The following is a 273,864-nucleotide window of genomic DNA, read 5'->3' as shown; positions in this document are numbered from 1 at the left end:
ATTGCTACATTTCAAGTGTCTTTCGAACGTCGTCTGTCATTGCAATTCAATGTTTATTTGTTACACGGAAAATCCCATATACCCAGTTACTCAGCAAGCTTCGGTGGCAATGGAGAGGTGCCCAGCCAGCAGCCAGCCAGCAAACTCGAGGCATAAATGATGTTTAATAGTATAGTAATGTCCAAACTTATTCTTATCATAAACTAGGAGTAAAAATTAATAGCACTACGAGTGACCGAAGATTAGTTACGTGGCTTCTCGCCGTAAACAATACCACATCACCCCAAGATTCCGATCGCTCTGGTGATCCCCAGTCAAATCTCTCGCCATCTTCAAGATAATTCATGGACTTGGCACAGCTTACCTGCCCTCTTATTTCACTCGACTACCCTCCCTACGCGCACACACACACACACTCCGCTCCACACACACACACTCCGCTCCACACACACACACTCCGCTCCACACACACACACTCTGCTCCACACACACACACACTCTGCTCCACACACACACACACTCTGCTCCACACACACACACTCTGCTCCACACACACACACTCTGCTCCACACACACACACTCTGCTCCACACACACACACACTCCGCTCCACACACACACACTCCGCTCCACACACACACACTCCGCTCCACACACACACACTCCGCTCCACACACACACACTCCGCTCCACACACACACACTCCGCTCCACACACACACACTCCGCTCCACACACACACACTCCGCTCCACACACACACACTCCGCTCCACACACACACACTCCGCTCCACACACACACACTCCGCTCCACACACACACTCTGCTCCACACACACACACTCCGCTCCACACACACACACTCTGCTCCAAGAACCCAAGTTTGTTTTAATCGAAGCCCTTTGTCAATATTCATTCCCTGTGAGGTTGCTCATTCTCCCGTGTTGCCCGCCTTTTCTGAAATTCCCTTACCCCTGCCATCCGTGCTGTCGACTCCATGCTCGTGTTCAATGCTCGGCTCAAGACCTTGCCTTGTTTCATCTGCCTATGACTGACTGCCTATTCATATAAAACACATATGCCCACTTTTTCTATGCATCAGCTTGAGATGCGATCACATTTAGATGCGACATAAATCCACATTGCATTCGGCGTTTGCCAAGTGTTACTCATCCATCAGGAGCATTCTCTCACTCTCTTACCTCACAGCAGGAAATGAAGTAGAACACCCGTGTGGTTTTTCCAGCAAATCTCAAAATTGAGCGTTTCCCTGTTAGCACCTCGACCACATGTGTTGGCGCGATGGTGCCAGGTGGGCTATGGGACGCGACCCTGCCCACCGCGCGTATTATTGTGTCACACAAAACCCGAGGTGGAGTCTTTTGTTTCGCCGTCCGCGGAGTGAAACCGATTCAGTGGCTGTCTTCAGGCACTTGAACAATAGAGGGACACGCATCCTTTTTTTTTCCATTGTACACCCTCCACCCAAGCCAAGCACTGTGACCACTTGTGTGAGTGAGTGGTTGGTGTGTTGTTGGGGCTATAACTGAATCATCCAACCCTATCGCTTATGCAGAGTTTGGAGAGAGAGAAATATCGAAAGCCACAATAATCAATAACACTGAATTATAATGAAAATAAACCCCGCTGTTATGATGAAGCGGTGGTGGTGGTTGTCTAGCGATATATTTGGTCGTACAGTATGGTGAAAGAAGGCCTTAAGTTTTTCATGATTCTTATGCAGCAGTCCAGCATATGAAAGAGTGTTAAATACTCATTGTGTTGGTGGTGTAAACCACAGCATAATTCAGTGTATTTACTTGCAAGGCTAATGTTCCCATCTCCTCATATTACCGGTTTTTCTCGTGATGCTCGGTGTAAACCAGAGGTGTGGACTCGAGTCATGTGACTTGGACTCGAGTCAGACTCGAGTCATGAATTTGATGACTTGCGACTCGACTTGGACTTGCATAACAATGACTTTGTCCCACCTCTGGTGTAAACTATTGTGTTACTGCTCGTGAGGTCAGCCAGCTAAACATTACTGACTTCAGGCAGATCAGGAGCTGTGAAGGTTAATCACTTAATTGTCTTGGGTACAACGCAGTAATGTTTAAGTGTATGCATCCTAAGTTTAAGTTGAATGATAGAACAACGACAAAAACAAGTTTGAATTTACAATGTCATGTGTAAGTCTAACCACTCACATGTAAGCTCAAAGTGCAGTAGTGTTACAGTATAAGGGGAAACAAGTTGTGGATAATTTTAATAATGATTTACAGCCCTGTCAATCCACTGATGGATTAAAGCCTTTCTAAGCCGAGTCAGTCGTGGGGGTTGTTTGATCACACTTCACAAAAATCAGTTACCTAATTTTTTGAGTAATTTGCTTTGCCATGTTCTGACTATGTTGAAGTGCAACGCGCATTGCACAAGTCTGTGATCACCTCCTGTGTTGATGACAAAATAAAGAACACCTCCTTCTCATGTCTCTCCGCAAAAAGACGTGATTGTTTTTTACACAACCGGTCAATTTCAACATTTCGTGCTTGAACCAAAACGGAACTGCTCCATGTTTATAGGCAAGGACCCTTTCATTGAGAAATGCGTTCTAGTTTGCCACAAAATTCCATACTGAAATACATAAAATTTCCTGTATTGAAAATGCTAAGGACAGAGATGTATTTATATTTCATGCACGTACATCCCTCTACATCTCGGTGTATGTGCGTCACTAGATTATATCCATCATTTACATTCCTTTTTGACAAAGGTGATCATTATCTGTTTATGTCCCTGCTGGCAAATCTAACAGACCTTAAAATCTCTCTCATTCATAATTCGAATAACAAACTTACTCTGCACTTTGAACATACTTTTGTATTCAATTCACAAATGACGATGTTGTAATTCATTTTACCCTCAATTGGACTTCGCATCGGAATTTCATTTATTTGATTTACTTTCATTTTTATGGCTTGTATTTGAGCATATATTTGAATTATCTTCAATTTGCCATGGTTTATATGAAAGTTAATGTTTTTTGAACAATACAAACGTATGTGCCTTTTAAACCTAAAACTCTATATTTGATTCCTGGAGAGACTGAGAATCCTGTTAATTCTCCCTCTGATAGAAAAGGATGCCATTTGTCAAAAGTATGAAGTTCTGCCAATGGTTTGGCTGTGTCCAAATGTATTTATCTCGATTCTGTCTTCCGTTTGACAAAGTTTGCCTCTTTATATAGAGTCCACGTGTTATATGTTAGCCATGGCCAAACAACGTAGGCATCCTGTTCTTTCCTCGTGATTCTTAATGATTAACATCTCCTCATACATCATGGGACCTCCTTTGCCAGTACCAAAATATGAGATTAGGTTTTCCCCTTTTTTCTGGCAACAAAACAGGTGTTGAGATGTTAAAACACCGAACTGAAACCTTTCACAAGGAATCATGTCTGCATTAACCACAATGCTTGTGGTCAGAATGCAAAAAAAAACATACTCTGATAATATATGCATTGTCTTTGAAACTGATTGGTCCACACCAGAGACAGCTTTCTTTGGAGCCTCGTCTCAAAAGGTGTTAGACCAGAGGACGCCAAAAGGCGTACAGCACAAAGACAAGCACTATCAGAGTAATGCGAGCTCGGGCTGAGCAACTACATCATGGGTGTCATGGTACCTGATTACCTGTATTTACTCATCAAGAGCTCGCCGGACAATGTTATCTAGCAGTATTTGTTTATGCAAGCAAACTCTCGACTGGTTTTGACCTTCTGAATCTTATCAGCAGTCAAGCTTGTTACATACATGCTACTTGATTACCAGATGTTATTGCCAAGAGGAGTCATATAAACTGTGCTACCGCACATTATTTGTTCTTTCGGTAAAGTCACGTAGAAGGGAAATAATAAAATAATAAATATATAAACAATAACAATTATTACGACGTTTCGACTGCAACACAAGCAATCATCATCAGGTGTTAAATCCACAGCAAGAAAATTTGTAAAAAGTGGCGGTTTTTCCTAACGTCAGCACCACGAACAGCGATTTAGCAGTTGGTCAGATGGACGAGTCCATCTATAGTCGTAGGTTTTTACCCTTTTAAACTGGTACAAAACTGACACCTTTATTCAAGGCATCATGTTTGCAATAACCACAACACAAGTAGTCAAAAAAGCAAACAAAAAGAAGCAACTCTGATAATGATAATAATATGCACTGTCCTTGAAGTTGATTGGTCCACACCCGAGACGGCTTTCTTTAGAGCCTAGTCCCCATTGGTGTTGGACCAGATGACATCAGAAGGCGTACAACTCCATCTATGTTCGGAAAAGAGGAGGGGGGAGAAGAAGAGAATGGAATGCGGTCTGAAAGTCACCGTAAGCGTGAACACAATCAATTGAGACCCGAAATGGTTTATCAAATCCTTCGAATTATTGCTAAGCCAGAATCCATCTTCTCGGTTGAAATTGTCTCTGTGTTTGTATATGTGGATAGCCTCATGAACGAATCTCTCATGGTAGCCAAGATGGCTTGCAGTGAACCTCTGTCTTCACAAACTCGTGTATTTTCGTGGGGTATTATGGGTACTATCACTTTAAACAAAGCTCTGTTCCGTATATAAAATATAAATAAACTTGTTTTGGTTCATTGGTTTTCCAGACCAATACCAACGAGCCAACAACTGGACTGGTTTTGACCTTCTAGGTGTTATCACAAGCCGAGAGGCTCCAGCAATTGAGGACGTCTATACCGGAATTGCGGCCGTTAAATCTGCTTGTGTTCAGGAGCCAGATGAATTGTTGAATTGTGAAAGCCTGAGAAATGGCAACAGCTTGGAGAGGCCTTCATCCATCAGTAGGTAGATCGTGGCTAATGATAATTCACTGTTGGCCAGTTGGTGAAGGGAGGAAGGGCCTCTGATTCTTTTAACTGCTTCAAATATTCATTAAATTCTTGATCATCCAGAGGAGGGGTGAACCACACGGATTATGCAAACATATCCAAATTATGCTATAGGGGCCGTCCATAAATGATGTCACGCGATGATTTTTAACGATTTTTGACCTCCTTCCCGCCTAGTCACACGGCGTCACAAAAAGTCATACCACCTCTCGAATATGACGTCACAAAGCTATGCCCCCCCCCCCAAAAAAAAAACATGCTTCAAATCGCTTTAAACTATTGTCATTGTACTGCGTATTTAATGTGGCGCTGCACTCTCATGTTGTAGGAGAATTTTTTTTTTAAAGTCGATTTAATTTAGCAGAACGTGTTGTCTATATTTATTTAAAGTTGCGCATTTTGATGTGACGTCACATTTCTCAACCCCCCCCCCCCCGTCGTCACAAATGTCTGACCCACCCCCCCCCCTGGGTACGTGACGTCATTTATGGACGGCACCATACAAATGTATTCACTGTTTACCACCGTGGAATAGGGGTGTAGACAGAATGCCATCTTCCTTTTCATCATAAAGTAATCAGTTTGCTTGTCAACATTTTGCGATCATGTGAGTACTGAACCACAAGTAGGGAGAAACAGATTTAACCAGGGTGCACGTCGAAAAAATATCCGTAAACACGGCTAATCTTAAAAATGGATAATCCATCCACGGATAATATAATCGATCTTTAAATCTATATCAGCTCAAGCATCCTGCAAATCACTTGACTTGTGTGTGGCCACTCCCATGTTGATTCCCTCCCATCTTCCCACCTCCTCTGAATACAGACACTGCTTCGTGCAGCTCTATTTTGCTTGCTCCTTCCTTCACTCTGTCTCTCTCTTCCCTCCCGTCTCCTCTAATCACCCTCTAATCCCCGAAATATTGGCCTGGTCATTCCTTCTTCCCCTCTTCCCCTACCTACCTGGCTACTCCTTCATTCTCCCTACTGCTCACCTTGAGCTGTGCCCTATTTGTCTTGGGGACTTCCGTTCCATCATTAATTATCTTTAACGGTCTCAAAGAGGAATACTGGTTTGATATGAATTTGTACTCTGACAACACCATATTTGATCACGTGATACATCTGCCATTGAGCAGCTACATAAAAATTCACGCAAATATCAGGATCATGTCACATTCACTAGACAACTGTTACCGAAAAGCCACTGACAGGTTATGAATAACCTCATACATATATGAATGTTTAAAGTGAATAAGTAATCTCTCCGATTCTATTTGGTCAAAATAAGAATAAATGTATCAGATGTCCCATTGCAACAGTGGAATGTGTATTTAATTATCAAGTCTAAATAGCTAACATGTCTTACAACATAATAATTACAAAGCATCCATGTGATGCCATAAACAAGATTAAAATTCACAACGTGTTTTGTTAAGATTTTGATTGAAAATATTGACAGAAATAATATTTTCATGCTTTATTTCCTTCTGTAATATTTAGTAGTAACTAAATGAAATTACCCGGCGCTAAAAACAACACACATTGAGTCATTGGCATTTTCAATAACAAAAACAACAACATGTTTAAACGACTATGGGCCAGCACACACCCGTGGAATGTCAGCTGACCCCACAGTGTAATGCGCCCTCTGCTGGGACACACTTCTGTGGAAGCCCAGTCGGTGTCTCATGATTCGAGGTTTCGTGAAAACTGATTAATTTGTTCAGCCTGATTCAATTACTCGAACTATTAATTTAATTGCATCGCTGTGTCAGCCATATTTTGCTGTCTCCAATTATTTCAGCCCGGTCCATTTCTACTATTTTATACAGAACATTCTCCAATCTGAATGTAAATGCTTTAGGTCATTGGTTAACTTAACCTTTACTGCAGCCTTGCACCCCTTTGGTTCTCAATCGTAAAAAAATGTACAATGTTAATGCAGAGGTTTGATGAAACAATGTAGTTGTACTTACGTGCCAGTGCTTAATTTGTGTTTAGATTATTTACCTTCGAAAAAAATCTGGCCATCTCTCACACCCCCAGAAAGGGCATCTCACACCTCCAGGGAGTGCATGCACCTCAAGTCAAGTTAAGCCTTCGACCTCACATAGTCCATATCACTGTCATGTCCATCTATCATGACTGTATCCAGCCACGTAATATAATATTCAAATCATATGCAAACTGTAGTAAGACAATGAACATTTATGATATAAGTTATGTGTTATTATTCAAGCTGTACATACTTTAATATAACTCTCCCCGAGTACAGCATTGGCGATAACAACCGCTGATAAAGCAAGAGCATTCAGCATTGGCCGAAACGTCGTGAGAATTATTCTATTATGTTTTATTTTTATTATTTTATTACTTCCCTTCTGCGTGACTTTACCGAAAGAACCAAGAAGAAGAAGATTGTTCAATGTTTTAATATTAAAAACATATGTTGAACAAGCCACATGCAATTATTTTTAAAAAGCAAAACGTGTGCGCATCACATCGTATTCTCTTTAAGAGGTTAGTCGAAATGCTACTTGTGTGATTTCATCCTTTCCATACCTGTAAGTATTTCATAACAAGCCAGATAGGGAGAAGTGTGGCTGGCAACATATTGCTGTTGATGATCGATGAAAAACTGATGTTTGTTGTGCCTTACGTATAATTCAGCCAATGAGACCAAATTATCTGTCAAGAATCTACGTGACGTTGCTCGAGCAAAATAAATCATACAATCCCTACTGTGTCTGAAGAAAATCCCTTCAACGTCTCTTGTTGCCTGTTCGCAGGGATCCATTAAAAATGCATTCCCGCACTAAATCTGAGAAAATCCAACCAAAGCAATCCCAGCCACAAAATACAAATGGATTTGTATAAAGGTCACCAGCCTCCCTCCTGAGGTCATACCAACAAGGACCACATTTTACTCAGCCGTAAAGGCGAGATCAGAAGCCTCTCATGGCCAATGTAGGGATTCTATTGCCATTTATTGGCCAGATCATTGTAACTCTCAATCCCATGAAGAAAGCAGTTTGACCCCGGTTAAGGTAACGTACAGTATTAGATATTCTGGTCATGTCTGCGCATATATCAAGTGACTACAACAATGGCAAGGCAAATACGGTAATGAATCAGCATATTGCGCATCCTTGTGTAAGAACATGAACAGTTCGTGCCAACTGGTTCGGTCAACATTCGTAGCATAATGCCACTGTGTACTTATACGAGGAAGTCCATTTGAATTTACCTTAGTGACAGCTGGAAGTTATATGCACTGATTAAAAAAATATATAAATGCATGTAAATCTGTTGCCGTGACAGTGACCGATGTTTTATTATTGTACAACACCAAACGTGTATGGTGGGGTTGCTCTTTCATATTTGATTTAAAAACATATAAATCCTTTAAATGTATAAAAGAGCACAACTCCACAGAAACCGGCTTACCGTTCACAAAGTACTTATTCACAGCACAGATGCATTTGTGTGTGGTTATTGCTATATTTGGTAATTGCAACTATTTACATTTAAGGGAACAATTTCGAGAGACTTGAAGAATTATGAAGGAAAATAATTTTTTTTTTGAAAATGTGGGTTTTAAAAGTAGAGTATATATACATCAACCACATTAACACACGAGAACAAATACTGTAATTAAATACGTTATAATATAACCAATTTGTGTACAGTACAGCTCCGTGTTAACACAATATTGGATGAAGGTTGTTTGACCATACTTCACCATTCTGGTCAGTGCGGGTTAGTGAAGGTGGCTGCCCATGAAAAAGACACATCACTTGCCACTGATGTTAGTTGTGGCCGTGCATCAAATACGGGTAGCATGGTTCATAGTGCAGCATGCTGCCATCACTTCACTCTGTATCAGCTTATACTCATGTATGGTGTGTATACATACATGCCACATATGGCATATACTTTGACTACTGGTGATTTTTATATGCAAGATGTCTACTGGTCAAAATACAAAATGAGAAGTCCTCATGCTAAACCTATTCGCCCTGCAGCCCATGTAACTGCAGTTTACCTTCTGCAGCAATATCGTAGTATAATAATAGGAACCATTCAGACAGAATACTTGGCCACTGTATATAACCGAAGAAATTAGTTTTGAGATCTCAATAACATTTCCAGCCCTGTGTATACCCACACACTTTTTTAAATATTTTAACACCTCCACAGCTACCAGAGGTGTGGACTCGAGTCATGTGACTTGGACTCGAGTCAGACTCGAGTCATGAATTTGATGACTTGCGACTCGACTTGGACTTGCATAACAATGACTTTGTCCCACCTATGAGATGTGGACTCGAGTCATGTGACTTGGACTCGAGTCAGACTCGAGTCATGAATTTGATGACTTGCGACTCGACTTGGACTTGCATAACAATGACTTTGTCCCACCTCTGACAGCTACACTGGTGTACGTGACGATACACTGTGCATTTGATGAGCATTCCAGATAATGCAGTTAATACAAGGATAAAACAACACGTGGACTCCCCACTCCGGCAACGGTTATGGAACTGAAATAGGCAGCATTTCCTTAATCAGCGAGCACAGTGGGGAGTTACAATATGGGCTTGGCTCCAAAGGGAATCTTCCCCCCCCCCTCTAAGAGGCAACGTGGGGAGGGAATAAATTGGACGTTTAACACTGGTCGCGGCTGTGGCCCAGCCTAACAATAACTTATGGCTGTGCAGGCATCAGACACACCGCATGTAATATTTGGCCTCGCCACCCTGTTGAGCTGAACCGTGCACAATTTTGCGACCTTGCATGGGAAGAAAATATATCTAGCGTGACCTCACCTTGCTCATATTTCTCTGGCAGATCACGGTGGCTTTTATAGTTTTATACTGGCTCGGAGTAAATTGCTTTGAAATGGTCGAGGTTCTTCTGGGAGGGTGTCGAAAAGCGGCATGCATTATTCCAAGAGTGGAGGAAAAATGTGCTGGAAACGCGTCTGTTGCGTTTACTCGGTACCAGGTGATAAAATACAAAACATGGGGGGGGGGGGCGGGCTTACTTTATTCCTTGTTTGTCAGAAAATATTTATGACAAACAAGGCACTTTGGTCTGCCAGAATTTTGACCTACTTTTTACGAGCAATGCAATTTGTCACAAGGGTGAATCCCTACGGTCCCAACTCATCATTATGCCTTGATTAGCATTGAGGATGATGGACAGACACAGACTCAGAAAAAAATATTTTTATTTTTACTTGGTCGAATTTAGCTCAGTATGATTTCTGCCAACATTGAGCGGATACAAATATGGCATTTCCCCAAGCACACTGCTTGTATTATCTGCTGATCCCCACTCCGACGAGGGCCAATGACTCAGCGACTCGTGGGCACTTCACGTGTCCGCAAACATACTGGCAAGTAAATACTCTCACATGTTCGGCGGTGAGTTCAGTACATTGTGTGCTTAGGTATTTTCCCTCCCTGTGCAATGGTTCGTTCGATGTAGCGTTTTCTGCAATTCTCCAGAGAATAATGACCTCATGATATTCCTTCACCGCTATTATATAGAGTTAAACAATACTATACATCCATTTTAATCACATAATTTACAGAGCTGTTGCGATATCTATGTTTTGTTTCAGGCCATCCATCCCCTCTATTACCCAGGAGAACAGGTAATTGACTGCATGTCTTAAACCTTTAGAGGACCATCATAAAGTATTAAACATCCTTTTTCTATTTACAGTTAACTTCTTTATATGTGCGTTACATGTACCGTCAATTCGTGATGGACATACTCAGTAAACATGCCAGCATGGGGCCAACACTGGCATGTGGATGGACCAATGTTGGCCTAACCTTCCATGTTTTACTGGGTACTGCAAGCCTATACATAAACTGTTTTAGATTTGCATCTCTTTTAAAACGATGTGTTACGTTACATATCTCTACTCTCGAATACTTATGATACACACACGCCTACATAAAATGCCACAAGCTCAATCAAATGCTCCATATGCACAGTGAATAGCGTACTCTGCTGTACTGTGTGTCTATTATTAATACAGTACATATTTCATAACTTCAGCCAGAAGATCCAGGCCTGTAAAAAAGACGAGTCAGCAAAAATGTTAACTCATTTTCAGTTCAGGGAAAATTGGTTTTTTGCTATTTTTATACCAATTTGTTTTAACCTATGTGTAGGTGCTGAAGTAGCAGATATGTATTTGACTATAATTGCCCTTCACCCCTCTATTCCAAACATGCTACAAAGAGAGGAGTAAATGCACTAGCTAGCGGTTTATCCTGACAGTTTTGCTTGCTAAATGACAAACGCTGTGCAGTACTCTTATAGATATTGGCTCAGTATTTTCACTTTTGTAAATTAAAAAAATCGACACATCCGTCAATAGCGCTGCTTTAAATAAGTATATAACAGGTAATGTTTCAGGCAATTTCCCTCTGTTAGAGGACATAGAGAAGGGTCATTGCCCGAACCAACACCTTTTTACTGTTGGTGCCATTACATATGTAGTGTCATAGGTCTCTTCTCCCTTATCGAGGCGCGCGTGTGCGGGTGGCTTGCGGCACACACACTCAGTCGGAGACGAGGTAGTCGCAGGAGGCACCGTCCTTTATTACGTTTCACGCCACCAACTCCGGCCCCCTCTCTCTCTCACGACCACGCTGCTGTACGACCCGGCCCAGACACGACCCTGTCCACGTTGCACCGACGGCATCGACCGAGACGACCAACTCCTGTCCGGTCGCGCAATAATCGGGCGAAGGTGGCAGCGACGACAGCGACGACAGCGACGACGGGACGAGTCCACTCGCAGAACCGGCAGCCTGAAGCTCCCGCTCTCCGCTGGTAGGGCGGAACCAAGCCGTGCCTCCGTTCTCGAACCCACCAGAGGGTTCCAGGGGCCTCCCCACGAGGTCTACCGTGACCCTTGCCCCAGTTCCTCCGCCCTGCCAGCACACACACCGCGTATATGCTAAGTGTCCACCTGCAGTTGCAGCTGCTGTACAGCAGTCGGCGCTGTGTCACTACACATATATGGACTATGACAGTGTTTTATTCCCTGGGAAACTTTCACAAAATGATGTTCATCAACATTTTCACATGTGGTCATGATCAATTCTCATCACAACCTTTACCAATGACCCCTTTCCAATTGTGTCCATTGTGAACGGCCAATTGAAATAGTCTCAAAAAGGACCCCAAACATGTGAATGTTTCACAATACCGACCATAAGCTCTTTTATTATGTCACTTTTATAAGATGTACTCACGTCAATGTGCATGTCGGGTTACTTGTGAAGGCTGTGGGTGCATTTTTGTTGTATATTTGTGGTAGACAAGTCACGTCTTATATAGTCTGGTTGTTTACATAACTACTGTACATTTAATATGTAAAATGTTCTCAGACATATGAGGATATTGGTTTAGTGACATCAAATGTCATCTCAAATGTGAATTAATTCGCTTCCAGAGTCAGGAATATATAGGCATTGGTTGCTCACTTTTCATTTTATTGCTGGATTACATATTTATATATATGCAAATCTGCATAAATAAATGCCATCACCTCTCCCAGAAATGATTAAAACGAATATTCTATCGCGCATTATAAGTCATCAATAACAAGTGTTAATTCCTAACATACGATGCATTCGGTGGTAAATTAGAATTGCCATGGGAACGTGACAATTCCTATTCATGTAGTAGGCACGTAATCCTTCCTGCCTTGCCTTGATAAATATTAAATCTGTCGAAGGTTTATTGTGAACATTTAAAAACCTCCATCTAACAAATGCATTTATTTCACTGCAGAAAACCAGTCCTCATGAGTTATGAACAACATTCAAGACACATGAAACAAAATTGATTCTGTAATCCATTCATTGTAATTAATCAGGATGATTAAATCAGCATAAAAATCAATGATACAGATCAGCACCCAAAACCACGCTTTTGCAATTTCGTTATGCTGGTAAAATAATAACATGAATGCGGCAACGCACATTGTATAGCAGCTCTAAAAAACACGCGTAACAAACTCCCAAACCAAACACAACAATAACAAGATACAAACTCCACAAGCAATAGTAGCAGAGAATCAAAATATACATTGAATGTGAAAAACATATTTTATCAATAAAACAATTATTAGTCTAGATGCCTTGAGCAGGTCTAAGTAAATGAGTGTGAACAAATATGTAAAACGCTTTTCAATGCTTGTGTTTGCAACTGTCTTGAACAAAGTAGTATTTCAACATTTGCAGGTGAAATATCATTGTGTAATTGTACATCTAGTAAACAAAATTGGAAAGCTATGAATAGTATCCATATTGTAGAGCTGGCCAATTCTCACATTTTATTGCTTTAAATTTCGTCGCCATTCTTGAATTTGAATGATTCCAAGTGGGATTGTGGGATCGTCTGATTGGAACATGGTTTGGCATTAAGAATCACGTGATCTGGCCAGCGTAGTGGAATCGGCACTGAAATATATGGATATGGTAAGTTAGTTACAGAGTCGACCACCGTGACTACTACCGAGACCACCATATCTACCACTGAGAATCACCATAAATCTCACTGGGACCTCCTGGACGACCACTTGAACTAAGAGGACTTTCCTAGAACCACTGGGACAACCAGTGAGAACATTGGAACCGCTAGATTTACCACTGCAACCACCATAACTATCACTGATACCACGAGCATTACCACAGGGGCCTCCACTTCCTGGGACCAACTGTTCCACACATTGAGCAACATTGGCATTGCTCATTGCGTGGAACAGGCATGGTGTTCACACGAGATGTGAAGGTCTATGCACCGTGACAGTCATATATACGGAGCATCTACGTATGATTGTAGGCTTGGCTATCCACTTAGTCGCTCCCTGCATTCTGGCCACGCATGGGCATAGGTAAGGACAGTGCCTGGGCCCGACTTCACAAAGCCATCCACGATGCATGGGCCTTCTTTTGTTCTGCAAACACCACATCAGATTCAGGGTGAAATTGGGTCAATTCCAACATTGCATTTCAACATACATCACAATAGAATACAATTCTATAGCACGTGTCTTCCATGGCAGAATTCCTATTAGACTCCCCTTTCAAAAGAATGAAGATTTTAACGTTGGAATCGCCCTTCGAAGAAACTCCGTTTTTGCAGTAATCGTCTTGCTCTCATGTACAGTATAGCTCTGCAAGGTTGGAATAAAAAACGATTGGCACCATTCTCTCCTACAGAACTATTGTACACATAATGGTTAATATTTACTAAAAACAGCTTAATTATTAAAACGAATTAGTAAAAAAAGGTTTATAAGGGATCTACACTACAGCCGGCAGACTTGCACATAACCAACTGTTAGAATGGCTCATTAAGTGATTAGCGTTATTTTCATTGGCCCTTTTAGGTGACGAGGAAAATACACGTGACAGATAATGTCAAGACAATCAACGTACGTGCACATGTTTCCGTGAGCGTGCCTGTCGATTTGCCGCGGCATGAATTTAGCAACTGCCTTCAATAATTTAGGCAATACATTGTTGATATGCATTGATCGGTGTTTGGTGCAGGCACTGGGTCACGTTTTTTCGTGCAATTGTCAGCCTGGATCTCAACCAAGCCGTCGTGTGGCCAAATTCTTCCAACCCACCGAGAGGTACACAGCACACATGCAATCGGTTATTAGGACAGGATGCATGACTACATTCAAATAATAGCAGTCATAATAACAATAATAATACAATAGTAGAAATAACAAATGTAAAGAATAACTGTCCATTTATTTTTTCCAGATGTATGTTGTGAAGTAAAATTATGAATCTCAATTATCTCTAATCTTATTCAATTAAAGGATTACCAGATGTATTTATTATAATTATTGTTTTGTTTATCTAGGTACGGTAGAAACTAAATTAAAATTAATTAAGGTTAACTTTTTTGCAAGGTAGATTTGGGAACCATAATTACGTATGGAAATGATTAGTTTGGTGTGAGTGCATGTGTACTGATGACTGTTTACATTCATTAATTAAAACGAATGTGCTTCTCTCGCACTCCGCTATTGATTTATTCAGCTGCCACATCCAAAGGAGATTGCATTAATTGATTTCATACTATTTTTTGCCCACACAGATTACGTGATGATATATTTGATTACTGTAGAGATACACTTGCACATGAATTATGCATGCAAAATATTGCGCTGGCACTGTCATAAATTCAGTGCAAGGATTGACTGTACATGTGTGGCATTTCCAGCTCTGAATCCTACCAATGTAACTCACAACCGATTCTCAAGGATTGACTGTACACATGTGTGGCATTTCCAGCTCTGAATCCTGCCAATTTAACTCACAACCGATTCTCAAGGATTGACTGTACACATGTGTGGCATTTCCAGCTCTGAATCCTGCCCACGTAACTCATAACTGATTCTCAAGGATTGACTGTACACATGTGTGGCATTTCCAGCTCTGAATCCTGCCAATTTAACTCACAACCGATTCTCAAGGATTGACTGTACACATGTGTGGCATTTCCAGCTCTGAATCCTACCAATGTAACTCACAACTGATTCTCAAGGATTGACTGTACACATGTGTGGCATTTCCAGCTCTGAATCCTGCCAATGTAACTCACAACCGATTCTCAAGGGTTGACTGTACACATGTGTGGCATTTCCAGCTCTGAATCCTGCCAATGTAACTCACAACCGATTCTCAAGGATTGACTGTACACATGTGTGGCATTTCCAGCTCTGAATCCTGCCATTGTAACTCACAACCGATTCTCAAGGATTGACTGTACACATGTGTGGCATTTCCAGCTCTGAATCCTGCCCATTGTAACTCATAACTGATTCACCACTGGCATCCTCCCCCCTGGTAAGCATCACACCTTTTGCATTTTTAGTTTTCATTAATAATTCACGGATTGCCGTTTTCTTCGAAGTCCCATCCAGGTGTTGCATTCAGGTGCCCAATGGTTCTTTCATTTGCTCGCTGAGCTCATTTGATGGGGTCCCCCACAGACCTGGGAGGCAGCCGTGTGGCCTTGCAGTGTTGGGTGAAGTCAAAGTCACATCTGTCCAAGGACCGGAAAAAAAATGCGTTTATGTGAAAGTTGTCTCTGACATTTAAATAATACAATCACACTGTTATACAGTCAATGAGAACTATCCATGCACTAGCTTTGCTGTTTTAGATATACTTTTTAATTGTGACGCAGTTCATGGTTTAAAATAGGGAAAAGTATATCAGAATATGTATTTAGACGAGAGGAATCCGATGAAATACGAAGCTCTTTTCACAGATGTCCAGAAGGGACAGGTCAGAAAGTTACAACAATACAAAAACCAATCGGAGTGGAACGGGTTGCGCACAAAATGTTAGTAACTTGAATGAGCAAGATTGCTTTTAATTAGTTTCCATTGCAGTGGAACACCTTGGTTTATTCCTTAATGAAACACATCCTGGGTATATTCATGTCAACAAGCGAATGGTGCAGTAATGGTAAATGAATAGAAAACACACACATCAACAACACTGCCTTAAAATAAATATATTTGGAATGTGACATTTCAAGCAATGATCCTTCTTCGCAAATAAACTGAGGCCAGAGAGATCGCGGGAAGGGTTAGAAACCGCTCTTAACATCATGGGGCCTGATGAGACTTAACATTTTAAAACAGTTTTCTGATGACCGCATATGAATAGTTACCTAAAAGTAGCTATTAAGTACCAGACAAACCCTTCAATAATCAGAAATATTACTAAATAAACTAAATTATATGAAAAGTTACTTTATTAAATGTTACGGGCAGAATGCATTTTGGGAAGGTTTGTCCTTTCAATGAATGACCTTCCTTAGGGCAATTGTGATTCAACACCTATTTTCTTTCCATCATATATATAATTGCAAGCAAAGGATTATGAATCTTAAGCGGAAGAGCCTGCATTGGGACACAATATTGCATAAATCCTTTAAATTGTTTGCACTTTGCTGCCGCCTACGTAGCAGCAGGACAGCATGTGTTGTCACGTGAGCTTATTAAAATGGAAATTTGATTAGTGTGGTCTGTCTGGCCAGAGTCGCTTATGAGACTTAAGCTCTCATTTAAGTCTGCACTCATGTGCACTCAGCGTGGTGCCATGCTGCACATCTGATGTCTCGTAAATCCATCAGCCAAATTAAAAATGCATGTTCTTTCTGGTGCCTTGCTTCACTTTCATTTATGAAGCTCGTCTTCAAATGTTTCAAAGGTTCAGTCGGTGCAATGAATTGAAATGAAAATCTGCATATGTGACATTTGTGTTTATTGTCAAAACGAATTTGCCTCAGCGTTATGTTTGTGTAGAGGAACTGCATTTTCCAAAGACTTTAACGTTGGTTAACGTACATACATCACTTTGTTTAACATGCAGCTAACCCACTGAAAGTGGGACATGGGGTCACCTCATGGTATTGTGCATTTGGATTATATGAGTAATTTTAATCTGTGACAAACACAGTGTTTTTTGTGCACATTACTAAATTGCATTAAAACCAAAAATCACAAAGGAAAATGTTTTATCGACATTGCTGCAATAAATGAGAATTGCGTCTAAATATTTTACTGTTGCAGCGTTTAATAGTTGATGCCCCACTCCCACTTCATTTCACCTTCCCCCTGCAGTCATTTCACTTCAGTTCCTGCACTACTTAACCCACAGAGCTATATTTCTACGTAACTCAATTACATCCCTGGAGGGATTAGCAGGAGTGGGTGGATGGTGCAGCGAGGAACGAAGATTGCTGGATGAAGTTCCCATCTCAGTCACTGTGAAAAAGTGCTTCAGGCAGGTCATCAATGCAAATAGTAACCTCAGAGAGGGCATCATCCCTTTTCCCAGCTTGATTCCTGCTCAGGTAATAAATCCCATGATTTTCCTCCAGTTCCAAATATCTCCTACTTGATGATGGAAAAGTAAAATATTAATATTTATTTCATGTGAATGAGACAAATATTTTTCTGTATTCAACATGCAAATACTGTAGTTTAAAATAGGCCTGATGGGCTTTACACTGGAGATATGCAGTCAATAATGTGCATTTGTTGTTACATGGATTTTCCAATATAATCAACAATACTACACTAAAGATGAACAATACACTCTTCTGGGGCAGTGTAACGTGCCCGAAATAAATAAAAATACGCATTTATTTGTATTATTACACGCTTTTATTTAACTCACTCTGTTGTTGTTGTGTCCTCAAATCTTATAAATTAATTTTAACCCACTTCCCAATGTGGTATCGACTGCAAACTTGGTATACTTATGTCATGCGGATGAAAATACAATATTCTATCATGAAAAATAAAACATATATTTTTAAACATTCATTTTTATATGTTATGTTTCGGCTTGGGTCTAATTGTCCACGCTCAATTCACGTTGGCTGTAAATCACCACGGTCCCTGACGTTATGGCAAGCTTCGGGGCCACTTCCTGGAGTCGTGGAGTTCTGCCATTACGAGTAGGGTACATTTCATTAAAACGTGTTTTAAAAAAAGTTTTTAAAAATATTACTTATTCTGTTCTGAGAGACGTTTGTATTTGTTATAATTGCAGCCCATTATCAATCCACTGCTGGATGAAGTCCTCTCCAAGCCAGGACAATCATGGGGGGGTCATACAATACGATTATGGGGAGTGTTGTGTGGTGAAGTTGGTGGTGTGGGAGGATGTAGCGTCGGTTCAGATACAGCTCACGTCTTATGTTAATGCAGAGTCGGGAATCAAACTCGGTTAACTACTTTCATATGGGAGTGCGCTAACCATTGTGCCACCGCTCCATTCTCTGCTCTATACAGACATTAATATGCAGTTTAACACGTAGGCTTTCGCGACCAATATTATTCATAATAAACGTTTTTGGGTTAGATCGCGTTATTTATAAATGTGTCGTAGCCCTCCACCACCCGACACGGCCAATCGGCAAAAAAAGTGTCACGTTGACAAAAGACAAATAGTTCACTACTTTAGCCCACCGGTGTGTTGAAGAGTGAAACCACAACATTTACAATTTTTGAGGACGACGTGTCGCTGGTAGACCGGTGTGCGGTGTTTCATTTCACACTGCACTGGGGAATGTGATCCCTTTGGCTCGGGAAGGACTCTTTTGGTTTCACTGCCCAAGATAATTGTTCTTATTCACGACCCTGTTACCTGCAACTTCTATTATCCTTATGAGCTGTATGGTCTGCAGTTATTCACACATTTATCCTATGCATAGGTGGAGTAAATTTGCCAATAAACTCATAGAAAATAAGATCCGCAATATTGGTTCGTCACATCACCATAATTAAGGGGGGTTCTCCTGCAGCATAGTTTGTCAATTATTTATGTGCTTTGTGATTGCAAAACAAATTTCAAGTCATAAGGTTGGTAACCACTGCACCACACCGTTATATGTCTGCACATTGCAAGTCCATATTGCGTTATATTCTACTTGTATGCTATGTAGCAACGACAAAATATGAGACAAAAAGAGGAATGCAATGATTCTATGGAAATTTAGAAATGGCATCATGGGATTAATTTACAGTAAGGGGCAATGACATTTTCATCATCATCATTAAAATGTGAACATAATTAAAGGCAAGAAAAATGAAAACAGGTAATTAAAGGTTAGCTACCATGTTTTACTCAAGTTAGATACAGTATTTATTTGTATAAGTGCAATTTACACATGTTTTGGCCATACAGTGATACCTCGGTTCACGAACTTAATTCGTGAACTGACTCTGGTCGTGAACCGAATTGGTCGTGAACCGAGGCACATTTTCCCATAGGGTTCAATGTAAATCCGGTTAATCCGTTCTGACCCTTTTTTTTGGTTTTTGTAGCACAAAAATATGAAATAAATGACAATACACATTACTGTAGTACTGTACAGTATAGTAATGTATAAAGAGAGAACACTAACCTTGCTTGAGATGACTTCTGGCATGGAGGAAGGCAGGTGGGAGGAGGGTGGGAGACAGTAAGCACTCAAACGGGTGAACTGTACAATACAGTAAGTACAGTATTGTACAGTACAGTAGTACAGTACAGTACTGTATGTGCTAAAAAGCACACCAAAAATCAAAAAGTCACTGAAAGTGTCTTCACAGTACTCACAGTACTTCTTTCTGTGTCTCTGCTTCTCTCCACGATCTTCCTACAGGAAGTCACGACCATGTGACAGCCTGGAATTAGAATAAAAATGGGCGCGGCTCCTGTTCGTGAACCGAAGCGGAGTTCGTGAACCGGAGCATATTTTTATGAAATTTTCTGTTCGTGAACCGAGTTGTTCGTGAACCGAAGCGTTCGTGAACCGAGGTATCACTGTACTAACCAAACTCTAAACATTCGGATTCCTTTTCATGGGTCTAAAAAAGTTTTATATACTGTAATAAAAAAAAAATAATCCAGAACAATTTGATATTATATTCTATGGGTAATTGACATTATGTATTGACGTTAAACTTTCGTGACTGCACAAATTCATATTCCTGATTATTTCGGTAAGGTCACGTAGATAGAAAATAAAAAAAATTGAAAATAATGAAATAATAATTGTGGGTTTTTTGCTTTTATTATTTTCAATGTACTTTAAATTTCATTTTAATTTTCTATCTACTTGACTTTACCGAAAGAACCAAGAATATGGCATTATGTACTAATTTAAACTGTTATAGTGCTTACAATTGCGATGTCACCTGGTGCCACGTGACACAGCTCTTGGTGGGAAAATGTGATCATCCGAAATCTCATATTTAGGCCTGATTTTTACACTAATTGGGTGAATCAAAAATCAGGAACACATCCCTACTTGGCAAAATGGTATTTAAAACGAATTAGTATTTTCTAGAACTTAATTGATAGTTTATATGTAGACTATAAAAAGCCATTATACTCAATGGAAAATTATTCAAGCCATCCTAGCTCTCACAAACCAGGGCCATAAACAACGATTTACGAAAATACAAAAGCCACACTGATATTACATAAATACCAAAAAGTCACATCAGATGAGGAGTTATTCACAGTGGTGTAAGTATACGTTGTCTGAAAGTTGGACTGGAGAAACAAAGCTATACATGAGAAGAGGTTTTCCCCTTTTTTTTGGCAACAAAACAGGTGTTGAGATGTTAAAACACCAAACTGAAACCTTTTGCAAGGAATCATGTCTGCATTAACCACAATACTTGCGGTCAGAATGCAAACAATTACTCTGATATCGTTGTCTTTGCGCTGTACGCCTGTTGGCGTCCTCTGGTCTAACACCGTTTTGAGACTAGGATCAAAAGAAAGCTGTCTCTGGTGTGGACCAATCAGTTTCAAAGACAATGCATATATTATCAGAGTATGTTTTTTGTTTGCATTCTGACCGCAATTATTGTGGTTAATGCGGACATGATTCCTTGTGTAAAAGGTTTCAGTTTGGTGTTTTAACATCTCAACACCTGTTTTGTTGCTAGAAAAAAGGGGAAAACCTATTCTCATATTTAAAATTAACCATCTATGGACCATTATCGTAAACCACTACAGTCTGCGCTCCTGCAGTGGAGGAATAACACAACTACACAACTCTCTCCGGAAGCCCTCATGTGGCTTAGAAAACACCGAGAGTGTCATTTATATTGGCAAACGCAAAAACTATCCAGGAATAGATTTAACCATCTCAGATTTGCTGACAACATAGTCAACATGTATCAAATGACAACAGACTATAGAACATATTAGAAGATGTTCTACAAAGGTTTCAAAGTTGGGCTCAAGATAAATAAGAGCAAAATAAAAGTCTGCAAAAAAAGTTTCATCGATCTGTGGAATGCAATTGGAAAATGCAGCTGAATGCATAAACTTAGGATAGATATTAAAGGATGACCCGGATCATGTAGACAAAATAAATAGGCATACACAAGTAGGTTGGAGTACTTTTAGAAATCTTATCTTGAAAATTAAAATTTACCTACCAATGATCCAAAAGAATAACGTCACACAGAGCATTATACCTGCTTTGACATGAATCAAAAACATAAACTTGTATTAAGAAAATGAAAGAAAATCTGAGAAGTGTACAGAGCGTGTAATAATGCATGGATCAAATGATGTTGAGACACAGAAAGGGGAACACATGGATTCGAGAACATACAACAGGTTAATGACAATGACGCAGTTCAAGCTGTTGAGAAGAGCGAGTGGTCTCGAGTAGGACACGTCACGAGAAGGGGCGATGGCCGGTGGTTGAGAATGTTGATTTTTAGTGGCAGCCGATGAATGAAATGCGCTCTGAGAAGAAAGATGAGCAACGGCTACAAACATGAGCAACTGCTTGGGGAGGTCCTCATCCAACAGTGGATCATGGCTGATTATGATGACGACGATTACGATAATCAAAGTCCGATTTATTTAATATTTGTTAAACCTTGCACGTTCAATGAGACCTTGACTCAATTGTATTCTTCATGAGTCTCATTAACAAATGAACACTGTTTCTATGGAGGCAAAATGTATGCACAGTACAGTATTTATATTGAATCACTCTATTGGGTATATTTGGCAATGAATGAAATGATTTATGTTTAATACAAAGACACTATAATGCCATATGTTGGTAGAAATGAAATAAAACATTGAAATATAAATGAAATAACCATGAAACAAAACCATTTAAATGCTATACCATTCGTGATGGGGACATCAAATATATTACGTTTACACAATTTGAAAACAATGAGAAAACAAGCTGTTATCTCATTAGCACTATAACAAAAAATAATTTTACAATCGCGGAAATATGTTCTACCATTTACTGCTGTTAAATTCACTCCGATGTTTCCATAACTGCACAGTGTTTCTGTTTACAGTCATCACGATTGTAAAATAGATTTTTCTTTTCAATAACCCACACTGGGTTATGGCATTGCATCTCGGAACAAACCATTTCAATATGAAGCTTGTACATGGCCATTTTAAGGGATGAATAAGCCAATGCCAGATGGTAAACATGTTGTCAAATGCCTTCTAATGAAGCGGTGACTCGGTGCCAGAAATGGATGCGCATCGACTAATCAGAGCCATTGTGTCTCCGAGCCTCCTCCATCTGTCACGTCACCTACAAAACCCAGAGATGGTAGAATCCTTGTGAGGTCAGCAGACGCCCGCTCTGGCATAGAGAACACAGCTGGCAGACCAATTGTGTGCGTCCGTGCAAGCGTGCGCGCATGTGAATACAGTGCCGTGGTGGGGGGGTACCTCCGTCCCACGCCAGCACCGTTTCGTGTCCAGCCTGCGTCGCGTTGGCCCCCTGCTCTCTCGCCGGCTACGGTGAGCAGATGTCCTCGAGCCAGAGGGCCTTAGCACCCCACCCAACCCGCGCCGGCTCCCGGTGTGCAGGGCAGGTGGGGCGAACCGGCGCCAGCCTCCCCATGAGCTCGTGATGGAACGGCTGCTCTCTCCGTCAGCTGAGGAATCCCGATGGCTCTTGCAAGGCTGGCTCCACGAAACAGCAGACAAAGGTAAAATGGAGACAGGCTCACAGCTCGGCTTAGCATAATCCATAACGCTGCCAACATCGGTCAAAAATGTCATGCATTGTCCATGTTATGCCACGAAACGATCTAGAGATTAGTGATTATTGTTTACTTCATTAAAAAAAAATTGTGCTCGTGCATTCAATATATATTTAAATATGTGAATCACAGTATTTGCCTGTTTGGTTTGGCATGTGCCGATGTTTGTCATTAAACACCATTTGCTCCGTAAGGTGTTCGAGGACAAATGGACACCAGATAAATATCTATTGATAATATTTCATATCCTCTCATGTAAACAAAAAAACAACCGTACTGCGTTATACGTGTTAAAAGCTTATCGTAGGAAATTAAGTACTTAGTGATATGCTCCATAAAAATGTTGTTAAATGTATTCAACATAAACAATACATAAATACGAATTTACCAATGTCCTTCTGCAAAGTGACACGAATGACGTGCAAATTATTGTATCATCATGAAACACAACTAGAACTACATTATTTTGTCTCCTTTCATATTACATTTCACACACATTGTCTTGCATTGTTATGAAGGCTGCTCTGGCAGCAAGTCTGATTTATTTTTATTAATTTGGACTAGAAAACTGTTCATAATTTGAGTACTAACACAATATAGCTTTTGCTATGATTGGGCAAATTGTAGGGAAGGCCACGACGTGGCCTCTCGTGTTTTCATTGTAGATACATCGTGCTCCTCCATCAGATAGCTCCATCAGCTACAGTACACGGGCTGCGTCCAAGTCCAGGGACACATTCTCTGATTCACATTGCAGCACCTCAGTCCTGCTTTTTGCTGGAGTGCCAACAAGCATCGGAGCAGCTGCCACCACCCAAATGTTCTGTGCTCACATGTGAATGCCCACCTAAAGAACAGAGTGGCCGACGTCCAATTATAAATTCCAGCATTTTATCCCGCATCATGAAAATATCTCATAAGAAGAAGAAACGACTCGTGCCTGATGCTTAGTGCTAGTATTCCCCGAGTCACATCCAGCATAGTACAACTGGAAGATGCATCCAGGTGTATATTCAGTACAGCAGAGTGTGCCGCAACACTTAACATCACAAGTTCAAGTGTCCTAGGGTACGAACTGATAATTTTACTCTCTGGCATATCTGCGTGCTGTGAATAAAGGACCATTGCCTAGAAGATCACCTCTTTTCTGACGAAGGTGTTGAGTTAAAATAAAAAAAATGTTAACTGATAATTGTATTTTATATCCGCACGCCTGAGTTGCATGTAGTATGCTCTAAACAATGCTGGCTAGATGTTGACAATCGCCGAGTCACAGTGCCTCTATAGGACGAGTGTGAGCAACGTGGGCGCAGGGAGAGGGCGTGGGTGGAGTGGGATGGTGATCAGTGCAGGCTCAAGTGCATATTTATTCACTTGTGTACTATTTACTACGTAGCCTTTGCAACCAGGCGAGGGCTCTTGCTGCACGTTGCTGCTTTGCCAAGGCTCTTGCATTTGGAGCAGAAACATGGGCAGGAATGTATGGGCAATTTTAACTTTATGTTTGTTTATTTTTAGCGACTTGCTTACCTTTTCTCTATTTTGGAATCCTATTGGTTGTTTTTCTGTATTGTTTGTTGTTGTAGCTTGCTGACCCGCCCACACTGGACATCTGTGGAAAAGAGCTGCATAGCTCATCGGATTCCTCCCCCAGTCTAAATAAAGATTCTGATTCTGTACATTTGGCCACAGTGACGGCAAAATATATTTCAGTCTTATGCTTGATTCGGTAACATATACACAGTGTGCCCAGTTTGAGCTGTCAAGACGACGAGCCACTTATTCTGCACCGCAAACGGCACTCAAATGTAACACCTTGCAAATGGTGAAACACCCCTACGATTATGTGTTTTTTTTTCAGAAGCTAGAAATAACATCGCTCTGTGCTGGAATCGTGATCAAATACGAGTACATTAAGTCCACAAACACTCGCTAGCATGCAGGGGCTCTGCAAACCTATACTCCTCACCGTACTTCTCTCTTTTTATGCCACAGATTGACTTGTCAACTGATGCCCGCTATCTAACCGTTATGTAATTAACTTCATAATAATGCACGGTCATTGATAGTCTTGAACATATAGATTAAGGATATGCTGTACCCGTATGCTACGATCAATTGGGAAAACAAATACGGTACACATAATTTTGTGAATTGCCAACCGATATACACACACCAACAACGAGATGAAGCTAGTTGTAATCACTGGCAAAACGTCGAACTCAGATTGTAAATGTTGTGGCTTGGCTCTCAAACACAACGGTGTGGTGCTGTACTAGTTACGAATTGGCATGTTCTGTTTACGTGACAACCCTTACTAGTTGGCTGTGTCGGATGGTGGCGGGTTTAACGACACATTAATATATTTACGCGATATAACCCAATAAAAACCCATAATATGGATGATTTTGGTTTACGAAAGACTACGTGTTAAAGAGACAATGTTCTATCTCATGGATATATTAATGCAATTCACACAATAAAATATGCATTTGCGTATGTTTTAAAATGGAAACAATACCAGCTCAGACCATAATTCTCACTTCACCCTGCTCCCTTTAGTGGCCTGGATGTTCAATAATCAATAGGCAGTTGTTTTGCAATGCCCACATTCATCCAGATTCCAGTGAGCATTCGCAGAGAAACGCAGTGATACCCCTTCAGCATACCTATTTGCACATTGTGACGCATTACTGTGCACTGCCCTGATCAGCGTGACATGCAGCCCCTGATTTTTAATGAAATTAATGACCGTGATTATCAGCGAAAACTGCCTCGACCGTGTGTATATAAAGTGTAAATATTATGGAGGAACCTTGGTGTGTCACTCCATCCCATGAATATTGTGCTGTTTTATTTTATTTTGCACGGTGCCACTAAGCTGCCCTGTGAAAAATCGTCCGAGCACCATCAAGGACTTTCTCGCAGCATCACTCGTCCCCTGGCACGTGCCTGTCGCAGATAAATACGACACAGCCTGATATAGAATCTAACAGCAAGAGGATTTCTTGAGGAATAAAACCAAATTCACTTTTAGTTCCTAATAGATGATGAATGTTCAATATAGCTTGGCGCACTACCAGTTCCATTACTGCGGGTGCCTCTGACTAATGCATGGGGATTGTGTATTAAAGAAAAGTGCCAAAGAGAATTGGCAAACCTATAAAGACGCATTGAGCGCAAGGTATAACCCCCACTTCTCTGCCCACAATTCCAACATTTCAAAACTACTTGTCGGTACGATGTGGCTGCGAATGTTTATGTTTCGTGAAGCGAGTGACAATGTCTCCCCATTATAAATTATTAAATGAAGCACATATATCCTTTCCAAATCACACCTGTTGTCGATTCTCTCCTGACACATCAGCAGGGACATGAGCTCATGTCACGATACCATTATAACCTGTACCACCTTAACACTACTAATATATGTCAACGTGCCAAGTGGGTTCCTGCTGAAAGCCGAGATTCAGAAATTATCAGATGCAAAAAACAAAACGTTGGTATTCAATGCACCTCAATGTATTTTTTCATTGAAGCGACAGACTGATGTTTGAAGCAGAAACAATTGATGTGATTGACTACATGCACATTAAATGCATAGAAACCCTGAATGTCAGAACAGGTAGTTGCGTGTTCTAGTCTCTCACGTACGCCTTAAAGAAACAATATCACGTTCACTGCCTTATATAAGCATGATATCCACTACAGCCATTGCCTGTATGTATGTTTCTAGGATATTACATGTCCCTTAATGTATAGTACGTGTTACCCATCTGGTGTTCCAATGTGGAATTGTATACTCTTGTGATGTGGAATGTGCTCCAGATTCCTTGGCTGATGAAGGACTGGAAATTAAGGTGGTGTGTGCAAGTGTAAATCTCAAGTATGTTAACCTTCTTTAAATGCACTTTCCTTCATGTATACTTTATCTCCATTACCAATGGACATTCTCCATTTAAGAATCTATTCACATTGGTAACGATGTGCTGCAGCAACAGCATTGTTTATACGACATTAGGAGTGGTGCAATAGTGGTAAGTGCGCTGAAATATAAACCCAGCAACTAAGGTTTGATTCTCAGCCAACAACAGTGGCAAGTGATATCTGGACTTGTCCTGGGCCCTCTCCTTTACCAACCTGCACTGACAAATGTGATGAAGTATGGTCAAACAACATGACTGACATGACATGGAAAGGCCCCCATGAGTGGATTTATACAGGGCTCTAAATTATAATAAATATTTCTGAAATTCTAATTATAATTCATAAGAACTGGAGTGTCATGTTTTGTGTTAATGATGCCGTCTACTTTATAGACATTTTCAAAATAAAACCAGCCCTATCTATGCCCAATTGTGTGCTTGTGGCCACGAATTGTGATATGTACTTATGTCACGAAAAAATATAGTCTTGTGTATTTCTGTATAATTACTGGTTATGCGTTCACACAAAATATTCTCTGCGAAACCAATTTATTTTGACAATGCTTGAAAAAAAAATGAGAAGTAATAAATTCGTGGTTAATTTGGTTTTACTTCATTGTACAGCCATGTGTAGTGACTGACTTGGAGAGGTAAGTTCTTGGAGGCAGTTCTTTAATTAACACCGAGCACACTTTGTACAATACACACCCTACATTGTTACACACTCCTCTGTCTCTCTACACTGGTTGCTAGCCTACACACAAAACGAGCCGTCTGACACTGACGGCGCTGAACTAAGACAGCCAACTACCGTCTAGCAGCGCAATGTCAAGTGTCGACGACAGCGACAAGGGTGACGATCTTCAGCAGCAACGACGGGTATCCCACTCCAAACGACAGCCCCGAGGTCCCCTCCCACACCGCTTCTTATACTGCCAGCGTGGCCTGGCTCCGCCCTGGCCACGCCCCCCTTCTGGAACCTACCAGCGGGCACTCCACGTGTCCCTTCTGTAACCTTTCCCCTAGATCCCTCTCGGGTCTATCACGTGGCCTGCTGTCAGTCAGGGCTGCTACAATCTGCAGATCCCTTTCCCTGCCAGCAGCCAGCGCTATGCTGCTAAGTGACCAATTCTATGTCACTACACATGTATTTATTTCATGACGTGAATGTTTATTTCTAGGGGGGTACCAGTCGAGTTTATCTCACATAGCCAGAGGCAATTCCTATGCATTTTCCTAGGAATATGATTAAATTAGAGCACTATATGGGTATATTAGTCTGTGTCAAATCCGTGATCATGTATTCCACACATGCATAGCGTCTGTGGCACACGTGTGATAAACGTGTTCACATGCTTAGCGTCTGTGGCACACGTGTGATAAATGTGTTCACATGCGTAGCGTCTGTGCCATATGTGTAACGAGTAACGGGTTCATATGAGTATACACCGCTTGCCTACGTTTTTCGCAAGAGGGCAGCAAGGCGTTTCACCCTCGACCACGAATGAGCCAGTGCATACTGCACGAGCTGAAGGCTCTGCGTGCGTACTGCACGAGCTGAAGGCTCTGCGTGCGTACTGCAAAAACGGTTCTTGATGTCCGACAGGTTGCAAAACGCGTGCCCTTTCACAGCCTCGTGTGTTCTGAGAGAAAGCAGGAAATTGCATTGCAATACGTTTGTTTTTACCGAAAATGTTAAACGTTGACATTTTGACATTTTCATCGGTGGCGGTTTCTTATCAGTTCACTGCAATGCATTGTATAATTTATAATCATTGTTATTTTATTTTATCAGGCACTTTTCACAAAAAAAACATGTTTTTCACATGTGCAAACATTTTTGTGGTGGTTAAAAGTAAGTGCGCAGTAAAACATGCAAGCCTTGCGGTTGCTAAGGTTTTTCGTTTTTAGCAGAGCTCATCACCAGACAGGTGATTATACAATCATGATTTTTCTTGATAATTACCTGACAGCTCGAAAACTTTGTCATCATACAGACCACCGCGAATAAATGAGATAATGGAAATTGGAAGAACTAAAGGTGACGAGTCTTAAGCAAAAGCTCTTGTCATATTTCATCCAAAATTACAACATGGGTCTCTTCCTGACCAAGACACTACTCTGTGGTCAAGCAGTGCCAGTGAGATAGGCTCCTTGCTAGAACAACATAGGGAAATCCATGAGAGATTCTCTCAACCAGAGCAGCAATGTCCACACTTTCCTCTGTTTCTGCGATGGCTATTTATTGGAAGCTATTGCTGCGAAAGCATTATTTTTTGGCTAAAGAAGGAAAATAAATACAATATTGCTGACATGCAGCATTTCAGGATTAGACTTTATTTAATTAAAGAATTGGACCCTTTGCATGACAGATGTGTATTTTAAAGTGCAAGTGAGATTGTGACCTTGTTGTATGTAGGATCAGTGCTAAATATTTATAGTATCTGCTAAATTGCCCAGTGCCTCCATGGCTGTTAATCAAGCACATGAGAATACAACCTTATTTGAAAAAAAAAACTATAAATGCAAATCGCTTAATTTAAGTTATAATATGGCACATTCATAATAAGTTTAGGAATTAGATTGCAATTAGTTGTTTTCTAATTACATTATTTTTTTAAAGGACATTGCAGCATACTGAAAATGATTTAAGACGACTTTGAGCAAATGTCTGTCGTAAAGCAAACCGGTGCAAATTTACTAATTGCGCACAAAAACACGTATTGTACACAACACTGCACAATTTTTTTTATCAATGTCATTTGCTACTGTTGCTATTACCCATCGTGTTGACTTGGGTTGTTTACTTCACGTAAATGTAATGCAGCAAAGCATTGATCTACAGCAATGGAATGACAAAAGCGATCTCAGCAGCGTGCAGCTTGGCGTAGCCTTGACTCAGGGTATGAACTTCTTTCTCACCGTGCATAGCCAACTGTGCTCATCGGAGGTACGGAGGATGGAAAACAAACCAAACTCTCAGGAAATGAGTTCCCAACTGAGATGTAAACGTGCATAGCTCCAGTGGGTTCCTGAAGCATCATGGGTATCAACCCACGCTGAAGAGCCGAGTGAAATGTGGTGACAACAACTCCTATGACCGGAACAGCAGGCGCCAGTCCTTCATCCAGCAGCACTTTGACAAAGGGCCGTGCATTCTTCAACGGGTTTATTCTATTTAAATTTAGATTTAAAGCTTTCGTGACTGCAGGGATTCATATGCTTGGTTCTTTCGGTAAAGTCGCATAGAGGAAAAATAATAAAATAATAAAAATTTTACAATAAAATTCTCACGACGTTTCGATTGCAACACAAGCAATCATCATCAGGTTTTATTTAACTTCACTTGTGTTTGTCGTGGTCAAATCTTTTAATCAAAATTTCGTCCACTTCTCGTTGTCCAATCAATTAAAAAATCGTGCACACGTACTCAGATCCTGAGACAACGCACGCCTGTATCAAAATCGGCATCAATTCATCAATTAATTGCCTCCTTTCAATCAATTATGATTTTTTTGTATGGGCGAATCATTATTTATTTATTTTTGTGTCGGTCAAAAACGCCGCGGTCCCTAAACTGTGGAATCGGCTCGCACAAGAAGCAGGCGCCATTGACGTTCTTCTCGAGTTAAAGGAAGTTGTTAATAAAACCTTTGTTTAAAATTTTTTTAAGGAGTTTATTAAATAGGTTATTGCTGAGCCACAGCAGTGGGTTGTGTTATAATCGTCTATTTTATCCAGGTACATTTATAGGATAAAGGAAGAAAAGCTATATACATTTTTTTGTTATAATGTACGACAGATCATCATTATAATCGTTATTTGTCGATGTTAGTCGGTAATCTAGAAACAAGGCAACACATATCTTTGGTAGTGGAGATTTGGGATTGTCCTCACCGCTTGTATAGTACAGAGTGACTGATTTAACCACCTAACTTTCGGTATCTCTCGATTTACGAAAGTTATACGTTCTTGAAAACCCACCCGCACAAACTGAATTTCGTCAATCGGAATGGCTTTTCCCATGAATTGAATTCTAACAATTAGGGATGTGTTTCGGAGAATTCATTACAACTCTACTCCTAACCTATAAATCTACAATTAAATAACTTTGCACAAAAAATACAATCAAGAACATACGTATTAAAACGATCGAATAATACATTGGAAACTAGAACAATGCACTCACCAAAAGATCTGCACGTGGGAATGAGTGCAATGGTGATATGGAGTCGCTGCTGTAGCACTTTAAGGATTACCCTAATGCTGTCCGCAGATCGATGTTGCAGCCGCCCATGTGCTATTCTTGTTCGATGTAGTGGCACTGCAATGTAAAATTTCGTTAAGGCGGAAATTCGATTTCATTCGTTGAAAATCGTCCGTAAATATGTGAATTGTGGTTCACGCGAAATATTGTAAACCGAACGTTCGTAAATCGAGGAATGCCTATATCGGTTATCTCAAACAGCCCTTTACATGTCATTTTAATATCACAGTTCAGAGTAAGGTCAACCAAAAATAACTTGTTGACATCCATCTCCACAGAAGCCTCTGCAATGCCTTTGCAATGAATGAGCAACACGATGGCACAATAATAAGTGAGATAACCAGAGATGCCTCTAAGCAGAAAAGGAGACGTGGAATAAGACTGACAGCCACAGATGAAGGTAGCAGAGAGAGATGAGGGTCATATACGGGAGGGCAGCATAGCAGATCGCTCTGATACGTATTTTTTTAATGTGAAGGTGGCCCCAAAGATGCACGCGCCTTGAAATGCTAATAGCTTTGTCTGCTTAGCCAATTGCTCATTGACAAAATGAGGAATGGGGGTAGAGTGAGGCCAGCAGCAGGAGGCTGGCTGGAGTTCTCGGTCACGATTTTATGCTGTAATTATAATCATAGACATCCTTGCCGTTATCTGATTTTCGCAAAGCAACAATGTGCATTGGAAGTATACTGTAACGTCGGGGTTTTCTCTGCAAATGTATGACACCCTATCATTGCTTCGAAGTATTTTCATATCCACAACAAAGACACCGCTCTCCGTATCGCCTTTTTCAGACTGTTGGGGCAATTGCTGGAGCTATAGGGGGTAGGTGGGCACTACATGACGCACGGGGTTACCTTTGTCTCCGCAGTGGTAATGTTTACACACAACACCATGTACACATTTAAGGCTGAATCGACCTAGTGGAGGCCCAGAACCGCCTCGGATATTTGTTACCGATGTTGACCGTGAGCGGGAATCGATCTCGCCTTTTCCAGGTTTGTAGGGCAGTGCATTAACCATGACACCACCGCTCCACACGTGAACATATCTCTATAAGATATAGGTGATGACAGATTTAGGTTTAATGCATGACGGTTTAATACAGAAATTGAAGATTTAATACAGAATAGGAAAAAAATGGCTTAAGCCTGGATTTGCAGAGTGGGTTGAGTCATATGCACGAGGCATACCGATGCGATGTTGTGGAGAAGGTAATTCCAGATAGTGTTTTCAAACAAAGGAACGCAGTGTACATGTGCACCGTTGATGGTGTTTTGCGAAATAACATGCACGGAGGAAGGTCGCGTACAAAATCGGTATTCGTGCAGGCAAAATAACCAACAAGCCTCATTAAATGTGTTGAGATATTTCCATAAAAACTGTTCGAGTATATGACTGTGAAAAGCGATATGTTTTTCTTGTTCGTTTCTACCTTGGTGTAGCATGCAGGATTCAGCATATTCCTATTCATATTTTTAGGTTTTTTCGGTAAAGTCACGTATATTCCGTTTACACACGGCTGCCCAGTCACGAAGCCCCTAGTGGCAATTAAAATTAATGATTGTGGTCTTTGCAGATTACACACTAATAGAGAGTGGCATAATTGAAATTTGCTCTACATCACAAGCACACTCTGACTGCATCAATCAATAAACACACCTGGATTGCACCCAGAAATTTCCGCTGAGCGCTAAGTTTCTGTTCAAAAGATTAACAACACCTTAAGGTACGTGGCTGCTGAAGAAGGCATTATACAAGTGGACCCTGTGATGCAGGAATGATGTACAGTATTAAACCATTTTACAAGGGAGAATGCATTGCCACATGCAAGTAGCATTTCATCCTCGACATTGTTCCGTGAGATTTTATTTTTTTATGTGTTTGTGCTTTTTAACTGCAATACTCCATCGTATTGTTGATTCTTATGTTTTTATTTGAGGGACATGCTTTGTGCCAGGGTAGTTAAACTTGGCTCTGTCAGCCTCGGGCATGTTTTACGAGTCTAGAAATCATTAGCGAGGTTGGTTTCAGGGTTATGACAGGTCGGTGATGTGCAAAAAAATCACTGCTTTTTGGCTGTGGGTTTGCTTATGCAACGATAGCGAGTCGCACTGTGCATTAGGTACGGGTTGTTCATCTTCTTGGTTCTTTCGGTAAAGTCACGTAGAATGGAAATAATAAAATAATACAAATTAAACATAATAAAATAATTCTCACGACGTTTCGGCCACAACGCAAGCAGCCGTCCTCAGGTGGAGAACAGGTCTGTCGAGAAGACAGAGTCTGAATGACAGACCTGTCTTCTCGACAGACCTGTTCTCCACCTGAAGACAGAGTCTGAATGACAGACCTGTCTTCTCGACAGACCTGTTCTCCACCTGAAGACAGAGTCTGAATGACAGACCTGTCTTCTCGACAGACCTGTTCTCCACCTGAGGACGGCTGCTTGCGTTGTGGCCGAAACGTCGTGAGAATTATTTTATGATGTTTTATTTTTATTATTTTATTATTTACATTCTACGTGACTTTACCGAAATAACCAAGAATATGAATCCCTGCAGTCACGAAAGCTTTAAATCGAAATTTAGGCACTGGATGTTCATTGCTGGTCAGCATCGTCTAAGAGCATCATTAGTTCGCAGTGGTATTGCATTCGTTCGTTTGCAATTGATCGCATTTGAAAACGTTTTCATTGAAACAAAATACATTTGATCACCCTGCTGGGAAATAAGAAAAGAAAAAAAAGATTCTAACATACTATTAAGAAGTCGTAGATAGTAAGAAATATATAATGAAATGTCCTTCTTCAAAATCCCATTCGTCAATATCGACAAAGTGACACGAGTTTTTAAACAGCCGATGCTTGCCACGTCTGCTCATCCCTGTGTGACCACTCACAAGGAGACATCCCCCCCTCCGCCCTGCTGAGATAGGAGCGAGAGGACGGGAGGGGTTTGTTTATGGGAGATGATGCTCAGGGGCGAGCCAGCCACCACAACTTGTACACAATGGCAATAGCGATGACACAGAGCCGAATGCCGAACTAAATGCTATTTTCTGCAAAGAGAACAAAAATCTATTTCCTTGAATGTCATAAACTCTTGGATGTATAATACCACACGGGATCGTGTCTACTACAAAAAGAAAGAGTGTATTATTACAGTAACATACTGCATGCAAAATAAAAGAGCGGCCTTCCCTGTTCCGCAGAGACTCGAGGGAAAATATAGCAGGTGTCACTTCCTCTGCATCCAGTGAAAATTGTCGACTTTAATAATTGTACCCCATTAGCATAGTCACACTTTCGATAAACAAAATTACATGCATTAACATTTTTTAACTAAATTCCAGCACATGTTGTTTTCTTGCTCCCGACACGGTTGTAACACGACAAATAAATAATTTCACACGCAAAAGTCACACCTATTAACATTCATCAGCAAAAGGACACTCGGAATTGAAGTATGTAATGTTTACCGAAAAATATAAACTCCATATATTTTGAAAGCCACGATGTCCCCATGCTCCAGTGAGCAATGGGTAGCACTCATCAACAAATAGCAGTCCTGAGCCAGTGTTTGAAATTGTATTTACCAATGGAAAGGTCCTGGTTTGTAAATCTTCCATTGTTTGTGTAGGTAATCATCGTTGCGTTTACCTGCTGTTTAATCATTTTACAGACTCCCCGCCCCACCACAGGGATGATGGATTTTAAGTCACACGATTGGACACGCTGCTGCTCTACCCACTAAGCAATGTCCCAAATTCCACTATGACGAGTAGTTTATAATCCGAGCGATATTCACTTGTATATAACAATAATCTATTTACCGAGTTAATTATTTGTCTACTTTCATCCTCTAATCACCGAAAACTACTCAAATACTGTAGTACTGAAATGTGCTGAGGCGAGGTTGCGCTGTGCAAATATAGCAGCTCACGGTCTACACGCTCCAGGAGGAAACAACAGCAATGACGATGGCAGCAGGTGCAGCGAACGAAGAATTAGCAACGAACACTGTGGAGTCATATTCTTTGGTTCTTTCGGTAAAGTCACGTAGATAGAAATGTTTGTTATAAATTTTAATTTTGTATTTTTTTGTTTTGTTATTTTTCGTTTTATTTTTGATTTAATTTTCTATCAACGTGACTTTACCGAATGAACCAAAGAATAGGAATGCTGTGGAGTCACTCCTAAATATTCAATTTGAAAGGATGACTTTGCAGGAGCAGTTGAATGTCAAGCAACTCGGTCCTTTTTGTGTAGGTGGGTGTACGACGGTGTGTGGCTGATGTTGTTCAGTACGCGGTGTCTTAGTTGCCTTGGCTAATTTGTTGAGTTGTGTCAGCTCATCTTTAATTGTTCTTTAGGCTTTTGGCATTGTCAAAGGGGTCCTGTAGTGTGGACTTGATGGTCATGAGGACAGCATTTAAGTGCTTTATTGATTTGTTTCATATTCCATTGGAACCTCATTTGCCAGTAAAAAATATGATAATTGCTTTTTACCCTTTTTATCTGGCAACAAAACTGACACCTTTTTTTTGTCTTTGAGTTGTGCGCCTTTTGGCGTCATCTGGTCCAACACCATGTGAGACTAGGCTCTAAGGAAAGCTGTCTCGGGTGTGGACCAATCAACTTCAAGGACAGTGCATATCATTATCAGAGTTATGTTTTTTGTTTGCATTATGACTGCAGGTATTGTGGTCTATGCAAACATGACTCCTTGTAAAAAAAGGTGTCAGTTTTGTTGTTTCATATTGTTGAAAAATGTCTGCCGTTGATAGATTAGACGGTTATATCACATTCACGGGAAGGCCAATAACATGACGAGGTTTTTCTTAATTAGAACACCATATGTTCAGTGGTCTCTCACAATAGCCCCACCTAGTGGAAATGTGACGAGCCGCCACTATGTAGAGCCATTTTTAAATCCTTTATATTAAGTTCACTTGCTTGCTTGCTTACGACCGTGCAGATCTTTCGGTCGTTTTTTAACCCACTTCCCGTGATCCAATCGAGCTGACATTTTGCACACAGACTCGTTGTGCGTGACAGTGTATTTTCGTGAAAACATTTTTTCTAAAATTTTACACTTTTTAGGAAAAAATAAATTATATTTAATTACCAATTGCTTAATGGTGGCAGCCATTCATCTGACCCATAGGTGGCAGCCATCTCAAGCCAGAGGACGAGAGGACTCTAGCCGCCCGTTTCAAAGACCAATGTGGGCTGGGTTGTGGCCCATTGAACACGCATATAAAGGATTTATAGTGAAAAACTTTGTTTTTACGGGTTAATTTTTTGTCAATCTACCCTGCCCAGGGTGTGTCGGTGAAGTCGGAGAGCATAGATGGCAGGGCTGCCAACCAGGCAGCCCCTAAAGCCCTTGCAGCCCTGTGCCAACCATTGTGCAGTGATAACCCTTCAATGCACTATCCAGGCTCATACCTGCTTAGCTTCTGAGGTATGGCACATTCATATAATAATTTAATATTTATAATGCACTTATCCAGGAAAGCCACACTTAGTCATAGGACTCATTTTCATGAGGGTTTTGTATTAGGTTGTCTTTTCTTTTAAGATGTTTTCAGCCAAGGGGGCAAAACTCTATATATTTACAGATAGATACGGATGGCGATTAGTCCACTTGCTGTACTGGCTTCTCTTGGCGAGTGACGGTATGGCACCTCGATCGCTACAGGAAGGGAGTTTCACAACATTTGTGCGATTCACCAACCCTCGCGTCCAGTGCTGGATTACAGGCTTGCACCACCACCGCCTCGCTATTTATTTGGACATGGGCGAGTCTCACATCTGTTCTGATGCACCCTACCCTGCAGGCCTATTGTGGACCACGCCTGTGCCCGTGCTTTGCCTGTGCTAAGCCCTGCGGCATGATGACGACGTAAAGGAGAACCACAGCGAGGTCACAAGCGGGACCGCCCGTCCCCCATTCTGCCACCATGACCTCCCCGGCCCCCATCGATGCTGCCGCCGCCCCCTCAGCCCCGACACCGACTCCTGCGGCGAGGCCCTATGGCCTGGACTGGGTGCCGGAGGGCGGCGTGTGGAGCGACTGCAAGGACGAGATCGAGCGCTCGTACACTGTGGTGCCCACGGCCATCTGCGGCACGTGCTGCGTCTTCGGCATCGTCTACTGCTTCTTCGGTGAGATGTGGCTGAGGCCGGGGTCGCCCATCCGCAGTCAGTCATGTTTTAGTCTTTGGTGGGGTAGCAATGGTCAAGCACAAAGCCCTTATTACACCGGCGTAAGATTCGGGTTACAGTTTACTGCTCGGGGCAAAATGTAAAAAATAGAGAAAAGTTAACACTCACTACTTGCATGGAAAGCAGGAGACATGTTCTCTTTGAAATGTTGTAAGCTATCCATGAAATGTGCTCATTTCGAAAATGCCCATGGATATAGCCTGCACAAACAACGCTGCAGAGTGGTTTGAGTTTAGAATAAGTAACATTTGAGAACCACACACATCCCCATCTAAGCCCTCTCGCCCTCACAGCATCGATTTGTGTTTTTACCAGTATTGCTGAACACAGGCCGAAAGGCCTAAAATACCAAGTGGCCAGCAACAGACAGCATTATTAAAGGTGTAATATTTAAGTAAGGTTATTGAATTGAGCAAAGTTATACAATCTTTGCAAAACATGGAGGGAAAGCCAGAAATAGAACCTGCAGTATGGCGGTTGAACACGGTGTAGACAAAACTGTCTGGTAGACCGCGTCTTCAAAACGGGTGGAGGAGTCAATGGGTTAAGTTCATGGGAATCGTAACCATGGTAGTGATGAGGAGGCGACTGGTCGCCTGTGGGCGAGTGACCAAAGTGAATCGGTGATTTCTGCATCATCAAACTGACTGCTTTATGGGTAAAGACAAGTAACAATATGATTAAATATAATTGTAATGTGTTGGTATTAAAGCCCAAATTGTGATGGGACACACAACTTTCATACCGTCCAAGTATTCACCTTTAGCTTCATATGCACATTTGAGAATGCTTATTGTGTTCATTGCCACTTCAAGAACCCAAGCTCTTGCTAAACTATCCTCCTCCAAAGTATAGCTCTTAAAGTATTTGCCATCATGTTAACATAGGTACACACAGGGCCAGATTAAGGTTATGAGGGGCCTAAGGCTAATAGGAGGGAAGGGCACAAGTATGTATGTTGTATTACAAATTGCAACAACAACAAAATCCAACATTAATTTACCGATGTAAAATTGACAAATGTATTCTACCAAGGTAAATTCATCAAACATAAATCACTCACTACACTAATTTCTTGAAACAAACAACACAGTTTTATTCTAGCATTAGCTATGAAAAAGTCATGGATGATGTCATGGTAACTCAAAGGCAAAATATCCGATGGGTGTGCGATTGTAGCTCAGCTGTTACTTCAATATGGAATGGAGGGCCTTAAGGAGGGTCTACACAATTTGAGACTATGGGTAAATCGGGCTCTAAGTACACACATAGGTAAATCAAATACAGACTTAGGTAACCAAGAGGTAACAGGCCATTTTGGACACCAACTATTCATGTCAAGGCAGCATACATACACTGGCTACTGCTGTGACTGTGTATTAATCACTCTTCAGCAGCTTGTAACTGTACCAAGAATGGTCCAGCAAAAGACGTCTTTCCCCGCGCCTGCTATCTCTCTCATGCAGGTTACCGCTGCATCAAGGCAGTGATGTTCCTGACAGGCCTCATGTTCGGCTCCGTCGTCATCTTCCTGTTGTGCCACAAGGAGCGTGTGCTGGACACAGAACTGACGCTCGAGGCCAGTGCGGGCATCGGCCTGGCCATCGGCCTGCTCTGCGGCCTCGTGACTATGCTAGTTCGCACAGTCGGCCTCTTCACCACGGGCCTCCTGCTGGGCCTGCTGCTGGCCGCCACGACCCTTGTGGCCATCGAGCCCTACTACCGGCCGCCCACCGCCTGGGTGCCGCTGGGCGCGCTTGTGGGCTCCGGAATGCTCTTCGCAGTGCTCACGCTGCAGTGGCCCAAGCCCTTCGTAGTCCTCTCCACTTCGGCGTTCGGAGCGGCCGTTGTGACCGCCGCTGTCGACTACTTTGTGGAGATGTTCGCACTTGTGCGCTACGCCTCCGACAGGCTGCGCTCGCCCAACAGCGCTAGCGCGACATTCTGCTGGTACAGCTGGGCCGTGCTGTCCGTGTGGCCCACGCTCGGCCTGCTGGGCATCCTCGTGCAGTGGAAGGTGACGGCCGAGAGGCCCAACCATGCCGAAGGTATGACGGTGATGACAACAGTGGTGAATGGATTGAAAGCATTGGCCGCAATTCAAAGATAACCTTACATCCTGAAATAATAATCATAACTTGCATGCTCCCATATTATCACTGCTGAATGGCATGCAAGGGTGCAATAAAAATCTCATCATGGTCACTGCCATTGCTGCCACCACGTCTTGTCATATCTTTCTCCCTCAAGATTTAATATTGGTTTCAGTTGACATCCAACATCCAAAATTCACCTGACTGTATACCACCATATATTTTTCCTGCTCATCATCCTCCGGCTGCACGAGTAAATTTGTTAACCACGGCTACAAAATCCATGGTGACATCTTATCTTGCCATGTGCTTGGACGGTGGTGCAGTGATAATCAGGCACCGGCAAAAGCGCGTGCAGATGATGCGGATTCGACAGCAGAAGCAGCAACAGCACGTGGGCAAGCGGCAGCGCGCCCCCCCTGAGGGCATTTACCGCCGCAAGCCCTGCCCCGTGCGCCGCTTCACAGGAGATGTGCTGCCTCCGGTATGACCTGCAGCAGCACTTCACAGTGACCACTGTGCACTCCACCACACCCCTGCACGTTGCAGAAAATGCAGGGCTACCGAGTTGTGGGGTACTCCTGTAGTAGTCCTTCCATTGTTGCAAAAACTCCGTGAGGCTGAATAACGGGAACACAAGTTTAAGCAATGGGTGAGTGAGCGGTGGTGCCTCTGAGGGCCACCCATGTGGTCATTGGCTTCGTTCTGTGTCCTGGATGCTGGGCACGTAACGATGAATTGATCAATCTTTTCAGGTAAAAATATATTAAAATGTTTACGGTGCATGCATTCAATTGAAAGAATCAATGATTTATGATTTACGAAAATGACATGCAAATGACATGCTGTTATATTTGGGCTAATTGAACAAACAAACTTGTACAAATGAGATAGGGAAAATGAAACAGTATTCACAAGACAAGTAAATTGCTTTTCAAGTAAAATTGTGACCCTAAATCATGACGATTTATCAAATCTCGACATGCCTACTAGATGCCAAAAACACCTGCTTACATTCACAAACATTGAACCAATCGCACAAAGCAAACGTGGCAAATATAATAAGTGATTAAAGAAGATGTATTAACTGCAGAATGTAATGTTTCGTATTTTCTACAGAGAATAGGGTGACGCTGAATGCATGGGTTGTAAAGGATGATATGTAAAACCTGTACATTGTATAAAGAGGCTTGCATCTGCGAACGTACACATGGTGGTGTTACTGGACAATATATCGAACAGCACCATTTACAAGTCCTTTCGAGACATCAATGTTGGATCTTAACATGACTTTGGCTCCTATAAATATTAGCAATTCATGTGATGTCCTTAGGAATGATTGTGCTTATTTTGATATTTTCAACATTTCTTGCAGCATCCACTAATTGATATTGTGCTGTTGTTGTGTACATAGGGGTCTTAAGAGCTCTGAAGTATTGAAGCACTGCTTCATTATGAGCATTAACTTGATTCATCGTTGGATAGATTCGCAGAGCTTTATCTATGGCAAACTCTCCAATTGGTTGTTGAAGACGTCTGCTTTCCAATACTGCGAAATGCTCAGCTCTCGTTTCTCCAACTCGCAGTGCATTCAATACAGTGATGAACGTATTATCAACTTGCTGTCCCATATTGGCTTTAAGCTCGCTCAGTGTGAATAATCTCCATAGATTAATGGCTGGTTGTAGATGTTCTGGCTGACCATATATAGGAGTGACAGTTGTGTTTTTTGGTCTAACTGGAGGAAGCTGCATCAAAGCGCCAAACAACAGGACATTGAGACCACCGAATTGATCATACTTATTCTTCAGCTGTCGAAGACGCATATAAATCATGCATAGCATCTGATATGAGACCATTAAAATATCATCGATGATGATGCATTCAATGTCCTTCCATTGTAGTCGCGTGGTTCGTAAGTAATGTCGGGTTAATGGTGACATGGTAGCACTTCGACCATCTCTTTGAACAGGCAATTTGAATGTGGAATGAATAGTTGATCCACCGATAAGGCGCGCAGCGACTTCAATTAACGCACATACTATGACAGCTTTCTTTGCAAAGCAACGATTGATTTGATATTTCAACAAATTCAGTAGGAATGTTTTGGCCACTCCAGCTCGACCAGTGATGAAGACTCGAAATGTTTGACTTCCAGATATCCGTTAGCTGTCATTGGATATCCTAGATTCGCAAGTTTGGCCAATCGAATGGTTTCATACATTTCATCACCCGCAATAAAGTTCACGTTCAATGTGTTTATGGTCCATATGCTTGGTGGCAGTAGAGTAGCTCTTACAATATTTGCCAACACCATTGCACAACACTGAACACCTGCATTGGCCCATGTAAACATATCTTCAGTTGCTTGATGCCATGCAGCGCAAACAAATCTACCGTATTTTCCCGCATATAGCCCGCATATGCATACAACCCGCAGACGCATATACCCCGCAAAAATAGCGTTTTGTGTAAAACTAATTTCAGATAGCCCGCACCTCCATATACCCCGCATGCATTGATATCTTTAACGTCGTTACCGCAGCTGAATTCCCTCATATTAATACAAAGTTTACATTTGTAATATATTCCACTATCAATTGTTAACATTAAAATCATAACGTGCACAAAGAAAACAAACTAACCGGAAACGAGTGAACTTAAAACAGTAAATAAGTAACAAAAGTAAATATCCAATAAACAAGTAACACATAACTGGTAGATAAGTAAGTAAGCGTACTGTTAGGCTTACCAGCAATCGACCTCATCATATTACAGCTACTGGACGGGTAGTTACCCCTGTACAGTCTTAGCACTGGTAGATTGCGCACTGCGCAGACAATAGCGGCACTACGGTAACGCCATTGCCTCCTGGTAACAAAGCCATTGGAAGTTTGAAACAAAGCTCATGGTCGCGACTGTATAGTGCTCAGCTAATAGCAGCTGCCTAAGGGACTCAGCAATTATGATTCCGCGTCTGGTAGACGCTTGATAAAACCCTTCCCATTGTGCAATCCATAGCCTCCGCTGAAACTTTCGCACCCCCCTACAGCCACTGAAAGTATTACGGTAAACAAAGTGCGCCCACTTCAAACATTGTCATTTAAAACGTGATAAGATGTGCAATTTTAGTGTGAGTGGTTTATTCAGCAGTGCTTTAGTCAAAGGTAAGTGTTGCATAGTGAATAGCAATTGAATGTACATCAGCGATGTTTGCTTCTTCATTGATTGTTACATCCCGATAAAGTGGATTGTTTCGAATTAGCCAGTTGAGTGCATTGTAAACCTGTTCACGATGTATAGAGAATGCACGTGTGATGTTGAGATTTTCAAGATGTTCTGTGATGACAACCATTCCAGTATTAGCCATTGATCGTGGAAATGTGTCACTAACTTTAATGATGTCCATAGCAAAAAGCCATATTGACCGAATTCTGGAGTGAATTTGATGATGTTCACAAAAGGTATAACTCTTGATAATAGACGTTGTTCTGGCTGTGGTAAGACTCGAATCACATCTGGAATTTCACCAGGATCTAAATTATTCCAGTGAGCTATTGACGGTGCAGCTCTATTGTTACTGCTGATGTGTGGCTTGCAACGCGAACACATTTGCAATGTTTGCTTTGATGACAATTCGTTTGGTAGATAGTGCAATGCATTTTCATTACCTCGTACTCTGTAAATATTATTTGGATAGCAGCGTTTGGTGCAGACTTCACAGGTTTGATTGCAGAATGTATTGAAAAGGGCAACACTCAACCGATTTGTCCACCACAACCAGCTTTATTTTGAAATGGAAAAAATCATCAATATGAATGTTAAAAGTTCACTTTAAATGGGGTTAGTGCAAAAATGACGTCACGGACCCTCTCAATGCAGTGTCCTATTGGATGCACTACATCATAATAAACTTTTGTAAAGACACCAAAGCATTGAATGTGACTGTTGACCTTAAATAAGGAAAAATAAAAGAAATAGTACCAAAAAAAAATATGTTCCAGGCGAGTTTAGAACTCTCGACTCCTACATTGGTATTAATATAATGTTTTTACAAAACCTGTTCGCAAAGCACTCGTCGAATAAGGCTTGCATACAAAATATTATTTGCTTTAAACGAGGCAAGTAATTGATTAATTGATGCCGATTTTGATTCGGGCATGCATTGTGTTTGGATCTGAGTGTGTGCAAAATTTGGGATCGATTGGACAACGGGAACTGGACGATATTTTGATTGGAAGATTTGACCACAACACAGCTTTCAAGTTAGATAAAGCCGTTGAAAAATGTAGTTATTACCTTAATTTGGCAAAAAATCTTCCTCTGAGAATTAAAAAGTTTAATTACCATGTGATGAATGCATCCATAGCAGGGCACATAGGACATTGCAATGTCCCTATTATGAATAACAGGTCACTTGAATTACTCAGAAGCATTTCTGTGATATAATCTTCCGTGGGCCATCCTCTAACTGAATTCACGTAAAAAAAATTGCTCATGGCATGACACCAAACGCATAATTGAAATAAAACCATAGAAAATCTTTTTTTTAAACAAAAAAACGACCACTGTATATCATCTATGCTGCTCCCTTGCTGATGCTATGACTGCAAACTCATGCCCAACACTTCCCCACTCCCTTGTGGCATAAGGTGTAATAAAAGTGCTATTTGTTTTCCCATTGATGCCATTGGCCTTTGGTTTTAGCTGCAAGCACAACTCGCAGATGTCTCCTCTCTGTACTGCTCCTTGTGGCCCATTCGGTCAATGTTAGGCCAGCCCTGGAGGGGCCATGGGTTGCTGGATGCTCTCATGGAAATGGGACGTATTGGGAGAGTAATGACAAAGCTATTAGGCTTGAGTTTTAAAGTCGATTTTCCAGAAGTATTGCTCAACTCTTAATGTCCTTACAGCCCCAAAGTGAAATTGTACAAATTTGCAGCAGGATTGTATATACTGTACCACTAAAATGTTCAATCTCAGCTGAGATAATCTATGCAGGCTGAGTTCAGTTTAAAGGACATGTACATTGCCAGAAAGATTAGCTATGTAGCCCAGGGGTATACTCCGTCTTGGCACAAACATGAAAATGATGCAATAATATTCTGCCACTGCTTACAATTCCTGCATATGCAGCAGCCTTTCATGTTTCATAGACGCTCACTTAAAACACAGTTGATCTGTCTGGTGTCCAAATAGCACCGATATCCTTTGGGCTTACAGTTTTTTAATTACTATTAATACGTCTAATTAAAATACGTACACAAAATGCACGGCAGTGCACATTAGTGTGTGAGATGGAATAGCACTAAGATTATTTAAATGAACGAGGGGGTTGGGGTGTTTTCTTCACTGAGGAGAAGAATAATTGGTGACAGATGTGAGAAAGGTGAAAGATGTCACAGCCTTCGCATTCCTAAGATCCTTGTGAGCAAAGACAATGATAAGACCGCACAATGTGGTAGTGTATTAAACAGGTCCCTGCGGGGTGGGCTGGTAGGAACGAACAAATGAATGGCTATAATAAAATGAAATGGCGGGGGTACGACACGAAGGGAGAGTTTGAGGCCTAGTTCTAGGCTTTAGGCCTAGCTGTAGGCTTTAGGCCGCTGTGAGTTAATTTTGAATTTAAATGTTTTAATTAAAAACTATCTCAGGGAATTATAAGGGAATGTTACACTTGTTTAGCCAGGAAAGCCTCACTGAGTCTAAAGGTTTTTGTAGGGTCCTGCCAAGTGTTTGCAGTAGGGGGCGATGTTGCTACACCTAATCGGACATCGGACGGACGGACGATATAATCTATTGTAGGCTGGTTCACTTCGTTCCTACCAGTAGAAGGCTTTCTTACAAAACACCGTGGCAACACGTTGTTCCGTGGCGAGGTGAGAGCTGCCCATCTACGCGAGTTGACGTAAGGTTCCTGTCACCCCCGTGGGGGCTCCCGCGTGTCTCTCAGAGCTACATCCAGAGCCTGCGCGAGCGGCAACACGACGCGTCCATGAGCAGCCTGAGTGGAGCGGCGGCGGGGCCCCACACCACTGTCGACGTGGAGTACGACTGCGGCTCCATGGTGCCACTCACTGCCCCCATGAGCTCCGCGGTGCGGGCGTGACGCTCCGCACCGCGCGCGCACACGTGCGCAGTGGCAGCGTCGCACGCATTCAAACACGAGCAAGTACTTATTTCTAGATTTGAAGCTTTCGTGACTGGCAAGGATTCATACTCTTAGGTTTTTTTCGTTAAAGTGACGTAGGTAAAAATAAATAATGTAAATAATAGAAATAATAATAGAAATAAAAAATATAATTTCTATTGTACTTGGTCACACTCTTAGGTTTTTTCGGTAAGTCACGTAGGTAAAAATAAATGATAAAAATTATATAAATAATAATAGAAATAAAAATTATTTCTAAAAATAATAGAAATAATAATATAAATTATATGTTTTATTTCTATTATTATTTATATTATTTATTTTTACCTACGTGACTTTATCGAAAAAACCTAAGAGTGTGACCAAGTACAATAGAAATTTTATTTTTTATTTCTATTATGTAGGTAAACATAAATAATAATAAATAGAAATAATAATAGAAATAAAAATATAATTTCTATTATTATTTATATTATTTTTATTTTTTACGTACGTGATTTTCCCGAAAAAACCTAAGAGTGTGACCAAGTACACCGCAGCAATATGCAACACATGCCGCACAGAGGCTATGCTTTAGCTGTGCCACCGACACCGAACATCAGTATTCGGTCAACAGTATAACAACGGCTGCTCTTGTGCAACACTGCTGTACTTATGTACAGGGATGATGATATTGGCAGGCAGAGATGTCATATTCGGCTTCGCGCGATGCCCGCTTACATAGAAGTGGACGAAAATACTGCATATGTACCTATTTGACAGTGTTTTTTTGGAGAATTTGACACTTATTAATGTGGATACAAAAGGGGGAAATTATTCCCTTATGCATACAGGTCTTCATAAGCATTTATATACAGAATTTACAACTGTATCAGTATCAACTTATAAATATGTATGCAGTACATACAATACATGTACATACAAATATCGTCTACAGGGAGTCTCTAGAGCTCCCGCTAGTGGAGGCCCTTCCGCCAGCAGTGGGGTGAGCAAGTAGTTGCAGGACTGTACCTTTACACTTTACATTCAACCTATACGTACAACTATCCATAGGCACACTCACATTTAATGGGGCAGGAAAAACTTCGGAGGCAACATGCAAATCCTGCACACACCTACAGATGCTGTACTTTATTTTCCTTTGTAATTACCCCAAATATAAATGCACTTATTACATCCTATGATGAGAACAAAATCAGGAGCTATAAAATTTGGCAAGCATGATGTCGACCCAATGCTCGAAAACATTTTGACCAGTTCTCACATTGTATAATTTGTGTGTGCGTGTGTATTTACAGAAGGCAAACACTACTATAAAGACAATACACACACATACATTAAAATGGGATGAAGTCATTTGTGGACATCCGAATAAAAGCACGGGCAGATGTCACGAGTAAAATCATGTGCATCCCCACACCACAGTTTAGTGTACACAGTCCTCCATTTTTTTTATTATAACATTTTCCATGTTGGAAGAAAGCATACACTGGCCATTTGCAACTCTCAACTGTCTTGCATGATGAAAAGAATTAAACTAAACAACATTTTAGACTATATATTGTTCACACGTACATTTAATTCTACAAATTGTTTTAATCACACATGCAGCGTCATTGCATATTATAGTTAATTGTGTTAAAAACCTAGCTTTTAAACTGCAAATTCATATATATACACACTACATACACAGTGATGCACACACACACACACCGGAAATGAGATCAGTTCTCGCTTTAAATCAGCCACGATGTTTTTACTGCCAAGGCAGGCTAAAACAGCTACATACTAAAGCACCATGCTGGAACTAAAGATAAAAATAAGAACAAGTGCAGGTGACACATTGTCTGTGAACGTGTAGCAACATTCCCTCCCACGTCGCAGCTTAGCACTCAAACATGACACTGAGTCACGAGTGTCAAACCGCTTCCTTATCCTGGGCAGTGATACTGTGGAATTCTAGCTTTAAAAAAATTAACCCGTAAAAACAAAGTTTTTCACTCTAAATCCTTTATATGCGTGGCGGCTAGAGTCCTCTCGTCCTCTGGCTTGAGATGGCTGCCACCAATGGGTCAGATAATTGTCTGCCAGCATTAAGCAATTGGTAATTAAATATTTTTTAAAAATTCCCTAAACAGTGTAAAATTTTGGAAAAAAATCTTCACGAAAATTAATTGTCACGCACAACGAGTCTGTGTGGAAAATCTCAGCTCGATTGGATCGCGGGAAGTGGGTTTAAAAACGACCGAAAGATTTGCACGGTCGTAAGCAAGCAAGCACGCAAGCACGCAAGCAAACAAGCGAGCGAACTTAATATAAAGGATTAAAAAAAACACCTTCTGAAGGCGCACATCAAAATTACACAGCGGCTTTTGCACAAGTTATATGACTTAAAATAAAATGGACACTGAAATCACACACGCACATTATCACAAGTTCAATTTGCAACTTCAGTTTTTGGCATCAATTGAAATGCGCTGTAAAGAAATGGAAATAACTTGTCGATAAGATTGTATGTGTTACCAAAACACTGGTACACCATAAGTTAACTACTGCATTGTTATAAATTACCCTAAACAGACGTAGATGAAGGGAGAATTAGAGATTTGTTTTGCCATAAAAAAGGAAAATGTGAAAAAAATGTCAAATCCATTTAATGGTAACATGATTTTTTTTGCTGTTCAATGATTTTAGTTTCTGTGCTTGTAAATTATGAGTCGTAAAACACAGCAACATAAGACGATTTTAAGCAAACGTAGTATTAATAACAATATGTTAATGTTTATTCCCTTAGAGTTCTCATGAGTATTGTGTTTTTGTCTATTTATTAGCCTTCATTATTTGCTAGCACATGCACCGATACACTTTAAACGCTCCACACTCGGCACCCACGTGCTGTATTTTAGTACCAGAGGTTGTATGTAACAACTTGCATATATGGATTCATATTTTTGAAAACGTTCATATTTGTTCGCAAGTTTGCCATATTTTTTCGCAGCCCACACAAGATGTATAGCGCTTTAAATGCTTGCCACATTATGTGAGAACGCTTGGTTTGCACACACTTTAATTTATAACTGTTGTGTGAGTGTCCTTAATTCTGTATGTGTTCGTTGTGTTGTATATGACTCGTGATGATTGGAATCCTTTGACCTGCTTTATATACATTTGCTGAATGACCTTGAAGGGTTTTTTTTATCCTTGACATTTAATTGAAACTACTGTGCGAGGTTGCTCTCTGAATTATTTATTTGCAGATGTGAAATTTCATTGTTGTAAATATAATAATGATGATATGTGTATAGTTGCCTCTACGGTATGTTATTTATTTAAGTTAAGACACGCGGCCCCAATGCAAGTCTATATTTTATCACCCTTGCAATAACACGTAACATTTCTTGTGAAAATAAAACCCGAAGTTTTAACAAGTGTCCTCCTTGCAACTTGTTTGTACGTGTTATGCACACAGGATCAGATTATGCAAACAAAAACAAACTAAAATTGTCAATATGCCTAGAATTTGTGAATACCATATATGAGTGATCAACACATTTTCAAATGGTGTTGTTGAAAATGTCCATTATCAAATGCAACGAGTAGAAATTCTTATTTTATTATTTATACATTCTCAATTACACAATTTCCCATCGACAATGCATAGACAGTGCTATTCTCCCAGCACTGCATCGCTCTCTTCAATTCATACAAATGTCTTAAATTCTATGGTCTGTAGGGTATAACATTCCCCATGAGTGTGCCGTATTTGGTGGTGGCTAGGCATACACCTGCAATTCAACAATGTATGGGCTAATATCATCTATCCCTTCTTTATGGGATAGAGTGTTGTCCCTTTGCATGCACGAGTTTCTCAGTGCTCCGATTTCTTCCCAAACGTATAAAACACCCACTATTTAGCTGAAAACATCTACATTTATAAAGGACTGCAGAGCAATTTTTAGCACCGCCTCATCGCCTGGCAGCATTCCCAGCTTGTCTGTGCATCCTCGGCGATTGTGAAATGTTGTTTTGTATGAACGACGCGATGTAAAATTATTAGATTTTTGTTTAGACATTACATTCAGACAATGAAAAGAGTTGCAATTAAAATTTGCCTGTGGTGTGGGTTCCTAATCTGGCAAATTGTTTGGTGAGACCGCATTGGCAGTTGTGCACATGCGAAAATAACAAAAAGCTTAACACATTTGTCAACAACACTGCTTTTAAGAGGGACAACAAATAGCGTAATAGGCGACATTTCTGGCAATGTGCCTTCATAGCCCATAAATAGAGAGTTTGGAGAGAGTGTTGGAGATTGGCCTATGCATACAGGGAAGGGTGTCATGTGGGTGAATGCTGGTTATAAAATGCAGTAATAAATGGAGCAGTCGAGGCAGTTGCTGACGGTGGTCATTTAGTCTATTTGTTTAAACAGTGATACGTGTCTGAAGCTTTGGGGACAGCCACACAACACAGTGGAATACTACAACTGGTTATGAAGCTGTAGATACTTTTACATTCTAGATTTGAAGTTTTCGTGACTGCAAGGATCCATACTCTTTGGTTCTTTCGGTAAAGTCACGTAGGTGAAAATAAAAATAGTAATAAAATAATAAAAATTAAATAAACATGAAAATAACTAACTACTTTTACATATAGCTGAATAGAAAATGAGGAAAACATTTCAGGCGTTGGGCAGACCAGTGGGTCAGAATGTCAAATATGAGGATAAATTGTCCGAGCACAATAACAACAAATAATAAAAACAAACTTGCAGTAATAATAAACCACCAGTTACATGTGGAACTGAGTCATTTCCAGTTGCCCAACTGCCGATGTGCCTGCGGTGTTTTTGAGGATTACCAGGGGGGGGGGGGGTCACGTGTGATGCGGTGGGTGGCTGGGAGCGCGCGGTAATATAAAAGGGCACATGCTCGAATAAGCGAGCGCCTGCCAAGCGTCGAGTTGAGCCTATATCGCAAGCACGATGCTGGGGTTGTCCCAAGCAGCACTTCGCATGTGGGCTCTGGCCTGCATGGCCACGTGCGTAATCATCAACGTGTTGTCTCAGGATCTTCCGAGCAGCACCCCGGATGCCAAGCAGGCCATGGTAGGTGCCACCCATCCTGCACCATTACACGAATGCGCCACATATTTCAACTTTTAATTGACATTGATTTACACCATTGGAACCTCATTTGCCAGTAAAAATATGATAATTGTTTTTTTTACCCTTCTATCTGGCAACAAAACTGACACCTTTTTTTTACAAGGAGTCATGTTTACATAGACCACAATACCTGCAGTCATAATGCAAACAAAAAACATAACTCTGATAATGTGCACTGTTTTTTTGCATTATGGCTGCAGGTATTGTGGTCAGATAGAAGGGTAAAAAAAATAATTATGACATTGATTTGTTTGTATGCGTGTGTTGCTGCTATATTATATGTGCGTGTGAATTTTAGGAATACTTGCAGAAATTTGGTTACATATCGAACGGAAGAATCAGAGTCGAGAATGAAATGGAGAAAGCAATCAGGTACTGTGGTATTTTTGTCTGTAGTTATATGCACAACTCTAAAATCGGAAGATAATTTTTTACTATATGCTGGCTGCAGAGTGACCTGCAAAAGGTCGTCAGGGTAGTTGCTGACCAATCTGAGTGGGTTTTTGAATACAGTATTTGAGCCGTGTCTTTTTTCAAGTGCCTTAAATGTCCATACCTCTGGAAGTGATGTATGATCTCCATTATGAAGTAACTATGACACAGTGAGCATGGCCATAATTGCCATACACAGAGCTGCAAATCAGAGACCCAGCGTGGGCTATGCATCATCCCTAAACAGCAGACGTGGCCGCTAGAGATCGGTGAAGAATGCACGATTAATCAATTTCCTGACAGCATTTGGATGCAAAGGTGGGCATGCACAGCTCATGTGCCTCAGCCACCAGGCGTGGGCAAGGCCAGGCGCTAACAGAGTGGTAGACAATGAATAAATCACTTGCGCTATGAAGAATGGGCATTCACTGAAACGTCACGCGTGATATATTTTCCCTTTGATGGCCGTGTTATTGACAAATGTGTGTTTAATTGTTTATTGTACTCCACTGCCAAAGCAGGGAATCAACAGTTCGTGTGGCGGGCAGTGGCGTCCTGCTGCCGAGTGTATTTTTTTTCGCCTCTTGTGCCCTCGACGTGTCGCCCTGCACGCAGTGAGTTCCAGCAAATGGCAGGACTCAGGGAAACCGGCCTGCTGGACGAGGACACCGTGGCGAAGATGGCACAGCCACGCTGCGGGGTGGGAGACACGCCCAGGGACATCACGTTCGCGTGGAATGGGGATGTGAGCCGGAGGAAGAGGTCATCCGGTTACACGCATAGTGGTATACCAGACACGCAGACTTGCATTTTGGTTGCAAAAGTGTATGATTGAACAATGTACGGCACAACGTTGTGATATCGCACCTGATTAACTACTGTAATGACGATTAACGATTTTGGCGGAATGCTTATGTACTTCTCGTTACGTTCGTGCAACGAGAGTGGAACAAAAGGCTGCTGCTTTCAGCGGTGCGATGCCAATGATGAGCACGACAACGAGGACGTGGCCACCGGTAACAATGATGACGATGGTGGTGGTGGTGATCATCACGATGACAATTATGATGATGGTGGTGATAATCACAATGACAATGATGATGATGGTGGTGATCATCACGATGACAATGATGATGATGGTGGTGATAATCACGCTGACGATGATGATGGTGGTGAACATCACGATGACAATGATGATGATGGTGGTGATCATCACGATGACAATGATGATGGTGGTGATCATCACGATGACAATGATGATGATGGTGGTGATAATCACGCTGACAATGATGGTGGTGGTGATAATCACGCTGACAATGATGATGATGATGGTGGTGGTGATAATCACGCTGCCAATGATGATGATGGTGGTGATCATCACGATGACAATAATGATGATGGTGGTGGTGATCACGCTGACAATGATGATGGTGGTGGTGATCATAACAATGACAACCAACCGCCTCTTGTTTCGTCTCAGGGGGCCGGTGGCGAAAGACGACCCTCGCGTACTACTTCCTGAACCTGACGCCGGACCTGAAGGGGAACGAGGTGAAGAAGATAATCGCGCGCGCCTTCCGCGACTGGAGCCGGGTGACTCCGTTACGGTTCTACGAGACCCCGAACTTGCACAGTGCCGACATCCACATCAAGTTCAGCCGCTTGGACCACGGAGACTTTGCGCCCTTCGATGGGCCGGGTGAGCATGAGCCACGGCCCCTTCTCATGACCCCCACCAATACCAATAACCCCGTCATTCGGCCTGTGCCCGGCTGGATGCACTTTAAGGCCACGTGAAGTTGGATTAACGACACATTTACGCGATCAACCCCATAAAACCTTTATTATGAATAATATTGGTCGCGAAGGCGGACGGGTTAAACTGAATATATAAACGACTTGTAGGTAGGGTAGAGAACATATGGTGATGTCAACACCGCCACATGCTTTCCCGCCCACTCGCCAGGCAGCCAGCCAGCCAGAAAAACTTTTTGTAATACATTATAGCAGTACGGTAATGGAACTGTTTATGATTTGCACAAAATAACTGGGGCGTTTGTATGTCGTTGTCTGAGGCCACCAGCAAGCCTGTATCGCACACTTAGAAATCAGGGCTGGCACAACAGAGATGCGACTAAAAACAGACACATTTTAAACGTCCCGGGTTTTCTGACGACATTGGTATGAAATCCTTCATACTGCATGAACAATTACATTCAGGATTGTGAATGTCACACAGTATTTCAAAATATCCATGATCACATTTTAACGTCTTGAATGACAAATAATCCAAATCTTTTGTTTTTCTGGGAATACATTTGGACTCGGTGAATCTTGGACAGCTCCTGAGTATAGAGCTCAGCCAGAGTGGTGGAAGAAATATGAGGTCCATTTCCAGATGAAGTACGTTTGGAACATTGAATTCATGAAGAATACAATTGCTTTCTCTGAAGTTGGATATCATCGATCCATGCATAGGGCAAATAATAACATGTAACAGACACAGGATAAAAATGTTACGTTTGAGTTTGCCATGGGGAATTGGAAATGCTTTCATGGAAGAACAATAATGGACATAAAAACATAGGAAGAGAAATGCTTGAATAAAAAAAAAGATGCATTATTTATTACTAAGACTATGACGAATTAGACTTATTGATAGCATATACGCCAACATAGACAGTAGCCAAACTAGGGGTGACCAAGAAGGCGATGGAGTGATGAAAGAAGTGCACGTTTTGGAGGGAGATAATTGTAGCCGGAAATGACTGTGGGTTGTGGTGTCAAAATAGAAAGGCCTTCATTAAGCATTGAACTGAAAATGGTTGATACTCTGGACACATTCATGGCTACACTTTATGTGTGCATGCATTAGCAGTGAAATGACTCACCTAACAACCCCCTCCCCTACCCACCCCCAGTAGTTTGATGAATTGTCGTGACTTCGAGTCATAATTTGATTTAGTGTATTTTTTTACAATGTGGTGAATGGTAGCGCCTCTTGTGGGTGCAAAGGTTAAGTGAACGATTTTCACAGTATTTTAATGGACAAACATTACCGTAATTCTTACACTGTGAAATCAATAAATAAACTATTTGTGATCAGTTAACGGTGATCAGTCTATGAATGCACAAGCCCCTACCATGAGAATGTGGCATTTCCATTACTAGCCCATGGCCTCCAAAGGAGACGAGTGTTGACCAACTGTTTGTATTACTCGGTATAAACGTTATCTTTAACTACCTTACACCTACACCGCGTTTTGTTTGGCAGTGAGCAACATTTTCACATACTTGGGTGCCACTGGTGCAAAGGGCTGCTTATCAACTGCGCTCAGAACACAGCTGTGGTCAGTGACTTTCCCAGTCACCGTGACTGTGTCGTCGTGAGGATGACATTACCAATATCATGTCCCCTTTATAAGGCATCAAGGTTTTGAATTTTGAAATTTCCTCCCGATGTTCCGCTCATGGTTGCATCATGGTTGCAACAGTTTCGTAAAGGTTGTATCATTTGCATCATGTATAATAATTCACAACGTGGTATTCTGGGCACACAAGAGGCATTTGCATTATAATCCTCTGCTAAACCCAATTCTCCGTTATAAGTCACGACGTTTCTTCGCCACTTCAAAAAAGCAGTATACCATGAAGTCAGTTCTCATTCTACGTATTTTAGAGCTTTTCTTTGTTCAAAATGTCAACTACATACTCCCCAAAATGTCCTCAAAAAGGAAACAATGTTACATTTCCGTCAGTATCTTGATGTTTATCTGCTCATAAGCAGCGGAGTGCATTTGGAAGAAAGCGAGTAATTCTGTAGCAAAACAAAATAATTCCAACGTTGCCCTGTGTTCATTTGCCAACGGCGAGGCAGGCAGTGCTTTTACGCAGGCCCTTATTCAAGTCGATATGTCTAACACATGAGTCACCAGCCCTTGGATTCACTCAGCATTGGCCACTAGCATAATCAGCTTTTCATTACTCACCTCCCTGTCACGCTCTTAAACACACAGCCCCGTATCCATTTATTCCTCCTGCTAATTTAAATCTCTCCAATTCACTGCTGTCTGCTTAAAAGGCACCCAGAGCTAATCATTGAAAGGAAGGTTAAATATGATTGATGAAGAATATTTTTACAAAAACCGATCTGCCTGATGACATGATGAAAAGTACAGCATAATTTCCTTTCACATAATTGTTAAATACCATTGGCAAGGTAATGGCTATGGCCATGCGTGTAACTTATATACAAGCATCAGAGTTGTGGAACAGCGGTTCATGCATTGAGCCACACTCCCTGCAACGTGGGTTCCAATCCGGCCCACGACACACATCAGTGGCAAGTGTGGTCTGTCCCTGTGGTGAACCTCACATAGGATAGCTCACTCATACATGATGACCTGATGGAGTATCTAAAAACTTTCACTCAGAACACAAAGCTAATCAGGCATGGTGCTGGCCATACTGGACTTAACAGATACTTCTTGTATAGCATTTGCCTCTTTGGTCTTTTCGGCTTACTGTGTGTGTGTGTCGGAGCGAATCCAGCCAACTGAGTTCCATTCCTGGTTGCCTCTAATATCAGCATATATTTTTTCAAATATTTAAAATTCGAACCCTAGCGCCAGCGGCACGCAATAACCTACTCTTGCAAAGCAGATTGCACGGTATATTGTTATCTTTAATACACGCACCTTAATGATTTCGGGCTACCGCTGGATTCGAACCGTGAACCGCTCCAACAAAGCATCGAATGTGCTACCACTAAAGCCATGTCACCCCTAAAACCGTGTTCTCACTCCATGTACCCCTAACCACCGCCCCCCCCCCTCCTCTTCTGCTGCCTAGGCCGTGTGCTTGCGCACGCGTACTTCCCTGAGGACGGCCGCGCACACTTTGACGAGGACGAGCAGTGGAGCGAGGGCACCGCGCAGGGAGTGAACCTGCACATCGTGGCGGCGCACGAGTTCGGCCACCTGCTCGGCCTCGGGCACTCCAAGGAGCAGGCGGCCCTCATGGCGCCCTTCTATATGGGATACAGACCCAATTTCCGTCTGCACGCGGACGACATCGCGGGCATACAGAGCCTCTACGGTACACGACTCGGCAAGCGCCCCGGCACCGCTACGCGCCGGGTAGCGCAGCGCGCACCGCTGCCGCGCTCGAGCGCACAGTGGATGCCACACGGAAGGAGGGCGGACGAGGGAGCCGAGCGGTCAGAAGGTGTGAGGTGGGAATAGCATTGTGAGATAGTTCCAAACCGGACCATCGTGCAATGCTTATTCTCTTAGGTGGTGGTTGTGGTGGTGGTGGTGGTGATTCCTGGTGTATAACTTGACACTAAGGGCGCATTTTCACAAATCTATGTGCAAATTGATATGTAGCTCGTGTCTTTAATTACTCTCACATCGAGTTGATTATGACATGATAATCAACTGGATGTATATTAAATGAAAGAGGAAGGGAAGAGTTGTAAACCTCGTTTAGCAAAACTACTGCGTGTGTACTGCTCATTTGTAGAATCCTATCTTGAATGAAATCGGTTCTTAGCAAGTCACCAGCATTGCTGCAAGCTTACTTGTTGCAGAGAGATTGTGAAAATACAGCCTTCTGTTGCCAACGAACCAGGTGTGGCCCATGTGATAAGATGTCCTGACAAGGCTAATCTGGGTTTCGGTATATGTGTGTTTACATGTTCATCGGTCAGGTCGCAGCACATCAGTGTTGGATGGTGGCGATTATGATAATGATAAGGAGCCAGCTCCTACAAGAAGCCCGATTCCCCATGACATCCCGGACCCATGCACTGCTCAGCTGGACGCTATCACCATGGGTATGTGCAGCAGTGGTGCTGGCCCATTGGGGGCCCACGAGTAGAATTTATTTGAGGGGGGGCCCCCTTTCAATTCTAAACCCCGAGTGAGATGACATCACGATATAGCCAAGAGACCGAGATGGAGTGAGATGAGAGAAATGTAGACAAAAGTGGCAATGAGATGAGACTGAGATATAGCAAAAGAGAAAGTTGTAGGCAAGATACAAAGATGGAGTTGTATGAGATGTACAGGCAATATGGGTATGAGAGAATAATGAACTTTCTTATGTAAATCAGCGTTTTATGATTTCAACTTCAGATGACATTTGAAAGACAATTCTGAGTCTTGGATAACCCCAAGACATATGAAGTTGCCAACCTGCTCAATAAGGTTCGAGTCCAAAGCCACAGCGTGCATCGATGGTGAGACAGGTGTAGGGCATTATGGGTGCAGATCCATATGGAGTGTAGACATCACATGGCCCACAACACTCTTTAAAGGTTTACCTCGGAGGACACCTATGCTGCTTTCACACCCTTGGGCTCACGATTCCACCCGCTCAAGCTTCTGCAAGAGGAGACACCCATGACAGCTTTTCTGACAGTTGACTCTATCTGTAAAACATATACGAAAAGTTACATGCAAATCCTACACATGCAAATCCTTTAAATGTCACGAGACCACAGGCCATTGTAAAGGTTTAATATCCATGGTTATTCCAGATGGTGAAACAAGTGACTGTGGAGCTCAGACAAGAGACATCGTCTCGCTTTCCCCAGAGAGGCACCGAGTCGATCGTTATCTATAACCTGAAGCGCATGCATGCCAATCAGAGGTCGCAACCGGGTACCCGATACCCGTACCCTACCCGATACCCGGCTACCCGTACCCGGCTGGGTACGGGTAGCCGTTTGCGACCCTGGTGCGGCCTGGTACGGGTATGGGTAGGCCGTGAGTCACTGGTGAGTAGCCGTTTGTCACTCATTTCGGGTAGGGTACGGGTATGGGTAGGGAACGGGTACCCGTACACGGCTGGGTACGGGTACGGGTACCCATTTGCGACCCTGGTGCGGCCGGGTATGGGTACGGGTAAGGAATCAAAACCCGTATGCGACCTCTGATGCCAATTAAAAAAACACTCATGGTTGCGTTGGCACAGGACCGGATGAGAGGACGTACGCGTTCAGCGGTGCATACTGCTGGGTCGTGACAGACACGGGCGTGCAACAGGGCTACCCAGTTGCGACCAGCAGCCAGTGGCCAGGCCTCCCCGCCGGACTCAGCGCCGCCGCGCACTCCAAGCGCACCGGGCGCACCTTCTTCTTTGCAGGTTTGCATTGAACCATCGTCGCCATCATGTTTGAAAAAATGTAACGATGACGTCACCCTGAGGCTGCTCTATTTAAGAACGGAAGCAACAGGAGAGCTTCACCATTCTTGCCCGATGAAGCTGATTGTAATTATCAGCGAAACGTCGTGCTACTCAAATTTAAAATGCTGTTGATCCTCTCTTCAGCACACCGGTGGGCTAAAGAAGTGAATTATTTTGTCCTTTGAAAACGTGACACATGTTTTACTGTTTGGCCGTGTCGGGTGGTGGAGGGTTACGACACATAAATAACGCGATCTGACCCAAAACCCTATATTATGAATAATATTGGTCGCGAAAGCCTACGTGTTAAAATGTTTGAAAAATAAAGTTCATATTCACTCGACCGTCCCGTCACTTGGTAAGACGTTGGTGGCCATAGATCTCCATGTTTTCCTGGTCTCCCATCATCGTCTGAAGCATTTTTTTTTCCATTGAGACGACTCCATTATTTCATGTTATCAGTACATTTATTTATCCTCCTTTTGCTCTTGGTCCATGTAGGTGTGTGTAAATACCTTCTCACAGTGCGCATAAGCCAAACAACTCACTCAAAATTAAAATGTTTTCTTCTAATATTGTCTATTGACTCATGCCTAGTCTTCAACATTGCTATAGCCTCTCTCTGCATTAAATACACTGCAGATCATATACGCTCAATATATTAGCTTGTTAAACTACTATGTGTTAATATATGTGAGAAACTGTCTAGAAGCACAACTATGACAGTCATCTTTCCCTTATGTTCAGGCTGCCTGTGAATATTTGATAATTTTTGGTTACATTGATTTGTCTCTCCCCAACGCAGGGAACAAGTTTTGGCGATACCGTGGTTTTGCAAGTGATCCTGGATATCCCAAGTTGATGTCCAGCACTGGGCTTCCCAGCAATGTCGATGCAGCCCTCATCTTTCGGGGCAGGATTTACGTGTTTAAGGTCTGTGAGGCATGCCTGGGAAGAAACAAGGCCATGCTATTTCACATAATTAAACTGCTGTCTGGACTTTCTCAGGCTTAGGCCTTTGTGTATGAATTAACGCTAAATTTACAATTCATGCTAGCCGTGTATACATTAGATGTTTTGTTACATGAGTGCTTACCACAGCCAGTGTTTGTGTATTCAAGGCCATACATTAAGGTGGCAGGGTGGCGCAGTGCTAATGATTGTGCCTTAATGCAAGATTCTGGTGCCTTTCTGTGTAAAGTCTGTGTTCTCCCCCTGTTCTACATGGGGTTCCTCTGTGTTCTGTTACCTTGCCTTAGCTAAAACACAATCTAACTGGTACTGGCCAAACATCCCAGTGCTGAAAAATGTACCTGCATTATTATTCAATTTGGATTGCGCATAGCGATATCGTCCCCAAATGCAAAAAGTGTCTTGCAATTCGGTGAGGATTTCGTGGGGAAATGAGCATAATCAAAATAATAACAACACTTTGGAGACGTGATGCATCATGGATTGTGCACTGCACAAAAACCATGGCGATGATGTTGTGCATGTCCTGCAGGGCGGCGAGTACTGGCGCTGGGACGAATTTCAAGAGCGAGCCGTGCCCGGGTACCCAAGGAAGATGGCAACCACGTGGCACGGCGTGCCCTCGTCCCCCGACGCTGCGCTCACCTGGCGCAATGGCCATTCCTTCTTCTTCAAGGACGGGCGCTACTGGCGCATCGATTCGCATTCGCGGCGCACGAAACCCGGCTACCCGAGGGATACGGCGGCCGTCTGGATGGGATGCTCACGTTCCCTCAAGCAGCACGATGTCGTTTGGGATGACGTCGGGGACGACGATGGTGCATTGGGAGGCTTCGGCCTCGATGAATTCTCTCGGGAACAGAGGGAATCTGACAATGGCTTTTGAGGGGGGATTATGATTTTGATTTTAATTACCATGATTTAATACCACGCTTTTTAATAGAGCACCATTAATCAGCGATTCTGACGTGATTTTTTTATTGTAATTGATCAATTTTATACAAGTGATTTAAAAAATAATTTCCGCTGTACGCTCGGTTAAAAACATGTGAATAACATTTCATAAACACTGTTACCAAAAACATGTTAATCCGACGTGCTATTTCACTGCTTCCTGAAATTAATTAAAATGTATCATTTAAACACTTCTATGTTTTCACAACTATATGAACTGAATCCCATTCTCGAACAGTCGTACTAAATCAATTTGTGGGTTTAATATAAAGTTGAAAGCTACACTGCTATTTTCAGTGAATTTTACACATATATTGCATCGTATATTCATCAAACTTGGATTTCAGTTCCCTTTTGCCTTAAAAATACCAATAAACCTGGGTAGATACCATGAAACAGAAAAGTCAATGGCAGCCTTCCCCATTCATAAATCCCCTGTGCTATGGTGCCCCACAAGCTCTATCATCAGCCTTCTGCTCTTCTCAACATATTTTAACTTGGCAAAATCATCTTCAGCTTTAATGTCATCCATCTATTCTGTGATGATAAAATTCCACTTCTGCATCACCATTTACTCCATTAACCCAACCTCACTGTCCACTCTCATATACTGCCATGACACATTCTCATCTTACATGGTTACTAACTTCCTTCAGCTAAAACGTCTCGCAGAACCGAAATACTCCATGCCTTAGCGGTCGCGTGTTAGTCACTTGTTGCAGGGATTCACAGTTCGAAACCCAGCGCCACAATCATCGCTGGAGGTGTCTACTTCACAGTCAAATTAGCACAGTTGGCTACATACAGTGCGAAATAAGTTCAACATACTAACAGTCGACGTTAAGGATCTATTGACATCCTTTGCAAGACTAGGGCGCTCTGTGCCGGTGGCAGGGTCCAAATTTTGGAAATTTGAAATTACCCGCAAATTACTCATTTAGGATTATATATGGCACGCATCGCCTCCTACTGGCAGATTGATTCACAAGGTTACTCTTGCAAATCCTGATCCTGATCACTTGATTTCTCACCTGGTTTAAACAAAAATAAACGTGAAACTTGAACTCCTTTAGGGTATCCTCAAATTTCTCATTTCCAAAATCTATATGATGCAAAATGCTGTGAACACACCCATAAGGTAAGCACAATCACCCTAATAGCACAATGCCTCCGCTGGCTACCTTTGCAATATTGTATCAATATCAAGGTTGCATTCCTTTTCTGCATGGACCCTGCCTATCTCTCCTCTCATCTCACTATACTCCCCTCCATGAACTCTCCTCCCTCTCCACTCTCATCTCACTCTACTCCCCTCCACACACTCTCCAGTCAAGTAACCAACGCTTTCTGTCAATGCCTCCAGTCAACCTTTTCTCAGTGGGAGGTCACTCAGTTTCCTCTGTTGTCTCCATGGTCTGGAACTCCCTTCCCCCACTTGTCTGTGCTGCCCTTGTTCAAGGCTGAAGGCCGTATTTCCTCTGCCTATGTGACTGACTACTGTTAAAAAAATGCCTGAGCATATAATTGAGTCGAATTCTCCTTCGCCAAATGAAAAAAACATTAAATCCCACTTTATCTGGAACCATAATATTTAATAATTCATTTTTAAAGCAACTACAGTGGAAATTAGTGATACAATATATATATATAAAAAAAAATAATTATGCTTTACAGTAGATAAACTGAACTTGTGATTAACATAGTACACAAGCCATAGGTACAATGTGCATTAGAAATACATAACACTTGACATTTATAAAATAAGTGATTTTTCGAGGGTACATTTTCGTATAAAATCACATTTTCTAAAAGTGCATTGGACTAAAAACATGTGTGTGCTATAAAGACTATATTACAAGACAGGTTAGGAAAGATACAATCAATGGAGTTAGAAATGTTTCAAACTTAGAGTTGAATAAAATTGAAGTGGACATGTAATTTAAAATTAGTAATCTTCAAAAGGTAGTAACTTTCTCTGAAAAGCCCAAAAACCTACTGCATTTACAGCCAATGGCCACGAGGATTGTGAACTCGAGAAAAAATTGCTTCAAACATATTCGCCACAGTTCAGTTCAGGAATGAATCCAATCGAAGAATGACGCTCAATCAGTTTTGTGCTTCTTCACATCTTCTGCTAACACAACAACTTTCATTTATAAGGCGCTAAATCACATAACCAAACACCTGGAGATGTCGCAAAACGCAGCTGTCAGAAACAAGCTGCAAGTGCAACTCACTATAAGTGACATCAGGTACATACTTCTATATGTTCGAATGTTACTTAAATAACAAAAATCATATATTTAGAGAATACGAACTACAGGCGATTAACACAAGCTTCACCTGCATGACATTTTCTAACACAAATACCATTTAACACGACCTGTAATTATGTCAGGCATTCTTAGATTGACCTTTTGAGGGCTATTTGTCAAGGTGGACTGAGGCAAGTAAATGATACAGCTGTCGTGGCTGTGACGGTACCACCTGAAGACGGAAGCTTGTGTTGCCTCCGAAACGTCGTGATTTTTATTTTATTTTACTTTTTAATGTTTTTACCTACGTGACTTTACCGAAAAAACCTAAGAACATGAATACACACTTGGGCAATACAACGAGGCTCTATCACTTCTTCAGTCTCCCAGACCTGGTGCAGCTGTTCGTGTGATACACACCACAAACAAACAGCAACATCGACATATGCCCCGCAATTGAGCAGTGATGAATAACAAACAAAAAACTCTTGAGACAATGGTGTTCGAATAAACGATGACACCAATGGAGAATAATCGGGACAGTTTGATCTACAAATGAATGCTTTTCCATGGAACCATGAGCAAGTAAAATTTACCCGAGCATTGCAATAGGTTTGGGTAATTAAGAGCAATCCACGTTGTGCAGGTGGAAGCAGTTTTCGTCACCAAAAAAAAGCAATTATCACTCGCCCATAGGACTGGAGAAAACGTGTCCTTTTTTTACAGTTAATTTTAAAGACTTCTAACACTTTTTGGAAGGCATAATTATCGTCAAGCAATGCGCCAAGTGAAGGGTCCGTGTCTTCGCCGCCTCGTCGATGTCACAGTTCCGTAGTCAGCAGCCTCCTCGTGCTGGTAGAGCCAGGCCTGTCCCGGCCACTGCTGGCTTCAGAGACCCTGCAGTGAAAACCACACATATGTCAAGTATGTATGCTGATATTCTTAGGTTGTTTCTATAAAGTTGTCTGTCAAATAAGATGGTCCAAATAAGTGTAGTTAAATCTTTTTTGCATGGTTAATCACATCTTTCCAACTGAGTAATCAACTATTACAGGTTATTGATAGACAGCCAGGCTTGTTTTACCATGTTTAGTTGTTTCTTTTTTCACACTATTGTTATGTAGGCCAGGCTTAGTCACAAACCGTACCTCTCCATAACAAAGGCTCAGCCTTTTGTTATTCAGTCTATTCTTAGTCTTAAGCCTCACCTTACCATATTAATAAAAAGTGTGCCGTACTTGGCCCTTCCCCTCTCCAACCATTATATATACGGAGTTGTAGCTCTTGTAATCTCTCATTTACTTGATACAGCTGTCGTGGCTGTGACGGTTCCACCTGAAGACGGAAGCTTGTGTTGCCTCCGAAACGTCGTGATTTTATTTTATTTTACTTTCATTAATTTTAATGTTTTACCTACGTGACTTTACCGAAAAAACCTAATAATATGAATCCTTGCAGTCACGAAAGCTTCAAATCTAGAATTATGTATGCTGAACTTATTTCACACCGTACATAGCCAACCGTGCTAATTGGAGATGTGCCTTCACTACAAGCGGGCAGCTCTTTAGGAGTTAAAATAAATAATTAGTACATTTGGCATTTGTGCCACGATCATAGCACAAGGCTATCATGAAGGTGCTAAGTTTCACAGACAGGTAGTCTGCCAGTAGTGGGTAATGGTTCTACGTGATTTGCCCATGTTACTAATTAGCAGTTAATTTAAAAAATCCAGCAAATGTAACCATGACGCCAGCACACCTGACCTACTTTATTTCAAATAACGTAATTTGGATATTTAACATCCATTGTGAAGCAGATGGCTCATGGTTGATACACCCCCTGCATTAACGACGGTGGCTGTCGAGCTTGAACCACAAACCTCGACAAAAAGCAGTAACCAGCCACGTCAATCGGTTAAAACACAATGTCACTGATAATATCGGTCAACACCTGCGATTTGAAGACTTGCCAAAATGTGGTGTTGTGGTTAAATATAATAATTGATTATTCCCTTGTCTCGTTATGACAATCCCTTTTTATTCTATAATTTTTTTAATCTTGTTTGTACAGTTTTGTCCACTCAATTAGTCTACATGCAACATTAGCATATACATTGTATACATTGCACATAATCGGTTCTCATATGCACCATTCAATGTGTGTATCATGAGCTTAAGAATCAACTTTAACCAATAAAATCGTTGCATCACTGAGGAAAATGCATGGCCACGCTGTCAGTGACGATGGTGGTAATGACATGAATGATGCCGTATGATAATGATCATGCCAATGATGATGTGGCGGCTGCTGATGTTAATAACCAGTGATGATGTGGAAGACCATCATGAATATACTGCTGCTGGTGATGATGATAATGATGATGAGGTGGCTGCTGCTGCTGTTGATCATTACAATGATGATGATCGGGATGATTGTGAAGGTACTGCCGATGTTGGTGATGAGAACGCCACTGACACTAACGGTGATAATCATGGTGATGCGGGTGACCTGGGAGGGAGTTCATGGACAGGGTCTTTCCCGAGCATCGCCGGGATGCTCCTCGTGACAGGGCCAAAACTTGTCTCGAGCAGCACGGCGCTCCGCATGCCCGGCTTGCATGCAGTCAGCGGCACACTATCCTCGGCACGCTTCACCTGAATGAACACACAATTGCAGCGAGCTTCAGGCTTTGGAAAGGGAGGTTGAGGTGGTTCAATAGCGCACTCAGCACCAGGGTCTAATTATAGATCTAAGTAAAATTTGTGAGATGTCTCAAAATCCTGGGTACTTTAATTACCTGATCAGAGGAAATTTATATTGATATTTTCACGTGATATACTCTACTGCCATTATTGAAGGAATTATTGACATTGATTTTCTGAAATGTATATACAGTAAAACCTTGGATTGCGAGTAACTTGGTCTGCGAGTATTTTGCAAGACGAGCAAATTTTTTAAATAAATATGAATTTGATTAACGAGCGAGGTCTTGCAATACGAGTAGTACGTGTATACGTTTTGTCTGCCGAGCGTCACGTGATCACAACTGATATACGAGTGCTTTGATATACGAGTGCTTTGGATTACAAACACGTTTCCGGAACGAATTATGCTCGCAATCCAAGGTTTTACTGTACTTAGTTAAAATACAGGGAAGTGATTTACATACAGTGCGATGAACTCAACTACGTAAGTTTGATTCTCAGCCACGGCTAAGATCATCCACCTCATACCCCCACCCCCTCAACCAATCAAAAAAAGTGTTTTTAGGAAAGGTTTTTGACCATTAACCACGTACATACTATAAATCAAATTTTCTGAAGGGCAAATGCCTTTCAAATACATTAATGCCTAGCTTTTTATAGACCATGAAAAGGCATTAGATTCAGTGGAAATTTGATGTAGTGGAACCTGATGCATTTATCCAAGCTTTCACAAATGGAGGGGTTAATAGAAATAAGTATATATAGATAAATGATCCAACCATTTATAAATCTTTTTAGTCATGTGAGCTTTGGTCAATATTTTTACTTTTTAATCGTTTGAAGCAGCAAAACAAGGCTGTGATTTGTGTATGTTTTTCAAATAAATATGAAGTAAACAATCAAAACAATTATATATTGGGTGGTTTAACTGGAGCGCCCACTGTTGCATGAGGAGTCAGGTATTTCACGAGGTTGCTGGGCACGTCAGGAATCTGAAAATGAAAACACTGATATTAAAGTGAAAAACACGAGCTGTTTATCTTGTAACTAACTCGCTCTCACTTTTCCCATTCCCAATTTGCTACTTCCCCCCCCACCACCTCCCCAATTTCTGAGCTCGGATCTGCAAAGTAACGACCGTCTTCCCTCTCATTGCACAATGCACACTTGTGACCTTGTTTATTGACCTGCAGGGAAATTGGTAAACATTTTGTGGATTTCATAAGTTGTATTGCGCAAAATAAACATGTGAATTCCTCTTACAGCCACAAGACGGGTGGTGGGTAAAAGAATTGGGACATGCGGTCACAAGCACAAACTTAACACGAGAGAGTTCATATATCTCTTAAGTCACAGTACTTTACTAAAATTAACAAATTATAAACGAGCAAGTTATCTAACGGAAATTAAATGGGTGCACGTGCCCTCCCAATGATCCGATCGAAATCAGGGATTTCGATCGGATCATTGGGGTTTATTAGTAATAAATCGGCATTTTTCGACCCCCACTGCCACTGTTTAGCATATTATTATGTGCCAGAGACTCTATGAGATGATATGACAATAGTCTGAGTCCATAATTGACAATAAGTAACGGCAATGCAGATATAAGTGACTCACAGAATTGTGCGCAGTTGCGTATACAGTTCACGATATCCCTGAAGGCAAACACCTTCAGCGAGCACGATGCTGACCACACACGGTTTGAATTCGACCCTCGATCGATGGCTGCGCCATCGCCGCACAAGCGTTGAATAAAAAGCAAGGGACAAGTCCTTACTCACTAACAACTCCTATCATTTTTCATTGCTGGAGGGGTTGCCCCCCACTACCTGAAAATCCTGGCTCTGCCATTGCCTGCATAGCAAACAGAACGTGGTGTGCAATGTGTACAGACCATCTGGACTCTGGATGCTGTCAAATGGACATTGATGAATCAGACATGCACATGCTTTTTCAGCACCAGGAGACCAAATCGCATTGCTTCCTCATGAATAACTCACTCTTCACAGGGCTCAAGAGTGTTAACTCAGCTATTGCAATCAACATATATGCGTACACACCAAGAAGATGCAGCCCACAATAAGGCTATGCACATGCACACTCATGGAAATGTATTAATTTCCAGCAGCAATTTTAACTTGAATGTGACTAATATCCACGTTGTTCCAATAAATTGCCACTTCCCCTTATTGATGGCCCTGGTTTACAGTTTCAAATCATGCACTCTTGAAAACAAAAATACGATATCAGGTCTAATTGCTGTACATTCATTATCATTGATTAGGATCACTAGCAATAAACTTGTTTGTAAGCAATTACCACTTGCAATAGATTTAGGCTGCAATCTCACGTGATCAAATTTTAAGTGTGCCACGCAAACAGTACTGTGACCACAAAGTCGCTCTTCTAAAAGGGAAATATATTGCCCTATCTACAGTTAAATACGCCCTCGAGATACATGCGACAAGATTATTGGTGGCGGCTATTAACGCTTTCCTATTCTGAGATGTCTGCAAGTTGCAGGGTGGGTCCCATTCACCCCTAAAGCTCGGAACGCAGCAAGCAGTTAGCACTAAATGTATTTAGAGAGGCATAGCGCCATTGTTTTTAAAGACATCGTACTCACCACAGAGAACTGTAGCGACACGACCGCACACTGTGATCGCTGGTGCCAAACTGTGCCACACGCCCTCCCACATGGCCTTGAAGGAGCCTCAGTACCGATAAGAGTACATGTCATCGGAACAAATGACATGTACTTTAACGGAACAAAAACTGAATGGGAAAGCGTTAACATGCCGAGAGATAACTTAGGGGACACACCACCCACGCACATGGGCAAGCGTATACATGTATCTGCAGACGCACCAGAGGTGTAGTGTCGCTCACATCCACGAGTGTCTCCACTGCCGAGCCCAGGAGCCTGGGGTTTAGGAAGCTGGGCTGGAAGATGGAAAATTTAGGAATAAGCAAATGTACTCCAACACCCCCCCCCTCCCCCATTCTTATCTCTTTTGGATTACAACTCTAATTACTGATGTAAACGCCGGTGTTGTCCCCACTCAAATAGCAATTAGTTAGTGCTCATTCCCAAATAGGTCGATGAACCAGTGGTGGGAATTCCATATGGCATGGGTCAGTCACTCCATAAGGTAACTACTATTGACCTCTCAAAAATCATATTTTATTAATGCAAATGGTATTATGGGTTTGCGACAACTCACCCTCCCGGGATTGCAAGAGGATTGTGCTGTCATGCTCAAACAGTAGCTCATCCAGCCGTTAATAAATTATGAAAGCCGGTTTAAGGCAGCAGTGAGAGTAAACAGATTCATAATACACATTCTTGGGCACGTTCTGTACCAGCGGTTTTGCTGGGGTGCTGGTGATGATCGGCTGGTCTGCCAGGTTGATGCAGCCGCTGCCTCCATTGGGGACAGGCAGTTGGCTTGTCCCATCACAGGTCTCATCGCTGGGATCACGTGCCAGGGGAGAGCCCAGACAGAGCCGATAAAAACATGTGGTCATGCACAGCGTGGATGCCCCACCATGCAATGTAATCCATTCCTTTAACTTAAATAAGACCGCAGGTATCAGTTTCAAGCACAGCAGCAGTGATGAGATGTAACTTTACACATTAAAACAAAGTCACAAGACTCAAACTGATTTAGATGGTGCTCATCCAAATCCCAGCTCTACAAGGGCAAGCCTCAAGAATGAATACATTTAACACACGTGGATGATGGGAGGCAGTTGCTTGTCTCGTTTAAATATAATATAATGCATGTTGTTTGTAGGCATGCCAGACAGAGCATCAATGTTTAACACGTAATTAATTCTTACCACAAGCAGAACACATTGGGTGTATTCCTACAGTTTATTTGTTCAATGTTTTCCTCTTCAATGCCTTTTTAGATAAATAAAAAGTGGGGCTAATTTACAAACTTAGTCCTCAATATAATCTATCGAATTTTCAGTCGTTTAGAATTGCACTGAGTAAAGAAACAGAAAACAAATGGGACTCTTACGTGATATGCTGGCTTGGGAATTTGCTCTTTCGAACGCCGTGGCCAGACTCCTCCGTGTCTCGTGCGCCCGTTACAGGCAGGCTGCTGTGTGCTGGACCTAGACGGCTGAAAGAGCACGCAGACAACTCGAGTTGGACAATACGAATTACCTTAAACTCTGCCATTACTGGATACATGTGAAGTTACAAAAGTATATCGATATGTATAAAACTGTATATGCTTGCATGCATGTCATATTTATAAATGATCCAGAAGAACACTAGTAAACAGAGTGGAAGCACATGGACATCCAGAATAAACACCTAATTCTAGACCCAAACATCGCTCTTCCTGGCTTTGAGATTCCTCGAAGACAATGCTGTTGCCATCGACCGCATCAGAAAACCAACAGGTGAATGCGTACATCTCCTTGATTTGTGGAGATTTAAAGACAATCCACAGTGCGACTGTGGCCATGCAATCTAAACAGTAAACCACTGCAGTCTACGCTCCTGCAATGCAGGAGTATAAAGACTACACAAAATCTCTCCTGAAGACCTCTCGTGGCTAGCAGACATTGGCATTTAGCTCCTGAACATATCGGCACACGCAAGAATAAAAAACTGCACTGATAAATGCACAATCACTCAAACGGAATGAATCACAATAGTTTTTTTTCCCACAGTATAAATGTATAGATACATTAATTACGCACACAGTGTACTAACCATAACTCCACAGTGCCTCCGAGTGATGAATGGGTAATGAACGAATCAGAAATGTGTAGACAAGCAAGAGGTGGCTGCCCTCTGTAGCCTCCCGTGTGCATCTCACCGGAACGCTTCCCCTTGGTCATGCGTGCTCCGACGTGAAATATTCATATCATCCTGCGTGACCTGAAAGGCAATAAACAAATAACTAAACAGGCACTAAACCATGACCATTGTCACTTATGCTATTACGATGATACATATGTATAAGCTATGTTGTGATACCACAGAAATTAAGCTTTTAGTCATACAGAGAAGAGCTTTGCTGAATATGAAACTGTATTTTCCCCGAGAGAGTTGTGATCATGATGTTTGGTCACTTTCCCAACGAGGGCTATTACACACGAGGTTAAATCAGTCAATTCTAGATTTGAAGCTTTCGTGACTGCAAGGATTCATATTCTTAGGTTTTTTCGGTAAAGTCACGTAGGAAAAAAATTCAAATTAATAAAAGTAAAATAAAATAATATAATAAAATAATATAATAGAATAAAATATTTTATTATATTATTTTTATTTTACTTTTATTAATTTTAATTTTTTACCTACGTGACTTACCGAAAAAACCTAAGAATTTAAATCTGTCAGTAGTACCTGGCGACTCCGTGTATGAGAATAGATCAACAACCTTTGCTGTACTGCCATCTACTGGCCAACTCATACCACTCAAGATGTATGTCGAGGCACAAGAAGACAGAATAAGAATATTTATTTAGACTGGAGGAATCCGATGAGCTATAAAGGTATTTTTGACAGATGTCCAGTTGGAGCGGGTCAGAACGTTACAACAACAAAGAGTACAAAAACACGATAGGAGTGCAAAGTATAGAAAAGGTTAATGAATCACTGTAGAAACATATGAATACAACTAAACTATTGTATCTTATCAGGTAAAGCCGACTGAGCTATTAAGCTATTTTCCAGAAGTGACCTGGTCACCAATGACAGCTCAACAAAGTGGCTTGTCAGTCTAGCAATCCCTTCTTCAGAATAACAAAATAATAACCAATGTCTTCTTAAAATATCTGTCAGTCCATGTCATTTTTCTAAAGTATTTCTTACACAAGCCATGGATGAGAATGCAGACTTTCAGCAGCAATGTTTCAATACAAGCAAACCCTGAACTGGTTTCGAAATACACCGTCTCATCAGCAGAGTCAGGCTTGCCTGAATCAATTCTGGTCAACTGTCGATTATATAGGCAAGGCCCATCCCCTTGCTTTATGGCGTCTAAGTTCGACAGAAAATTCTGGCTTACAGGTGTGCACCACCACTGCGTCTATTGTGCACACTGCTGCAGACTTAAGAAGTGTGAAGATTGTGAACCCACGTGGTCACATGCCACCGCACCTTGCCACTCTCACGCAGCACGGCCTCCACCTGCGCTTTCAGGATGTTGCTCTTGAGCGACGGGTCCAGAGAGAGGCAGGGTGCACCCGCCCCTGGGTTTGCAATGAAGAGGCCAGGGGGAGGCCAGGCTCCCGCCGGCGAACAGAGCAGAGAGCTGAAGGCGTGCGAAGGGATGGGACTGGAGGGATTGGGCTGCACCGTGCGCGAGCCGTCTTCGTGCCAAGTGTCGGAGGAGGCGGCCTGGATGGTGCCTTGGTTGGTTGAGGCACCAATGGTCACCGACGAGATTGGGTTGAGGTTGGACAGAGGAATAGAGGGAGAGCCCGAGGCTGCTGGGAAGGTGTTCAAAGTCTTTTCTTTTAACTTCACCTTATCCACCTGTATGGGAATCCAGAGACATGTCCATCAAACACCACTATGGTGCAAAATCTTTGCAATACATTCATGAATATGTTACCTTTGGTATTTTATGATTCATGACCCCTTTGCAATTCACGCGAATTGTCAGAAAATGTGAGTTGCAAGTTCATTCAAGAAACGTTTCTATTTAAATATTGAAATGCATTGCAGAGCCAGGGGTGGCTACAGGGGAATGACTGCTTACAGTCCATACAATGTGCTGTATATAAATTTAACGCAATACATTTTCGCACGCACAATTCAGTACATGTATAGTGTGCAACAACAAACATTTTACTTTGCCCACCATAAATTAATGCATGGTAAAGGTCTCAGTTAGCAGAGGTGAAGACTTATAAATGAATAACTTTTCAGGTATTTTCCTTTATGTTAATTAACAAGAAAAAAAAAACATGAATCATTGATGTTACATAAGGTGTTTTTGTTTTCCCTCCAATTTTGATTTACATGTGTAGTGTACTAATTTAGAGACACGAGTAGGAGGCACTCTCTCTTGTTTATTCCAGCCTTCACAGCCATAGGGGATAACTACATATTGAGTCAGGACAGCCAACATGCTGCCAGACCCACAGCTTGAATAGGGCGAAGATCGCAATGACGACGGCATGACGAGTTCCACTCCAGATGGCAGCAGCCCCGACTGTGAGTCGGAGCTCGCCTTTAATCCTCCCCAGCGTGGCCAGGCTCCGCCCTCGGCCCCACACCCCTCTGGATCCCCCAGAAGGCTCCGTGCCTCACCCACACGTCTACATGGTATAATGCGCTGCTACCCACAATCCAATTTACTACCAATCTCCCAGCGCCACGCGCCACAGTGACTAATTCAATGTCACTACACATGTACTGAGAGATCTAAAGTTGGCTTCCATTCATAACTTCTCCACCATGCAAAAACAACATCCTGATAGCACGAGATGGCTAATGATGGAATGAGTAGTGGCTGGTATTTGTGGGTCAAAATGCTTTCTGTTCAGATCTCAACTGGAGGCCAAGTGCCTCCGGGCCATGGTTTAACTCGGTGCGACCTGGCGTCACACGCGTCCTCGATCCACTCGCGTATGAGACCACTCATACCGCAGCGGTACAGTGGGATGTGTAGGACAAACGGCACGCAATACTTTCCGAATGCTCTGACAAGACATTTGCATATTCCATTAGGCTGGTGGAGCACGACTGGTTTGGTAAGATTATTGCCGGAGGCTGGGAGGTGGGGAAGGGTTGACAGCAGTACCGCCAGGTTGTTGACGTTAATGTCGAGTGGGTTGCGGGCCGGGCGCGCTGGACTGTTCTCAATCTCAAGCTGCTTGAGGCGTGCAGCTGCCTCCTCGTAGCCTGACTCCACGGACACACGGACGGGCGGACACACGCAAGCACACACATGGACGGACACACGCGCGGACACACGCGCACAGACACATGCGCACAGACACACAGACGCACAGATGTGGACAAAGCAGTTACGTACACACGCGCCTCGTCGTGAGTACACACAGTTCAAGTAAATTTATTAGGTATAGCCCTGTGAGCCATTCGGCTCTTGAATCGGGTGCAACTGCAAAAAAAATATGAACAAGAAAACATCTTAAAGTGACTATGTGACTATGTGCAAACAGAAAATCCAAGAAAAAACAGCTAAATATTGCAGAAAAAGCACCGTACACCAATGCTGTGTGCAAAAATCCCAGTGGGATGCAAGTCAAACAACAACAACAACCACAAGACAACTTAGATTAAGGCAATCAGTCACGGACGAGTACAACCCCTGGTAAACTTGTAACGTTTGGCCAACTTCAGTCCCGACGGTTCCAACCACATGCCACGGTTTTCCCAACGTTGGCATGTTTACAGGGACGTTAAGGGTGCACAATAACACGTTCAGAAAAGCACATGCAAATCCACAAAAGCCCTTGCGAACAATAAAGACATGTAGTTGTGCTCACCTCGGAACATGTGTGCTCGCTTTTAGAAGGATTAATTTTAGTGTTTGTCACAATTATTTAGAATTTTTTGATCTTTTCATATTTCTAGGAACTGTGGTGAATAACATTTCTGTGTAAGGTACTTCAGAGAAATGGAATAATCAGTGGCTTGTATGAGTAACTGTAATGTTTTTGCTATTATTGTATTCATGTAAAAGTCGGGGAAGGTTATTAATCCACCTTGAATGCAAGAAAAATTACCGAGCCATAATTATATTTTTTTGAAAGCCGGTTTCAAATATACTGTAGTATTTTTTATATTCTTTGGGTCTTTTGGGTCTTTCGGTAAAGCCACATAGATAGAAAAGTCAATGTAGTGTTTGTTTTTTACACGCGTGTTTACTAATACTAGTCTTGTGTGAAATATCTAATTAAATGAACAAAGACTGAACATTGTACATTGTAGGTGGCATGACACGTGCACTCGTGAAAAATCAACTGCAGGTCTCCGGCAGGGGTTGGTGGGGGGGGGCATTTAAACGCCCTGCACAAGGTATCGCCCCAGTAAACATGGAACTTTGGGCCAACGTTTGTCCAACGGTTCCAAACCACGTGCGAAAGTTTGCCCAACATTGGCATGTTTGCGCAGGGTACAGGGTTTCAGCGGTGGCGGTGTGCACCTGAATTAATGTTCAGATATATATATTTGAGGTGTATCTGTCACCAAAGGGACGCTCGCGCCGATGGTTCGTCTCTCAGGTGCCTTTCACCTTTGCCATGCGTGGAAAGAAGAGCGGCGGACAAAGAATACAGAGGAATGGGGAGGCAACGCAGTGGCCCAGTGAGTTCAACACGAAGTAAGCTTTTGCGACCAATATTATCCGTCATGAGAGATTTTTTGGGTTAGATTGCGTACATGTGTCATGAAACCCGCCACCACCCGACACAGACCAATTACTAAGATTTGTGACGTAAACAATACACGTCAATTCGTTACTAATTCAGCACGCCGGTGTGTTGGAAAGTACTCGAATTATAATTGTCGTGGGTTAACTCTCCAACACTCCATTGTGCTGAACTAGTCACGAATTGCCATGTTTTGTTGACATGACAAACCTTACTAATCGGCTGTGTCGCCGTGGGGGTGGGTTTAACGACACATTTATATTCATGCGATCCAACCCAACCACCACCAGCTATCATGTGGTTTGTAGTGGGGGGGACAAAAAAAAAACTTTACTCACGCACTGGAGTCGTGTACTCCAGCGGTCCCCAACCATTTTGGCACCAGGGACCGGTTTCGTGGAAGACAATTTTTTAACAGACCAGGGGAGGGGGGTCATCATTGGGTCTTTCCCCATTTTCAAAGAATCTCTCCAGCGACGTTTGTTTTTTACTCATTTATGGCTACTAGGGGTTAGCAGCTTGTGGGCTCACCAACACTGTGGCTGAGACAAGAGCGCAGTGCGGGAAAGAGGCGCGGACGGAAGTGCTCAATAATAAAACAATGTGGCCGGGCACGTGCGGACTCACTGCTCTCATCTCCTGCTGCTGTGCGGCCCCGGTTCCTAACAGGCCACGGGCAGGTACCACTCCGTGGCCCCCGCGGGTTGGGGACCCCCTGCCGTACTCCCTTACCTGGGTCTGCAGCCATCCGCTTGGTGGGTGAAGCCACTGAATGGGGGAACCAGTCCGGCACGAGCGTCTCTGTGGCAACAGCGGAGGCGGCGGCGTCCAGCGCGGCTGCTTGCGGGACGACGACGACGACGTTGGCGTCGTCATTGGCCGCGACGGGCAGGTCGCTGTTGTTGCCTGGGGTGAAAGAGGGGCCGCTACACACAACACAGACGGGGGTCAGCTGCCCCACTGCTCCCGCAGCAGGCTGCTCGCAGGGCACGCCGCCTGGCTGGCATGAGATCTCGTGGGCTGCTGTTGCTGCTGGCAGAAGTCTCCACTGCGGTGTGGTGCAGAGGCAGAGACCCACCGTTGTAGCCTTAGCAGAGTGGAGCAAGTGCTTTTAGCGAGCGCCTATGAAGGCTGGCACCGGCAAACGAGAGGGTGGGTGGCCAGCACCACAAAAAGACAAAAAAGGGCACACACACACATCCTCCCCTCCCCCCAAACCGAACTTCAACTGTCATGAACCTGCCAAACATGTTTTTAAATCTCCATTTTCTTCTTCTTCCCGTAGTTTTGCCCTGAAAAATGGTGTTTTAACAAACACGAAGGCCAGGCTTGACCAAATGTATAAACACACTGCCACATTCCAGACATCAGTCGTGAATCCATAACCTTTGCATAGGAAAGCACCATCATAACACACAGACTGCCTTGAAGCCCTTCGTCAAAAAGCATGCAGGAACCAACTGCTAAACACACATAAGTACATACGCGGCAGGCAGTTTCTCACATACGATCGCCCACTCAAAAATTCAAAACTACTGCAACACAAAACCAAGAATGTCGCCGATTGCCCCGAAAGGATTCAGGTTTACTTTAAAAAAACACACTGCAGATTATCTGTGCAAAAGCACTTCTGTAGAGGAATGTGGGCATGCCAGAAGAATAGCCGCGTACCTTGAGAAGTTTCTCCTTTTGAGGTGGTATTACACTATGAGATCTCTTTTACCAGTGGCAAAATATAATGGTAGGTTTTTACCCTTTTAACTGGTACAAAACTGACACCTTTATTCAAGGCATCATGTTTGCAATGACCACAACACAAGTAGTCAATAAAGCAAACAAAAAGAAGCAACTCTGACAAGGATAATAATATGCACTGTCCTTAAAGTTGATTGGCCCACACCCGAGACGGCTTTCTTAAGAGCCTAGTCCCCATTGGTGGTATTAGTCAGGGTTGTGTCAATGTTAAAAGTTTAGAATCGTGGTCAGTGGAACGTGATCATTTTTTACGATGACATTAAATTATATGCCACAACAGCTTCCTACAGAATCACATGTTTTTAAAAGTGTTGTTAAATGGGTGATATAAACAATTGGGACAGAGTGTGACTTTGTTAAATCACTGTAATTTGTTTATAGTTCGCTGCGTACTTTAATTCAAGGTTATTACTTATATACAGTGTGCCAATGCAATTATGTATGATGGAAAATATAATAGAATATTTAATTTACGGGCAGACTCACATTTAATATTTTATTTTTCAACAGTCACCCCCCGAACAAAAAGAACATTGCTTTGTAACGTTTAACACAAACACGGCGCTTCGAAATAAGCCCAGTGCAAGATCGATGCAACTTGTTGGAGCTCTCAGTGTAAACACATCTCAAACTCCCCTTGCAACGACGCAGCACATTGTCTGTATGTAGGTTAGTAAAAATACATGCAAAATTAAATGAAGAGAAACATATACATTTTCAACTATGCATCCCCAAACGCACAAAGCAATGTATACTGCTTTTATAGTACACCGTTACATTTAAAGTGGTTAGGTGTTGATTCAGCGCCATATAAATCTGGAAGACCCACACCCTCAGTGAGGAATAAACACAGTTAAGCTCGGAGGCCAGAAGTAGTCCCACACCTCTAATACCACTCTCTCTCGAACCTGACTTTCACTTTAGTACTTTCCCAGATGACACCTGCATCAAAGAGCACCCGATTCACTCTGAGCAAGATTTATACAAGTCCTCGTGCACAGGTGCTTCGTGAAATTAGAGTGCATTGGAAGGGCATGGATGACAATGCTAAGGTGGCTGCTCTACTCAGGTAGAGGAGGAATGAAGGAGTTAGAGCTTTAGTAGGGGCTAGATGGTTTGGACATGTGTTGAGAAGACAAAAATAAAGATGTAATTACACGGGCATTGGAGGATGCTGGTGCAGGGCAGCAGTAGATGGAGACCTAGGATGATATTAAAAGATGTGGTGGAATGAGATATGAGAACATTGGATGTGACTCGAGAAGAAGCACATGATATAGGTAAATGAGATGAAGAAAATCTGAGAAGCCATGAAATAATGAGACCTGTGGCTTAGGAAAATGAGTACAAGTGGCTTGCTCAGTGCAGGCACCCAGCAGCAAACACCCCACAAATCCTAGATTTGAAGCTTTAGAATGTATGAACCCCACCAATCAATTATTCTGAAGATGCCTGCATTACAGAAAAAAGCACACATCTAAGCAAAATTTCTAAGAAATACACTCAAGTGTTTCTATAAAGCCACAGGGTAAAATCGTCACCTAAAGAGCCAATGCAAAATATATTTTTAACATCCGCTGACTATTATATTTAGCAGTGGACAATGTGAATACATGTATCAGTGGAAGGATATCAATATAGAGCTAGGAGTACATTAAATGTGAGTATACTTGATAACTGCTAGTAATATTGTACATTGAAATTAGTCAGTAGTCACTCGTCCCTCCATTCAAACATTTGCCAGTAAGAAAATAACTTAAATGCAAATAGTTTTTTTCATTGAAATATATTTGTGTACGAGTGAAAATATAACAGCGAGTGGAATAAAGCAAAAATGTGACCAAAATTAAATGTACTATGTAAAAAAATACCCTTCATAAATGAACCGCTGTGAATCCAAACATACATTACTGTATGTAATTGCACAGCCTTTTGTCAATGCACTGCTGGATGATTTAGACCATACTTCACCATGCTGATCACTGCGCGTTCAGTGCGAGTTGTTGAAGGTGGGGAGCAGTGACATAGGAGCATACAAGTACGTTGCAAAACTCTTAGTTCTTTCGGTAAAGTCACGTGGGTAAAAAATGAAATTAAAATTTATAAAAAAAATAATAATAAAATCACGACGTTTCGGAGACAACACAAGTCTCCGTCATCAGGTGGGACCGTCACAGCCAGATTAGCTGAAAAACTCTAACAGATAGGTGGAATTCCTCCCCGTAGAGGGCATTAATTCTAGATTTGAAGCTTTCGTGACTGCAAGGAATCATCTTCTTAGGTTTTTTCGGTAAAGTCACGTAGAAAGTAAAATAAAATAAAAACAAAAATCACGACGTTTCGGAGGCAACACAAGTCTCCGTCATCAGGTGGGACCGTCACAGCCAGATTAGCTGAAAAACTCTAACAGATAGGTGGAATTCCTCCCCGTAGAGGGCATTAATTCTAGATTTGAAGCTTTCGTGACTGCAAGGAATCATCTTCTTAGGTTTTTTTGTGTGTTTTCTTTTTTTTTCGTTTTTTCGTCTACGGGGAGGAATTCCACCTATCTGTTAGAGTTTTTCAGCTAATCTGGCTGTGACGGTCCCACCTGATGACGGAGACTTGTGTTGCCTCCGAAACGTCGTGATTTTTGTTTTTATTTTATTTTACTTTCTACGTGACTTTACCGAAAAAACCTAAGAAGATGATTCCTTGCAGTCACGAAAGCTTCAAATCTAGAATTAATGCCCTCTACGGGGAGGAATTCCACCTATCTGTTAGAGTTTTTCAGCTAATCTGGCTGTGACGGTCCCACCTGATGACGGAGACTTGTGTTGCCTCCGAAACGTCGTGATTTTATTATTATTTTTTTTATTAATTTTAATTTCATTTTTTACCTACGTGACTTTACCGAAAGAACTAAGAGTATGAATCCTTGCAGTCACGAAAGCTTCAAATCTAGAATAACGTTGCAAATTTATATTTTGCTACACTGCCCTCTGCTGTCCACCAGGTATCTCCGCGGTGTATAACAACCTGCTGGGCAAGGTGGTCACCCACCCATCCGTGGACTATCCAAGCTCAATCTTGCAAATCCAGGTGATTTGGTCATAGGCCATTACTATAAATACAGATATCATTGGCAAGTTATGTACACATTATGCATTTATATACATATATCGTTGGAAAGTTAGGTATACTTTATGAAAAGAGCTTGTTCTGTTCTTAATATAACATTTCCATTCAAAAAATATATCCAGCTTTGGCATTAAAGCCATATACGGAACACGGTTAAAACAACAAACTCATACATCCATCCTACCCTGTAAGAACTGCAAAGCTGTTAAAAGAAGTACAGTTGAGTAATCAGCAACCTTAAAAAATAAGATGGTTCACAGCACTGCACGATGCAAGTTAAATCTTCCTTCAAATGTTTCTGATCGCATTTCAACAAATCACAATGGTACATTGTCTACAATATGATTGCAGTGCAATCAAAACTCTCACGAAGCTAAACAAATAAAATGTCTCGTATAAACGATGTGTGCTTGCGTTTTTTCATTGCACCTTTGTTTATCTTTTCAACTGCTCACCTGAAAAATGACAAAGACGAGAGCTCGCTGTTTATCACTACACTGATTCCCAAGTATGATTGTGCCAATACACAAAGCTAGCTCTGGCAGGCCACAAGTGCCACCGGTCAAGGATTAGCACTGTTACTGTGCCCACATCTTGATGCACTTTCCAAGCATTGACAGGTTTGACAGCTTACACAGTTTATTGTGCCTTGCTTTGGGAACCACACAGATTTTTGGAAGACCGATACCATTGACCATGTAGCTACCTCATCACTATTCACACATAACACAGCACATGTATGCATGTTGAACCCCTTTCGCACCATATGTAGCCAACCGCGCTAAATGGAAGTGCGGGTTAACAGATCTCCTGATTATGTGGGGGACGAAGGGCGTGGGGGTGAGTGGGGTGGCTTTTATAAAACCTTAAATCAACCTCAGCCACACAATCACGATACTCCAATACCATACCAAACTGCTTCTGTTACATATGGCCACCTTGGCTCGCACACAATACAACACAGATTTTGTAGAAAAAATAGTTGAGTATTTCTCAGCTAGACTGTGATTTTGAAACATGTTTCAAAGACATTTGTTATTATCATCCCTTGCTTTTAAGTGTTAAAGGCAGAAGTTAAGCAATTTGTCAAATTATATTTGTGAACACCTACCTTAGAAATAATTGCTAAACATATTAAAAACTTCAAACAAAGAGCTCAGAGATAATCCACCGAACTGGAGGAAGCAAAATACACTGCACTACATTGACTCTGCAAAAGTTTTGTTTTGAGGTATGTTTAGCTCACTGCAAGTTTGAAAAACAAGATTTTCCGAAGGAAAGGCTGGCCTTGTTCTTGAGCAATGCCACTTCGAGCCATGTACAGTAGAACCTCGGAGATCGAACGCACCAGAATTCGAACAAATCGGTGTTCGAAAGGCCTTCTGGAACGAATTAAGTTCGATCTCCGGGGTACCACTGTATGTTAAACAGCAATAACAACAATACAGTCCTGGAGTATGTTTCTTTCTACAAGTAGGAATTGTTTGCACATAAAAGTGTACATGTTTTCCAATAAGTGCTGAAGGAATATTCTACATGCACAACCGAATGAGTCAGCAATGCTGAACCTGTGCACTAACTCGTCTCTCCGTCTTTCTCATTGAAAGCTTAACCATTCTACATGTTTCTCCTTCATTCGTATTTAGTTTGGATTTTTGCTTTTCGCCGCATCATCACATCCACAGTCATCCTCAGAGCTCAGTGGTGGGGGTGGGCTGGCTGTGAGCGGATCCTCCGTGATAAGCGGGCCCGGTGCCTCCCTGGTTCGGGCCCATCCCGTGACCCCACTCCTCTCGTGCGGGGTCAGAGTTCACCTGCACCCTGTTGGGCTCACCCGCTGGCCTGCGTTGAGGTTCACAAGTGGGGTCGTTGGGAAGGGTTTGTTAGTGCATGCTGGCTCCTCCAATCCAAACGATGCCAATGGTTATAACGCAGCAGGGTACTGCTTAGCAAGTCAAATGTGAGCACTGTGAACAAGCGGAGTGGGGGGTGCAGCTGCAGCCGGTGAGCATTAGCATCATAATTGATTCTAAAAGCGAGCACTAGCAGGCGTGTGCGCATGCAACCATCAGTGCATTTTTCCAATCAGCCATTAATAGAATCACTAGATTGGCTTGCACATTTATGGCCTGTTGTCATTAGAAAAGATCAGTCAAAACATTGCAAAGCATTTTAATGGGTTAATTAGGGGCAAAAGAGTGCAGGCATGAGGCACTAAAGAGTGTATTTTGATTTGATGTCGTGCACACATGCAAATGTGTATTTTCTTATGGGAATGTTTACATACTGAGGTGCTAAGAAAACTAATTTGTTTGTTAAAAAGTAATTAACCATGCAATTATAAAAGTAAAAAATGCTACCTATTTGACTACACATGCAGCATTCCCACGAATGAGTTAGGTATTTATAATTTTGTTGTTTTCTAGCCATAAAGATACATGCTTAAATCTAGCTGTTAACATAATAGTTGCCCATTTAACAGCAGAGTAAATCATCTTCACCAATTAACAATACCGCTCTGCGTGATCAGCAGGGGGCCAAACAATCTATTCTTCGGTTACAAAAGCAGCAATCAGAGGACATTACAGCCAGACAGAAAGAGACCCACCAGGTATTTGAAAAGGACAAAATGCCAATACAAAGTAGAGCAGCGCTCACCACCAACACCACCACCACTTACTACAGCATAGAGAATTTGGCGTCCACCCCTGCCAAGCCAATCTCTGCTTGGCAGGTAGTAAGCCAACCAAGGGACACCAAAACCAATCAATCTGGAAAAAGCCACCAACAAATCAGATGAGGGCTGCGCAGAAGCCAGAGGGGGGGAAAGCCACCACCAAAAGACGAACTGGCCAGCCCCCCCCCCCACCTCGACTTTCACATTGGCAAAGCGACACGCGCACACTCACAATTTTACTCTCTCTCACGTACAAACATCGCAGAAAAATCATGTCGATCGGAGAACAGCATGAGCGAAAGAATCAGCAGCCACAAATCGAATTGAAGCTTAAACATTTCAACAGTTCTAAAATACAATGTGACAATGTAAAACTTTTGGAACCTCATTTGCCAGTAAAAATATTATAATTGGTTTTTTACCCTTCTATCTGGCAACAAAACTGACACCTTTTTTACAAGGAGTCATGTTTACATAGACCACAATACCTGCAGTCATAATGCAAACAAAAAACATAACTCTGATAATGTGCACTGTCCTTGTCTTTGAGTTGTGCGCCTTTTGGCGTCATCTGGTCCAACCCATGTGAGACTAGGCTCTAAGGAAAGCTAACTCGGGTGTGGACCAATCAACTTCAAGGACAGTGCATACATTATCAGAGTTATGTTTCTTGTTTGCATTATGACTGCAGGTATTGTGGTCTATGTAAACATGACTCCTTGTATTAAGGTGTCAGTTTTGTTGCCAGATAGAAGGGTAAAAAACCAATTATCAATGTAAAACTTGTAATAACACCAATCCTGCATCACAATGTGATTTGCAAATATGTGTGAACATTATAGAATTCCACAAATGTGCTGAAATAAAAACAACTTGCAGGAGCTGGTTAAAGGCTACGCACCGAGGAGGGTTGCTGGCCTGTTGGTTGTATTCGAGGTGCGTGCCTCCTGCAGGCAGAGATGCAACCTCAGAGAACGAGGACCCAGGCTGGGACCGAGGATGAGAAGGCACAAGGCAACAAAAGAAAAGGCACCAACAAAGACGTGCGCAATTAATTTACAACACTCCACATAACCAATCAAACGTGAAAGGCACTCCGCTAAACATGTAACATTTCAGCAGTAAATTGATGATCACAGTTCAAGTTTGCAATGATATTATAAACAGTTCTGGGAAATTGTAATAGCGTGGCAGGAATTGATTTGCATCGTGGTGAATTTCCCGATAGAATTCTGCAGAGTTTTATTAGACCTAGGCCAGGGGTTGGCAACCAAAATAACAAGAGACATTTTTTTCGAATTCAGTAAAGAATAAATATTGCAAGAGCCGCAATTCACGTGGTCCTTACTAAGTAATGTCACGAAGCAGTCCATACAGAGCCGCATACGGCCACGGAGATGCAGGTTGCTGATCCCTGACTTAGGCTGACTAAGAAATGCTGTACAGCAAATCCAATTAAGTTTGTGGAAAAAGAGTGGCAACTCGAGTTGAAGCTCACCTGTTTATTTGCTGTAACAGTCGTAATGCTGCAAACGCGGAGAGGAGCAAGCACATGAACAACACATGCTGTGGTTAGAAACAAGAGAGGACACACTGCATCGTTCACTTCAAACATAACCCGCAGCACCTCTCACCGTTGAATTGTATGCAAGCGTAACAGCAAAGAAAGCTGGTTACCAACAAGTTTGTGTAGCAGTACAAATCAGTGCCCCACTCACTACACATCACCATGTGGCTTGCAAAAGGAAACTTTAATACGCCCTTCAGAATGAGGCTGTTGCACAATAGAATTTACGTTAATATTATCTTTTGTGGGTCAGAAAAAACTAACCTTTTTGCAGGAATTCTTTGCACAGCGTTAACTGCAAAATAGAAAGAACATTTGAAAATGCAAACCAAGCTCACCAACACAATTTGCTTGATAAAAACACCATGAATTCTAGAATGTTCTTTTCAATGGGGATACTATAATGAACCAATCTAAGAAACCAAAGTGAAGTCTGTGGGTATTCACTTTTCTTCTCGACATTTTTGTGAGTAAATTTGTTGAGTGCTGCTTTGACAGACTATTTTTTTTTTATTTTCCACTTACACTTTTGGAAGGAAGGCCTGCGGGAATAACGCTTGCTTGGCCTGCGCTCAAATGAGGTGGAGCGGCGCGCCTTGCTCATCCTCGTTGTCTGGTACTCAGTACGCCCACTGCCGACACACCACCGTCATCATCATCATCAAAAGTCACGAACCGCCACTTTGTATTTCCACAACCATCTTCCAAGAGCTGTCGTAGCAACGTTCATTGCGCCAAACAATCCCGTACGTCAAACAGGCCGCCACAGCTGGCACGCGATTTGGTGTTTCCTCCGGTGAATCGCGACCTCTTTCTGCCATGGCAGAGAAGCGAGGAGCGAGGAGACTGACCAAAGAAGCGCACGTGTGCCACGAACCCTGACCTGTAGCGGAAGCGCGATCCCATGCGGATGAAGTCCTGCCTCTCTTTGGCGTTTTGTGTCGGGCCGCGCAGCCGGAAGAAGGCGTGGTGCTCCACAGCGCACTTCCACAGGTGCTTGCAGGCCTTGGGGTGGTCCATGCGGAACACAAACTTGTGCTCGTTCTCCTTGCCCTGTCCGCACACACAGCGAACTTACTCAACGCGCTCCGGCAGACTGTATAGCAGCAGGGTAAAATTGAAGTTTCTGTTCATTTGTAAAAAAAAAACTATTTCTTATATATATTCTTATCCCTATCTCTCATGTATGTTTTTAAAAATAGCTAGCGAGATTAAGATCATTGAGGAGTACTGTAATTTCCCAAAATATATTTTTGTTATTAAATATTACAGAAGTGATATAAAAACTTAAATGAAAAGTCGTATTATAATTACGTACAAATGTATTAAGAATGTTACGCAATTTTTAGCATGGTACACCCTGCCAGTGACACGACATTACTAACATGACCCAAGCTTGGGAAATATTTCCCATACCTGAGAAAAAAGGATCGTGAGCTCTCCGACTGAGTACATTACTCACCTGCTCATCATCCTCCACAACGACCAGCGTCAGCCTGTCCCTCTTAAAATCCAAACGCGTGATCTTGGGCCTGCAGAGAGCACATTGCATTATCATCACTACTTAATATTTATACCGCACCACTCATGCAACACATGCCCTTTGGCAGGAGACCCCTTGCGGCAGCTGTCAAGGTGAATGCAGCAGCAGCTAAGCTGCTGCATGATTGTGCCAGTAGCAAGATGAACTTTGACCTCTTCGGAACAAACAACAAAAGACAGCACATGACAGGCACTCAAGCTCATGAGTAAATGTCTGGCAGTTTCGGTAATGTACGACATTCCAGAGAAGTGACATACATTTTTCACGTGTTGCAAAAATGGCGTAGACGGTGGGAAAGCACAGCTAGAAAGCAGATCATACGGAACTTCTAGCATTTATAGCATGTATTGCCTCATTCGTGTCACAAACCAATGTAAAATGTGGTTTAAATCTATGTCTTTAGTAAGTGAGGAATTAACTATTTTTTTTATTTTTTTTAATAATTACAGAAATGTGTCTCATGTGATAATGTGGTTACACATATGAGAGTTGTAACACGTGCCAGAAGAAGAGGCCGATCTTTGTCTTTCCTTCAAACACCAATATTCCAGTTGGTGTCAGGCCCAGGGTGTAATCATTGGCATCGCGTCCCTTGACACACAAATCAAAACATATTATCACATCAAGATGCAAAGAGCATTCCAGACAGCACCTACACGTTCGCATCTGTTACATATTCAACCCAAAGTAACTCATTCATCACTATTCACCTCGTAAAACAAAACTATAAACAAGGTCACTACGACCCAGAGTTCCAGCCAGACCACAGGTCATGTGCTCAAGTTGGTGTGGGCTGCTGCATCTTGAGTGAGGGCACCTTGACGGCGTGCATGTCCACACCGTACATCTCCAGCCACTTGGCTCGGTTAAGGTAGTTGATTTCCGCCTGCGATGGCATCTGGCCCCTGCAAAGAACATTGTGCCGATGTCAAAACAAACCACAAGCTGTATCTTAAACAAAAGTATTTCCCTTCATCCAAAGTCTTATCACTCATTTTGTTGATGTTCGCTCTTAAAATAAATAAATACACTTTTTTGTTAAAGCCTCTTAAAACTGTTTCTTAATTCAAAATATTCCCAAATTTAAATTCACATTGCACAAATTTGTTGCCACTTTAAGGTTCTTGAGGAGGTAATTACCATTATGCTTCCCCTTAACATATTACTTAAAATGGAATGAGATTGGAAATAAAATGAGACCTAGTCAAAACATGTTCACAATCTTTATTTACATAAGCAATACTTGCAGTATGGTATCCATATCCCATGCTCTATTCGAGATCATCTGCTACACTCCACAGTGAAAAAAAGTTCTCCAAATTTGGTTTATTGAAGCAGCAGCTATGAAAATATATATATATATATATTTTTTACAAATTCATCTAAATACAGTAATATACTTAGTCTCGAAATCATTGTAATTCCTTCTATGATCAGTTGAAGAAATCGTAAGTTGCAAAGAGGAGAAACAGTCTTGTGTATATAGGCAGAGCAAAAGCACTTCACAACAGTCAATGCAGGCATTCTATTACAGCAGACAAAATAGTGGTCAACATTTCAGTCAATGCCTATTGTTCGGAGTAGTGAGACGGCTGTTCGTATATTGACTTACTTACTTACAGTTGGAGATAGCATATACATCATCTTACATCTGCAGAGATGGACAGCATCTAAATTACATGTATTTTACATATGTATTTTAACTACATTTGTCATTGGAATTTAAATTACAGAAATCAAAATAATTTGTCATTTGTATCTAAAATGTGCATTGTTTATCTACTATCTACATTAAATTATTCCTGTAATTTGTAATTACAATGTACGATTCCCCATTATTTATTGATGTTTATGCCCAATTCAATTATATGAGTGCAGTCATTCTCATATTCTTCTCCCCAGAGATACTGATGTCTGAATATCTGTAGAGAAAGAGAAGGCTCAATTCCTCTGAATAAAACCCATCCTCGCATTGTGGTGGCAATACGCAAGTGGAACGGACGAGCCAGGTTGCCACACTACGTATAAATTCACTTGCCCTGGGTCTGACTTACCTGCAACTTTTCCACGTATCAAAGACGGCCATCTCCATGTCCTCGGTCTGGCCTGGCACGAAGCGGAACTCTGACACTAGAGCTGCCGTATGTTCCTCGGGGTCACAGTCGCCAATCTCAGCTGGTCCACACATGCATGCGCCCACCAACACCAAACAGACGGTGATGCAATCGCAGTTTAAGCTGAATTATTGTCACAACTTCAGGTGGAACGCAGTGCGTGCAATGGTGTTTGATGGAATTACGTTGCATTGTAGGCCACGCTTTCATGATCACTCAATCGTCCACAATAATTTCGCAAGAACATTTATATTCACATTTAAATTCCCTCTACAATGTACACAAATGTGCACAGTCACAGACGCACATCTCTATTCATTTCTTGCAGAACACATTTAATAATCTTGACTTAAAGCTTTCGTGACTGCAGGAATTTAATCATTATTCCAAAAAGAAACACTTAAGAAAACATTCGTAACATTGGCACCAGCTGCCCATTTTAATAACCCAACAGAACGTGAACTCGCATTTTAAATCCCTGTGGCACAAAACACGGATTTATATTGCCTGCAACAGTAAATGCTGTAAAGCAGCCCCAAGGAAGAAAACCCTGCTTTCAAAAAGAAGTTGTGAGAAAGGGAAAGGAAGAACAAATAATAAAATGGGGGGGGGGGGGGCGAGGGTTTTTGTGACTTGTCGACACAGCTGTGCCACACTAATGAGTCACAGGGGAAGAAGTGCGCGTTCAGGGCACAGTCTGGGCAACGCGTGCCTTCGTTTGTCTGCGTGGAGAATACTCCAGGCAATGCAGTAGATGATGGACTTCATAAATGCTGAATATGTTTTTCCGTCATATTTTCCAATGACAATGGCAGAGGTATAACGAGAGGTATGCAGAGCAGAATTTCACATATTCCTCTTACAGAACCTGACCAGGGCCGGGTATAAACTAACAGAGAGGTGAGGGGGGGGGGTCTCTCCACTCTGAAATCTCCATCATGAACACAGTCCCACATTGACATTATCCTTTGTTATTGCATTAACACATTAGCATTGAAATGCTCTGATTTTTGTTTAATTCAATAAATTAAATACAAATGTGTTATTACCGTCCTGGTGGTTTGAAAAAAAAAACATTAAAAATATTAAGGTTAATATATTGCACAAAACCCCGACGACCAAATCGCCTGGAATACGTGCGAACTCATCAGGTCACGGAAGGTAAGCAGAGTTTGAGCCTCGATATTGTCCTTGGATTGGTGACGACCATGCACAAACAAAGCTTGTGCGGCTATGTGGTGGCAATGCAGTGACATCCATTGTTAAACTGTATGTCCATGCTTCCACATCTATGTTCCCCATATCCACGGCCAATAACCACCCATGACCAGGATGGCATGTGCAGGCCCTCATCCAGAAGTGGATTGACGAAAGGCTCGACGAAAGCGCGGTACATGCTACAAATGTGAACATGAAACCCTTGCATAAAGCGCATGCATAGTTTCATTATAACGCTGTAAGCGATATTCTTTAAACAACTAAATTAAATAACAAATAAACACATACACAAGTCTGAAAGGGCAGTGTGAAGAATGCAGAGACAAAAGCGAAGGGAGTGCAACTGCCACAGTTGTATTCTTCATCAGAGGCCAGAGCACAAAAGAACACAAGAGAAAGGGACACCAATTCATTCCTCGCACAATGACCCAGAACCCAAACTATGTTTTGAGAATGCATGGCAAAGAGACGGCGACAGCTTTGGCTTTGACCTATTCATGTAAAATTGTAATTATAGCCCATAGCGCACATCGTTTTATTAATCAATTGAGTCATGTTAGGTGGAGAGAAAATGCAACATTTAATTACGAGTGCTTTATCATTCCTCTAAGAGATCCCCAACAATTTAAGAAAATGTGTCCAATATTCTTGAGCTGCAGAGATGTTTTAAAATCGTAAGAACATGCAACTACTTCACACCGAAAATAAAATAAAACAATGTTAACAATAATCAATAGCTCTCTGATGTGTTTTCAGGTTGTACTGAGTGTCCGAGGTTCACTCCACGTACTGGGCACTTATTCATTTTCTTCAGTTCCTGAATAAGCTCCCTTCACGTGGAGCAAAACGTTGGACAACTTGCCCAAAAACACACAGTACAACCGAAAAATACATTGGAGAGCTATACAGCACAATCGTGAAAACCTTACACAGTAGTACCAATTAATCAGCATTAATTCAACTGATGCAAAGCTCACCCTGGAGAGAGATCCCAGCGAGCTGCACGGCGATGTCGAACGGGCACTCGAGCCTGGCCGGGAGACAAAACGGGCACACCAGGTGAGTCACTAGACATCGGATCCAGCATGGGGAACCCTCAGCTCTGTGTGACAATGCAGCTGTGCTCGTCTGCAAGGAGTACATACTTGCCACTGAGAATGTCCTGTTTCAGCTGCAGGACAAACAGGTATCTGTAAGATAAAGTAAAAAGCCAAGTGAAATTCAAGCCAGCCGTTCTATTTCCCTTGTAATTCGCACCTCCGATCAGCACGATTGGCTATGTACGGTGCGAAAGAAGTTCATATGCATACATTTTACAGCATAACATTTTTTCTCTAAGCCGTGTAATTTTTCCATGACTGGTTTTTTGAATAAGAACATTTCCTGAATGTTTTTAGTGTTTCGTGACCGCAACTGTTCCACCTTTCACTTCCACTTAGTCATCCCCTCCCCCCACGTCCTCCCACCCTCACACTTCATTCCTCCCTGCCCCCGTCACCTGGTGAGTTCCTCCCGCAGGTTGTTTGGCTCTGATGAGTAAAACTTGACACGCAGGTGGAAGCAGTAGGGAGGGCCGACTGCCACCAGAGGCACAATGACAGAGGCGTTTAGTGAAATGCAACATCACTTCATGCCCGACTATGCACAGGGAAGAAAATCAATCAACATGCTGAAGCCATAACAAGGCAACATTGATAACTAAACTCCCCATCAACATCATTATCATCATCAGAGAAATAAAAAAAAACAAGAAACAGATTAACAAGATATGCCGCTCAAGCGTAAAATGTTAAGTTAACAATGCATGAGAGACAGTGATTTACATCCAAATCCACAAACTTACTTTTAACTTGTTTCTTTATACTCTTTGTGTTATCCAGCCAATGCTGTGGGCAAGAGAGACACATGGTGAATGTGAATGTTTCCAGTGAACCGTTGCAGTGTAATGATGTGGACACTGGTTAGGAGTTAGAGCTGCAAACCATGATGGATGAAGTGCTCAAGGCAAATTGTGTGGTCCATGAGCTCAGTGTTGAGAACTCTTTCAATTGTATGCCACTTCAGCTGTATCATTCTATTTGTTTAAATATATTAACCTCTCATATGGACGCACTTGTTCTACCGGTATTATTGTTGGAATGTGATGGGCAGCACGGGGCTATGTAGTGGGCAGAAAAGGGCATTCTTGCCAGATGTATTATTTTACTCAACTTGTATGCTCCCATATTTCTGCACCTCACCATCACCAACCAACACTTACCAGCTTCATGAAGTATGGTCAACCCAACTGCCCACAACAACTCCGACATACCATTTGGGAGATACAGTGTGTGCCGGATGGACACTTGTGAATTATATATTGGGATAAGGATGGAGCTGCAAACTTCTGTACACGTTTTCGTAAAGGATGCACTCATTAGATATGTTAAAATAGAAACCAACGTGTGTAAAAATGCAAAAGCATTTGTTACTAATTCAGCATTTAATCAAGTTCACAAGCACCATGTTCTGTATATCTTATCGTATTTGATATTTATGGAGCGCCTTCACTCAAGGCGCTTGACATAGTAAAACAAATGAAAAATATAATGATTTAGATGACAGGGGTGCGCAAGGATTGAGAAATGAGTGACCGCAATTGAGGTCAAGAAATAGTTGGGAAGGGACAGGAACGAGTGGAGGGGCGAAGGGCTGGATGAGGAAGATAACGAGCGACAGAGAAGAGGTGATCTTTAAGAGAGGAACGGAAGGAGGTTAAGGAGGGGCACTGCTTTCTGTACAGGAGAAGTTTATTCCAGTGGAAGGTTGCAAGGAGGGAGAAGGACCGAAAATGGGATTGGGTACATAGATAAGGAGGGCAAGAGAGAGAGACAGACAAAGATAGGGAATGAAGAGGATTAGAGAGGGCATAGAAGGAGATGAGAGAGGCAAGATAAGGTGCGGCAAGGCCACGCAGAGATTTAAAAACTAGTGTCAGGTATTTTAAAAGACAACGGTCGCAAATGGGAAGCCAGTCAAGTTGTCGAAGAGAGGTACAAATTTGAGAATGAAAGGGGACATTTTAAAGAACTCGTACAGAAGCATTTTTTATTTGTTGGAGGGAAGTGAAGGCAGAGGCAGGAAGACCAAAAAGAAGATAATTGCAGTAGTCCAGGTGGGTAAAGATCAGAGCATGAACTAAGAGTTTGGTGGCAGAAAATGAAATGAGAGGGCATATTTTCCTAATAAATGAAAGTGGCAGATGCGAGTCGGTGGAAAAATTGTAGGAAAAGTCAAAGGTGACACCAAGGTTGAGGGCACATGAAACAGGAGAAAGAAATGAGGGAAGGAGATGGTGGGAATGGGTAGAGTAGAGTGCGAGGCCGGAAAAAAATGTATTGACGTTTTCTAAGGATTGATAGAGAAAAAGTGAAGCACCATCCAAGAATGGATGGCAGCCAGGCAGGAGGAGATACGAGAGGAAAGGTCAGGGGTAAAAGGGAGAAAGCAAAAGAGTTGGGTGTCGTCAGCAGTGATTGTATGCTGCCAAGGTCATGGCTAATTGAAAAAGACAATCACCTGCAAGAACAGCAGGTGAAACAACCTTTAAAAAGAATGTACTTTTAACCAAACAACTTCTTTTGGTGAAATCTAATTAAATTTGCTTTCCATTATTAAGTTAAGCTTTCCAAAAGCACTCGAACCTGCTCGTTTGCCTATTTATTTCATAATTTCTTACCAATGAGTAAAAAGAACACACGTAGTTTTTAATTAGTGTGCCTTACTGCTATTAAATAACGGATCAAAAACGTGGACATTAACAAAGCTAATGAAACAAAAGCTGGAAAAGTATGCACTTCACTTATTCCACCCAGTAAATGTGGCCAACAATTACAACATGAATTCTGAGCAATTGCTTTTGTGGAATTGCTACTGATTATCAAAATAAAACAAACGCATGGAACTAAACTCTCGGTGAACTCGGCACTGAGTGCTTAAACAAATGCTGCTGGGTAATGTTGATCTTGAATATCGATAGGTCGACAAACTGAACAATGTAACGTTTATGCGATAATACAAAACAAATGGAATGGTGTTCATGTCTGTGGTCAGTCCTGAATCAGTGATGGAGATTCTGCACAGCTATATTACAAGGTTAAAAGGTCAATTTGTGAGTTACATTTTAACACAGACTTTTCAGGTAATGGCAAGTGGAATATGCATATAGTTACATCTATAAAAAAAACTAAACAAAAACATGTCAGCTTGTCTTCATTTTAACACACACACGTGAAATAGTTGTTAAGTCCGGAGCGCACCTGGAATTGTTACACTCCTCACACATGTAAAACATTTCACACCGACCTCGAGAATTGCTACAGTAAATCCTGCCGGCAGCTACACACGAGATCTGCTGTCAGGGCTCTGAAGTGAAGGAAGGCATGCATGCGAGACTCGCACACAAAAACATGTGCTCTACCTACTTATCCGGGAAACCACACACTGAGTCGTAGGACTCTTTTTCAGGTGGGGCCTGCATTGGGCTTTTATTTTTTTAAAGAAGTTTTCAGCAAATTACTGAGTGTTGAAAGAAGTGGGAGTAAACTGGAACACCCAGGGAAAACCCATGCTTGCGACAGGTCAAAACTCGATCCCCCGTACAGATGGAATCAGATGACAATTAGTTCTCTTGCCGTACTGACTTCTCCTGGCAGACCAGGGTATGACACCTCGACACCAACGGGAAGGCAGTTTCACAACATTCGTGCGATCCACCAACCGTTGCCTCTACACCACCACCTGTACGTGTGATCATTTTATTCTGACACGGAAGCCACAGCGGCTGCAGCCTAACTCACTTATGAATAATAGAGTTTAATAATAAAAAATACATGTAAAACAATACATTTGCAGTGCTCATTGCTGCATGAGCACATTTGGTTATAAATGCTTCCAGATCAGTTACAGAGCAAGGTCGCAATTAAACCCAACGTGCATTATAATGTAGCCTCGTGTGTCCTTTGCATGTGTACATGATACAAATGTTGCGTGTGCTGGGAACAGATTGTAGACTTCAACTGCATATTGATCCAAATGTGCCCTATGCACTGTACACATTCCAAGCATTCCTGCAAGCTTTCAAACCTCTGCTCTGTTTCCTTCGCGCTCCGCACTCCCTCTCTCCTGTCCACATCCGACACTCCCACGCGCACGCCTTTCATATCTCTCTGCCTTTCTTTCTGGGCAGTCCAACCCGGTCGTTACTCCCACTCGTACCCCATTTGAGCACACGCCCGCATTGGAACAATCACCCACGGACTGTCCAAATTCATTAGAGCAGCCTGAAACTCTGGGCTTACACATACTTTAGTAAACATTTGGCAGACGCTTTAATGAAGTGGTATAATTATTTTTGGCGTTTAAGGTATACCAAAGTGTGAATTTGTTCCGTAAAATAAAAAATAGATATGCTTTTCACGAAACTTTTTTTCACAAAATAATATGGATTCTGAAAAGCACTTAAGATTGGCCAACAGTGTTTGGAAAAATAGCAATTAATTTCAACCACTTACCTTCACTAATTAAAAACACCAGGAGGCATACTTGACGGCACAGGAAGCGTGTAAGACCAAGCAGGGGTGCTTGAGGAAGGGTGTATTTGATTGTATTCACCAGGGGTATGTATACTGCACGCTACATTTTATTTGTACGACGTAGAGCACTTGTAATTCAAACCTTACGTGAAAAAGAGAGACAAATGCCCCTCTTCCACTGGCACATCCGAGTTGCGGCAGTGGTAGGGTTCACACGGCACGCGGTGGTTGTCCCACTGGCCATCTGCCTAGCCGGGCAGGAACCAAACCGTGATACGCTGGCCTCACTCGAAGACATCTGCATCTGGCTTGGGATCAAGCAGGGCTGGGGGTGTAGTTCACGACGTGTTCATCGCATGTGACATAAGTCGGCACAACACTGTCGGGACACAGCGCCACCGCACCATCGACATGCAATGAACTCTAAAGAAATCGCGACTTGGCTCCTCCCGCACTGGGCTGGATTGGCACGGCCCTGGAGTGGCTTCTTGGTTGTGCAGTTGGAAAGAAGTGCAGGTCTCAATGGGATCTCACTTGGTACTAAATAAAGTTATTGAATGACTGATTGAGGCACAGGTAGAAAGTGAATGCAGGATGTGAAAGGAAGGAGCTTGTCTGATCTGTCCCAGGTCACTCACCGGCACTTGCGCTGAGTCCATGAACTGCAGGCCAAAGTAGTCGGTCTCTTCCACGTCCAGGTGGTACATGATCTGGTCGAACAACTCTTGACCCTTTGCCTTTTTCTGAACAGAATGTGAGTGCACACACACACACACATAATCAACGCATTATCTCTATAAATGATTATCAAGAATGTTGATATTCAGCATTATCAACCATGACCTGACAGTCAAAGGAGGGAACACGCTTGAGAGGACATTCACCATGGTAGAGATGAAACGAGACCAGCTCGAGCTAGATGGAGTGTTGAATCAGGGGATTATATGGGGTGGCAATTACCTGCAGAGTCCTTCATTAGAAGTGTCAGACAGTGATGAATTAGTATGCCATACGCCAATAAAGGCGATGTGTCTCCATGCACAATGGACCAAAGAGCAAGTTTCTTTGGTGGTGCTGAGCCTCTCATGTGGAGATTAATATGCCTATAGGGGCGGGCAATATACACTGGCATAGTGTAATGTGCTAAAAACTATATGTGGAACGATGCATTGAATGATCAAATCAATATCCATTCCTTAGTTCATGATACAAGCACTGAATCACGTGGTAAAATAAGAAGTTAGATTTTTCCATGAGGATGATACTTGAAAACAAACCTTCCAGCAGCGAGTCGACTACGGCCTCTAAACAATCTAGTTATCATTCTAATACAGTGTAAAACATAAACACTACATACATATACTCTCTAAGAGTCGTTAAAAATTCGATGCTAAAAATAAAAGCATTTTAACATGTAACCTTTAACACATTTACTACCTATATTGTGGCATTTGTTCCATCCTTACAATTTCGTTACCATAATATTTCCACATTACAGCATAATTACTCTGCAGTAGAGGGTAATTTCAATACCATAATAATGGCAGGAAACATACACATACGCCGCAATAAGAGATTTGGAAATTACCTGCGTTGAACTATGGATTATAATCATGGACATTGACAAAGAAGATAGAACAAAATCTGAAAAGTACGGAAAGGATAAAAAGTGATCTATTTAGAGTCACGCTGAGAGAGAGAACAAAAGAAGAAACGCAGGGATTAGAGAACATTCGCAAGTTAGAGACGTCATGTTGACTGTTCGCAAAAGCAAATGAGCTTGGGCAGAACACGTCGCGAGCAGAGTAATGGCCAGTGGTTGAGACTGATGGAGGAAGTGAAATTAAATGAGCTCATATACAGGAGCTGGATGGATTGGACTAATAGATGGCAAGAGATTGGGGGGGGGGGGGGGCTTCATCCAGCAGTGGATTGATGACGACTGCAACTGACGATAATGAATTACCGTACAATATTACCATCATTTTTTTTATCTGACCGAATTCTATTTGCATTATTGAACACTATAATGCACTCCTGAGAAAGATTGACTGCTTTCATTTTGCAGCCGATTTGCAAGGGATGATTACACAGTTTTAACACACGACACGTAGCGAAGACAACTTCACACATTCAAGTGCTTTCTGAGAACACAGATTCATGTTTCTGATATACACAATGATGCATACTTATTGAGAGTGCATGAGGAAAATTTGTATTCGTATTATCCTTCAACGGCACACTTACTAAAGAGTGAAAATTGGCAAAGGTCCTGCAATGCTTGGTAAGCACCCTAAAGAGTACAGGATGATGTTTACTTATTACGTCAGGCACTTGTCTGTCAGCTTACCTCCGACTAATAACAATGGCCTTCATTGACCCAGCAAAGTCTGACGGAATGTGAAGACAATTTTCATCAGGGCCCTGCATTGGGATGTTTGGCTAACTTACGAAAGAGCGTGAAGAAAAATCCATGCACGTATTAGCAGAAAACATTCAAAGCCCCGCACATATTGATTTAATAATATATATTGGTACACTGCCATCATCTGTCCACCTCACAACCCAAGCCTAATACAAGCACCAGCCAGGCTCAACTCTGCATACCTTCCAAGTTCGGCACATAGATGTTAAGAACCAATTTCTAATCAGTTTACGTACAGTATATATATTAAACCCCCATGAAACAACACGTGCATAAACTTACGCTTGTAACTTCCATTCGACTAAAACACGTCAATACACAAAGGACAATTACTAATGAAAGAGGAGCATTATGCACATAACTCGACTGTTACGCAAATGCACTCAATTGTTAACAATGGGGGGTGGGGGGGTTATTTATTACGCGTTTTGTGTGTTCACAATGAGGCCAGGGCCTCCAGGCACGACGACCAGATCTTGCGAGCTCACAACATCTGAGCAAGGGGTCGTCGTTAATGAATGAGCCAGAACGGGGGTCCCTTCACATGGACTTTCCTTTCCTCTCGACGGTGCACAACTGCAGGAAATTGCAACAAGTTCACGTGAATGCTTGCTGAAATATTTAATAATGCTTAGCTTTCAACAACGTTGTTCATGCGACTTGCATTTAAAAATTGCTCGGGAACCACAGACAAGCCGGACATCAGCCAGCCAATGAACCGGCGCACAACAATTGGCCAAGTTCTGCGAGCCACTGCATGTTAAGATATTTCCAGCCAATGAATGAGTTGTTTACACGCCATGTGTGAAATTAAGCGTGGAGATATTTCCAGCCAATGATTGAGTTGCTTACACGCCATGTGTGAAATTAAGTGTGAAGATATTGACAGCCAATGATTGAGTTGTTTACACGCGCATGTGTGAAATTAAGGCTATGCCACTTTAGTTGTAACCTACAAATGCAAGCGGTCATAATGTATATATGTGTGTGAAATGTATATGTTTAACTTCTTTCACGCCGTACGTAGCCAACCGTGCCACTCTTTGTGTAAGGCCACAGTCGGTGACGAGAGCTCAAACTCTCACTCAAGCATTTCTAACCATCGCGATGCATAAATTGTAGTAACATCGATGCATCAATTGCAGTAACATCGATTCCTAAGTTCTCACAACGCACCCCTCTAATCACCTCTGTAACAATCACGTGACCTCTGTAGCCACGAGTGGCCGATACGTTTACCGCTACGCAAATACGTGTTTCGAAAAATCATAAACGGGTGTTATTGAATGACCACTGTGTGTGAATTCACGACAGCCACGAATTTACGTATAAGCATGGATCGAGTTTTTGAAAAGCACCAACTCCCCCTTCAAACGGTTGGAATAAGGACGCCCTGCAACAACCTGCTTAAGCCGGTCATTCCTGTTCAATCCAACAGTGTTCAACGGTGCGTGCCTTGAACAATAAACAATTACGTCAGGAATTCGGGCCAAAGGCTACTTGGGTTTTGAGGTCTCACAAAGGGCTGCTTTATTTCCAACTTGGTTGGTTGGTTGGTGCACTGGTCCACAACATCCTCCGAGGAGTTACAATAAACAAGCATTCACAGCAAATGGCCTCATTGTGTGTGCGGCACCACTTCATTTACACCCACATGTTGAGGACACATTAAAAGACCGAGATGCCCTCAGCCAACAGCCTTTATCGTGACAATCAAAACCCAATGGACGATCGCCAACACAGCCATCGTGGCCTGCCAACTGATCAGTCATTTCCAATGGTTCAACCACATATGCCGATAGTCCCGTATGCTTCCAAGGGCCTGGATTACTCGCTATGGACATGGCCTCATTCAACAGCTGAACCTTAAGTTGACAGCTTTGGAGGCCTTCCAGGTAAACAACAATGGCTGTGGACCACTTTGCAAAACATTGCTCAGTGGCTTAACAAAAAACCGCTGCTATAATGAATTGCCATTTTATATACATTTATCTACAATACACAATAACAAAAATGTGCATTATTTTTGCACAACCCAGCAAATGAACCATGCATATTACTTTAAACGTTCCAGATCTGGAACGTTTGCCAAACAGTATGAATTCCTTTATTATAGCTTAATTCGCACGAAACTTGCCTGAACCAGCCAGCAGATTTTAGAATAGCACAACAAAGCACATTGCAGAGTTCTCGGATTCCCTGATAGGTAACTACAGCTGGATGAACCAGAACGCTCACATTGCTTTGTAGAATAAACAAAAGTGTCAAGAGTTTCAAAAAAACGGATGGACCCATATAAACACGTATGGTTAAGAATGGGTGCTCATCAAAGTTGAATGTTATATCCAGTGACTCATTGAAGACATGCAGAACGTGTCTGACTCTTAATTGGTTCTCTGTGTCGAAATACTGAAATTAATGTACTTAAATATGCTTCTGAGGTAAAATGAAATGCAAAATACTGTATAAGTATAAATACAGCATTGCAAAGTTGTGGATATTTCGTTTTATGTATGCATATATGTACAGTGTGTATAGGAATGAATATTTAAATGCTTTGATAATATGTACGTATATCCAATTTTCCTATGATAGATCACTAGGAAGGTGCCCGATCTCGTCAGATGTCAAAATATGGAAAGTACTTGGATAAGCGAACACCACGACCATATAAAATAGGTGTCATAGGCTGCTTCGGGCTAATTTGTGGGCAGTACAGAAAACAAACATGCTTGTACCGCACCATTCTCATGCATCTATGCTCCCCACTTCGACCAGCTGACAATGACCAGCCTGGTGAAGAAAGGTCAAACAACCCCCACAACGATGAGATCCTCATCCAACAGTGGATTGCCATTCACATGTACTGCATCAACAACAGGTGTAGTCATAGAAAAATCGTGCTGGACAGCAAACGCACAAGCTCAGGGAATGGGCCTGTGGATCAGACTCCACTGTGCGCGCCACGAGGCATACATCTCTCCACACTGAGGAGAAAGCTCCTCCACAGGCAAATCCCATTAAGGACGAGATCGAGAATGCACACCCGTCTCGACTCGCTGATCCATCGAGGATATGCATTGTAAAAGCAACAGCCCATATGTCATTTGGAGATGTTAAGCTAATATTCACATAAAACCACAAATTGAGGATAGCTCACAACTGAGCTCAGTCGGGCTTGAAGGGACATCACCCGTTCAGTCATTAAAAAACATGGAGAAAAGGAATCCTTTGTGGAATGTCTTTTTTTTTACTTAGCAGTGCTGATTTTCGTAAATGCACAATTAACCTTTGTTTCATTTGTGTGTAGAGTGTTGGCAGGAAGGGCACGGTGGAGGTTGCGGTACAGCCACCACCTGCCATGCAGATGGAGTATTCGGGAAGTAATCCCATTAGTTGGGAATATATTCATTTCTCATGCCACACACGTGGACATAATTTCTAATATATGTCTTGGCACTCTGCTTTGCAACTGCGTAAACCCAACATTCGTGACATTTCAAGTTAATGTTCCTTTTTACTTAGTGCATTAGATGCCTCGTGGTCAAATCATGTGCCTGGTAAAGTTGTATTTAAGTGCCTCTGGGTCTTATGCTATCCAATCATTTTGTTCTCCATTATTTTCTTGTTACTAACCTTTGATAATGCCATTCCCATTTCTTTACAGCAGACGTTAGTTACATTTGTACGATGTTTGTGTGCGCTTGGGTATTTACTGTATATGAATTACCCACAATTTGTGTGCACGTGTTAATCAGTAACATCACGCAGCCTGTGTGCTCAATAGGCACGAAAAATAAACAGTACGCTACCAATCAAATGTCAGCTGTAACAAAGTCAAATCAATTCAATCCATAGATTATTTAGTTTACCATTTAAGCACAACAACAAATGAATGATAACCGTATCAGTTGTGAGGGGCTGTTGTGGGAGGTATGGGGGTAGGGAGGTGAGGGGCCAGGATGGGAAAAGAGGGGGGTAATGGATAAGAGAACAGGACTAGAACAGTTTGACGAATTCCTCGTGGAATTCCCTGAAACAATGAGTTCAAGATCTAAGATTCACCCATATCGACAACCATCATACATGTGCAGTGTGATCCTACAATTCACAAGGGCCACAGTCTAAAGGATAAAAAAACGCATTAAACGTTTAGCAAAAAATCACTATTTTAAAGGTAGTGTGGTGACGTTTCGTGCATGTAGTTTCATCATATATAAGTAGCAGTTGATTATATTTACATTTCTAGCACGTAAATAAAAGGTTAAGGTACAGCCCTGCAATTACTTTCTCATGCCACTGCCGACAGAAGAGCCTCCAATAGAGGAAGTTATAGAGTATTTTGGCCTACTCTTCCACACTGGCTAGAGGTCTTGGAAGGGGTGGGAGGACCCACACCTTGTCTGACCACACGCAACTTACTGATGGACTCTGGTGGAAAGAGGCGGGGTGGGGTCTTACTTTGAGTCAACTATTAAATAAATGTCCCAGGCTTGCGTGTACAATTATTTATAATAATTCCATTAACCAGTAAACGAATTGGAATATCTGTAACACTTGTCTGCAATGATGAAATGCCTGTTCGTAACCCATTGTCGTACACTTTGTAATCGTTAATCTCACGAGGTTTAAAAGGCTGAAACAACACAGACGAGGAACTGTAAAACTAGTTGTGGCCTGATGCAGTGTTTTGTTGCAGTAAACCCCCTACAAAAACGTTACAGTGCTGTACTGTACCCGTCAGTTAAGCCTGCTCTCTTGCAGAGATAAAGAGATCAGGAGCGGTCACAGAGACCGTGGCTGACGAGAACCTGCTTAGGATATGGCTCGAGGGATGACCAGGGGCGGCTCTTTGGTACGGAGTTAGCGGCGAGAAGAGATGGCGCCTAGAAGAAGTGGCATAATGGACAAAAAGTGATAAAGTGCAGGGCTAACAGAGCAACAGAGAATTGCATGGCGATGTCACCTCACCGCACAGACATGCCGGAAATTGTTGCAGCATGGCTTTAAAGAACATGCCTTCCATGAGGCTTTCAATAATAAAATAAAATGCATTATTTTAAATATAAGATATTAAGTGAAATAACTTATTGTGCTATTTAAAATAATGTGTACTTTAAAAATGATTAGATATGAGCATTGGGTCAAACTGATACTGCTGGGATAACTCTGAACAAGTGATGTTTTCCGGCGAAGTTTACTGAGAAGTCCAGTTCTCTTTTTCACCGCATTTCAATCCTGTAGTCGTATTAGAAGTGTCTCCAACAAATGAAACGATTGACAGACAGCAGCTCAACTCAGCCACATGCAAAATGAAAACTGACATAGTCTTTGCATACCAGAGTTGGCAAATATGCAGTTGGGAAGACGTTATTCACTGGTATATGAATGGGCCCTATAAATCTGTCACCTGTCTGATACTGAAAGGCTGCCAGAGTGAGGAAATACAGTCAAGGCTCAAAGCGGTGTATGGGGTCACTGAGAAAGAAAAAGGTGGTAGATGTGATACAAGTTAGAGACGTGGTTAATATGCGAGCAGAATATATATCTTCATTATCAGTGATACTTTACAGGAAACCTCGAGTGAATCAACGAAACCACACCAGAAGCTGTTATATATATGGCTCAAAAACCTCAATATTTAAATGTAGCTTTCCATATACATAATCCTGCCATACGCCAGCATAAGATTATCAGCAGGGCGTAAATTACAATGAGTCAGCGACTACATTCCATCTGTGGTCTCTTTTAATAACGAGGTTGGAAATTAACCAAGTTTACTTCTTGACCAGAAGACATTCCTGTCTCAGGGCATCATATCATAATTCCATCACATCACGATTTGTTACATCTTGGGCTGTAAAACGTAACCTTTGTATAGTATACCGTATGAAGGCACATACCCCCCGTGTTTAGCCATACAGGAGCCAAGTATTTCTAGACGTTGGGCTGCCTTTGTCTCCCTACTGATGTTCACAATACTCCACCAGGTATTACTGTAGGCCGAGTCCACATAAGAGGTACCGACCAAAGTAAACTTTTCAAAGGCCTCTTGAAATCAACTCTCCACCACTCCCAGAATATACTACAAAGCATTAACAATCATACATGTAGTAACCCACACACTGACACATGCCGCAGTGATTCACATGGTATACACATACGAGGTGCCCCTGTGTATGTGTATGTGCCCTTGTATCACATCTGGTACAGGTGATTGTGCAGGTTTGGGTCCAGAATTCATTGCAGGATTTCGACGTGAACGTGAGGGTTTGAATTTTGTGTGCCAGTATCGTACCCTTATGTGGTTGGGGATATGGTAAGGGGCGCAGGTGACCATGTGGATGTTACGGTTTGTTTTATTACCCCCGTTTTGTTTTCCTATGCAGGGTTATGGTGTTAATGTTTCAGCTCAGGTCCCAGGGTGGACTTAGGGTTCGTGTTCCGGTCCCAGGTGTCTATGGTTTGGGTCCGGTTCTGGATGCCCATTGATGGCTAAGGTGTCTACAAAATTGAAATGAGCCCTCGATACGAGATGAAACTGTATATTTAGACGTCACCTCAAAAAACACCGTTGAGGAAAGCACCTCGCCAAGTCATGGCTCAAAGCACCCGCCATGGAATGTGGTAAAAAGCTGAAGGCGCAGCCCTGCAATGTCTTGTTCGCACCACTGCTCGTGAAAGGGCCTCCACTAGACGGAGCTCTGTAGATCACCTTTAGAGCGTACTTGGCCTACTCTTTCACGCTGGACAGATGTCCTTCCCGCGCGCCTCCGGTTGGCGACGTACGGTGCGAAAGAAGGCAACATACATACACGTGAGCCTACCCACACTTTACCCTACCGCACGTGACCTGCTCGCGGTGTATCGATTTATACTTCTTAAGTGGAAAGTCTGGCGGTGGAGGACGAATTAAGAGAGTTGCTCATTGGTTCAGTTGCCGCCACGGGAGGTCGAACCAGCGACCTCTAGACGGGTGGGGGAATGGAACGGACGAAGGGAGGCAGGGAGGGAGCGAACTTGCGCTCCGAACCCGCTGTTTTTGGGCACACAACTTTGACAAGAGGTGAGGCTCTCTAGAGATCAGGGGTCGTCAACTTGCAGCAGCTCTTTGGCTTCCACTTGCGGTTCTATGGCAGTTTTTTTATGACTTAAATCTTAAACGTAATTTTACGTAAAGATAATTTAATAAATATGGCAGGCAATGGGTCACTCTGGAATGTCTTAGTGACCGCAGAATGTACAATCAAACTGTATTGTTAAAGAATAACTAAAGGGGTGGGAGGGGAGGATTAATTAGACGCAGTTTATGCCATCATCTATTTCGTTAACTTAAGAATGCGCTTCTCGTCCGCTCTACACGTGCTGTGTTTGCGCACAAGTAGCTCTGCGTGTGATGCGGCTCCCTCAAACTATTTTGCTCAAAAAACACAACCACCCCCCAGCCCCCCAAATGTCTCCTCTTCTTCTTTGAAAGCTTCCCGGACCCCCCCCCACCCATCCCGTGTCCTCTCTGCCCCCCCACCCATCCCGTGCCCTCTCTGCCCCCCCACCCATCCCGTGCCCTCTCTGCCCCCCCCCGTGCCCTCTCTGCCCCCCCCCATCCCGTGCCCTCTCTGCCCCCCTCCCATCCCGTGCCCTCTCTGCCCCCCCCCGTGCCCTCTCTGCCCCCCCCCCATCCCGTGCCCTCTCTGCCCCCCCCGTGCCCTCTCTGCCCCCCCCGTGCCTTCTCTGCCCCCCCCCCATCCCGTGCCCTCTCTGCCCCCCCCCCGTGCCCTCTCTGCCCCCCCCCCCCGTGCCCTCTCTGCCCCCCCCATCCCGTGCCCTCTCTGCCCCCCCATCCCGTGCCCTCTCTGCCCCCCCCGTGCCCTCTCTGCCCCCCCCGTGCCCTCTCTGCCCCCCCCGTGCCCTCTCTGCCCCCCCCATCCTGTGCCCTCTCGATCTACCAGCGCGCGGAATCCCCACCCGTCCGCGGCGGGGATGTCGCCACCACCACCGCCACCACATCCACCACCACATCCACCACCGCCACCACCACATCCACCACCGCCACCACCACATCCACCACCGCCACCACCACCGCCACCACATCCACCACCGCCACCACCGCCACCACCACCACCGCACTCACGCTCAGGTCCACGCTGACGTCGCCGCCGTCGAGAAGCGCCACCCGGCAGGTGAGCGTGGAGGAGCGGCCGGCTCCTGCGGCGGCGGGGATGTGCACCTGGGCGCGCTGCGAGTCGCGCTCCACCACGGGCGGCGAGCGGCGCGAACGTCTCCCGAACGTGCGGCGCAGGAACTTGAGCATAGCGTCGTTTGCAGAGGGTGGAGTTGGGGGTGGTAGAAGAGGAGGAGGAGAGGGAGACGCGCACGCACACACGCGCGCGCGAATGTCTCCGCGTCTTCCTATTCTTCCGCTCTCACAAACACCCCCCTACTCTTTCTTTCACTCAACCCAGTGGTGGTGCAAGAGACAGTGCGGCGGTGTCGTTTCCGAACGAGGGCACGGGAGACTGCTGGCAGACAGGGCTGATGGACGGGCGGGCAGCTCGGAGCGTGGCGACACGACGGGAGCTGCTAGCGGGTCGTGGTGGTGGTCGTGGTGGTGGTCGTCGTGGTGGTGTTGTGGTTGGCCGGCAGTGGCGGTAGAAATTCTGCCCTCGTCGGCGGCAGTATCGGCAACAACTTCAAGAAGGTGCAGGACATCCAACAGCAGCAGACAGAAGCAGCAGGCAACACCTGCAGAGAGGAGGAGGAGAAGGACCAGCGGGCAGGAATAAACTCTGCGTCACCCGCAGCCTCCCCACGCCGGGCACGGGCACCCCACGACGACTCGCGCGCAGCAACAAAGGAATGCGTCGTCGTCGGGGTTGAACCAACAGCTTCGAAAGACCACTCGTTCAGTTGTTTGCGAAAGCGAGCAGAGAAGTTCCACTAAACCCTCGGCATCGTGCGCAATGTGGCACTGTACTTTTTGTTTTCCCCGCGGTCTCGTCCCGCGTTCTGAAGCGCGAAGAAAGGAAACTAAATCCCCGTCGTAGGCGGAAAATCGCTCGGAATCCCCAAAGGGGCTGTTTGTGTCTGATCCGCGAAACTCAAAGGCTCCCGTGTCGCCTGCCCCCGTTTGGGGGGTGGGGAGGGGGGAGGAGGAGGCCACGGGGTCTGCGCTTCGCACCCAGCCCCGCGCCCCACTCGCCCCACCCACCCCGGGCTCCCAGCCGCCTCCCGGCACCCTCCTCTTACCCCCCACCCCGCCGCCGCCTGCGCATTTTGCGGACACGTAGCCTGGCAACTCCCTGGCACCGCCCGGAGCACACCCACGCAGCCGATGATCACCGGGTACCACCACCTCCAGCACGTCCTCCCACCAGCTCGCCTGCGTCTCCCAGTCGGTCACTTTGGGGCCGTGCATAAATGAGGTCACGCGATTTTGGACGATTTTTGACCCCCCCCACCACCACCACTTCGTCACACGGCGTCACAAAAAGTCAAACCCCACCTCAAATTAGACGTCACAAAGCTCTGCCCGCCCCCCCAAATTAAACATGCTTCAAATCGCTTTAAACTACTGTCATTGTAGTGCTATTTAATGTGCCGCTGCACTCTGATGTTGTAGGATAAAACATTTATCAAAAAGTCTATTTAATTAAGTAGAACGTGTTGTCTATATTTATTTAAAGTTGCGCATTTTGATGTGACGTCACATTTCTCAACCCCCCCCCCCTCGTCACACATCGTCACAAATGTCTGACCACCCCCCCTAGGTGCGTGACGTCATTTATGGACGGCCCCCTAGGCGCGTACCCTGGCACCTCTCAGTAGCTCATTCCCCTGCACCCTCTACACACAGCGCTTCTCAACTACTTCACAGATACCTGCACGGCTATATCCACTTTGCCTCCCCAGATAGTCACGCACCACTACATTGTAATCGTCTTCCCAAGGCCGACTCAGTACCTCTTTCCTGCACCCCTCTGCGCAATATCCAAGGGAGCATGAAGCGCCTCTCTGTCACCCCACTCCCAGTACGGCACTTGGATCCAGTACCTCGCTCTGTACACCGAAGTTACTGCACAGGCTTGCACCACCCTGTGCACGTACTGTCTTGAGAAACTCCCTGTACATCCCAGCACATCCCGGGGCCACCCTTCTGTACCTCCCCGGCATCCCGTGCACATACCGAACACCAAGGTCGTAATTGTAATAGATATTGGGGGGGACACATCCCCCCCCCCAATATTCAAATATGCTCAAAATGTCCCCCCGAATATATTGCCATTAAATAGATTTCTGTTTATATTATTATGGTTATGGTTGTACTTTATTAATCCCTAATCTATGCCATTACATACAATGAAACAAGAAAAGGTAAAAAAGAAAAAAACAGAGCAATGTAACACAATACACTATTAGACATTATTGTAAAAAAAAAAGTCCATCCTGTGTGTTAGTGAATTTTTTTATATTTTAGGCATGACATGTCAGGAAATTCGTTTTCAAATTTAGATTTTTTTTCTGGGGGGGGACCCCCGGACCCCCTTGAAGATTTGGCTCCCCCCAATGTTGCCTCCATGGCTACGGCCTTGCCGAACACGTAACCTCTTGCGCATCCAAGGTTCGCATGCAACTTCAACTCGCTCACACTCCTCACTCATTCACTCACGCACGCACGGCGCCCGGCACTCAAGCGTATGCATGCACCCTTCGGGCCGGCCTCGCCACGCTGATAAGTTGTGATAAGACAACCGTACAAACTCAAACGTTAAAAAATTAACCCGTAAAAACAAAGTTTTTCACTATAAATCCTTTATATGCGTGGCATCGGGGCGGATAAAGTCCTCTCGTCCTCTGGCTTGAGATGGCTGCCACCTATGGGTCAGATGATTGTCTGCCACCATTAAGCAATTGGTAATTAAATATTTTTTTTTTCCCTAAACAGTGTAAAATTTGGGAAAAAAATTTTCACAAAAAATAATTGTCACGCACAACGAGTCTGTGTGCAAAATGTCAGCTCGATTGGATCACGGGAAGTGGGTTAAAAAACGACCGAAAGATTTTCACGGTCGTAAGCATGCAAGCACGCAAGTGAACTCAATATAAAGGATTTAAAAAGGGTCTCGCTGTGTACAGTCATTTTTTGTTGTTAAACACATCAGTGCTTGGTTAATAGTGATTACGATTTAAATGCGGGGTTAGTTAGCCTAGAGTAATTAGTGTGGCTGCACGTAGCGCAGCAATGTATAATCGCGTTAATTATTTACGGTCTATGTATGAGTGTGGTGCGACCGTCAATGTTTAAGGTTGTTAGCCTTTAATAATGTTGTGCTCCAAGCAGTTTCGGTGTTGACACATTAAGCGTGCATTCCAAAGAAGCAATGCTCATTTGAACGATTACTGTAATTATAAATCACGCTCATAGTTCACGCACTTAGCTACGTTTAAATAAGCGTGTTAAATGTACTTATAACGTGCGCAGCATTCGCTTACAGAGAGAGAGAACGCCACAGAAGCTCTCGAAAGAACCACAGCTAAGCGGGAAGCAGCAACCACGCGGTGAGCCGACGCCAAATTCTCCTCCAAGCTCTACAGTTCTGCATATATTCAGGTGTTATTGGACAATTCAACCAACCGGTAATGGATATCCATTGCATACATAACGCCCCCCTCTGGACTTCGCACCTGACTGGCTCACAAGTGACGACATTACATCTATCCCTCTAAGAACGAAACCGGAGGGTTTCTTCACAAATCTGGCTGTCGCCTGATGACGCTAGTTGTAATTACTGGCGAAACGTCGTACTCCAATTGTAAATGTTGTGGGTTTACTCTCCAACACACCGGTGTGCTGTACTTGTAACGAATTCGCATGTTTTATTTACAAATCTTACTAATTGGCTGTGTTGCGTGGTGACGGGTTTAACGACACATTGATATATTTACGCGATCTAACCCAAAAAAACCTCTATTATGAATTAATGGTTCTTCATACTCCGAGTGTTCGTAGGTTAAAACACACGAACTATACAGCACTTTGGTCGATACTCCTCCAAGATTGTTTCGTCGAGTTCCCGTGCTATGCAACTCGAGTGGCTTGCTGTGGTCACCTGCATGTGAGGCAGTGAGTGCATTGCCCACGTGGTTTTCGCCAGCTCGTGAAGTAGGGTCCCCAGATCGTAGCCGAGCCTGACACCACACCCACCCCCCCCTGTCCTGAGTCACTTCAAATCCCGATGACATCATCCACGGTGACATCCGGGAGTCCGTCCAATCAGATGATCGATGGAATCGGCTCGTGTTTGTTGGTGGTAATGGGCCGTCCATAAATGACATCACGCACCTGGGGGGAGGGGGGGGTCATACATTTGTGACGATGTGTGACGAGGGGGGGGGGGGGTTTGAGAAATGTGACGTCACATCAAAATGCACAACTTTAAATAAATATAGACAAAACATTCTACTTAATTAAATAAACTTTTTAATACATGTTTGCTCCTACAACATCAGAGTGTAGCGCCACATTAAATACGCACTACAATGACGATTGTTTAATGCGATTTGAAGCATGTTTTTTTTTGGGAGGGGGGGGGGCAGAGCTTTGTGACGTCATATTTGAGGAGGGGTTCTGACTTTTTATGACGCCGTGTGACGAGGGGGAGGGGGTCAAAAATCGTCCAAAATCGCGTGACGTCATTTATGGACGGCCTCTAAGGTCCGCGCTGGATGTGCTTGGTCACGTCACTGGATTTCGGGAGTTGGCGATGGGCTTATGTGAGCCCTTAATTCAGCAGTGGATTGACCATGGCTGATGGTGTAATATGAAAGAAAACCTCAACACGTTCGTCAATAGCATTGTTTAAAGAGGAAAACAATTATATTCTAGGCGACGTTCTGCGCTACGGCCCTTTTTCAAAGAACAAACGGATAATATAAAGCAGTGCACTTGCAGTACGTGACATTTGCTCAAGGTGGCGACACACCCAGTGCAATGCCCGAGTGCATTGTGAACGATGAATGGTAACACGTTTAAACCCACCACATTTGCTCCTTAAGCATAACCACTTAAAAAGCGTAAACACTGGGTTACGTATGTTGTGCACACAATACACTTGCAAAATAAAATTGCAATGAAATGTAATTACAATTAAATAAGCGGGCAATTAATTAGTTAACTAAACAATGATTCCGAAGTCTGCAGCGATTTTCGGCTGCTCCTTTTGCCGCATTCCAGCGGCGTGTGTTTGTGCGATTTGTGGTCTTGACTCAACCGTGCAGGATGGAAAGCTCTGCTGTTACTACACTAATTGTGAATGATGTTCTCTTGATTGCCCCAAGGGGCTTATTTCCATTGATAAGTTCTTTACCAGTCAAGCGCTTAATTCATGTGCTTAAGTTAACCAAACAAAAATCCCCTACGATTTCAAGTTGTGGACTGTTGTTACCATGCCTATGGTTTATACATGCACACACGTGAACATCATTTCATGTAGTGAAATACATGTCTGGCACATGACAGGTTGTTTGCTTTGGTCGTTGGGATTTAATGTCGCATCCCTCGATATACGGAACAGGTACACTCCTGATGTGTTATCCGGAATGCAGAATTCCGCACATTGATGTGCCCAACAACGATGACTGCCGTTTCTAGATTTGAAGCTTTCGTGACTGCAAGGATTCATATTCTTAGGTTGTTTCGGTAAAGTGACTTTACCGAAAAAAACGAATTTGGCCTTGGGGCCGCCCATAAATGACGTCACGCACCTAGGGGGGAGGGAGGGTTTGAGAAATGTGACGTCACATCAAAAGCGCAACTTTAAATACATGTCAGCAATAGCGTTGTTATAACAACACTAATTTTGATTAATTTTCACTATTAACTATTTCATTATTTTAATTTACTAAGGTCACCTTTTATTTTTTCCATGAAGGAGCATTTTGCTTCTCCATGCGAGAATGGAGAAGCAGACATTTTTAAAATTATTTGAATGATTGTTATTAAACATTTTAATTTTAATGATTCTACCAGGGCTTTTCATTCTGTGGAATGAATATGTGATTGCTTCGTTGCACTACAAAGTTTCAAGTATTTTTTATAGTTATAATTACTTATAACATGTTATCATTATAAGATAATTTCAATATAATATTCTGAACATCTGCAGTTTTAATTAGACGTTGAAGATTTTCAAGTTAATTTTATGCTAAAGTTCAGCTTTCCAACGCCTCCTTTTTAATACGTGTTTTCTCCTACAACGGGTACCCGTTTGCGACCCTGGTGCGGCCGGGTACGGGTAAGGAATCAAAACCCGTTTGCGACTCTGGTCCGTGCTCGACTCGGCTGTAATCTAGCTCTCTGCGATGTTAGACAAGAGCGCCACCTATGAATTGCAGTGGTAATTCCATCTCAACGCAGCTAAATATTCAAGTAAACCTGAACAGATGCGTTTCTCAACTACATTGCGGTGATCATGCGACCTCCTTTGCCAGTACCAAAATATAAGAATAGGTTTTCCCCTTTTTTTCTGGCAACAAATAGGTGTTAAGATGCTAGAACACCAAACTTAAACCTTTTACAAGGAATCATGTCTGCATTGACCACACTACTTGTGGTCAGAATGCAAACAAAAAACATACTTAGGATAATATATGCATTTTTTTGGTGTGCTTCTCTTGGCGTCCTCTGGTCTAACACCTTTTTGAGACTGGACTAAAAAAAAAGCTGTCTCTGTTGTGGACCAATCAAGACAATGCATATATTATCAGAGTGTGTTTTTTGTTTGCATTCTGACCACAAGTATTGTGGTCAATGCAGACATGATTCCTTGTAAAAAGATTTAAGTTTGGTGATTTTAACATCTTAACACCTGTTTGTTGCCAGAAAAAAGGGGAAAACCTATTCTCATACATTGCGGTGACTACATTTAAACGACTGTACATTTGGCGCAGTGTGTTTGCAACGTGTGTCACTTGGGTACACGCAAGAAATTGAGTTTTCAGGTCCATACGACGTACAGCCGTTTCAATACGGGCAAAAATGTCTATGTGTTTCTCCCTTATGGTGGGACTTTGGAGGATGAACGTTGAGATTTATAAGGGCACGGGGTGACCAATCAAATCTGAGTTGGTCTGTGGTAACGTCGGCACTGATAAGGGGTTAACAGGTATGCTAACACTTGACTGCAGGAATTCATATTCTTTGGGTCTTTTGGTAAAGTCACGTTGCGATCGAAACATCGTAGTTTTTTTTGTTATTTTCTTTGAACCTACCTACGTGACTTTACCGAAAGACCCAAAGAATCGGTATGCTAACAGCACAGATAGATATTGGCTGCGATTGACATTTTACATGCAGCGACTTTATCACGTGAGGCTTTCCCACGTCATCTGACGACCAATTCTCCCGTTCACATAATCCACATGCTGCGGTTTTACCACCCCTCGGCTTACTTTACATACTTTCCTGCACCCCATAATGTACTATATTATTTAATGTATTTTCTTTCTACGTGACTTTACCGAAAGAACCAAAGAGTAACCCCATATATTCATTGCACGAACACATAGCTTTACCTAAAATAGGACCTAGGCTCGCGAGTGCCACTAACAGCGTTAGATAACGCCTATAATCCAGCGCTGTGGAGGCGAGGGTTGATGGATAGCACAAATGTTGTGCAACAACTTTCCCATGGGTGTTGAAGTGCCATACCCTGGCTCGCAAGGAGAAGGCAGTACAGCAAGTGGACTAATCGCCATCTTTTGCCATCTTTATGCGGATAGAGTGTTCCTCTCGCATGTACAAACACTCATAAATTGGCCGAAACATGTTAAAAAAGTAAAAACTTAATGCAAGACCCTCCTGAAAATAGAGTTCTACGACTCAGCGTAGTTTTTTGGATAAACATTGAATGTTGTTGCACAGACAGAACCAACACCGTACTCTTTGCTCTGCTTGATAATACTGATTGGAATTTATAATGCGCATACGATCCTAGGATCCCAATGCGCAATGGATGAAAAGTAGAAAACAAAAACAACCAGGGAAACCGACCAAACTAAAGAGGGAATGCCAGTTTAAAGAGATGGGGTTTCAACGCAGACTTAAATATCGCTATCGACTCTGATTGCCTGCTTTGAATTGGCAGGGCGTTCCATAGCCTGGGTGCCACGCTAACAAAAACCCGTTCACCAAAACAGCACAACCTAGACATGGGAGTGCTGAGCAGTTGCAGATCGGAAGATCTTAAGGACCTTGATGGAATTTATAAATGTATTAGTTCTGTGAGTGGTTCCCACATTACTTTCACTGTTGTCAACGTCTGGTAGAGAAATCACGCTCGGGACTCCAGCTCGTTCGTCCAAGTACTGTACCGCACGAGAACAAATATGCATTACTCGGGTAAACCTATGCAGAGCAAACACAGATAAGAGGTGGCATGGGGTGATTGGTCTAAAGATGTGCTCAACGCTGGGTTTGTCAACACCCATTGCACACGTACACAGAAACGCCCTCCGGTGGTGGTTGTGGGACCAATGTGGGTTTCATTATTCCGTAAATAATTCCAGTAAGTCTGATCTTGAGTAATGCCTCCCGTGACCCCAAACCACCTTTCCCAACAGCCATCTTGACACAGCTCTGAACCACCCCCAATCTGGGTCATCTCTGCTAATTTGTACACCGTTGTAAATTAGGGCTGTATCCAGGGCTTCAATACTTCCAACTCCTCACCAGACCCCGCCACAACCCCCAACCCTCCAGGGAGCGGGACAATTACATTATATACATTTTCCCGAAACGCAGCCCTAAATCCCTCCGGCTGAAATGAATCCCTGGCTGTACGTGAACACACATTTCTGAGCACAGTTGCATCAACTGTAATCTGCCTCCGTTCAGGCATTATTATCGCGAGGAAGTTGCAGGGGATTGTGGATGAATGTTGTGATCAGAATCCGACCTCGTGTGTTCAAACTGCATGGAACGTTATATTGTGTCAGGCAGAGAGAGGTCTGCACTCAACCGCTGTAATGATTATCCAGGGAAGCAATGCGATCGTATAGGTCACACTGCAAATTACTACAACTAAGTGGCTCATGTAGTCATGCCTGAATTGCCTACAATTTAATTTCCCCATTTTACCTCATGCAGACTTTACCAGTGCTTCTGCAATGATGGCATCAAGAAGCAATTAACCTGCAGCATTGAGGTCAGTCTAGAATGCTGTTTTATAAAACCAGGCGCGTTCACTGCATGGTAACTGCAGGTGTATGGCCAGCGATGCTAATGGAAGTTACATGCAAATCTAACGATCATTTAATTGCAACCTAATGGCCACACAGCATGGACGCGACACCCGTGGATCTTGTTAGCCATGTGAAAGTGGAGGCCGACTCAACACGCAGAACATTCCAATTTTCACGCTTGTAACTGAGCAAAAGTTCAGAAGTGTTGGAGCGACATAACTGGAAAACACAGAAGATGTATATCTCGGCCAATTATGAAGACAGACGGGGATAAAAATGATGAAATACACGTCGAGGCCATAGAGAGCAGAGTGGACTCCTTTTTGGAAATATTTATTTGATCATGCGTAACATATCTGCCTAAATAAATGTTTTAATCAGTGCATATTACCTGAAAATTACATGGATCGAAAGCATGGACTCTTACAAAACACGGAAAAAGAATTTTTAAGTATTCAAAGAAGCATAGATACGAATGGTGAAATATTCAGAAAAATAACTGTATGGGTCAGAGAACAAATGCAACAAATGCATGCATCTCAAAAAAAATTTGAGGCCCAGTGACAAATTAAGTGAAATTATTTTATGACATTAGTGGGGATTGTATAAATGGAACGTGATAATGTAAAAATTAACCTTATATTATTCTTAGCTCATCCCCAGTTTTCTGCTAAATAATGTATGAGTTTGAATTTGTAAGTTATCATGGAGACGTTGCAACATAAATTGTTTCATTAAATTAGGGAAGTTAGCCTCCAAAAACAGCTTGCAAAACTCACTTCGAAAGGAACTAATTTTGATGATAGTGCAGTGAATGTGATGTTGCAACTGAAATACATTTTATCTGAAGACTTCCAGGAGATTTTTGAGGACTCCAATGTTAGAAACCTATAACTTAACTAACATGTTTACCATGGGAGTTAATTTTACCATGGAAATCCAATTGACCAGGGAATTCCAGCTCACCCTGGAAGTCCAGTTCACTATGAGAGTCCATTTCACTATGAGAGTCCATTTTACCATGGGAGTCCAATTGACCAGGGAATTCCCATTTATAATGGGAATTCAGTTTACTGTGGGAGTCCAGCATGACCACGGAAGTCCAGTTCACCATGGAAGTCCATTTGACTTGGGAATCCCAGTTCACCATGAAAGTCCGCTTTACCATGGGATTGCAGTTTACCATGGAAGTCAAATTTACCATGGGAGTGCAATTGACCAGGGAATTCCAGTTCACCCTGGAAGTCCAGTTCACTATGGGAGTCCAGTTTATCGTGGAAGTCTAATTTACCATGGAAGTTCAGTTGACCAGGAAATTCCAGTTCACCATGGAAGTCCTGTTTACCATGGGAGTGCAGTTTACCATGGAACTCCAATTTACCATGGGAGTCCAGCTGACCAAGGAAGTCCAGTTTACTATGGGAGTCCAGTTGACCACGGAAGTCCAGTTCACCATGGAAGTCCGGTATACCATGGGAGTGGAGTTTACCATGGAAGTCAAATTTACCATGAGAGTGCAATTGACCAGGGAAGTCCAGTTGACCAGGGAAGTCAAGTTCACCATGGAAGTCAAGTTCACCATGGAAGTCAAGTTCACCATGGAAGTCCAGTTTGCCATGGACGTTAGTCTCACGGTGTCACGCCTCGTCGGCAGTGGCCACTGCTTCCCCATGAATCGCCACCATTCACAGGGCCACGCGAACTCATTGGGTCTCGGTGCCGGAGTAATCGATTCTATCTTACAGATTAGATTCCTGGATCGGGCGCCGAGCCCCTCCCACGAAACGCGTTACGTCACGCGCCGCGTGCGCTGCTCGAACCTGGCAGCTCGTGATTGGCCGGCGCGTGACTTCAACGCCGTATCCCTCCGCGAAGAGTTAACCGCGGGGACGTTTTGCAACTTTAAAACAGAACGCTCTTCGCGCCTCTAACAAGCAACAAGCAACACCAACAAAAACACGCAATCGCAACAATCGCTGTCGGGCACGACGCCTCACTCGCGTCACACGCCCCTCCACGTGAGGTGGACGAATCGTGACAAAACTATTAGCCGGCACTATTTCGTCTCGGCGAAGGGACGTGCGGTGTGGCGGTGAGCGCGCGGCTATATATAAGGCGGGTCTTGAGGTGCGCTTCGCACCCCGTGGGTCTCCGCGGGAGAGGTCGAAGATCTGCGCAAGAAGTCGACGGAATCCCACAAAATTTTCACATCTCCCTTGTCAATTGAACCTGAGCGCCATGAAGGTGAAGAAGCTGTCGCTGCTATTGGCCTTGGCTGTACTAACGCAGCTGCCGCACGTGTCGGCAACTGAAGACGGTGGGTTTACCTTACTACACCCAGGGCCCAGTGTGTGGTGTGTGTGTGTGATTGCGTACGGCAAATTTTATTTTTACGAATAACACGACGGAGGGAAGACGTCTTTCGGTGTCGGTAAGCGGCTGTTGCAACGCCGTAGGAGCCACGTTCAGTTGACGCTCGAACGGTGGAGGTGGTGGTGGTGTTTGCGCTGTGCGTGCGTTTTGTTTCTCTTTGGGCGCACTTGACGAAGTTCATTGCTGGGAAGAGAATCGGAGAGTCGGCACTGGATTGTTGTGGGGCCTCCTCCCCCCCCCTCGTGTTTTGCTGCTTTGGAGTGTTCGGATGTGGCCGTGAACAGTTTGCCAGGCACAACATCCCCTTGGTTGGTTGGCCTATCGCACGCTCGCTCCGTGTGATTGTTAATTTTTAGTACTATTAATCAAGGCTATATAACGACTCCAAAGTTTTGAAGTTCATTCTAAAACAAAACTTGGGCAGCAACCCTTGCTGCTGTGTGTGTCTCGTTGTTTGCCGTCGGTTTTAAGAAGTGGAAGATGGTGACAGTGCTGCTATTAATCTAAGAACTTATTTCGCGCCGTACGTGCTTAATAATTGGAGGTGCTGGGGAAGGTCCACAAACTACACACAAAGCAGGTCCTAAAGAAATTCTCAATCTACGAGGTGTTTCGTGCACTGCTCCCGGTGGCTTTCTAACATCGACAGGCGTGCGAAATAGCACGTTGTTGTGGTCTCGTGCGAGTGGGGGGCCGAGTAAATGCTGATATTTAAATCATCTGGGGGTGGGGGGGGCAGGAAATCCCTTGCGCGGTGTTGTTCCCTGTGATGCGACAGCCGCTGTGGAACTCTCCCATTGGCCCCTTGCGCTCACGGGAGGGCGTGGACATGCCAGCAAACTTCACAACTTGCCCATTCGCATTGTGACTCCACGCATCGTAATTACCAATGCTGTGTTGTTACACGTAATTGCGTAAGGAGTATTCGTCTGCGGATTGCGTCAACGGAGCTTTTTTGGGGGCACATTCTCCGTAATCTCCAAATGTTTCCCCCCCCCCCTTTTTTTAAAGGTATTGGCCAAACATCCCAAGCAAAGTCCTTAACTGAGACTTTCATGGATGAACGGAGATATCGGTTTAACACGTAGACTTTCGCGACCTAAATCCACAAGAGTTTTTTTTGGGTTAGATCGCGTCAATATATAAACGTGTCATTAAACCCGCCACCACACGACACAGCCAACTAGTAAGGGGTTGTTACAGTCCTTAGAAATTCAAATATTTATGCGATCTAACCCAAAAAAACTATTATAGAGATATCGGTGCATCCAATTTGAAAAGTTGCCAGTATTTCCTAAAGAGATTTTTTTTGTCAATTTTAAAGTAGCCAGGAACGCGGTAAGCATTTAAAAGTTTGTTTGAACAGCGGCAGCTTCTGATTATGTACATTGTTGTATTTCGATTTCACACTTGACAACAAGAACCCATTTAAAATGCCACGTTCATTGAAGGTCGGAACCAGGATGTCGACACTGAACACAAGTGCTGCCGCTTGGATTTATTTGCTTTGCGAGTCCTTGATTTTCCTGTGTCTTGGTAACAGATGATGATGTAAACGAAGCGGCCAAAGCCGATGAAGATGGTGACGGAGACACTGATGATGACGGAGAGGAAGATGTGACTGCAGTGAAGGAAGAGAATGGAGTCTTGATTCTTAAAGACCTTAATTTTGACTTCTTTGTTGCTGGCAAAGATACAGTGCTGTTGGAATTCTATGCTCCATGGTATGCCACTGCTTGAAATCTTAATTGTTTGGCTCTAAAAGCCTAATGGTTACACCATTAAATGTCAGCATCCCCAACATTGTACTCAATGCATGCATCTGTATTATTACATTGACATGTGTATTCTATCAACTTTGCATACCAGTTGGATTCCTGAAGCTGAATAGTATTTTTATTTTAGACATGACTATAAATAAACACTCAATAAAGTAAGACCTATTGTATTCACAGCTTAATTAATTTGTTGTAGATATCCAACCTTGTAATCATAAAAATTCCAAAGTATGCACATTCCACTACCAGGTTAAAGAGGTTGAGGTGTTAAAAATCACTGCAGTGCTTGATGCAGTATGGATGGTATTACACTCCTGAATTGTAACACGCCATGTTAAAATGTCCATCCAGGTGTGGCCATTGCAAGTCGTTTGCTTCTGAGTATGAAAAAATAGCGAAGGCGCTCGCGGAAAACGATCCCCCCGTTCCCGTCGCCAAGGTGGATGCTACGGTGGCTGTGCACTTGGCAGAGCGTTTCAGCGTCAGTGGCTACCCCACCATAAAAATCCTCAAGAAGGGCCAGGCCGTAGACTACGACGGGGATCGCACGCAGGATGGTGAGTGCTCGTGAAGCTACGTGGGGCACTAATGCTATTAACTATGTTGTTGATTGGTCATGTTGCCTCATTTACATGTAAACTGCCATCGTTGAACGATGAGATGCTGAAAGTGTAACGTCATCAAACTTTCGTGGCAAGTTTTTTAAAGTGATATTTTGAATGGAAAGTTGGGGATAGAGAATGGCAAAGCAATGTATTATGGAAGTTGGAGTATTGAGTAAGTAAAACATCTGACCCTTGTCGAGGCTTTCTAGGTAACACTTGACTTGTCTCTTGTAGCCATCATTGCGAAGGTGAAAGAAGTGGCATCGCCTGACTGGAAACCACCCCCTGAGGCTGTGCTGACTCTGACGGAGAGCAACTTTGACGAGATTGTGAACAATGCAGACATCATCCTGGTGGAGTTCTATGCCCCCTGGTAAGAATGTGGCTTTCGGTGCAAATAAGCGTTAACAATGGGGAACATATCAACAGAGTTGATAAGCCATCTGATTTTGAAATCAAGCAAATTTGCTATTATGGAAGCATGGCCGTTGACTTAACATAGTAGTACATTTTAATTATATTCGTATATAATGTGATTCGCTCACTAAATGATGGTACACTTACAACCCAGTCAATAAAGCAATATGCTTTGCAGTGAAATGTTATGTTTGGAGAAGCTAATATTGTGGGATATAGGATATTAAATTAATGTTTAATTTCTCAGGATGGCAGCTCTATTGTTTTCACGTGAACAACAGTAACGATTTTCTGTCTATACCCATCAGGTGTGGCCACTGCAAAAAACTTGCCCCAGAATATGAAAAGGCAGCACAAGAGCTCTCCAAGAACACGCCACCAATCCCCTTGGCAAAGGTGGATGCCACGGTTGAGTCCGAGCTAGGAAAACGGTTTGGCGTGAGCGGATACCCCACGCTCAAGCTCTTCCGGAAGGGCAAAGCGTACGACTACAACGGGCCCCGGGAGCAATATGGTAATGATGGAAGCGCACAAAGCAGTGAAATTAGAATATCCCCGAGAAATTTGCAAGTTTGTTTGCATACTAAGTTGACCATATGGGGTCAAACTTAAACTAGTTGTGGGCTAAAAATGTATGGTAAAATCATCACTGTATGCATGCATGTTGAACTTATTTTGCACCGTACCTAGCCAACTGCGCTAATCTACTTTTGTTTCGAGCATCACACCCAACTCGCAAAAAAGATTCCAAGTTGTCCCTTTCTCCTGTTCCTAGGTATCGTGAGCCATATGATTGAGCAAGCAGGCCCTGCTTCCCAGGAGCTCAAGTCTGTGAAACAGCTGAATGGTTTTGTCCAAAACGGTGATGATTTGGTCATTCTGGGTGTGTTCAAGAATGAGCAGGATGCTGCTTTACAGCTCTTCCAAGAAACTGGTGAGTCCTTATTCTGTCAAGATGAGAAATCCTAAAGGGCATGAAAAAAACATCTTTGGTTTAATCAACAAAGTCCTGCTTTACATTTCGATTTAAAGCTTTCGTGACTGCAGGGATTCATCTTCTTGGTTCTTTCGGTAAAGTCACGTAGAAGGGAAGTAATAAAATAATAAAAATAAAACATTTATTATATTATTTTATTATATTATTATATTATGTTTTATTTTTATTATTTTATTACTTCCCTTCTACGTGACTTTACCGAAAGAACCAAGAAGATGAATCCTGCTTTACAGTTTATGCTTGTGGCAACTTGTAATTATGTATAGATTGTTATCTAACCCAGTATATGTTGGTGAAAATGGATTGCATGCAAATTTCACAACTTAAATTTAACACTTCCCTTTGCAGGTAACAATGTCAGAGAGGAATTTAAGTTTTACCACACATTTGAAGAAAATATTAAAAACCATCTCAAAGCTGTGGATGGGCAGGTGGTCGTGCTGCATCCTGAGCGTTTCCAATCCAAATATGAACCCAAGCAGTACACATTTGACATCCAGGTCTGTTTTTCTTTAACCAATTGCACCACATGTGGTTATTATTGCACACTACAGATATTCAGTATACGGTTGAGAGACTGAAGTTGTATTTTTAAATCCTTTATATTAAGTTCGCTTGCTTGCTTGCGCGCTTACGACTGTGCAAATCTTTCGGTCGTTTTTTAACCCACTTCCCGTGATCCAATCGAGCTGACATTTTGCACACAGACTCGTTGTGCGTGACAATTTCTTTTCGTGAAAAAAATTCCAAAATGTTACACTTTTTAGGAAAAAATAAATTTTATTTAATTACCAATTGCTTAATGGTGGCAGGCAATCATCTGACCCATAGGTGGCAGCCATCTCAAGCAAGAGGACGAGATGACTCTTGCCGCCACGCATATAAAGGATTTATAGTGAAAAACTTTGTTTTTACGGGTTAATTTGTACAATACTAAAATGTGATATATTTTTTTATAGGCGGACTCAACAGATTCTGACCTCAAGGCTTTTGTGGAAAAGCATTCGGTACCACTTGTGGGTCAGCGCAAGCCCTCGAATGACGCCAAGCGTTATGCTTCCAGACGACCCCTTGTCGTTGTCTTCTATGGAGTGGATTTCAGCTTTGACTACCGCACAGGTCTGTGCTAAGATGAAATATCAGTTTCTGAAACTGCAGACTTCTTTAAAACCAATGTTGTGTCTGGAATTAACACTGCACTGTTATCATTGGATTTTCTTTCCGATTTCCCCCCCCCCCCTTTCACCATGCCTCTTTGACCATTCAGCCACACAGTTCTGGCGTTCCAAGGTGTTGGAGGTGGCAAAAGAATTTCCCAAATTCACTTTTGCCATTGCTAGTGAAGAGGACTATTCAAAAGAGCTGAGTGACCTGGGACTAGCAGAGAGTGGTGAGGAAGTAAATGCTGCAATCCTTGATGCCTCGGGCAAAAAGTATGCCATGGCACCGGAGGAGTTTGATGCAGATGTACTGCGTGACTTTGTGATCTCCTTTGAGAAAGGTGAGTGAGGCAGTGCAGGTACTTTTTACATTTGCACATTTTGTTCTTGGGTTTTAGCATTGCTTTAAAAAAATCTGCTAAACCTCGGGTTAAATTGCACGTGGCACTAACTTTAGTTTGACCGTCTTGTTGTTCTGCATGATGCTCGCAGGCAAGCTGAAGGCAGTGGTGAAGTCTGCACCCTTACCCAAGTCCAACAAGGGCCCTGTGAAGGTGGTGGTAGGGCGGACATTTGAGCAGATAGTTTTGGACAACAGCAAAGATGTGCTCGTAGAATTCTATGCACCATGGTGTGGCCACTGCAAGAGCTTGGAGCCTATCTACAAGGATCTAGGGAAGAAGTATAAGGGTCACAAAGGGCTTGTTATTGCCAAAATGGATGCAACGCTTAACGACATCCCTCACGATTCCTACAAAGCAGAGGGTTTCCCTACCATATATTTCGCCCCCAGCGGAGCCAAGGATCGGCCCATAAAGTTTGCAGATGGTCCACGTGACCTGGAGTCACTGAGCAAATTCATTGAGAAGCATGCCACCAAGCTGTCAATGAAAGATGAGCTTTAGCAGTGCCACTGTGGACTTGGAAAAACTGGGGGAATCAAATAGATTTCTGCTTTAGTATTGGTTGGAATGTTTATGGTAGGGTCAATTGAGGGAGTGGGGAAATTACAAATTACTGCAATTTCTGTGCGGTCTTATTTCCTGTACTGGGCCTCTGGTCAAAAATCAGTCTGTTCTCCATGGTATTTTGTTCGCAGCATTATTTGGTCAGTTATGCTTAATGTTGGAATTAATTGATTGTTTAACACTGCAACATCCAACTTGGATGTATGAACTCAAGATTGAGGTGAAATATTTGTAAAGAACTACAAAAAGTGCTTCTGCAAATAAACATTTTTATTTAATGATGGTCTGCTTATGTTTTTTGTGCCCCATTCATTTGTTATAGTCAATCCAAGTGCTTTATACATGCTTGTACATCGTGTCATCAACTAAAATATACAATTGGAGAATTTTAAAATAAAAGTTTTTTTTTTTTGTACCGGACAGCCTTGCATCGTGTTCAAAATGTACATATGGGGAAAACATACAATATCCTATTTTATTCTAACCTATTTTTTTTACAAGAACGAGGTCTGTCTCAACTGACCTTGGACAGCACGAGTTCATGCCTTTGCTGTAACAATGTCTAGCTGTCATCACTGCTGTATCCAGGGACCCTAAACATGAATGGGTCTATGGACTGCATGAGGCTTCAACGTGAGAAAGTTACCTTCACTTAAATCGCGTTCATTACTATTTTACTCCATTTGGGATATGGATGAGCTATTGCAGTTATTTTTTTTGCCACGTGGAGGCAGACAATGAATGAATTTTGAGTATCTTAACCATTTGAGTGCCAATTGACACATGCATATTACTCTTTGGTTCTTTCGGTAAAATCACGTAGAAATGAAATAATAGAATACGACGTTTCGATTGCAACACAAGCAACCATCGGGTACAAATGAATAAGAAAACACAGTAAACTTGTAAATATAATGCAATACAACACAGTCGGCCAACTCAACAGTCAACGCCCCAACTGGTTGATTACATTCTTCCCAAGATTGATACATTTGAGAGACAAATAGACACGGAGACCGAAACAAGCAGAGAGACTCAAGAGACATGGAGAGTGCCTTCTGTTTGTGACTCTGCTTGTCTGTCTCCGTGTCTGTTTTGTCTCAAATTTAGCAATCTTTGGAAGAATATAATCAACCAGTTGGGGCATTGACTGTTGAGTTGGCCGACTTTTGTATTGCATTATATTTACAAGTTTACTGTTTGTTTCCTCATTTGTACCCGATGATGGTTGCATGTGTTGCAATCAAAATGTCGTATTCTATTAAATTTCTACGTGACTTTACCGAAAGAATCGGGAGTAATTCCTACAGTCACGAAAGCCTCGAATCTTGTCGAATCGCCTTCATTGTTGCATGAAAGGGAGAATAAGATGAGCTAATTTTGTATATTCCACTTGTGCTTGGCTTTTGACAACTTTACTCAAGTGGTCTCATTTTATAGTGGAGGCGTGATATTTTTAATTAAACGTCATGTCTTGGGCAGAGCCAACATGCACTTACAGGGAAGCGTTCGTGGGCAACGTCACTTTCTGACAATATTTAATTGTCTAATTCTAGAGATAACGCAAAAATTGTTGGCTCACTAGAATGCTCATTCAGCCATGTTATAACCACTGCCAGATACAATATCCTTTTAAAATCACCGTTATGTTCCTGCAATGTGGAACATAAGGCTTGTGGATGGCCTGGTTTCATTGCTCTAATTCAACAGTGATGATCTTTGGGTGTGCCCCCCCCTTTTCCCCACTTTTGGTTTCCTCACCCATTGGCATCATCCCTTCTCACGGCTTGTCGCATTGCTACATTTTTCACAACAATCCAAGTGCTTAATTTTTGTTGCGAGCTTTTTTTAAATCCTTTATATTAAGTTTGCTTGCTTGCGCGCTTACGACCGTGCAAATCTTTCGGTCGTTTTTTAACCCACTTCCTGTGATCCAATCGAGCTGACATTTTGCACACAGACTCGTTGTGCGTGACAATTTATTTTCGTAATTTTTTTTTCCCAAAATTTTACACTTTTTAGGAAAAAAATAATTATATTTAATTACCAATTGCTTAATGGTGGCAGGCAATCATCTGACCCATAGGTGGCAGCCATCTCAAGCCAGAGGACGAGAGGACTCTAGCCGCCACGCATATAAAGGATTTATAGTGAAAAACTTTGTTTTTACGGGTTAATTTTTCTACTTCCTGGTGCACGTGACAATTTGGCTGTTGTGTGAAGGGTTCAAATTTTGTCATTGCGTCGCCTAGCTTAAATCAAGTGTCAATATTGGTTTGGAAACCTCTGTATCAACATATATAATGTACTTAATCGTCGTGTTTACATATTCATATTTACGTGGATAAAAGTGAAGGTAAGCAGTATAATTTCTTAACATGGAATAAATACGGAAAATGTAAGACGCTTAATAAAACCAGACACTTTTGCATCTCATTTTGATGGGAGATGACCCTGTAGGGCACTACAAATAGAAAAGTAAACAATTTATAAAATCTAGAAAAGTCAATGTAAGAAATGTTCTAGTAACAGAACAGTTAAGTAATTCTAATCAATACAATATTTGAACCGCCAGTCATGCCACATGTTTCAGAGATTTTGCTGTGGACACAAAGTTCACGGTTGGCCCATTCCTTTTTGTAAAATCTCATGCCAAGTGAATGATATACATATTGTACTATGCTACATCAATAACCACGTGTTTGAAGGCTGCTTAAGTCTATTCAAGGCAGAATAGTTGTATACTGCATTTACCGTAATCTGTGTTGATATTTTAAATGAATTGAACACTGCCTTCTAGCCAATGTACCACTAATTCTAACGGTGTTTTCTACGTTTTGTTTTCCCATTGCATTTTTGTTTCCTATATTAACTTCAATACGACTCTCCCTTTAAAAATCGATTCCTGGTTGCTCTTGCTTTGGTACAACGTTTCTCTATCAGCAAGAATTCATGCCACGAAGGCTATAAATGCTTAGGATATCAAAAGTCTGGTCCATTGATGAGCACGTATGCATACATTGCCAATCCGACTCACATTCATGGTGAATCGATACCGAGTCGTTGTTGACAAGGAATATAAATGATCGTTAAATCGGTGCACTTGTGAACATATCACCTGGGTAATGGACACTGCATACTTAACCGATTCTTTGTTTGTTACACATTCATAAAATGAGCTGTGCCTGAAGAAGATAGTTTTGAATCCGTGCGAATTACCTTCTATGGCAAAAAGGTTCCGAAACAAAATCGTAGGGCTACAGTTTTGGAACTCCTATAATAGGCCAAAAGAGAAATACGTGGATGAGAGAACATGCTCATTTTCACGGCATAATTCAAACTGTTCAAACAGGAAGTGGGCCTGGGTAGAAGGGATGAGGACCGATTGTCAAACATAATGACAGAGTGGCAGCCAAGGAATGGATGAATTTGAGAGTTCGGAAACCTCAGACCGAGCAATGAAATCATCCCGTGTCCAGGTGCTGGGCGGATTCGTACATCGCAACATCGTGCAAAGTGGTGGGCTCTTGGCCAAGGCCTTTTGTAACCAGCGGTGGATTGACCGTGGATGGTGATGACGATTAAATGGGCGATGAGTAGTCACCAGAAGTGTTTGAAGAAATGCGAATGTGACGATGCCAGTGGGTCAACATCGCTGTGTTGCAGGTGATGCCACAAGCCATAAGGTGGCGCTGCTCGCCTGGACAATGCACCTTGACGTCCACAGGAGAAACCTGCATGAGTCGGTCCATCTATTATTAAATTCTATAAACATGGAACGTTTTTAATGACCGAACAAAAACCTCAACAGATTCGTCATTAACACCGCTGTCGTTAAAACTGCTGTCAAAGTTAAAATGTGCAATAGGCGACGTATTGGGCAATGACCCTAAATATAGCACGTGCTTGTCTCCGTGTGCTCAGTCCTTTCTTCAAGACGTCGGACATCACGGTATCCCAAGTGAGCTCTCCATGATATACTACTAAATTGTGCTGTGGAAGAATTATATGCTCTGAAGAAGGGCCAAGTCCCGAAACGTCGCCTTCTATATATTTTACAATTTAAAGTCGTGTCAATGATTGTGAAGGTATTGTAATTATCCGTTAAGATCACACATTTAATCGAGATTAGCCTCTTGTCACAGCAGCCCTTTTGCCCACTTCAGCAATTGTTAATTGCTGTGGTTGTCCCACCTAATGACGGACGCTTGCGTTGCGCCCAAAACGTCGTGATTTAATTTATTTTATTTTATACCTACGTGACTTTACCGAAAGAACCAAAGAGTATGGATCACACATTTGTTTAATTGCTGCGTTTTGTACATGAACACGGTTAATATTTGTTTAGTGTTTGTAGAGGTACACGCGTGAGGTCAACCCCGAAAGTATATATTTGTTTGATGTCATTCTTCAACTTCAGAGTATTCTTGAAGTCCAGGACTGCGGCTGCAATTGAAATGTTTGCAATGCAAACTGGGGAAGTTACTGGTCGTGAAAAGTCCATGTTACAATGTACGTATGTTGAACTTCTTTCGCACCGTACGTAACTTGTATATCTCCCACGTAAAAGCCGAGTGGTGGTGGTGGTGGTGGTGGCAATGCACGCTTGTAATCCAGCACCGTGGAGGCGAGGCTTGGTGGATCGGACACATGACAAATGTTGTGAGACACCCTTCCCGTGGCCATCGAGGTAGGGATGAACGATTCATCGATTTAAAATCGAAATCGCTATTTGAAACAATGCGATTAGGAAATCGCAAAGGCTGCGATTTTTTGCGATTTGAAAAGTCCTATTACTTTCTTATTGAAATTGTTTAATTTTGTATTATTATAACTTTATTTATTTAACTTAACAATTGTTCTATGTTTGATTGTTCTATTTCAATTAAAACACTTTAATACATACATGTTGGAAGCAATTCATATATTTTAAGTTCTCATCCTTGCATTAGAATAAATAGAGCAGTTCATATTTTGATGGTATCATGTGGTAATGCTCCATCACATGTTTGAAGTCTATTACACAGTGAATATTGAACTGAAGCTTGACTTAAACATTTTAATCGCAAATCAAATCGCAATCGCAATATCTGTCAGAAAAATCTCAATTGGATATTTTCCCCAAATCGTTCAGCCCGACATGATCGAGGTTCCAGACCATGCCTTGCCAACAGAATGCAGTACAGAAATGTGTGAATTGATATTATCTACACTTTTTGTATGGGATAGAGTGTTGCCCCCTTGCATGCGTGGGTCTTCTCTGGGTCCTCCAGTTTCCTCCCACAGGGATCAACGTTCACTCTTTGGCTGAAAACATCTCCATATATAGAGAACTCACTGCCTGGCAGCCTTCCGTCTTGTCTGTGGTTCCCCGGTAATTGTGAGATGCAATTTGCATGACGTGGTTTATGAAGTTGATTCGATTTTTGTTTTGAACCAGCTGGCTATGGGTCAACGAAGGAAAACTATTTGGCTGCAGGCTGTTATTTACATTGTTACACTTGTGTCCCCAGAAAAGACTTTTTAAAGAGTGTCCTGCCCAGTTTTAGCAGTAGGGGGCGATGTTACTCCGTTTCATGCAAATTAAGAAATTAACAAATAATGTTTATGCATTGGGGATGTTTGGTCAATACCAGTTACATTATGGGACCTCCTTTGCCAGTACCAAAATATGAAAATAGGTTTTTGAGACTAGGCTCGAAAGAAAGCTGTCTCTGGTGTGGACCAATCAGTTTCGAAGACAATGCATATACTTTCAGAGTATGTTTGTTTTGTTTGCATTCTGACCACAAGTGTTACCACAGCGTGCCCCTGTCGCCCATAAGCAAAATCTTAAACAAATACAAGATCCAGGTTCGTTTCAACACAGTACACATAATCAGTGATTTGATCCCATCTGTAAAGGATGTGATTTCTGACATGCAATAACCCTGGTGTCTACAAACTTAGTGGTGGCTGCGGCAGCAGTTACATTTGTAGTGGGTTCCACGGAGACTGGAGACGTTGTCTTTAGAGGCAACACGGTTTATTGTAATTCTTTAACAAAAGCCCCCCCTTTACTCCCACTACCTGGGGAGGTATGGCCTCCGGGCTGACGTGCCCTATCACTGGGGCTACGGGCTCTGAGTCCTCCGGCTAAGGGTGACCTAGGAGAGGCTTAACTGACCCGACCCAGCCAAGGTCCGAGTCAGACCACTGGTCCGTGCTCGGCCCCGGCCCTTAAAAGGACGTCGGGTCCCGGGGTCCCAGGGTCCCTAGCCTAGCTGGTCTTCAGTCTTCGTCTTCAGAGCACTGCCTCGATCCGTCCTGAGGTCCGTCTTTTATACCCACCCCTCGGGGACTCTCCGCCCCCGGTACCGCCCCCTCTCTGGAACCTTCCAGGGGGATCTAGAATAACCCCCCAGCCCCTCACCTGGGGTCGGCGGGGGGGTAACTCTGCCTCTCAACGGTCCGGCTCTCTCTTTCTAGCTCAGGGTGGCACCCCCTAAAGACCCGTGCCCGCAACTACAGGCAAGTATACACAGGGGCGGTGTGTGCTATGTATTTCCGACGCTACACATTGGGGAAACGAAACGACATGTCTCGGACCGTGTTCGCGAACACAAGGCAGATCTGAAACACGGTAGGACCAATACCTCTGCCGTTGCTGATCATTGTTCTAACGCTGTGGGCTCACACGAAATTGATTTTTCCAAGACGAAGGTACTCTGCAAACCCACCGGCTATCATCAGAGATTTGTTTATGAAGCCATCCAGATATATAAACACAGACACAACTTCAACTGAGAAGATGGGTACAAACTGAGCAATCATCATTGGAAGGACGTTATTAACCAAGTAAAGTCTTAACTGACTGTGATGTTTCCATCCTACCTGCCTATATCAGTTGTTATTTCCGACTCTCTGTGTGTGTCTCTCTCTTTGTCTCCCTCTCATCATGTGTACCTCTTGCTCTTAGTGTTTTTTGTTGTTCCTGTTGCCCGGCTCTCTGACATTGACGTGCTAATCTTCTCATTGGCACGCCTCCGGTGGCTGGGCCGTCTCACATTGACATGTTAATCTCTCACATTTACAGCTTCAAATCAAGATTTACGTACAAATTCCTTCTCTAGCTCCAACCACTTACCCTTGGGTTGGGTCCACCAAAAATCCTCTATAACCTCTTGTTGCAGCAGGTCTTTCTCCTACGTCAGCAGTCCTCCTGCTGTGTTTGTTTCACACCTGATGACGGTTGCTTGTGTTGCGATCGAAACGTCGTGATCTATTATTTTCTACCTACGTGACTTTAGCCAAAGAACCAAAGAATATGGATTCCTGCAGTCACGAAAGCTTCAAATCAAGATCCTAACACCTGTTTTGTTGCCAGAAAAAAGGGGAAAACCTATTTTCACCAGTTACATTGTACGTTTTATTTATTTTTTAAATCCTTTATATTAAGTTCACTTGCTTGCTTGCGCGCTTACGACCGTGCAAATCTTTCGGTCGTTTTTTAACCCACTTCCCGTGATCCAATCGAGCTGACATTTTGTACACAGACTCGTTGTGCGTGACAATTAATTTTCGTGAAAACAAATTTCCATAAATTTACACTTTTTAGGAAAAAAAAATTATATTTAATACCAATTGCTTAATGGTGGCAGGCAATCATCTGACCCATAGGTGGCAGCCATCGCAAGCCAGAGGACGAGAGGACTCTAGCCGCCACGCATATAAAGGATTTATAGTGAAAAACTTAGTTTTTACGGGTTAATTTTTTAAGCTATGGGAGGAAATGTAGAACGGCAGAGAACCCACGCAAAAAAAAACAAATTCCCGAGTCGGGAATAAAAAAACAGGTTCTTGTTTCGATGAGACGCAAGTGTTACCACAGCCGTGCCCCTGTCGCCCATAAACAATCAGTGACCTGTTTATGATTCATTTCCATCCGTGGCAATGCAGCAGCGGTTCTCGACATTCAGTGCCAAAAGCAGTTATTCTCATTTCGAATATCAGTTACGTAGCGATCCACTGTCTGCATTAGTTGACGGTACCGTTGTAAAGTCTGGCATTTGAGAATCCTTGATGCTAGTCCACGCGTTCCAATGTATACTCCCAAAACGACTCACAAACAACAATACAATCGGCGAATGAGATATGTCCCTTGGCTCGATTCGTTTAGAGTTTGTTTCCACATGTGCAGAATTCCGGAAAATTACACAAAATCGATCTCGCCAAGTTCATGGAGAAGCCGTTGAACCGTTTCACCTCTCGCAAAATGGATTTGAGGAGCCCCCCCCCCCCCCCCCAAGTCAACAAGGAGTCCTCGAGCGCAACGGGGAGAATCCCAGGCGCGTGGGCAGATGTTACCAACGCCGCCCACCTCAAGTTCACGTTTCATTTATTAGGTAGAGCCCTGTGAGCAATGCGGCTCTTGAGTCGGGTGCAACCGCAACAAACAAAATATGAACAGAGAACATCTTAAAGCGACGACGCGCAACAGAAACATCCTGGATAAACCAGCAAATCGGACCAAGCCGGTCACTCGGACTCAGTTCAGATCCCACGCACACACGCACGCGCACACACACGCGCACACACACGCGCGCGCATGCCAATGAATGCGTGATGCTTGCTGCAGCATGCACCGAGGCTCAAAACAGTAATCGTGAAGATGATGATGATGAAGACACACCGTTGAAGATTAATGGTAATGATTTGTTTTTGATACAGTGACGTCCTAAACGTCAGGACGTCTCAGCGTGCACATAAATATCTCACATTCCATCTCAAACAATTTGAAAGGACACCCCCAGCAGCAGTTGCCCTCTGGGCACGAGGTGACTCAGATCCCTCGCCTGCGAATGGACATTAGACTGCCAGTAGGGGGGTTGATGATTGCGATGTAGAATCCCAAGTGAGAAATTTGCGTGTAATTTTCCAATTAGGTCTCCTCTTCTCGCGAATGACGTCAGGGGACCTTTAACGTCGTGCACGAGTCACATCACTCGTTATTACACCCACATCAACATTTCGGGTTGGCCGCTGGAATGGAACCGTGAACCTCTGCAACAACAAGACGACACGTCGCAACATTCACGACGAGAGATGAGCACGATCAATGATGATCGATATGACGATCCTGACGCTGCTATTGCACCCGCTGATGATTTGGCCGGCGCACGTCAACCCTCGTCCCGGGGTGATCCAGCAACCCCTAGCTCTCTCAAGCGCGTGTGTGCACGCGTCACTTAAGGCTGAAGGAGGCTCAGAACAGGTGCCACTGATGTGCACTGTTGCCCAACATCAAATGTGCATCGTCGGGTTATGCCAGGGACTATTGCATCACAGATCCGTGCATTTGCCCTCGAAGATCAAAGACAGGGGGGATACAGGCTACCAAGACAGCACAAGTGGACGAGAAAGGCCGATAATGTGTTGCAAGTTAAACCGCAGACTGGCTGCTTACCCTGGCTGCCTTCCCTTGAAGCGATCATTCAGATTCATGATAAGGATCACTTTCAGACATTTGCTAATTCACTGCTTGATGAAGGACTTCGTGTATAGCATGAAGGTTGTTTGATCATACTTCAACAAACTGGTCAGTGCGCGTTGATGAAGGGGTGGGTGGTCAGGACTGGTGCAGATAGCACTCGCCGCTGACTGATGCGAGTCGTCGGGGGGGGGGGGGGACTTGAACTTGCTGGATGTTTAAGGTCACGCTCCTCTCCTCCTCCTCCCACCCCCGAAACTCGTGTAAATAGCCTATCGGGTCACATTTGGAATCGGAGTACGTATCAGGGATGAGTTTTTTGATTAGTAAAAATCGGACTTTCCGATGTTTATGGACAATATTGCATCTTTTTCGGACTTTGGAATCATTTTAATTTGACAATAATTTTCGGATTGTCCTAGTTTTAGATATAAGAGGATACACGTGCATGGCAACTGTTTGTAGGTGTCTGTATACATCCCATCTAAGCATGTGGTGGGGAGCGGTGGCGCAGTGGTTAGCGCGCTGCACTACGAACCCGACGAACCGAGTTGGATTCCCACTCACGGCCAACACCAGTGACGATTATTTGTGCCTCTCCTGGGTCGATTCAGCCTCAAATGAGTACCTGGTGTGGCGTGTAAACCTCGGTTCTGGGGAGACAAAGGCGGCCCGGCGTGGTGTGCTGGCCACCCACCCCCTCATGTGTCGTCCCAGCCGTCATAGGTGCTCGCTAACAGCCCTTGCCCTAACAGGCTGTTAAACGCTGTATGGGGTATCTTTGACTTTCGTCTATATGTGGGGAGCGGTGGTGCAGTGGTTTGTGCGCTGAGCTACGAACCCGGCGACTCGAGTTCAAGTCTCGCTCGCGGCCAAGGCCAGTGGCGACTCAGCCTCAAGTGAGAATCTGGTGCAGTGTGTCAAATATTGCCACTCGGGCAGGCGTCGACAAATAAAATAACAAGAGCCATGTTTTTCTAGTTTGGTATAAACCCCCCCCCTCCCCCCTCAATATGTCAAGAGCCACAATGCACGCGGTGAAAGGTGCTTACTCGCTAACAGCACCATTCTCAGTTTCTCCTACATCGACTCAACATTCGCTGCACGGTTTGCGCATAGACGCCTACAGTCTGCTTGGGAGGCACGGGTAGGTGAACCACGTGGAGATGAATGAAACTTGCAAACTTGTCGGGATGCAAGGTGGCCAGGTAAAGACAGTACAGCAAGGGGAGTCTTTAAACTGCGTGGAAATTTGAGTGTTATCGCTTCCAAGCATGGGCTTTGTCTGGGTGTGTCACCATCATGGGTGCCGCTATTAAACACGAGTCTTAGGACTCGGTGTGATTTCTTTTGGAGGGCGGCCTCTTCTGCAAAAACTTGATCTAAATCACAACCATCAGCAACAAAGGCAATATCAACAGCAGCAGGTGAACAGCAACATCATCTCCAAAATCACCCATTTATATCATGAGCCTCCATTGGCATTGAGATTAGAAGACCAAAAACTTGAAAAATATTTTCTGTACAAATGCACAAAATTGAGTTGAATGTAGTCTCCAAGCATGCGCGTGAACGCATGCAGAATGAGCCTCTCGGCCCGCAAGCCACACCTCCAAATGGTCACTGCCACCATCCGCTTGTTTGCTTGAAGTTTGCATATTTGCGCCCTAAATCCGACCAACTTGCTCCATTCCACAAACGTGACAGCATGGTGTTGAGTATTTGATTGGAATCAGCAAGATAATAAATACCAAGTTTGTTTCTTTTCTTCCAATTTAACGTGAAATCAACCATCATTCCGCCAGAAATATTGTGGAATGATGTACAAATGCATGAACCTGACCCCCTGTTTTTTAAAGCCATTTTTTTACTCAAGAGTTAATCAAAGTATATCATCACTTCCCACCCCCACGGTACAAGAGGACGCGCTGCAGTCTGTATGCATATTCAATCACCGTTTAACCACAACGATGTGCAATGTCTCATTGTCCTTGTGATTTTACTCAAAAGACTGAATATTTTACAGCGAATAATAATACAAAATCCACTTGCAGTCATACCGAGCCCATCCTTACAGATGGCGCTCAGAGCATGAGCACACCGCAAAGTGTGGAAAAGCTCAGTACGAATACCAAAAAAGTCGTCCAACATACTAAGTTAACCAACAACACTAGCATATAGTGATCATCAATTGGCATCGCACTGCAAGTTGATTACTCATCGAGCACATTTTAGTGCCAGCCAATAGCAAAGAATCCCATAATGATAACTTGTGAATATTGCATAACATGGGTGCCTAAGTGCGATATTATGTGGGGGTGGGGGGGAGAAAGTAACACAATTCTGTTGGGTTGAAATACCATCCTGTGTGGCTTCAAAAGAGAAAGTTGGTGTTTTTGAGCAGCTTCACAGAGATGTTGTGTTAGAGATGGGGTTAGCGGTCAAGTATTTAACCGAGTCAAATGGTTTTGTATCAAGCAACTCTTTGAATGTCAAGGCTCCACAGTGAGAGAAACAGCAATATCTACACAGGCTTCCTAGCAGCATGTCACCTACAACTGTGAAATCGGAGGTGGAGGTTTCCACTTCCTAAAACAACGCGCCAACAGCTAACGCCAACACGGCTGCCTTTTCCTGGCAGGTTGAATACCAGCGTGTGTGTTTACTCCAGGCTGAAACAGCAAATACAGCAATGTGCTTTTAGCAGATTTTTGTCTAACTGCCAACACATCAAAAAGTAACATTGATGCCACAGGGAGCCGCATTTCCCGAACACAATCTCACTCTCGGCACAGCACACGAGCACCTGCTAATTACAACCTTTCCACATTATTTAAACATTAAAATAAAAATGCATTTATTTCTAACATGACGAGTTGTCAAGCCAAAATTATACGTGCACATGAATCACGTTGAGACAGTCATTCTGTTAGGAAAGTTAAAAATACACATCCCTTGGCCTAACAGTATTGATTGCTGTCGTCATATGGGACTACTATTCAAACGTTATTACAGATTTCCTGAAACTGACAAGAATGGGCATAAATGAAGAAAATTACTCGAATAACATAACATATGCACGCATATCATACTGTATTTAATTGAAGCATGGGGGTCCAGACTGAGTTTTTGACATTTCTGAATGCCACTTATGATGGAATGCTTAACCTTTAGGTATATATGATGATGGCAATGGCATCAGTGAACATTGATTTTCTTTAAATAGGCTGTGCAAGCCAGCTCCAAAAAGGAACAGGTTTTTACATCCAAATGTATCATCGTCTGTAGATTTAAACCAACTCATAACATTTTGGCATAAGACATCGGCACTCTATGGCCTACTCATGCATAAAATTTAATCAAGCCCTTAATGTCCAATATACCAGTACTGTACAGCAGAAAATACACCTTGGTAATGGCCATCATCGCTGAGCAGTTTTGGGATTTGAAATGCCTCTACATACCAACCACCTTCACAATAATCCTTACATTTATGTGTCAATCCATCAGGGTGCTGCTGCCTGCATTGTGTTGACGTGCGCTCATTGGTGACACGGAGGCACACATTGCTCTCATAAAGGGGGAAAAAGGAGACAACGCTGTACGCACAATTTAGGAACGTTTTTTTAATATATATATACAACAGACAATAATTTTCTAATGTGCTTGTAACAGCCGTTTACAATATATGCATTATGCAGTACGTAAAAGTTTAGTTTATGATGTTAAACACAGATAAATTGCACTCAAAAGTGAATTACCTTGTTCGGTCTTAAGAGTAGCCAATCGGGAGATACTGCACGTGACTAAAAAAAATGCTCTCGTTACAGTAAATACTTCAGAAAGCAAAATGTGTTCTCCTCCTGTTGGAAAGGAGGTGATGGTGACATTGAGAGGACGTAACCTAGCAGTGGAAACAGACACGTGACTGAGCTTTCCAGTGATCACGTAGTGTTATATATTCGTCATAATGGCCGTATGCAAAAACGGATTTAAAGCTCTGCAGGGCTGAGGCAAAGGAACCCACGAGCCCATCCCTGCCGGCCACCATTCGTGTGGCAGGTTGCACAGAACATGCAGACTTTCCGTGAGAAAACAAGTGGCCTCCACAGTCAAGCGGCCGACAAGCAAAAATACTGACACGTGGCGTAAAACCACACACTGGTGTACCGAACAGCAGCTGCTACCTCGCCGCACGCTGGCGCCTCTGAGGGCCCGATGCGACGTGCGGGTGTGAGAATGCACTGACAACTTTTTATGAACATTTGCAACATGACCGAGTCTGCGCCCTCCTCTGCAACGGCTGCAGTACTGGACAATCGCATTACGCAATGTTTGCAAATGCCAACGGGAATGTCAAATTTGACATTATACTTCGACGATCCAAACCAAAATAAACTAATTGGGAATGTCAAAAGCTCGGCAAAGGAACGCTTTGTCATCCTGAAGGTGATAGATTATTCGCGCTAAATTAAATTGTGGTTTGTAATTGCATTGTGGTAAATACATTTTAATACAATTTCACATACGCGTTATATGTAATATTAATTTGCTATTAATAAAAGTTCACGAGAGTTTATCATCGTCCTGCTTATCATTGCCGTTCACAGAATCAAAACAGGTTGTATTTGGCCAACTGAGTGCAACTTGGATCGTGAAGGTTTTTCAAATGATTCACACACATCACAGCACAAACTTGATCATGTGAACCACGCGTATACCCTTACAGCTAAGTCCGCATCTATTTAAAAATATAGTTAAATCAGTGGCTGCCCCTTGCAGAAGCTTCCAATTCACCACTTTCGTAAAACCTCCTTGGGATGTGGGAACCATCTGCAGAGAGAGGTTTATTCAGGGATTCCTGTGAACGTCTTGGCCACCTGTGCCGCTGCACGCGACCAAACGAGATCAACAGAAATCACGCGATGCAGATGCTCACGTCCCAAATGCCACGGAAGTTAATGCTAATAGACAGATTACATCGTCAGATGGATTTACACTTGCATTATACTTTACAATCTTCACGTTTTATTTCACTAAAACATCTTGTGCAATTCCCACTGCGTCAAAAAGACTTTCAAAAAGAACACATTACTCACAAATGTACAGCTTGTGCAACAACGTCTGCAATACATCATTCAATCCCTACCATCCGCATTTCTGCCCATTAATCGTTCGCATTCGTCATTCACCACTTGAATCAGGATTCCAGTCCCAAAGCGTGTGCTTATTTTTGGTTAGTCAGTCAGTCCTAGACTGATGGGGATTTTATTTTATACGTATATATTTTTCGGATTTCAGCGTGATGTTTTACAATCCACTTAAACGCTTCACGCAAAACATCCAGAGCCAATTTTCTATTCCCGCTCTAAAATGTCATTTACAGCAATTCATTTTTTTTGCTATCCAAATCATCCCATAAGAGTCAATAATGATAAATAAATACGTAAAACAATTTGAACACCAAACGGACCGCACAACAAGCGTCTGCAATTGCACATTTACACGTTTGCACACAAACCGCAGGTGCTGTCGTCTCAGATGAACCACTCGCGAGGGCTCTCGTCGGTACGCACTGCCGGCGGCGGCGGTGGCGGCGGCGGTGGCAAGGGGCTGATGGCGTCCGCTTTTCCACCCGCGTCAGAGCCCTTCACTTCGTGCGTGTGGTACGTGCCCTTGTGCCGCAGCACGTAGCGCGTGATGAGCACCAGCACGGCCAGGATGACAAAGGACGACGCTGCGATCGCTCCTGCTCGCAGCAAAGCAGCGGGGACGGGGAGGCGCTTAATGGGCTCCGCAAGTGTTTAGCGCGCAACGTGCAGACAATTAGCGCGAACAGCTCAAGGCAGCAGGGGTTAGGGATTATCTGCAGTTTTTAAGGACTACTTAATTCGCTTTCGAGGCTACTCATGTTTTCTATGGAATGTTGAATTCCACTTAGGTTTGGTGAACGAAATAAAACTGCCTGGAAGCTTCCTCTGCCTGGGCCACCCCCAATGCACAGAGTGAGAGCACGGCCAGTCAGAGACGGCTAGTTTTCACAAGTAAAATACACAGACTCCACACACGAAACAAAAAACTAAAATCCCTGTATAACCACGTAGACTGCTGAAGCGAGTGCTGTTGGCGAGCAACTATGAAGGCCTGCATACCGCATGAGGGAATGGTGTGGCCAGCACCACGCATTGTCATCTTTGGGTCCACAATGTTGATGTTTCTACACCGTCGCCAGAATCGTAGCACGGTGAACTAACCACGACATCACCGCTCCCCAGGTCACGCATGCGCGCACACACACGTGAGCATGCTCTACACATCAATACCATGGGGTGAAGCATGAAAGTTTGTGCCAAAAGAGCCTTTAGAAAATGTCGTTGTAGAATACACCTTTCTTGCTCATACAGTATCAGCATTATTACACAATTGATATAAAATGCCCAATTATACCACTTGTAAACAGGGCCACTGTTAAGGCTGAGACCACCTCCGGTCAGCCAAAAAGCTACATTTGTTCGTACAAAGGGTAGTGCTTTTTTGGCCAAGGCTGTCCCCCTTTACAAGAAATCAGCTGGAAAGAAACATAAAATGGAAACCCATTGCGAGTTCCATTAGGTTGCATCGTACATTTTCCTTTGCCGCTTTTAAGTGGTTCGGGGTAAGTTCACAGCTCACCATGCGAACCAAACAGATGCATCAGCAGCCAACACAATAAAACTCGCCACATGTCGCAGTGACATCGTTGCTCGGGGTAATGGCTTGCGTGAGAGCATGCCAGTCTGTTTACAAGTACAAATTCACATGAGATAATGTAATTATTTCTAGATTTGAAGCTTTCGTGACTGCAAGGATTCATACTCTGGGTTTTTTTGTTTAAACGTGACTTTACGGACAAAACCAAAGAGTATGAAAATAATTATTCAGCATTTTTCACTGATATCATTCAGCAGGGCTTTGTGAAAGGAAAAAAAAATATGCATGGACATTATTGTAGAGATATGCGCTTATTAAGAAATGCAGATATTGAATATTTGCACGTACTGTATAAAATATATAAAATGTTACATCACTTATCCCCATCGATGTATAGATGTAAATTGTATTTACTATGTTTAATTTCAAATATACAAAATGTAATCAACAATGTTTAGGAAATACAGCAGGAATCTGTGGCCTTGTGGTCATCTTAAAATGGCCTGTATACGATTGTCCACTGTTAATTATGGATGAAGGCCTCCCCATGCAACGGCAGTCATGGGCATTGTTTGACCATACTTGCTTAGTGCAGCTTGACGGGGGAGACGCTTCAAAAATCACTCGCCACGGACGTTAGCCATGTCCAGGAATCGAACTGGGCTTGCCAGGTTCGTAGCGCACTGTGCAAATTTCGGAGCCACAGCTCCACCCAAGCATATTGTTGATATTTTAGGTAAATAATACTTTACCAAACATAAGCACGATACGTTTCCTGAGAAATCTGTATTGTTTAACTCTTCATAAAATGTCGTAACTTTAATAATAATAAACAACATTTGCTGCTTCATGGTTTTAGCATCTGTGTTTAGCCTCCTTGGAGGAAGACTTCCCTCGCAAAAATGTTTGATTTTTGCAAAACTTACCTGAGAGAATTTAATTATTTACACCAGTTTTCCCAACGTGGAAAGACGTATATGAATCAATGAAATCAATCAGCTACAAACAAACGCTTAACGTCTGAGAAAATTGCCGGCATTAATAATGAAATTAATGAGTAAACACTATATACATACATAGCAAAGCGTGAACACTGAAGCCCAAAAATAAATTATTTTGTACTTGTGATACCACGCGAAAAAGGCAGCGAACGCACCGACGGCTGTTTAACAGATTGGCATCGCGTCGGAGCATGTGCGACAACGTACTTTACGGAACATGCAATATGGATGTCAATTGCTGCAGCAACCAAAAAGCCCGGCAATTAGTGAGCTTAGAGCAAATCTTTAACTGCTTCTACTGCCTCCCCTGCAGGCAATTCTGGAGGTGAGACCATCAATAATGGAAAAGCTGCTGCCAGCAGCAGTTGGATGTACAAGCATTTGGCACCTCGCTGGATTATGCTGCGCGTGCAAATGCGCCGTTGATGTACTGTTTCAATGGGATTTTCCTTCAGGGATTGCATATGTGTGAAACGTACAAGTTCTTGACAATGTACGGCAGAGATTAAAAGTGAAATCCAAAAGCATGGTGACAGTCATATAACCAAAACTTAAAATGTGCACGACTGACAGCGCAGTATCACAACATTATACGGTACGTTCTTCTCATTACTCCCACAAAGTGTTGATGGAAGAAAGCGAACCTTCGTTCTATATTAGTCATGTAAAAATTGGTGAAAATGTAACCATCCATTTTCTCACTTATCTTAAAGCCCCAAAGATTACCCCCCCCCTCCCTGGACATTTTCAGGCTGTAAATGCATGCTGGTTATTTTTTACTGTTCTGTATTCTATTCGCTTCATTGCTGAGCTTCACTTTATCTTGATTAAATTTTGTCATATTGGTGACCCTGGCCACTCTCACAAACGAGGCTGTCCTGATCTCATGAGTTCTCACCTAGTTAAACAAAATACACGTGAACCTGAATGATGTCTGAAGTTTAAAAGCATGCACGAGTTGAAGGCTTCTATGAGAATCCGAATATTTAGGAATCCGATGAGCTATAAAGCTCTTCATTCACGGATTTCCAGTAGTTGAGTTGCGTACAGGGATGTCGTCGGTTTGTAGAAAGCAAAATGTGCACAAGCAGGAATGATTACCCTTGAATCGGCACGGTGCAATGTGACTAGCCTCTGTGGACCTTCACAGATTCACGAGACAATTCAATGTGGCAGCGGTGTCTCTGCCACTGCTGGGTGAGCGACGAAATGAACAGCTGCTGACACGTGTCGAGTGGTTGCTAAAACTGCGACCAATCCGGGTGGAGTGAGATACAGGATGCTGCTGCGGGTCGGTACCTCCTATCACAATCGAGTCAGCGCTCAGCGGCGTCGAGACGGGGTCCTCGCTCCACTCCTCCTCCTCCGCTTCTGTCAACACAAAGACAAAGATCCCCCAAATGAATCTTGATTTAAAGCTTTCGTGACAGCAGGAATTCATACTCTTTGGGTCTTTCGGTCAAAGTCACGTGAATAGAAAATAATAGATCACGACGTTTCGAGCTGCTGAGACAAGGTCTTATATAGGCCTGAGGTGGGTGCATCAAGGTAGGTGGGTGGAGCTAGAGATGGTCCAACCACAGGGGCTGGGGCAGTGGACACCCAGCCTGTCAATACAAAGACATCCAACCTCGTAATGAAACTCAGAGAGTCAGTTAACATCGGTAGAAAAGATGGAAACATCATAGCAAGTTAAGACTTTACCCGTTTAATAACGTCCTTCCAAATGATTGCTCAATTTGTACCCATCTTCTCGGTTGAAGTTGTGTCTATGTTTATATATCTGGATGGCTTCATGAACAAATCTTTGTGGCTGATCATTGTTTGAACGCCGTGGGCTCACACGATATTGATTTTTCCAAAACGAAGGTACTCTGCAAACCTACTGGCTATCATCACCCACCTACCTTGATGCACCCTTCTCAGGCCTAAACAAGACCTTGTCTCAGCAGTTTTCTCTCTCTCTCTCTCACCTGAAGACGATTGCTTGTGTTGCGATCGAAACGTCGTGATCTATTATTTTCTATTTACGTGACTTTACCGAAAGACCCAATGAGTATGAATCCCCCAAATAGCCTTGAACAGACTCTTGGAGCAAGTTTTGTTCGCGAGCTTCTATTAAGGCCCGTACAGCACATGAGGCCAGCACCATACCTGGCCGTCTTTGTCTCCCCAATGATGATGTTTAAACACTGCACCAGGTACTCATTTAGGGCTGAGTTTACCTAAGGGAGGTCCAAGATCGGTTCAGATATTTGTCACCGATGTTATCCTTGGCCAGGAATCGAACTCAGCTCTCCGGGTTCAAAGGTACTGGACATCTGTGAAAAAGAGCTTCATAGCTCATCAGATTCCTCCAGTGTAAATGTTCTTATTCTGATAGTGCAGCAGGCAAACTGTTCAACACGTGCACACATAAACCGAGCACACGTACAAAGTATAACGACTCTTTCCCAGTATAGCCAACATAGCGATTCTATCCCTAGAGCTCACAACTTGTGTGGCTGTCACAGCGACCAGCGACAAATCTGGCGACTTTCTGGGATGAGGACGTTATTGGGAGCGATTCCAGGTCAGTGTTAAGGATCCCAAATCCGTTAACGAACGATGTCTCGATATTTTTCGATATATCCAGCGACTTTCCGAGGTTCGTTTTGGCAACTTTCCGCTTCAACGAATTGACGAACGATACCGCCTGCCCACGCGCCTCACCATGCTGGTGCGCCCACGGGTAAGGCGTGCTCGGGGACACCGGAGCGACCGTCTGGGGCACGGCCGCACAGCTGGAAGGGACGAGGCGACCCGTCACCGTGACGACAAGCGAGGAGTGCGGTCCCTGGCGCAGGGCGGCCTTGAGCGGCGCCCGGCCGTTGTACTGCACTCGGGAGAGGCAGCCACCGAACCCTCGCCAGTTCAGCCCAGCGACCTCCGGCTCCAGTGGTACCTCGTCTGAGACAGTGACAGGGCAGGTGGCATGCAGGTGAACTTGCAGACTCACCCGTGAGCTTGACCCAGTAGGTTCAAGGTTAGCCAGATCCCCAACACCAACCCCACCCCACCCCCAAGCTGAGTTGGCTGTGATCACTGCACCGCGCAGAGGAAGATTAATGACGATCATGTTTTATGCGGCAAACAGTATGAATAATAGGAAGCAAATATTTAACTTGCCTCAATTTACAATGCACATACACCACGTGTTTTCTAATGAATGTGGTGTTTGTACTTTTTTGTTGCTCTGATGCAATTACATTAGCTTAATTATTTTTTGCTTTTTACAGCCCGAATGCGACATTGAAATTATTTCTGTGGTTCAAGCATGCATATGCGAGAGCCGCGAATTGTTGAGTCATAATCTTCGGAGGCACATTCATATATTAATCATAATGTACGGAAATAGAGATTCATTGTCGACGAAACAATGCCGCTCTCAAATGAATGGCTCAACGAGGAACGCGTCTCCCTGATTCTCCTGCTACAATAATGGGGTGCCATGATGGCGAGATGTTAACGACCTCGCCTGGTATTACAAGTCGTGAGTTCGATCTCAAGCCTGACGCCTGTAGATGTGGAGTTTGCATGTTCTCCCCGTGGTTGCGCAGATTTGTATCCGGGTCCTCTGGGTTTTCCCTCCACATTTAAAATCAACATGCGTTCAAAGTATTTGGCTGTTATACATTTGCACGTGATAAGCCACTTCGTTGACCTATAATTTGTGGCCAGGTCGCTTCTGAAAAAAGAGCTATATAGTTTAGTAGGCCTTACCTAATAAAATTTAAAGTTTAGTTTAGTCAAATAATTATTATTAAATCCACATACCTCTTTATTTTTAAAGGGAATGCTGGACTAAGAACGTATGATTAGGAATTTCAAGTCACGAACAATTTGATAAGATATGAAAATATATGCAAGATATAAATGAGGCAGGGTACCACTGGGTGGGTAAGCCATGCATTGATAAATGGTGTGCATTACATCGTTTGACAACCGTAATATTACTATATTCCTACAATAGAAAAACAAATTCTCCCACCAAACTGGAAACGTCACGCTACAGGAGAAACAACAATTCTTTAATTTTACAAATCAGTTTCAAAATGAGATAAGCCAGTGCTGAAACATTTAGAACATAATTCTTTAATGCAAAATGACGTTTAAAATTGAAAAAAAGTCAAGGCACATGAAGTACCCCAAGCAAACGGTCTGTGGTTAATATCGTTCATACCCAAGTACACATTCCCAGCAATATGAAACTTGCATAACGTATCAAATCATAAACTAATTATTTTATATTTATGTTTTTTTACACTCGTATTGGTGGTAAGTTTAATACAAGTAATTTCTCAAAGTCTGGTGAAAAACATTCTCAAGCTGTATTGTTAAACGAAGCAGAATGCCTTAACATTGTGTTTCGTTTAGGCAAGCTGCAAGGTATTGCTCAAAAAGATGGATCCATTTACGGTAGGTTCATGCAAGTGTGCACTTGGTCTGTATTCATCAAACTGCAATTAACTGGTCATTCGGCAGGTAACGAGCCATTTGATTTGGAGACAGCCCTGTCGTACAGCCGGAGGGGATCGGTTTCTGTCTCGTGGATGGCAAAGCCTCTAATCCTTAACACTGTTATATTTAATAACTCATTGCAAATATGATGGACAAAGTATGTTACGTGTGTTTGTGTGTATGGTGCAGTGGTTAGCGCGCTGCACTACGAACCCGGCGACCCGAGTTTGATTCCCACTCAAAGCTAATACTCGTGATAGCGATGATCTGAACCAGTCCTGTGCCTCCCCTAGGTCAACTTAGCTTCAAATGAGTACCCGGTGCGGTGTGTAATCTTCGTCACTAGGGAGACAAAGGCAGCCAGGCGTGGTGCTGACCATCCACCCCCTCATGTGCCGTGCCGGCCTTCATTGGTGCTCGCTAAAACAGCACTTGTCCCAAAAGTCTGTTAAGGCTACACGGGAGATCTTTGTCTTTGCCTGGCGCAGTAATTAAAGACATTGCGCTATGAACCTGTAGACATGGGTTCAATGGCCCACATCATTGGTGAATATCTGAACTGGTCCTGGTCATCCTCTTGGTGGACTCAGTCTTCACAATATTCTGAAATGTTATATAGGTGATATGTGTGTTTGTATACATATATGCATAGGTTAACTATGCATATATGTATACAATCAGTACCTGGTGCATTGCTTAAACATCAACACTGGGGAGACAAAGGCGTGGTGCTGGCTACCCAGTCCCCTTGTGTGCTATGCCGGCCTTAATAAGCGCTCGCTAACAGCATTTGCCCCAACAGCCTGACAAAGCTACATGGGGATCTTTGTGCATACATAAATGCAAAAACTATTCAGAAAAATCGGAAAATAACCGACTGTAAAAAACAATTGAGTCTGACTTTGTGCGACTAGAAATAATAAAATGTTAATTTAATCCGAGTGAAAATAAATATGCAGTATGAGTATTTTAATAATTACACAAATATAACTTTGCAAAAGCAAAATTGCTTCAATAATTGATATAGGTGTCTCCAAGTTGGACAATTAAGCGTAAGCTCTTAGGCTGTTCGCAAAGCATTCCACGCTGATTTGTCAGAAATTTAATTTACAGGAAAATTTACCTGTAAAATTCGTTTTATTACAATTCGTGAAGAAGAATAAATGAGTCATAAGTCACGATGAATTTGATTCGGTAATATGCCATCTCCAAGACAGCTTAAACACTTGCTAGTTAACCCGCGGTCTGTGCACTGAAAGTGGAAAACGTGCAGTGGCATTCACACTTACACATTCCGACAGATGCAGAGGGAGCTCAGAAACCGCTATCCCACGAGTGTAGCATGACGAATATTGCTACAAATTAGAATCAACAACTGCATAAATATTGCACATCCTGGCATTTACCCTCTCTCGACACACAAAGAGATGGAATAATACTGTTAAGAACCTCTTGGTTACACCAGCCCACAGGGGATTATTGTGTCCGTCCGTCGTGCAGGGAGGGGCTGGGTGGGGAGGGAGGGGCTGGTTGGGCTGGGTGGGGAGGGTGGGGCTGGGTGGGGAGGGGAGGGTGGGGAGGGGCTGGGTGGGGAGGGTGGGGCTGGGTGGGGAGGGTGGGGCTGGGTGGGGAGGGGAGGATGGGGAGAGGCTGGGTGGGGAGGGTGGGGAGGGGCTGGGTGGGAGGGTGGGGAGGGGCTGGGTGGGGAGGGTGGGGAGGGGCTGGGTGGGGGGTGGGAGGGGTGGGGCTGGGTGGGGAGGGGCTGGTCACCCCGTGGTTCCCTCATAAAACTCAACGTTTAACCTACTCACGCCGGCTTGTGCCCACCCTCACAGTCGGGCATAATTTGTGGAATACACCACGCCGCCGTTGACCCTGGCCATTGACCGAGCAACCCAACGTTGCTACCAGCTCCCTCCGCAGGAGGAATGTGTTTTTGTTCTGCCGAGCTTCATTGGCATCAGCACGAGGCAAGCGGCGATCAGGTTGTAAGCATGTGTTTTGTGACTACGAGCACGGTATTGAGCCTTCAAATTTCCCAACAGTTCAATCTTTCGAGCTCTATGCAGAACCTCACAACTCGCGCGGCAGCTTCGTTACCTCTCGTCTTCTAGGTGGGCAAATGTGGCTCTCGAGAATCGTTGGGTAGTGAGGATGGAAAACTCACTTTATGCCTGACCTCATTTCTCACACCCAGCGGAGAGTAGGGGTGCAGTTACCGCCATTTTTTTAAATGTCTGCCCCCCCTGCAGGCTACAATACACCGTAGGTCAATTATTTATTTGCCGCTTTAGCAAATCAGGACCTCGCTGTGGTAGCGCACGCTGTATACCTGCACTGCAGTGAGGGTTGTGGGGGATCACACAAATGTTGTGAAACTCCCTTCCCGTGTGCACCGAGGTGCCAAACCCTGGCTCGCTAGAAAAATGCAATCCAGGTGTACAGCTCAAATGTGGGCTCCACCTGTTTCATCCGTATGGGATAGAGTGTTTCCCCCTCATATGCGTGAGGTTTCTCCGGGTGGTCCAGTTTCGTCCCACATGCAAACGCTCCCTAATTGGCTAATAACACATCTGGCCCCACACCAATGGAGACTAGGCTCTAAGAAAAGCTGTCTCGGGTGTGGACCAATCAACTTCAAGGACAGTGTATATCATTATCATCATCAGAGTTGTTTCTTTTTGTTTGTATTTTGACTGCTTGTGTTGTGGTTATTGCAAATATGATGCCTTGTATAAAGGTGTCAGTTTTTTGTACCAGTTGAAAGGGTAAAAACCTATTACTATATTTTGCCACTGGTAAAGGAGGTCTCATAGTGGCTAATAACACCTTAGCATATGGGCAATTGTTGGCACCGGCTCAACAGGTGTCTGCCTTCCTGCTTGTCTATGGTTCCTCTTGGCTGCTATACATTTCCACGTGATAAGCCAATTCATTGGGTTATCATTTGTGGCCAAGTCGCTTCTTAAAAATAGCTATACAGTTCAGTGCGCCTTACCTAGTAAAAAAACATAGTTTAATAGTTTCCTCACTCCTCTGAGTCACTTTCTCTTTGTAGGCAATATCCAAGTGCTTTTAGAGTGACTCGGTGAACGAATATTGTGCGCGTTAGACGTTTAAAAAATAATGTATTATGTTTAAATGGCGAAATTACTGCCTATGATGAACGCAGCTCTGCATTCCTTGTAATCACACAACCTGAACTCAGTTACAGGTTCTGCTCCAAGGCAATCACAATCTTGTACAGCACTTGGATATTGCCCACTTTCCAAAGCAACTATCAGTTTGAAATCCCCAACTGCTTCTTGATTTCATCCAGATTGAATGCATTTTTAATGCTCACATGCTGCGTCAGCATATCCTTAGTTGCAACGAATTCACCAAATTACTTCAGGGATTCAAAAAGTTTGGAAAAGTGTAAAGCGAATGGTTCAGTCAGGATCAGAGTTAGTTTACCCCTCCACAGCATTATTTTACTCCCGTAATTTATATTTCCTTATCGTCAGTCTACAAAGCAATCTCATGGCAAAGGTGAAAAATACCCTCGCATAAACACTGCTATGTCAGATAAATAGTTTAACTCTGATACATATATATCTCGTAACGTCAGTGGTCACTAGAGTTGATAATGGTGAAAATATAAATGGTGAAATAAAACCAAAAATGGGGAGCGGGAAATAAATATAACCAAATTCATGAGACGTTGTCATTGAAACCATATCCTGTATGTTGTGTAAGAAATACCAGTCAGTCAGTGCCATGTATTAAACCGTGAGATTAAATAAACCCATTGAGGCACGTGAAACATTGCCTCTTTTGCAAGGGTGACCTCCGTGCCATTCTCAGAAATGACACAAAACACATCGGCTTCAATTTATTCCAGGTTGTATTTGTGTTTTTTCTTAGGTTCTTCTTCTTACAAGATAGCACAAGACAGTAGCGGCCTTGGAGCAACAGTACATTATTTCGTTTTAATTGCGGAGTTTGAAGATTACAATCGTGCTCTATTGCCTGTGCCTGCCATGAGTGCTGAATGCTCCAGGGCCAACTGCTCGCTGCTCGTGTGGCACGCAAAGTGCCTGGCGAAGCAGCCTTCTGAGCACAGCCCGGCAGAGCAGTGACACGTGGCTGAAAAAGTAAATGTTATATTATTACTACAGACTATTAACAAAAAACATCCATTCCGAAGAGTGACCTTGCGGTGCTTATATGTGGTTTTGAGCTGCCCAAGGTCTCCTGATTGTAACGTGTTTTGTGTTGAATTGAATTAATATATTTGAGGCACTATGGCATTTGATGCTAGAAAGTCAAACCAAAACGAGAATGACTCTCTACAGCAAGGTTCGGTGATGATGACATCCTTACACGTGACCAGTACCGTTGTGTAAAGCCTTACGTTACATAAATCTTCACAACTAATCTCACCACAAACTGTACCGGGCTTATTGTCTCAATGATCTCCCGATGTGAAAAAAAACTGACGACATCAAAAAGCCTCTTGTGAGGGTAAAGTTAACTCGAACATGAGAGATGGCACTCATCTCTACCAACTCAACATTGACAATTATTTATCACGAGAAATGCACGCACCTCACAATGGCTATTGAAGAAACACCGGATCGACATCCTGTAGTGACAGGAAGTCCACTTGAAATTCAGCCGCAAATCCAATGTAGGGCGTTGCAACATACTTGAAGCAAGGTGTTGAAAGCTGTACAGTCAAGTAGCGAACAACTTTGCAGATGTTTTACCGATTACAATTTGAGTCGGCAAACTATCAGTAACAAATGCTGGCGACCTAATACATCAACCCCAATCGTCGTTATCATCTACTAGCCAATCCATTATCCATGTGGGAAACCCACACATCATGGGGCTATAGGATCAAGGATGGGACTGGGCATTTTCCTTATTGGCTGAGCATCGTCAGAAGAATGTGAAAGGGTGCGGAACGATCCACTCAGTGAGGTGGCAACAGGACTAAACTTACTCTTGACCTCCATTTCCTTTAAAAAAACTCAAGCGGAAGCCATAGCACTGTTTAGAGGATGGTCGTAAAAGTTTTCCCATAAAACCACCATCCTGCTATCATCCACATTGCCATTATAGTACAGGTGACAACATCACCACCAGAGCCAAATATGATTTTCTTAAAGCTGACTGGAACTTATTAAAACAGTCCACCAATGCCAACATCTGTTGGATCCTGGAAAACGCCCCAATAATTTCGGCTACTTTAGCAGTCATAAACAAAGCCACAAGATGTAGTATACCCCGTAGTTTGAAAAAAAGCTCAACATGTCTTGTTGAACTTCAAGGACAGTGCATATTATTATCATTATCAGAGTTGTTTCTTTTTGTTTGCATTTTGACTGCTTGTGTTGTGGTTATTGCAAACATGATGCCTTGTATAAAGGTGTCAGTTTTGTACCAGTTTAAAGGGTAAAAACCTACTACTATGTCTTGTTGAACCCAATGAAAATGAATGCAAAAAAACAACCCAGCAAATACGTAGTGACTGTGAATGTCACTGTGTGGTGCCGGGCTTGTGAGGCCACGGTGGATAATATGTTGTCATTATGTGCAGCCCGGTTACTGGGCGTAGTACCAGCCCTAGCGGGGCTTGGGTGAGCGCTGGTCAGCGCGGAAGCACCACGTACAGTGTGCGGTGCGGGCTCCCAGTGAGGGAGCGAGAGAGAGTGTCATCCAGCCAGGGTTACATTGGGGCATGATACGCTGGTTGACCTTCCGACACGTGACCGGATGATATTGGAGGGGGGCCACCGGTAGATGGGGGCCGCTGGGCGGTCACGTGGTATAAAGGAGCTCTTGGGAGCCTTTGGGAAAGAGCTCAAGAGGTCTAGAAGTTGGGCGGGGCGAGGGGTGGAGCCAGCCCCAGCCCAGGCCGATATAACGGGGGCCCCGTGAGGGGCTCGGGGTTCTTCGGGTTGTTGGTGAAGAAGATCCACGTCGGGTTGAAGAAGCCTCTAGCCACGCGGTCCGGGACCCAGCTCGTGGTCGGGACCGGGATAGCGAACCGTGTCTAGTTCTGCCGTAGCGTGGCTAGATGGGCGTTCAACACCCAAGTGTAGGTTACGTTATGTTGTGTGTTGAGTTGGTGAAATAAAACGTGTTGCTCCCAGGACAACGTTTGCGACTCAGTTGGACTCACTACAAATGCAACACAACAACGCTGGAAAAACTGGTGGCGCGGCTGAACTTTACTCACCCCAGCAGTGGTGCCAACCCAGTTCAAAGACCAAGGCAAAAATCAAAGCAGACAACATTGCTACCTAATTACTTCAAACCTCAAAATCACTGCCCTACAAGGACATTTGCGGTCAGATTACATCTCAGCGCACTGCCAATAGAGCAGCAGCACCACCCAATCATCTCATTTATTGACCCCTTTCACTGGGGCAGAGAGAGACAATGCACTCGAGCTGGGAAAACTGCAGGACCAGATGGAATCTTTCCAAATTTTCTGAACAACCTCATGGCACAGATTATCAAGAATTACTGGGAACTGCAAGACACTCTCTCGTGTTGCCAATTTGTACAAAGCTTGTCCAGGACAAACTTGAAACCCGCAGCTTTTGCTGGGACTCATCAAGATATGTGCCGCTCGGTACATTACATGGATGACAGCGTTGTGGTCCGTGTTGCACAGATCATGCCACTGATGCATGACTGCATCAAATCTGTGTTTCATTCCATTCAGTTTACAATTTAACAAAACACACCACACGAAGGCAAGCTCCCCTTCTTGGACGTCCTTGGTACACACACTGCCTCCGACAGTCTCTTAACATGTGTGTAGATGAAGCACAAACAGACCTGCACAGAGACCAAATCTTAAGTCCTCGATCTTTAGGCAACAACATGGTGAGCCGAACATGGCATCTTTGTCGAGATGCAAAATATGTACTGGCAAAGATCATATTTTGCCTGTGAGGTTTTTTTTTGAAAGATGGCCTTCCTGGCAATAAAACAGGTGTTAAGATGCTCAAATACCAAATAGATACCTTTTGGCAAGGCATGATGTCTGCATTAACCATATGCAAATAATATATGCATTCTCTTTGACACTGATTTGCCTATACCAGAGATCGCCTTCTTTATGGCATTGTCTCACCAGTGTTAGACCAGAGAACGCCAAAAGGCAAACAATACAAAGACAATGCACGTATCAGAGCATTTATAGCTGGGGTTGAGCAGTTACATCTTAACACCTGTTTTATTCAAACTAGATTCGAAGCTTTCGTGACTGCAGGAATTACTCTTTGGTTCTTTCGGTAAAGTCATCTAGAAAATCAAATCAAATAATAATAGAATACGACGTTTCTATTGCAACACAAGCAACCGTCATCAGGTAAGAATGAAAAAAAAAACCAACATAGTAAACTTAGAAACACAATGCAACACAACACAGAGAGCCGGACAACACAACAGCCAACAGCCCACCTGGCTGACCACGCTTCTCCAAAGAATGATACAAAAGAAAGACAGCGCCACTGTGTCGAGGCTTTAAATCGAGAGAGTGTGGGGAGGGGTTGGGGCAGAGAGAGAGGGGGGCAGACCACGCTCCTCCTGTTTAATTGCCATAAAGTGTAACACCTATTTTTATTTTTCTCATACTTTTGATACTGACAAAAAGGTCCCATAGCTATGGCTGCCCTGCTTGGATGCACCTTCCAAGACACAACCTATCCCAACAGCATGTGTCCAATATCGTGATGATGTCACTGGCGGCCAGTGACTGCATACTCCTTAATACCCAGGACTTTACATTTTTCCAAGCTCTTCCCCTGCTTGCTAACCAGCATGCACACTGCACGTCACCCATTTTAAACCCTAAAGAGGGATATGTCTCACATGACAGACGCACTACAGTCTCAATTGTGTGAGGTCTGCAAGGCGGAATACATTGGCGACACAAAAACCGGCGGCTCCAGTCTCGGCTTGCAGAATATGAATGTGCAACCCGCCCATGTGAATTAATTGAATGAATTAACTTGCATTTGAAGTGCTCATTAGTGGCTAAACACGCCTTGGCTAAAGGACACCACTTTGATTTCTCAAATGTGATTATACTGGACCACACAACCAAACAAACGATGCCTGTTCAATGGGAAATGCTTGCGAGATTTATCCTCCCGACCTGCCTGCCAGCTGCACACCGAGGGTAAAAAAAACTCCACTAAAGATTCCGTTAATGACAACCGCTTCAATTTCATAACATGACTGTCCATTTTTGTCTATCGATATCCCCATCATCTGATTACGCGTATGGGTCTCTTTACACTGTCACCCATGTAATCCACTGGTGCTAATTTACATGGTTCGCGCGTATGACTATTGTTCCCTAAACAATGCTGTCTTTGGTATGCATTCTGGGTTGTTTACAAGCCTTTCCCTTCCAGCCCCACTCCCACCTCGCCACGTCCCGTTAAAACCAATAATGGCTTTGGGATAGTTTATACAGGTGAAGACTGCAATCCCCATACTGGAGTCAAAGTGCCTCATTGATTAAAATATAGGCTTGCTCTGCTACGACTCATTGCCATGAGGCTTAGCAGTGTTTCAGCACAAACCGTTAATCTATATGGATATATGAACGGCCGGGTACGAGTACGGGTACCCATTTGCGACCGTGGTGCGGCCGGGTACGGGTAAGGAATCAAAACCCGTTTGTGACCTCTGGTACTCAGGGACTCAGCATGATAATGACATTTTAATGGTAGCTTACACATTCACTTGCAGTTATTTCTATACCTCGAAAGACAATCAGAACTCAGCTGAAGTTCAGGCAAGCAAATGCAACCTTGATTAATGTTATTTTAATTAGGCAGAACATTAATATGCTCGGTTTCTCCGTGCAACAGGTGTGTCAACGTTAATTAACCAATCAAAATTATTAAAGTGGAGCTTGCAAAACGATAATAGTCTTGACTTGTCCCAATCGAGTTAATTAAGGCTCTTTTCAACCTGACAGCTGCGGATATATTCTTACATTTCTCAGATTTTTTGTGCGGTATTTCTTATCCACATCTTTGGAAAAGATTTGCCCGATGTTCCAATCCAACGTGCACACCAGACCCAACTGAACACCGCTTCCATTGCCGTAAGCGCAGAAAGAGCAAAAACGTAATCTAATATTCCTTTCAAGGCTGCCAAAAAAAAAAGAATGACCACATTCAACTAACTCGAGAAGATTGTTTCTTTACTGACAGTGTTCGGCAGGGCAGTTGCTCAGGAAAAGTTTACAAGTGACCGAAAATCAATGGCAGCGCTGAGAATAGCACGTCAACCGGCGGCGTGCACAGACGCACCTTGGGAAGGCAGCGTGTCGCGACGCGGCGACACAGCCCAGTCTGCTGCAGTGCCAACGGCGGTCATCGTTAAAGGGCCTTACGGGGGCTTGACAAGCAAGAGCCCTGCTCGTCGACAGTGACAACGTAATTTTACCACTCGTCTAAACAGCCTCTCTCTGCTCGACGTATTTTCTCGCGCAGCTGTGTAACGCGTTTAAGTTAAAGTAATATGCTGTGACACGTCAAGGGTTAAGCTCCCGCGAAGGGTGGCCGTGCTTATTGTGAGGCTGCTCGCTGCAAGTAGGCGGTGAACCTTTGCAACAATGAGACACTGAAAGCCCTGGGGTTGCTGCATCCGGGATGTTGTTAAGGAGGCCAGCAGAGAGGTTAGAGGTAGGGATGGTCGAGCCATCGGTGGGAAGGTTCAATTACAGATGTCGCTCGTTATGTTGTGGCAAAACACGCTGGTTACGTTTCTGCCTGGAGATGGGATGTGACAGGTGTCACCCATGTGGTGTACAAAGCACTGCTACACATGCCAATAAATAGTTTATACAGGAACCTACTTTTGTCAGGATTAGCCACAACTCCTACAAATATATACAGACAGGCACAACATTTTGGGAGAGTAAGAGGCTAATGCAGCGATTAATATATCATAACATAAAGCAACATAGGACGTTCTGTATTTTGTTTGTATTACGATTAGGAAAACATTATTTCACCTATGTTATATAAGGAAAACTGCAGGAAAGAACCCTTAGATTTAACATCAGTAAGCTGTGTGATATATATATATTTTTTTAATGCTGTCTCCAACCGCAAATAACAATATTCTGCCCTCTATTTCTGCTCTCAAGAGAGACCATAACCCAAAACGTGTCAACTACATATTTTTTGTTGTTATAAGGCAGTGTTAGGAAATAGGTGGTGAGGCGTTGCAGGTATTTAATAAATGTATTGCCACGAGTTTTCCCCCTTTTTTCTGGCAACAAAACAGGTGTTAAGATGTTAAAACACCAAACTGAAACCTTTTACAAGGAATCATGTCTGCATTGACAACAATGCTTGTGGTCAGAATGCAAACAAAAAACATACCCTGATAATTTATGCATTGTCCTTGAAACTGATTGGTCCACACCAGAGACAGCTTTCTTTTGAGCCTCGTCTCAAACGGTGTTAGACCAGAGGACCCACAAGCATTGTGGTTAATGCAGACATGATTCCTTGTAAAAGGTTTCAGTTTTTTGTTTTAACATATTAACACCTGTTTTGTAGCCAGAAAAAAGGGGAAAACCCTATTATAATATTTTGGTCCTGGCAAAGGAGGTCCCATGATGTATTGCCACACTTAAGTGGCACTCTGTTGACAAGTGTTCCCGTCACTGAACAATCCACATCAGACACGGCACGAGGACATGGGGGGGCAGGCTCTCACCGGGCACCCGGCCGAGGTAGAGTTTGTCGGCAGCTCGGGGATGAGGGGCATGGCCGGCCGGCAGGCGATGCGCAGTGGGGAGGTAATGGTCCAGCTGTGGTCCGGGCGATCACGATGCACGACAAGTCCCCGGTTAGAGTGAGGCGCCGGCGTCGTGGGAAACCATGGTGAGCATTGAGAGTGGCAGAAACACCACGGGGAAGGGGGTGGGGATAAAAAGGAGAATTAACCACGAATAAATGTGTTATGCAATAAATGGAAAAATGAAGACCAACTGGGGCTAATGTGACCATATTATTATTTCTGTGTGTGTATTTTGGTCGCTTATTATTCAGAGAAAGACAATCAGCAATAAATGTGTGCTTCACGCCATATTCAGGATACTGAATATGTAAATTTATAATTATATTTTTTTTTGCACAGAAGACCCAAAGCCAAACTTAATCATGTCGATTACACGTCGTGAGTTATGGTTGTTCCCGGCAGCATGACTACTCTCACCCTCATTACAGTGGCAGCCTTGCCAGCCCCTTTATCACAAAGCATCCTGGAGGCCCATTAAAACGTCAGGATGCTGAGAGCACTTTCCATATTCTCCCAAAATACATACCCTATTTTTCTTTGCAACCTTCCACGCTTGCATAAGCAACCCCTTCGCTACTTTCTGTTGTTAGGTGGAAGCCACTAATATCCCACACGTCACTTACAATTGCATTTGTATTTTATCTCAATCCAGAAAACAAATGGATTTCCTGCAAGCCACGGCAAGAGTCAGGGAGATGGAGATCAAGAAAACTTGATTTCTTTTTCCATCACTCAGCACGAGCCATTTAGAACTCCCGTAGAGACTCCGCTCACAAATATGCACACAAGTAAACAAAGACAAAGATTCCCTGTATAGCCTTTAACGGACTGTTGGGGAAAGTGCTGTTAGCGAGCACCTAATTAAGGTTGGCACGGCACACGAGGGGGCGAGTGACCAGCACTATGCCCATCCGCCTTTGTCCCCCTAGTAGAGATGTGTACACACCACACTGAGCACTCATTTGAGCCCGAGACGTTTTAGGGGAGGTCCAGTTCAGATAATTGTCACTGGTGTTGGTCATGAGCGGGGATAGAAATCGGGTCACAGGGTTCACAATAACTGCTACACTATCACTCCCCACGAAGGTAAACACACACTCACAATATGGTACACATGTCAACTAATGAGCCCCCACATAACCTACACAGACTGTTGGGGCAAATGCCATTAGCAAGCATCTATGAAGGCGAGTACGGCGCATGAGGGAGTGGTGTGGCCAGGACCATACCAATCTGCCTTTGTTTACCCAGTGCCAACATTTTACACACCGCACAAGGGACTCATTTAAGTTTGAGTCAGGGATGCCCAATATGTGGTTCAGATAATCACCACTGATGCTAGCTGTAGCTGGGAATCAAACTTTGGTCCTCCGGATTCGTAGCGCAATGCGCAAACCACTAGACTACCATCGTAATTAGTGCACTCCCGACATATGCTAACATACACACAAACCCACGCACAAATGCACACACACAAACGTGTACAAACAGAGGCAACATATTTTGCTCAACTGCAGGCAGAGCATGGTAACTCTCCTGTGAACCCTGTCTGAGTTGTTTTTACCAGGACCTACGGGTGGGAATGTTGGTATGGGTTCAAGGTGGGGTTGATGCTGATGCATGCCGAGGTGCTGAAATGCCCATATTTACGTGTAGCTATTAAACCCCAAAGATGAGCAACCGTTCCGACAGCGAACAGTCAAAATACGCGCTGCAGGCGTCGTACCAAAAAGCAAACAGTGAATGACCGACACATCTTGCTGCGGAGAAAATACGCCTACAAAAAAACTCACAAACACACGAAGAGCGTGATATCAACATCTCCTTGAGCACACTCGGGCAGCTCCACCTACATGAGCATTCCCCAAGGGTTACAGGGGGATTGCAGGCAACGATCTTTATACGTTCTTAAAAAAAAAAATATGCCATTGTTAAATTGTGTAACTGCACACAAATCCATTTTTCATAAATCGTCAAACTCTAGGGCTGCTTTCGTGAGACGGCAATAAATTGAAAATTTATAAGCATTCCATATATGTATATTTTAACTCGGAATGCAATTTTCCTGGTGCTTATATTGTTTAGTGCGAGTGTACGGGTGAATGAGTAAGGGTATTGCTGAGAGAAGGCTCAGTGAGGCACGCGGAACTTCATTACATCTGCCCTTAGCTGTCCGATGCACGTACCATTTACTGCTATTTTGATAAACGTTTGAAACTTCTCTGAACAACAATAAGAAGTTGCACGGCACCATCATTCTATACGAATTTGCGGAGAGAGTAATTTTTTAAAAAAGATAATCTTCAGCCTGCTTGTTATTGCCAATCAACTGTCACCACAAAAAGCCAATGGCTATAACATAAAGGCTGTACTATACACATTGCATCTATTAATTTCACATCCGTCTTTTCAGTAAGCCTCCAGACGCCAAGGCTTCTCCATTACACTGTGGAGTGTTGTTCCCATCACAATACAAGTTCACAGACATATATCCAGGGTAAACGCTACATCAACAACATTATTATGAATATGGCATTGATGTCACGGTAGTGTAAATCACGCCTGTGAACACATCAAGCTGATCTCGTGTTACACCAGGGAAGCACACAACTAAATATAAGACATTGTAGATACAATTCTGAAGATACACCAGCTACAAGCAGGGTTTGGTCGGGGTACACTGCTCTCTCAGTCTAGCCCATGAGAGGTTAGCTGCTAATCACAGAGCAATTAAATCTGTGACTTCTCATTCTGTGCCAACCTGAGCAACAATCTGGGAGCTCTGCAAACATGTGTTAGTTTAGCCATAACCCATGAGGGCGACATTACAATGAAGCTGAAGGGATGCAGTGACAACGCAGCAATCTGGATGGTGCTTCATTCGCTCAATTGGTTGCAGTGAAGTGTCATCCAGGAGCGGGCGTATTGTGGCAACAGGAGCCTGGGGCAGCGCATAAGTCGATTGTCAAAGTCAGTGTAAAAACGCCAATTCAATAAATTCTGAAATAACAAAATGACAAGCTTAGTACAGTAATACCTCGCGAACGTGGGGGTTACGTTCCTGGAAAATAACGTTTTGAGCAAAACTGAGTTAGACAAATAATAAACCTTATGGTAAAAATGGGGTTGTGTTCCTGGGTTCGTTTTGTTTAACTTTCAATTAGAAGATGATTTACCCCCTTATTACAGAAAAAAAACATACACATAATATATATAGTAAAAAAGAATTGAGATGTTAACTAAAATAAATAAAGTGAACTTGAAAATGTTTCTTGAACTTTCAACGAATGATGGTGATTATGAATGTGAGGATGATGTTGGTGGGGGTGTTGGAAGGGGATTACAAGGGTGAGGAAGATGTGCACGGGATGCTGGTAAAGCATGGAGTGAGACCACCGCATGAGAGTGTTGGGGAGGGAAGATGGCTATGAGATATTCATCTGCAGCGTCTACGAGTGCACCAGCCACTACTTCTACTTGTCGACGCAGCAATGTGAATCTGAGCAGCGTCAAACCACGTATAGCTCAAACATTACCCTCGTGTTCTGGAAAACGTACCGCAATAAGTAAACCACGTATAGTCGAAACACGCATTCGATAAAACAGCATTGGGCAAGGTGAGACTGTATTGATTCAATTTTGTTTTGATTTGGCCAAGTAATGATCCGGTTAAATATCTGTCATAAAACCCTTCACCACACAATATAGCCAAACAAATGAAATTGTCAGGTGTACAAGCGTTTCATATGCCATGCTTCCCGTTAAGTTTTGAAGAACAATTCACACAAACACATTTAGCAATTAGAAACAAGATGTTTCACTTTAAGCTATGCAAAGCATCTTCAGGAAAATCCAGGAAGTCAGAATAATGATTTTATGACAGAAATGTAACCAGATCAATCCGTGACCAAATCTGAAACATAAATTATGAATCATATTGACCGGCTGAAGTGCATGGAGAAATGACATGATGCCAAGGATGAAAGATTGAGTGATTTAATGGTGGCCATGTTTTTTTATTTCCTGGTATCTGATTGGCTTGTGAAGTGGGGGCGATGATGTAATCCCTAGCAACCACCGCCATGTCCACTGCCTTGGATTCTCACGAGGACTCCCATATTAGCTTTAACTTATGTGTTTTCTCTTCTGACATTTCGGATATAATTACAATTGCTGGTTTTGCTGACTAATTGACGACACATTTGACGAGTACTTTATGCACTCAGACATGAGGGCCTGCTGATTGGTTACTACTACTAGCAGCCAAAAGCACTTCATGCAGGTCGCTGGAGGAGGCTATGAGTAGTGGCCTTTACTGAGGGGAGCACACGCTCTAATAATGAGGGGGAGGCTTAGCCTTTTCTGCTCAGTCTTTTCTGCTCTAGTATAGTAATCATTATGCCTCCCTCTCATTGCCAGAACAGAAAATACTGTACCTAAAAGATTACAACCCTTGGGACACATTTTTTTCTGAACTGCAGAGAAACTGCACCGTGTATTCATTGCTGCGACATCTGAGACTTAATGCAGTTAATGTCAGCTGTCAATTTATTGGGCTTAAAACAAGTATCTTCCAGAGGAGTTTGAAATGTGGCTGTGATCATCCCTTGTTAATATCACACCAAGGCGCAGCGTTGCCATGCAAGTCATGTTGCAATATCGAATCGTTGTCCTGGAAGCTATGAACACAAGTCTACTGTAAAACATTCTATTTGACGACGAGACTCGCACATCGCACCTTCTGACTTTGACATTCCTCAAAGACACTGTTGTAACCATCAATCGCATCAAAACATCAACAGCCCAATGCGCACATCTTCATGAACGGATAATTAGAGACAAGCCACAGTCCGATTGCAAGCCAAACTATGGACCACATAGTAAACCACTATGGTCTGCACTGCTTCAACGGAGGCGTAGCAAAGCTACATGAACTTTGTTCTGAAGTCCGCTTGTGGTTAAAAGACCTCGACAATGAGATTTAGCTCCGAAATGTATTTCCATACACAGTAGTAAAATTAGTATAGTAAAACAAATTTATACTCTTTGGGTCTTTCGGTAAAGCCATGTAGATGAAAATTAAATCACATCGCAGTTGTAATAATACAGGGCTTTATATGCACAGGAATTCTTCCACTGTTTCTGAAGATTTATTTTTGAGTGGACCTTGCTTATCTACGAAAGTATGAATTCTTGCAGTCACGAAAGCTTTAAGTCAAGAAAAACAAGGTAGTAGTTTTACAATAAAAACAATGTGTAACATCACATAGTCCAGCACATTGAATGATTGCAATAAATAATACTGTACTTTATAGATGTACTTGAGGTACTCTGAGTTCCTATGTGCAAAGAAAACTCATGTCTGTCAATGAGCGCTCACTTACAAACGGTGACACGCAATAATTAGACAAGTCCCCATTGGAACCTCATTTGCCAGTAAAAAATATGATAATTGGTTTTTGACCCTTCTATCTGGCAACAAAACTGACACCTTTTTTTTACAAGGAGTCATGTTTGCATAGACCACAATACCTGCAGTCATAATGCAAAAAAAAAACATAACTCTGATAATGTATGCACAATTATCAATTAGACAAGTGTTAAGTTAATTTCAGTGACCTGATCTATAAATTTACTGCACTTCAGGTCTTTATGGGGTTAACAATAATAGATCATAGGTTATACACGAATCACTCGTTGTAAAAACCGTAACTGCATACGTGGCAGTTATTTACATCGGAGCTCGCTGGACAGAATTGTGGGTGGCCGTGGGCGTGGCAAACAAAAACCCCATTGAGGACCCGATTGGGGAAGCACCGAGAAACTCTCACCTCCAACACCTATGGAGCTCGCTAAGCCGCACTCCAACGCAAAGTGGGAGATGCGCGTTCACCTTCCACAAATGGACGGTGATCAAAGAATCGCCAAACTGCAACTGTGATGAAGTCCAAACCGTCAAACACATCACCGTGGAATGGGCCATCCATGCATATCCTGGCGGTGTTGGTGTGATCCATACCGCGTCTACTACCTCCTTGGATGGGTTGAAAAAACTTAGCATTCAACTATAACAAGTTTCAAAACTGTTGTTTTTCCCTCCTGCCATCTGAAAGAAGAATATTTACAGAACTTACAAATATCGCAGTTGTAATAATACAGGGCTTTATATGCACAGGAAATCCTCCACTGTTTCTGAAGATGTATTTTTGAGAGGACCTTGCTCGAGATGTTTTTTTGCCAATTGCACGTTGAGCATTCTCGCGCATGGGAGGAAAACAGCGTGGCCAAGAGTAAACACGCGCGTGTGTCAGGCGAGAATTCCGAACGAGAGGCCACGTGTGATCCACCTGCAGGAGGATGAGGGTGCCGCGCCGCGTCACGTTCACCGCGTGGACCTGCCCGTCGGCCAGGTTCCGCATGCCGGCCGAGACGGTGCGTGGCGATGAGGTTCCACCGCCACCAAACCACAGCTGCAGGCTTCCTGCAGGGACCCACATGCCACACACAGGCAGCGGCGGCGTGCGCCATGAGGCCGGCACGCCTCTCGCGAGACGCACGGGTGAAAAGAAGGTGGGGAAGGGGGGTGAGAGACAAAGAGAGAAATATGCAGACATGCCCTGAGAGGAAACAAGAAATGGCGAGCAACAGAAAATGTGAGAGGCGTCCTTCATTGTCATTGGCCACATGCCAAAGGGACACCCCATTTCACATAAGTATTTCGTCCTCATTAAGGAATAGCCATAACCAGTGTTTTGTATTAGAAATAAACTGCTAATACACACTTGAAGTGGTTGGTAGAAGTACAGCATACTGTATTATTTTTTTACGAGCATATTGAACGTCTTCAAGCATCCCTAAAGATTTGGTAATTTCTCGCAGCTGAGACACGCCAGCCCACACTCCACCACGTACATAATTGCATTACATCGCCATTTCCGTGCAATTACACTGCCACTATGCAATGGGGCGCTTGAATAGCACGCGGATGGCCTCATGGGTGAATAAAGTTATTTAGGTTAACTTCAACGAATGGGTTGCAATTTTTACTTATCTACATTTTGTAATGGATATTTTGCAAGTTAAACACTCCCAGGGCCAGATACACACCTTCATGAAAAGGCATGTGAGATTTTTTCCCATTATTAGAGATGGGAACATGAACACATTTCGGACGAAAATAAGTGGAACATTTACCTACACAAACTCAAGTGCTCTTACCCAGGCGAGAGAACATTATATTAACCATTGAAAATGTCCTCTATGGACACCTTAATGGTAGGTTTATAGTGTAGAAATAAATTGGGATGCTGCCATGGTGGAATGGTTAGCACACTGGACCTGTAATGGAAACAATGGGGACGTTTATTAAATCTCTCCACGCCGCCTCTATCCATCCAGCAGTATAAAGGGTACACACACCGCAGTTAGTCAATGGGCAGGTCGCGTGTTGAGGAGTAAAAGGGTGGGTACTCTAAACTCCTCAAAGATGTCTGGTCAGTAAAGTCACGTAGAATGAAAATAAGAAAGTAATAAAAATAAAGCATAAAAGATAATTAATTTATTATGCGTTTGTTTTACTATTTTATTATTTTCAAATAATTATTTTACTATGTTTTATTTTTATTCTTTTATTATTTTCATTCTACGTGACTTTACCGAAAGAAGCAAGAAGATGAATCCCTGCAGTCACGAAAGCTTTAAATCGAAAAATGTCTGGTCAGTTTGATAGAGTAGGCTAATAACTTCCAGAGGGGCTCTCTGGAGCTCCCTCTAGTGGAGGTCCTTCTGTCAGTAGTGACGTGGGCGAGCAGTTGCAGAGCTGCACATTACCGTTACCCTTTCCTTATATTTTCACGCCTCTGCTCCATCGAACACACCTCAGTTTGCAGAGTGGTTCAAATGTACGTGTCGCCAAAAGATTTGTGCAATTACTGTGGTATTTTTTGTAAAGGTGTTTGCTCCTGTTTTTTTTTATGACCTACAGTAAGCACCATATGGCTGCATCGAATTAAAATACTTTCTATGCACGTGCTGTCGAGTGCCAAAACTGAGTAGTGATAGAGTACAGGGACTCCTCTACTTACGAACGAGTTATATTCCACAGGTCTGTTCGTCAGTCCAACTTTACTCCTGTCGATTCCAATCATGTCGTACGGCATGTACACTAAACACGGGGAATGGCTTTAAAAGCTGTGTCATCTCCTGTTAATGTAGATGCCACTGGTTCTTCACGTTCTGCAGACGTAGATGCCACTGGTTCTTCACGTTCTGCAGATGTAGATGCCACTGGTTCTTCACGTTCTGCAGATGTAGATGCCACTGGTTCTTCACGTTCTGCAGATGTAGATGCCACTGGTTCTTCACGTTCTGCAGATGTAGATGCTACTGGTTCTTCACGTTCTGCAGATGTAGATGCCACTGGTTCTTCACGTTCTGCAGATGTAGATGCCACTGGTTCTTCACGTTCTGCAGATGTAGATGCCACTGGTTCTTCACGTTCTGCAGATGTAGATGCCACTGGTTCTTCACGTTCTGCAGATGTAGATGCCACTGGTTCTTCACGTTCTGCAGATGTAGATGCCACTGGTTCTTCACGTTCTACAGATGTAGATGCCACTGGTTCTTCACGTTCTGCAGATGTAGATGCCACTGGTTCTTCACGTTCTACAGATGTAGATGCCACTGGTTCTTCACGTTCTGCAGATGTAGATGCCGCCAACGCCATCTGTTGCGTGGCGATTGAACTTACGACTCTTGGTCCAAGCAGGCAACTGGACATACGGACAGGTTCGTTCGTTTCTTTGAAAGTTTTGACCATATTTCATGACGCCAATCAGTGCGGGCATTGGCTGAAGGCGGATAGCATAAATGTACAGTACAATATTTGGTTTTATGTGCTGCTTTCCACTGCACACTGACCTCCTATAGTCTTAAACCCATATACAGGGTGGACTAAAAGTCAGGATACATAAGGCTAAATAACCCATTTGATTCAACGAATCAGATGGGTTATTTCGTTTATGTTAACAATTGCTCATACTGAATTCCATGCACATTAATGCATGCATGAATAATTTTTTGGAATTCATTGAGGGCTTTTTTCAAGAGTACACTGTACTCTTTGAATATTCATCAATCGCGTTTTGTCTCAATTCATTCAGGATTTTGTAAATGTCATCTTAAAAGGAAGGCGGAAAATAGATAGTAATAGTGGTAACATATACATTATTAAGCTAAAGAATATACAATGCAAATGTATGTGTCCTGACTTTTGGGCCACCCTGTAGACTGCCCGCCCATCCAAGCATTATCAACGTTCAGTCAAGCTTAGCTTCTGAGATCTAAAAAAAGCAGATGCATTCCGGGTAATTTTATCATAGGCAATTGGTACCAAGCTAATTACGGAATACCATCCAGCATATATATTGTTTTCAGTATGCTAATTTGAGTCATCAACAGGAGATTTCAGCATGCAGGTCATCACGTAATGATGCGTGAAGAAAACATTGTAAGAAAAAAGCGAATAACGCCGTTAAAGATAAAGAAGATTTTGGAATATCGCACACTTTAAACAGTCAGCACACAATCGAATGTCAGCAAACATGCATGAGAAACGGAACCCTCTGTGTCCAAACAATTACACCACCCAATCAAATTGCTCCAGGCAGCTTCCGACAGGCAAGGGGCACACAAAGGACTCAGTCAGCAAGATTCACATTAACTACACAGTCTATTGAGCCGAGACAGTGGGCAGCGGGGGCCCATGTGACCAGCACCCATGGGGCCACAGTCATTTTTCATTTATAAAACTCTAGCTGTTGGATATGAATATTGAATTTTTAAATCAATGTACGCATTATTGTAAAACAATGTAATTAATCCAATACAGTCCATTCATAATGAAGTATTATATTAATCTAGGGATTATTTTTCCATTGAAATAATTTAAATAATCCTTCAGTATAGGTCTTGGGGGAGAATGTTTCAAAAGCCAACAACAATAGGCATACCCAACTAATGCATAATGTCTGCACTCCTGTATATTTAATGACATATCAATGGCCCACTGACATTTATTTAGAATTGAAAAGTTAAACTGTGTGTACATATTTTATTTGTATCATTATCAGAGGCACTTAGTTCACAAAATTTCACCAATGTATTCCCATGCTCTCTAACAAACCAAGAGTTTTTGTAAAATACCCCAAATCAATGTCTGCTCAGTGGGAGGTCACTCCTTTCCCTTTGCTGCCTCATTGTCTAGAACTCACTCCCTCTGCATATCAACACTGCGGGCTTCCTTCCCACGTTCGTGTTGAAGCTTGCGACTTTGCAATTCTCATCCGCCTTTTCTCGCTCTTGTAAAACATCATTTTCCCCAAAAACCTCCCATACACTTATAAAATAATTCGCAGCCCTTTGTCAATCTTACTGCTAAATGCAGGTCTCCCCACACTATGTCAGTCATTGGGGTAATTCGACATTGGCAAGTGTGGGTGAAAGGAAGAGGGAGCCTAAGGCCGAATCAGATATCAATCACCGCTAACGTTAGCCAAGGACGGGAATCTAACTCGGGTCCCAGTGTCCATAAGCGCAGCGATCAATGCAGATGAATTTCCACACGCTGCACTTGGGGAGAGGGGAGGGGAGGGGGGCCGCATGGCGAGAGGGACTTGCCGTTGTGCTCGAGGACGATGGCGAGGTAGGAGGACGGGTATGCGTGGGTGCTGGCATGGAGCAGCACAGCGGGAGCGTGCACCGTGCTGAAGCTGAAGATCGCCCTCTCCTCATCCAGGTCATCCCTGCCTAGACTGGATGCTACCGCCGCCATCGTCCCTTCCTCCTCCTCTGCTTGCTCGTCCTCTTCTACGCTCTGCTCCCGCGACGACTCCGAGTCCAGGGAGAACTGCACCACTGTGCCTGCCTCGAAGTAGGCACCCACCTCTGCGGGGAAATGTAACAGCCACCAGTGTAGTGTGTTGTACAGCCGCAAAGCAAAGTCAAATGTCCATGGTATATCAAGCGGTATCCCAGCCTGGCATAGGTATCCTCCTAGATCCGTTTAAATGAGTACGACTTTATGTAGCAATGATTACCTGGTTGGTCAGGTGTAATGCTAACCACAACATACAAGTATTGCATATACACAGTATACCGAACATTGTATGTACACAGTGCTGTCCATAATAAAGGTGTTTGGTGTTTGAAAGCGTAAATATGTGTCGTTAAACCCGCCACCACCCGACACAGCGAATTACTAAGGTTTGTCACGTAAACAAAACGTGCCAATTAGTACTACAGCACACCAATGTGTTGGAGAGTAGACTCACAACATTTACAATTCGAAAACATTTCGCTGGTGATTACAACCAGCTTCATCAGGCGATAGCTAGAATTGTGAAGAAGTCCTCCTGTTTCGGTCTTAAATAGAGGGTGTAATGGTGATGTATTCACTGTGTGCCTATTAGGTGCAAAGATCAGAGGGGGGGGGGGGCTAATGTAGTCATAAATGTTGTTGGTTTATTCTCCAACACACCAGTGTGCTGAAATAATAACTAATTGGCACGTCTTGTTCACGTGACAAATCTTACTAATTGGCTGTGTCAGGTGATGGCAAGTTTAATGACACTATATTTACGTGATCTGACCCCCCAAAAAACCTTTATTATAGACAATATTGGTTGCGAAAGCCGACGTGTTAAATACACAATGCTGTGTTCAACCAACATTTCTATTTTGTAGATTGTAGCCTAATAGAGAAGGACACTGTTATTATCATAAAAATAATGAACGTATAAACTTCGGTTTGCAAGCAAATCAGCCAGCTAATAAAAACAACCTACTTGTCCACTGCTAAAGCCTGCCACATTGATCCGAAATAATTTGTCTCTTGAAAACATTCTCATGCAGATGTTGCAATTCTCTTCACAATGGGAATGTTAACAACTGAAAGCGCTTGTGGTGCTTTGTGCAAGTAATCACAGCGGGCCGCTATTAGTCAGTTTACCAAGGCTAGATTGCAATAGGCCCTGGAGAATGGCTGGCTGCCATTATCAAGGCCGTTACCCAAGCTACTGCTTCCCGCTTTGTCACTGCTGATTTTTCACTCGAACAAACATCAATTCCAATATACGCCACTCACACATGTCACTAAACTGAAGCACTTTGAAAATAACATATATCGTGGTGCTTGCTGAATTAAATAATTTGATGATTTGCTGTTTTGAACGTTTTAATTAGTTGCATTTAATATATTAATTACGTATTTAAAATGCTAAATATTGCAAACAACGTTTCCTCTTTTGTTCTTAGATATATGATTAGCTGTTCGTTTTAACTCTCAGAATGAAACTCAGTAATACGTGGAGACTCTATGACTCTTTGTTGTGCAATCCCATAAAAAAGCATTGACAGCGTTTGATTAAGGCACACTGTGAGTGCATCTGACCAATTGAGTCATCCGCAGTCGGATTTGGGGGCAGACAAGACCTGGGCATTGGATCTGATACAGGGACGTGGAGAAGACTGCTAAGCGAGCACCTGCTGAGTGAGATCCACCGACTTTCATTTTTTTTTCTTTTCTACCGCCCGACAAACCAGAGCACTAATTGGAGCGCGACAAAAGCAGTGCAATCACCTCGAAAAACTTCTGCGCCAGAGTTAATCCGTGGAAATTCACTTATTTCATCATGCCCTGATTTAAATGTCTCTGCTGCTGCACAGCAGCGTGCTTCCATTTGATTTTCAAATCTGCAAATTCATTTTTCTCGATTGCAGTAACGTATTTCATGCATTTTAAAAATGCTCTTATGCACAATAACAAAAAATATAATTTGTCTCTATTAGAATGTCAACTTTCACTTGTTTTTATAATTGCCTGAGATATTAAACATGCCGTATTGTGTTATTCCGTTGGAACAATACAATACCAGTTTGTCCACACATTTATAGAACAGGATAGAAAACTGCACGTTTTATTCCAGTTTTTCAACAGTATTCGAACTATGCTAAGCTGCTGCAATTGCAACAGCTTAGAATGGTTACACAGGAAATAATAAATTACACGGTCAGATGTCAAGATGTACACACAACACATTTACTCCCACAATGGGAACAGGCACGTTACTCGTGCCTGTGATTCTTGGATACTGTGTTACTCACCAACTCTGGACTCATTTTACGATCAATACAATCGTCACAACATCGATACATTTGTCTGTGCATTCCCAAAGCTCTTCAAATAATCCGGATTTTCTTCTGCTGCTGCTGCTGCTATTGCATTCTTTAGCTGGATTGCCTTTGTAATACCATGCTGGACATTAAGGAAGACTCTAAGGGCTATGGGAAAACGTTAAATTGCATGAAAAAAAGGAAAATGACTTTTATTGTTTTATCTCTCTCAACGCATCACTCACAACGGCTCAATTTGATCAAATTGTCAATCTGTTTGCGAGCCGCGAAGTGGCGGGGAGCGGCGAAGTCGGAAAAACCACCAACGATGCCTCTGTTGTAGCTTCTCCCCGCGTCCATTTTCACGTCTGGCGGCACCACCGCCAAGTTTATCCACCATGGCAGCCATGCACCTCACGTCCACCGCGCTTACAGGCAACACACGTAGGGCTACAGCGGCCGCGCGAGCACCTCCATCCATCAAGTAAGGGAGGGTCATAGCGCCTCTCACCCATATGACTACAGACATAAATAAACATGTGTGAATACGTTCTGCACAAATCAAGCGCATGCACGTGCACACGCGTACGCATGTGGCGATTCGCACGTGGCGATTCGCGAACACTCCGCGATTTAGGGTCACGATTGGATTCTTTTTTGTCCAGTGCAATTGGAATCTTGAGCGGTCGTGGGAGTTGTGTCGCCACAATTGTATACAACTTATAAAAACGCAGGAATCGAAAATAAAATATTATCACACGTACGTACAATTGCATGGATGTATTGCGAGCGTACACATTGATTTAAATTGATGCAGTGAACGAACCAAACAATAACAGACAACACATCTGATGTGGCTGGGTGACTCAAGTGGCGAATACCATGTCTGGGTTTGGTTTTTGGTGAAAACAAAATTGTTAATGTTGGCCTTTTAGACATTAATAATACGCCAAATTGATTGTCTGAGCCTGAGGATCACACACAAAAAGTAATAATACGTTTTTTTTCACTTCTTTAAGCATATTTATAGCCGAGAAATCTTCACTATGTAAGAGGGCATGTGATAAAATGTCATGGCCCGAGTGTAGATGAGAAGATATTTCTGTGAGAATAGAATCAGTTTTGTGAAATCACCTTGTAGAGGCTGTGCTCTAACATGGGGTGACACTCCACTGCCGAATGGAAATATCTTCATCTTATAACACAACCTCGATAAGCGCAGCTGGAATATATCTGGGAAAAAGTAAAAAAAAAATGGGTTTATAACAAAAAAAAACGATCGTCTCACCTTGCGTGCAGAAAGGCCCGTCGAATGGCGTGTGCGTGCAGTCGCACGTGTAGCCACTGTAGCGCTCCACACAGCGCCCGCCGTTGCGGCACAGCGACCCGTAGCTGCTGCAGTGGCCCGTGCAGCCAGGGTTCACTCCGCCAACCGCGCTGCGCGCTCTCTCCTCCAAGCTGAGCGTGGCGCCGTTCATCTGCAGCGCGCGCAGGCAGCCCAGGAAGCCTCTCTTCCCGGACGCAGTGGCACCTGCGCGTGGCACAAGTCTCGCCCGTTAGAGGCGTCGCCTGCACGTGCCTGTGGCAGGCACATGCCACGCTTGTTTTTTTTAGCGCCTGCATCAAACAGCTCTGCTACAGTAAGTACCACGAAGCACCGATACGACAAGTTGGCAGTCAGAGGGGGAGGTGTTACTTTGACACACGCGTGGATGGATTTTGAGTAAATTTTTTAACTGGGAACAGTGCAGCAGTGCAATGCTTGCGCATGTGAATGTTCTGCCTGTTGGGTGCAGTGATGATGTGTTTACGGCGACTTGTGAAGAAAGAGAAACAAGCAAAACACGAGTGAATAAAAAAAAAATCTCATCATAAAAACATACAGTAAAAAACATTTTCGTAGTCACTCGGGGAAAGAAAATTGCTCGAAAAACCGCAAAATTCTAATACATATTTATATAAAAAAATAAATATATATAAAGATTTCAGTAAATTAATGGCATGAGAAACTTGAATTCGCGCAATACGTTTTTGATTGGGCCTCTTAATGGCCGTGCCATTTGCAGATAGGAAAAAAAACCACTTCAGGCCCAATTGCATTTGTTGAACTTTTGCAGATGCACCTAGTGTAGTGTGTTCACCGTAAGAGTGCCTTTACAACTGTGAAGTGCCGCTCTGTGGTCACTACCCTCTCTCTTCAACTGGCAATTTAACACCTTGCCATCTAAAATGGATTATGCCACTGTAAAGTTCGTGTCTTCATGATTATTTAAAACAAAAGTGTAATACATACTGAAAGCTGTTCAAAACTGTGCGGCAAATCAGACTATGCCCCAAATCTCACACTCGCTAATTTAAAACTACACAGCACAAACCTTAATCTTCTACAAAAACACAACTCTATAAAATAACATGAATCTTTAAAACGGGAATTAAAAATATTTTTAAAGGTGATTTTTGCTGTGCAAATAGACACGGCAGCAAGGGAATTCTAGATTGTTTGGGCAGCTGATCCTTGTTTTGAGAGCAGAGGTTGACTGGAACATGAAAAGAGAGCATGGGTTGGTTAATTGTGTGAACCAAGTGCCTCACCGATCAGGGTAAACATTTAACATGTAGAATTAATTGAACATTTAAATATCAATTACAGCACACACAAATACCTGGAACCCTTTTGGTAGTTATGCTGATGCTAAAGTAACCTTATGTTGTAATTACCAAACACTGATGAATACATGCAGTCATATCAAAGATAAAGAGGCCATCAGGCCAAGTTATAATTTTCTTCCTTTTGCAAGATCCTTCAGATATTGTAAAATTTACACCTAATAATAATAATACAATTTTATACAGCGTCGTTCATGCAAAGACTGCATCTCACAACGCTGCACAAGACAACAGCTAAATAAATATATGTATTGTCCCTCGCAAGAGACATAGCACACTCAAACCAAGGTCAACTCAATTAAAGACCGTAGTCAACAAAAAGGGTTTGAAATGGGACTTAAAAAGTGGAAGGGACTTCATTTGTCGAATATGGAGCGGGAGTGCGTTCCACACTGTGGGAGCTGCAGATGCGAAGGGCACGCCAACCAACTGTCTTCCATTTCATTTTAGGCTGAATGAGTAGTTGACCTCACATTTCTGCTCTTGCAGTATCCCATCATCTGGAATTAGGTTCGACCTTTGGTCACTGTGACCACGTGGAGCCACTGCAATGGCTGCATCTACAAATTGTTCTCCCCCACCCTGCAATTGCTCAAGCCATCTTCACGAAAACAGCCGTACAACTCTCAGCCATGGTCTATTTCTGAACATCCAATGTAGCTTATGTAATCCTGCCAAAAAAATATACTTAATTCTGTACATATACTCATTCAGTGGTTATAATATGGCATAAACTTACTTAAGGACAAATGCATTCCCGTCTGAATTGTACAATAACAAAGGGCCGCCAATGAAAGATTGCTTCTCCAACACTGTTCACTTCAAACGACGGGCGTATGGCGTGAACTATGGCAGGAGCGCACCGAGACACATTTGGGGCGCAGTCAACGAGATGACGCCACAGTGTATGACGTGATGTTGGGACTTGTTGTCACGCGTTTCGACGCCATCAAGAGGTGCGCACATGGCATGTGATGTCATCACTTTAGCCCAAAAGTGATAACGTTGATTTTGCTTATCGCCAAGTTTTGGACAACCAAGGGCGGCACCCAAAAAAGTAAAATCAGGTATGTAACCTCACGGGGGGGTTACATGTATTTGTTGATGCGGGCCCCTTTCCCTCACTGTGCACCTTAGTCCGTGCTCGATAGCTCGCCTAAGTGAGTCCGCCCCTGCAATGTGGACATCTCTGTCAATCGCTGCACGCACCCACGAAGAGCTGGCTGTTGAGGCGCAGGCGCGTGTGTCCGTCGGGGGGCGAGCGGCGTACCCGCCGGGGCAACTCGTCCACCTGCAGCGAGGCGCGCTTTACGTTGCGCTCGGCGCAAACCCGGTGCCACTGGTCGTCGTTGAGCGGCCACGGGGACACGGCGATCAGCTCCACGGGGCCATCGCCCACGTCGAAACGCATGCTCACCTCCAGTGGGCCTGCGAGAGAAACGGAGGGAGACGGAGACGACGCACACGTTAATCTACCACAGCCACTCGCACGCGCACACTCGTACGTTCCCCGCATGGGAACAGCGACTGCCTAGAACAGGGGTCCTCAAACTACGGCCCGCGGGCCACATGCGGCCCGCTGAGGACATTTATCCGGCCCATGGTCACTAATTGGGCTGCGCTTGTGAGCACTAATTGGGCTGCGCTGGTGAGCACTCTTTGGGCCGCGCTGGTGAGCACTCATTGGGCTGCGGCGGTGGGCACTCATTGTGCCCACCGCACTGCGATCTGTGAACAAAACTGCAGGTGTAATTAACTCTTTAATGGCACCCGCACCAGTGTGAGCCTGGGGTAAAAGCGGAGTTCCCCCAATCAGACTGCATTGATGGGCAGTGCAGTCTGTATATCTCTGTGTGGGCAAAGTTATTGCTGGTATATTGTTTTTGTAGCGCTGTATATATATTGGTATTTTACTAATAGCAATTTTGACTCCCGAGGAAACAATGATGTCAAGAAAGAGAAAAATTGACTCGGAGTGTAGGATATTCAAAGAACAGTGGACTTATGATTACTTTTCATGCAGTACAAGGAAAGAGCTGTGTGTCTGATATGCCAGAATATAGTGTCTGTGTTCAAAGAATACAATTTACGTCGACACTATGAAACTCAACATGAAGATAAATATGATTGTTTGGTCGGAGAAGTGAGAAAAGATAAAATATTAAAACTGAAAAATACATTAACAACTCAGCAAAATACTTTTGTGAAGCAGAAGCAGCTAAATATTTCATCACTGCGAGCAAGTTTTCAAGTTGCCAAGCTAATAGCGTGCACTGGCAGACCATTCGTGGAGGGAGAATTTGTTAAAGAATGCCTTCTTTCTGTTGCCAAAGATATGTGTCCAGAGAAGGCCGATTTATTTAGTACAGTGAGTCTTTCAGGACCTACAATTACACGGAGGATTGAAGAAATGGGAGACAATTTGCATCAGCATTTGCAAAACTCCACAAAAAAACGGTCCTATTTTTCCTTGGCACTCGACGAAAGCAATGATGTTCGTGATTCTGCACAACTTTTTATTTTTATTCGTGGGACGAATGACTATTTCGAAGTCACAGAAGAGCTTGCTGCACTGCAAAGCATCAAAGGAACAACTACAGGAGAGGATATCTATGAAAAGGTTTGCCAAACTGTGAATGGTTTGGAGCTGAACTGGGCTAAACTAGCCAGTGTGACAACTGATGGTGCTCCTAGCATGGTGGGGTCTAAGAAATGAGTAATTGCTCGCATTAACCAAGAGATGGACAAACATAACCATTCTCATCCAATAGCCATACACTGCCTCATCCACCAACAAGCGCTGTGTAGTAAATCACTGAAGTGGGACTCTGTTATGACATTTGTGGTATCTTGTGTTAACTTCATTAGAGCTCATGCACTAAACCACAGACAATTTCAGGAATTTCTGTCTGAGCTAAATGTTGACTATGAAGATGTTCTGTATCACACAGAAGTCCGTTGGCTGAGTCGAGGGAGAGTTTTGAAACGTTTCTATGACTTACTTCCACAGATTACAGCTTTCCTGCTTTAAAAAAACAAAGAAGTACCAGAGCTCAATCAATGATGCAGAATGGAAATGGCACCTTGCCTTTCTGACAGATGTAACAGAGCTACTCAACAGTTTCAATGTGCAACTTCAAGGAAAGGGGAAGCTCATCTGTGGTATGCAATCACATGTCAAAGCATTTGAAGTAAAATTAGGCCTCCTCATCAAACAAGTGAAGGAGGAAAACTTCTGACATCTCCCCACAACTCAAAATCTGTTAGCGGAAAAACCATTGGTTGCATTGCCAAACAAAACATGTGTGGATTCACTGGAAAAATTGCAAAAGGAGTTCCAATTTGGATTTAAAGAGCTTCATCTCCATGAACAGGACATACAGCTTTTCCGTAACCCATTTTCGATTGACATTGAAAATGTGACTCTCTGAAAGACGCATTCAAGTCAAGCAGCCTTCATAATTTATATGCATCTCTCCCCTCTGAGACATATCCTCATCTCAGGAACCATGCACTCAAAATGGCAACCATCTTTGGCAGCACTTATGTCTGTGAACAGACTTTTTCCAGAATGAAACATTTGAAATCTCCAACCAGATCTAGACTAACTGATGCACACTTGCATCACTTGTTACGACTAGCAGTGACAAATATGGAACCGGACATTGACCATCGCATTAGCCAAAAGCAGGCCCATAGTTCCCACTGAAATACTGGCAAGTTTGTTGATTTAACTTTACTTGTTCTTCATTTTAAATATTGTATTTGTTCCCGTTTTGTTTCTTCACTTCAAAATAATATATATGCAGTGTGCATAGGAATTTGTTCATAGTTTTTTTTAACTATAGTCCGGCCCTCCAACGGTCTGAGGGACAGTGAACAGTTTTAGGACCCTTGGCCTAGAACGTTATATTTGCCAAGCGGCAGAAATTGGAAGCTTATGCAATTCACCTCACTCAGTTCCTGTTAAAGTCAAGACAATTACGAAAGGCACCCAGCTCATGCAAGCCATTGGAAGAGCACTTTAAATATCTAGAATGTGCCACTCATTTTATCTACCCTTTAAGGGTGATATGCGGAGCCGAGACCAAACCAAGATTTGACCTCACTAAACAAGGCAACGCCTTTCCAAATCTCTATCCGAGGCTGATTTAACTTTTTAAAAGGCAAACAAATCTGCATATTGTTTACGTTTTTTTTATTATTGCACTTCTACAATTGAAAGCACGAGTATAGTTTCGTGTGAAAGGATAAATATAACACAGACACCCAGTTGTGTTGTAATTGGCTTGGTGTGTGGCACAGACAGAGGATGGGGGCCAGCATTCCACTTGGTGTGTCTCTTTCCTTCCCCCAGGCCTCACAACACCAAGTAGTCTTTTTCAGGCCATGCCAACCTTTACAGCTGGTTTCACATATTGCACTGGGATCACTTGGGTTTCGCATGCTGTGTGCTATCACCTCTGAGAGCGCAGCTCGAATGCCCAGGGTAGATGAGGCGAAACTAAATGCATATTATCACCACAGTGTATGAAAACATTGGGCTTGGCACTTGATTTTTTCCATCTCAGCATTTGGTTGAAAAAAAAACTGCTGGCGATAGTTGTGTTTGTGCCATATTCGATTGAGGTCGGGCTGGAGAGTGAAAAGAAAAAAACATCGGGTGAGCTCTGTTGGTGAAAAATGATTTCAAACACAAAACAGGTTACTGAAGCAATGACACTGCTTTTACTCGACCAAGATAAGGCAGAAAATTATGGCGGAAATGTCAGCAGTTGCTTAAAGCTAACTAACACCAGTGAATGTTAGTCGCAGTCAATGGCCCCCACGACTTGAAAATAACCACGAACATATTTGCTCCCTCACACGAAGAAACTATTTGACACATCATTATACACACGCACTAACAAAAGCACACCCACATACATACTCTCAGCAGCCACGTGAGACGGACCTAATTAGATATGCAAATATATACTATAAAAACACATTCCTGCGGAGGGAGCTGGTAGGAACGTTGGGTTGCTCGGTCAATGGCCAGGGTCAACGGCGGCGTGTTGTATTCCGCAAATATGCCTGACTGTGAGGGCGGGCACAAGCCGGCGTGAGTAGGTTAAACGTTGAGTTTTATAAGGGCACCACGGGGTGACCAGCCCCTCCCCACCCACCCCCACCCCTCCCACCCCCCACCCTCCCCACCTAGCTCCTCCCCACCCTCCCCACCCAGCCCCACCCCACCCTCCCCTCCCCACCCAGCCCCTCTCCACCCAGCCCCACCCCTCCCATTTTTGGATGCACGACGGACGGACACAATAATCATCTGTGGGCTGGTGGAACCAGTGGGTTCCTACCAGTAAAAGGTCATACTGTATTTAAACATTTGCAGGTACAAATGTTTCTGAACTTAATATCGATCAACTCACATTTTTGTTGTATTAGTGATGTCATTGCACAGTGCACTTATGTGTAATGGGTTCCGGAGACACTTGTAGAGGTAACTTCTTTATTACAATACAACACTCCAACAGGCCTGATTCTCTGTTACAGCCTAGGAACACAGCCTACTCCTAGCGTGCCTGTCTCTGGCTACGCTCTGGGGTCCTCCGGCTACAATTTCCCTAGGGGAGGCTACCTGACCAGACCCAGCCAAGGTGCGGGTCTAGACTCTGGCTTCCTCGGAACTCGCCCTTACAAGGACGTAGAGCCGGGAGTCCCAGAGTCCCACCACTGGCCCGCACAGCGTCCCGGCCCTTACAAGGACAAGCGGGACGAGGGGGTTGTGTGGGCTCCCAGATACCCCACAGAGCACACACAGCCCCCCCCCCCCCGTTGGTGGCGCCAAGGGGCTTAGCTCTCTGGGTTGCCTGGGATCCCAGAGCCTGGCGCCGAGGGCTTAGCTGTCTAGGATCCTAGAGCCCCCAGCAGCCCCTCCCCTCTTGGGCTGGCACAGTGGCCCCTCCCCTGGGGGTCCGAGGTACCTGCAGATGGGCCCTGTCCACCACTGCCGGTAAGTGTGGCCCACCTATGGCACTACACGTGTATCACACACGCAGCATATGCAGAATAATATATACAACGGTCTCACTTTCATCTTTTCTACAGTGTAGGGAAGAATACAAAGGCATGTAATAACCCACATCACAAACATAATTTGCTATCTGTGCCAATTGAAAGTAAAAGTTGTTGTATTTAATGAAAATAGTTTTGAACATAAAGTGCACCACCGATTTTTCATTCAAACGTGAATGACACTTTGTTTGCACCTGCAGTGTTCAAAACCAAACTGCATCTGCAAGAGCCTGTGTACAATGTATATTTTGACTCCCTCATCCCGACCACTCCTCCCATCAAGCCCATGATGAGGTAGGTGGTACTGGGAAGCAAGGCAGCTGCCGTCAACGGTGAGAAAACTGGACTTGCAACCCAGAGGTCGTCGGTTCAATGTCATCTTGCGGAGTGACAGTTAAAACTATGGGGTAAATTTCTTAAATCACCTTTCACCTTTTTTACTCGGTAGCACGATGGTCCCCTTTGCACAGCCCTGAGAAAAAAATCCGTGGCTAATGAGGTTGCAGCGCTGCTGTGATGTAAAAGCACGAATGTTATTGTTTACTGGAATACTGCGTCTGAATTTAGTGCACAGGGGATCTGCAGGCAAAGGTAATGCATGGACTCCAGAAATACATTAATTTGCTTAGTTATTCAATTTGAATGCTTTGGGGAGTTTTTCTCGCCCACATACCCTGAGCACAGAGCACCGTGCATCGGTAATTAAATATATGTAAAACCAAAACTGCCCTGGAAAAAAACAAACTTGTGTTACATTTAATGGCTTCTTACACTCTCCCAGCTCGATAATTAACCACCATTCCCCCTCCCGACCTTGCTCACTTTGCCTCAGGACCCCCACCACATCTTCTAAAGGCACGTTTTTTAAATTGTTTAACATTCATATTGCCCCTCTGTAAACGTTTTACTGTCATCACATCCATTGTTAAGGATTCATTTGTGGGGGTTTGATTGTAATTGTATTTAGAAAATTGTTGCTCTTCGTTTGTTGCATCTCTCGGTAATTGTTGCCGATTTGTAACCCAGGGGCTTGAGGACAGAACATTATCATAAACTCCAGCAGGCAGCGATTATAGTAAGATCTGAAATGGCACAAGAGAAAATGCCTTACAATTCTAAGGAATAATGGGTGTTCTGGTGAGATCGTAACGCGGTGGATGTGGCAGCACTTGCTAGGGATTATGCCATCACTCCCACTGCACCTGCCAATCAGCTGCAGGAACACAACCTGATGCTATATGGCCATCATAAAGTCACTCGTACAACATGACCAGCATGGTGTCATTGGTCCGTGAGGTTCAGGCAGCCTATGGCTGATTTAATTATATTCATGACTAATGTTTATTCTATTCACTATTAATGTGACGAATATTGTTTCATGAATTATTGGTTGCATTTTTTTTACCTTCACAATCAACATATGAGTGGGCATGACCAATAATAAGTTCTATCCTACATTTATGAGGATGTATTGTCTTAATTCTCTTTTAGAGCTTAGCTCATGTCATTTTTTAGAAATGTGAAAGGCGTTCTGTACTGAGGCCCCAGGTTTCTTTCGAGCCTTGTAGTTTAGTCTGTGAATCATATTTCCAATGTGTGAGTTCTTGCCCCACTTAACATCATTTGGTATTTCCTTTATCCTAGTCGCCCTGGCTCTGTATTTGCCTCTAGTGGTACGATACGCACTGCTGAATTAAAGAAAGGGTAAATGCGATAAAAACAGTACTTGGTAACAGGAACGGAGTCAAGTTAAAACAAATATTTAATGAATGACTAGACACATTTATTTACTTATTTACAACCAAGTACATTCTTAGCTTTGCAAAAAAATAGTTTTCAGGAAAATAATACAGGAGACAGAACATAAAAAGAGTAATACAGAAATGTGTAAAAACACCCCCACAATAATCTATTATACCAAAAAGTTCCAAAGCAGAGATTCAATAGAAAACGATATGAATGGAAAAACATGATCGGCAACTATAGCATAAGTAAGTCACAAGAGCCAACCTAAATAGTTAAATGGGAAACAAGAGTTGAATTTGTTGAGCTACATGGAGAAATAATTAATGACAGCTCATAACAACCGATAAAATAATTACGTCACGAATGACTATGTAAAGAGGACTTAATATAACCACCGAAACCCATAGAGGATAACTTATGTTCTCCCACGACACAGAGGCTCACACTGCATTTCCGCGCGCATTCCATATTCGGCATGAGGTTCGCTGAAATCCCCCCTCCTCCCCCATTCCCTACATCCATGGCTGGAGGGAAGTAATCACAAGTTATTTTAACAAGGTGCAATGCATTCTCTGGTTAGCATGCGCTATGCCAAACTAAAAACTTGTTAGATTTGTAATTTTCATTCTACATTTTATATTTAAATCACGGGGTCTAAAGCTGACCTACACAAGGCGCACCATCGGCATCGTACGATTCCACTTTGACCCCGCGTCTTTTTTTCCGTGGGCAAAACGAGCCACGTGGCCTAAATAAAGTGAGCTTGGTTACAGCTGCCCAAGCTGGGTCAGATTGCCATGGAAAACTGGCCTGAGCCCACTCTCCCAGTTCACAAACAAGGCCAGGCCATCTTCTTGGTTCTTTCGGTAAAGTCACGTAGAAGGGAAGTAATAAAATAATAAAAATAAAACATAATAAAACAATTCTCACGACGTTTCGGCCACAACGCAAGCAGCCGTCCTCAGCTGCTTGCGTTGTGGCCGAAACATCGTGAGAATTGTTTTATTATGTTTTATTTTTATAATTTTATTACTTCCCTTCTACGTGACTTTACCGAAAGAACCAAGAAGATGAATCCCTGCAGTCACGAAAGCTTTAAATCGAAATTTAAGGCCAGGCCAGTTTCCAGCGTTCGTTGAATTGCATCATCAGCTGATTTGAGCGATGGATGCCGGTGTGGAGCACGTGCAGCAGAGTGGACATGGAGAGGCCGGAGCGTGTAGCTCAGTTTAGTAGAGAAGGGGCAACTCACTCTTCAGCTCCAGGCGCAGAAAGTGCTGCAGCCCCAGGTTCTCCAGGAAGGTTCCAAACGGTGCCACCGTTTTGAAGTAAAAAGAGATGTCAGCGCTTTTCTCGCCACGGAACGTCGGGAACAGCAGGTACGCCGTGCGGTTGGAGAACGACGCTGCGTTCCAAAAATGTTCTGCAGAGAAGACGTTAACGTGAGCATAGAGGAAATCGCCACGATGAGGTAGGTAGGCATGTTTGAATGCCTCAAATTTATCCACAGTCGTGAAACCTCTAACCTTAACTAAATTCAGAGAAGACTTCCCCTGTAAATAAATATGTTAGTGGGTGCATCACGTTTATGGTTACAGGACAACGTGGATTAGCTGAGATAGGTTTGAGAGCCAGGAGGCCCCAATTAAATAGAACTCATAAATCTCGCAAAGTGAAGTAGAGCAGAATAAACATCGCAATGGGGTCGCAAAATCAAATAACAATTTAGTCTGACAAAATTTATTGACAATGGACTCTGACCAGAGCATCCAATAACGGCACCTTCTCTAGCTTTCACACGAATATGGCAATGGTCCTGGTTCATAGACATGGCTGACAATACTCACCTGATGGTGAAGAGTGATGAGTGATTGATAACCATTATGATCTTGAGGAATATTGATGATGGGTGATAATAGTGATGGTCAGGATGGGAATTGATGATGATTGTGATGGCGATATAGGTGGTGTTGATGATGTCGATGATAAATGTGATTATGATAATGATGGTGGTGGCAATAATGATAAAGACTATATCAATAGATTCAAAGGCAATGTATTATTACTATTTCGGTAAAAAAAAACTGCATAACACATCAATGCTGCATGCATTCCCTTTCCCATCCGAGGCTTACTTGTGTGTGGTCCCTACATTGATTGACCGCACAAACGGGGTGAGTGTCTGAGTGGGGACGTGGTCACGAGCAAGAGGTGGAGGTGAGACACTTGGTGCATTGGGCCATTAGCAGTCAGAAGAGACGTACATTGAGACACAAGCGCTACACCCCATTAGCCTCCGCATTATTTCAAAATGTAGACCTGCTTAATGTAACTCAGTGGCTGGAGTGGCTGGTCTCAGCAGGCCCCACTTACCCGAAGGACATTAATTGTGATGGATGTTTTTAATTTGCATCATTGTGAAGGCTCTTATAAACACAACGTGATGAAGGAGAACATATACGAAGCCCTGAATGCCAAGTGCAGCTATCTCACTCGAAAAAGCCGATAATTTAAGTAGAAATGTCAACGATTTACTATGCTGCATTACATCTTACAAAATTCCAGCTTTGGGTTACCACATCACCCTAAATTTAATAAATACTTGCCGCACACACACACATGTTTACGGCAAGGAACTAAACATATAAATATGAATCATAAGAACATTGGAAACAACTGTTAATCTTTTTTTCTCTGCCGAGAGGTTTATGCACCGAGTAAAATTAAGCTTATGGCGGGACCCCAGGATTCCATAAGTTCTCGCATAAACTGCGTTGCGACGTCATTTAATGTCTGTTGAAGGCGAACGACACGGCGATCAATTCCTCTCGACGAGCTCTACACGATGCGCTAATCAAAGTTTTGTTTATGACTACGGCGACTTTGGCAACGACGGGTGCTTGGTGAAGAACGAGAGGATGGATTTCATGTGAGTCGCGGCGTTTATGTGCGCGACGGAGTGGCCACAAATTTAATTCATGAATTACGATTTTCTCTCCGCCTGATGAAGACCGACTTAAAACTTTGGTGGCTGCAGGAATTCGTATTCTTGGTTCTTTCGGTAAAGTCACGAAGATAGATAAATCTACGTGACTTTTGATCTACAAGACCGCTTGTGTTGCGATCGAAACGTCGTGGGTTTTTTTTTACTTTTATTATAATTAATTTGTAATTCAATTACATTTTCTACCCACGCGACTTTACCAAAAAAGAACCAATAAATAAGATTTTCACTTCCGTTTATTCGGAACGTTCATTAACGACGAGCAGCAAGCAAACCCGCAGCGCCACGTGGTGGGAAAGGCACAAGGAGGGGGGGGGGGCGCTTACTGTCGCCGTGGCAACGCAGCGGCCCCACGAGGTAGCTGGCGGCCGAGCGCGAGCGGTTCGCGTCGCCAATGACGAGCTGCGTCACCGGCAGGTGCTCTTTGTTCGTCAGCCAACCGGAATCGTGCATCCTTGTAAGGCGTGGCACGGGAGAGGAGGGGGGGACAGAGCGGGGAAGGGGGCGGGGGACACTGTGATGAACCGGCATCCACATTGCACGCTGTTTTAGGGGCCATCCATTGAGTTCAGGTCAGAGGTCGCAAACGGGTTTTGATTCCTTACCCGTACCCGGCCGCACCAGGGTACCCGTATCCGACCGTACCCGTTTGCGTACCCGTATCGGGTACCTGATTGCGACCTCTGGGATGAAGCCATGTTGCAGGCGCGGGTGGGTTGATTGTAGGAACTTGAATTGTGAGAAGAGACAAGACGTTGGGAAATGAGTGACAAACGGTGACTCACCAGTGACTCACGGTCTACCCGTACCCGGCCGCACCAGGGTCGCAAACGGGTACCCGTACCCGGCCGGGTATTGGGTAGGGTACGGGTATCGGGTACCCGGTTGCGACCTCTGGTTCAGGTACGGCAAAAAATCTGTCAAAACTTGACCCCTACACCCTTCCCTGTACGCACGCGTACTTTTTTCACCCCCCCGCCCCCCCTGAATCCTATAGAACGGCCGATATTTAATCCACGCAGAAACGATCCAGGATTCATAATATTAACGGGATTTAAAGCTTGAGTGACTGCAGGGATTCATATTCTTGGTTCTTTCGGTAAAGTCACGTAGAAGGGAAATAAAAAATAAATATGTAAAACAATAAAATTCTCACGACGTTTCGACTGCAACAAGCAATTATCATCAGGTGTGAAATGATGATGATTGCTTGTGTTGCAGTCTAAATATCGTGATAATTTTATTGTTTTATATATTTTTTTTATTTTCCTTCTACGTGACTTTACCGAAAGAACCAAGAATATAATATTAACGTGTTTAAGCAAACAGATAGTCCACCGCCGGACTCTCTAACTCACTTGAAAGTCAATGTAGACGAATTATGCGTACGTACATTGTCAGTAGACCCCCCATACGCAAGCGTTTGGGTTAACCACCCCTACCACCTCCATGCCATGCGTACGAACTAAATGTTCGTCTTATTCCTTCTACGGTGCTCCTGTATATATAACGCTGCTGCTGCTGCTGCCACGTATTTCATACACTGCAGTGTTTGCCATCTTGCATTATTCCATTACATCCACGTCAGAGGCATAATAATTATTGTTTGCACATCTTGGACTGTATGCTACATAATGTAACTCATCAATCTTGATTTGAAACTTTCGTTACTGCAAGAATCCATACTCTTTGGTTCTTTCGGTAAAGTCACGTAGGTAGAAAATAAAATAAATCACTACGTTTCTGGCGCAACAAAACCTTTTATTTTAAACCTTTTAAAACAGTCTGCCTCAGCAGCAGACCATGCTTTCCCACCTGATGACGGACGCTTGTGTTGCGCCCGAAACGTCGTGATTTATTTTATTTTAAACGTGACTTTACCGAATGTAACTTATGTTTAAACTATTTTCCAGACTTACGTGCCCACGTGTTTGGGGGGGGGGTGTGCACAAAGGTCTAATCAATTGCTCGAGTTATTACAGAGCAGTGTGAACTGCATAGTTGAAGTTGTTGGCAATATATTACTTGTACACTCGAGATAAGGGGCATAACCACCCGTGACTCTGAAATCTTGATGCGATTTGTGTCGCCAACGCCGCGGCTGATATGCGGAAGGTTTCGAGATGAGACGTGTATGGATAGAATCTTCACATCACCGTGTGTGCAAAGTTTTATCAACATTCATGGATGCTTATTTTATGGATAACACGTATACTATCGCACGAGTGTATAGTGTTTCATGAAAATAAACATTTTTTTATTCGTTTATTATTAACCATGGGAGATATATTAGTTGATTGTGTTGATCTGTCTTTCGCTGCTCGGCCACAGGTTACGAATTTCATGCTATTTTCAATTTAGTTTTGAATGGGAAAAGTAAGAAAAAACACAGGCACCCCCAGCACTTTAATAAACACAATCACGTCTTATGATAAAAGCAGAGTGCTACGAAAGAAATGAAGAAAGTTCATTTGAACCTATGATACAAACTCGCAAGCCGCTCCACACACAGCGCACGCAGACACCAACTTACAGCGTCATTAACCTCACGCGTAGCCTCAAAATATGATATTCTGCAGTATTAAAAGTCTGAACTGCACATTAAAATAGGCACTTAAGAACATTTCCTCAATGTGCGAAAGAGAAAATTAGAAATACATTGCTCCTCTCGTTTGTGTGTTATGACCAGCAATTGCCAGCCTCTAAAAAAAAAAACCCCACCACTTCTGGCGCTGAAGATAAAAAGGTGGCTGCGTTATCATGCTCACCACGGAGGGGGCTCGTAAAAATAAATTGAAAGCAAGCGCACCCACCAACACAGCCAGACAACACCACCACCGTTCCATCACCACTCACAAACCAAGCCAGGGCTGTGGAGGTGACACGCACCACTCGTCACGGTCGGCGTCGCAGTTGCAGTGGACGTGCTCCTCCGTGCAGTTTCGCTCCACGCCGCACGCACACTTCTGCACGCCCGGGCTGGAGCCGCCCCAGTAGTGCTGCCGCTCGTTGGTCCTGCTGACCCACCAGGTGAAGGGAGGCCCGTCTGCACGAGGGTGGGCAGGACCAGGGCCGAATTCAGATGTTGTAGGCCCCTGGGCTACAGGTAATGTGAGCCCCCCCCCCCCCCCCCCAGTAATATTTTCTGTCGTCTCGACAGACCTGTTCTTCACCTGAGGACGGCTGCTTGCGTTGTGGCCGAAACGTCGTGAGAATTATTTTATTCAGTTTTATTTTTATTATTTTATTATTTCCATTCTACGTGGCTTTACCGAAAGAACCAAGAAGATGAATTCCTGCAGTCACGAGAGCTTTAAATCGAAATTTAAGGAAAACAAAGTTAAAGAAAAATACAATTTATTTTACAAGGCTAACAATAAATAGAATTCAGCATTCACAAATTAAATAACTTTTCACTTCATCTCTGGATGCCCTCCAGCTGGCAGAGGCCCCTGGGCTTGCAGCCCCTAAAGCCCCCGTGTCTTAATCCGGCCCTGGGCAGGACAAGCGGTGTCAGCGTGGGTTTGTGTTCTCGTTTCAATGATTCAAGCAGGCAGAGTCGCTTCGACGTGAAAAGTGTATTCCCCCACTTACCGTTCGAGAACGTCAGGGACATTGCTGTTAGCGAGCAACGGTCTGGAGAACACACGGCTGGGTAGTAAGGCCAGCATCATGTCGAGCTGCCTTTGGTCTTACCCTTTGATTATGTTGACCACATTTCTGTATCGAGTTCTCATTTTTGGCTGAGTTAATCTAGGGGAGGCCCACGCTTGGTTCAGATACCATTTGCCACGGGTGTTGTGCTTGGCTACGAATCAAACTTGGATTCAATAATTACAATGACGCTGCTTTAAATGTGACTGAAGGGAAATCAGTCGAGGGCAAACTGTTTGGACAGACAGCATACGCATCACCCCTTAAATGGAAAGCACTACAGTATAAAATCGATGGGGGGAGAGGGGGGCTGAAATGAAGTCCTACAAATTATCAAAGCGTTGCTCCCTTCCTCCCTCCTCGCCCCTTTTCAGACTTGCCTTTCCATAAAATAAAATATACATTTTAAAAAACGGTCTCTTTACTTTAAATGTATTTCATTTATTTGTATTTACTGCTTTTCTCTTTTATGCAATTCGGTGCGCACGGTTGCTCTTTTTTCAATTTGCTTTGCACAGTCGGTATTGGCCACCGAGGGCGTGACGGGTTTCTCTTTTTTCATTCCTGTTGCACCATGCCCCCTGGACCGTCCCCATTCCATTGTAATGTGCACTGATGCCTACTTTAGTGAGGGCGATATTAGCACGTAAAATCAAGATTGATCGATTGACTGATTTTCCACGAACAGCAAGAACACCACTGCTCCAGTGAAACACACTAAGGTGCAATTTAGCACCGAGGTTGTCACACTGACTCGTGATACCAGCTGAAACTCCTGAAGATGCCTGCACAAGTGCATGGGAGAGAAAGATGTATTCCAGTACATGGCTAAACCTGCAAAGACCACACTGGGACACCGTGGCGGTGCTGGCCCATTGGGGGCCCAAAGCAGAAATCTCTTTTTTGAGTTCCTCTTTCAAATTACAAACTCTGAGTGAGATGATAGAAGTGCTACAAACAACAGATAAGAGTTCTAGCTAGCTCAGAGAAACGTGGACAAGAGATAGATTCAGAGAAGCGAGCTGCAGACAAAACAGGGATGGGGTAAATCATCTGCAATTTTATTTTAAATCAATTCGCCCCGACCGTCCGGCAAGTCCCATCCTGGCGCGGCGACGCTCACCGGGCGAGTTGAGGAGACGCGATCTCCGGCAGTAGTAGGCGACCTCCTGCCGGCACTGCTCAGCCTGCTCCACGAGCGCGGACAGTTGCTCCGAGCTGGCGTTGTAGACGAATCGAGCAACGAAGGAGGCGAGTGCAGTGCTCGTCTCGGGCACTCGGCGCTCGTCGGTGCCGTCATGCGACAGCACGGTCCACACGCGCTCCTCTGTCGGGGTCGGGAAGCGCCACGGGCACACGCGCACAGCACAGATAGCAAAGAGGCCCCCCCAGTGGAGCCTTTCTCGCTGGTGAGGCAAGTGCTGTCGCCGAGCATCTATCAAGGCTCACGATGATTCGGTGGGGTTGGGTCGGCGCTACGCCTGGCCGCCTTTGTCTCCCCAGTGCTGATGTTGACTTGCCGTACCAGCCACTCGTTTCAGAATCGAGAATGTGTATTTATACTGGAGGAATCCGATGAAATGCGCGGCTCTTTTTTCTCTCACAGATCTCCAGCAGGGGCGGGTCAGAACATTGCAATAACAAACAATACCAAAAAAGACGATGGGAGTGCAAAAGGTTGAGGCGACCTCGGGAAGGTCTCAAGACTGGATCAGATATTCCCAACTTATTTTAACTGTGAGCGGGAATCGATGTGAGGTTGCCGGGTCCGTAGCGTGTACTATCCCAGAGCTACGTACACGGCAGAGTCCCGCTGGGGTTCCTACTCTCCCCTCCCTGCGTCAAGGCCAAATAAAGGATGGCTCAAGTCATGCGGTCTCCTCAAAGACATGGCACATCCATGCAGTCTGGCAATTGGCAGCAAAACGAGCAGCTTGTAACAAAACTATAATTACTGTACCGTATAAGCGCTTACCGCCCATGAAATAGACGCAGGAATAACGCAGCAGAAATATGTATACAAAATAGACGGTTGTATTTTAGGAATATTGGAACATAAAATATAGTAATAAAGCTATATTCTGGCCAGGTAGCACTGCGGTAAGAAAGCTCAGCCCGTCATTTCTCTATGAGGCAGCTGCATTCCATTATAGGAATGTGGAATTTTAACCACATTAAATTGTACATTCATATGGCACGACATTTTTGGTTAAACATGGGGGACACGATTACTAATGCAATGAAAACTGGTATCACTACAAAGGGTCTCAGACTGAAAACTGAGCTGCACTGTAGAAATGTAATTTCACACAAAGTGTGTTAAGCATTCGTAAATGTTGCATCAATGGCAACATATAAGCTTCTTGGTTCTTTCGGTAAAGTCACGTAGAAGGGAAGTAATAAAATAATAAAAATAAAACACAATAAAATAATATAATAATATATTATTATATTATTTTATTTTATTATGTTTTATTATTATTATTTTATTACTTCCCTTCTACGTGACTTTAATAATAATATATTATTATATTATTTTATTATGTTTTATTTATATTATTTCATTACTTCCCTTCTACGTGACTTTACCTAAAGAACCAAGAAGATGAATCCCTGCAGTCACGAAAGCTTTAAATCGAAATTTAACATATAAGCTGATAATGTGTACAATGTGCGATCAGGCTTGTCTGCCAACAGGATGTGGTTATTTATCGCACTCAATTCATCCGGGATCGCTTGTCTCCTCTTTTCTCAATCTCCGAGAATAAATGTCCACGTATTGTCTCGTAATTTATGGTGATTTTGTGCTAAAAGCTTTTCTATTATCGCTGCCAGTGTCCTGCGGCTAAGTGAATCCAGGCACCCATTTTAATTAATCTCAACGTTTCAGTTGAATGGATCCACCCAAACGCAAAGATTTTCAATAAATATAAAGAAACACAGATGGGCTCACCTCGACATGACCCCAAGAGTTTATTTAAAAATACGGTATAATTTCCACGGATAAAATCCCCACAGTCTAACTTATTTTTAGTTGATTTAAACATATTCTTTAAATGTGCACAATAGCAAGCCACTTGCTCTTTGGCATCAATCTGAATGGCAATCAGCAAGAGAGTTGCATTTCACGTATCTGGTTTTTTTTTTGCCCACGTTAAAGTTTTGCGCCTCAGTGGCTGGATGCTGCAGTGCAAAGCAGATTAAACCCAAGCATCCATTTTCTCCATGCACCTTCATAAATATGCATCAAGTCCAGACTCATCCTTCCAAAAGCCCCACGCTCAATACCACACCACCCCGTGGAGTTGTTGTCTTTCAATTCAGCATGAAGCAGCTAAGTGTGTAAGGCGCAGCAAGGTTCAACTCAACCAAAGGCTGCAGCCCAGGGCATTTTAGTCAGAGAATTTCGCTCCTTTTGTTGATTCGTTTCATTGAGGGTGTGGGCCACAGAGGCTAGATGCAGCCAACATTGCAATTGGCCCTGTGGCACGGCAATCTGACCCCTTAAAGCACACCCGAGCACTCCGCTGTGGCTTTGCCCTTCAGCAATAATCACTAAAAATGTAAAGGCGAAGCCTCGCAATTGCTTACTCACGCCACCTGCTGGTGGAAGGGCCTCCCTCCAGAGGGAGCTCTAGAGTGCCCCTCTGTTTTTGCCTGGCCAGCCATCTTGGAAGAAGTGGAAGTACCCACACGTGGCCTACTGATCAACTAAATGTTTGGGGCGCCACGGTGGCGAGAAGTTAAATACCTCACCTGGTATACAGGAGGTCTGGGAGTTGATCCCAACCCTGACGCCTGTATATTTGGAGTTTGCATATTCTCACAGTGGTCGCTTGGATGTTTCTCCAGGTCCTTCAGTTTCTCCCTCCATATTTAGAAACATGCGTTTAGAGTATTTGGCTGCTATAAATTTCCACATGATAAGCCACTTTGTTGAGCAATCATGTATGGCCAGGTCGCTCCTGAAAGAGCTATAAAGCTCAGTGGGCCTTACCTGGTAACATAGTTTGTTTTGTTTAACTGTGGTCAACCCATGTATACTGCATAAGGATTTGAGAAACGTGCCCATTGTTTTCAACTGCCGTGCCACGGGATCAAACAGTGCCAGTTACCACTGGAATGCAAGTCCAGGGAGCTAACAATGATACCACAGCCGAATGTGTATTTATTTTAGTCAAACAGGAGTGCACGCAAACGCAGCTGATTGCTAGTGGGCATATTTCACAGAGGAAATTTTACACTGACAAGGAGATAATGATGTGTCGCACTCAAGAAACTTTAACATGCGTTTGAACATCAGACCTCACACGAGGTGGTGATTTACTTCAAACATTCCCAACTTCAATATTTTTTGCAATTTATATATTTTTGTCACTTTGCCTACTGTGTACCACACCACAGTAGGAAAAGTGACAAGTGTGGTTTGTCATGCTGATCACAGTGAGGATCGTACATCATTGGTGCTGGGCAATTAAAACAAAATAACTCTATGGAAAGCACAGCTCGCAGCTTAGGGCACAATTTCAAGTAAAACTTATGGGACACTGCATTGATATTGGTGTAAAGACACGTGACTATCATCATTTACCACTACCATCCATTGCATGTGAGATACCTACATAAAATTGTGAGTGAAATGCTCCTTTAATAGTCTACAAAAGCGAGGGATAATGGTATTTTATTCAATTGTCTTTTCCAGAATCTGATTCACGGTATGTATGTGGGCAATATTTTCTATTTTTTAAACCCTAATAATATTCTTGATTACATTAGAATATATTTTCGAAAATTTGGGGTTGGAGAAATAAAATAATAGACGGTGAAAATATTAACGAGCTCAAATTTGCTGATGACATTGTCACTATAAAAATATGCTGCAGTAACTGAATAAGACAAGGCTGAAAAGCTGGGCTCAAGATAATTTATGAGTAAACACAAAATAAATGTACAACAAGTTCACCAAACAAATGAAGATATTTGTTGGAGGGACAAGTTTGGAAAATTTATGACAGTATGTGAGCCTATGAACATTATTGATGATGGACTGGGATCAATCTGATGAAATAGAGTAAAGTGTGAGAAGGTTGGAGTGCTTTTGTAAAACTGCACTTGAGAATGAAAAACAACAAACCAGTGTGCTTAAATAATATAGTTTTCTATCAGTACATATTACGTGAAAATAATTTAATCTGAAAAATGAACAGTGACAAAGAAAATAAAATAGAAACTGAAAAGTGCACAAAGCATGCATGGAACGACACTGAGACAGAAAGAGACGCACATTAGATTAGAGCACAAATGTAAAGGAGAGATTTCACACAAACTCTTAAGGAAAGCAAGCGAACGTGTCCTTTCCCCACACCTCCGATTAGCACGGTTGGCTACGTACAGTGTGAAAGAAGTTCAACATACATAGTACAATATACAGGACACTTCACTACAAGGGACGATGGCCAATTGTCGAATCTGACAATGAAGTAGCAAGTGAAGGATGTGCACGCCCGAGGGTATGACCGCCGTGGAGACAGAGGCATTGCATCTCGACGGGTGCAGGAGCTGGATAGCGCATCGCATGACAACACCGTGAGGGATGGCAACGACTCGGGGAGGTCTTTATCCAGAAATGGATAGAACATATCTGATGATGATGCTCATGAACGCTGCCTTGTATCTTAATATATCAACACTATATCAAAGGGTCCTGATTTAGAGTGAGAGATGGGCGCAAAGAGCCATTACTTCAGAGATAAGCTAACATTTCATATCCTGGAAAGCCTGTGGCGTGTAAAAACATTGATATTTCATTAATAATTGGCATCAAAAAATGTTTACTTATGTATAGTTATTTTAATATTTTTTCAAACACAAATGCTTAAACCTAGTATAGTTATTAACCGGAATCGTTTGTTTCCAAACATCTGCTGATGGAAAAACATTTATAAAGCAACATATTTTTTCCCTCTACAAATATAAACCTTCTGTTGGTGCGACATTGGAAAATGATGCCATTTTTCCAAGTGACCGCCTTCTGATTCCCTGGCCCTCTGCTCTGAGAAGGAAGGGCCACAGCCCAGCATGTGACTGCGGCTCATCATGAATCTCTCTCTGCGCAAGGCAGCGCTTATTAACGACGACGACGACGATGGTGGCGGCAGGGCCTCGCACCTGTGACGTTGCAGTTAACGAGCAGAGGGTCCAGAGGGCCGCTGCCATCCAGGTCGATGTGGTAGAAGCCGGACGTGCCACCCAAGTGCTTGTACGCTTCGCAGGACCGCTCGAACACGGCTAGAGGGGACCGCACAGGAAGTGGGCAGTAGAGGCGTTCAAACTCTTAGTTCTTTCGGTAAAGTCACGTAGGTTTTATTTTTATTAATTTTAATTTCATTTTTTACCTACGTGACTTTACCGAAAGAACTAAGAGTATGAATCCTTGCAGTCACGAAAGCTTCAAATCTAGAGGCGTTCAAGCCACTGCAGCCACATCAGGGACCTGGCTGCTCTTTTGTTGTTGTTGTTGTTTACACCATTGGAACCTCATTTGCCAGTAAAAAATATGATAATTGTTTTTTTTGCGCCTTTTGGCGTCATCTGGTCCAACCCATGTGCGACTAGGCTCTAAGGAAAGCTGTCTCGGGTCTGGACCAATCAACTTCAATGACAGTGCATACATTATCAAGGTTATGTTTTTGTTTGCATTATGGCTGCAGGTATTGTGGTCTATGCAAACATGACTCCTTGTAAAAAAGGTGTCAGTTTTGTTGCCAGATAGAAGGGTAAAAAACAATTATTGTTGTTGTTGTTGTGTTGTTGTTTATTCTCCCGCCCTATGTCAAACTCACCAACACGTGCACGTGTCAACTCCCCTCGCCCGATGAAACTACAATCACATAATTACTCAGTGGGAAATGGACCGCTCCGTGAAATTCGGTCCTATTCCACACCACGGCATTGTTATATAAGCAACTACATTTGGCAGTGAGATGTCAATGATGCTCACTGCCACTCATTCAGTCGGTCAAATGAACTGCGTCAACAGTGGTGTATTTGCAATTCCAAAAACACACTAAGCACCGATGTAATTTACTATGTTCACACAAACACATTTGTATAATTTTAAGTTTTAACTGCGGCACATTTGGCTGTAAACAAATGCAATACAATATCTTATCTGTGATACTGTGGGCTGAGTATGGCTCATCCAAATTAATACAAATTATATCCACAACAAACACATCGGTGACCCTGGTGTGCGTTTGCAAAACAAAAACCTACGGTCAATGGCTGCAGAATACAATCCAATTGGCAAACATCCACAACACCCTTTTGCCTGCTCTCCAATAGCACTCCTACGTGAGCATCTGTGCTGCAGCCTGCCGGGAATTGTGATGGGGTCATCCCTATTGCACAGGCACAGTGGATTAAATGTATTCACAATAAACGTCGTGATAAATACATACAACAGCACACGGAGTCCCATCCTCGCAGGGTGACATTACACAAAAAGGCTGATAAATTGATGTTCAAAATTGCACACTAGCATGATGTCGAAAAGATGCCACGAAACAGCATTGGCCACAAAGTGTTATAAATACACATATTAGCGCATCTTGCTGGTGCCAGCCCTTGGTGTGCCATTGATGGTTTTACGCAGTAAAAGCGAAAGTGCCGTAGGGGCCCTTCAAGATGCCAACATCCACCATCTACAACGCCCTCCCCTGCCACGCCAACTGCCAACGCGACGTTGAGAAGCCTCCGTTAAGATGGAACCTCGGCAGGGTGCAAATGAAATACAAATTGGCGACACACCTCTTAACAAGGTTTTTGCCACAGCAAGCTATTAACTGTGGGTCACAGCAAACTCATGGCTGCGGCGAGCGGTGGCGGGGAAATGCTGCACACCTGCAAAATGTTCAATTTCTTCCCGTTTTCATAAATGCCGCTTCAATGCACCTCATTTCACAAATGCACACAAACCTAAATATCCAACAGTCTTTTGTTTTTGGGGGTTTTAATGACTGCCAAACTGGCAAAGGACGTTTCTGGCACTCTGCGGTTAACAACGTTGCACCCGTTTCACAACTCTGACACCTGGATGGAGTGTGAAGGTGTCCACAGACTCACGATTGTGACAGGTGTCTCCCAGATATCCTGTGCCATCGCAATCACAGAAGAATGAGTCCCACTCTTGGCTGCATTGCCCTCCGTGTTCGCAGTGGTTTGGGAGGCACCTGGGTAACATTAAACAAACAGTGAGCCAACAAACCTGTGCAAACACTTCCACTTTTGCACACCGGATCTCTCCCTTCGTAGCACCTTCACACTGCTCTTCACAGAGGACACAATAGCCCAAATAAAAACTGTACCATGAAGCGCAGGCGTTAATTGTCTCATTAATTATCGAATTATTTAAGGTTGTAGCTTAAAATAAACAAACTGACTTGCAGTAAATGACAGTGATTTCGGGGACATTTATAACCAATATTTTATTTTAGGTGAGGGATTTCTGAGAATGTGACCGAACATGTTTAAAACGCAAGTAGAAAATGCTACTCGACATTGACAAAAATAAAAGTAACATGGGCTACTGTAATTTGAATATACATTAAAAAAAATCTGTATTTAAATAAGAGTAACTGACTATGCATGTCAGTATGCATCGGATCATCAAGGTAAAGTATTGTGCTCATGGTAAACACACCTTCATTAATTGCCCCTAGGTGTACATGATCTATCGTGTTCTCAGCCATGTTCCTCCAAACATTGTTTCCGTTTCATAGGTGAACCTTTCATACTGCACAATACACTACTTTGTTTTCCTCATTTATCATTAGCCAAACTTTGCAGCCTCCTTTGTTAAGTTCTTCATTCATTTTCTGTGCTTCATTTCCATTGATCACTCTGATATGCAAATTAGTATTTGTTGCTATGCTATTCAATGTGCATAAGTCATTTTAGACCTCGATTTAAAGCTTTCGTGACTGCAGGGATTCATCTTCTTGGTTCTTTCGGTAAAGTCACGTAGAAGGGAAATAATAAAATAATAAAAATAAAACATAATAAAATACAATTCTCACGACGTTTCGGCCACAACGCAAGCAGCCGTACTCAGGTGAAGAACATCGTGAGAATTGTATTTTATTGTTTACTTTTATTATTTTATTATTTCCCTTCTACGTGACTTTACCGAAAGAACCAAGAAGATCATTTTAGACCTGTCTAGAATGACTCATTTTAGACCTGTTTAGAATGACTCATTTTAGACCTGTCTAGAATGACTCATTTTAGACCTGTCTAGAATGACTCATTTTAGACCTGTCTAGAATGACTCATTTTAGACCTGTCTAGAATGACTCATTTTAGACCTCTCTAGAATGACTCATTTTAGACCTGTCTAGAATGACTCATTTTAGACCTGTCTAGAATGACTCATTTTAGACCTGTCTAGAATGACTAATTTTAGACCTGTCTAGAATGACTCATTTTAGACCTGTCTAGAATGACTCATTTTGGACCTGTCTAGAATGAATCATTTTAGACCTGTCTAGAATGACTAATTTTAGACCTGTCTAGAATGACTAATTTTAGACCTGTCTAGAATGACTAATTTTAGACCTGTCTAGAATGACTCATTTTAGACCTGTCTAGAATGACTCATTTTAGACCTGTCTAGAATGACTCATTTTAGACCTGTCTAGAATGACTCATTTTAGACCTGTCTAGAATGACTCATTTTAGACCTGTCAGCCGTGTCACAGGCAACGCCCAGCAGCTCCACACGGTGCAATTTGCAACATCAAGTAGCATTTGGAAGTCATCGTGTTTTTTTTTTAATCTCCTACTGTAAAACATAATCAAAATCCCACATCAATTCATTAAGCCCAATGTTTTCTTTCAGCAATATTTATTAACGTAGATTTATTTCATATAAAAAAAAACAGCGATTTAGAGTTTCAGCGGTGTGACGTTATTGAATACAAAATTAATATTAAATAACGTCCGTCGTGCTAAAAGCACGACTCTTGTTTTTTTAAGATAAACATCTAAGTGCTATTTATATACGACCGTGGGACTATGATCTCTTACTGCCATCTATGAGAGGGACACTAGCCAGCCTTATAGAGAGAACTTTATCTGCAGAATTGTCCAATACCGTGTCTGGTCACATTTGTTATTAATACCTCCACTGGTCACGCTGCCATGCGTGGTGGTGGTGGTACAAGCCTGTAACCCCAGAGCTTTGGAGGCGAGATTGGAAAATCGTGCACAGACCCATTATGTCTACATGACACTTGCCTGCAGGGCAGTGAGGTGCCTGAAGGTAGCACCGACAAGTAGGGTCCTACTTTAACTATTCAAAGTTGTAATAGTTATCCTCTCACATGTATGGGTATTTTTCGGTATTTTTGAGTTATTCAAATAAATAAAATTAAAACATTAAAAGCGATTATCCACACACCTTAAACAGGACCCTCCTTAAGAACAAATCGATAGACTGGGTTTTTGGTTTTCCTGACTAATTAATTACGTTTGATTTATTCTATTTAAAATTAGTTCATCATGATCGTCATCATCATCATCATCATCATCCAAAGAGTGATGTTTTTTTCTCAAACGAGTATTGGAGTGGTGCTCATCTGTTCACAGCCAACGGGGTGAACATTTCACATTAATTCCTCGGGTGGGGGGAAAACCGGCATGTAAAACAACCACTGTTGACTTCGCCACAAAGTGCTACATATTGTATCGACCCCCTCAGGGATTATGGGCCGAGTTAAGTCCGAACAAGATTTGAGCTCATGATCTTGTGATGGCGAGCCGCTGTCTCTAATGCTGAGCTGCCTGGCCAGTTCTGTAACACATTCCTGTGAAACATCCAACGACCAGTATAATCATCGTTCTTTAGCAGTCGTAATGAATGTCAATTACTACTTAAACCTTCAAAGGATCCACACTGAAATCTTTCCAATCACCGTGATTTTGAAGTGATAATATTCCACTCGTCGTCCAATTTCAATCAGTTTATGTGTTTAGAATGGTAACAAAGCCCACTGAGCAAAGTTAATGATTTAAAATGCACACATTATTTTCTTTTGGCATTATCTCGACACTGCTCTCCTTTCAGCCCTCCATTTCAAATATGAATGATTTAAAACAAATCCAGCCGTTCACGCGAGTGCTACATATATTACTGGTAATCTGGCTACTAATATTCGCTTGTGAAAAAGGTTACAAAGAAATAAATGACAAAAGAAGAAACGTAATTAAAATAACGCTTGTAAATAACATTCTTCGTAGTCTCATTAACCTCGCCGACGCACGGCAAAAATAAACATGGCATTCTCAAAATGGACTTATTAACAACGAACAGCGTTCCTTCGCAAGTATTTAAATGAGGAATATGCACGTGCGCACGCACGCACACGCACACAACAACAAACACGCGCATGCACGCGGAGCCTACATAATACATAAACATCCACACAAGCAGATAAAACATTGCAAGCCCACGAACAGTCAACGTACTAAAATATCACTTTTGGCAACAAAAGGCAATGCTAAGGTTATATATATAAAAACCCTCCACCGAGGCACTGAGAATGTCACGTCCACACGAGCCTCGGGCACCAGAATAAAGTGTGCGGGCGGGCGGGCGCCTGGCTGCCAAGTCCCCTGGTGGCCGCATCTATCGGACGGCCATTACAATTCAACTCTGCAGATTGAATTTTAAACATCAGAGAGCTGATGCAAGCCCATCAGGCAGCATTTATATGACTGTAAATTGTATTTCTCCCTCTTTCATGGCACCGAAAATAATCTCAATTTAATCAAATTTTCATATAATCTGGAAGTGAAAATCCAGATTAATTGTTTAAATGTTTTTGTTATGCTTTTATTCCACCCAAGGCTTACGAGCGTAAGCGTTGTATACAATTTTTTTTTTGTTCACCGAAATAACCCAGCATCATGTATATTGTCACATACATCATGTTGGGCAGAGACAGATGGTCTGTGCGGTAAAAAAACGATGTGATCTCTGCAACACCCCTTGCATATGCAATCTTTCTGGGGAGGTATGCTGGCCTTGATATCATTTACGTGTGAAGTGCCCTCCGTTAATGAGGGGCAAGGAACCGTCAGCAGCCAACCGCGTGGCTGCATAAGAGCTTCCAAGTTGAAATGTCAGAAGCAAATGTCAAATATTGTTTATCGGCTATTGTGTTTAAGGGAAAGGTTGCATGAAACGCCACGTAGGTCTGTAAAACTTGCCAGGAAAAAAGAGTGACCCCCTTCTATCTACTCACCGCCTATCTTGAGAAAAACACACGTTTGAGGTGTGTTCAGTTTTGAGCCGATTCTACTTGCAATATTTTACCAGTTGCTTGTGGCAAATGTGGATTTTATTTATTATTACCACTTAAACAGTTTCAGAATCTTGAGTTAAATTTGCACATGTAATGTGAGCCGAATTATGAAGAAATTGATGAATGATCAAACGCTTGCATAATAAATGCACGCAAAAATTGCCAGGTATGGCAATATACGCCTGTGATCCAGACCTTACACATATTTTTCGGATAATTATGTTTAAGTAAAACAGCCAACCTGCAGATATAAAACTATGTAGTAGATGACAGAATATAAATGAACTTAATGGATTTTGGATTATGTTTGTATTATCACCTTGTGCATGTCTTTTCTCCAGGTACTTCAGTTTCTTTCCAGATATAGAAACACTCAACTGGAAATTGCTAAAACTAACTATTACTAACTTTTTATTTTATCAGGTAAGGCCTACTGAGCAATATAGCTCTTTTTTCAGAAGTGACCTGGCCAAAAATGATAGCTTAATGAAGTGGCTTATCACGTGGAAATGTATTGCAGCCAAATACTCTAAATACAAGTTTCTAAATGTGTAGGGGAAAACCTAAGGACCCAGAGAAAAGTCTTTGCGACCTTGAGGAGAACATGCAACCTCCAAATATACAGGTGTCAGGGTTGGGACTGAACCCACGACCTCCTGTATACCAGGTAAGGTATTTAACTTCTCGCCACCATGGCACCCAAACATCCGAAGTCCGTAGTTCTCTCCTGAAATGTTCATGTCCATCATCAAATGTCATCGTACATAAAAACACACTCGTGAAAAAACAACAACACAGGACAAATCCGTGTTGCAAAGCGTTACAGAAAGCACGCGAATGCGTGGCACGCTCCAGTCCGCACCTGTCCAGGATGCCGCACGTGTTGAGCTGTGCACCGGTAAAATTTCCCAGCATGCCCTGCTCCACGAGACTCATGTCCAGGTCCTGCTCGGCGATGCGTACGGAGCGCAGGCAGCCGAGGAACGAGCCGTGTGGAGCCCGGCACTGTCCTGGCGCTGCCACTGCCGGACATCCTGACCAGCACCACGCAACACACGCAAGAGACAAAGATCCCTTGTCTTATTCTTAGGTTTTTTCGGTAAAGTCACGTAGGTAAAAAAAATCAAAATTAATACTTGATTACAGCAAGCGTGCTGTGACGGTTCCACCTGAAGACGGAAGCTTGTGTTGCCTCCGAAACATCGTAATTTTTATTTTATTTTTATTTTACTGTTATTAATTTTGATTGTTTTACATACGTCACTTTACCGAAAAAACCTAAGAATATGAATACTTGCAGTCACGAAAGCTTCAAATATAGAATCCCTTGTCTTAGCCTACACAGGCCGTTGAGACAAGTGCTTCATCTCCCTCGTCTGATATCCAGGAGGTCGTGGGTTCGATTCCAACCCTGATGCCTATATATTTGGAGATTGCATGTCTCTCTCCCTGTGATCGTGGGTTTTTTTTATCCAGGTCCTCCGGTTTTTCCCTCCATATTTCAAAACATGCGTGTAGCGTATTTGGCTGTTATACATTTCCAGATGATGAGCCACTTCGTTGAGCTGTCATTTGTGGCCAGCTCGCTTCCGAGAAAGAGCTATATACCTCAGTCGACCTTACCTGGTAAATGAAACTCATATTTTAGCGAACACCATTAAAGCCCTGCATGGCACAAGATGGGATGGTGTTCCTCGCACCACACCCGGTCTCATCGCACAATCAGTCATGTAAGGCTGGTTTGACCCAGGACTGTTTCTAATATCCATCACTGATGCTGGCCCTGAGAAGGGATATAACTCAGGTCGCTGGGTCCATAGCGCGATGTGCTAATCACTGCGCAAATTTGGCGATTTTGACTATAAAAATGATTGGAATCGTACAGAAATTACATTTATAACACAGATCAGTGGAAAAATCTGAATATTTTTTTTATTTGATTATTCTTTTTTTTTACTTTTCGTAACAGCTATTTTCATTGGAGTATGACAGGTGAGGCTCTGCCTCCCCTGCCTCCCCTGACCGCACGTCCCTGCTCTGACCGTCACCAGAACCATGCCCCCTAGGGCCCGCTTCCATGCCATACCCGCTCTGGTGCCAGAGAGAGGCTCAAGACGCACAGTTCCACTCTGGTGGCAGCAGCTGGCGCAAAGCGCCCCAGTGACTCCATTTACGTCACTACACTTAGAGACAAACGACAGGAACAACCGCCGTTCACCACTAAGTGGCGGTGGCGTCGTCGCGGTGCTTGTGCCATGCTAGGTGCGCATACACAAAAAGACAACGATCCCCAGTATAACCTCGCACACAAACACACACAAATGTAGGTAAACTTCATCTGGAAAAAAACACGTTTGTTATAAACTTGGACATCTGCTGCAGAGCTCCAGAAGGTGATGATTTGCTGAGAGAGAATTTGTATTTTTATGGTCATTGTGCCAGTCTGTGTTTCCAAGCCAATCTGTAATGCACCCAACGTGACATTCTCTAAAAAAAAAGTAGTTTGTTGTTGTACATCATTATTTCGTGTTTATTTTTCTCTCACACCTTAACAATGCTTTATCAGCACTAATTGCTCCTTAAGGTCAAGTTAACTGAAGCTGGTATATTGTAGCTTGGCTATGTTTTCTGAATTCACCCTTACGGCATCTCCAATTACGTGGGTCCTAATTGATGTAAGCAATAATCTTAACATATAATCAACATTATAAACTGTATTCCTTAGCACTGCTTTACGCAAACCATGAACTGTAACATCACATGACCTATTTATTAAATAACTTTAAATGCGCTTTCAAATTCATTGTAGTTTACATTCCTTTTCAGAAAATCCATAGCACACAATGTAGCACTTAACTGTTATGGAGTTTGCAGGAATTGGCAATGGAAGCAAAACATAAAACATGCTGTATATATTTCATCGTTTGAAACCTCTTTTTGACTCGATAAATAAGTAAACACATTATTCAACTTTTAAGCTCAACAATTGTTTTTATTTTACCAGGTAAAGCCGACTGAGCTATATTTATTTTTTTGTTCAGAAGCGACCTGGCCACAAATGATAGCACCTCTGATTAGCATGGTTGGCTAGGTACAGTGCGAAAGACGTTCAACATACATACATAAAAGCAAAGTGGCTTATCATGTAGAAATGTATAGCAGCCAAATACTCTAAACGTACGTTTCTAAATTTGGAGGGCAAAACCAGAGGACCCGGATACAAGTCTTTGCAACCACGGGGAGAGAGACATGCAAACTCCAAATGCACAGGTATCAGGGTCGGGATTGAACCCTCAACCTCCTGCATACCAGACGAGGGAGTTAACATCTCGCCACCGTGCCACCCCAACTTGACAATAATCCAGCAGCAACTGTATAACACCTTTGTCAAGGCGCTCTTCCTCCCCTAACCCAGCTTAAATATACGCTGCCACGCTTGGTGGTGTTCATTCAGACGCTGTCTTTCCGACAGACCTGTTCTTCACCTGAGGACGGTTGCTTGCGTTGTGGCCGAAACGTCGTGAGAATGATTTTATTATGTTATATTTTTATTATTGTATTATTTCCCTTCTACGTGACTTTTACCGAAAGAACCAAGAAGATGAATCCCTGCAGTCACGAAAGCTTTAAATCGAAATGTATAACACCTCATGTCCTGGTGTGTGCGGTGAACACATTTTACAATACAAAAAAAGAACAAATTAATCCACTTTGCTCCATATTTCAATTGTCCCGGTTTCATGCAAACAGACGTGCTGCCAACAACACAGGCTGCCACACCTGCCATGGGGTAGGCACTCCAATCCATCAGCGGCCACGGGCGGTGCAGTGTATGGTCGTGCTGGTACAGTCGAATCGCTCACGTGCCACGTAAGACACAGCTATGCTTGTTGGACAGCGCCAAATTTCGACTGGCGCCGTGAAAGATTCTGACTTTGGGCTAAGTTGTCGTATGTTTCGCTTTGCGGTTTCTCGTTTTGGCTCGACTCTGGTCCTGTGGGCTTCTCTGTTTTGCCGTGCATCCATTTTGGCTTAATAAATGAGTATTTATGCCCAAGTCTTCCCTGCCAGCTGCACGGACCACAAAGGGCACCGTGACAAATTGCTCCTTATTTAAGCATTCATTGCCATGGGCAACTCTCGCTCTCACTAAAGTGCAGCAGACTTCCAGTCCCCCAGCAGTGACGATACAAGGGACGTCTTAGATGTGATCCAGTGGTTCAGAGGTTAGAGCGCTCAGTTAGCGCTGCTGAGATCCAGGAAGCCACCTGGGATTAAAGTGAAGTTCAGGGAGTTAATGGTTTTGGTTGTGTCACCAAGGACTGCATATAAAAAAACACATCACATTAAATTTGGTTCCGCGCTTAATTTTGCTAAGTAAAAATATTAGTTTTCCTGTCCTACCCGCAGGGCGGGCAGCATAGTTCTGCTTGCTACTGTGTGTGGACCAGAGGTCACTTGAAGGAACATTATATGTATCTCTTATCATATCTGCTTTCATGGATCGTTCTCTATATGAAGGGTAGCACTTTTCTGTGAAATATCTGAATGAATAATTTGTCTCTTTAGATAACACGGGTAGTGCAATCAGGTTAGAATCGGGTGAGAAAGCGACAACAACATTTTAAGAGACATAAACAATGCAATACCCAGTGCAAAAGTACTACAGTTTCCTATGACTAGAGCCACCTGGATTTGCTAAATGAGCCCCATCCTCAGAAACTTATCAAGACAATCGCCAAGACCCACCCATGAGTTGATGACAGCACAAAGTAGCAAAGCCCCAAGGGGGTGAGACTAAAGTCATCTGGTCTGCGTTTGCACATTCCCCAGACCAAGTGTGGCCTGAGCAGGCAATTGAGCATTGCAGTTTCCATGGCACTGTCAGGCAAGGCAGTCAAAGCTGTTTAATGACTTGCATCAGCTGCACTTGGACAATTTTGGTTTCGTTCAAGCCATCACTGGACCAGGTGATTGTTTAATTCCTAGAGAGAATAATGAATTAAGTAAGGGCACATCACAACAGACGGTCTCCAATCCTGAAAGCAATAATCACAGATTAACAATATGCCCGAGTGTCTGTCCTCTCTCCCGCATACTCTTTCTTACCATCTGCCCCTCATCACCACTATCAACTCTTACCTCCGAGGTAGTAAACATCCCCCGTCAATATGTCCAGCGGGTTGTACGATTGGATGGCAGATGCCTCGTCCCCATCCAGGGTCACACCGACAAAGTTCCTCCGGAGTGAGACACTCACGGAATGCCACTGGCCGTCGTTCAGATCCGAGCCTGCATTGTGGATGGGCGAAGCAAGCGGTGAGTGTAAATGCAGTAAACAATGAGTAACTCTGTTTAGCGAATCACAGCATAACGCCATCTCGCTGTGCAATTATGCTCAGGGGCTGGAGTATAGAAAAAATACAACAACATGGAGTTCAAAAATTGCTTGGGAGGTACCTGGTTCATTAATTCTATAACGTTATCTTCGACAATGAGAATGTAATAATTTGAAATACTGCTCCCAATCACACATTGAAAACAATTGTTCTTAATTAAAAAAAAACGGAACGGTTTGCTTTTATGTGCTAACATTTAAATAGTGCCTAGCATGTGACCTTTATTCCATAGCTGTATATTATTTAGCTGATCTGGCTGTAGTTCAATTTCAATTTCCATTAAACGTAACATATGAAATGCTTACATTGGTTTGAATAGTATTTGATACTGAGCATAAGCAAAACATGCGCAATAGTGCCGATCGCTCTGTTCATACTCGCACAACAAACATGATCAATCACACACAGCTCATGCAACATTCACTTAATAACAAAGGGAAACAGAAGCCTTCAATTTTAACTCTCCATAGACTAGAGAATCCATGCAATTCATCTCATCCAGACCCAAACTATAACATTGTCCTATACAAAAAGAAAATAAATCCCACTGGGCTCTCTCAATCGACTAAATACCATTAAATTAAAATGTTGTGAGAAACTGTATTGATATGTAGACCTTCTGGCCGAGATTAACCAAAATATAATATTTCAAAGTGAAGCATCCATTACTTGGCTCTACATTTTTTAGTTGTGTTTGGCCCTCACACGGTGAACTTTCTAAGCGAGTTAACTTAGTGATATTTTTTTTTTATTTGCTGAGGTGCTAATGACGCTACTCGGCTGGGCCACAACAATGACACGACACGACTTTTCCACGTTCCAAATCTGTCCAATAAAGCCCACGTAATAGGAGGCAATCTCCATGCCCCACCTCACAGATATGGCACAAAGACTGCCACCGCTCCACTAAAGCCACGACTTGCGCCAATTTCTTGTTGACAAGTAATTTAATCGAGACATTAAGTTTTATGAGTCACATCATGTCCACTCGAGATATCGTTAGGATGGCGGTATAAAAAATATACGCCCAGTGTGTGACACGCCTTTCAGCTTTTGTTCACTCATCCACATCCATTGACCTTCCTAACCGTCCTCCCTAATGGCAGCCAGCATGCGCGCACCGCCACCGCAGCCACACACACACGCACACACCGGCAGACAGGTGCAGGGCGTCGCGGCCCGGCTGCAAAAGTGTCACGGTGAGGCGGCCATCGTCCAGGCCGATGCTCAGAGAGGACGCCCGCGGGCCGGCGGGCGAGAAGGCCGTGTAGACGAGCGTTCCACGTGCGCTCCACGTGCGAAGCTCCAGCACCACGGACAGCGCCTCGTGCCACGCCGGCCCCCACAGCCACAGGGAGCTGCCGGGCAGCGGGAACGTAATGGGCACCACCCGCGGCTCGGCGCACGCAAAGGACACGTTCCCCTGAGGGCACACGGGGAGATGACGCGTGGGAGGGAGGGGGGGAGGTGTGCAGGGTTGGGGGTGGAGAGCCGAAGGGAACAAGTAAAACGGGAGGATAGTCGAAGGGCAGAAGAGACAGATGGAGAGCGGGAGTGAGAAAGCTGCTCGGATGTGACGGGAGCCACCACGCTCAAGAGCGGCTTCTTACCCTGGAGGCAACATTTTGTAGATGAGATGGGGAGCGACACAGTGCGATACATGTGAATGGCATACATAATACATTTTAAATATGCTCACAAAATGATATTTGGTGCACACGGTTACTGTAACACGATTTGGTACTACGTTAAAATGTGGGTAATGATGTGCATTTTTATATTAAGCATGTCTTAGGATTTATGTCGCTGGGGTTTTTCTTCATAATTTACGAAGAAAAGCAGAAACTTCTCATTGAACCTTTGTTCCTAGCTCTGGAGAGTTGTTCATCGGAGCAGCAGATGCAGAAGCCTTTGAAACTTTTTCTGGGTATCGTTTTTTTTATACTTTCAATTAGCATACATTAAATCTTCAGCTTCCGTTAAATGTGCACACAGGTCTCAAACAAGACGTCAATTCATTTAAATAAATGCAGCATGTGCTAAAAATATATACATTTAAATGCATCAGCATAAAATAAAATTCTCTTTGTGAAATGGTTCAAGCCAAAATACTGCATTTCCCGCTGATTTTAATTACCATATGCTGTACGCTTCTGAAGTCAGATAGGCATGCGCAGTAAGATTACGCGTAAACATTTGCCTTTTTGAACGTGAGAGCAATGCGTTTAGAGCTTCGTTGGAATGCCTATTCACATTCCAGAAATTGTCGATGCCTAAAAAATAATATAATTTTAATTTTAACACGGATTTTTGTAGACTGTTTTTGGGCTGAAATTACTTTGTATTGCATTCTAGACTCCTGTGTGGTATGCACAGCTTGTTACAAACAAAGAAGTTATTTTTTTTAAAGCAGAGGCATCAGGCCTGCTATCATATAAACAACAATTTTCGTAAAGAAGGGGGGATGGCGATGCAAGATAAATGTGCTCTGCCAGGATTGCAGATAACGCATAATTAATCTTTGGATTAATATCGCACTTTTTGGAAAATAATAAGACTGCTTAATTGTGTTATTTATAGTAAGTGATTGTTAAATCAATGTGTATCACTAGGAAGAAGATGGAGCACAATTAATCTTATTATTAATACTGTACTCTATATATTTGTGTGGGGGAGGGAAACGACTTAATTGTGCTATTTATCATCAGGAAAATATAATGACAGTACATTGTCATAACAGAACCAGGTCTCAGAGAGATATGCAAAGACTCACACAAACATGGGCGGTTGTTTTCAGGCTCCATCACAATGGACTAATAATTCAATACGACTAGGTTCATTCGCTCTACGGGCTACTTTATTGAATAAAAGTGCAATAACCACTAACCTATTCATATATTGTATCATTATCTTGACAGTGGGAACCTACTGATGTCAATCCATTTATATTGGGAAAAGACCATGGAGCTAATGCGCTCTTTTTCAGTGTACTTACATACACATGTCCTTTGTCAATCCATTTCTGGATGAAGGCATCTGAACGCGGTTTCTCAGGGGAATCGTTTGACAATACGACACCGCACTGGTCATTGTAGTTTAGTAACGTACGGGGAGCAAGGACCAGTTGAGATATCACTTGGTGCTCGCGTTCGCTGGGAATTGATCTTAGACCATGTACAACTCAAAATTGGAATAAAAATCTAAACATGGTGCAACCAATACACTCGAATACAGTAGTTTCAAATACAAGTTTCGTGACAAAATAATATAATGCATTACAAATTTCAGTCGAGGATATTGACAAGTGGTTGCAAACATGTGCGCGCGTGCACACCAATGTTTACTCTGGCAGGCAAAAAGGTCTTCAGTGAGAAAAAGGGTCACGGAGTGATACAGAGCCAACACAACCTGTGGCAAAACAAACATTCTGGCCATCACAGTTGAATGCTACAAGATCCATCACACCAGCTAATAAAGTCACCCACACAGCCCACAAGATATGCAAGACATGTTTCCGAAAGGGCCTCTTCTCCACCGCTAACAGTACTTTGTGCCTCAAAGAGATCTGGAGTCGGGTTACCGTGCAGTCATTTGTCAACCAGTGACCAGAATTCAAGCCAAAGGCTACTCAAATGCATCAACCGTAATGAGTGGTCATTAATATAACAGGCACTCTCATCCATTATAGCAACCCTGTGGAATACACAACTGGCACAAATTGCTGTTCTTGTTTGTAATACCTCCACACAATATTTCAATGACCCATGTTTGTTTTATTCATAAGCATCAGTCTTGTTGCCACCAGATCGCACCGATGCATAGGGATCAGCTCTAAGCCAGACCCCATGAACACTGGCGGCAGCATCTGGCACGACTGTTTACACAAAATAATTCACCACTTAGATTCCCGTGCTACAGCCAGTGTTTCCAAAGCTCATTTTGGTAAAGTAAATCAATAAATAAACATGCGACTAACAACATCTCACACACATCTTACCGTCAAGTGTTTATCACAAAAAATAAGCATAAAAGCTCACCCTAACCGCTTCGATATTTGTGTACGATTCAGATCTTGGGCTCAATACAATGACTAAGAGCTCCCCCGCAGTATTACGAGCCCGTGATGAATTAAATATCAGAAGTCCAACGGCTACCACCAGGGGTCCCCGCAGAGGGATGCCTGTGCAGTGCAATATTCTCTCGTTATTCGCGAGGGATACGTTCTGGAGATACTGTAAAATAGCAAATATCATGCATAACGATATTGGCCTACGAAAACCTATGTTTAAAAAAAAAAAAATTTGCGTTTAATAAATACGTAAACAAGCTCTTAAATATATGCAGATTTCCATAACATACATTTCTAATTAAATAATAATTTGTAGATTAACTCACTTTAAATCATAATGACGATGATGAAGCGAAGTAGAAGGATGCAGTAACGATGACTTCATCACTTTATCTCATCACATTCTCTCTTGTCACTTTATCTCATCACTTAATCTTTTCCGAACATAGATGGACTCGTCCATCTGAACTGCCAAAATCGCTGTCCGTGGTGCTGACGTTAAGAAAAAACCGTCACTTTTTTCAAATGTTCTTACTGTGTTTTTTCACACCTGATGACGATTGCTTGTGTTGCAGTCGAAACGTCGTGAGAATTTTATTGTTTCATATTTTTATTATTTTATTGTTTCCCTTCTACGTGACTTTACCGAAAGAACCAATAATATTTATATCTTCACTTTTTCTCTCTCTGTCTCTCGTCTGCATCCCTCTCTCGAGCAGTCGTGTCGAGTTCCAGATGCGATTTGCGGATAGCCAATACTGTACAAAATATGACACATTGTTGGCAATCTCACTAATAGTTCCCCCTGCGCTTTCTCACCCGCCCATACTTATTGCCACCAGATTGCACTCTAGCAGAGTGCACTAAAACTTTTTAAGGACACTTTCCACGCACCCCGCAGCGTACATCAAAGTGCAATCAATCACCGAGCATCTGGAATATGCGCCTCAAACACTCGCAATGCGACTGGGCATTTCGCCGGATGTGAATAAACAAGTGGAACAAATCAAATCAGTCAGGTGCCATGGAAAGAAGTTTCGCTCCGAGAGTTCATGATGCCCTGCTGACAGCCACGCGAGGGAGAAGGTTTGAGTCGGACAGTTTGACGGCAATCTGATTTTGCCCATTCATTATGCATAATCAGTGAGGAGCTTTTAATCAAAAAAGGCACAATGTCAATTCATCATGCGTGTTGTTACGTGTATTAGAATTCAAGGCCACCTCTGCGTGTCCACGAACGGGTGTAAGCCGGAATCCGGTGCGCCGGTGATCGCACAGAGACAAATGCAACGAGCACTTTCGTTCCAAAGTTTATCGTCGGCCACGATCTATCCACTGTGAGATAAAGGCCTCCTTCACGGCCTTGCGGTGAACAATCGATCGAGCTCCTACACACAAATGGGCCACATTGCTCCATCTCCAGAGTGGACGTCGTCCCAGGCGTGTACTCCCCTCTGTGCATGCTCTCTAATGCCACGTCTTCCTTCTTGACCCCCCTCATCATCATTCTAAGTAGGCACCTCTCCATGCTTCTTTACGCACTTTTCAGCCTTTGTTTTCATATTCTTCGTCAGTGTCTATATTTCCGTTCCGTTGGGCATAGCAGGTAATATTTACTGATTGAAACATGTCCTCTTATGGCATATTGGTATGCAAATAGTTTCCTTTCCCAAACAAATTCGATTTTAAATCACCGATAGGTGTCACAGTAATTAATGTGAGGTATTTATAGATGTGTGTTTTACGTGGACATTTTTCACATTTGAACAGCAACGGGTAAATATTTGAATCCAATAAGAATTTGCACGCGTTGATGTTTAAGACTACACGAGGCCACACCTCTCACCGTCTCGGACAACTGAGAATTAGCAATTATAATGAGCAGGGGCATGTGCTTGAACATTAATGCTGAGAAAACGAGCAGAGCACAGTTCCATGGCTGAATGTAACATGCCAATATATTTGGTGAAACGGCATGCGTGGGTGGGTGGGTGGGTGCGTGCGTGCGTGACATGTGCGTGACATGTGCGTGACATGTGCGTCGGCGCAGTGAACTGTGTACCGTGATGTACACGGCTGGCTTCCTCCGCTTGGCCAGATCTATGAGGTTGACACCGTTGTAGCTGACGTTTTCCAGGCAACCCTGGAAGTTCCGCTTGAAGCTGCTTCTGCCCTTCCCGGGAGTGGACAGCCCTCCAAAGCTCAACTGCGGGGTGGGGGATGGAATGTAGAAAAATTAGCAATCACGTGACATTTCGATTTAAAGCTTTCGTGACTGCAGGGATTCATCTTCTTGGTTCTTTCGGTAAAGTCACGTAGAATGGAAATAATAAAATAATAAAAAGAAAACATAATAAAATCATTCTCACGACGAGAGCAGGTCTGTCTACTCGACAGACCTGCTCTCCACCTGAGGACGGCTGCTTGCGGTGTGGCCGAAACGTCGTGAGAATTATTTTATTATGTTTTATTTTTATTATTTTATTTTTTCCATTCTACGTGACTTTACCGAAAGAACCAAGAAGATGAATCACGTGACGGTTAAATCCTCCTGTGGATGTCCCCATACAACCATATGGGTGTCACACTCCAGTAGGAAGTGCAGCAGCAGAGACCTGGGGCTCACTTCAAAATAGAATATTATCGCTTAAATGTTTTTTTTCGTAATTACAAAAAAAAACATAATAGTCCACCGAATCGCATGGGACACATAAAACATTGTTATAGACTACAAACTCGATTTTAAATTGCTTTGTACACCTAATTCCAGGGCGGTCAATAAAGGTTACAAGAAGGCACCAGAGTCGTGCGTCAAAAACGTAACCTCGTGTTTTTTTTATTCTGAAATAGACCTCCAGATCCCATGGGGCATGTTAAGCCAGAGACGGGTCAAACCAAGCAATAATTTCAGCACGCACTCAAACGCATACAGCCACATAGCTGCACACACACCTCGCCCCTCCGCGCCTCTGGATTATGCACACTGCCGCTGGTGAGGATTGGCCTGTGCCAAGCCCGTTTGGACATTTATATAAAACCTTTGTGGTTTGCTGGGGCAGATGGCCAATATAAAGACTACACGTTGATAGACAGCACGTTGCTTCTTTTCTTTATTGTGAGCTGGCACCTTCCGAGATGGGCTTCATTAGAGCTAAGTGCTCACGATGGGATTGCTGTTTGGTCGTTGGATGTGGCATTTCTCAGGTTGCAATTAAATCATGGGTGCCCTTTAGTCCAACAAACCATGGCAGGGGAGCGACATGCAGGATAACACGTGTCACTCAGATGCGTGTTGACAATCTGTATGCATTTCTTTGTTGTTGCATTATTCCTCCCCTTCTCTCATTGTCTTTGAATGCCAATTTGTGCATCGGTGATGCCCAGGCAGATAACAGATTTGCGGTCACAGGTTCTGCATCCCGCCGCGTACAGCACAAGCGATTAGCATCGTTCAGCAAAAAGGAACGCTTCTCAATTAAGTGGCCCCCACTGCAGTCGACTGTCAACACGCGACTGGCGCTCACACACGCGCCAGCACGGCAGACGGCCGTGTGATCTTGGCTGCCTTACCTGCAAAGTTTGCCAAATGGCCAGGCATCCAAGTGGCAAATCAAACGTAGTTGGCATCAAAGGAGGTGAAGGCAAGCCGTTAATATGTCAAGAAAAAAAAATCTGCTGGCAAGCAGAGGGCCTTGTAGAGACTAACATTCTGTGTCCAGCTCTGCCAGCGATTTGGTTAATTTTATCTTTGACTGTTTTACTCCTCCACACAACATTTTCCATTTAGGAGTATAATCATAAAAAAATTTGAACACACAGTTTAACTTAAAATAACGCATACAAATGCATGAATCAATGAAACTAAGTGTATTTGTGTTTTAATGCATTCCTGAAAAAGCGTACCCATATACACTCACACACTGGCCAACATATTTTTCAAAAGACCAGAGTGTAAGTTTGCACCAATCCTATGCAGCAATGCATGATACAACTATCGCATATTTATTATTTGGTTCTTTCGGTTAAGTCACGTCTAAAGATAAAATAATAAATTAAATTAAATAATAGAATACGACGTTTCGATTGCAACACAAGCAATCATCATCAGGTATAATGAAATAGCGACATAATATCTAACCAGAAAACTATAGACAGACATATTAGCAGACAGATATCACAAGATACATACATAGCGAGAGCAACACAGGTGACAGAGAGGGGTGATCGTCTCTGTGGGGTGGCCTTAAATAGACAGAGGGGGGGCGGAAGCAGAGAGAGGGAGGGGGGTTAGAAAAAATTAGCATATCAATGAGTGGTCCAAAAGAAAACGTGGTGCTGCGAGTACGATGGCACAGCAAGCAAGCCTGAAAATCAGGAGAAAGACACACTAAAATTAAATAACCTAGTAAAATATCGAAATGTAATGTAATACAACACAGAGGGTCGGTCAACACACAATTAACGCATAGCCTGGTTGATTACGTATTTCAAAGATTGCTAAGTTAGAATTTAAGTGTGAACATTCTAAAGAGGACACAGGCAGAGAAAACAAGTCGCCAGAGAGAGAGAAAAAAGATAAGCTTAAAACTTCCCCGTAGAAGTGGTTCAATCTTAATTTTAGAACTTTCGTGACTGCAGGAATTATTATTTGGTTCTTTCGGTTAAGTCACGTCTAAAGATAAAATAATAAATTAAATTAAATAATAGAATACGACGTTTCGATTGCAACACAAGCAATCACGAAAGTTCTAAAATTAAGATTGAACCACTTCTACGGGGAAGTTTTAAGCTTATCTTTTTTCTCTCTCTCTGGCGACTTGTTTTCTCTGCCTGTGTCCTCTTTAGAATGTTCACACTTAAATTCTAACTTAGCAATCTTTGAAATACGTAATCAACCAGGCTATGCGTTAATTGTGTGTTGACCGACCCTCTGTGTTGTATTACATTACATTTCGATATTTTACTAGGTTATTTAATTTTAGTGTGTCTTTCTCCTGATTTTCAGGCTTGCTTGCTGTGCCATCGTACTCGCAGCACCACGTTTTCTTTTGGACCACTCATTGATATGCTAATTTTTTCTAACCCCCCTCCCTCTCTCTGCTTCCGCCCCCCCTCTGTCTATTTAAGGCCACCCCACAGAGACGATCACCCCTCTCTGTCACCTGTGTTGCTCTCGCTATGTATGTATCTTGTGATATCTGTCTGCTAATATGTCTGTCTATAGTTTTCTGGTTAGATATTATGTCGCTATTTCATTATACCTGATGATGATTGCTTGTGTTGCAATCGAAACGTCGTATTCTATTATTTAATTTAATTTATTATTTTATCTTTAGACGTGACTTAACCGAAAGAACCAAATAATAATTCCTGCAGTCACGAAAGTTCTAGAATTAAGATTGAACCACTTCTACGGGGAAGTTTTAAGCTTATCTTTTTTCTCTCTCTCTGGCGACTTGTTTTCTCTGCCTGTGTCCTCTTTAGAATGTTCACACTTAAATTCTAACTTAGCAATCTTTGAAATACGTAATCAACCAGGCTATGCGTTAATTGTGTGTTGACCGACCCTCTGTGTTGTATTACATTACATTTCGATATTTTACTAGGTTATTTAATTTTAGTGTGTCTTTCTCCTGATTTTCAGGCTTGCTTGCTGTGCCATCGTACTCGCAGCACCACGTTTTCTTTTGGACCACTCATTGATATGCTAATTTTTTCTAACCCCCCTCCCTCTCTCTGCTTCCGCCCCCCCTCTGTCTATTTAAGGCCACCCCACAGAGACGATCACCCCTCTCTGTCACCTGTGTTGCTCTCGCTATGTATGTATCTTGTGATATCTGTCTGCTAATATGTCTGTCTATAGTTTTCTGGTTAGATATTATGTCGCTATTTCATTATACCTGATGATGATTGCTTGTGTTGCAATCGAAACGTCGTATTCTATTATTTAATTTAATTTATTATTTTATCTTTAGACGTGACTTAACCGAAAGAACCAAATAATAATTCCTGCAGTCACGAAAGTTCTAAAATTAAAACTATCGCATAATAAGGATCAAACAATACAACTTGCAAAGGTCCCTTGTAATAAATACTAAAAAAAATTTCATAGAGATTTTGTACATTCTATTGATGTATTCCAAATGCATTACAGTACAAATTCTGTTTAATTGAAACTTCCTTTGAATACTTGCAATCAGGAATGTACATCAGAATGGCAGTCAGGAAATAATTACCATTTTCCAAACTCAGCTGATGGGATTTAGCCAATGGCCTGTAATCATCAAATCCGCAGAGAAGTGCATCCATAGAATTTTAAGCCGACATGCCTGGTGTGTGCTGCTGATAGCAACTGTAAGGGAGCACAGTTTCTTCTTGAACCATAGGCTCTGCTAGACCTGTGGCCTGCTCCCCACTGCCCTTAATCATATTTCGCCGCATATCAAATATCGTCTTGCGTGCAGCTGCTTCACTTATCGCCATTCCTGCATGCTCCCTCTATCTGTAAAGAAACACAAAGCTCCCTGTTGACTCAACAAGCTGTAGTGGCTGTATAAATGTTACAAAGTAGGGGGAGGATCTGATGTCTTGTAAATTAAAACTGTGCACGGACAAATTGAGGAATAAGGTGGCAGCCCATTCGAGATAAAAAAAAATCCTTTTAATATGACAGAATCTGGATTTTACTCTAGATGCGTAGAAAATAAATAATAGTTTGTAAAGGTAAATCATGTTTTGCACGTTAAAATGCCAGTTGTAATAATATAATTGTGGGAAAATACAAGGACAATCTGAATATCCATGTGTCCATCTATGGATAGTCTGGGCCCCGCCATAGGATTTTGTCACGTTTACAAAGTTCTCAAGACCACCAATAAGATATTAGCACTGACACATGCTCGGTCAAGCAAAGATATCATTTTAATTTCGATTTATGACTGCATTCTTAGTGATGATGTCTGGCGATTGAACAACCACAGCTTTCCACAATGTTCAAGGAAAAAAAAACTGAAGAAGGAATTTATGATAAAAATATATGTGAACAAAATAAAAAAGAGCAATTAAGATATGTAATTAAATACATAAGCAGGTAAGAAAACGTGGAAACAAATTTAAACATAATTTCACTCTTTGAAATCGCGAGGCATCAAAGGTTCTGACTATTGTAAATGGGAAACGTGGTACAATTTAAGTAATTTAAGTCGCAATAAAACATAATCGACACAAATTATAGCTCAAAAAATAGTAGGACCCACTCACAAAGAGTTTTTTGTTCATGTGTTAACTTATTTTAAAAGTCTGTTCAAAGAAATCTAAACAAATTGTCTCTCCACTGAGTACAATTATATGTCTATTTCAAGGTGGCCCGAATGTAGTCTCTAGCTGGTTGCTAAGATCAAGGTAGCCATAAAATTCGTAGCTAGTCACATTCAAGGTGGCCGCCTGTGTATCAAGTTTAAGGTTGACCCCTAACCGTCAAGTTCAAGTTGAGCCCTGCTTGGGCGCCAGGCTCCGAGTTGGGCCCACCTGGTAGTCGAGGTCCAGGTAGTCAAAGTCGCCGTTGGTGCGGAGGTGGCGCGTGTGCCCGTCGAGCGTGAGGTTGACGTGGCGGCCGTGGCGATGGAGGCTCACGCTGTGCCAGTGCTGGTCGTCGAGCAGCGTGCCCACCGTCACGCTCGTGTGCCCCGTGGGTGCGCGCTGCTGCCTGCTGCCTGGAGGTGGGCAATGTGCGCTGGGTCACCGAGCGGCGTCGTTTGCGTGCCACTGGCATCGTGTGGTCAAACTGAGAATCCGTTCTGGAAACCCTCGCAGGGCAGCGTCGGCGTCTTATAGAATAGAGGCTGATATCGCAAAGCTAATGTCCTTCTGAGATCCCTTCCAGTGACCTTGGTGTCCACACACGAGAGGGTGCACATTCACACGGCCCTCCTGTGAAAAAGTGTTCCTTCCATTGCTGTCAAAAGATAATTTTTTATTCTTGAATTTAACAAAACCCAGTGAAAACCCACAATAAAGTGTGATGTTTGACGTGCAGTCATTGGTGACCAGGCTAACAGCACGGACAGGCTACACTTGAGAACCAGGTTCCACCAGAGGTGGCTGATGCCAAGATTCAAACCAAGGATGTCAGTGCTCCTAGCTCAGTGCCTTAACCCTCAGCCACCCAGGCACAATGACACCCCAATAGACTTGTGAGTCTAATGGAAGGAAATTTTAATTGCCACACCATTACACAGAGGTGCCAGCTTGCAAATAGAGCTGCTCAAAAACAGCTATGTTTTTTTTTCAACTCTGAAGCAGCTCTCTTAAGCATTCATCACTGCTTTTCATGGTGTTCATGCAATGGGAAACGCAAATCAATTTCCTCCTCTGAAAAAGAAGAAAATTGGACAAATGTAAAGGTTCGCACAGTAGGTCCATACATTTCCAGAGAAATGCGGATAAACCTCGCAGTGGGTGCCTTGACACTGAAGCAGGCCCCGGAAAGGTTTGCGTTATCTTGGAGGATTGATACCACAGAATGTAGCTGTGATGAAGACGTACAGTAAGTATAAGGATTGGATTGCCTGCTGCTGCTGCATTCGGTAAACTCCCAAGATAAGGAAGGCTAAAGACATCAACACAAAAGTGAGTATATGAGACAACAATCATCCCAATACCGTCACGCGGAGCAGAGCGTTAAAGCATGATGAAAAAAAGATGAGCGGACGATACTAACCGCAGCAATACGCCGGTGGAGAGGGGGGCACTGGGAGCATCTAGACTGGAGAAAACAACCGGGCCGAGCAAAAAGAATGTTGGGGGGAAAATGAAGCCGGACGTTTGTGATGGTTTAGAGACACACATTGAGAAAGGATACTATTTAATGGGAACGCACAGCAGAGGAAAGTAACAAGCGGTTGAAGGAAGAGCAGAACAGCGCTGGGTAGAAACAGTGAAGGAGGACACGGGGCAGAGAGGTTTAGACATTGAGCAGCGCAGGAGGATTAGCGCAAAACAGCCAGAAATGGATGGGACTTCCATTGCGCCCCCATCGTTAGGGTAGCTGCGGTAGGGATAGGAAGACGTGCGTTATCGTAATAAATAGTCGTAAAATGTCATCCTTAAACTGTAATAGTGTTGTAGTGTTATGATCGGTGTAAGCTTGTCCGTGTACGTGTGTTATCGCAGTGGAGCTCAAGCATTTGTTGAAGTGGGAGAGTAATGAAAGCAGTCGTCCACAGGCTGGATTATTTTTCCGCCTGAGGACGACTGCTTGTGTTGCGATCGAAACGTCGTGATATATTATTATTATTATTTTTGTATACCTACGTGACTTTACCGAAAGAACCGAAGAGTAAATATTAAGAGTGCAGCTTTTGTGAAAAATCTACAGCATTGGATAGGACAGCTCATGCACATTTGAGTGATTCATTCACCCACGTGCTGTAGAAATTTCCTGCAAACGTCTCGTTATTTTTTTATTACATTTTTTATATTCTTTTATTTTTCTACCCACGTGACTTTACCGAAAGAACCAAAGATTATGGCTTCCTGCAGTCACGAAAGCTTCAAATCGAGATTAACGCAAGCAGCTTTCGCGGTGTTAACGTGAACGACTTACGGCGGAAATTACGTTTCGTCTTACATCGCGTTGCGAAGACCGCAACGGGTAACAACGACGCGCGCGCCACGTCTGGCCACGGGGGGACCCTCGCCGCGTACCGAGGTTGAGGTGCAACTGCAGTCGGGCGCGATGAACCGCCAGCGTGAGGAAGTCTCCCTGCTGGCCCTCCCCGTGCAGCAGCACCCCGTCCGCCGCCGCCGTCTTGAAGCGCAGCGCCACGGCGTCCTTCAGCGTGCGCATGCTCTTGTGCGCAAAGCGGTACGCCAGGGCGCTGCGCCCATCCAGGTGCGCTACGTCTGAAGCTGCCGGTAAGAGAAGGAGGGGGGGGTGGTTGGTAGAGGGGGGGCACGGTGTTACGAGGCAAGAGTCGAAAGGATTTCCTAACCCCCCCCCCACAACCCTCACCGCCCCCCCAGGTTATGTGCCGCGGAATGTTGAGCACCTTCACCGTGATTCTAGATTTGAAGCTTTCGTGACTGCAAGGATTCATTTTCTTGGGTTTTTTTTCGGTAAAGTTACGTAGGTAAAAATTTTAAATTAATAAAAGTAAAATAAAAAATAAAATAAAAATCACGACGTTTCGGAGAAGCTTGCGTTGCCTCCGAAACGTCGTGATTTTTATTTTATTTTTATTTAACTTTTATTAATTTTAATTTTTTACCTACGTGACTTTACCGAAAAAAAAACCTAAGAACACCTTCACCGTATTGATTTCAACCGCTGGTGGAAACGTGCCAACGTCTTCAGTCAGCAGCTGCAGGGCGACTTGCCGAGGCGAAGTCTACGTTCGACGCTCGTTTTGTTAAGATGTGGCGCTGCTTCTCGTCGTCGCTACTCGGCCCACATCTGTTGGGGAGGCCCTGGGCCAGTGGTGGGGGCCGGTCTCCCTAAAAAGATGATTACTGTTGTTGACTACTCACAGATTGGAATCACGCACAGCATTCGCTCGCTCTCGAAGAGAGAGGATGACACAGAGGCAACAAGGAACCCACAGACAGGTAGGAAGGCAGCCACGCAGTGAGCCGGTGCCAACAATTGCCCCAGCTCCACATACGAAGGTGTGATCAGCCATTTGAGTGTTTACACGCAGGAGGAAACTGGAGCACTCACAATTAACCAACGCATGCGACGGGCACACAGTCTATCCCATACAGATGTAAAGCATGGAGTCCGACATTTTTGCTGAACCGCATTCTCCTGGCAAGCCAGAGCATCACACCTGAAAGCGCACAGCAAGGGAGTATCACAATAATTGTGCGATCCACCAATCCTTGCCTCTTCGGTGCTGGATGACAGGCAAGCAAAATCACTGCTGACTACTCGTTTTATTGGCCTTGTAGGGATGATAGAATGAATTTACCCCCAACCAAGCTGGCAGCCCCTCTGTCGAGTCAGTTGCTATGTCAGTGGCGCCGCCGCCTGAGTGATAGAGCCAGTCTTCTTGGTTCTTTCGGTAAAGTCACGTAGAAGGGAAGTAATAAAATAATAAAAATAAAACATAATAAAAGAATTAGTTGTAAATAAATAATAAAAATAAAACATAATAAAATTAATCTTATTATGTTTTATATTTATTATTTTATTACTTCCCTTCTACGTGACTTTACCGAAAGAACCAAGAAGATGAATCCCTGCAGCCACGAAAGCTTTAAATCGAGATAGAGCCAGTGATGCTGGCTCACGCATGCCACCCTCCTGCCCCAGTGGGATGAGAGGTAGCCACAAGATGGCAATGCAGCAAGAGCATTCCTGTCTCTGTGTGGACTCTGACTAACCCCTCGTACGCCTGGCATTTCTTTGCGTACTGCAATTAACGCACCGACATTCATGAATGTTTAGACGCTACACATCCAATGGTAAATCTCCAGACAACACTTGATCTTGACCTTGAACGAATATAAGTTCATTTCATTATTGTGGAGATGTTCGAGTCGAGAGTGAGCCTTACTTCGACTTCACTTGATTGAGGTCTTGACACAATGGTCATCCCAATATCATTTCCATGTCAGCTTTCCCCCATCAGCATTTCCATCAACATTTCATGACTGTCCACTGCACATGCATTGGCAGCGTGCGGCAGGATCACTATGGCATGCTTCCTGTGTGGGCATCCCTTCATCATTGTTATAGAAGTAATGTTTCATTGACATTGGGTAGGAAGAATAGAAAAAACATATGCCAACTTCGACGTAAAAAATTACAAAACGGTATTGCAAAGGTCAGAAGGTAATGACCATTTGATGACTACTTGAAAACTAATGTTGAAGAAGGAAAGGTCCCATTCAGTAATGAGACCTATTAATTACTTTCAGCAAATGTCTTACGTTTCCTTTGTACGGTAAGTCCTCGCTTAACGCGTGGTGTTTCACACAACGCGTTTTTGCTACAACGCGGTTCTTCCATTCGGGAGCACTTTTCGCACACGCGGAAGAAACACCACTATAACGTGGTCTCTGAGCGGTTGACGACGAACTACTTTATTTAGCTGCCTGGCTGAGCAGAGTGATAGAGTTATTAGTGCCACTATCTTACTCTGTGTGTGGTGAGCGATAGTGCAGCGGTTAGCACTTCACGCGCTTCAAACCCGGCAACCCGAGTTCGATTCCTGCTCACGGCCAAAACCAGTGACGATTATCTGAACTGGTCCTGGGCCTCCTCTAGGTCGACTCAGCCTAAAATATAGTACCTGGTGCGGTGTGTAATCATCTGGGGAGACAAAGGCGGCCGGGCGTGGTGTGTCGTGCCGGCCTTCATAGGTGCTCACTAACAGCACTTAACCCAGCGGTCTGTTGAGGCTATACGGGGATCTTTGTCTATGTTTACATCGTATCTCCCCAAACTTCATCGTTACATTTACGCGGACATTTTTGTTTCCGCTAAATCCATTTTTTTTGTTTAACGCCACACTTTTCAGGAACGCATCTACTGCGTTAAATGAGGACTGTATAGAGAAGCACGGACGAAGCACAGTGCAACATACAGCCTCCCCCCAAACCCACCTACACCACCCCGCAAGGACTAGCGTGGTGAAAGACATATCCATGATCGACACGGCATCGTGAAAACTGTCTGCTCCATTCTAGATTTGAAGCTTTCGTGACTGCAAGGATTCATACTCTTACTTCTTTCGGTAAAGTCACGTAGGTAAAAAATTAAATTAAAATTAATAAAAATAAAATAATAAAATAAAAAAATAAAAACATTAGATTTTATTATTTAATAATAATAATATTTGATAATAATAAAATAAAATAATAATATTAGATTTTATTATTTAATAATAATAATATTTGATTTTTATTAATTTTAATTTCATTTTTTACCTACGTGACTTTACCGAAAGAACTAAGAGCATGTCTTCTCCATTCCCATACCTCGAATTTCATCCCTTGAATTCAAACACAGTGTGTCTGGCGGACATTACTCGCTTCACCTGCAGTAACTGTTTTTGTACCCTTACCACTTTTACCACAATCTTTGTTATAACCGCTGCACCCCCCCACTCCACACCTTCACCCAGCCGTAGAATCCGAACACAGCCGCTGCCAGCAACGACACCGGGCACCAAGTTACCGTCCATCGTTCACTGATTTACCAACTCATCACCAGCACAGCCGTTCACAGTGAACAATGTGTCGCTGGTAATTATCTGGTGTCGCTTTCGGGTGTGCATTAACGCGCAGGGACGGCGCGCTGCTTGACAGCAGCGAGAGACATCAGTGGCCTATGGTGCAAACTTTCGCGACATCTCCCACACAACTCCCATCCGTCCTCCTCGAAGCTATCCAGTCCCACAGGAAGTCACGGGTTAAGACATTTCACAGTTTGCTTATTAAGTGAAATGTAGCAGTGGGGAGGGGGGGGGGGCTATAGAATAGCAGTTCCTGTACCTTGATTAAATGAAAGCAGGCAACAATTTTTTGTTGTTGCAGAAATCATTGCTATTCAGAGCTAACGGCCCTTTGTCCTCACGGGACAGGCGTGAGGGCCACATTCACACCGCCGTGCGCCCTTCACGCTCCTCGTCTGACGCACCGATGACGCCTGCCTCCTTTAAACTGTGGAGGTCAAGCCCTGCGCGTCTCCCCCCCCCCACCCCCCCCCCCCCCTGAAAACTGTCAAAATTGAAATTAGCGAGCTGGAATACGATTCATTTTCTGCTGCCTTCGGGGGTGGCGGGGTGTTTCGTCGAGAAATTCAACAGTTGGTCACAACTGTGGAAGAGATTTCACGTCGCTGCCAGAGGAGTGTGGATTGTCCACCGACTTGCCTCGGGGCCACCAACCGCGATGAATCGGCACACAGCCATTCGCAGTCCTCGTGATTCAATAGATTCAGGATTGCGATTTGATTCAAGATGAGTGGGGGTTTTCTTCTTCAGTTGTGATTAATGTAAAGGCCTCCAGCGGCTCGAGGGGTCAGGTGAATCCATTGCATGCAACGCGTGGGAATCAGAACAAGCCACCGTTTGTCACGCACATGATTTGACACATTATTGTGAGCTTGAGGATCAATGTTAATCGCTCGATCTGTGTATCCTTACACCCAAGAGCAATGAACAGTTGCTTGATGCCCCTTTTGAGCAAGGAGACACCGACTTGTTTTGGCTTTAGGCAACAGACGTTTAAAACCTGTTTCTCTCCAGCAGTAGCAACTGCCATTGGTAACCCATAGCACACAGCCTTGCCCTGCGAATGCCCCACACAGGAGACCTCACGAGTGGTGCTCACCGCTCGGGGGAGAGACTGAGGCCTCGCTAAAAAATGATCTCTGCCACTCACGTGAATTCTCCAAGCATCATTACCGTATTTGTGTTCGGTACCATCTGCCTTAACTTTCATTTATGGCGCTCCAGCACGAATGCCACGTCGATGTAGAGCACTTTCAACAAGTCAGGGAAGAAAATAACTTGGAGGTAGCCTCGAACGGCGCGGCAGGAGTGCACGCTGTGTGACCGTTTTAGTTCTTGCTGAAACAGAATAAACTTGTGAAGAGCGGATGTCGGGAAGAAACGGCGACAGCCTGTGCAGAACTGCAAAGCGTCGCGTGCCGAGTGCGCGATGGCGGTGGCGATGGGACGATAACGACGCTCGCGAGAGCGCGCACGGTGCCATGCGGTGAGGAATGGACAAAATTAGTGATAACTTCCAGCCGCGAGGGACCCATCCGTCACGCCGCACCACCACAAGAAGCGGTGGGGTAGCAAGTAAACAGAGGAAAGAAGGGAGGAACATGAAGGGAAGGAATGAGAAATGTGGGAGGGGCTCGCGGGGAGGAAGGCAAGAAGCCATGTTCAGTCTGCGTTGGAGGTAGGGGCAGAGAAGGGAAGTGAAATGCACACACCCCTGGATTTGAATCATTCTCATGGAGATGGTGAGACGGATGCTGAATTACATTTGATGGGTTTAAAAATAACAATTACGTCTTCCTGCCAGGCCACAGCTAGGGAATTGGTTAATGTGAACACTGATGTACTTGAATGCATAAAACAGTTACGTGCGATTTGCTAAATTTACAATGGTCCGTGGAGGAGGTGCAGAGCGGAAACACAGAAACCGTATTCCTCTTTATGGGTACTTTTGGCCATTAACTAAAGCCACGAATTTTATGCCCAAAAAGGAGTTAAGATACTGGACATACGCAGTTTTTTTTAAGCATTTACTGCAAACGAAGAAGAAGAAGCCGTTCTCAGAGCGAGAAAGCTCAGCCCTAATGCTGAGCAACTGCTGTAGCACACTGTGACTCATATACAAAGTAACGTGTCCATCCACTTACAGGTTTTACATTGCGAGACTAAGAGGTACAATGAACGGGATTTGTTGAAATTTTTATTTTCTTATTGTAATTCCCCCAAGTCGACTGGATCAATAAATCGATATCTTTGTTCTACAGCCTTCCCCCATTCATTCGGGTTCAACGAATCCACTCTTTTGATAATTTGCCATTATTTTTGGAACCAAGAAGCCGCATGCGGAGGACATGCACACGACTGCACAGGAAGGAATGTACAAAACTAAACGATGAATGCGACCGAGTTAGTATCGTGCAGCCTCCGCACACTTTAGCGATCACTCCCTGGCGCCTCGACGCCTTATAATTCACGCACAGCGAGCAGGTTTTCATCGACAGGAGAACAGAAGGAGCAGATGCCACTGCCCATCGGGGAGTTTCTGAGAAGCAGCCTCTAATCTGCTCACTTTGTTGCATCTTCACTTGGCTTAAAAAGAAGAGCACCCACCGTGGGCATGTGTTGATATCACTTCGCCCTTTGATTACTGACCAAACTCTCTTCCCATGCCTCTCACCCCCCACCCTCCCCATACCAGGTGTGTGTCAGCGAGTGCTGTCAAAGCGACGCCGTTAATAAAAAAAAACATGTTACGAATAAACTATTCCATAATTCACACGTGGCTTAATTGTTGACTTTACACATGTGCGGATAAGGTAAATAAATAACGATTGCTGCTAAATCACACTGCATCTGAATTGCGTTTGAATAAAATTCTTCCTAAGTGCTCTTTGCATGGGAATTTTGACTTTGGAGCCTTACCATTCATCAGCGTAGAGGGCACTTTACAAAAAAAAATTCTCACCCGAGGCTGCTGATGCCTTGAATTTATGGCCACCAGGTTTGGAATTTTGCGGTTACAGCAAAGAGGGTAACCTATAACTCTCCGTGTACAGCCCACGTCTCCCGATGCGCTAAATTGTCCCGCCAGAAACATTGGCGCTGGCCAAAGGTGCGGCATGGCAGCGTTTTATAGATGAACTTTTGGCTTCCATCAATGTGGCAGTACCCTCGCCTCAAGCGGAAAGGTCACACGCAGGCGATGAGTTATAGGATGAGCAGTGCATGGCCCCGTGTCACCTCGAGCCATACATATTATTCCATCTGCCACCTCTGCAAACGCCAAAGGGCAGGCGGGGTAAATGACAAGCCATGCACCTCTCTCTGATGACCTTTCATTATAAAACAAATTAATGACACCCCTTACAGCACGATAACCAGAGGTGATCTCAGTTATCCTTCACTCTCGCATGTGCGCGCATAGGGCGCTGTGTTCTGAATACCCTCCAAAGCATTGGCACTAGAGTTATGAACAGTTATTTATGCCAGCCATCAAATGAGTCACAAGCCTATATATAGGGCATCAGTCTCCTAATGATGTCCACATTTTTCTAGCCAAAACCGAAGCATCATTCTTTAGCAAGGGTGGCTCTATAGTGTTTGTCACCATTCCAGAGGAGCCGCATAAATCTGCTCTGTTTCCTGCAAGAGCGAGTGCTTTCATTAAATGCCATCATCACCTCAATATAATATCACACACGCACACACATACACACGGAGGGTACGTATGCACACGCACACACACACACATACAAAGAATGCACACACGCAGGCATCCACACATGCACGCAATCACGCACGCCGACACATGCGCAAGACGGCATGCACTCGCATGCACACACACACATACACGCAAATATGCATAAACATATGCTGTTGCTCCTTTTGAAATGAATGTGTTTTCAGGTATAGAGATGATATATGTCACATTCTCAAATTAGTCCTAGTTAATATGAAAAGCTTAATTTTGCATAAATGCAGTGAGCTAAATTCATTTCCCATCATACAACATTAACCTACTAATGATCCTTGATATTTTCTGAGCTCCCGCACACACAAATCAAATCTACGATATTGCGGTAAGAAATACACGGGCAGCTGGGTGGTTTTTCTGGAATAAATAAAACTATTGTCAGCAGCTCGGAGGCTCTCCTGAGTGGCTGATTCAGAGCTATGAAAATAGGTTCATACTTTATGAGGCTTCTGGGTTAACTGCTTTCGGTGAAAACGGAATTTTCTGTTTGACCTACAGGGTCAGCAGCCCTCATCTCTGTAAATCACTCACCCCAGTGCCTGAGACCCCATGCACATGCACATTTACACTCACGGCAAAAACCAGCATTAATCTTTGAACAAAAACTGTTCACGAAGTGAATTAGGTTACCCCTAAAAAAAATATATATATATATATAAGAAAAAGCTTGGTTGTATTAAAAGAGCTGTCTGGCTCTTAAAGGCCCCATTGAAATCGTTCTCTGTTTTTTTTTTAATAAAAAAACACAGGCAGGGCTATTTACACAGCCTGCTCTCGTCTGCCCCCCTGCACGGCAAGATTCATTACACTGATTGAGTGCAATCCACGCAGGCACAACAATTCCGGGCCGCGGCACAAACATACATCATGCAATAAACAAAAAGCACCTTCGCTAAGTGCGAAGAGCTCAACCTTTACCCACGAGGGTTGTGTTGCGTTTAAAACCGATATAGACTTCCGTGAGACATTCGATCAAACAGGAGATCGGTGCGGTGGAAAAAAGGTCGATCGTCCCGTTCCGGACCACACAATCCGTTCGGAACACCAAACCGAGGGCAACGTAGGAGGCAGCGTGGCAAGTGGGTTGCTCATCTATCTGTACGGACTGTGATTTAGGCTCTCAATCGCGAGTCATTTTGGGTTTCATTCGGTTTGCTTCCAGGTGCAACAAACTCACAGAGCTGCCCAATTATTCTACGAAGGACCCGCCTTGTAACAAAAGAAATCGACACACTCAGCGAAAATGTTGCGGATAATAAAGTATGATTACATTATAAATTTTATTGGACTTAAATCACACTAAAAATAGGCACCTAGACAAATCTAATAGAATCGTAAGGGCTCTGTAATAGATTAACAGACGTAATGGAGTGCATCATCCTCAATTAATCGGGTGTCATTTTTATCACGCACGAAGTCGCAAGCTTTCCACATGCGTAGCCACGGCATACAATGAACAAAGTCAAGAATACAAATACCCCAAAAAAGTATTAACCAAAAAACATGTACCTTCTCGACACCATTTCACGCAAAGTATAAACTATTCAACTATTTTTTATTTTACAAGGTAAATGCCACTGAGCTACGTAGCTCCTTGCGAGAAGTGACCTGGCCACAAATCATAGCCCAACAAAGTGGAGAGAGACATGCAAACTCCGAATATACAGCAGGCATCAGGGCCGCGATCAAACCAATGACCTCCTGCATACCAGGCGAGGAACATAACGTCTCGCCACCGTGGCGCCCCAAACAACACACGCACACACAAACACGAGGATCCAGGTGAGCTATTGATTGCCTAGAAGGAAAGCTGTAATAACCGCGCAGCAGATACCTCCTCGACTCCGGTTGTGATTCTCAAACTGACGCTGCTCAGGTGTTCTCGCAGGACGCACACTCGATCGCATCGATGCACGTGCAGCGCCGGGGCAGGCACGATAAGGCGACCGGGTATCTCGCGCGGTTATTAATGTGACGGTGAGGACACCACTCTTCTACGGCTGTCACGCCTTTGGCGAGCTTCTCGCGACAACAGCATCACTTATCAAGGTGTGGACGTCTCGACAGAGAATGAGACATGGGCATCTGCGGAAAGTAACATTCTTAACAATGCGCTGGTGGATAAAAGCATTGCGACTTGATTTATGTGCCGCCTGCTTCAAAACATAATCCACACCGAGCTTACCATGCCACCAGTCGGGTAACGTGTGTGTGCGCGCGTGCACGCGTGCCACTGGGTTGAACCGCATGTATGTATATCTATCCATTGCTCCACACATAAAGTAGAACTTGAGCTGCAAATGCAATAAGCTAAGTCGAACTTAATTTTACCGCAACAGCCAACAAATGTGAAACATATTGCACTCTCAAGATGTATTAATTTTCGTATAAACTACACGGCCTTGAGATTTGTCTTTACCATCATAGCAGCAACGTCTGTTACAAGCGCATGGAGAAGAAATGAGCAGATAATACACACACACACACACGTGAACTGCACTCGCATTCTATACGAATGTATGAATATAATCATCACCTATTCTAGCAATTACAGTAATCTAATGGATGATAGTCTCAGTCAAATCCATCACGAGCCATGATAATACCTGCAGCGTTAATTAGCACCTCCGAAGTCAAGACAGCGTGCGCACAAAAGTCACAGTCCCCGTGTGCCCGTGAATGATGCTTTGTGGCGTAGCGAGTCTCGTCTTACATCGTCATCGCACTACCTCGCTGGATGACCTGCCAGTGTTGGGACCAGAGCTGTCACACGAATCGGCCACGTGGGCAGCCAGGAAATAAATGGAGCGAGTAACACAATTTTCCGTCCTCCTGAGCGCAGCCAGATTTCCATTTCTAGAGGAGGATTCCTGCAGGACCACTTTCCATTCGGTGCACAAGATGTAACATTACTTGAGGCACTCAGCGATTGTACGTCTCAATCGGTGTAATAACCTGCACATCACATCTCAAAAAGTATATATATACGTGATTTCTACAGCACTGAGTGACACTTAAAACTAAGATCAGCCATGTATGAAAAAATGAGAATAGGTTTTACCCTTTCTGGCAATACAACAGGTGTTAAGATGTTCAAATACCAAATGGAAACATTTTGCAAGAGAAACCTTTTGCCAGAAAGGGCAAAACATATTATTTTCTTTTTCATACTTTGATACTGACAAAAAAGGTCCCATTTTTTAAGATCATCCAAGCTGCAATATTAGAAAAACACACACAGTGTTTCAACTCTAAGCCTTTCATTTCTAGGGAAGGCAACGCAATGTCGCACAAACCATTTACACAAGAGCGGCACTCAATGGTGAGCTTCTAAGAGGCCGTGCACGGCAGCGTAGCAAAAGAACAACATATTCGCGCTCACACGGATTGCAGCGCTCCAACATGCCACGCGTTGGGATCTGTCGAGTGTTGTCCCTGCAATGCATGGGAATCTGTGCAAATCTAAGCAATTCAAGTGGTTACAAAAAACCTAGAATGGAATGATCACTTCTCAGCCGAAATATTTTTTTCAAACATTGGAGAGCAGCAGCGGTATATATAACGCAGGGACAAAAAAACGCACGTGCATATGCACACGCAAATAAAAAGATGCACCGTTCAACTGTATGATCTTTTGGGGAAAATCCCATTAGCATGCCGCTGTGCAGTTGGTAAGATCACTGCAAGGGGGTATAGGCGGCCGGCACTATGCACATTTGTCCCTCAAGTGGTGATGTTCACTCATTTAAGGCTGAGTCAACCTTGGGGGATCCCCAGAACCAGTTCATATATCATTTTGTTATCCGTGGCTGGACATCAAACTCAGGTCACGAGGATTCCAGCACAAGTGCGCCAACCACTGTGCCACCATTCCCCACAATCACAGTCGCGTAGATGCACATAGCGCAGGTTATTTAATTTAGTGTGTCTCTCTCTCGTTCTCCTAATTTTCAAGCTTGCGCACCTTACCACGCGTCGTCATACTCATTGACATGCTAATTTTCTCTAACCCCTCCCTCTCTCCGCCCCCTCTCTCTATTTAAGGCCTCGTCACAGAGACGTTCTCTCTCTGTGTGCCTATGTGTGTTCTCTCTCTATGTATCTCTGTGATATCTGTCTGCTTATATGTCTGTCTATAGTTTTCTGGTTAGATTTTTTTTATTGCTATTTCATTTATACCTGATGATGATTGCTTGTGTTGCAATCAAAACGTCGTATGCTATTATTTAATTTATTATTTTATCTTTATGCGTGACTTTACCGAAAAAGAGTAATTAATAGCGCAGCATCTTCAACGCAGGATTCACGCATTTTTGGAATTTCCAGAATGACTGCAAGGTCCCACGTGAAAATTCCAAACCCAGGGGATGTTCATTTGTAACATTTGGCAGATGTCCCAAGATGAGACATACCTTTGCATGCCTCCTTTTGTACTTTGTGTGCTGCCCAAAACAGTGCCATTGTGGTGATTTGCTGCAAGAGAATTAATTCGCCCGTCTCCTTGCTCTGGGCTTATTTGCAACCTCATAAAACACTTCGAGCTATTATGTCATGGTTAGGTCCTGCTGGGATTCACTTTTAATCAACAGCAATTATAAAAATAAACACCTTGGTTGATGTTGGAGCAGCGGCAATAAGTGTTTTTTTTATGTACGGGTAAATACCGTATACTTACACAAACCAGGAGCGGGAGATTATAATGAATGAATGCGGTACAACAACGAGAACAACATTCAAGCCTTGCTCCAATTTGGTAGAATAAAATGGTCTGTGTATTCTGTGGCTGTTTGACGTCGTTACTGCAAAATTAATATCCACGAGTGCCTGTGACCACACACTTTAGCCGTGTCGGATTGCAAAGGATCGCTATTGCATTAATAAGTAATTATAGCAATGCTTATAGCACACAGGGCTTATTGCTACCATCACCACCGGTGCCACAGCTGTCACGACGAACTTTAACGACCTTATTAATTATAACGGCGGAGGACTGCGGGACCAATGATAGATTATCGTAGTGAACACAATGGGGACAGCCACTCGCAGTATGTGGGTGCATACGTATTGACAGCACCCATTTATTAATTGCGGTGAAAGGCACTCACTGTATGGGCAGCCATAGACGGCCACGCGTAGCCCGATGCGCGCCGGGGTCCCCGGATCGAGCGGCGCAAATCGCAGGAACCGGGTGACCAGCGGCCGCGGCAACTCGTGCCGGACCCGGCCGTCCGAGTTCTCATTGCCTCCGAATGCCTGCAGACACAGAGCGTGGCGCAGCAAGGTAAACACAGCACGGTGCCATAGCACGACGCAGAATGGCACGGCAAGATACAGGCGTGGCACAGAATGGCTGTCACTCCACGCACAGGGTGGGTATGACGCGAAATGGACCGGCGCGCGCCGGGGCAAAAATTGGTTTCAAATGCTGGCGGTGTGTTTTCCTTGTTAGAGATAATCACTTGTGAGTACACGACTTGAGTGGAGTTCATCATCATTATTATGATTTCGACTGTTATTGTTGATCATACACGCGTTGCTGAAATTACTGTTTCACACTGGATGTAGAAATATCCCACGGGAATCTATTTTTATTTTCGTGACCTCCCGTATGACATTTCCCATTGTAGAGATGATGGCAAAATCAATTATTTTTGCTCAAACTGAAATTCTAGCCTCTGAACATTAAAAAAAAAACACATACGGGGTGATCCATGTCGAGATACCTCACTGAAATCTAATGACACTCATAGTCTCTTATCAACTATCGAACGCTTATGGTGAATTTTATATCGTACAGAGAAGAGTGTTACGCTTTTTAACATACGAATTGAGATTGTCGGGAGACATGCATAGGCTTTGAAATAAATTGCTGTTTTTTTTTTCCAATCATTTGTCACTATCATTTTAGTTGCATAGCTATTTCTGGATTGCCTGTATAATTACAGAATTTCCCTTTCATTTACGTATTTGCAAATGTACTGGATTAATTCTTTCACTGTTTACAGGACAGCGTACATCTGTAGATCTGTGACCCAAGTTGTGCAATACCGTGGGGGAATCGGATCCAATCAGGGTGGGTTACCGATCGGGCCATCACACACACGCTCTCGTGTAAGAGTTGTGGGGAGTCTCACGCCGTCAGACTTACTCCCCATCGCTGTAAACCGGCGCCTGCAGCGCATCGTGGGCATGGACACGGAGGTCACGTTGTCCTGTGGCTCCCCATCAACCCTCACCGGACAGCCACGTGACAGCTTCTCGTATTTTGAAACATTTACATAAACAGAGCAGTCATCAAACACTTTCCGTCTTAAACTTAATTTGGAGCTTTCGTGACTGCAGGAATTATTCTTTGGTTCTTTCGGTAAAGTCACGTGTAAAGATAAAATAATAAATTAAATTAAATACTAGCATACGACGTTTCGATTCCGTCTTGCCAAAAAGTCACATGGGCACAATGAGGTAGGCAGCGATTGACTTTGCTACAAGACAATTCTCAGTGGCAAGGCCCACGCCTTCCCTTCAATCGCACACTCTACCCTCTCAATCTGACAATTCCGAGCCCGTATTCTCCACCACTCCGTCAATCCAGCAGCGCTCACACGGACTTCACCACTCACTAGAAAGAGACCTCCCTTGAAAGGTAAATTTGAAAGAGCGAGTTGCCGTACAATTGACAAGAAGAGTTTTGTAGGAATCTACTGCGAAGTGTATTTATGTTAAAGCTGCAGGCAGGCATCCGTGAACATCAGATGCCTGTCAGAACATTACAGGGAGGGGGGTACTTTAAAACACATTCCTGCGGAGGGAGCTGGTAGGAACGTTGGGTTGCTCGGTCAATGGCCAGGGTCAACGGCGGCGTGGTGTGTTCCGCAAATATGGCCGACTGTGAGGGCGGGCACAAGCCGGCGTGAGTAGGTTAAACGTTGAGTTTTATAAGGGCACCACGGGGTGACCAGCCCCTCCCCACCAAGCCCCACCCTCCCCACCCAGCCCCTCTCCACCCTCCCCACCCAGCCCCTCCCCACCCTCCCCTCTCCACCCAGCCCCACCCCTCCCACCCCCCACCCAGCCCCACCCTCCCCACCCAGCCCCTCCCCACCCTCCCCACCCAGCCCCTCCCCACCCTCCCCTCTCCACCCAGCCCCACCCCTCCCATTTTTGGATGCATGATGGACGGACGGACACAATGATCCCCTGTGGGCTGGTGTAACCAGGAGGTTCCTACCATTACTATTGCACTTCATGCATCTGAAGTGCATTTACCACAAAACAACTGGTTGTGTCACTGGATTATCACAGCCGCAGCATTAAATAATTTGATCTCGGTGCTACAGAAATTGACACTGGAAGGGTTAAATATTCCTCCGGATTTATTGCACTTAGGGAAATGCCCAGAGGCAGCAGAGAGCAATCAGATGAAGCCAGAATGACAAAACGGACGCGACCACACGATATATTCTACCTTCTTGCATGTGTGATCCCGAGGCATCGTAATACGCTACTTTTTTTATTGTAAAGGGGGCTCGGTGTGGGGGTGGGGGGTACATAACTCACTTATCCGGTGCATGTGTATTAATTTCGGTGATGAATAGCTTGTTTAGGGCGCCATGTACAAGCTTATCTATCTCCTACAAATGATCCCATAGTGTAGCCATATGCTGTCAGTGAAAGGGATAAACAGAGGCGAAGGTCCTGAGCATCTACATATAACGTGAGCAGCTGCGTACTGTGACTCGTTAACCCGTGGATGAAACTGGGCAGCATTTCCCGGGCTAGGGCGTCGGGAATTGACATGCTTATGGAATCGAGTCGTTTGTCAAACATCTGTGCGCACACCCCTGGGAGGCTATAGGTTTGCTAATCAGCTACTCCCCTGGGCTTTACGCAACCAAACATCCCACACATTCGTGAGTTAGATGGATTTGTGATGCATTCTTTAATCAGAATATGTATTTGAACTGGAGGAATCCGATTAGCTATAAAGCTCTTTTTCAGAGAAGTCCAGTAGGGGCAGGTCAGAAGGTTGCAACAACAAACAATACAAAACCACGACACGGGTGCGAAGTATAGGAAATGTAAATAAATGACATTAAAATAAGATGAAGCTAAACTATTATTTATCTTACCAGGTGAAGCACACTGAGATATTAACTTATTTTTCAGAAGCGACCTGGCCATAAATGATAGTTCAAAAAAGTGGCTTATCATGTGGAAATGTATAGCAGAAAAATTATCTAAATGATCTAAATGCATGTTTCTAAATGGCAGTGCAGCAAAACTCCTCTGCAGAAATAAAAGCAAGGAAATACATTGAATCTTCTTGGTTCTTTCGGTAAAGTCACGTAGAATGGAAATAATAAAATAATAAAAATAAAACGTTCTTATTTTATTTTTATTTTATTATTTCCAGTTTACGTGACTTTACCGAAAGAACTAAGAAGATGAATCCCTGCAGTCACGAAAGCTTAAAATCGAAAAATACATTGAATGTTAATTGTTTACATTTTCACTCTGCCTCGGAACAGCCCACTTGGGTGTTTAATTTTAAAATGAAAAGTCATGCATTTTAATCCCAATTAACACGGGGAAGAGGAGATATGTTTCACGTAAACTTGGCTTGCATCTGCCATTAAATTGGATGTCATCCTCTCACAAGGTTAATAATTAACGAGCTAAACGAGCTCAACGAATAAACTTTTTTTTTATAATCCAAAAATAATCTTTTTTTATTCAGTGTTTCGAAATCATACTTTAGCCCAGTGATCACTGAACGTTGTGTTGTTGTAAACGAGGAATATCGACGGTGTACACACACTTATGCAGGAGAAAGATATTGTTCTAAAAAGTGATAGTTATTTAGAACAGAGAGATGAAGTAAAAGGTAACGAATCACTCGAAAAGAAACACGTTGTAATGTAACGACTCACCGAGACTACCAAATCATGTAGATACAATCTAAACAGAATTATTATTCATAACACAAATTCAGTGTATCCCAGTTCTGAGCCTTTAATGGGCACGCTTGAAATGTTCCCGTTAGAAACACACCATTTACAAAGAAATCTGTTACCAGCCCTGCACAGGCGATGCACACAGTTATGACCACGGGCGTTAATCGCAAGCTACAAGTAGAGCGAACAACAATATAGAGATTACAAAATGGAGATGGATGGAGGGTTGCAGAGCGACAATAAATAAGGACAATTTCTGCGAGGTGCATGAGAAGCCATCAGAATTCGCATTGCCCCCACCCCACCCCACCCCCCCAAGGCAACTCCATTAACGCAAGGAGGGACTCTGGCTATAGACGCCGCTTGATTCGGTGGGGGAGGAATGGAAGAGTGGGAAGGGAGGCAGACGCGGGCCTATAAATAGCGGGCAAGATGCGCTTCCCCCGCAATGCCGCTGTAGAAACGAGCGAAATCTACGCTGTACACACTCTCACCTACCCACTTGCATTTGTGATGGCACAATGCGGGGATTCAACAAATCACGACGCACCGATTCAATCAATTTGGAGATCGAGAGCATGCGAGAGAGTACGTGCCAGGGTACCGTGTGGATTTACAGATGGCAGCGTACAAGGGCGGAAAGGCAAACCAGGGACAAGATTTATAGATGGAGTAAGTGAAGCCATAAAAAACGGGTGGCCTATTACACACGGAGCGTGACAGCCAACTCAATATGGGCCGTCTCGACTGAGAATCTCTACAAATGAACAAACAATTGTTGAGCCTCGTGATTGTATGCACGTACCGCTATTGTGTTTGAACACATCGGCGCAATACCGGGGCGCGTGCTTGCTTAGCTAAGGTACAGAGTGCGGCGCGACTTCACCATACGGTGCCCATTAAAAAATGAACTCAGCGTCAACGAGTAAGTTACCGATTGCGAAAAAAAATAGAAAATTTCGTAACGAGTGGCGAAGGGGATGTGGAGTTTCAGATGCCAAGAGATGAAAGAGGTTGTGCGTGAGTGTCCTGGCACGGTGACGTCCGTCCGTGAGGAGGCATCCGAGGCCAAGTGTCAATGTCTTACGATGCGTGCAGGTGCAGCCGGAATGATGGGTGCGTCGTTGCGGTTGTGCTGTTTCAAATGGAGCTCCCCGAATGCGCGAGCGAATTTGACATCGCCACTTAATTGACCACCATGTCCAATGGGGGGCACATCATTTGTCGACCATTACCGGGGGCATGCAACCCATCCTCCTCACTCGGCTCACCATGCGCGGAGGTGAGTTAAGGCTGACACGAGCTTGCACCCGATAAGGAACTAAATTGAGAGGATGAAAGCGGCGTTCGTGTCATTGCGGAGAATATAAGTAACGCGATAAATAATCATAGAATATGCTGCCGGTCCCATGTCTGTCTCTCCAGGACAAAAAAAAATAACAGTATATTTTTTATACAGCACGACGTCCACACGGCTTGCTGCTATTGCGTGTTTTCAGCAGAATTTGTTGAATTCAAGCAGACTATATTGTCAAAGGTGGTACCATGATGTAGATATTCACCCCAAGCTCGCATTACTCTGCTAGTGCTTGTCTTTGTGCTGTACGCCTCTTGGCGTCCTCTGGTCTAACACCGTTTGAAACGAGGCTCAAAAGAAAGGTGTCTCTGGTGTGGACCAATCAGTTTCACAGACAATGCATATATTATCCTAGTATGTTTTTTGTTTGCATTTTGACCACAAGTATTGTGGTTAATGCAGACATGATTCCTTGTAAAAAGGTTTCAGTTTGGTGTTTTAACAACTTAACACCTGTTTTGTTTTTTTTATTCTTGGGTTTTTTCGGTAATGTCACGTAGGTAAAAAATTCAAATTAATAAAAGTAAAATAAAAATAAAATTTAAAAATCACGACGTTTCGGAGGCAACACAAGCTTCCGTCTTCAGGTGGAACCGTCACAGCACGATAGCTGCATCAAGTAATAAAAGGGTAAAAACGTATTCTCACTGTGGTCTGGTTTTGATGTATAGTGTCTCATCAGTGCAGATAGGCTCGCTTAAACTAATGCTCGTCAACTGCCAGATGTTTATGGGCAAGGACCATCTCCGTTAGATATGGGTCCTAATTAGAAGAAATAATATATAACACTAAATAATCATGACCGTAAATGTGTTTAAAATAAGTGAGAATTAAATAAGCAGATAAATGTCTTCTTCCCATATCTGTTTCTTCACATAAAAATAGAAAAAAAAATATTTGCTTTTGTTAGATTCACCAAACTCACTCTCCAGTCCACCCTTCTCTGCCCCGGCAGGCACCCAAAAGCACCACAGCTCTGGACAAGTGTGTTGACTATCGCTCTCATCACGGTGAGCTTGCGTGAGGGAGGCACTGGTTAATTAATGCTTGTGCTTGACAACAGTGACTCCATGCCCTAGCCTTGGCAGCACAACAAAGGAGCCGCTGTCCCTGTGGGAACGTGTCCGTACGTGTGCGTCCATGCGCGTGTGTGCACATGTACGTGCGTGCGTGCGTGCGTTCGTGTGCGCATGCTGAAAATAAACTCACGTTTGTAAGGTACCCTTCACACAGCCCTGTCGTCAATGAGAGAAGCCATGTTCTTGACCCTCAAGGAAGGACATCCACAAAGGCTGTGTTACAGAGTTCAGCATAGAATGCAACACGCCTTAGGTGCAGCAATTAATTAATTAAATATCAATGTATAATAGAGGTGTTTTTGGGTAAGATCGCGTAAATATATAAATGTGTCGTTAAAACCCGCCACCACCCGACACAGCCAACTAGTAAGTTTGTCACGTAAACAAAACGTGGCCAATTCGTCACTAGTACGGCACCACACCGGTGTGTTGGAGAGCCAAGCCACAACATTTACAATCTGATCACGACGTTTCGCTGGTAATTACAACTAGCTACATTAGGCGACAGCCAGATTTGTGGAGAAGTCCACCTGTTTCGTTCCTTATATAGAGGCGTAGATGTGGTGACCACGCTTCTGCGCTCTTGAGTCAACGTACATTATGCATGCACATTATGCGAGCCCATTGATCCTGTCCTTCCTGTCCATTGTGTGAATTAAAATAGCCGTATCAACGGTAATCCCTACTGAAGTATGGTGGCCTGTATAGGCATGCATTTAAACAATGTATTATCTATACTCTTTGGTTCTTTCGGTAAAGTCACGTAGGTATCAAATAAAATAAATCACGACGTTTCGGGCGGAACATAAGCGTCCATCATCAGGTGGGAAAGCATGGTCTGCCTCAGCAGCAGACCATGCCTCAGCACGTGGTCAGTCGCCACCAACAATTTCCCAAGCTCTGCCATAGCAATGTTGAATTTCCATATCTAGCTTTAGGATGTTAACAGAGCTGGGTCACGCTTAATATCCAATTAAGTATGGTGACACTAACTTCACTCTGAATTAGTTTCAACATTACCTCTGTTGATTTTCATGTTTTACTATGGTAGTTTCAAAGTTTTAATTTAGTTTCGGAGCTAGGGTGTCACTCTAATTGGACACCCTTATCGTCAAACGCACAGAAAGCCTCTAACATGATGAGGACATCCATTATTTCGCTGACATTATTATGGCATTGCCAAAAACATACCCCAACATCGTCCCAAATAATGCCTTATTACGCACTTTAATAATGCGCCCAAGAAAACAATTGCCAAGTTACTTTACTTGAAGACTTTACATGCTTTATAAATGGGAGACAACATGCATTTAAATTGGCAAGATCGCAGCTATGTTAGAAAACCATGTCTGCTGTCACTGGGTTATAATTTTTGCTTTTTTTTTAAAACCCCAGCTGTTAATTGTGCCAAACACGCCAAAAATTTCAGAAACCCAAGTGCATTAAAATACAAAATTCATATAAATCTGTCATCCTTTCTCCGTACAGATTCCGATTGTGAACGGCCAATTTAAAGAGACAAATCCATTAGGGTTACACGTGCACGAGCCCGACAGAAACAACAAAGAACCAAAGAGGCAATTTACAGTGCCCCCTGCCCCCATCACATTTATTGAGACACACGCGGCGCTTTCTCTCTGACAAGATTCCCGATTAGCATCGCAACGTCGCCAATTTTGGAGAGAAATCAAGAGCGCTGCGCTTAGCCCCAAATGAACAGATTATCTCTTCTCTCTGCATTTGTTTTCATTTAGAAAATCAAAGCCTATACTGCATTCGAATTCAAGCGGTGGTCTAGCAAAATCTCTGATGGAGATTCGACAGCTACAAAAAGCTAGGGAGGTGTTTGTCTGGGGGGAGGGGGGGGGGTTGTGGAAATATGCAAAACGCTCCACCACGTGCACCAAAGGCAGCTTTGCTGTCATCGCGCTCAGCAACCCAACGGAGACAAATGGGCTGCGCCTTTCCTGACTCCCTGATGACGCAGGTCAGACCCTGACTTGCCATCACCATTGCCCCTCCATGGGGCTCTTTGGCCCCCACAGGGGTTGTGCGGAGTTGACAAGTGGCCGATCATGCGCGGGCACACGGGCTTGCCAGTCCATTCGCACGAGAGGTAATGTAAAATGATGAGCGCCGTGGTTTTCGCTGTCTGTTGCCAGCAAGATTGATCGGCACGTGATCAGACACGCCATCACACTGATGGCTGCACAACCGCAGCACAAGGCCCTGATGTTCTCTCTAAAGCAACAGGGACATGTGAAATAAAAGTTCTTACCGATTACTGCGTTAGCGACACTTAGCACCAACGAAGCCAACATGTTCTTGGTTCTTTCGGTAAAGTCACGTAGAAGGGAAATAATAAAATAATAAAAATAAAACATAATAAAATAATTCTCACTTAAGAATTATTATTTTATTATGTATTATTTTTATCATTTTATAATTTCCCTTCTACGTGACTTTACCGAAAGAACCAAGAAGATGAATCCCTGCAGTCACGAAAGCTTTAAATCGAAAAATGAAGGCAACATGATCAAAAGACACGCAGTAAGAAAGTGCCCCAGAGAACACGTCATTTCACCCTCCCGGTGACCCTCTGCGCTCTCTCCGCAGGGCATTCGCGTGCTCTCACATCACGTCGAATGCAAATCCTTGTCACGGGCCATTTGCCGTCACCGCCACCGCCGCCACCGCCGCCACCACCGCCGCCACCGTTACCACCACCGCCACCGCCGCCACCGTCACCGCCACCACCACCACCGCCACCGCCGCCACCGCCGCCACCACCGCCACCACCGCCACCGCCGCCACCACCACCGCCACCGCCGCCACCGCCGCCACCACCGCCACCGCCACCACCACCACCACCACCGCCGCCACCACCGCCGCCACCGTTACCACCACCACCACCACCGCCACCACCACCGCCACCGCCACCACCACCACCACCGCCGCCACCGTTACCACCACCACCACCACCGCCACCGTTACCACCACCACCACCGCCACCGCCACCGTTACCACCACCACCACCGCCACCACCGCCGCCACCGTTACCACCACCACCACCACCACCGCCACCGTTACCACCACCACCACCGCCACCGCCGCCGCCACCACCACCACCGCCGCCGTCGCCGCAGCAAGACGGAGGCTCGGAGACGTGCGTGACGCACACCTCCATTCGGAGTTCACAGCGGCGGCGACGGTGAACCAGCAGTTTGCGTGGCACAGAGCCGCGCGCAGCCTCATCCGCATTACCAATTCATGCCCCAAATTGAAACATAAAAACCCATCAAAGACGCCAAAACAGTTCTCTCGCTCGCATCTGCAAATGTGTTTTTGAAATTTTGTGGGTGTTGATGATGTTCTTTTGATATTGCTTTCAACAGGTACCGTTATGTGCATACGCTGATTAAAGTAATGTTTTCCAAGATGCGAGCGTTGAAAGTGACAGGGGAAAAAATATATACTAAATATGTAGTTTGAAGGAAGGCAGTAGATTCGCAGCGATCCATTTTTAGAAGTTGAAAATAAGCTCAGCGCTTTAATCACCCCTATCATGGCGGTGATAAAATTGAATCCTCAAGGGTCATGTCCTTTCCAGCCCAGCCAGATGTAATCCAACATCAGCACTCAAAACCACATGCATAAAACATCTCATTAGCTATCAGCATCCTGCCATGATGTGTTGAGGTCATACGGGGAGGAGGTATCGTCGGTTTTTTCCATCCACAATCCCATTAATTCTAATATAATGGAGTCATTTAGAAGCCTTGCAAGAGGCAAACTGGCCGACGATGATCATGCTTAACTCAAGTTTATTAACAAACTCACCCAAAGTGACACCTTACCGGCGGAAGATCATCAAAAAGATCATTTTTTTTATACTGAAAATTGTTGGACAAATTATAATTAGTTTTACTCAATGGTGTTTTAAATATTTTGAAAGAAAAAGATATCGTGGTTATAACACGAATATTAATAAAAACGTACTGTTTGCCTCTTATATATTGCTTTACAGAAGAACAAGAACTGCCTTTGTTAAATTATCATTGCTCTAAGTGACCTGGCACTCTGCTTAAGTAATCAATAGCGGGTGATATAGGGTAGGGAATTCTGCTAATGAATGTAAAACGATGTTCTTTCTTGCTGAAAAACTGGTACGCGCTGAGACCGTTTATCCTGCAGGTTTTGCTCCGAAGGGCCTGCTCATGGCAACGCACTGCATTCCATCACCTCTGAGCTAAGAGGAATCACAAGGACACGTGCAGGGCAAGGCAGGGCAGCCAACCACACAAAAGAACAGGTAGGGATCGCACGAGGATCTCCGAAGCAAATAGAGTGCTGTTGAAGAGCACGCAGGAACCGTTACGTCGTCCTTCATGTGCCAGTGAGTTTCATTCCATCAGAAACTTCCCGAGTGCTCAAAAACACGGCCGTACGATTGCCTGCAAGGCCCATCCTTGTGCTCACACACCAACCCCCCACTCCCCCCCCCCCCACCTTTTGCAGAGGGACACAGACTGCAGGCAGACCACAACAGAGTGGGATGATGCATTTTCCTCATTGGAAAGTGCCCGCAGTAATTACACTCTTTCATCTTGGTTGTAAGCATTCCTTCTCCGCTGACCTCCACTGCCACAATCTTTGGGGGATGGGGAATTTATCTCAAATTCTACATGATCCAGAGCTGGCCAGACTGCTTTGGCGAGGGTGACAAAGCCAGCCCTGAGGCCATTTATTTCAGTATTAAGCAGCAAGAATAAAACACATCAAAGTGCAAGGCCACCAACGAGATAGACACTCATCACATAGTGTTTCTCCCCCTGGGATGTTTACACATGTGCAGAAATGAGCCCATGAAGCATTTTATTGAAAACAGCCTGATAAAACAGTAGCTGTGCTGAATGCATAATGGCACAAAAGGCTGAACATTGTGCAAACATGCATACAGCGATGTAGGTTTGGGATTATTACATTGAGGGACAGAGAGAAGAACAAGTGGCTTAAGAGAACACACGGAGATAAAAAGAGAATAAAGGGGGCCTTGGGGCAGAGCATGTTGCAAAAATGGATGGATGACGGCCGATGGGCAATGTCATGAAGGAGTGACATCGAAGGGATGTCATGGAGTGATGGCTCCAGCACGTGTGCAGGTGCGAGGTGGATTGTTACATCGTTGGATCGTGAAAGATGGAGACGGCTTGGGGAGGCTTTCGCCCAGCAGTGGAATGATCACCACTGATGACAATGATGACGATATGCTCAGTGGTGCAGATGTCAAAAAATGCAATGAGCATTCTGTGAGCGATAGGCACGTCCGTCGCCCTGTTTGCTTAACAAAGGCTGCTCTGTAGCGGTCGCGATTGCCTTCATTGGTAACCATTACTTACGATGCATTTGCAAGAGGATGATTAAAAATCTGCAAATAAACAGGCTGGTTTAATTATTGTTGTAATAGCGTAATGAGTACGATCACAACGTATGGAGCTCTGTTACAGAAACGCGGTACTTCGTCGAAGGGAAGTCGGTTGATGGATTTGAACGAGGTGGGGGGGGGGGTGGAGGTTGGCTTTAAAATCAAGGGCACGCTCAGCCTGCAGCACCGCAAACAGCGCTGGTTGTTGAGAAAACGCGCGGGTAAAATTGCACACGATGTCGCCCAGGGAGAGCTGGGATGGGTAAATTACTTCGACCGACCCATCAGCCAATCTTCCTGTGTGGCAGTTTAATTCCAGACTGGTGCAAATTATGTTTGGGAATGTTATTAGTCTCGAGAAGGATGCGTTTCATGTGTTTTGTGCTATATATATATTTTTAGCAGCGTTGAAAAAACCCCGCGGAAAGTAAGCTGTGCGCAATTTATCTCACTTTATTGCATAAGACAATGGCTTTTATGAAAATATAAATCGACTACATAAGAAACAAAGGAAAATATAACTTAAGCCTCTACATGAATTCCGAAATACTTTCCTCCCAAAAATATCTAATTGAAAAAGTGAATAAGCCTGTACATGGTTTCGAACATCATAACGTATTCTCTGTTTTAATTAAAGAGTTGGGGCGAAGAGCTTTTCAGTCTCTTTCTCACAGCTTTCCCTTCCAAAGGTCATCATGACTTTACGACCCCCACGCTCAGAGTGTGGCAGGACCTCTCGTTAGGTGACATTCCCAAAACACGGTCCAGCAGCCCTTTCGTCAAAACGTCACTCAATTAATGAAAACCAACTCTCTCTCTCTCTCTCTTCCAAGTTCTCTTTCATTTAAGGAAATATTATCTCATACCATAGTCAACACCAATAGAAATATTTACATGATCACTGGGCGTTCTAATTTACATTCATAGTAATTTCTCAACTAAGTATTGGGGGCGGGTGGGGCGCTGGGGGGAGGATGTGCTGAGAACAGTGGCCCAGCTAAAACTAAAACACGTATAATACAAAACACATGGAAAATTTCCTACAAAATGTCATTTATTTACCATCCTAAAAAGAGGGCGAAGATTTAATTAAAAATCCGATTTCATTTGAGCGGCTGATGTGTTTTCGGCGACGTGGGCACTGACTCACTGACTCCGCGATTGGATGTAAGGTGAAAGGCGCGGCCCTGCAACTGCTCGCTCTGCTGCTGGGGGAAGGGCCTCCAACTCGAAGGAGCTCCAGAGAGCCTCTTCTGGGAGACATTTTGGCCTACTCTTCTAGGCTCACCATCTGTTCTTGAGAGAGGTGGGCACGTCACATGTGGCTACACACCTCCGATTTGCACGGTTGGCCACGTACGGCGCGAAAGAAGTTCCACATACATACAGGTCATGTGCGGCAGTTTAAAGTAGAGATCGGTGGAGGGGGTGGGGGTGGAATGTAAACATTCTTTGGTTCTTTTCGGTTAAGTCACGTCTAAAAATAAAATAATACATTAAAATAACATATTACGACGTTATTATTTTATTTTTAGACGTAACTTAACCGAAAAGAACCAAAGAATAATTCCTGCAGTCACGAAAGCTCCTAAATTAAGATGGAATGTAATAAATTTGCACCATTGTTTCAAATGTCTCGCCGGGAGATAGAGCCAGTGACCTCTGAATTTCAAGTTCAGTGTGTTGACCGCTACACCACAGCAGTGTCCCCAATGAGCGAGAAGCAGATAATATTGAAACCAGCGTCCAAAGTAAAAAAAAAACGCAGCATACTTAATAGGCCAACTCCACGATTCACTCACCGGTAATCAAGAGTCAACTTTACCAAGAATAAACAAACTAAAACACCCACACATTTGCAAGAGGGAGGATATAAAATAAAATTGGTGATGCTGGTTTGAATAGTGAAGCAATGGACGGTCATTCTACAATACACTTAACTAAACCAAGCGAGGGGTATGACGCAATCATTCATCTCTCCAATTAACTTTCAGGATGCACTGCCGCGTGATGCCCGACGATTCGCTCCACATCAAACGTCACACTGAACAGCGAGCAGCGCGACCCCGACAACACATCGGAGAGCTCTGCAACAGAGCCGTGAAAACCTACGCAGTTCGGCGTTCATCTCCATTGGCAGCCCTGAGCCAGCAAGGAAAAATTTTACGTTCCTGTAGCAGGGGCGGTTTCTCCACGAAGCAGCCGCCATGTCATATTTATTATGAATAGACACTCACTTTAGACGAAGACATGCCACCGGAAAATACATCCTCAATCACTGCATCTCCTCCATTCTCCGTAAACATCTACAAAGATGTTTTAATGAGTTTAACTTGTACCCACGGCCTATTTAAAGGGGGGTTGGTGGCCTCAGGCACTAGACCCCTAAGTGGAGCTGATGGGAGCGGCTCAAGTGGAAATGCTCCCATTTGCTGGGGCAGTGGCGGGAGGGGGGGGTAGCCGCTGATCTGGCTGTATAAAGCTTCTTGGATGTCCTGGGCACCCTGGAAAGAACCCCAAGTGCCACTGCATTGATCATCATCATCATCAACCATGATCAATCCACTGCTGGAAGAAGGCCCCTTCAAGCCGTCACCATCTCACATGGGTCCGCGATGTAAAAATCCACCTAGAATCGGCACGATGAGACAATTTCATAACTCCCCTCGGACGTGTTCCCTCCCTTGGCCATTACATTCATCTGTGTTCTATCCCCATCTCACTTACACACACGCCTTGCGCCGTCCTCTCTTTATGCACCCGCCATCCCATCCGCTGCCGCGACACCGGCGGTACAAGCGCATGGATTTCTCCGGACACCGCTTAGGGCGCTGGCTCAGGAGTTGACCGCGCCACCTGCCACCTGCTCTTGCTGCAAATCTTCGGTCCCTGGTCGCAGCTGCACTCCAACTGCCCACGCTGCTGGCTTTGATTGCTATTCACAACGTGCTGGTAACACACACGAGTGTGCACGAACGCACACGCGTGCGTGTTTAGAAGCCACGAAGAACACACGCGCACACAAGTTGCCTATAAAGTATTTGTATTTAATGCAGGATAATCTCACTTTTAAAATAAAATCTTACTTCCTCAGACACCAACGCGTGTGGGTTCCGTGTGCTCTGTTGGAGAGATTTAACAGAGCAGCTCACCACCGTAGCCTCGAACCAGAATTGTACGGAATGATTTATTACTAGTCCTGCACATCTCATGGGCTCGTTGCAATGTTGAAACCACTATTCAATAGGCTTGTCTCACGCCGCAATGTTTTGGTATTATGTTGCGCATCCACACTCCCTCATTCTGTTTTGTCATGTTATTATTTTTTCCCCCTGCATTTAGCCAGAGCGAGGGGGGTTCTAACCAGCATTGCTCTCTTGTGCTCTTGCGTGTCCCAGAGCACCATTGCTCAAAAAAAAAAAACGTGTGGACGGGGGGGTGGGGATGAATTGAAATAAATATTCACGCTTCTGTCTGCATCTGTCTCCCCATTCCCTCCTAACCCTTCACATGATCTCTGTCTTTGTCCCTCAATCTTACTTCCCTCCCACGATTTCTCTCTCCCTCTTTATCTTCCACTCTCTCCTCTCCATCTCGTTTCCCCTGCTGCAAGTCACCTTCATCAGCAAGATGCCACTGGTGCGAGGTGGACTTGACAGAGTCGGTGTGGTTAGGCTGCCGTTTAAACATCACATATCTCTGTTGTATCCCATTACAGCTTCCTGTCAAACCAAAAAAAAAATCATTTATATTCAAATACAAGTGTGGTGAAGTGTCCTTTTTCAAAATCAGAGCTTCAGATAAAATCCCAGCATTCCCTTCTGCTGCAAAATAACCACGACAATAATCTATTTGATCACCTTTACAGGGAATAAACGCACACGATGTTTTACCATGTGGTAAAGACTGCAGAAGCGACTTAACGTTCAATCCCAACTTTGAAAAAAATCTTTAAATCTTAAGATTGTTGCTCACATGGAATTTACCAAATTACAATCAATAGCCTGGGCTATGACGACTGCGATTCCATCAACGCTGGGCTCAACGTTGCCAATGCTTTCTGACAAGATTTTGTAGACCGAGAGACACATTGCTTCTGCCAGACGGAAAGAAAATCCCTCAATTTCTGCAGTAATCTCACATTTCTGAGTGCCTGCTCATGTGCTAGTGATGTCAAAGTGAATGAGCACATTTAATGTGGCCATTAAGGCATCCACATCAAATAGACCACAAAGAAACATGGTCACAGACTTCCACGGTCGACATATTACAGCCCGTTATCAATCAACATTTTTACAACTTACACTTCATTAAGACTCTACGGAAATTGCGCTGTCTATGCAGACTATGCCGTCTTCCGCACGGCTCGACTTGGGTGTGCGGCGACACGATGACGCCAGATCCCTCCGCGTTCCACGCCGCTGGTGAGACACCACCGAGCGCTGAGCGCGGCGCATGCGACTCCCCGGGCGGACCTCGCGACGATTCCAGAGAAATAATTATGACCAAAAAAGAAAACCGCCGGGCGCAGGTGTGGCGAGTCGTAAGGCGGGATTGTAATAAATGCCGCTCTGAGCGGAGGAATAAGCTTGCGGGAAAATGTTCACCTTGTCCCCACAAGGAATTCTATGTTGATAGTATTCATTGGCGATCGTGCAAGAGAAGATACATAGCGGGTTTGTGCAGGCTTAGTGTTCTTCGGCAGGGCAAAGGTAGGTAAACAACAGTCACCAAAGTGTACAGTTGATTGTTGCGAATGTTAGACATTTCATAGGAAAAGGTGTTAGATATATTTAAACAAAAAAAACTAAGCTAAACTATTTTGTATTTTAACAGGTAAGGCCCACTAAGTTGTATAGCTATGTTTCAGAAGCGCCCTGACCACAAATGATAGCTCAACGAAGTGGCTTATCACGTGGAAATGTATTGCAGCGAAACACTCTAAACGCATGTTTCCAATGTGGAGGGTAAAACCGGAGGACCAGGAGAAAAATACACGCGACCGTGGGGAGAACATGCAAACTCCAAATATACAAGCGTCAGGGTCAGGATCGAACCCACGACCTCCTCCATACCAGGCAAGGTATTTAACATCTCACCAGCTGTAGCTAATGGTGGCAATATAAGATGCTTTGTCGGGGGTTTAATAGATGTTCCAGTTACATTTACTCCACTATTTGGAGGGAAAATGTGTGGCTTTAATATTTGCTCAAATGGCTGAATTTAGTGCATATTAAATTTTGGATTAAATTGGCATTACCATATGAAATGAGTTACAGGTAATTAGGCAGAAAAATACTTACCACATGATGTTCATAATGAGGTTTTGATAGATGTCTTTTAAGTAAATGCACAAATACACATAACACGAGCGAGTGCAGCTGTACATGTCCATAAACAATGCAACACGTACGCGTGTTTGCTTTATAATTACATGAGGACAAAACACACTTTTTAGCAATAATGATTGCGAGTGCCTACTAAGGTAAACTAGATGCAGCAATATTTATGGCGAAACAGGAGTGTTATTGCCTACACATGAAATTGCGTTTCTAGAAGTGTACATTTTATATGATCACCGTAATTTGGGGTGCCTCAAGCAATGGTCAAGCGTCTTTCCTGTGCTGACATTCATACCACAAGTCATCATTCTAGGATGAGTGCACCAAGGGGAGACCAGGCTACGTTCAAACATCAAACTTCAATGGTCTACACGGGCAGGAGTTGAACCTGGATACAGTAATTGGAACAGGAGCACTATTCGCTAACTACAATGCTACCTTTCAATTGCTATTCAACAAGAGCTTTAGTCTGGCCTACATAGCATGCTGCTAGCGGGCACCTGTGGAAAGATGGTGTGGCAAGAGTAACACACCTGGCCGCATGTGTATACCCAGTGATAATGTTGACATACCAGAGACTAATTTAAATCTGAGTGGATCTAGGAGAGGCCCGGTACCAGCTCAGCTACCCGCCCGCCACTAACGAACCCAAGCTGCTGCTCTACCCACTGCGCCGTCACTCCCGATATTCACGCGCGCACCCGCACACAAAAAGACAAAGATCCCCCGTGTAGCCTGTAACAGACTGTTGGGGCAAGTGCAGTTAGCGAGCACCTATAAAGGCCGGCACGGCACACGAGGGGCTGGGTGGCCAACACCACGCCCGGCCGCCTTTGTCTCCCCAGTGGCGATGTTTACACGTCGTACCAGGTACTCATTTGAGGCTGAGTCGACCAAGGGGAGGCCCAGGACCGGTTCAGATAATCGTCACCGGCGTTGGCCGTGAGCGGACAATTGAACCCGGGTCGCCAGGTTCGTAGCGCAGCGCGCTAACCGCTACACCACCGCTCCCCACACACACCCAACACACAAACACACATACTCTTAGTTCTTTCGGCAAAGTCACGTAGGTAAAAAATAAAATTAAAATTAATAAAAATAAAATAATAATAATATTATTTTACGTGACTTTACCGAAAGAACTAAGAGTTTGAATCCTTGCAGTCACGAAAGCTTAAAATCTAGAACACAAACACACACACACACGCGCCGAGGACATCATGCGGCACACACCCAGAGATTGTCGTCGCGCTGGTACCGCTTCCAGTTGCTGCCCGTGTCGCTGTGCAGCAGCTGGTAGCGCGCCACCCACTCGGACGAGCCGTAGCGACCCTGCGTGGCCACGGCCGTGACCCGCGACCGTCCACCCAGGTCGAGCTGGAGCCACGGGGAGGGGTCAGCGGGTGATGGAGCCCAACCGCCCGCACCTGCAGCCCACATGCAGGGACAGTCAGCCAGAGGGCAACGACAAAAGATAAAGATCCTCACACCCCCCGTATAGCCTTTGGAAGTATGCAGGGGCAAGTGCCGTGAGCGAGCACCTGTGAAAGCCGGTTTTACGGCACACGAGGGGGTGGGTGGTCAGCACTATGCCCGGCTGCCTTTGTCTCCTTGGTGGTGGAGTGTACTCATCACACCAGGTACTCATTTGAGGTTGAGTCGATCTAGGGGAGGTGCGCGGAAGCGCTTCGGATAATTGTCACTGGTATTGACTGTGATGCGGAAATGGAACTCGGGTCACCGGGTTCGTAGCAGATTGCGGGAACCACTCCGCTAGTATTCCGCGCACACAGAAACATTGCGTTCTAAAATAATCTTTATTTCATGAAGTGTCTCTCATGTTGAAATATCTCCAAGCACTGTCTATACGAAAATATGTATAAACAAATGAAATTAAAACTACTTACAAGTATAGATAAAATCCAATCTAAAAACAGTAAAAAGCAATAATCATAATACTAATGACAACCACACTCGCTATATAAATATGCAGAATTCAAATATCAAGCAAATAATAATGAGTGCACTCACAGTCTATGTACAATACAATCAGGCTACAGGAAAAGCCAAGGCATAAAAATAGATTTTCAAGCTGGATTTAAAAAAAGAAGCGTTCCACAGTCTCGACGCGTAGCAGCAGAATGCAACGATCACCCAGCATTCACCTCTTTGAGATTGGTATGGATAGCAATCTGGAATCCAGGGAGCTTAATTTCGCATGCACATGCATAACATAGGCAAAGACAAAGATCCCCGTGGAGCCTATAGGAGACAGTTGGGGCAAGTGCTGTTCGCGAGCACCAGTGAAAGGCCGGAACGACACACGATGTAGTGGGTGGCCAAAACTACACGCGGCTGCCTTTGTCTCCCCAATGATGATGTTTGCACACCACACCAGCTACTCATTTAAGGTTAAGTCAACCTAGGAGAAGCCCAGGACTGGTTCAGATATTTGCCACTGATATTGGTCGTGAACGGTTATTTAACTCAGGTAGCTGACTTCCTATGACAGTGCGCTAACCGCTGCACTACCGCTCCCCAGATAGACACGCACAGACACATGGGCGCACGGATTCATTATTGTGCACCGATATATAAAACACTGGCATGTACAAACACACACACACAACCAAAGCGTAAACTACTCTTAGGCTTTTTCGGTAAAGTCACGTAGGTAAAATAATAAAAATAAAATTAATAGAAGTAATAATAGAAATAAAATCATAGATCACGACGTTTCGGAGGCAACACAAGTCTCCGTCATCAGGTGGGACCGTCACAGCTAAAATTACTGCATCATGTGTAGCTGTGACGGTCCCACCTGATGACGGAGACTTGTGTTGCCTCCGAAACGTCGTGATCTATTATTTTATTTCTATTATTATTTATATTAATTTTATTTTTAATTTTTTTACCTACGTGACTTTACCAAAAAAGCCTAAGAGTATGAATCCTTGCAGTCACGAAAGCTTCAAATTTAAAACGAAACAAGTAAACTCGTAAAAACAAAGTTTTTCACTATAAATCCTTTATATGCGTGGCATAGGGGCGGCTAGAGTCCTCTCGTCCTCTGGCTTGAGATGGCTGCCACCTATGGGTCAGATGATTGTCTGGCAGCATTAAACAATTGGTAATTAAATATTTAAAAAAAATTCCCTAAACAGTGTAACATTTTGGATTTTTTTTTCACGAAAATGCATTGTCACGCACAACGAGTCTGTGTGCAAAATGTCAGCTCGATTGGATCATGGGAAGTGGGTTAAAAGACGAACGGAAGATTTGCACGGTCCTAAGCAAGCAAGCGAACTTAATATAAAGGATTTAAAAATACACACAGACAAACACGTTGAGTCGGCAACAGGTGCGCATGGGTGCGCAGGTATCAGATATTGTTTTAAGTTGATTTTGTTTAACCAGTAAAGTACTCAACGAAATGTATGTACATGGGCACAGACAAATATAGACACGCAGACACATTACAGCTCAGAAAGAGGCACCTACATGTACATTCACGACAAAACGCGCCGTGAATGCTCGTTATACACATAGACCTCTACATTCAATTCACTGAGATTATATTAACGCATCAGGCACGGACTTTCCACATAACCATCCATGAAAGCAGCCATTCATGATGAGGTCTATTGCATGACATGACCTCACCATCACTGCACTGCAATGTATTCTAATGTGTTGTTTATACAGAATTTCCCCTGAATCCTAAACATAAGGGTGGTGTCATAGCTCTCAATGAAAGATAATAGCAGTGTTTTTTAGAGATTTCTATGAAAGAGAATGGCGGTCGTTTGAATAGATCTCTATGAAAGAAGATGGTGCTTTTTCAAATAGAACTCTTTAAAATAAAATTATGTTTTTTGTTTAAATAGATTTCTATTAAATAGAATGGCGATCGTCGGCAAGCTACGCCAAATGCAGACGCTTGCCTCCTTCAACGCCGAGCGTGCCCCAGGCACCAGTGATTTATTCATTTCATTTCACATTCTTTGGTGCTGCCATGCTAAATATCCTGCTTGTCGCCACCTGGCTAATGTCCGCCAGTGGAGTTGTGGCTGCTGAATCTCTCGCCACGAATCGCAGGCAGATATCAAACGGCGCTGCCATCGTGAGACTTGCGCTAGCACCAAATCCAATCGCAGTGCAGTAGCCCCCTGGTTAAGTGACATCGGCTAACGGTTTTTTCGGTTAACGTTTCGCTTCCCATAGGACCCCATGGTTTCGATTAACGTAAAAAAAATTTGCTTAACAATAAAGCTTACGTTTTTCACGCGGGCGCCAATTTCGACCAATCAGAGTGCTCGGAAGTGGGGCTGAGCCATGCCCTCAACCAATCAGCGACGTTCATTTATGAGTGTTTAGACCTCGACTGGGCTTTGTTTACATTCTACGTTTTCTGTTTTGGCAGTGGAAACAGCTCCCTTGCAGACTCAGGGATTATTTACTTATTTTCCAACTTATAAGTGAATTCGAGTTACAGTTATTTCGATGAACAGTAGTTTTCGTGTAATGGATTAAAAACGTTAAACGAGGGAATACAGTACCACCTTTTCGAAAAGTTTTCCACAGTCACTTATGAGATGATTGTCAACGTTATGTATTTTTTGCAAAGCGATTTTTTTTCATCACACAGTTTCAAAGCGTATCCTAAAGCGTGAGAAAGGAGGGGATAATGATGAAAAGACACGGCTCCATCTTCGTGACTCATAAACACCGAACAAACACCTAGAGCAAACCGCGAAAATCAATGCAGCTTAGAGCATCAATTTACAATGGTTCCACTTTTTCACGTGATATACGAAGTGGTTGTTGTGCATCCACGAACGTGTGATTATTTCTAAGACACGCGAGAGAGTAGACTCCTTCACGTGTGCGACTAATATTTCCCGCGGATTTACTGACCACTGGCCTGCGGACGTGAAATGATTAATAGAAGAGATGGTTCATTCAGCGAGTGCTTCATCACCGACCCATCGGATGGCATCCTTGGTGGCCAAGTTGTAGTTCTCGTAGACCGCCGCTAGTCAGCGGGCAGTCATCAACAACACGGGGCATTATTTTAAATCAGGGATGGGGAACCTTTGTTCTGCCAAGGGCCATTTGGATATGTATAACATCATTCGCGGGCCATACAAAATTATTAACTTAAAAATTAGCCTGTTATATTTGGTCAAACATTTAATTAACTCACCCCTAATGTGATGGCTGGAACTGCTTCTCTTTGGTGAGGCGTGTGATGTTAGCTGGTATTGATGATGTTGCTACTCGCAACTGCTTTTCCAGGTTTGCTCCTAGATTGAATTTCGAGTCCCGCCACACCAAATGATTTCGCGGGCCTCATACGGCCCGCGGGCCGGACGTTCCCCACCCCTGGTTTAAATAGTCACAGCCGCAGACTGGCTTGTCATGAAGGACTCAATGGTGGAGATTGGCTGCGCAGAGACCTTGCCCTGTCTGGAACCTGTTCAGCATAGCCCACGAACGGCCTGGCAGCTTGAAGCCAGGTGCACGACTGTAGAATCCGCGATGAGGAACTGGCAAAGAGATGATTCATCTGGTGAAGATCCATGTCCGATTAAGAATAATTGAATTCGGAGCTTACACTAACAACTCTGCTGAAGTCCGCAAGGAGAGGTCTCGAGTTCACTTTGAAAGAATGACGGAACGTTAATTTGAAAGCGTGAAATTGGCGCCAGCCATGCATCTTATTACAACAACCCATGTTTTTGAATTGCTGCAACATGCGCGCAGGAAAAAAAAAACTGACAATGAATCAGTTCGCTCCCTCTCAGCAAAATGCTGCACAACACTCGTCTATTGCTGGGCATAAATATGCCCCATTAATAACTCAACAGAGCTGCTACGAGAAGATGTCTGTAATTACACCTGGTACTTAGTCGTTTACCAGACCACGTCGTATCTCATGATTCATGTTCACCCCGTGCTAGCATGTCATGTGTTGTGGGCTTGAAATGTCATCAGGAGTCACTCTAAATGAGACAAGTTGTGTTTAAAAAAAAAGGCTGAAAATACTTTTCGAATGTTTATGCGTCATATTATGACATAACTAACAACCTGTCATCCCCCTGTATTTGATTAAATAAGAACCGTTTTGTGGAGTAAGTAGTGGTCATCCTACGGGGAGAATAGCCCTTGTCATAGGAAGATAATTTCCACCACTGGCTCACGGTCGCCAATGGAGAGAAGCACTGCCTTATTATTCATTTCAGCAGCGAAGACACTTTGATTTTGACTTGAATTGGGGTACAAAATGTCCGTCCACTGCTTAAGGAAGGCCGTGTCAGTCATGAGAGTTCTTTGACCATTCTTCATGATGTCAGCGTGTTGCGGGAATCCAACTCCCACTGCTGCGCCCCAAAAATGCAAATGCATACATTGAGATGAACATCCACGAATCTGAGATGGCGAATTCTTGCCCCATGTACGTTTATGCCTTTACTTATCCAATATAATGATTTAAACACATCTGCCCATGTAAATAACATCGAAAGCATTTCATCTTTCCCGACTCCCCTTTTAATACGTTAGTACTTCCCTGCATTTAATCTCAAATTTGTGAGTGGCATAGTCGTTAGAGCTGAACATGGTAATGAAAAGGACATAGCAATGTGCCTAAACGCATTTTTTTTCATCAGTGCTCATCACCTGCCATGACATATACTGATCAGAAATATTGACATTCATGAAGAATAGAGAACAAAAGCTCGGCAAAGTCTGGCAAAGAAGCAGAGAGAAATAGAGAGAGCGAGAGAGCGATGTATGCTTGCAATTACATTGAGAAACAGAGAGAGGTACAGATTAATTATAGAAGTAAAATGGCTTTCACAGATTCGTCACGAGAAGGGAAGATGGCTGGCGGTGAAGACTGACAACAGAGTAGCAGCCAAACGAGGACAGGTGCCCGAGAGTGTGGCTATCGCGGAGATGGAGCGATGGAATCATCTCGTGTACAGGTGCTGTTAAATTGTTAAATTCCAGCACTGTAATAGATGGTGACAGTTTGGGGAGGCCTTCATCAGATTGATGATGGCTGATGATGCCCATGCGTGTACATCAACAACTACAAAATATGCGTAACGCAATGTTCCGAGAAATATACCGACAAAGCCTTACACAGAAAAAGGAAATTAAATATTCAAAGCGTCAGTGGCAAGCCTGTGGTGAATCTGGAACGATGAGTGAAGAGCATGCAGATCAATGCTCAGTGATGTCAAAACCAATATGAAGCCAGCAGACATTCTCGTGATACAGCGGGACATAGCCAGATACAGCCGACTCCAAGCAAAGACAGACACTAAACGGAGCCCCAGCGATATGAAAAAAATAACCTTTTTTCTTATTTATAAATCGACATTTAACTGAAATGCACATCTGCAAAAAATACAAAAAGGCAATGGCACTGAAAATCTACAACGGGTTTTGTTCCCCTTGGTCATTGAATCAGACCTAACTTTGTTAGTCACGAAAGCTGGGCAAGTGAAAGGTTACATTACACAATGGCATCACTAAGTAGCGCATATGCATTAAAATCTGAGGGTCCTTTATCTTTTAAACCCATAACCTTTCGAACAATGTGCAATTAGCTCAAATTGATGAGGATTAATGTGTCCAGAGCTTTAGTATTAGCTACTCTCACCCATTCTGTTCATTATCTAGCATTACGACAAAAAAACAAGCCGTTGGACGGTGGTCAGGGACGTCGGAAAATCCACAAGGAGACACGTGGACAAAGGACAGGGATTGGCGCAACACAAAAAACATCAATCCTTTAATCCTACCCGTAATCCTCTGATGAGATGATAATGCAGTTCCACTGATTTCAACCGGCAGCAGGGATTTTCAAGTATGGCAGGACGAATGAAAGCAAAGTGACTTCACATCTCATCACTGCTGAAACATTACTTTTGATGCACCAGGGAAATTAAAAACAGCACGATTGATTTCACATTTGACTTCGCTGTTGGTTGCCGTTCCCCCGGTTTGGACACGTGGTGATTTCGGCACACAGCTCGTCCTTCTCGCTGGGGAGAGCGGCCGCTTGTCTTGAAGTGGCACAGGGGACGGGTTACGTCGAAGGGAGTGGGGACACATAAGACCGTTACGCTAAATATCCACGCTCAGAACAACGTGTGCACAAATTAGCGCTTCGAGGGCCATGGTCAGCAACAATTTTGCTTTGCTACATAAACTGGTGCGCAACCACCAGGGTCGTCGGTGGTTCAGAATCCAACTCATCGCACGGTTTCATTATATAACCTCTGCCGAATGTTTGAATTTACAGGAAAAAAGAACGAATTTGGGTGAGAAAACCGGGCAAACTTAACAGGCGAGTATACGTAGGAGCAAAATTAAAGTGCTTACATCAAAAGCCTTCCATAATTGCCACGAGGATTTATTGACTGTGTGTCGCCAGCGATTGGTTGCTTATGGCTAGCTATACAAGTAATTAAGAGTCATTTCCGAGGCACAGAATCCTTTAATGAGTTTGCTGCGCTGAGTGCACTTCCCGCGGCTTCATCTGGGTGCACTGGAGCGGGCACGGCGGTGGCGGTGGCACCCGAACGGTGGTACGATGGGGAAGGCCCGAAGGGTTGGTGTGGTGGCGCCATAACATGTGGGAGGGGGGGGGGGGCTAGGAGGTGATGTCGTCACCCTGCGAGATGTTAACTACCTCGCCTGGTATACTGACGCCAGTATATTTGGAGTCTGCATGTTCTCCCCGTGGTCACGTGGATTTTTCTCTGGGTCCTCCGGTTTTTCCCTTCCACATTTAGAAACGTGATGATAAGCCACTTCGTCGAGCTATCATTTGTGGTCAGGTCGCGTCTGAAAAAGGTGCTATACAGCTCAGTGGGCCTTACCTGGTAAAATAAAAGAGGTTTTTTTTTGCATTCACCCGCCACCTTCACCTCCAGCATTCACCGCCTTGTCGTTGAGCCAATATAAATTCAAGACACCCGGCATGAATGTAGGACAGGTGGAGGGAAATTTGATTAAAAAGATTCTCACGCGGAGTGTGGGGAAGGGAAGGAGTGGAATTTGAAAAATTGTGCTGCCCCCAGCCTAAGATTTAAACGCCAAAGGCAGCAGCAGCAGCAGCAGCGCATCTCATCTCCTTTCACCCTCACGGGGGGTAAAGAGTCGTTTGAATATACAGCTTTGTACGCTTCTACTTTTCTGGTCGCAGCCTAATTGTGCGAGGCCATAATCAAGCTTGTGCAGGATACAACCATTTCATTTACAGTCTTCGCCACAGAGCATATTATTTAAATTGTGTGCAAGTAACCGATGCCGAGTCGTGGGGTTTTTTCTGCAGTTGTAAAATAAAATAGCCATTCTGTCAATGTATACCTATTAGATATATTCACTTTTAATCAGAAATCTAGTGAATATACATTTAATCGCCATGTCTATTTTCGTCTGATTTTGAGAAGAAAAAGAATATCCATATATCCAAAAATATATACATTTTTCTTCCTAAAATCATGCTAGGTTGGCCAATCAGTCAGATGAAATGCTGGCTGAAAATGTCAAATTCTGTGTTTTATTGCTGGCCGCGCAAGGTTTCTTTCAAAAGGACAGTTGAGAGCAAGATGATGGCATGCTCTAGGGCTTGCTGATGGACAAAATCACTTCCCTATGCGAGGTTGTGTGCGGTCAGAATTTTGTTTCCATGATTCCAGTGCAGCCAGGAATGTACATGAGCGCATTCACGTTATATATACAAATGTATTTTTTTTTACCATGGACAAATGGTATAAAGACGAACACAAGAGATCAGACACACAATGACATAATTCTAACTAGTTAGAAAAATAAGTGGCCTTGGGTACGGCAGGTCGCTAGATTGGCAATGGTCACGAATAATGACAGTGGCAGCCAAGGAATGGAACACATCTGAACGTATGTCTACCGAGGAAATAGTGATGACATCAGCTCTTGTGCAGGTACTGGGTGGAATTATTACATGGCAGGACCATGAGAAATAATGACGGTTTGAGCCCTTCATGCAGCAGTGGATTGGCCATGGCTGACGATGATGACACTACACAGGAAGATGCTATAAAAGGCATCCTGTAGGCTTCCCCCTGTCCACCTCCAGAATGAAATCAGTCTTCATCCCTACTCCTTGCAGGCTTGTCACACAGCAAAGGGAAGTTATTGTAAATGTAATGATGTGTCGAATCATGGATTCAAATAGAATATTATACTCACGATGCATGCACCGAATTGCTAATGCAGTAATACATGAATTGCATTGAAGTAAACGTGACTGGAATTTAGACAACACAAATGAGACGGTAAAAACAAAACTAAATAATCGATTCTTGAGTCAAATCATGGCCCCAAAGCAGCGACGGGAGGAGGTATAATTCACTAATAGTCCATTATACATGATACCTGCATTGCCCAGTAGATATGATACCTATGTAGTGACATGGAATGGGTCACTATGGTGTGCAGTGCTGGTTGCTGGCAGAGAAGGGGATCTGCTGTTGTTGCAGCCCTGTCTGCCAGCAGGTCACGTGATAAGCCAGAGAAAGGGATGTGGGGCAAAGGTGACAGAGGGGGCACGTGAGGAAGAGCCCGGGACCCTTCTAGTAGCTTCTAGAAGGGGGGGGCGTGGCCGATCGCGGAGCGAGGCCACGCTGGGGGGATAAAAGGGAGACCCTGAGTAAGACTCGTGGCTGTTGGTTGGAGTGGAACCCGTCGTGCTGCTGGAGTCCACGTGACCGTCTTCACCTCCTCGGCGTTGTTGGTCACACAGCCTGTTAACTGTCCTGACCATAGTGTAGTTACTCCCTCTACCTGTGAAGGCTATAATAAATAGAGTGCCTCCTATTATTAGTGTCTCTGAGTGACTCACTACACCTGCATTACCCAGTAGACAGGATACCTGCATTGCCCAGTCGACGTAACAATCCAGATCAAAATTAGTTCTACCACTCATGATACCTGCATTGAAGCGAATGCAATTATGTATTCACAATGCAAACTACATGCAAATGTAACCTTTAGAATAATTCAAAGAATGAGAGAGAGAGAGAAAAAACAATATATAATACGTGATGGAAAATAGAAATGAGAGAGAACAAGCAAGACACAAAATGATAATCGAATTTAATCCTTGACCACAAATCATGACAATTCATGAAATCTCCATGAGTGCTTGTTAGGGGATGGTGGAGACAGTGAATCGTTGCATGCCTCTCCGACAACATTACTGTATTTGCATGAAAATCCACATGTAGCTTTCCAACTTCCCGTTAAAAAGTGCATTTCACAATACAGTATGAGTATTCAGAGGCCCCAGTAAACATGGACGTTTGGCCAACCACGTGACAACGTTGGCCCAATGGCGGCCCGTTCACTGGGACGCGGCGTCTCAGCATCCTTGGTGTCAAACACAGTAAGTATTATAATTGTTTTTTTACCCTTCTATCTGGCAACAAAACTGACACCTTTTTTACAAGGAGTCATGTTTGCATAGACCACAATACCTGCAGTCATAATGCAAACAAAAAACATAACTCTGATAATATGCACTGTCCTTGAAGTTGATTGGTCCACAACCGAGACAGCTTTCCTTAGAGCCTAGTCTCACATGGTGTTGGACCAGATGACGCCAAAAGGCGCACAACTCAAAGACAATGCACCATCAGAGTATGAGAGCTCGGGATAAGCATTTACACCATTGGAACCTCATTTGCCAGTAAAAAATATGATAATTGTTTTTTTTACCCTTCTCTCTGGCAACAAAACTGACACCTTTTTTACAAGGAGTCATGTCTGCAGGTATTGTGGTCTATGCAAACATGATTCCTTGTAAAAGACAGTAAGTATTGTTTATGAGTGCTGCACTTTTAAATGTATATGGAACTTGGGTGTCATAGCACGGCTGGTGCACACTGCCAGGGATACCGTGGAAAGCGGTATGTGTAGTCGTTAGTGCGCTGCGCTACGAACCCGGCGACCCAAGTTTGATTTCCGCTCCCGGCCAACACCAGTGACGATTAGCCGAACCTGGGTCTCTACCCTAGATCGGCTCAGCTTCAAGTGAGTACCTGGTGCGACGTGTAACCATCGCCACTAGGGAGACAAAGGCCGGGGCATTGTGCTGGCCACCCACTCCCTCGCGTGGCGTGCCGGCCTTCATAGGTGCTCTCTAACACCGCTTGCCCCAACAATGTCTCTTAAGGCTATACGAAGGATATTTGTGGCTTTGTGGTATACAGTGCATGTGGCCTGCCAGAGCCAAAGATGTAGAGTAACCCTACATCTTTTTTTATGACGACAGCACTGAGTGTAATTCATGTGAAATTCAACGGTTAATTATTTTCCGCGTGCGTTAATTCTGTTGTAGGGTTGCAACCTCTGAGTTTCATGGGAAGAAGACTATCTCACAAAACCAGAAGAGGGGAGAACCAAGAAGGTAAACGTATCGTTTAGATTTAAAGCTTTCGTGACTGCAGGAATTCATCTTCTTGGTTCTTTCGGTAAAGTCACGTAGAAGGGAAGTAATAAAATAATAAAAATTAAAGATAACAAAATAATTCTCACGACGTTTCGGCCACAACGCAAGCAGCCGTCCTCAGGTGAAGACGGCTTCACCTGAAGACGGCTGCTTGCGTTGTGGCCGAAACGTCGTGAGAATTATTTTATTATGTTTTATTTGTATTATTATTGTATTACTTCCCTTCTACGTGACTTTACCGAAAGAACCAAGAAGATAAACGTATCGTCTTGAGCGGTGTATTACTACGCAGCTGAACAGAACACATTTCATTATGGCGGCTAGATTTTAGGCTCAATATCCGAACAATCTTCTCGATGAGATTCTTTCCTTATCTATACGTGCATTTAGATATTAAGCTGACAACAAAAAAACAACCCAGGAATTATTTAGTTTTCATCTCCCGAGTTCGCTTGCAGATTTTCCCAGGGCAACTACAGTCCTAAAAAAAAAAACGTGGGGGGGGAGGGGAAGGGACGGACAATTTGGATTGCCCAGTGGCAATCCAAATTGCGCGTGGCGGTGGAGGAAGAAGACGCAGCAGCAGCTGACGGTGTCGCGCACCTTCCCTGCTGTTGAGCCGTGCGAAGTGGGCGGCCAGTGCCGGCGAGAGCTCCGACGAGGCGCCGTACGCACCGGGCCCGAGCGGAGATCCGAGCGGGCGATCGCACGCAGGGCCTGCACACACACACACAAAGATAAAGATCCCCCGTATAGCCTTAACAGACTGTAGGGGCAAGTGCTGTTAGCGAGCACCTATGAAGGCCGCAACGGTACACGAGGGGGTGGGTGGCCAGCACCACGCCCGACCGCCTTTGTCTCCCCAGCCGCGATGTTTACACACCGCACCAGGTACTCATTTGAGGCTGAGTCGACCTAGGAGAGGCCCGGGACCGGTTCAGATAATCGTCACTGGTGTTGGGCCGTGAGCGGGAATCGAACCCGTGTCGCCGGGTTCATAGCGCAGCGCGCTAACCGCTACACTACCGCTCCCTACATCACACACACACACGCGCACACACACGCGCACGCAGGCAGGCAGTGAGCGGATGCAGCATTGCAAACTCCTTCAACGGGAGGAGGAGGAGGCGGGGGGGATGTCGCCAAACGAACCTCAGGAAAGTCTCTCTAGACCCAGGGGATCGGCAAACCTGTGGCTCTTTAAGGACATTATTTAGTAAGGGTCGCCTCGTATTCGCATGCATTGCGGCTTTTGAAATATTTAGTCTCTTACCGGATTGGGAAATGAAATGCACATACTGTCAGAGCATGTGTTTTTTTGTTTGAATGTTCACCACAAGTATATGTGGTAAATGCTGCAAACATGATTCCTTGCAAAGGTTTCAGTTTGGTATTCTTAGGTTTTTTTTTCGGTAAAGTCACGTAGGTAAAAAATTTAAATTAATAAAAGTAATTAATTATTCATTTTAATTTTTTTACCTACGTGACTTTACCGAAGAAACCTAAGAATATGAATCCTTGCAGTCACGAAAGCTTCAAATCTAGAATTTCAGTTTGGTGTTTTAACATCTTAATACCTAGATTTGAGGCTTTCGTGACTGCAAGGATTCATACTCTTTGTTTTTTTCGGTAAAGTCACGTAGGTAAAAATGAAATAAATGAAAACAACTAAATTAAATCACGACGTTTCGGAGGCAACACAAGCTTCCGTCTTCAGGTGGAACCGTTATAGCCAAAGTCACTAGAGTGACTACTACAGTGACTACAGTGACTTTGGCTGTAACGGTCCCACCTGAAGACGGAAGCTTGTGTTGCCTCCGGAAAGTCGTGATTTAATTTAGTTGTTTTCATTTATTTTATTTTTACCTACGTGACTTTACCGAAAAAAACAAAGGGTATCTTAACACTTGTTTTATTGCCAGGAAGGGGAAAGCCTTATTATAATAATAATAATATTTTAATACTGGCAAAGGAGGTCTCAAAATGGATCTTCTTGTTATTTTGGTTGCCACACCCCTGTTCTGGACAGACATGTCACGAGACGATTGACCTAGTTGTATAGGTAGTGAACTGATACCGCAACTTTAATAATAATCCAAGCATGGCAGTCGACAATGTACTATGCACATCATTACACATAGCACACGAAGACAGGATCTTTAACACACGGCTGGAATTGCTTCTACATCTGAATATTATCCTCATCTCATTCCCATTCTTCTGATTTGGATGATTTTTTTTCACTGGTACATTACCAAGGTTTTTGTTTTTCTGTCCGCTAGATGACTTTGTTTCATTAAGAGAGTCGGCTGCCATTGCTCCAGTGAATGTGGCTATAGATTTGTCACGATGGAAACCCAAGAAGTTGCTGAATACCGCGACAAAATTACGAAATTGGCAATACTGCGAACTGGGGGGCGAAAATGAGTCACCTGGGAAACGGGGAAGAGTGACAGAGAGCAAAGAGCAGCAAATAACGGAAGGTGACAGATGAAGTGAAGAGATTTATCAAGTAACAAAGTGCCGCAGTGGGCAAGGGATAGTGAAAGATTACGGGAAGATGAAGAAAAAGTGTAAGACTAGTGGGGAGCAGATGAAGTCGGGACAAGATTAGAGTCGTGCAATACACTTGAGAATAAAATAACTGACGGCGCTGTTGTTTCGCAAGTAAATTGACACAATCAATGCCGGCTCAAGCTCTGATGTGTACCCTTTTAAGAGAACATTGATTGTCAGCTTCCAGTAGCCAGAATTAGATTCGTTCCTCCGAAAAAAAAAAAAGTTTTCCCTTGTAGATAAGAAAGCACAGCCTTACGACTGACTGTATTATCATCATCATTCCTGATGAGTGGCAATTTGAGGCTATTTCAAAGATTACATTCAATTCGTCCAAATTCTGTTCAGTTACAGCAAAAAAATGTATAGCTATATATTTCCTGCTTGTGATTGGGTTCTGGTCACAGTGACTTTGACATTTTCATGCAATTTAGCATTGCTGTACTTAAAGGCGGAGGTAGTCATGCATGAGAGTTTAGGAAGTTTAAAATCGCCCATATTACCTGCTCTGACATATGGATGGGAAACGCAGAATCTAACTTGCAGACACACGCAGACACAACAAGAGCTGAAGAGTGCGCAAAAGAAACGTGGATAAATGTGCGCTTGGAATTACACGGATGGAAAGAAGACAAACGGATCAGAGCAAACAATGCATATTAAAGACATCATATTTATTGTGAAGTAAAGTGAGCTTGGTCGGTACACCTCGCTGGAAGGGATGGCGTGCCGGTGGATGAGATCGCCGATGGAATGGCAGACAAAGGAGGGAAGCGCTACAATGAGATTAACGGAGTGAGTCTGATTACTGCATCTGAAAACCACCAGGGGTGGCAGCAGCCGAGGTGAAGATGCCATCGCCCAGCAGTGGATAGCACATGCTGCAGATGATACATGTCAGCTGCAAATTGAAAATCCCTGAATATGTTGCATGCTCGGACAACTTACGTCTGTCGTTTGTTATGTTGACAACGTAGCCCTGCCCGAGCTGGCGTCAATGTGCTCAATTCACTTAACCGTGTTTCGCATTCTGGCGAAGATTGGCAATTCCACGTGTTATAATAAAATGCAACAATTCCATCACATTCCTACTTCGATTTATTACAATAGGGTCAATTGATAGTTAGGATTGAAAGGGTCGCCTATATTTCATGCAGGTGTAACATTTCCAACATTGCACACACACAAAAATCACAGTTTCGAAAAAATACATGACATGCAGCCTCTGCAGGCTTTCAGGAAATTACATTCACAAGCACTCTATGACTCCACTTGTCTGTGCAAATGAGCCATCTTAACCAGTGGTCACTGATAACAAAAGTGTTATTGGAGACTCAGCGACTGAAGTTGAAAAGGTAATTTGAGTTCTAAACATGGAACGTTAATTGCGTTTTGAATGTTTAAAGATAGCCTGACGCGAGCACGATGCCTGTTCCGGTGAATGACATAAGAAATAGCAAATCGTTCTGTAATGCACATGCATATTTAAGTCAAGGCTACCTTCATTTAACAACCACCAATGCATCAGTAAGATCAAATAAAAATATAACCCATCTCATTAAATCTAGGTTCCACCTGAAGACGGAAGCTTGTGTTGCCTCCGAAACGTCGTGATTTTTATTTTATTTTTATTTTACTTTTATTAATTTAATTTTTTTACCTACGTGACTTTACCGAAAACCTAAGAATATGAATCATTGCAGTCACGAAAGCTTCAAATCTAGAAAAGCTAAAAAAAAATTTATCTTGCTCTCGTGTCACTGTGAACCTTGGCTGTCTCGGGCCCATGACCACAATCCCAACACCAGCCAATCTCATTCCCACCGTCACCGCTGAAGGTGACTACTCTTAGACTTCCCCTGAATGCCTTTAAATGCTTAAACGGCTGCGACGTAAACACGAGAGGACAATGCAGCAATTTCCCTGCCTCGAGCTGGTCGACACGTGCACACAGCTATCAGGCGCTGATAGGCGTTGTGCTGAGTAACACGTCCCACAGCCTCATCAAGCAGCTTCTTGGCAAACAGCAGCAGCCAAAAGCAGGCAGCGCCACGCACGCGCCTGTCTTGTGTGTATGTCGCATGTATGTTGAACTTCTTTCGCGCCGTACGTAGCCAACCGTACTAATCGGAGGTACGGGGGAAGGACAACAAACGGAACACACAGAAAGGCATTTCTAAAGAAACGAGTTTTCAATCGAGATTTAAAAGTGCATAGTTACAGTGGCTTCCGTATATCAGTGGAAGAAAGAGCATTGCAGACTGCCGCACAAGCACGCATCTGAAAGCGCGCGGCGAAACCGTTGCCCGAACAAAAAAGCTTTCACATGAGTTTTTGAATCTGCTGTGGAACACTTCAAAAACTTTACTAACAAATATACTCCGGATCGGAATTGTATGTTTGCCATTGAGATGAAGCGGTTATATAGCCACCATTCACGCAAAACTGCATCTAACAATCGCTGAGGAACCGCATACAAGCTGGAAGGTCGCCAGTAGGTGAGCCAACGCCAATCATTGTTCTGCAGTTCTCTATATATTAAGATGTTTTCATCCAATTAGTGAACGTTTATACATGTTAAGGCTATGATTTGGATCCCTTAAATAGCGTGTCCTGGTTTAAAATGTACATCAAGAGGTGTACTCTATCTTCACAAGCAAAAGTGTGTCAGCACTAAATCTATTATGATTTACAACCCGTCATTCCCCTGGTGGATGAAGATCTTTCCACACTGAATGGGTCATGGGGATTGTTTGTCCCTACATCACCACGATGGTCAGTGCAGGTTAGTGAACTCGAGGGCCAGGACTGGTTCAGACAATACTTTCCATCGATGTTACCCATCGTTGGGAATCAAATTCGGGTCGTGCGGTTTTCAGAGCCACAGCATTCTGACCACTGCACCACCAATCCCCAACGAATATAAATATATACCTTATACGCACACAGTACAGATTTATATATGCACAATACGGTATTTAAATTGAACACTGTATACAGCACAAGCTTTTACAAATCCGTGCCTCAACTAGTTAAGCAAAACTAAATGCATGGCAACACATATCAGCATAAAAGGATTGGGCCATATCCCCTACACTGTTAAAATGTGTTTAAAGGGGAAATGAAGGCAATAGCCTTTTTTTTGCACAAATAAAAAAGAAAATGCACCACAAAGTACTCCGCTGCAACACACAAGAGGGCATATCATCTTGTTATCGGGGAGGGCACTGCCTTTCATACAAACGCGAATGTTCCCTCCAGCGATGCCCCTCCACAAGGTTCGCTCTGGCAAGGTCGAGCTTGCCAGAGGCGTGCATTAATAAAGCTGCGACAACAGCAGTGGAGAAATGCACCGTAAATTATGAGGTTGGGGGATAGATAACGCCGACAGGTCCAAACAGACGGGTTCACGAACCCACTTGCATTGCTGACAACCTCCTCGCCTCCTGGGAGCCCAGAGGGGGTGGAGGGAGTTGCACAGATCGCTCCGGGATCCACTAACCCCTTGCCTACAGAGTGCTGGATCACAGGCCCGTACCGCTCGACACCCTTATGATTTGATTTGATTTCCCGTCGACCACACATGGTGGAAAGCCAGCCTGGAGGATCTGCAGCAGCAGCAGGGGAGGTCCCAGAGGCAGAGCAGACAGAGGTGCCATCGTGCCAAAGCTCTTAAAGGTTACGCTCCACAAACCCAGTTGAAATAAAGCAGGCTTATGTGTAATGTGTTGGTGGATACTCAGCGAGCCTCACTTCTTGTGAACGAAAGTCGCCACCAACAAAATCCAGCTTAATTGACAAACGGGAGCTGCTCCCTCGCCGACCAAAGAACACGCCGCTCGAATATTGCAGAACGAAGACAGTTTTTTTTTCTTAATTCATGGTTTTCAACTTAGATATTAAACTTCTCAGAGAGAAGATAGGCTAAACAAAAATTATATGCCTGAGAATATTAAATCCATCTGTCCATCTAATCTGTCCATTTATCCATCAATATGGAATTTACTACACAACTTACCAATACCACTTTCGAAATCTGTGCAGTGTTTGGATGATCATGACAACAAAATATTTTTAAATATGCATTTTTGACTATCACACGTGCTTCAGAAAGTAAGTATGTGGGTGTAGGCTCACACGCCTAGCATGTGCACCCATCATTTGTATGCATCTGTCCATGTACACACTTATTTTTGCAGTTAAATCCCGGCTTGCCGAGCTTGCTATTATTTATGAAGGCGCTTTTTGGATACCGCACATCAAATGTTCTTCCAATTTCCGCCTCGCCTTGGAACACATTGCACAACATTGTGTCCAAATGTGTCACCATGCTTGCACTCCCTCACTATTCAGAAAAAAAGTCATCATTAGCTCCAACACTCTAAACATATATATTTTATTCATAAGACATTGTTTGCTAAGAATGACGAAAATAAATCAGCTTGTGTGCAGGAGCCTCGTGGATTATTGCATCACGTGAATTTTGATAGTGTTGGCTTGGGGAGGCATTCATCCAGCAGTGGCTTGATCATGGCTGAAGATGAAGGCGTTGTTAATCGGGACAGTAACGATGCCATTCAGCTTATGCTCACACAGTACACAATTGACAAGACAGTCATTTAGGTTCAGTGTCAGGCTGAACACATCTCCACGTCTGCCAATGTAGCTTTGAGGTGGGGTCGGGGCAACCCAGGCTGTCCCAGAGGTCGCAAACGGGTTTTGATTCCTTACCCGTACCCGTACCCGGCCGCACCAGGGTCGCAAATGGGTACCCGTACCCGGCCGTACCCGTACTCTACCCGAAATGAGTGACAAACGGTTACTCACCAGTGACTCACGGCCTACCCGTACCCGTACCCGGCCGCACCAGGGTCGCATACGGCTACCCGTACCCGTACCCGGCCGGGTACAGGTAGCCGGGTATCGGGTAGGGTACGGGTATCGGGTACCCGGTTGCGACCTCTGGGCTGTCCCCTCCAAAAGAACGAGGAGTCTGCTTACTAAGCCACACGGATCGTGAAATTTGGCACCCAGGCAAAGACACGTCTTCAACTTTGCTCGTCAGGGTTGATTGCACACCGATTATTAAGAGTGTTTCTGCTTCATCAGCTGATATTTGAAAGGCAAATCAGTCATATTATTATAATAATTAAATGGTACGCAATGTGCAATTATTGATTTTATTTCATGTCATACATTGATTAACTGCGCTGAAAAAAATGCTTTATGCCAAAACGTTTGTGTTGACTATCAGCATCGGCCGTTATGTTCACCAGCCTCCCAACGTACACATAAACATTAACAATTCATACACGGCAGTAATTACGTGTGCAATCTCGATGCGCGCTCACATGAGCCCACAGGTCACCCGTACGATTGCGTTGCAACAGAGGCCATATCCAGTTAACATATAAGAGTGAGGAAATTGTCCATAATTATGCTACGTGTGTCTACTGAACATGGATAGAGCATCAGTGTCGTAGTTGGTGCCACAATCCCACTGGACTTCAGTTTGATTCTCGGAGACGGCCATCATCAATCGCGCGGTGAGATCTGAACCCATTATGGGCCTCTCCTAGGTCGACTCGGCCTCAAATTAGTGCCTGGTGTGGTGTGTAAAACATCAGCACAAGGGAGACAAAAGCGGCCAGGAGTGGTGATAGCCACACAACCCCTTCCTGCACCATGACGGGCTAACACCGGTGCTTACTAACAGAGCTTGCCCCAACAGTCTGTTAAAGACGACATGGGGAAATGATTGACTCTATTGGCACACATTCTGAATAAGCATGAGGGAGAGTTTTGCAAGGAGACACTCATTTTAACACGTAGGCTTTCGCGACCAATATCATCCATAATAGAGGTTTTTTTGGGTTAGATCGCGTAAATATATAAATGTGTCGTTAAAACCCGCCACCACGCGACACAGCCAACTAGTAAGGGTTGTCACGTAAACAGAACGTGGCCAATTCCTCACTAGTACAGCACACCGGTTGTGTGTTGGAGAGCCAAGCCACAACATTTACAATATGAGTACGACGTTTCGCCAGTAATTACAACTAGCTTCATCAGGCGACCGCCAGATTTGTGGAGAAGTCTTACAAAATTAATATGTGGTACAAAAATGTATTACCGAAGCTATCAACAGATGGTGTGTATAGGATTAACTGCACGTGTGGCAAATGTTATGTTGGGCAAACAGGACGAATGATCAGCACGAGACTAAGAGATCATCAGAGAAATATTAAATACCTCCAAATACAACTGTCAGCAGTAGCAGAACACGCGTGCCAACAAGGACACTCAATTGATTTTGATAATGTTGAAGTGTTATGCAAAACTAGCTACTATTGGCCAAGACTAATTAGATAATCGATCGAAATTGAAATAATTCAACATAACTTTAACCGTTCAGATAGCGACCGCCTCAGTGCTGCGTGGAAGCGAATCATCAAATAATACATTAATTAAATGCATGCCTACAAAGGGCAGCGTACTTCAATAGGGATTACCGTTGGTCGGGCTATTTTAATAAACACCATAGACAGGAAGGACAAGTTGAAAGGGCTCGCTTCATGCACATGCATAATGTACGTTGACTCAGTAACCCCCCCCCCCACATATTGTGCAAGAGCGCATCTGCGTGGTCACCACATCTACGCCACCATATACGGATCGAAACAGTCAGACTTCTCCACAAATCTGGCGAAACGTCGAACACAGAATGTCAATGTTGTGGCTTGCTTCTCCAACACACCGGTGTGTTGTACTAGTGACGAATTGGCCACGTTCTGTTTACGTGACAACCTTTACTAGTTAGCTGTGTCGGGTGGTGGCGGGTTTTAACGACACATTTATATATTTAAGCGATCTAACCCAAAAAAAACTCTATTATAGACATTAATTTGTTCATATAATTTTGCAGGCAGTTTTTTTTTCATGAAAAATGCGAATGTTTATTTTGGAAATCAAAATTCTCGAACGTTTATTAAGTGTTTTTTTTTTCTTCAAAGGTATTGATCAAAACAAGTAGTTCATTTGTCAATGATGAAGATGCATTAATAATGTATGAGTGTGTTTTTCCCATTGGCGCAATACAAAAGGTATTCACACCGTTTTCTCCACCTCTTGATTGGGACCAAAACATTATTTCAGAGTTGAACTACTTTATGCTGCCACATGTGATGACATATGAATTTAATCAAATATTTACGTCTACCCGACCAGAGCGGGGTGAAAAAAATCCTGCTTGGTAGAAATTCTAAAGCGCATTCTTGCCCTTTTAAAATACCACAAGGGTTGCTGTGTGGGATTATTACGAATCCAAGTATCGAAAAATGAGAGAAAAATTCAAAGATTCTCCCCCAGCGCCAAGACAACAGAGTTAACCAAGACAAAGACGGACCATCTAAGCCTTAATTAAAGATTGCCATTCTCCACACAACCCACTGAACATGATTCCTGGCTTTTTAACACCAAACCCAGTCCCAATAGACGTTCTTGTCAAGTGACCACGTCATACACGAGCACCACATATTGCGTTTTTAACCGTTTTCGTTTTGCTCTACAGCGCCGCAGCGAGATAAGTGGTGTTCAGCTTCAAATCGGCTGCTGGCATCTCCCCCAAGGTACACACAGTCTACACCGGACCCTTACCCACCTCCCAATGCCTGCCGTTTCCATTTCACCCAGAATCCATAGTTGAAAAACTTTTCATATTTTACCAGTTAAGGCCCACTGAGCTATATAGCTCTTTTTCAGAAGAGACCTGACCGCAAAGGACAGCTCAATGAAGTGGCTTATCACGTAGAAATGTGGAGGGATAAAACCGGAGGACCCGGAGAAAAATCACCTCCTACAGAGAGCACTGCCCGCTATGTTCACACACGCAAAAAGGTTACAGACTTCTCAGAATATTCTCACCACGGGCGATGGGGGAAATGAGCCACACTGGTACACCTTCACACAAATTATTTATGGCCGGCGTAAACATGAATAATAATAATGATCTATTGCACAAGGGGACTTGTGATAGAAGGTACAACATGGGAAGAGGATTCTACTCAGTGAGCATCAACACACAACTCGGGGCACCTTGGCACACCACGTGGGCTGTGTTTGTTTCATGCAGCTCGACAGACTCGGGTGGCAGGGCTATGGTAGGGCACCCAGGCCACGAAGCAATTTGGAGCACCATACAAACAATTTGGCATTGACACCCAGGCAGTGATTTTGGTCTCAAAAACAGTTGGTATGGGTTGAATACTAAAGGGGGATTTTTTTTTTTATATACAACACGATGTGCCGTAGTTAACACACTGTGCGATGACCCACGAGGCTTCAATGTAATTCCCAGTCATCGATGAAACCGGTGGCAAGATATTCCTGTACCAGTCCTTGGCATCCCCCTTTTACCAACCAGTACTGAGCAAAGTCATTTGTAAAGACATGATTGGAATATCAATTATAAGCAGCCTTACTCAGCAGCCTCCAAATTTGATTTTAAATGCAGTTGATGGCTTCGGGAAATATTTTATCTTTCAACTTTTGGAGTTGGTGTCCACGTCTGCCGTGGCATATCCGCGTAAGATTGCCTGTGGCTCACTTTTGCAAACCGCAGAATGTCACATTAAATGATCTCACTGTTCACTTGTTGTGGCAATGGAAGGCTGGCAATACTGTCTTGCTGTTCGGCCAAAGCCACCAATGAAGGAAGTCTTAATCAGTTATTTCACAGGGAGTCTGTCCCGCTGTGCTGAGGTCGCTGCTGTGTTGAGTGGCCAGATCATTGTCATCAGAGCATTTTGGAGATTGTGTCCGTCATGTCGCTTACGCGTGTATTGTGACCAAAGCGGGAATTTGCAGTAGACCATTATTTGATATTCTTAGGTTTTTTCGGTAAAGTCACGTAGGTAAAACATCAAAATTAATAAAAATAAAATAAAATAAAAATCACGACGTTTCGGAGACAACACAAGTCTCTTTCGGAAACTTGTGTTGCCTCCGAAACGTCGTGATTTTTATTTTATTTTATTTTTATTAATTTTGATGTTTTACCTACGTGACTTTACCGAAAAAACCTAAGAATATGAATCCTTGCAGTCACGAAAGCTTCAAATCTAGAACCATTATTTGACCCAGTACCGACCTTCTGTGCCCCAAAGAGGAGAATGCAGAGATAGCGTTTGCTCCACATATTGGGAGTGAAGACGCGCATTTGTCTGCAAATCTTACATTGTTGGGGAGAGTTTGTACATGAGCCCGTGTTCGCACATAGTGTGCAGAAATGAGGTCTGCGAAGGCTGTGGCGGTTTCTAAGTGGCGTTGGAACCTGCCTCCATGTGCACAACGAGGACTGCTGCTCGTTGGTCCAAGCAGCTTCTGCCGTCCCAAAAGCCCCCTTGTTCCTTTGGCATGGTGATCTCAATCTTAGGCACAATCCTTTGGAGGATTAGACACTTTGTATCAGGCACAAAGTACGGAGATTGGGCAGTACATGTTTTGGCTGTGCGGTCTGGTTTCAGAGGGGCAATGACGTTTTCCCTTCCACAATGTTGCTGGAATGTTGTCGCTTGGCAGGGCAGTGGAGTTAGAATGCCTGGCAGCCAGGTTCCTCCCTTCTGTCCAAGGTTCTTTAAAAAAAAAATCCAGGCGGCTTTAGCCCAGCTTGAGCTCAAGCATCGTCTCTTTCTGTCCTGGTGAAGGTGGCCCAAAAAAAAATAATCGAGGTGACTGGTCTGCTGCTGCTGCTGCTACATTAGAAGTGAGCTGGGACTTAATCTCGCAGCGAACGTCCTTGTCGCCCTGCGCTTTTGAGGTTCGAAATAATCAGGCGGCAAAGACGTCAAGGACGTGAATCTGGCCGGCACCGCCAAGCTGGAGAGAAATCAAGTTCGGCTGCCCCCTTGACGACGTGGCATGGGGGGGCCTTCATCCAGCAGTGGATTTACATTGGGCAGTAAATATACGTCTTATTAGTTCGCACGCAACAATATGTGTAAGGTGTTGAGAGGAGAAATTGTTCACTGCAACACAAGTAATGGACTTGCACGGGACATTTAAAATGACAATGGAAATGCTTTTCACAGGGTCCCCATCTCAACGTGAAAGCCGCCCGTGATGTTAAACCCTTCCCTCATCCTTTCGTAATCCGTTTGTCAAAAAAATACCATGTTTAATGATGTAAAAAAATGTTTATATAATGTTCAACGATTACTACTCTTTGGTTCTTTCGGTAAAAGTCACGTAGTTATAAGAAAAATATTAAGTTAATTTATAAATAAATATATTTTACCTAACTACGTGACTTTACCGAAAGAACCAAAGAGTATGGATTCCGGCAGTCACGAAAGCTTCAAATCAAGATTGTTCAACAATTATAACAGCAATTTAAGAGCTCCCCCCTCCCCCCCCCCATATCAGTTGTAGGGGTGTTTGACTGTAGTTCCTTTCCTTCCCCTGCACCTCCGATGAGCACGGTTGGCTGCGTACGGTGCGAAGGAAGTCCAACGTGCACGCATCGACGTGCCGATCGGTGTGGGTTGGTGAAAGATGGAGAGAAGGACTTGCTTCAGGTATCGCTCACCACTCACGTTAGCCACGGCTAGGAATGAAACTCAGGCTCAAGGAGTTCGTGGCGCAGTGTGCGGAGCACTGCGCTATCACACCATCCCGATGCCCTATAAGCGAACTTATCTCCCATTTATTCGCGAATCCGTTCATTTAATTGCATCTTACGAGTTGATTGCATTTCACGATGATACGTCCTTTATGTTCTCCGCTATACAGCGCCAGCGGTCACAGTAGAAGCTGCATCAATTGTTCATAGATGTACAGCAAAGCTCAGTGTTGAAGAGTGTGCAGTGGTGACAATTATGGTGGCAGCTATTTGTCAGCTCAGCACAAATTCAGTAATAGCCGCAAAAGTGCAATGTGAAACCGCTCCCTTGAACATGGCGTCGACGTCAGATGCGCACTCCTCTAATATCAACTCTTGGATGATTTGGTGCCGTACTTCAAACTGCACACGGGTCACAAGAGGTCATAACTGCCTAGTGTATTCGATAGTACGCTTCACATTTTCACACCGAGGATGCGTTCAAACCAGCTCGCACCGATTGCTTCCTTCATCAAAAATGCATGTCACTCTTAATGATATCAATCGCCATCTAAATAAATGTTTGCCATCAAAGCGCACTAATTTAGGTCGTCGTCTACGTCAATCGTCGCTGACCATTCGGATACACCCCCCCTCCCTCCCTCTGCCACTCGGCAAGTTAAATAATGCAGCGCAAAAAAAAAATGTCTGCCATCGGTCAGGGGGACTTTATGTTTGTGCCACAGAGCTGAAACATCGACGGCTTGTCGGAGCGCTTCAAACTTGCGCGGCACGCAAAGCACTCTCACGCTCGCTGGGCTCCAATGTGCGCGTTATGAATTGCCAGCAGGGACCACACCGACTCTTTCCCCAGGACTGCTCGGACAGATCAGCAGGTAATTTAATATTAAATGGGGGGATGGAACTATAACCGTGTTATGGTCACCGCGGGCAATGCTGCTTATTTCCAAAGCTGCAGCATATTCTTTATTCCTTGCCTAGCCAACTCTTGAGGCCCTTGCATAGCAAGAACATAAACACAAGATCTGTCAAATGCTGAACACTGAGTTTGTCTTTGTACACAGTACTTTTCGGTTTCCCAAACTCGCTTCCAGAAAACAATTACTTGTCTACAGCACACAAGTTGCTTCCTTTAAAACAAATGTAGAGTATAAAAACTATATTTTTTGGGGCGTAAAACTTTTTTGGCATGTAAACCTCTCTAAGCTGAACTCGAATAATCTAACATTTGGAGCATGGCTGAAAAGGCTGCCAGAAATTTAACAAATTAACTTTTTTGTTGTTGTTGTTGTTACACTGAAAAGCTATAAGACTTCAGCTAGGCATACTGTTTGCGTGCTAATTGAGCTGCAGGCGTTCCATGCAAGGTGGTCACAGCTTCACCGATTACATTGCTGTTAATACAAAGCTCTCTTTTAGGACGGTATTATTGTTACGTGGGAAAAAAGCATGTTCAATTGACTTAAAACTTTCGTGACTGCAGGAATTCATATTCTTTGGTTTTGTCGGTAAAGTCATGTAAAAAATAATAATTTAAGTCGATAAAAATAAAAAAAATAAAAATAAAAATTATTTTTAAAAAACACTATTGTAGACTGTAGCCTGG

The 273,864-nt window shown here is 43.6% G+C and overlaps 5 protein-coding genes across 5 annotated transcripts; 3 read left to right on the top strand and 2 right to left on the bottom strand.

The window, feature by feature from the left end:
• Positions 1 to 37,580: 37,580 nt before the first annotated feature.
• Positions 37,581 to 46,399, top strand: LOC144728488 (transmembrane protein 198-like). Its single transcript, XM_078607981.1, has 4 exons — positions 37,581 to 37,902; positions 39,429 to 40,010; positions 40,382 to 40,539; positions 46,012 to 46,399. The coding sequence occupies exons 1-4, from the start codon at positions 37,698 to 37,700 to the stop codon at positions 46,165 to 46,167; spliced, it is 1,101 nt and encodes a 366-aa protein (XP_078464107.1). The 5' UTR covers positions 37,581 to 37,697; the 3' UTR covers positions 46,168 to 46,399.
• A 4,722-nt stretch (positions 46,400 to 51,121) lies between these two features.
• LOC144728479 (matrix metalloproteinase-19-like) lies at positions 51,122 to 61,118 on the top strand. Its single transcript, XM_078607973.1, is given in 10 exon segments — positions 51,122 to 51,316; positions 51,675 to 51,748; positions 52,424 to 52,593; positions 53,289 to 53,507; positions 56,660 to 56,905; positions 57,519 to 57,644; positions 58,787 to 58,957; positions 59,805 to 59,932; positions 60,504 to 60,776; positions 60,778 to 61,118. Coding segments are annotated over 10 exon segments (1,623 nt in total). The 5' UTR covers positions 51,122 to 51,193; the 3' UTR covers positions 60,871 to 61,118.
• A 1,378-nt stretch (positions 61,119 to 62,496) lies between these two features.
• On the bottom strand, positions 62,497 to 106,664 carry LOC144728474 (band 4.1-like protein 5). Its single transcript, XM_078607959.1, has 25 exons — positions 105,384 to 106,664; positions 95,466 to 95,570; positions 91,098 to 91,140; positions 90,753 to 90,831; positions 90,400 to 90,444; positions 90,232 to 90,284; positions 87,977 to 88,097; positions 86,740 to 86,827; positions 86,425 to 86,513; positions 85,842 to 85,911; positions 85,263 to 85,432; positions 84,905 to 85,011; positions 84,644 to 84,674; positions 84,311 to 84,338; positions 83,714 to 83,799; positions 75,993 to 76,186; positions 73,667 to 73,767; positions 72,016 to 72,393; positions 70,730 to 70,791; positions 69,917 to 70,021; positions 69,252 to 69,360; positions 68,757 to 68,831; positions 66,827 to 66,877; positions 65,689 to 65,834; positions 62,497 to 64,077 (listed from the first exon to the last, which is right to left on the bottom strand). Exons 1-25 carry the CDS (start codon positions 105,561 to 105,563, stop codon positions 64,002 to 64,004), a joined length of 2,592 nt encoding a protein of 863 aa, XP_078464085.1. The 5' UTR covers positions 105,564 to 106,664; the 3' UTR covers positions 62,497 to 64,001.
• A 9,711-nt stretch (positions 106,665 to 116,375) lies between these two features.
• On the top strand, positions 116,376 to 123,066 carry PDIA4 (protein disulfide isomerase family A member 4). Its single transcript, XM_078607945.1, has 10 exons — positions 116,376 to 116,807; positions 118,407 to 118,587; positions 118,993 to 119,198; positions 119,481 to 119,619; positions 119,972 to 120,177; positions 120,439 to 120,597; positions 121,009 to 121,160; positions 121,620 to 121,779; positions 121,928 to 122,161; positions 122,313 to 123,066. The coding sequence occupies exons 1-10, from the start codon at positions 116,729 to 116,731 to the stop codon at positions 122,723 to 122,725; spliced, it is 1,929 nt and encodes a 642-aa protein (XP_078464071.1). The 5' UTR covers positions 116,376 to 116,728; the 3' UTR covers positions 122,726 to 123,066.
• Positions 123,067 to 135,868: 12,802 nt separating this feature from the next.
• On the bottom strand, positions 135,869 to 262,520 carry LOC144733511 (contactin-associated protein-like 2). Its single transcript, XM_078615446.1, has 24 exons — positions 262,466 to 262,520; positions 259,688 to 259,801; positions 247,807 to 248,000; positions 229,522 to 229,669; positions 217,133 to 217,336; positions 214,955 to 215,139; positions 209,490 to 209,633; positions 204,511 to 204,781; positions 203,102 to 203,251; positions 198,822 to 198,993; positions 193,719 to 193,825; positions 191,763 to 191,882; positions 186,718 to 186,921; positions 184,830 to 184,986; positions 182,267 to 182,394; positions 180,189 to 180,359; positions 172,331 to 172,549; positions 169,743 to 169,985; positions 165,958 to 166,228; positions 161,632 to 161,761; positions 155,201 to 155,294; positions 142,661 to 142,897; positions 141,248 to 141,319; positions 135,869 to 138,006 (listed from the first exon to the last, which is right to left on the bottom strand). Exons 1-24 carry the CDS (start codon positions 262,518 to 262,520, stop codon positions 137,795 to 137,797), a joined length of 4,002 nt encoding a protein of 1,333 aa, XP_078471572.1. The 3' UTR covers positions 135,869 to 137,794.
• Positions 262,521 to 273,864: the final 11,344 nt, after the last annotated feature.

This window comes from Lampetra planeri, chromosome 2 (genome assembly GCF_965212315.1).
Source record: "Lampetra planeri chromosome 2, kcLamPlan1.2.h2, whole genome shotgun sequence".
NCBI lineage: Eukaryota > Metazoa > Chordata > Hyperoartia > Petromyzontiformes > Petromyzontidae > Lampetra > Lampetra planeri.
Note: the sequence above shows the minus strand (reverse complement) of the source record. Positions and strands in the feature narration are given on the sequence as shown.

Excerpts from the sequence above, each read along its gene's own strand:
- LOC144728488 (XM_078607981.1), top strand. The coding sequence starts at position 37,698 with ATGACCTCCCCGGCCCCCATCGATGCTGCCGCCGCCCCCTCAGCCCCG. Across the intron at positions 37,903-39,428 it reads CATCGTCTACTGCTTCTTCG|GTTACCGCTGCATCAAGGCA; the intron begins GTGAGATGTGGC and ends TCTCTCATGCAG. Across the intron at positions 40,540-46,011 it reads CAGGAGATGTGCTGCCTCCG|AGCTACATCCAGAGCCTGCG; the intron begins GTATGACCTGCA and ends CGTGTCTCTCAG.
- LOC144728474 (XM_078607959.1), bottom strand. The coding sequence starts at position 105,563 with ATGCTCAAGTTCCTGCGCCGCACGTTCGGGAGACGTTCGCGCCGCTCG. Across the intron at positions 70,792-72,015 it reads TGCTGCGTGAGAGTGGCAAG|GTCACGCAGGATGATATGAA; the intron begins GTGCGGTGGCAT and ends ATTGCCTTTCAG. Across the intron at positions 69,361-69,916 it reads TTCCCAAGCCAGCATATCAC|CGATGAGACCTGTGATGGGA; the intron begins GTAAGAGTCCCA and ends ACGTGATCCCAG.
- PDIA4 (XM_078607945.1), top strand. The coding sequence starts at position 116,729 with ATGAAGGTGAAGAAGCTGTCGCTGCTATTGGCCTTGGCTGTACTAACG. Across the intron at positions 118,588-118,992 it reads TTGGAATTCTATGCTCCATG|GTGTGGCCATTGCAAGTCGT; the intron begins GTATGCCACTGC and ends ATGTCCATCCAG. Across the intron at positions 121,161-121,619 it reads AGTACACATTTGACATCCAG|GCGGACTCAACAGATTCTGA; the intron begins GTCTGTTTTTCT and ends ATTTTTTTATAG.
- LOC144733511 (XM_078615446.1), bottom strand. The coding sequence starts at position 262,520 with ATGTGCTATCCACTGCTGGGCGATGGCATCTTCACCTCGGCTGCTGCC. Across the intron at positions 215,140-217,132 it reads GCAGTTGCACCTCAACCTCG|GCAGCAGGCAGCAGCGCGCA; the intron begins GTACGCGGCGAG and ends GCCCACCTCCAG. Across the intron at positions 138,007-141,247 it reads TGACTCGATTGTGATAGGAG|GAGCGATCGCAGCGTCGTCC; the intron begins GTACCGACCCGC and ends TGCTGCGAGCAG.